The sequence below is a fragment of the Tenrec ecaudatus genome, chromosome 5 (genome assembly GCF_050624435.1).
Source record: "Tenrec ecaudatus isolate mTenEca1 chromosome 5, mTenEca1.hap1, whole genome shotgun sequence".
NCBI classification, from domain to species: domain Eukaryota; kingdom Metazoa; phylum Chordata; class Mammalia; order Afrosoricida; family Tenrecidae; genus Tenrec; species Tenrec ecaudatus.
In genome coordinates, this window is record NC_134534.1 from 163,317,654 (window position 1) to 163,604,362 (window position 286,709).

Genomic DNA, 286,709 nt, shown 5'->3' on the forward strand with positions numbered 1-286,709 from the left:
GGTGTTCAGAAGAGGTTGATCCTTTCTCAATAAACTTCACTGATGCCAGGTTCTTGCAAGAACTTGTTTTCCTGCTAATGGTAAATTGGCAATTGAGCCTGGTCTCTGATTTCACAAGAGTTTTTAACCTATCTACAGGTCTTTTTTAAAAGCAACTTTTTAATAACAGAATGTGAGGGAGCAGTGGAGTTATTCTGAAGGAGAAGTCAAATCTTAGACTCTCGGGAAAAAGTCCTGACAGAAGAAGCATGAACCTAGCCACTAGCAATCTCTGTGTCCTTGTGGAAGTTACCTCTCCAAGCCTCAGTTTCCGTATTTGTTAAATGGATGGGTTGGAGTATGATGGCCTTTAGGAGGCTGCCAATTTTAAGAATCTCTATGCTTCTTTTCTGTCCTTCCAAATTTCTCCTCCGTGGTGGTAATGTGATGCTGATAAAATGAAAAAGGATCATTGTTTGCTTCTTCCTGGGCAAAGGAGGAGAGTTAAGATCTACTGTCAACCGCAGGGGGTGAGGGAGTATAAGATAGACTAACCTAGGCCAAAGACAACTTGGATTTGCACCCAGCTCATTCCTCTTGTTACCAGCAACAAAATTACTTGATGGAGAGGAAAGGAAACTGGTTTGGGAAAAACAGAAAAATGGAGGCTAGTTGGTCTCCGTTGGTTTCCAGGAGTTTGCAGTCAGTCAAATTAAGTAAGAAATTGTCTGAAAATACAATGTGCATCATCCTTCCTTTAGGTTCCCTTCCTGTAACCCACATCCCTGCTTTAGGAAGAAATAAAGTCGTATAATTAGAACACGGAACAGTGAATGCTGCCTTTCCCCGGTGCTAGTAAACACTCTTAGACTCCGGGGGTCCTGATTTAACTGCGATAATCCCACAGGTCCATTCCAGATTAAAATGGCCTGGCATTGACACCTGCACCCAATCCATCATTGCCACCATTCAAATGGGAGATTCTAGCACCCTGGCACCATCGTGCCAGCCTGATGACCTGGCTGTGTGTTCCTGCTCCACATCTCCTGATATAAGAACTCAGTGACTCACAAAACCTTTAGCCTACTTATCTCACTTGTAAACTGGAGATAAAAAGAATGCTTACTATTGTTGGGTTGCTACTTAAGAAGTACATGAAGTACTTAGCATAGTGTCCGTTGGCTTTATTTCCTCTGATATTTATTATGTGGGTGTTTAAAAAAGTTATGTTTTCCTGTGTACCAGCTTTATGATTTAATTACAATAATCTTCGCTGGTTATTTTTTCTACTCCCCTTTAATATTATATTGTTCATCTCACTTTTTGCACAAGACAATTAATTACTTTTTAATTACTGTTTAAGGCTATGAGCACACTTTACTTGCATTCTGTAAGTTTCCAGAAAATTGTGTAATTTCACTTTGTATTTCCCTATGACCCAAAAATTGGTTAAAAGAGGGTATTGAGATTTCTAGGTAAGGACCTGTGTTTTCGTTTTCTGATTTTGTTACAGTTTTTTAATTCTATTAAATTGTGCTTAGAAAATCGCATCTGCATCATTTCTTTTTGGGAATTTGCTGGTTTGCAATTTATTATTTGGTCCACTGGGGAGTTGGGGAGTTCTATCTTGGACATCGCATGCACGTAAAATTTTGCTGAAGATCATTCAATGAAGGTTGCGCACTACAGTGACAAGGAGCTGCTGGAGGTTCAGAAGAGGATGTGGAACACCAGAATCATGGCTGACATCAGCTGGGCCTTGGCTGAAAGCAGAGAGCATCAGAAAGAGGCTGACTTGCGTTTTAGTGACTGTGCCAAGGCATTGGACTGCGTGGATCCTAATGAACTATAGATCGCCTTGTGAAGAATGGGAATTTCATAACACTTCATCATGTTCTTGTGTGAACAGAACAAGGAAATGCCGCATGTGTTAAGATCAAGGAAGACGTATGACAGAATCGCGTCCTCTCATCATGCTTATTCAGTCTGCATGCTGAGTGAATCACCAGAGCAGCTGGATTACACGAAGAAGAATGCGGCATCAGGATCGGAGGAAGGCTTATCCACCACATGGAAGATGCAGATGACACAATCTTGCTTGCTGAAAGGGATGAGGACTTGAGGCGCTTGCTGGTGATCAAGGACTGAAGCCTTCACTATGGGTCACAACTCAAAGTAAAGAAGATCAAAATCCTAACAACTGGACCAACAGGTAACATTATGACAGATGGACAAAAGATTGAAGTTGACCTGGGATTTTTTTTCTCTTGCTTGGATCCACGAGCAATGTTCATGGGAGTAGCAGTCAAGAGTTCAAAAGATGCGTTGTATTGGGTAAATTTGATGGACAAGACCTATTTAGAAGTTGAAAAGCAAGGATGCTAATTGAGAACTAAGGTGTGCCTGATCCAAGCCATGGTTTTTTCAATTGCCTCATACGCATGTGAAAGGTGGACCTCAAACAAGGAAGACTGAAGAAGAATGGATGGGTCTGAATTGTGGTGCTGGTAAAGAATAGTGACAGTACCATAGATTCCCAAAAGGACAAAGAAGTCTGTCTTAGAAGATTGGCCAGAGTATTCCTTTAAGACAAGCATGGGGGATACTCTGTCTTACATCCTTTGGACGTGTTGTAGGGGAGATCAGTCCATCAGGACATCATGTTTGGTAAAGCAGTGAAGGACAGGAAGACTTTCAAGGAGGTAGATTGACACAGTGTCTGCAACAATCGGCTCAAGAGTAAGAATAATTGTGAGGCTGGCGCAGGGCCATGCAGGATGTCATTCTGTTGGGCACAGAGTCCCTATAGGTCAGAACCTAACAACAGTAGTACATATATGCCCTGCAATAGGGCCCTTAAATTTTCCCCAATGTTTTCATTGATGATCTTTAAGCTCTGCTATCTATGTTCAGGTGCCTGGTTCATTTTGAGAGTGTTGTGCATGAGGTGAAGGATGGGTCACATTTCGTTCTTCTGCAGATGGAGAGCCAGTTTTGCCAGCACCATTTGTTGAAGAGGCTGTCTCTTTCCCATGTACTATTTTTGGTTCTTTGCTTAAACTCAGTTGTAAGTAGGCTGATGCATTTATTTCTTGGTTATCTATTTTGTCACATTGGCCTATGTATCTATCGTTGTATCAGTACCAAACTGTTTTGAGTGCTGTGTCTGTGTAGCAAGTTTTGAGGTCAGATAGTGTGAGGCCACCAATTTTGTTCTTCTGTTTAAGAAGGTTCCTCTCCCCCCTTTCCTAGGTCTCTTCCCTCTCCATATGAAGTTAGAAATTAGGTTTGCCGTTTCTTTAAACAGTAAAGCTGGGATTTGGATCAGAATTGCATTGCATTTATATATTGCTGTAGGATCTCGATGAGTCAGAATTGACTTGATAGTAACGAGTTTGGTTTGGGGGTAGTACAGACATTCCCACAATATTTTGTCTTCCTATTCATGCACAGGAGGAACCCAGGTGGTGTAATGATTACTCACTTGTCTGCTAACCTCAAGGTCAGCAGTTTGAAACCACCAGTTGTTCTGTGGGAGAAAGACAAAGCTTTCTACTCCTGTAAAGAGTTATAGTCTTGGAACCCACAGGGTGGCACAACCCTTTTCTAGAGCATCACCATGAGTTGGGTCCAACTGGATGGCAGTGAGTTATGTGAGTTTTTGTTTATTTATCCATGAACATAGGCTATCCTTCCATCTGTGTAAGCTTCTCTTGGTTTCTTGTACTATAGTGTTCTACACTTTTCTTTATACAGGTCTTTTGATTTTTTGGTTTGGTTTATTCCTAACTATTCTATCTTTTGTGTGGCTATTGTAAATGGTATTTTCTTGATGTCTTTTACCTCAGGCTTGCTTCATATTGACATCAGGGTTCAGGTGATTTGCTGTTGTGGAGAAGGTCCTGCACACTGTAGGATGCTTAGCATCCTCCCTAGCCTTTACCCAATGAATGTCAGCAGTCCCCTCCCACTGTGACAAATAAAAATGTATTTAGACATCACTGAGTGCCTGCTGGGTTACATTCACCACAGTTGAGTAACCGCAATACCTGGTATGGATGGAGTTAGCACTTATAAATATGAGAAATTTCCATGCTCTTTGTTGGTGTTAGTTCCTGTTGAGATGGCCCCCCAATTCACAGTGGTTCATGTACATAAGAACAAAAAGCTGTCTAGTCCCGTCTCATCCCCATGGTTAGTTGGAGTTATGACTCTTGCGAATGGCAGGATTTCTTTTTCTTTAAAAAAAAATCATTTTATTGGGGGCTCATACAACTTTTTTTTTAATAATCATTTTATTGTGGCAAGGGGGGCTCTTACAAATCTTATAAAAATCCACCATTAAATTGTATTAGGAACACTTGTACATATCATGCCTTCATCATTTCGAAAACATTTTGAGAATACCCCAGCTGAATTTAGAGACCATCTCTCAAGAATAGATTTGATACATTCAACATTTATGACCAATGACATCGTGCATGGAAAAAGCAAAAATTCATTTAAAAGAGAGGGACAAAATGGTTTCAGTGGAGATTAGAACTTGCTGTTGAACGTGGGATAGCTAAAGTTAGTGGAAGAAATAATGAACCAAATAAGCTGAACGCAAAAGGCCAAAGAACAGCTGAAAAAAGACAAAGTAAAGTTTTATAAAGGAAAGTGAAAAGACCCGGAGTTACAATTCCTAAAAAGGAAAAATATACTCAGTATATCTTTTTTTTGAGGGTTAAATTCCTTTATGTAAAATACACATACATAAATGAGAATATTAACCTCCAGGGAAGTTGCTGATCTTGGCTATATCTGCTCCGATTTAATTTTTTTTATTTGCATAGACATTACTCTATTTGATGCTGGGCTTTAAATAGGAACAATTCCCCCCTCATATAACTCTTATCACAATCCATACATACATCAATTGTATAAAGCACCTTTGTACATTGGTTACCCTCATCATTCTCAAAACATTTGCTCTCCAAGTAAGTCCCTGGCATCAGCTCCTCATTTTCCCCCTCCCTCTCTGCTCCCTTGCTCACCCCTTCCCTCATGAACCCTTATAATTTATAAATTATTATTTTGTCATATCTTACATTGTCCGACATTTTCCTCCACCCACTTTTCTATTGCCCGTCCCCAAGGGAGGAGGTTATATGTAGATCCTTGTAATCAGTTCCCCCTCTTTACCCCCCCCCCCCATTCCTCTACCCTCCCAGTATCCCCACTCTCACCACTGGTCCTGAAGGGATCATCCGTCCTGGATCCTCTGTGCTTCCAGCTCCCATCTGCACCAGTGTACATCCTCCGGTCTATCCAGATCTGCAAGGCAGAACTGGGATCATGATAGTGGGTGGGAAGGAAGCCTTAGGAACCAGAGGAAAGTTGTATGCTACACTGCACCCTGACTGGCTCGTCTCCTCCCTGAGACCCTTCTGTAAGGGAATATCCAGTTGGAATGGCAGGATTTGCTCTAGCTCGTTTTCATCGATGTTATTCTGGAAACTCTGCTGAAACTTGTTCAGCATCGTAGCCACAATTAAGTCTCTACTGAGAGAAGGGTGATGGCCACAGATGAGGTGCACTCACCAGGAACTGAACCTGGATCTCATGTGTGAAAGGCAATAATTCCACCTCTGAACTATGAAGGCCTCATTGTAGCCATTTAGAAACGGTTATGCTACAACATGGCATATGGCATTATATAGCATTACATGCCTCCTCCTGTGAGGACAGTGGTGATGTTTCCATAGGCGCCCTCGTGGTGTCGTGCTTACTTATTGGGCTGCGATCCTCCTGGTCGGCAGTTTGAAACCACAAGCAGCTCCATGGGAGAAAGACTCAGCTTTCTACTCCTGTGAACAGTTTTTTAAAAACATTTTATTAGGGGCTCATACAACTCTTATCATAATCCATACACATACATACATCAATTGTATAAAGCACATCCATACATTCTTTGCCCTAATCACTCTCAAAGCATTTGCTCTCCACTTAAGCCCTTTGCATTAAGTCCTCTTTTTTCCCCTCCCTCCCGGCTCCCCCCTCCCTCATGAACCCTTGATAATTTATAAATTATTATTTTGTCATAGCTTGCCCTATCCGGCGTCTCCCTTCACCCCCTTTTCTGTTGTCTGTCCCCCATGGAGGAGGTCACATGTAGATACTTGTAATCGGTTCCCCCTTTCCAACTCACTCACCCTCTACTCTCCCAGTATCGCCACTCACACCCCTGGTCCTGAAGGTATCATCCACCCTGGATTCCCTGTGCCTCCAGCTCCTGTATGCACCAGTGTACAACCTCTGCTCTATCCAGACTTGCAAGGTAGAATTCGGATCATGGTAGTTGGGGGGAGGAAGCATTTAGGAACTGGAGGAAAGCTGTATTCTTCATTGGTGCTACGTCGCACCCTGACTGACTCTTCTCCTCCCCTAGACCCCTCTGTGACAGTTTCACAGTCTCAGAAACCCACAGTGTGTGTGTGTGTGGGGGGGGGCGACTTATCGCTGAGTCTGCATCGACTCAATGGCAGTGGGTTTTTGGTTTGGATATTCACATTTTCCACAAGACTGTTAACAATTGTCAAACATCTTGCTAAATTCGAGATTTAGCTTTGTAGGCATTCCCTGTCTATTATTCCATTGACCCTATTGAGCAAAGAAATGAGAACAGCCCACTTGCTTTATTCTCAGGGAGCCCCATCCCTCACAGGGGCTGAGAAGATCAAATGAGATACATACTGGTTGTGAAATTGCTTCGCAAAACACCGGGAACCATTCCGAAGTCAGGATTAACTGTTAGTCCCCATGACAGCGCCAGATGTACTCAGGAGCAAAGATAAATTGCTTGGCTCTCTCAACTCTGGTCTCTGAGTCCTACATGCTTATCCACAAAATATGTAGCTTGACCTCCGAAGCATTCCAGCTGAGAATACCCTGAGCAAACCAGTTAACCTCTCTGAACCGTGGCTGCTTCATCTTTAAACATGGGACAACACTGCTTTCCTCACCGTGTCGAGGAACAAATTGCATAGCACCAGTGACTTAGTAAATTGTATAACACTGAGCAAATATGACCTACCACATTGATAATGATACTCAACTCCAAAGTCCTACAGCTAATTCTCAAAAACAATCCTTGCCAATTGTTTTTTTCTAACAGCTTTCTGGGCATTAATTCACAGATGATACAATTTAATAGTTCAATCATATTAAGAAGAGTCATTCAACCATCAGCACTATCAATGTTAGATATATTCTTCTTTCTTTTTTTTTTTTATATTCTTCTTTCTTGTACTCATCGCTATTAGCTCCTCATCTCCCACCCCCGCGCATCCCTCCCAAGTGCTGATTAACGAGAGCATTGTGTTTGTAAAAATTCAGCTACTGTGAAATGTGTAAATTGGAGATTTATAAAAAAGATGTTTTATTGCTTTATGACCCTGCCCGATAATCTAAGTCACACCCAAATTGTTTTTTTTAATCATTTTATTGGGGCTCGTACAACTCTTATCAAAATCCATACATGAACCCCTTGTATCAAGCACATATGTCCATATGTTGCCATCATCATTCTCAAAACATTTGCTTTCTACTTGAGCCCTTGGTTTCAGCTCCTCATTTCCCCCCTCCCTCCCTCATAAATCCTTGATAATGTATCAATTATTATTATTTTGTCATATCTTACACTGTCCAACATCTCCCTTCACCTACTTTTCTATTGTCCATCCCCCAAGGAGGAGTTTATATGTAGATCCTTGTAATCGGTTCCCTCTTTCTACCACACCCTCCCTCCACCCTCCTGGTATCACCACTCTCACTCCAAATTGGTTTTACTACAACCCCTTTAGCTTCTCCAAAAGGATGCCCTCAGAATGAACATACAGTGCCCTGGGGCACGACAAAGCAGGCCCTGGCTCCCCGGGCAGGGGTAAGCTGTCCTAAGACAGTGTGGAGGGAAGGGGGAGAGAGATGTTGGCTCTGAGAGTCGGCTTCTTGTGCGGCTTCAGCTTTCAATCTTCTTTATTAAGTCTGTGTTTGCAGTTTTCCTGTGGACACGATATTATTACAGCATTTCTTTTATTTCCTTCTCTGGTGATTTATATGCATGCACAAACACAATCCTGAAAGAAAGCAATTTTTTTTTTTTAGGTTACCCTCTGGCCAAGTTACTGACTTCAGAGTCCTCATCTATAAAGTAGAGATATGTTAATAGACCCCTGTGTCCCTCTAACTTAAAGCAGCTCATTCACAGAAAGCACTTAGACCCCAAGAGTGATCCTCTCACTTTGCAGAACAGGGAATGAGGCTAAGAGAGCGGGACATGCTGTAACCTGGAGAGCTAAGGATTTGCTGCATGAAAATCTTTATTTGCGGTATCGTTACTTTTCAAAGTCGTTTGGGTACGGTTTTTTGTGTTGGTCTTTTCCCCCAAAGGATCTTCTTAGCTCCATTCTCCACTCAACCCTGAGGGGCAGCCATGACCAGTGTTAGGGTTACCAATAGAGTGAGGGATGGCGATCCAGGAGGGTGACTTTACTCTTAGTTCATGAAGGCAAGAACATCCGAGCGGAGATTGTCTGCTACTACTACCTTTGACCTTCTCTTCACAGGAGTGGTCCTGCCTCGTGCAGAGATTGCTGGGGAACAGAGTGCCCTGTTCAGTTGACCTTGAGTATCCTTAAGAATGACCCAGTAGAAGCAAGGAGAATTGGAGGCTCTTGAAAAACTGGAAGGGGAACCTCCCCCCACACACACCAACTTCAGAGACATTCAGCACAAAAACTGTGAAACTATTAGAAATTGCTCCTCTGTGTGCCCTTTCTCCATCCTTGGCACCTAGTGGTACTTCCATGTAAGCGTCACCTCATTTCTCCCCATCGGCACTCTCTCCCGGGAGTGTTCCCACACTTGCTGCCTGCTCAGCATGATCAAGCACCCATGGCCTTCAGTCCCACGACTCCCATCCTCTCCCAAAGAGAAATGCAGGCTCTGACTCCCACAGAAAGGATTGCAGACAGCAGACAGTCATCTGCAATGACATCCTGTCCTAAAAAAAAACCCCACAGATTTCTCAAGTCTGACTCATCATGACCCAACTCATGGTGACTCATGGGTGTCAGAGCAGAAGTGGGTTCTGTAGGGTTGTCCGTGCTGGGTTTTCAGAAGAACAGCACCCGGCCTTTCTTTGGAGAAGCTGCTGGGTGGACTCAAACCTCCAAACCTGCCACTTAGCAGAGGAGGCCATTAGCACAACCTATGGATTTATCTGTTTCGCTATACGTAGAGAACACAGCCCAGATGTGGAAGCCAGGCAGCTGGAGATGCCAGGTCCTTTCTGTTTCACCCTGGAGCATTGCCAGATTCGTAGATTCTCAAACAGAAGCACCTCCTTTCAGGGAAAAAATTCCTCCTTGACCCCCTAGCAATGAAAAAACCACTGTAGCATCACCCATAATGCTTGATAATGTGCAGGGACCTGCTTTTGCATGCCCCCCCATCAATCCAGCACCCCACTTTGGGAAACACTGGTCCACCTGAAGGTCATCTCAAGGTCTATTTAATTACCAAGAGGAAATACTTGAATTTGACTGGCTACTTGTTATTCATTTGGGTCCAGAGTCTGTGAAATTGCATGTTAACTTGAAGATTTTTTTTCCCTCTTCAGTAGAGATGCAAATGATTCCTGTTCAGTAGTGAAAGTGGCCTCAACGGCGACAATGTTAGTTCCCTGTAGGACACTGGTCACTTTTAACCTGTAACTTAGCAGACTTATTAGCTTATACTAGCTGCAGCCTGCATTCGCCTTCAATTGCGATTTGAACCAACTTCACCATTTTGCCAGCCTGTCACTAGTGACTGAAACACATTTTATAAAAAGTACTTTTATTGGGGGCTCTTACATCTCTTATCACAATCCATATATTCCTCCAAGGTGTCAAATACATTTGCACATGTGCCACCATCATAACTTTCATTCTCTTCCCACTTGAGCCCCTGATATCAGCTCCCCGTTTCTTCCCCCTCCCTCCCCTGCCCACCCACCCTCATGAACCTTTGATAAGTTCTAGATTATTTTTTCAATATCTTACATAGTCCTCCATCCCCCCTCACCCACTTTTCCATTATTCATCCCCCTGGGAGGGGGTTCTGGATTGATCCTTGTGATTGATTCCCCCTTTCTCCCCCTCCCCTCCCCTAATCCTCCTGGTTTTTCTACTCCTGAGGGGTTTATCTATCCTGGATTCCCTGTGTTTGGGGCTCGTATCTGTAGCAGTGTGCATGTTCTGGTCTAATCTGATTTGTAAGGTAGAATTGAGGTCATGATAGTGGGGGGAAGGAAGCACCAAAGAACTAGAGGAAAGTTGTGTGTGACTGAAACCCATGTTTGATACACACTCATTATGTGTGTGTGTGTGTGCGTGCTATATGTGTGTGTGTCTCATTTCTCCCTTGCAGACATTACACTGCGACAATGTAGGATGGACTCACACAATTCACGGAATCTGGAGGGAAATGGATCTCCATGATGCGTGTGATGTGAACCTGTGGGGAAGCCATGATCATACCACCGGAAGACAGGCATGAAGATGAGGACGGTGGCAGAGGGACTGGAAACGCTTTCACCCAGAAAAATTAACGCCAGAAAGATACCGGTTACACAATCAGGGGAAGTGCCAGAAAGGTGAGTGGAAGCAAGCTGATCACCAAATCCTGCAAGTGGAACCCCTTTGAGAGTGGAGGTGGGGGTGTTCTTTCCGCAGCATTAGTAAGGGCTTGGTCAAGAGTACATTGGTGAATGATTGCAGGGCCGACCTGTTTCTAATGTACTCAGCTTAGTCTCTAAGGAAATTAAGGTGATCCCTGGCTTTAGGGTACTTACTGCTCAGGTGTGTCTGCAGAAGCCACGCCCTCCCCAGTTAATCAATACAAAGTGGTAAACATGCAAGGAAAATGGTAAACCGTTTCGCGCCAGTGGTGAAGATGGTCAGAGCTTAAAGAAGCAAGTGACAGCGGGCAGGGACTTCACAGAAGGTCCCTGGAAGAGGTAATGTTTGAACTGGTCTCTAAGGGCAAAGTTGGGGGAGGCAGAGCTGGGTGGGAGGGGCACCGCAGCAGCTCCCCTAAGGGCTCCTAAGGGGCTATGGTGTGCAGGGATTACAGGGTCAGCCAACACACCGCCTACTGCGGGGGAGAGAGCTTTCTACAGCTGTCAGGTGGTAGCGGGGTTGGGACACTCCCTGGGCCAGTTCTACGCTGTCCTGTGGGATCGCTGGCGTTGGGCAGTGAGTTTGGTTTGTTGAAAGCGAGCCTAATCCAGGGATGTCACTCTGCGAGTGAGAAAGAACTGAGCTACGGTGCTGGGGTAACCGATGGGAACTGTTGGTGGATTGGCTTATGGGCAGAGGGCGTGTGGGCAGTGAGGGCTGCATATTACTGGGATTCTGGAAGCTGTGCCACTAATATTTGAAATTCCAGCAGAGTCCCTCATGGTAGATGGATTTCAGGGCAACTTCCTAAAACAGACTAGGAAGAGAACACTGGCAATGTACTTCCCAAAGCCAGTCGGCAAACCCTACTCGATCCCGTCAGAACATTATCCACTTTCCTTGAGACACATCCTTCAAGGAGATCAGTCACTGGGGCAGACGTCATGTTTGGGGAAATGGCGGGGCAGGAAGGACAAGGGGGACCCATTGGCACAATGGCAGCAGTGAGGGATTCAAACATGTCCTCAGGAAGATGGCGCAGGACGGGACAATGTTTGTGCACACGGTCACCATGAGTCGGTGTCGACTCCAAGTCTGCCTGTCATCAAATCCAGGGTAAATTTTATAGTCCCAGCACATCTCCATTTCAATGCTGAATGTTCAACCACTAAAGCAAAATGTAGTCCTAGCAACACAGTTAACGGGGCACGTAAAGGGAAAAGTAAATTACACTCTTCCCATTAAAAAAATTAAATTAATTGTGTCAAAAATCAGCTTTCAGTTGCACAAATCACTTCCGAGTACTCAACAGTCAATCCGATGCTGTATCAGAAGGGAATCGGTCTCCAGGTTGTTTGCAGAAAGGCATCCCTGCGACCTGTGATGGGTGTGGGAGCGACACCTCGTGGCTATATTTGGAAATGCAGAGTCCTGCCTAGGATTTGAGAACATTGCTGAAACCCCAAAGGAGTTTAGCGTCGCTTGCATGTCTAACAACATTCTTTGGCGGATAGACAACAGGATCAGTAGCTTTCCATTCATATTTCCATTCCGCCAAGTTCCCCTTCATCTCGCCTTGAAAGTTGTTTTTCCTGCTTTGAAGTGTTTTTCTCCCTCAGGTTGGGAAAAGAAGTGAGTATGTTGTCAAACTCAACTACTGCCTTTCACCACCCCCGCTTTGTAAGCAAACAGTTCACCATCACAGATGTCGCTGTGCCCTGTGGAGGTCACCGGACAAGTAGTTGATAGTGAAGAGTGGCTCTGCTCTGGCGCCTGGGGACCAGGCTGCCTGGCTCTCAAAGGCAGATCTGTGGGGAAGGCGTCCACTAAGCACAGTAGTCACTGGTTCGAGCTTGTTAACTAGGATTGCTCTCCCTATAACGGTTCTACGTGCAGCGTCGCATGGAGGGTCGATGATTGGCCTTGGTGCAGATGGAGGTAGATCACATCTGTTGGTCTACTCACCCCCACTGTTGTTCAAGAAGAAATTATGTAGAATGACCCTATGCAGCTGACAGCGTGATGCTAGTTACTTGCTGGTAAATAATTCATTTCTTGAGACCACAGTATCAGCTCCGGAAGAGAAGGGGGAACTTGTTTGAAAGGCATGTGTCTGGAGCCCACTCCAGAACTACTTAGAAGCTCTGAGCAGCCCCACCAACCCATCCAGCCAACCCTCCAGGGGATGCTCGCGTTCGAACAAGGCATCCCAAGGGCTCACACCTCGTCGCCCGAGCTTGTAGTCTCAGCCAAAGTCTTGTCCTCCAGGAGGGCCCACTGGGTGGTCGATGGGCAGTTGGAAATAGAAGAGGATTCCTCTTTAGTAATGTGTGTGTGTGTGTGCTCCTAAAAGTCTTGCCTCGAGCTGTGTTGGGACAGACCAGAGCGTACGTGAGGCAGGCTGCCTTCCCGAGGTGTCTCAGAGGGCACACCGTCGCTTTGGGTGCTGCTTCACCCAGGTTGGACCTGAAGCCTTGCACGCTCAGAAACGGGCTTGTGTAAGCCCTCGTGAGGGGAGCTGTCTCTACACACAGCCCACAGTAGACCGGTATGAAAGACTGACGGATAAGACCAAAGACCAGTGACTGGCTCCCATTAAAATGACAAATACCTGTCATAGGTAGCAGAACCCTTGAAGCCCGTGTAATAGTCAGCGCTCCCTAAAGGCATATCCAATCATCATTCACAAGCTCTTCAGGGAGGCTGGAATGAGCACTGGGAAGCGACACGCATGCTGAGTGGGTCAGACATGTATCCTCAGGGTGAGAGAGATGTCAGCGAGGACAAGGTTTGGGAGACTGCTGATTTCACACACGTTTGATCATCTTATCCTTTTCGCAGCCAAAATGCATAGCTTAAGACACCTTTTTCTTTGCTCTAGGGCAGTGGTTCTCACCCTGTGGGTCGCGACCTCTTTGGGGGTTGAACAACCCTTGTATAACAGTAGCAAAATGAGAGTTTTGAAGGAGCAACGAAAGTAATTTGATGGTTGTTGGAACTGTATCAAAGGCTGGTGGCATTAGGAAAGTTGAGCAGCACCCGCTCTAGAGAAGTACGTAGGTAACTAACTTTTCATTAACGAAGATGAACAAAAGGTGGCCTGTGGCTGTCAGTGGCATTGCCTTGCTCCATACGTAACCATCTGGATTAGCAGAGTGAACTAGCATACCCCCAAAAGACCCAAACCCACTACCGTCTAGTGCAGTGGTTCTCAACCTGTGGGTCGTGACCCCTTTTGGAGTGGCCCGACCCTTTCACAGGGGTCGCCTAAGACCATCAGAAAACATAAATATTTCACAATATATAATTACATATTGTTTTGTGACTAACCACTCTACTTCGATTTGTAACAATGAAAATGCATCCTGCCTATCCGATATTTACATGACAATTCTTAACAGTAGCAAAATGACAGTGATGAAGTAGCAACGAAAATCATTTTAAGTTTTGGGGGGGCTCACCATAGCATGCGGAATCGTATGAAAGGGGCGCGGCATGAGGAAGGTTGAGAACCGCTGCTCTAGACGGGTTTCCAAGACTATAAATCATAACGGAAACACACCAGCTTATCTATGTCCCACCTCGCTTCCTGTGTGTTCGAACCGTGGGCCTTGAGGTTAGTGATCCAACACTTAACCCCCTGCTCCACCAGGGCTCCTTTCTCAGGGAGCAGGGGGAGCAATCGGGAGCCCTCCTGGCCGGCCTCCAGGGACACGCGGCTGAACTTTCCTTCTCCTGTCGGGCTGAGGCTGGGGAGCCTGCCGTCCGACTCACAGAGGAGCAGGCACCTCTCGGAGCTTTCTCCGGCATCTTCCGGATGGCCTTCCGCCGGCACACTGGGTGGAGGCTGGAGACCATTTTAATTAGAGCATCGCGAGAAATATGATTTTAGCTTCTAGCCTCAGGCTAGGAGCAAAGGAAATATCTTTGGACCTTTGGGCTCCATGTTGCCGCACTGAAAGGTCGGAGCCTCGGAATTCCAGGCGAGGTTGGGGAAGAATGCAGGACCCAGGTGGCCCATACCTTGGCCCCGGTTTGGTCCGCCCCATCGCCCTGGCCTCATTTTTTAGATCTCATCTGAGCGGCCTCTTCGTGCTGTGTTCTAATTTAAGGTGGAATCATTGTGTGGATGGGGTGTAGGGGTGGTGGAGGTAGGGGCTTCTCTTATTTATGGAGGAGAGGGCTGAGTCTTCAGTTGCCAACCCGTTTGCAGAAGCCTGGGAGATCACTCTTTCGTGATGAGAAGCTGGAATAAATGCTTCATCAGTCCAAACCAGCCTTCAAGGAGAGCTCCACTGGCCCCACCTCTAGTGCTCCACAGGCCCCACCTCAGCTGGAGCTGGCGTCCCCCTCTGCCCCGCAGACTAGACAGGGGTAGGGTCCCGATGGACACTAGCTGGAGAATCATTTCATAGAGACTAAGGGACAGAGTAGAACCGCCTCTGTGGGTTTTCGACAGTATGCATCTACAGGACGAGAAAGCCTCCTCTTTCTCCCATGGGGTGACTGGCCCTGAGAAACCCACTGTGCACCATGGCTCCTATGAAGTGGAATGTGTCGGGTGACAGACCCGGTGGGGATCTGGCAAGTTTAAGTTCTTCCTTGAGAAGTCACACCAGCAGCCCTGGTGATGTAGTGGCTGCGTGCAGGGCTCTGATCTGCATGGTCAGCAGTCCCGAACCAGCAGCTGCTCTTTGGGAGAAAGACTGAGCTTTCTGCTCCCATAGACAGTCTGGAACCTCACAGGGATAGGTCTCCCCTGTTCTATGGGGCTGCTATGAGCCGGCATCAGCTTGATGGCAGTGAGGCTTGTTGTTGTTATTGCTGCTGTGTTAGGAGTCGCACTGTTGTCATGGAGAGCTAGCTCATCAGGATGGGAAACGGAATGCTTGCCTCCACCTCCAATAACAGAATGCTATTTAGAGAGACGTTCCCATTTAAGCAACAATGAAATGGAACCATTTAGACAACCACCTGCCCGTTGACGTAATTCGTCAACTGTTACTGGTTGGCAGACTTCAAATAGACCCTTCTGTTTTGTGAAACATAGCTGGCTCCTGCCAACATGTGTCTGGACACGACCAAGTGGCCAAGGACATTCGGGAAGCCCTTGATGGTTCCTTTAGTCTGAGAAGAAACACACGATTCAGGTTTTCAATAAGATTATCATCTAAGAAAGGATTTATAAAAGAAGTAGTGTTGAGAAGAATCCTGAAGCCAAGAGGGGAGATTCTACAGGTGGGTGAGTAAGGAGGCCATTCTGAGGTGAGTGGACAGCAAGAATATAACCATGGAATGGAAATAGCATTAAGCTTTGTTTTCTAGACGGTAGCTAACTTTTTTCTGCCTGTTGTTTGTTAGTTGTGTTTTTGTTGTTGTTCTTGTGGTCATCAGAGGACCAGCAAAGCAGACCACAGTTGTTCATAACTCGTGGACAAGCAGATGGATTCTGGGCTCCCATGTCATTCTGGGCCCAATCCAAGACCAGTTAGTTCTTTTAACACGGCCTGCTCCATACTCGCCTTCATAAAGAGACTATGAAGATAAGGGTGCGACAGCAAAGTGTGGTGAAGAGAGCAGATGGTGCCCGGCTACCAACTGGAATAGTGTCTGAGCTCTTAAAGGCTTGTATTCAAACAAGCAGCCATCTAAGTGAGGCATCAACTAAGTCCACACCAGCCTGTATGGCCCAAAAATGATGATAACAAAATCCAAATAGGATGAAGGGAAAAGCATCACAGCTTAAATCGTGAACACGCCATTTGGAGAAGACTCTAGAGGACAGTGGGAGCCCAAAATGCATCTTCAGAGGATCTAGTCAGATTAAGCCCCTGGCAGGTCCCCTCTAGCCACAGAGGAGGAATTCCAACAGCTTTACCATCAGACAGAGTATTGTGAACTTGATTCAATGGAATTGAACCATGGTGTACAATAGGATACTTGGTCAGTTGCCCTCTCTCTTGACCCAACCTGAATTTGCTCTAGGCTTAGGTATTTCTCACTTGTTCCATGACAAAATTTTCTTCTTTGGCTTTTTAAATATTGCTGGTAGTCTTTTTTAAAAATCTTACTCTTTTTCTCTTGTCATTTTTGTTTGTTTTGTTTCTGTTGGGTTTCCCAGTTTGTGAGTCACGGAAGGAGTGGATGCATAGAGACAATAACTGATGCCAGGGCTTATCAGGGATGTGGGGGAGTTGAGGGTATGGGGGTTGAGGGGATTTGGGGAGCAAACAAGGAATGTGGGAGGGGGAAGTGAGCATTAGAACGATCATGATGGCTTTTCCCCAGATCTTGGATGCTTCCCCCCACCACCCCACCCCCCACTACCATGATCCGAATCCTACCTTGCAAGTCTGGATAGAGCAGAGGCTGTACACTGGTGCAGATAGAAGCTGGAGGCACAGGGAATTCAAGGTGGATGATTCCTTCAGGACCAGGGGTGTGAGGGACGATACTGGGAGAGTAGAGGGTGAGTGGGTTGGAAAGGGGGAACCGATTACAAGGATATACATGTGACCTCCTCCCTGGGGGACGGACAGCGGAAAAGGGGGTGAAGAGAGATGCCGGATAGGGCAAGATATGACAAAATAATAATTTATAAATTATCAAGGGCTCATGAGGGAGGAGGGAGCGGGGAGGGAGGGAAAAAAGGACTTGATGCAAAGGGCTAAAGTGGAGAGCAAATGCTTTGAAAATGATCAGGGCAAAGAATGTACAGATGTTCTTTATAAAATTGATGTATGTATATGTATGGGTTGTGATAAGAGTTGTATGAGTCCCTAATAAAATGTTTAAAAATTTAAAAAAAGAATGATCATGATGATATAGATATACACAACCCTTTTTAAAGGGGTTTAGCTATGGAAGTATATGATATATGAACATTATATCAAGAAACTATTGAAAAAGAAGGAAACTAAAGCTGATCAATGGTTACCCTGTGTGAAGGAGGAAGAGTTGTTGCTTGGCGGGGGGCATTGAGTTTATGCTCATGGTGGTGGAATAATTGGGAAAAGGATGTCAATAATGTTGTACAACATGAAGAGTAAAATCAATGGCACTGAATTATACATGTAGAAGTTGTTGAGTTGGAGAATGTTTTGAATATTTTTGCCATAATTTTTAAAAATTACATGACTAACAGTGAGTACAAGGAAGAAGAAATGGTCTAGAATTGAATGTGGTGAAAATTGTACAGTTCTTCTTGATAAGATTCAATTATTGAATTGTATGACATGATGAAGTGCAAATAAAACAAAATAAAGCATAAAAGAAAGTGGCTAACCCATAGGACAGAGACTTTGTAGGTGACCAATATGCTGACTCAGTTTTGGATTGAGGCTAAACTATAAACATTTTTTTTTCCAATTCCAACTCAAAGAGATCTATAAGACTGGATAAAATTGCCCATGTGGGTTTCTGAGCCAGTCACTTAAAAAAAAAACAACAACATCATTTTATTGGGGGTTCGAACAGCTCCTATAGCATTCCATGCATCAACTGTATCAAGCTTATTTGTACATATGTTGCCCTCATCACTTTCTAAACATTACTTTCTATTTGAGCCCTTGGTATCAGTTCCTCTTTTTACCTCCCCTCCTCCCCACCCCCCTCATGACCCCTTGATAAATTACAAATTATTATTGTTTATCTTACACCACCTGCTGCCTCCCTGACCCATGTTTCTGTTGTTTGTCACCCTGGGGGAAGGGGGGGAGTGTGTTATGAGTCAATCATTATATTTGGTTCCTCCTTCCTTCCCTCCCCCCACCCCGCCTTTGCCTACCCTCCTGGTATCAATACTTCCATTTCTGTTCCTGAGGGGCTTATCTGACTTGGATTCTGTGTGCCCTGAGCTCTTATCTGAAGTGAAAGGCAGGACTGGGGTCATGAGAGTGGGGGGTGAGGAAGCCTCAGAGAACCAGAAGGATGTTGTGCGTCTCATTGGTGCTGTACTGTGCCCTGGTTGACTCATCCCTTCCTTCTCACCCTTCTGTGAGGGGTGTCCTACTGTCTACAGATGGATTTGAGGTCTCTGCTCCAACCTCCCTCATTATCAGCACTATTTTTTTTGTATTATTTTGGGTCTTCTGGTGCCTATTACTTAATTCTCTCAACATCTCATGGTCACACAGGCTGATGTACTTCTTCCATGTGGACTTTGTTTCTTCTTTGCTAGATGGCTGCTTGTTTAACTTCAAGCCTTTAAGACCCCAGACACTATATCTTTTGATAGCCAGACACCATCAGCTTTCTTCACCACCATTTCTTTTGCACCCATTGTGTCTTTAGCAATCGTGTTGGGAGAATGAGCATCACAGAATGCCAAGTTGTTAGAACAAAGTGTTCTTGTGTTGAGGGAGGGCTTGAGCAGAGGCCCAAAGTCTGTCCACTTCCCCAATGCATTGCCATTTAAATATATGTACATAGGCCAATGCCTCTATTTTTATGAATTAATGTGTTTACATATGTACACACCTATGTTTATATCTCTCTCCATAGCTTTGCTTCCTAGATCTTTCTTCTGCCCCACCATCATGCTTGCCCTTCTTTTGCCTCTTAGTAATTCCTCTAAGCTAGATTTCTGTGGCTCCAGCACCCCCAGGATCTCTATGTCCTCCTCATTGTTGATTTTAATTCCCAAGTTGTTCCCCTGTCTATGGTGTTGTTTTCTCACTACTCCTTCCCCCCACTTCCTCCTCCCCTGAAGTCCTCTGGAACCATCAGTCCCATTGCTTTCTCCTTAAGCTTGTTCCCATGCTATCTTATATAGGTAGGCAAAACAACAACAACAGAAACAAGTAAAAAAGAAATCAAAAGATTGAATAAAATGAGAAAAAAGAAAGTGAGAAAGAGCCCCCCACCCCACCGCCAGCAAAGAAACAAACAAAACAAAAAGCACACATAATTCCACATCTGTCCACTGACCTTTATGACTATCTCCCCACCGATCCTCTGGGAACTGCCTGTCCTAGCCTGAAGTCTATTTAGGGGGGCTCCTCAGGGGTTTTGTGGTGTGGCTTTGCTCCCGTCGCTGATGTCGTATGTTCCCTTCTTGGTTTGCCCCACAGTGGGGGTGGTCAGACTGAACTCACTCCCTGCTGTGTGTCCCCAGGATTGTCCTCTGTCAAGGTATACTCCAGTGAGGAGACATCATGTCTCAAGCTGTTGTCGGCCCTACAGTCCTCTCAGTGCCTCAGCAGCTCCGTGCAGGGACATCATCCTCTCTTTTCCTTTCTTGGTTTGCTTCTGTATGGGCATGGTAGGCTGACCCCTCTCCCCAACCTAAAGGTTTAGTGTTATCTTCTGTAGCACATATTTCTATTAGGTGGCATGTATGTGTATCAATGGAATGGACAAGTATAACATCTGGTGGGAGATAAAGGTGACCAAGATTCCTGCAGACTGAACTATGACACAGGACCAGAGAGGTCACATAGCCTTTAAGGTTGGCCACAGCGATGTTTTGGGTCTCCTGAAATTAGTGTCAGTTCAGTTAGTATCCAGTAATTCCTGAACATTCTGATTTTTTTCCCCTTTAATGAGCACTCTCATAAAAGACCAGAAATAACACAGAGGGAGGTTGATTGGAGGAAAAGTAGCAATCAAAACAAGCTGACTTTATTGACTTATAGTCTTGGTTATTTGAGTCATGGTAGCCCTGAGAGTGGAGTAGATCAGAGGAATTCCGCTAAATATTTACTTGATCTGTGCACGTGGAAAAATAATAGGTTAAGTGAATAGCAATCTAACTTGAATTGCCAGAATAGTCATAGCCCCTTACTCAGTCCTCAGAGTTCAGTCCGTTTACAGACTCACACTACTTGAAACGGGAAGCCAGATCCCTTAGGAAAGGACCCCACTACACTGTCAAAATTGCATATTGCTTTTCCTCTGCTGCTCATTCCAGTAATCCTGCCAGTTTGTCTTGTTCATTAAGTAATATTGAAGGTGACTCTTCTAGCTATAGTCTCTGTAACACCCACCAAATGACCTTTTCCTCATGGGTCTGGGTAAGAGGAGCTGGGGAAAGATCCTGTTAGGATTCAGTTGTGAATCCTGGTTAACGGGATTGATTTTGTTTGCCATCTTGCTGGGTATAAAATGAGCTATCCCAGAAGAGGGATGGAGGGATCTTACTGCCAGCAAGAGCCAGGGGTGGGGCATGTTCTCTGGACCATGAGATCCCTGATTCTTTGATCTGGGAAGACAGCTTTGACGAGAGAGACGTGACAGCGGAAGAGCAACAGCAGAAGAATCAGGCGACAAAGAAGGTGATAGAGTGACAAAAGCAAAAATAAAACTTACTGCCACCGAGTCCATGCTGACTCATGTTGACCCTAGAGGGTGGAGTAGAAATGCCCCTGTGGATTCCCGAGGATGTAACTCTTTATGAGCGTAAAAAGCTGCGTCTATCTCCAGAGGAGTGACTAGTGGTTTCGAACTACTGGCATTTTGGATCATAGCCCAATGCGTGACCACTACACCACCAAGGTAGGTAAAGCATAGTGCTTTTCAGCAGGAGGTTGGCTTGTTGAGTGAAATGCTTTTGGACACAGTTCAGGGAGCTGGATTTACAAGATGGTAACCAGCCCCCAAACTGGAATTTTTTTCACCCAAAGCTACGTATTTAAATTGTTTTATACAAAACAGCTGTATCACCTTCAAAGTTCTCTCCATTACACTGAATACATTTGTCAAATCTGCGATTCCATTCTTGGAAACAAACTCATCTGTTTGGATGGCTGACAGCACGTCCCTCCTCCCTCGTTTTTTCTTCACCTCTTCTATGTATCACATTGATATCCTCTCATATCCCTCTACATTCACAGAAACACAAAAAAGTTGCAAGGAGTGAGGTCAAGTGAGTCAGGTGAATGTTGCAAGAGAGGCATGCTGTGTTTTTTGCCCCAAACGTGCACTGAGATGGCTGCATGAGCCGGTGCATTGTTGTGGTGGCAAAACCAGTTCCCCATCGGCCACAAATCAGGCTTTTTAAAATTTTTTGTCACACACTGTTATGCTATCTTTTAAGAACCTATAAATAGAAAGCTTGGTTAACATTCTGACCTGGTGGAACAAACTCCAAATGCACTACAAGTTGAAATTTTTGTCTGTTTGGAGCATAAAACAAAATTTCACAGCTGCGCAGTGTTCTCTTAAATCTGCCATCACCAAAACAAAAAAAAAACCGAGATTCAAGCTAAACTGCTTTTATGAAAAAATTCACTGTGAGCAGAGAGAACCTTTCCAGGTGAAGCTCACCTAGTGGGGAAAATGCTTACTATGAAAGCGCTGCTCCACCCAGCACAATTCCAGGTTGGTTTTTTTGGGGGGGTGGGGTGGGGGTGGTATCCCCTTTTAAGGACCCATGGAGCTGAAACTGAGAGCCTTGGGGTTGGGGCTTACTATGGAGTGGCGTACATTTATACCCTAAACGAGCTTGTATCCAGGCTTCACAACGGTTTACTGCTCATTTCTCATATGAATTGTAAGCTTTCAATTTTTTAAGTACACTCCTTCATTATGGTCATCGTCTGTGAGTTCAGAGCAGTCATTGCAATGACTTACAGAATTCAGGAGCAAGCAAAGAAGAGTGCTGTGGGAGGCAGAGCTTAGATGTACAGAGCCTGTGAGACAGGATAGACCCTACAACCACAGGATCCAGTCGATTTCATTGTAATTGGGTCTCTTCATTGGGTGAGGGAAGTTCTTATCACCGAATCTGACTGACGTGGCAATCACGGCAGTCTTCAAGGATACTCGTGCTCCCTGTAAAAACTTGTTCCTCACCACTGTGGTAAAAGCTGTGTCTTCTGGGAACTTCATCTGTGGGTAGAATCTGGTAAATCCACTCTAAAATGTCAATTTCCCCAAGCCATTGGAAACCTACAGTCTACCCCGGCAGATCTGGTACTTTGACGTAATTAAAAATACTTCAGTGAACCCACAAATAGGCTCTCAGACCCTTGTCTAACCTTTCGAGCTGAAACATTGGTTGAAGAACCCAGTTAGTGTGTCCGGGTCAAAAACCCTCAGACTGCTTCAGACTGTTCCCTTGAACTGTTATCCCAGACTCTTACTGGCCATTCTGACTTATCCCCCAGGTTTCTATTTGAACCTATTACAAAATCCAAGCGATTCTTTTTTATATAATCTATATCCTTGGTATTTCACCTTTTGGGGATCTCTGACATGTAAGTCTAGCCAATCTAGAAGCAAAACTGGATGGTTGGGATGGGTCTTAGATCCATCAGTCACTTCTTTTAAGCCCTGTGCCTTAGGTAATGACCCAGAAGACATCTCAGACCCTTAAGGATGCTCCCGCACACATGGGCTAATCTAATCAAGGCTGGTTCTATTTGGGGAATGAGTTAACAGAACGTAGGGGCTCAGTGTCCCTCATTTCCTGATTTTCTTCCCATATGTCCACATCCCAATGTTCAGAATTCCACATCTTCCCAAAGTCCTCACTTTTTTATTTTTTGCCCAAAGTCCTCACTTTAATTTCATAAATCATTCAATGTTGGGAATACAATTGACACTGTAATTCAGCCAGTCCTATGCTAAGATTCTGAATGTGGTTTTCAGCCATATGAGCTCTGATATGACAGAAAATGAGACTTTACTTGTGTGTACAAGTGGCAATTTCAAGTCTCTTCTGCATCCTGGGACACAACTTTATCTTTCACCACTCTGCAGCAAAGGAGTATCAAGTAATTTCCCTAACCTTCTCATTCTGACAGAATTGGGCAAAGTTTCCAACATGCACTCACCCTGAACCTCACTTCTCATCAACAAAATCATGAATTAGCAGCACCCTCTTTACTAGTGGAGATACAGTGTTATCAGCACCTTTAAGATTCGTCAGACTTGAATCCTGATTTAGAAAACTCATTCTTCTCTAGAGCTAATACTAGAGCTAATACTAGTACTAAATGTCTTAGGCTGGGATGTTTAGAGAATCAAAATGAGTGAAACACATGCACACAGGGGGCGGGGGAGAGAGATTGATCTCAAGGAAATAGCTCATGCAGTTGTTGAGGGTGACAAGTCCTAATTTCATGAATGATGCATAGGGCTTGAAGCTTCTCCTGACTAGGGTATTTACAGAGGCTGACAAATCTGAGATTAGCAGGTCAGATGCTAGATTGTAGGCTCATGTGATGTAGAGGCCAATAAATCCAAGACTGGCAGGTAAGATGGAAGGTTGCTAGGTAAAATCCTGACAAATCTCAAGAGCCAGAGTCCAGGTGATGATGAGATGGATGTATGATGCAGAGCAAATGAATGAACTTTGTGCGCACACAAACACACATCTATGATGCAGGTCATGCTCCCAAGAAAAGTCCCCTCATAACTGATTGCCTGACCATATCATGGAGGATGATAACATTGTTGCATAACTGACAGATCACTAAGAACCATGATCTAGCCAAGTTAATCTGCAACCTTAACCATAATAGCTCCAGTCACTGTTATAGTTTCTAAATTTGCTATTTCTTACAAGTAATTTTTTTTAACGAGAAGTGCTTTTTTAAGTGCTCTATAAGGTTAGGTTTTCTAGATAAACAAAACCAGTGACGCACTAAGAAGAATGTACTTTATATTGCTTTTTGGCCTTTTGGCTAAGATCAAGTGTAATATCTGTTCTTATCAGTTTAATATCTGATATGTCCTCTATCCGAGGACAATATATTAAAGGAATTTTTGGAGCAGGGAGATGGAATAGGAGCTTGCTCCCTCCACTCCCCGCATCAACCTGGTATTGCAGTACTTCCAGGAACCCCCTCTTTTGAGGGGCGGAAAAAGGAATGTACTTTATATCAAGAAAGAGATTTCTATCAACAAAGTGATCCAGCCTAGTCCAACTCAAGTCCATGATTCGAATGCTAGCTTGAGGCCACTCTGGATTCACAAAGCTGCCAGCTCATAAGGCAGAAGTTAAACAGGAAGTTACGGGATCACAGGCCAAGGGATACAGACATATGGATCCAAGGGCATCGGGAACTTGGCAGGGCATTGAAAGTTTCCAGGGTTAGCAGGTTAAATGGGCCTCCAGCCCCAGAAGCTCGACCTAGAAGGAGGAAAGGGAAAAGAAAGAACCCCAGTCTCCATAGAATCCTTTAAAAACAGATCACACCCCAAGTAGACATCATCAGGGTGGACCTTTTGGGGGAATTCTTACTGCCAAACCATGGAGCATCACAGCTAGGCCAAGTCGACCCAAATCCTAACGATCATAGGTGCGTCCAGTCAATTCTGGCTCACAACAGAACTCAACACGCCCTGTCCTGCACCATCCTCACCGTTGTTGTTGTTGTTGTTTGAGTTCATTGTTATAGCCACTGTGCCAAGCCATCTCATTAAGGATCTTCCTGGTTTGTTTGTTTTTAACTGGCCCTCTATATTACCAACTATATTCTTCTCCAGGGACCGGTCTCTCCTGATAACATATCCGAAGTACTTGAGGAAAAGTCTCACCGCCCTTTCTTCTAAGGAGCACTCTAACTGTACTTATCCCAAGATTTATTTTTCCTCCTGTCAGTTCCTGGTACGTTCAGTGTTCTTCATCAGAACCACAGCTCCAATGCGTCCATCCTGCTTTGGTCGTCCTTATTCAGTGTCCACCGCTCATATGCATATGAGTGAGGAAGAACACCATGGCTTGGGGCTGCTGCGCCTTGTTCACCAAGAGATGTTCTTGCTCTTCAACATTTAAAAAAAGCATCTAATTGGGGGCTCATACAGCTCTTATCACAATCCAGACATACGTCAATTGTGTCAAGCACATTTGTACATTCATTGCCCTCATCATTCTCAAAACATTTGCTCTCCACTTAAACCCCTGGCATCAGCTCCTCATTTTTCCCCCTCCCTCCCTGCTCCACCCTCCCTCATGAACCCTTGATAATTTATAAATTATTATTTTGTCATATCTTGCCCTGTCCGGTGTCTCCCTTCACCTACTTTTCTGTTGTCCATCCCCCAAGGAGGAGGTTATATGTAGATCCCTGTAGCTCTTGAACATTTTAAAGAGGTTTTGTGCTGTAACAGATTTGCCCAATGGAATATGTTGTTTGATGTACTGACTGCTGGTTCCCTAAGCACTGATTTTAGATCCAAGACAGATGAAATCCTTGACAACTTCAGTCTCCCTGCATCCACCCTTTGGTTGATCATGATGTTATCTATTGGTCCAATTTTGAGAACTTTCATTTTCTTTACATTGAGTTGTCATCCATACTGAACACAGCAGTCCTTGATCTTCATCAGCAAGTGCTTCAAGTCCTCCTCACTGTCAGCAAGCAAAGTTGTGTCCTTCACATATCAAAGGCTTGTTTTGTTGCATTTTTTAAAAATCGTGTTACTGGGGGCTCGTACAACTCATCACAATTCACCCATCCAGCCATTGTGTCAAGCACATTTGTACATTTGTTGCCATCATTGTTCTCAAAATATTTTATTTCTACTTGAGTCCTTGGTATCAGCTCCTCATTTTTCCCCTTACTCCCTACCCCCTCCCTCCCTCACCCTTGATAATTTATAAATAATATTTGATAAACTATTATTTTGTCATGTCTTACACTGTCTGACGTCTCTCTACACCCATTTTTCTGTTTATCTCCAAGGGAGGGGGTTTTATATATAGATCCTTGTGATCGGTTCCCCCTTTCTACCCCATCTACCCTCCACCCTTCCAATATCGCTACTCTCAACACTGGTCCTGAGGGTTTCATCTGTCCTGGATTCCCTATGTTTCCAGTTCCTATCTGTACCAGTGTACATCCTCTGGTCTAGCCAGATTTGTAAGGTAGAATTGACATCATGATAGTGGGGCGGGGGAAGCATTAAAGAACTAGAGGAAAGTTGTATCGTTCATCATTGCTATACTGTACCCCGACTGGCTCATCCCCTTCCCATGACCCTTCTGTAAGGGAATCTCCAGTTGCCTACAAGTGGGCTTTGGGTCTCTACTCCGCACTCCCCCTCATTCACAATGATATGACTTTTTGTTCTTTGATGCCTGATACCTGATCCTATTGACACCTCATGATCACACAGGCTGGTGTGCTTCTTCCATGTGGGCTTTGTTCCTTCTCAGCTAAATGGCTACTTGTTTATCCTCAAGCCTTTAAGACCCCAGATGCTATATCTTTTGATGGTTGGGCACCATTAGCTTTCTTCACCACATTTGCTTATGCACCCACTTTGTCTTCACTGATCATGTTGGGAAGGTGAGCATCATGGAATGCCAGTTTAACAGAAAAAAAGTATTCTTGCATTGAGGAAGTACTTGAGTGGAGGCCCAATGTCCATCTGCTACCTTAATACTAAACCTATAAATATATGCATGTAGATCTATTTCTTCATCCTCATATATAAATATATTTATGTATGCCCATGCCTGTATTTAGATCTCTATAAATGTCCTTTGCCTCCTAGTTCTTTCCTCTATTTCCTTTTGCTTTCCTCTTGTCCCACCATCATACTCAGCCTTAATTTGGGTTTCAGTAATTCCTCTTGGTTACATTGCCTTTGATCAAGCCCTACCAGGCCTCCTATACCCTCCTCACTACCGATTTTGGATCACTTGATGTTCTCTTGTCCCTGGGTTTGTTAGCACCACTTTCTTTCACCTACTTTCTCCTCTCCCATGTCCCCCCAGAACCGTCAGTCCCAGTCACCTTGTTTTCTCCTCCAGATTGTTTATCCAGCCTATCTTATCTAGATAGACATGCAGAGATCATAATATGCACAAAAAGAAAACAACAATAACAAAAGACCAATGACCAAAAAAAGAGAAAATAGTTCAAGGTCTGTTTGTTGACCTTTAAGAGTGTTTTCCCATGGAGTCTGATGGAGTACCATGCCCTGGCCCCAAAGTCTATATTTGGTATTCCCTTGGGACTTCCTTGCTCCTCTCCCCTTGCTGTTCTGTTGCACAGCCTTAGTGTTTTGTCTCAGTGTGGTGGTGTAATATTGCATATTTAAATGTAGCTTTGTTTTTAATACACTGAATTTACTACTTTTAAAACAATACCAATGAAGGTCAATGTTGACTTGCTAATGTCTTTGCCTTATGCATGTTCTACCTCCAAGGATCGGGAGTGCCCAGAAGTTTGGTCTAGCAGCTCTAACTCTTCACCACTGTTAATGAGTGTGCTACAACGTTGAGCCCTTCCCATTTTTACTGGGGAACAATACTGGTTTTATTCTCATAGATTGGCTAAATCAACCTCTTCACTGGTGGGTCCATATGAAACACCACTAGATGGAGGAGATCTCCCCCAGGGAAGCCTCCAGGCATTCTCTCAGGCACATCTCCAGCACTCTGGTCCAGCTGGGAAGTAATGGGGTTGTGGATTTTCTCCAGCTCTTTCTGCTGATGTCCAAATTCTCAGCAGTCTCGTGCTTATCAAGCCAGGTGATAATTTCATTACACTGGTCAAGAAATCTTTGTTGGTCGGCATCATTGATCTTGCCTGTCAGCTTTTCGTCTTCAATGGTTACTTTCATGCTAAATGTATAAGATCCAAGTAAATTTTTAGAAGACACCTGTCCTGCTGCTTCTCATCTTCCCCTTTGTACTTCTCAGCCTCCTGGGTCATCCATTCAATGTCTTCTTTCCTCAACCAGCCCTTGTCATTAGTGATGGTAATCGTTTCAAGTACTCCTAACCACAGCAGAGATACTGAGAATGCCATTGACATCAATATCACAAGTGACTTCAACCTGAGGAACACCATGGGGTGCCGTGAGTTCAAACTTGCCCTGCAGGTTGTTATCCTTGGTCACAGCAAGCCTACCTTCATAAACTTGAATGCGGAGCCTCGGCTGGTTGTCAGAGTAGATTGTGAAGGTTGTGTCTGTTGGTAGGAATGGTAGTATTGTAGTTGATGAAGCCAGTCATGACTCCACCAACGGTTTCCATATCAATAGCAGCAGATCTTGACTATTGCAGATTTGTCTCCAGATAAGAGGGCTGCCTGGACGGCTGCCCCATAAGCAACAGCCTCTCCAGGGTCAATGCTCTTGTTGAATTCCTTCACATTGATGAACTCCTAAAGCAGTTTCTGGACCTTGGGAATACAGGTAGAACCACCCTCCAGGACACCGTCATGGATCAGTACCTTGTCTAGCGTGGTATCCCTCCACAGGGTCCCGAGTGCCAGGAAACAGGTCAGTATTCAGTTCTTCAAATCAGGCACCGGGGATGGAAGTATAGCCGTTGATTGCTTCATACAGAGAATCAATTTCAGTATTGGCCTGAGTCCTGGAAGAGGTAATGCACTTTGCACGTTTGCATGCAGTGCATAGGTGATGGGTAACACTCGGGAAGGAGCACTCTGGCTGTAGTAATTCCAAGACAGATTCTATCTTCCTTCTGTCAGTTCGTGGTCCTTTCAATGCCACGGTGCTTTCAGAGACATCTCACTAATGTAGTTTTTGTGCTTCTGCTTGAACTCAGCAATAAAATGGTGGACCATTCAGTTGTCAAAAGCGTCTCCACTAAAGTGGGTGTTTCCAGCTATAGATTTGACCTTGAAAGTGTTATCTTCAGTGTGTGTATATATGTGTATATGTATATATATACCATATTAAATGAAGGGGGAAGTGCAGAGTGGAGACCGAAGGCCCAAGTGTCGGCCAATGGAGAGCCCCTCATAGAGGCGTTTAGGAGAGGAGATGGGTTAATTAGGGTGCAAGGTAGTACCGATGGGGAACACAGCTTTCCCCCAGATCCTGGATGCTTCCTCCCCCCAACTACCATGATCCAAATTCTACCTTGCAGGCCTGGATAGGACAGAGGCTGTACACTGGTGCATATGAGGGCTGGAGGTACAGGGAATCCAGGGTGGATGATACCTTCAGGACCAAGGGTGTGAGGGATGATGCTGAGAGAGTGGAGGGTGAGTGGGTTGGAAAGGGGGAACTGATTGCAAGGATCCACATGTGACCTCTTCCCTGGGAGAGGGACAGCAGAGAAGGGGGGAAGGGAGACTCCGGATAGGGCAAGATATGACAAAATAATGAGGTATAAATTACCAAGGGCACATGAGGGAGGGGGCAAAGGGGAGGGAGGGGAAAAAAAAGAGGACCTGATGCAAGGGGCTTAAGTGGAGAGCAAATGCTTTGAGAATGATTGGGGCAGGGAATGTATGGATGTGTTTTATACAATTGATGTATGTATATGTATGGATGGTGATAAGAGTTGTATGGGTCCCTAATAAAATGTAAAAAAAGAAAAGAGGAGAAAAAAATGATTAGGGCAGGGACTGTACAGATGTGCTTTATACAATTGATGTATGTATATGTATGAACTGTGATAAGAATTGTATGAGCCCCTAATAAATTGTTAAAATTAAAACAAATAAATAAATTAATTAAAAAGTTAAAAAAATGAGTATGAGAAAAAATTATCATTGTAGTGATTAAACAAATCTTAATGATTGAATGAATTGTATGATACGTGAAGTATATGCCAATAAAATGTAAAACCACAAAAAAAAAAGAAAGTGTTATCTTCATTTCTGAGGATTGGCACATCAAAAGTGCCACCTCCCACGTCAAAGAATAGTACATTTCTTTCAGCTCCAAACTTTTTGTCTAAGCCATAAGCAATAGCGGCAGCAGTTGACTCCATGATTCTAAATACACTGTGCCAGACAATGGTTCCAGCATCTTTCATAGCCAGGCACTGAGAAGCATTCAAGTAGGCTGGTACAACGCCAACAGCATTGATAACAGTCTTCTCAAGGGAGGCTTCTGCAATTTCCTTCAACTTTGTCAAAACCAAAGAGGACATCTGTTCTGTATAGAAACATTTTTAATTTTCCCCTTATATTCTGCTGGACCTTGGGCCCGCCGGCATCATTCACCACCATGAAAGGTCAATGCTTCCCCTCAGAGAGGGGTTTAGGAGAGGAGATGGGTTAATTAGGGTGTGAGGTAGTATCGATGAAGAACACAGCTTTCCCCCAGATCCTGGATGCTTCCTCCCCCCAACTACCATGATCCGAATTCTACCTTGCAGGCCTGGATAGGACAGAGGCTGTACACTGGTACATATGAGGGTTGGAGGTACAGGGAATCCAGGGTGGGTGATACCTTCAGGACCAAGGGTGTGAGGGACGATGCTGGGAGAGTGGAGGGTGAGTGGGTTGGAAAGGGGGAACTGATTACAAGGATCCACATGTGACCTCTTCCCTGGGAGAGGGACAGCAGAGAAGGGGGGAAGGGAGACTCCGGATAGGGCAAGATATGACAAAATAACGAGGTATAAATTACCAAGGGCATATGAGGGAGGGGGGAAAGGGGAGGGAGGGGGAAAAAAAAGAGGACCTGATGCAAGGGGCTTAAGTGGAGAGCAAATGCCTTGAGAATGATTGGGGCAGGGAATGTATGGATGTGTTTTATACAATTGATGTATGTATATGTATGGATTGTGGTAAGAGTTGTTTGAGTCCCTAATAAAATGTAAAAGAAGAAAAGAGAAAAAAATGATTAGGGCAAAGACTGTACAGATGTGCTTTATACAATTGATGTATGTATATGTATGAACTGTGAAAAGAATTGTATCAGCCCCAATAAATTGTTAAAATAAAAAAAATTAATAAATAAATTAAAAAAAAAAAAAGAAAGGTCAATGCTTCAAAACAGACTGGACAACAGCACCATCAATTCTTGGTCCAATGAGATGTTTGGCAAATGAAAAGACGTTTGTAGGATTCATAGCATCTTGATTCTTTGCTGCCTCACCAATCAATCATCTGGCATCCCTAAAAGTAGCATAGCTTGCAATGATTCGGTTCCCCTCATCATTTCCCTTGTTTCTACTTTTCTGTGCTGGAAGACACCCATGCAGAAGTAGGTGGGGGTGCCATGATCAATGCCATCTGCAGGCTTCTTGGACATGATTTCTGAGTGTAGGTCCTGAATAGGTGAAGTAAGACATGTAGACTGCCATTGAGGTACAAATACACACACACAAACAAATCCTTAAAGGCTTATTAATAAGCTTTTCTCCAATCCTGATACAATGCTTTTCTTCATATAGTTCAGTTTCTCATTTTATCCGCTCAGCATACAGATTGGATAAGTATGGAGAGGTTACAACCTTCACATTGATTGTAAACCACTCAGCAGTCCGTTCTTCTGACGTCAGCAGTATATCCCATAATCTGCGTGCTCTTCGGGATCCACCACGAGTTTCTGGCAGCTGCCTGTTGATGTACTCTTGCAACCATTGTTGAATGATCTTCAACAAAATTCTACTTGCATGAGATATTAAAGATATATTGTCAGATGGATCTTAACTCGAAGCAGAGAACATCAGGAAGATGTTTACTTCTGTTTTACTGACTATGCAAAGGCATTTGACCATGTAGATCATATCAAACTATGGATAGCACTGAGAAGAATGGGAATTCCCGAACACTTATTGGTGCTCATGTGGAACCTGTACATGGATCAAGAGGCAGTTGTGTGAACAGAGTCCAATTGAATTTTAAGTATTTCACTTGGCAATACAATGCATGGCAGTTTGCAACACAAATTACAGTGCGCCCAGGTAAAAGCTTATGTGATTGTTTGCAACTCTCCATTAATTTTTTATGTTGGGGGAGGAGCAATTTGGGGGTGTAGTCCTGGGCCCAAATATATCAACTGGACTCCTCTGCAGGCCTCTTATAAGTGCCTCCTAACACAGAGCCCTAGCCAGAAACATGCTCTCTCCTCACGATCGGCCTGGCCCAACCCAGGCCCTATAGCCTTCCAGCTTCTACAGTCCCCTGTCACTTGTGTGCCCAGAAATCCCCGAGAGCCCCAATATTCAAATTTGTAATTGTTCAGGACACTGTTCTTGGTCAGCCTCTAGGAGGGTTGGATTGTCCTGAGGATGCATCTTATTTTCCTCTATCCCCCAGGAAAGGCCTAAACACTTAGCACGTGCTCAAAAAAATAAATTCTGTTACAAATGCACAGAGTTGCCCCCGCAACTGAGCCTTGGCTCTTAGGGATTTCCTTTCTACTCTTGATTTTAAACCAGGGTCTCTGTGTTATTCCTCGTGTCCAGTCCACACTCACCGAGCCCATGTTCCCTGAATGTTCTAATGCTACAGTCACCAGGGACAGTAGCTAAGTATTTTTGAAAAATCATTTTATTGGGGGCTCATACAACTCTTATTACAATCCATACATACATCAATTGTATAAAGCACATTTTCACATTTGTTACCCTCATCATTCTCAAAACATTTGCTCTCCACGTAAGCCCTCATTTCTCCCCTCCTTCCCCGCTCTCCCCTCCTCATGAGCCCTTGATAATTTATGAATTATTATTTTGTCACATCTTGCACTGTCCGATGTCTCCCTTCATCCATTTTTCTGTTGTCCATCCCCCAGGGAGAATGTTATATGTAGATCTTTGTCATTGTTTCCCCTTTCCAACCCACCTGCCCTCCACCCTCCCGGTATCGCCACTCTCACCACTGGTCCTGAAGGGATCATCTGGCCTGGATTCCCTGTGTTTCCAGTTCCTATCTGTACCAGTGTCCATCCTCTGCTCTAGCCAGTCTTGCAAGGTAGAATTGGGATCATGATAGTGGGGGTGGTGGGGTCGGGGAGGAGGAAGCATTTAGGACCAGAGGAAAGTTGTATGTTTCACCGTTGAGTAGCTAAGTACTTTGATGACCAGGCTTATCCCTGGAAATTCTGGAGCAGTCAGTCTGGGCCCCGCCCAGTGATTGTATAAAACATGTGATGCGGATTCTTACTTCCAGGTGAATTAACACAGGATGAAGCGTCAGCCTAGGGCCGTGCTTCTCCACGTCTGAAGCACGGTAGCAGACCAGAGCTTTGGTCCCAGCCCCAGAGCTTCTGGATTCATGGGATTAAGGTGGATGACTCTCCTGAGGTAATTCTAAAGTACACATAGGCTGAGCTCCAACTTCACCGCCAGGAAGGCTCATTAAGAAACCAGGCAACGTGCTATAAAGCTAACCATGGACGATGTCCATTTCAGAACCTTTACTGCCCCAGTCCTGGTCTGAATCCTGCATCTCTTACCTGAGCTACTACTGTGACGGCTTTTTTGCTTTCAGGCACACTGAAGGAAAAGTACGTTTGCAAAACTGATCTTACCCTGAAAACCCTTGCCTAAAGTTCTTCAATGACTCTCCTTCGCTACAGGTTAAATGGAGCTTCCCACAGGTGTGTGGCATTTAACATTGTACCTACCTGAACCTTGATACCTCTCTGTCTGGTATCCATTGCCGTCAGCTCAGTCTCTTGGAGACATCGTCTGTCAGAGTAGAACTCTGTGTGCTCTGCAAGGTTGACTGACTGGTTTGGGGGCAAAGATTGCCAGACTTTCTTCCAAGGTGCCCCTGGGTGGACGCAAACCTTTTGATTAGCAGCCAAGTTCATTAACAGTGTGCACCACCCGGAGACCCTAATGCTCCTCTAGCTTCATGTTAATGGTTAATAATAGCTCGTTCAGCGTCATTGTTTGGTAACACTGTGCAAAAATGCTCTGCATTCATCCTTTCCTGTGGTCTTTCCTTGCTCTCTACTTGGACTGGCCAGTTAACAGGCTAAGAATTCATGTTATAGAGGAGGAGGGGACAACGGTCAGCTTCTCACTGTCCACAGTGGAGGCTCCAGTTTGATTCCCGACGATGCATTTGGCGTGTAGCCACCACCCATCTCCCTGTGGTGGCTTGAGGGTTCCTATGTTGTTAACACGTTTCAATAGGGTGTCCTAATTAAGAGAGACAAGGAAGAAAGCCCTGGTGATCTACTTTGGAAAATGCATCAGTGAAAACCTTATGGATCCCAATGGTCCCAGCCTTGACTGGTCATGAAGGTGGTGCAGGCACAGGCGGTATTTCATTCTGTCGTCAGGGCGATGGTGACTAACTGCAGCAACAAGCTTAGGTGCCACCGCGATGGCAGAGAGGCAGTATCTAACCTCCTTGACTCAAAAGCAAGAGCCCGAGGCCTGCTTTTATGAGGCAGAGGTCTGGCATGGCTCCACACACCAACCTTTTTGACTGTCTGCTTTGCTCCGTTCAATCATGAGTTGCCATGGCCATGCATAACTCACCGAGCCGCCTGACAATTAAGGAGCTTATTAGGAGTAACTGGTTATAATTAAGACTGAAAAATACTGAGGATACAGTTCTTAGATCAGAATAGCCTCCTCTCAGTTGCCACAGGCATGCTACTCTATGGTCCCACCTGAGCCCACAACTCCAGGCTTCTTTCTGTCTTGCTTGGGCAAATATTACAGAGCTCTTCTAGTCCTGCCAATAAATCCCTAAAGAAAACCGCTCAGCAGGAAGTGTTGAGCCTAAAGTGCGCAGGCCTAGCTGCATGAGTCAGCAAACCTAGGCCCCAAACCACGTTAAGTGCACAGCGGAGGCAACCCACTCTGCCAGCCAGACGCCACCCAAAGGCACTCAGCACCCCACTGCTGGGTCTCCGGCCACTCTCCAGGTTCTGCTGCCTCTGCTACGCCGGTTCACTGCTGCTGCTGCTGCTGCTGCTGCTGCTTGCCATTCTGGTGTCACGGCTCTCTGTCTCCTAGATCCAGAAATTTCCACGCAGGGATCGCATGTCCAAAGGACAAGTTCTCCTTCCTCCTTCCTGCTCTGGGATGGCTCAGTTTAAGCCTAGTGTGATGACAAACCCATCCAAGCACCCCATTAGGGTACCATATACCTTATTTGCTTGGCTCCATCCCCACAAGGGAGTCATGTGCCTTGTTTACCCTGCTACCAAGATATCTAACCCCCTTTGTGAATGGCAAGCTCCTCACATTTGCAAATCCAGTCATTTGGTGCCACGGTGGGTTAAGCACTGGACTGCCAACTGTAGGTCGGCAGTTCAAGCCCATCGGTCATTTCCTGGAAGAAAGAGGAAGCCATCTGCTTCCGGAAAGGTCTACAGTCTTAGGAACCTCGTGCAATGGCTCTACTCTGTCCCATAAAGTTGCTATGAGTCAGATCACATTCGCTGGCAGTGGGTGGGATTTAGAGAAGGTAGTCTCAAATTTGGTAGGTTTCTATTGCCCTGGAGGAGGTTAGCCTAGAGTCCTTCACAGGCACAAATTGTTAAGTGCTAGACTGCACACCCCAAGGCTGGCCGTTTGTAATCACTGAAAGGTGCCTCGGAATAAAGACCTGGCAAGCTACTTCCAAAAGATCCGAGTCATTGAAAACCTTGAGGAACAGTTTTCCTCCCCACACCCGGGATGCCTGGAGTCAGAAATGACTTGGCAACAGCTGGTTTGGTTTCTGTTTCTTTTCAGGAGGTGGTAATACCCTGGTAACCAGTCTGATCGCCAATTTAGCAATCGGTATAGAAGTTCCTTTGCTGATGGACCAGAACTCTCTCTAGTCCTTCATTACTGTTAGAATTAGCATTGCATTTATTCCCTGCCACTTCCCTTTTAACTTTAAAAAGGGTTAAACGTTTTGTTTGTTTGTTTGGACCCATGTTATCAAATCTGTTTGGGAATTGTGAGTAAATAGAGAATTCTCAATTCATTTTTTTTTTTAGATGTGTGACTCAGACATGAATGAATAGGTTATTTCTGGCTTTGTTATCATCCAGTCCCCACGGTTGAAGGAAAACTAAAATAGCTATGAGACCTTTCGAGCCCCAAACAGTAGCAGGATGACTCACTCTCAGGTGTCTGGCTGGAATTCTCTTGTGCTGTTTCAGAAAACCATGGTGTGCCGTGCACTTTTCTGAGCCCTCAAGAGAGGATGCTGCTTCAGACTGCCCACATCCGGCTCCAGCTCCCACTCTCTAGGCTTCATCCAACGCTTGAACCCAGTTGCCTGTTAGGGCTTTGCTCCTGCCCCAGCAAGCATCTGCCTGTCTCTCCTTGCCTTGCTGAGAAGCTTGGTGTCTTCGTTTCCTAGTGTTGCTGTAACACAAATAGCACAAGTAGGTGGCCTTCAAAAAAAGAACTGCATTTTTTTCTTCACAGTTCCAAAACCAAACTCACTGCCATTGAGACAATGCAGACTCCATGCAAACCTGTAGACTAGGGTAGAACTGCCCTTGTGAGTTCAGGAGGCTATAAATCCAAGTTCAGGGCATGATTCTTGGGGGGAGAAGTCCTTCTTAGTTTATTCCTGCTTCTGATGACTGCCAGCAATCCATGGAGTCCCTGGGCTTGTTGAATCACCTCTACACTCAGTTAACCTGTCTCTCCACCCCCCGGAGTCTGTGTCTAATCTGTTCTTTTTTAAAACCTCAGAAGTGATTAAAATTAGGAAAAACCTTACACTGCGCTGGCCTCATTAAATAACAGGAAGGCCCTGGTTCTGAACAGGATTACATCCATGGTGTAGGGGTTAGGGTTCCAGTGCACATTTTGGGGGGAGACACAACTTAATCTATCATAGGGAAGAGTCTTTCCTTGGAGATGGACAAGATATCAGCCCCTTGTGGACATCTGTCCTTTCCAGCTCCAATCCACTGCCATGTTGCTGAGTGTGTGTGTGTGTGTGTGTGTGTGCTTGAGCTAGGTTATCTTTGTGAAAAGGAGTTGTCTTGAATATGTCTCTCCTACTCAGAGTTCAGACATTCGATTTCATCCCATTCTCAGCTCTATCCCTTTGACAGATAGCTTGACAGATTCTTCCTACCCAACCCCTTATCCAGAGAAGTTGGTCTTGCCTTCAGCGTGCAATGACCGTGCCTGCCTCCCAGCATCTGTACTTAGTCCTCCTAGACTGATTTCCTTTGGGGCTCCATCACCAGTGTGGAGAGGTGTACTCTACCCCTGCCTGCCCTGCCCTGCTCTCCTGCAAGTCTCCAGAGTCACTGCTTCCATGAACATACACACACACACGTTTCCCAAGAAGTGATCATGACTTTTAGGAACATTGCAAGTCAAGTTTTGAAATAAACATTTTCTTTCATGGAGGCAATAACCATGTTCCTAAACAAATATGCTTCCTGCACAGACATGTTTCCTAAACAGACTGCAGAAATGCACATAAGCCCACAGCACAGAAAATAAATGTTTATACAGAATCCTTTGTCAGTTTCTTCATGGAATCTTTACTTTATCTCTGGATAAAGGGGCGAGGGAAACCCAGTAAAGTGATTTGTTTCCTAAGGAGAGGTTGGAACTCAAAGATAAATGAAAGCTGTCACGTTTAGGGGTGGGAGTGGGGTTTGGCTTTGTCCATCAACACAGTCTAATGAGTTCTTTGTGAGGCCCATCCTGGGAAGTTTAAAAAAATGGCAATTTCCTGGTCTCGTTTCTTATTTGTCAAGATTTAAAAAACAATGTCAGACTCTAGTCTCGGCCAGTTCACATCCTTCTATGATTCATCCGTGAAGTATTTAATAAGCTGATAGTGTCACCAGCTGTGCGTCGGGGTGTGGCAGTGAGCCGCAAAGACACAGTTTCTGCCTTGGTGAAGATTATAGGCAAGCAAGCACAGAGAAGCGGGTGAATCCACCTCATATCCTGAGATCCCAATGTGTAAGCAAGGCAGGAGTCACGTACAGAGGTAAACCAACAATAACCAGTTGCCTTGTCCATGAAGACAGTCTAATATATAGTCTTGTTACAGATCCATCCAGGGCAGTTTTAATTCTTCTGTAGTAAACACGAGCTTCCAAATGATGAGCAAAGTTCACAGTTTTATTGGAACTCTATGAGTCTGACGAGGGACTTATGGGCTAACATCGCACTTACTAAATTGAGTTGGACTGGGCTCTCCGCCCCCCCTCCCCCCTCCCCCCAAGTACTTTATTAGGAGCTAATCAAGACATCATAGCATCCCAATCACATCAACTAGTATGGTACAATCACCACCACCATCAGTTTCAAAACATTGTTTTCCTTCTTGAACTCCTTAATATCAGCTCCCCTTTACTCCTCTATCTCCCTCACTGGATCCCTCCAGGAGCTCTTATTCTACTTGTTGTCTATAGGTTCAGCATTCCTAGATTTCACATACTAGAAACACATAACAGAGATTCATGAAGGCTACCCACAATGACAGAACACATTATATATGTGTGTGTATATATATATATATATATATATATATATATATATATATATATATATATATATATCTCCACAGAAGATATTGAAAACCAGATCAAGCCCAACAGGTATCAGAGGGGAGGTTGAGTGATAATATTTTAACCATTCAAGTCAGGTTTATCATTTTAATCAACTAGCGCTATCTCTCCAATGCTCTGTTTGGTAACCAGTTCATTGGGATTCTTTAAAAAAAAAAAACACAACATTTTATTAGGGACTCATACAACTCTTATCACAATCCATACATATGCATACATCAATTGTATAAAGCACATCGGTACATTCTTTGCCCTCATCATTTTCAAAGCATTTGCTCTCCACTTAAGCCCTTTGCATCAAGTCCTCTTTTTCCCCTCCCTCCCTGCTCCCCCCTCCCTCATGAGCCCTTGATAATTTATAAAATATTATTTTGTCATATCTTGCCCAGTCTGGCGTCTCCCTTCCCCTTTTCTGTTGTCCGTCCCCCAGGGAGGAGGTCACATGTCGATCTTTGTAATTGGTTCCCTCTTTCCAGCCCACTCACCCTGTACCCTCCCCGTATCGCCCCTCACACCCCTGGTCCTGAAGGGATCATCTGCCCTGTATTCCCTGTGCCTCCAGCTCCTATATGCACCAGTGTACAACCTCTGCGCTATCATTAGGATTCTTTTTGATAGATAATTATTTCTTGATATAAAGCTCTCTCTCTTATAGTGTCATTCGATTTGTTTCTCTAGACAACCTGGCCTAACACAATTAATCACACTGAAAGGATTTCTTCTGAGTTCTTGGAAAAGCAAAATAAATCGACCCATTGTGTTGTCACTGAAGGTCGTGGTGACACTGAATTAGCAGAGCAGCATGAGGACCTGGTTACTATATTGATGGTCAGCAGCCCATTCCCCCTTCTCATTATAATCCTTTTAATGTTCTTTCCCAGACTTCCAATCCTTTTCTTAATATAGAAAAATCCTCCCCCAAACAGTTAGAGGAAATAGTCACTCTGTCTTCTTGTGTTATTAATCTCGCAATAAAGAGTGTTGTTTCTTTCCAAAAGTCTGTGTGTGGGTTGTTTGACTTGGCTTGGGCATCAGGCAGAGACGTGGCTTTCACAGTAACACTTGCTTGCAATTCTGCCGTCTCTTGGAGTAGAAAATGCCCTGGAGCAGAATCTCCCCACATAGGCAGCCCGAAGCAGAACACCACAGTCCACGCGCAGACTGATGAGCCAGAAATAAAATATTATTACTAGATGCCTCTGGTATTTGATGATTGGTCTAAAATAGCATAGTTGTGGCAATAGTTAAACATCATTTTCCCAGTCAACAATTGTGATACATGATCTAAGCGATTAAAACTGTACTTCCCAGCTAGATTATAAATCTTTGAAAACAACTGTCACATTTTTAACAGTTTTGTTGGCATAGAATTCACATATCGTACAATTTAATCATTCGATCATATTGAGGAGAGTTGTGCAATCATCATTACAATGAATTTCAGAATAGTTTCTGCTTTCTCATCTAATTATGGTTAGTTTTCCCCCAACCGCCCCTGCCATGTCTCTAGGCAATTATTAATCCAGTTGCGGTCTCTCTTTATAGAGTTACCTCTCCTGGGTTTCATACACAGAAAGTCATACAGAACACCAAAAGGAAGCAGACAAACAAACAATCAACAGCAGCAATGACAAAACTAAACAGAAAAACTTCTATTAAAAAGAAAGCAGAAGGGCGTGGTGCCCCAACAGACTGGACTGGAAAGCATTCCTAAAGGCCAACAAATGATCCTTGAACTAAAAAAAAAAAAAAGAAGAAGAAGAAGCAGAAAACATTAAAAACGGACACATTAAAATTGGTCAAAAGGAAGATCAAATGACCTACGTGCATCTGCCAAGATGACCATGAAAAACCAGTGCCTGAAGAACAATGTCCTGCGTGGTAAAGTAGAAGAGCAGCTACAAAGAGGAAGTCCCCCAACAAGATGGATTGACACAGTGGCTGCAACAATGGACTTGGGGTTAGGAACAATTGTGAGGCTGCATGGGGATGGGCAGTGTTTCATTTTGTCATGCATAGGGTAGCATGATTGAAATTGAGTCAATGACCCCTGTGGTAGTTACATAATTTTGTGTCAGCTTGAAGTGTAGGGATGGAGTCTAGCCTGTCCATCAGGTAGCAGCCTGATGATGCCTTCTTGTGGGCGTGGCCTTCTCATAAGGAGGGCCCTGGGAACTTCCCACCTCTTTCGGCTTCATCTTCCTGGCGAGCCACGTGGTTGAGAGCTGCCAGAGCCTTGTGATGCTTAAACCACCATTGGATCCACAAGACTGTACACCCACTGGTCTGTGGTCTTCCTGCATGCTGCTTCATTGCATGCAGCTGTGTGAGTCAAAAGAGGGATTTATGGACTCGTATCAGATTTATGGACTAGTATCAGATTTATGGACTTGACCTGGACTGGGCTGGGATGTTTTGCGGATATATAACTACTACTTGGTAAAGCTATCTCTTGCACATATATGAGTGTCGCTGAATTTGTTTCGCTAGTCAGCCCAGCCTAACACAGTGCCTAACAACACATCTGCCACGATCGACTGTACAGTGCCCTCTGTCTGAGAGCAGGGCTATTCTCATCCCTGGACTGCAGTCAGAGGGGACTGACTGGAAGCCTAATCTGTGTGTGGACCCTGCAAATGGAGTTTGGGTTTCCACTGTCATGCATAGCCCTCTGCAGAGCAAGTGTTCCGAATTGTATCCTCTCCATGACAGTACCTACTATAGTGGTGTACAACAGACTATTCCCGCTCAGCGGTCATCTCATCAAATGATGGTGATAACGTGATGAATAACTAGAATCATACGGATATCTTGGGTTGAGAATTTGGAGGCTACTGTGAACACCATCTCTCAGCAATAACAGGAAAAAAATCACATCCCAGTTAAAGCTTTTACCGTAGTAGTGCCAACTACTGGAAAATCAGAACTAGCTAATTTTAATTCATAATGCTAAGCTAAGGCTCCTCTCTTGTGTAATGTATTTTCTTTTTAATTTTAGTTATTCCCATTTCTCTTTAAAAATGAGCAGCTATTCTATTTAAAATTTATGTTTATGTTTATTACAAAATTTATTTTACCGCTTGGTGTGCATGTGTTCTAAATTTATATCTAAGGCAGGTTATACATTTCCTCCTGTATCTTATGACTCCTTTAAGAGTCATCTATGTTCCTCTGGCACATGGAGTCTGTTATACTCTAAGAGCTAGGCAGTCCTCCATGATGTCTTGTAGTGCATTCGCTACATCTCTGTTCTGGTGATAGACACTCACTTGCCTCTAACTTCTAGTACAAATGATTCTGTTAAAAGCCCGCTGGTATGTGTCTTCTTATGGGTCAGCTGTTGCTGCAATGGTTCCGCAAATAGTATTTGAACTGCAATAGTTAAGGCTGTGTGTCAACTGGGTTTGGCCAGGATTCTCAGTGGTTTGGCAGTTAAGACCTAGGAATCCCCCCATTGATAAGATCTCCTTGAGGGATGGCTTGCTTCCAATCTATGTGGAGACTGGGAAATCTTGCTAGCCCTGGATCCTACATGTGGCTCATCAGCTTTCAGTTCTCTGGCTTGGTGACCTCCTGTGTTGACTGTTGATCCTGGGAGTTGTTGGCCACTTGCCTCGCCCTCACAATTGTTCCTGTGTTTGAGCCCATTGTTGCAGCTCCTGAGTCTTCCTCTTTTGCGTTCCCCTTCCACTTTACCAAGCACGGTAGCCCTTTCCAGGGACTGGTCTATCCTGATAACATGCCCCAAGTCCGGTAGAGGGAGTCATGCATGCCACCCTCACTTGCAGAGAACATTCTAGATGCACTTCTTCCGAGACAGAGGGATCTGTTCTTTTGTCAGCCCGCGATATTTTCAACATTCTTCGCCAGCACCACACTCCAAATGCATTGATTCTTCTCTGGGCATTCCCTAATCAATGCCCAACGTTCACATGCACACGAGGGGATTGCTGTACCGTAGTCCTCAGAGTGACTCCTTGCTCGTCAATACCTTAATGAGGTCTTGTGCAGCAGACTTACCCCAGGCAATGTGTCGTTTCATTTTTTGGCTGCTGCTTTGAGTGTGGAGCCAAGCAAGATGAGAAATCCTTGACTTCACTCTTTTGTTTCCACTTATCCTCACATCACAAAAGTAATACGAGCATGATCTGATTTGTGTTTCTCTGATGACTAAGACCTTGAACATAGAAAAAAAAATTGTTTGCTGGCCTTTTAATTTTCTCTTCTATAAATTGCCCTGTTGAAATCCTTTTTCATTTTTCTGTTGGAGTTTGTATCTTTTTCTTATTGATTTGCAAGGGTTCTTTTTAATTCTTTGCCAGTCCTGAATATTACACCATTTTATCCCATTCTTTCAGTTTTCTTGAAACTTTGTCCACGTAGTTCTTTGTTGAGCAGAAACCTTTACGTTTCATGTAATCAAGGGCAGTATGCATATGGTATAACTTATAGTTTTTCTTATTATTTTTTTTTCTTTTTCTGCTTGAGAGTTCTGTATTCTTCGATTGTCATGTTAGGTAGAGGTCTGGTTTTATTTTTCATTAGGAGAATCAATTTTAGTTCATGATGCTGTTTATACTTTAATTTCTCAATTTATTCCTAGGGAGAGACTTTATCATTTAATAGATGTAGTTATCTTTCTCTGGGAAAAGACAAGTACAGTTTGTACAGAAAATTAGAGCTCCCATAGCTGGTAGCTGCAATTTCTTATTAAAAGTGCCTACTAGTGACCTAGGCATGGCACAATAAATGAGTTTTAAAATTGATTTCTAGCTTAGAGCTTGGAGAAATCATTAAACTTGACATTTTGTTCTATTTGAGGGTAGAGTCCTTATGAGAGCTAAAATAATTCCAATTTACTTCCTATCCTGTCTCCTGGAAGGGTTATTTCATGGCCTATATACAAAACACAATGAGAATGGAGCATTCCTATCTTTAATCATCAAAAAGTTAATTTTATCACAATAACAATTGGGGATGCAGAATTACTTTCTTTTCTTTTTGTGTCTCAGTTTTACTGCTTTCGATAAAAATAATCCCATATTCCCCCCCCCCCCGCCTTTTCCTCTTTACTTCTCATACTGCTATCATGTGTTAGGTCAGCTGACTTGATAAATCCTGGGACACTCATATATGTGTAAGAAAGAGCTTAATATCAAGAAGTAATTATATATCAGAAGAACATCCCAGCCCAGTCCAACTCAAGTCCACATGTCCGATACTAGTCCACAAGTCCTTCTCCAGACTCACATAGTCACATGCAGTGATGCAAAATGCAGGAATATCACAGTCCGGTGGGTACAAACTCTTGTGGATCCAATGACGGTGGGCACATGCATCTCCATGGTTCTGACAGAAACCCAGGGTCAGCCAGCAGGAAGGTGAAGGCAGAGTGAGAGGGGGAGATTTCCAGGGGGAGGAGGGGGCTCCTTAGGAGAAGGCCAAGCCCACAAAGGAGGTACCATGGGGCTGTGACCTGATTAACAGGTTGAATGCCACCCCTACACTATTATACATCTTCAAATTGACATGAAATTACGTAACTACCACACCCTATTTGCTCTCTCTTAATTCACTAAGGGTGAAAAGCAAAACAAATTTGAACTATCATGTGTTTGAATAAGTCAATTCCCCTCCCTTTATTTTATTAAATTTAATTACTGTATAACACACATGCAGAAGCACATATAATGTATAGGCTTATAGCCCTATAAAATCCACAATGTGAACACATATTGTAACCAGTGCCCAGATCAAGAAACAGCAGATTACTAATGTGCCAGAAATATCTCTGCCCCTTTCAGTAACTCCTTTCCCCTCCCTCCCTGCCAACACAGAAGGCAGCCACTATTTTGACTAAATTAGCAACATAAATTAGTGTTGCCTATTTTTAAACTTTGTATAAAGTCACAGATTGTGCCTTCTTCTATATTTGTCATCTTTAACTTAACATCTTATGGCATTCATCCAAGTTGTGGTGTGTGCCAGCATTTCATCATGTGCGTTGCTGAATACACCTTCTTTCTCCATTGCCTCGATGTAGCACAGTTTAATCACCCATTCTCGTATTGGTGAACATTGATTTGTCTCCTGATTTCAGCTAGTGCTACTAGGGAGATTTTCGAACATGTGTTTTGGTAAACGCAGGTATGCATATCTGTACATGCCTAGGACAGAATTCCTGGGACAAGAATATCTTCAGACTTTGAAGATGTAGTCAAAATATTTCCAAGGTGATTGTTACAAGTTATACTCATTGATAGTGTATGAGTGTTTTAATTCATTCACATCGTTACTTATATTTATTATTGTCTAGAATTTTCATTTTATCATTCTGGTGGGTGGGAAATAGTGTTTCATTATGGCTTTCATTTGCTAGTCTCAACTCTGGAGCATCTCTTCATTCATTTCTTGGTTATTTGGAACACGCTTGTGAAAATTGACTTTTTCCATTCTCTATTGGTTTTTCTGTCATTTCCTTATTTACTTATGGAAGATTTAATATATGTATGTATATATATTGCAAATGTCTTCCCTCATTCTGTTTATTTTCTTTCTTTCGTTTTGTATCTTTTCTTGAATAGAATTTCTTCATTTTAATGTAATTCAATTTATGAGTTTTTTCTTTTACAGTATATTTCCATAGACATTTTAGAATCAGCTTGTTAATATTCATAAAATCTATTTTATTTGGGTTCATCAATATAGGAAAATTTGACAATTTTATAGTATGGAGCCTTCTAATCTATGAGTATAAAATATGAAATATATATTTCTTAAGTATTTTAAGTGTTCTTTATTATAATAAGAAAGCTCTCTCTTATTTCTAATTATAAGGTTATTTCTTTTTTTTTTCAGTGCATAAAATTAACAAAGTTTATTATCAAGAAACTTGAGTACTTTAGTGAATTTTTAAAAAGACTGTTTCCATTTTAAAACACTAAAAGATGACAATTCACAATAGAAAGGACACATATAAGCACAGATAATGCAAATATTAAATGCTATTAAAAGTCCATAATTCAAACTGCTAATTACAATGTTGTGTCTTGGTAGGAGCAGCTGTGCAGTTCCACTTCATGAAATTCATCCCCAGTTCTCAAGGAGACCAAGAAGTCTCACGAAAGATGCAATCTTATAATATACAGTAATCAATGCTTACTTGCTGTGCTTACTCATGCACTATCACAGAAAGCACAACATCCTATTTACAGAGATCTTTAGTTTCTTAAAAACATATCTCAAGCATTTTTTAAAGTGCCAGCTACAGATATGCTGTTCCCTTACCTTCTAAAACAAGTATGAGATCCCATCCCAACATTGCCCAGAGTGGTTATATAACTAACCGAGAGGAACTGGCAGTATGCGGCTGCTTTAGTGTAGCCTGGAGCAGCCTTCTTCTGGTAGAGTTGAGCTTAGCTTTCATTGGACTACCAGCCGAACATATACTCCATTGCTTTGGATACAAGACTTTCATCTTTTTTGGGCGTTTGTCTGTCAGAAACAACCTGATAGTCACTAGTAGAAGCTTTATACACTGTAGCAAGAGGTCTCATGGTAGAAATCCTAGGAGTACTTCCAGCTTGCGTTGGGGTACCTAAGGTTTTGATTGGTGGTGTAAAGGCTAGAGATGAAGATGATAAAGCACATCTTTCACTGTTTTCCATTACACTTTTATCTATACACGGTTTTACACCGATCATGATGGACTCCCCAAAAATCCTCCCATCTTTACTTAAGACTTTTCGAGCTTGCAGTTTAGATTGATAACGAATATGCATCCAATTTCCTGTATTAGACATCACATGTTTTAATATATTCCCGTATTGTGCAAATTGCAATAGTATGTAGGAAGCAGGTGCTTGAGGAAACCCAAACACAGTCACCCACGTGTCATCAAGGTGATCTTCTGATGTCAAAGAATCTCCTTGAGTATAAAAAGGATCCAGCTGGGCCGGAGATAATGTAGTCTTTCGTGGCTGACCAATATTCGCTGGACTAAACATAGCTTGCCCTGTTCCAGGAGTACCCGCGGCAACTCCAACAAGAGGACTCTGCATTACTGAAATGTTCGCCTATCGTCTTGAAGGTAAAGGTGCTGACCCAAGTCCTGGGCTGGAAATGTCATCGTATATACTTCTAACTGGCGGAGCTCCACTTTTATCTTTGTGAGCTGGGACAACGGGCTGCGGGGGTGATCCACCTGCAAGTAAAGGTGATCGCATTTCCATCACTCCTACTGATGGATCACTGATTGACAGAGATTGCGGAGTCACTGGAGCTGGCAAATCCCCCATTAGAAATCCAGGTAAAAACTGGGCGTTGATCCCTGGCTTTGGCGACGCAGGTAAACCCAGCATCATTGGTTCAGATCCTAGTGCGGGCGCCTGGGGCTCCACGGCAAAGGCTGCCATTCCGGCGGCAACTACACCGGGCGGGGAACGGTCCCGATTTTCAAAAATGGCGGAGATAAGGTTGTTTCTTGTTTGTTTATTTCAACCATGAAAGGTCTTGAATTTTGACAGACTTGTTTAGCTGTTAATTAGGATAACGTTATATAAGAGAGATGTGGGCAGTAATTAGCATTGGAAATGGGTCTTCGGGGACAGAAGAACTGGTAGGACAATTTGAACAGCCCGGGATTAATAGAACCTCTTATTTTACATATCTCAAATATATTCCATTCATTTGTTCGTTCAATGAAGTATTATTGAGTGCCTGCCCAATGCTGGTTGCTTGGGTACCACAATGGATCTGATAGTTCCTGTGTCTAGTGGGAGCACTTACAATCCAGGGCTATATTTTCCAAATGGTGTCCAATGGATGGCCGTGGAAACAAGGCCAGATAAATAAGTGAAATTACTGTATTCTCCATTTTCCACTTGGAAAATCACACTAGCATTGCCAAGCCAAAGCCTCTGACAAAATATGTGTTAGGGAAGTTGATTTGTAATTTATTTTTAGTAAATATTTCCAAACTTAGTTTTACTGTAATGGCATTCTTTATCTATCTGAATTTTTGTAACGTCTTATTGAGGAAAAACATATTTTGGGAAATGCTATTCAAGTACATGATAAGATGTAACATACATGGGAGTGTCTTAGGTACTCATGATGGGTATTTTACAGGTATTATCATTACATCCTTATTTTATCTACCTGTAAACACGTATTACCCTTATTTTGAAAACAAGGGAACTGAGTCCTAAGAAAAATAACTGTTTTGCAGAATTGCAGCTAGTAAAAGGTATTGTTGTAATTCTAACTCATCTTTCCACCTCTGAAATCTTTCTTTTCATTCAGAGGGACAATCCTGGTAGAGTGTGAAAGTTAAGTTTATTGTGCCAACTAGGCCAATGGGAACACATGGTGGAGTTTAATCAGGTTGCAATTTGATGGGAGGGTGACCAAGAGAAATAAAAACAGCCGACATCCCATCTTCCTCTTCTTCCCTGGTGATCGGGCCAGAGAGCTGCTACTTGAGCTAGTGAGCTGCACTACCCGTGGGCCAAGCCGCATGGATCATGTCCCTAGAGTTTGAGGCTCCTGCAAGACCTGCTTCGCCATGCTGATGGTGTGAACATCGCTTGAGCTTGAGGCTGGTAGATCCTGTCACTGTGCATTGCTTGAGTTTGAGATTTCTTCCGAGCCTGTTTCACTAAGCTCCCATACTCCCTACTGTTGCTGACCCACCTGGCTGTCTGCTGCCTGAGGGCAGTCTGTGCCTGTCTTACCTGAGGGAAAGCTCCATAGTCTACTTCCTTGGCCTTGGACCCAGCGGCCCACATGAGTTGAAGGACTTCCAGTATATTAACTGTTCCTCTGAGTTGAACTGAGCCCTCTGTCCTGCTGTGTGGACTAATTATCTTTTATATTCCTTCTCACTGTATAAACCTATCCTCTTATAAGCATACAATCATAAGTGCCCTGGTTTCGTTTCTCTAGAGAACCCTGCCTAACACATCCAAGAAGGACATCTTTCTAGGGGGAGGATCGCATAGCTTTCATGAGATTCTCCCAGAGGTTTGTGACCCCTAAAAATGCTAAAAAAACAATAATTCACATTACCAGTACCAATTATAATCAAATGCGTCTGACTCATAGCAACTCATGTGTGTCAGAGTAGGATTTTCAATGGCTGTTTTTGGTAAAGATTGTTCATCAGGATTTTCTTCAGAAGCATCTCTGGGTGTACTCTTCTCTGTGAGTCTTTTGGTTAGCAGCCAAGTACACTAACCCAGAGATTTCATCAAGGCATGTAGCAAGTGTTTCATAGTGAAAAATGCTAAAACACTAAGTGCCTGAAGTGTTCTTTTGGCCAAATGAAAATAAATGGATATTGTGAAATTGGTTGAAGATAACTTTTCCTATTAATAGGGTTCTTCCTTTTCAATAACACAGTACTTCCTATGTAGTTAACATTATATTTTACATACCCATACAGCTGGACTTTCCTGTGTTAAAAGGAGGTGGGGGAGTTTCTACGAAGATAGTTCTACTTCCCTTATGTATACTCTGGAAAATGCCTGGTTTGGCCATTTCCTTTATCTGCTGGCTGCTGTGAGAATACAATGGAAGTAGATCTTTAGTGCTTGTGATAGGTAGGTTTATTGTGCCAACCTTGGCAATAAGAACACGTGGGATTAATAAGGTCCCAGTTTGATTGGAGGGCAAAGAGATAAGTGGCTCAGTGAGCCATGCCTCTCTCTTGCTTGCTGGTGATTGTACCAGTGTGTGGCTGCTAGCTCTCTGCCTCAACTGGTGAGCTATCTGTGGGACTGCCAAGCTATGGATCATGTCACTGGAGCTTGAGGTTCCTGGAGACCTGCTTCGCCTTGCTGCTGGTGTGTACATTGCTTGAACTTGGGACTGTCAGGCCTTGTCATCTTGCTGGCTGTTGGTGACCCACCCTGCTGTTTGCTGCCTGTGGCTGGACTGCCTGCATTGCCTTTTAGAAGACTCAGCTGTCTGTTTCCTTGACCTTGGACCCAGCGGACTTCCAGTATATTAACTGCTCCATGGAAGTGAGTTGAACTGAGCCCTCTGTACTGCTGTGTGGGATAATTAGCTGTTATATTCTTTCATTCTGTATATATATATATATATATATATATATATATATATATATATATATATTCATAAGTGTCCTGGTTTTGTTTCTCTAGAGAACCCTGTCTAGCACAATGCTTTAAGAGTGCAAGGTCAGTGGGTCAGAGTGGCATGGACCATCAGTAGGGCACAAAGAACCCCTCGATTGGCGGTGCAGGTAACATAGGTAACATTTAAATATTTAGATATAAGTTAAAAAGGCTTTCGAAATGGTTGGGTTTGCCATATATTACACATACAGTTTGGGGTAATTAAATCCTTTGGAACTAGTCCAGCCTGCCAGCTCACTCAGAATGATCTGCCTGAAACCACACAACCACAATGTTCACAATCCTCACTGAGCTCTCTCCCTGTTGACTAGGCACTAAGGCAAGGTCATATTTCTGTCTGAACTATCCTCTCAACAACATTATTGGCAAGGAATTGTTATTGCTTGTATTTTGCAGATGAAACAATGATTAGCTTAAATCATGTGTTCAAGGTCCCCCGGAGAAGACCTAGTAGGTCCAGGATTGTAACCAACTTGTCTTCAGGACCTGCTGATTAATTTGAAGACCCAGGACCCAGGGAGTCAAGGTCTGCCCTGGCCTCCCTGGAGTTTGGTTCTATTTTTCATTTTTCCATCTGTTGGCTCCCGCAGCTTTCACCAGATGGTGACGTCAACCCCTGTGCTGGTTCATTTTCTTCTCAGGAAGGGGTGCTAAGATGCTGGTAGTTGCAAATCCTAGAAGCAAAACGGAGGGAGGCACCTGGAGTTCTGGGGGGTGGGGTGGGGTGGCCGGTAGTAATGTATGGTAGCTCAGAGAAAGATTGCCGATAGCAATGGGAGGTGTGTATGGCAACTCAGAGAAGGAGTACAATGGGGAAATTCCCACAGGTTGATCGCATGCAGTTGTAGTAAAGCAGTGTTCCTAATAGAAAGAAAATAAAATACATATTCTTTTAGAGGCAGCTAGTATCATGGGCCTATTTACTAATAGAATGGGGATTAAGAATGAGGTTCATGAATCATTTATTCAGTTCTCTTTTCAATATGTACTGATGTTGCCTGGGATCATGAAGACAGAAAAACCCTGAGCACTGGTTATCATCATTCTAGACGAGACAGCCCTTGGCTGCAAGGGTAGAAGTTCCGTCAGTCAAGCTCCTAATAAGAAAATCAGTCGAGCCTGTATCCTGCTAGCTATTTAGTGTTGGCAGCCAGTGGGGTTAAAATTGTATTATCATCTTGCCTGCATATTTCATGCCTTTGAAATTCATTTCCTATGAATTCTGAAGTTGGGAATCTAATGATCTGGAATCCACTGGCTGGCAAAATCACCACATTTTTATTATTAGTTTGAACCACACGAAATGCTATTTTGTTGGTCAACTAGTTAATAATAGAAATTCCATATGGTTTCAAATATAATCAGAAGATTTATGCTCTGAGGCATGAGGTGGTTGATAGAACCCGAGGAAGCAGCATGGCTGCCGGATTGATGGTTTTGCTGGAGGTGAGGATTTCCTGCAGTGCGGATCCTAAAGCAAGGCTGTTGCAAGATTCAGGAGCATGCTCGGAGACTGGGGAATTGGATGGTAAGACTTCCGAGGGGGAGCAGCGCTGGCGAGGATAGGCACTAGAAATTACTTGGCAGTCAGTAGCTGAGGCAGAGGAAAAGAAATGGCTAAAACATTTGTGGCATGGGACTTTATTACTGAGTAAAGTTGTATGAGGTAGGTACTGTTAATATTCCCATTTTACTGAGCCCGAGCAGGCTATCTGATGGTGTCTGAGAAACTTGCCTAAGGTTACACAGTAAGTGACCATCCTTTTCCCATGGTGTTCTACTAGGAAAAGAATTCGAAAATTTCAAAATGAGTTATTGTTATTATTCTAAACCATTATTTAAATGTTATTTCTACTTTTACAAATTCTGTATTTCCTTAAGGCCTCTTTAAGAACTAGCTCACCCTCATAGAGGCATTTAGGAGAGGAGATGGGTTAATTAGGGTGCGAGGTAGTATCAATGAAGAACACAGCTTTCCCCCAGATCCTGGATGCTTCCTCCCCCCAAGTACCATGATCCGAATTCTACCTTGCAGGCCTGGATAGGACAGAGGCTGTACACTGGTGCATATGAGGGCTGGAGGTACAGGGAATCCAGGGTGGATGATACCTTCAGGACCAAGGGTGTGAGGGACGATGCTGGGAGAGTGGAGGGTGAGTGTGTTGGAAGGGGGGAACTGATTGCAAGGATCCACATGTGACCTCTTCCCTGGGAGAGGGGCAGCAGAGAAGGGGGGAAGGGAGACTCCGGATAGGGCAAGATATGACAAAATAACGAGGTATAAATTACCAAGGACACATGAGGGAGGGGGGAAAGGGGAGGGAGGGGGAAAAATAAGAGGACCTGATGCAAGGGGCTTAAGTGGAGAGCAAATGCTTTGAGAATGATTGGGGCAGGGAATGTATGGATGTGCTTTATACAATTGATGTATGTATATGTATGGATGGTGATAAGAGTTGTATGGGTCCCTAATAAAATGTAAAAAAAGAAAAGAGGAGAAAAAAATGATTAGGGCAGGGACTGTACAGATGTGCTTTATACAATTGATGTATGTATATGTATGAACTGTGATAAGAATTGTATGAGCCCCTAATAAATTGTTAAAATTAAAAAAAAAAAAAGAACTAGCTCAAGCCATGCTATTTTCAATCACCTCATATGCATGTGAAAGGTGGAAAATGAGTTAAGAAGACCAGAGAAAAGTTGATGCCTTTGAATTATGGTATTGGTAAAGAATGATGAATATATAATCAACTGCCAGAAGAATTAACAAATCTATTTTGGAAAAAATACAGTCAAATTGCTCCTTGGATGTGAGGATTGTCAGATTTCATCGCTTGAACTTTGCAATCAGGAGGGAGCAGTCTTTGTAGAAGGACATAAACTTGGTAAAGTAGAAGGAAAAATCTCAATGAGGTGGATTGGCACAGTGGTTATGTGTCAGTCCACATAGACTAGAGAAATAAATCTAGGGAGATTCATATGTGTGTAAGAGAGAGCTTTACGTAAACGAGCAATTGTATATTGAAAAAAATCCCAGCTCAGTCCAGATAAAGTCCATAAGTCTGATATTAGCCCATATGTCCAACACCAGTCTATAAAGTCCTCGTCAGACTCATGCAGCACATCCAATAACACCGAATGCAGGAAGATCACAGGCCAGTGGGTGGAAGGTCTTGTGGATCCAGTGGCAGTGGAAGCCTATCAGTGCTGGCATAGGTCTCCATGTCACTCCTCCAGCTCCAGGGCTCTGGCTTCATCAGTGTGGCTCCATCAGGAATGTCAAGCAGAGACATTGTGTCCCACTTCCAGGGCGGAAGGCAGAAGTTCCCAGAATGCTCAGGAGAAAGCCAGGCCCACACAGAGGCGTGATTGGCTATGACCTGATTGACAGGCTAGACTCCACCCCTTTGCAAGTTGACAGGACTTCAGTCAGATTTTTAAGAAAATGTACTGTTGTTTTTGTTAGGTGCCACTGAGTCAGCTCCAACGCACAGTAATCCAATGTCCATTAGAATGAGACACTGGCTGAAGCCCAAATTCTTTCAGCAAGACTGGCCTCTTTAAGAGTGGCCTTCTCTCCACTTTAACAGGAACTTTCTGGTTGTGAACCGTGACCTTTATTTTTTTAAATATTTTATTGTGATTTGAGTGAAAGTTTACAGAACCACTTGGTTTTTAATTTTGTTTGATCCCATTGATTGCAAGCCCTACAACCATACTCTCCCCATTCACTTGTGTATGTATTTACTGTTTTCATTCCCCCTCTTTCCTGCCCCTTTCTGCTTTCTGAGCTTTATCCCTGAGCAAGCTGCCCTTTGGATCTCATCTGGTTAATTGCTGCAAAGAATACCATGGCTCATCTGATACCATTGTTCATCTCAGTCTTTCATTTCACTGAAAGTTGGACCACAGAATGGACTCAGTTCCAGACTTGAAGGATATCTCCATGCCAGCATCTTGGTGATTCCACCAGTCTCATAAGCCCAGTCTTTTATTCTTTCTAGCTTTATTCCATGTTTCTCTCACTCAATCAAGTATCTCCTGTGTTGATCCCTTTCAGAGTGGTAGCCACCTGCCAGATAATTCTTTAGATCTCAGGATTATGGAGCTGCCTGTGGTCTTTTAATCAGTTGGATTAATTATTTCCTTGAGTTTTCTACTATTTTTCCTCCTTTCTTTTATTTGCTCCAAATGCAAAAAAGAGCAGTAGTTACACCTTTGGGCTCCCCATCACAAGGTCAGCAGTTCAAATTCACCAGCTGCTCCTCAGGATCAAGATGAAACTTTCTGCCCTGTAAGAGTTAGTCTCAGAAACTCAAAGGGGAAGCTCTGCTCTGTCTTAGAGGGTCATTATGAGTTGGAATGGACTTGGTGTTGGTGAGTTTAGTTTTACAGTTAGGGTACTCATCCAAATAGGGTGTAGAACATGTGGACTATGCTATGCCAATTGACCTTGAGATGATGGTCCTGAGCTTCCACTTTCAACAACTCATTCCTTCAAGATATTTGGTAATGGCTCTCTGGTTTTCATCATTTACTTCCCATATGCTTTACTATATTCATGGATATACCTCATATTTACAGCACATCGAAACGCATATATAGAAATATCCTCTGGACTATCATGGGTGTAGTCCTCGTCACAGTCTCACACTTGCTCAGCTTGTTTTCTATGTATCCATTCATGTACTCTTGTTATTACTGTTACTGCAGGGTTATTTATGCAATCATATTTGCCTTTGTGGCTGTGGTAGTTACATGATCTGGTGTCATTTTGAGAGGATTATGAGTGAAGGGGCGGAGTCTGGCCTGTTAATTAAGATATAACCAATGAGGCCTCTGTATGGGCATGGCCTTCTCCTGAGATTTCTGGAAACTGCTGTATTTTCCTCCTTGGGGACAGGAGACACTTTGCGCTCTCTCTCTTCTCACTCCCTTGGAGATGCTCTACTGACAAGACGCAAGGCTGACTCCCTGTGAGACATCCCTGAGGAGAAGCCATATGGACCTACCCTTACACAGCCAGAACCATAGACTTGGAGAAGCCATGTAGAGACCCCTGCCAGTGCTGAGATGCTTACAATGCCACTGGATCCAAAGACCTTCTACCCACTGGCCTGTGATCGTCCTGCATTTGGCGTCATTGTATGTGTTTCGTGCGTCTGAAGAGCACTTTATAGATTGGTGTCAGACATATGGACTAATATCGGACTTACAGGCTTGGACTGGAATGAGTTGGGATGCTTTTTTTAAATCATTGTATTAGGGGCTCATATAACTCTTATCACAATCCATATATACATCAATTGTGAAAAGCACATTTGTACATTCATTTCCCTTATCATTCTCAAAACATTTGCTTTCTACTTAAGCCCCTGGCATCAGCTCCTCATTTTCCCCCTCCCTCCCTGCCCCCCCTCCCTCATGAACCCTTGATGATTTATAAATTATTATTTTTCATATCCTGCCCTTTTTGACGTCTCCCTTCACCCACTTTTCTGTTGTTTGTCCCCCAGGGAGGAGGTCACATGTAGATCCTTGCAATCTGTTCCCCCTTTCCAACCCACCCTTCCAGTATTTCCACTCACACCCCTGGTCCTGAAGGGATCATCCACCCTGGATTCCCTGTGTTTTCAATTCCTATCTGAACCAGTGTACATCCTCTGGTCTAGCCATATTTGTAAGGTAGAATTGGGATCATGATAGTAGGGGAGGAGGAAGCATTTAGGAACTAGAGAAAAGTTGCACCCTTACTGGATCATCTCCTCCCTGAAACCCTTCTGTAAGGGGATGTCCATTGGCCTTGGGTCTTGGGTCTCCACTCCTCACTCCCCCGCTCATTCACAATGATATGATTTTTTGTTCTGATGATGCCTTATACCTAATCCCTTCAACACCTGGTGATCACACAGGCTGGTGTGCTTCTTCCATTTAGGCTTTGTTGTTTCTGAGCTAGATGGTCACTTGTTTGCCTTCAAGCATTTAAGACCTCAAATGCGATATCTTTTGATAGCCGGACACCATCAGCTTTCTTTGCCACATTTGCTTATGTACCCATTTGTCTTCAGCGATCGTATCATGGAAGTGAGCACACAATGATATGATTTTTTTGTTCTTTGATGCCTGATAACTGATCCCATTGGCAGCTGGTGAGTGATGCTTTCTTAATGTATAATTACCCTTTACATAAAACTCTCTCTGAGTTCCTATGGATTTGTTTCTCTAGTCTAGCCAAACGAACACAGTTGTCTTTAACTCCTGCATTCTTTCCAGTGTTTTCCTTTGCTTTGATCACTTTGTGTATATTGCCTTTTTCTTTTACCCAAATTAATACATGTCTTTAGTTAGTGATTTGTCCACCCTTCCTCTCCCACCCTTGGCAAAGGCCTGTGGTAGTTAAATATTCTCATGTCAACTTGAGGATATTAAGAGTGAAAGGGTGGAGTCTAGTCTGTTGATCAGGTCACAGTCTGACTGTACCTCCTTGTGGGCATGGCCTTCTCATGAGGATTCTGGTGACCCTGCTGGTATGCGATTCTTACTTCACAGAAAAACAGAAGTCACCACAGTATGACTAAATGAAAATGGGTTGTAGAAACCTAGACGTGTTCAAAGGAAAGAGCAATGATGCATGGATATGCTGGACACTGGGCATGGAGCAAAACTTCGGAGAATCCCCTGTGAATGTGTTCCAGTACAAGTTTACCAGGCTAATGATTTTAGTCTGGTGACTGCTTTTTTTTATGTTGTGTTAGTCCAGGTTGACTAGAGAAACAAATTCATAAATACTCATATGAGTGGAATAGAGAACTTTATATCAATGAGTAATTGTATATTTAAAACACATCCCAGCCTAGTCCAGATAAAGTCCATAATTCCAATATTAGCCCATATATCTGATAGCAGTCTAAAAATTCCTCTTCAGACTCATGCAGTCATGCAATGATGCCGAATGCAGAAAGCTCACAGAACAGTGAGAGGAAAGTCTTGTGGATCCAGTGGCAGTGGAAACATCTCAGGGCTGGAGTGGGTCTTCTTATGGCTCCTTCAGCTCCAGGGCTCTGGCTCAATCTGCTTGGATCCATGTGGCTTGTTAATGGGAATTTCTTGCAGGGAAGGAGTGTGTCTGGCCTCCAGTGAGCTATTTATCTCTGTCATGCCTCCAGTTGAGGTCACCAAGCTGCAACCTGGTTGACAGGCTAGACTCACTCCTCCCTCAAGTTGACAGTAGATTATGTAACCACCACAGAAGTCTTAGGGAGGCTCTTGCCCAAGGTAGACACGTCCCCCCAAATCTCCCACCCCACCCAGCAAGACGGAACAAGCAGAAAACTCTAAAGCCTGTTTTGCATTTGCTGGTGGCATAGTGAGCTACCCATTGTGCTGCTAACGGCAAGGTCATCAGTTCAAAACCAGATGCTCATGGGAAAAAGATGAAAGTTTCTATTCCTGTAACACTTGAGAGCATCTCTGGTAACATAGTGGGCTGTGCATTGGGCTGCTAAGTACACGGTAGCAACTTTCAATCACCAGGTGCTCTTTGAGAGAAAGCTAAGATTTTCTACTCCTGTAACGAGTTATGGTTTCAGAAATCCGTGGGGGCAGTTTTACCCTGTCCTCTAGGGTCACTACAAGTCACAGTCAATTCAATAGCCATGAGTTTGATTTTTATGAGAGACATGATGACACATTGCATGACAAGGCAAAGGCAGGAGTCAGGTTGATAAGGGAGATGCTCTGCCCCTGTGGAAACATCCCCTTGGTTTGGTTGGGTCAGGTTTCAAAGGAGCCAAGAGAATGAATTTTACAAGTAATAATAACGAACTCATTGCTGTTGACTTGTTGAACTCATAACACTGTTGAACTCATAACAATGGTATAGGGCAGAGCGGAATGACTCCACCGGGTTTCCAACCTCTATGGAAGCAGACTGTCACATAGTTCTCCTGAGAGTGCTGGTTGGTTTGAACCATCCATTTTTAGGCTAGTGGCCAAACACATAGAAATGGTGCCATCAGGGCACCTTTAAATTATACCATTGACCCTGAAAATTAGAGAAATGTGAATGGAGCATCCTACCCTAGGCTGGTGAAAGTCTGAAGTGGCCCTTGGGGAAAGCTGAGTTCTCTTTCCTGACTCTTGTCTTCATTGCTTTTGGACTGAAGCAGGCCCCAGTCTTGACCAATTCCCAGAGCTTCTGTCAATTTATTATTCTCTGTACTGTCAATCACACCAGGCCCTGCCCAGGTCTTTGATGTCAGCACCTGGGAATCAGACTTCTGATTTCTCTCAGACTCTTAGCCTTCACCTCATCATCTTTTGACATGCCTTTAGGGTAGTTCAATGGACAACTGTGTTATAATTATTTACCATAATTATTGAGGGTTGATAGTTATACAAGCTGATGTGGCATGTGTGATGTACAAATGCTAAAAGGACAGGGGATAAAGATGTCTTACAGGTAGGAGAGTAAGTCCTATAAAGCTGGAAGGACCCATCCCATATTTGCTACTGCTCTACACAGCCCACTGGAAATTAGTGCAATTACTGTTCATTAGACTATAACCTGCAGGAATTTATGGGGAGTTCACAGGGCTGGTCTCCAAATGACACCTGGTCTAATAAAGTTATTTTAGTTTATGTTACTTCAAATTGATATCTGGTTCCAAATCTTGATATGACCCAAGGGCAGGAATCACAGCTCTCCACACCTTCACAGCTGCATATCCCACTGTCAACATATAATTGCTTGCCTTTTGCCCATTATTTCCAATAATAAATTGAGGGCCTGTGGCTCTCCAGCCCAAGCATTGTTGATCATGTCAGAGGCACTTTGGAGTTGATAACTTAATTTTTCAGAAACAGTAATATCATCTGCCACTGCCCAAGAAGAGGAAAATCTCAGCTCTCTGCCCAACAATGCAGTCACTTCTGACTTGGGGAAGGTAGGCATAGATGGACATGTTTCTGTCTGTGTGGGTCAGTCTGAGGGAAGATGGCAAAAACAAGACAGGACAGAAAACAATGGGGTTAAACTTCCTGTTTAAGCCTCTGTGTAAATTTCTTCTTGTCAGAATGTGGTGAACGCCCCAGCATCAGTCGCTTAAGTAAAAGAAAGCACTGCTATGACTGGTGGAATGTTAGAAATAAAATGGTGATTGCCAAAAGGCTATTTCTGTAACTGGAATAGAAGCTTCCAGAAGTGGGGGAAGTACCCAGATGGCTTGAAAGGGGAAACACAAAAGATGGAATACACTGAGTGACACTGAGAAATAAGGAACCTGTTTAAGACACTTAATCCACCCTTTGAAGCAAACAGGATAATCTGAATCAACGGAGAAGCCATGGCTGGGGCAGAATCCAGGATAGCTGCTAGGTGAGCCCTTAAGTGGTTGTAACAGATCTTGGGGTACCCAGGGTCCAGAGGCATCACCCCTGCATTCTTAGCAATTCTAATGATGAGCAGTGTGACTTGGGCTTTGGACAACAGGGAATTGTGGGAACTAGAACAAATGGATTCTGTGGGCACCTCAGGTAAGGAGGCTACTCATTACAGAGGGTCTGTGTCATCATGTCTACACAAACCACATGTGATGCAATGCTCCCTTACAAAACTGGCTTGGTTGCACTATCAAAGCACTTCCCCCCTTGGTTTATAAGCTTAAGATGTTTGGTAGCAAACGCAGAAACTGAACTCAAACTAACTCAAGTAAGACTCTATCGATGTGTGACAAGCTGGATGCACCAAAGCTGGAGTGTGCCTTCTGCACAGTCTTCACCCATGGGCTTAAGTGACGTCACCGGATATTCTCTACTCATTTCTTGGCTCTGTACCCTCTATGAGTTGACTGGGTAGACATTCTCCTCATGGTGGGAAAGTTGGCCACTAGGAGAAACAGGCCCAAACCCTTAAATGTGGGGATAGATGGAAGAGTCCTCTTTCCTCTCTCAATACTCTGTGGACCTGTTGAGTCACATGCCACCTCTGGTCCAGTTCCTGGTGGAGGTGGAGGCAGGGGAGGGGGGCAGTATCCTTTGATAGTTCGGGTCACATGCTCTGCCAAGGGTGTGGGGAGAGCTGTGAGTCAGAGCTCTGGTAAGACCATATTGTGTAGAGAAGAGATGCTACGTGTGTCTGTCAGGATTCCTGTTAGCAATTGGTGGGGCTTCAAAAAGTACATCCTCCATAGAAGTTTACTAAATGGACTCTTTATGAAAACAAGGGCAGAGTTGAGAGAAAGGAAAGGGGATAGTGAGACACCCAGGATGAGCAACAACAGGAAGGAACAATGGAGCCTGATGTACAACGGGAGGGAATGGCTCCTGAATCGCACCTAATTCATTTTAGAGGCACTGATAACTCTCCCTCCATGAGTAAAGCTGGCGCTACTGATCTGGAAGTGGCAATATTAATATAAAAATATAATCACCAATAGATCAAGTATTGGTGGGCATGAGGTAATTGGGTGTTTGATACTTTTCTGCAATATCATAAGGCTGAGAAGTATAGGGAAGCTGGTTGGTCAGTCCTGCTTACAGTAGATGAAGGGACAAATAAAAGCGATTAGCTAGACTTCAGAGTTACAGCCCAAGTACCACTAATGACATCAGAATATCCTTTTGTGGCCTGAAGGAAAGCTTTCTTTTTGTTAGAGCTTATTCTGCTAAAAACCATGCCCAGAATGTTATCACTAGTGTGACTGAATTACAGTGTCAACTGAATTCTCAACCTCAAATGGTGTCTGATGTTAAAGTGAGTGCATTCATTGAGAAGAAATAAGATCCTGAAACTAGTGGATGGGGGCAGATGTATGGGTAGATAATCGGTACGACAGGAATATTATACCCCTAAAGCTTATGGAATCATTCCACCCAACAGCACCACCTCTCCATTCTAAAGAGATTATGCAATCCTTGTCTGTTAATGCGTTGTCAGTAAAACCATTGTCCCTTTCACCAACACTTGATGCTCACTCTCTGATAGCTGCTGATATGACCCCTTTTCTGGAGCATCACATGAGGCAGATGCCTTACAAAACATTACTGAATGTTCCCAGGAAACATGCCCAAGCTTTGATTTCTCATCAGAAACATGCAGACAAGAAAGCAGTGGATAACATATACAAAACTCTGAAAGAAAAAAATTAACCAAGATGGAACTATCCAGCAACATTGTCCCTCAGAGACTGGACATCTCCAGATAGACAAATTGTAAAAACCAGATAAACCTTACAAGAAATATTAATGGAAGTTCTTCAGAGAGAGACCCGACATTGCTAAACAACAGTCTGAGATTAGAACACATGGCAATATCACTCCAGATATAGAAGTAATGAAAGTAAAATTAACCCACAAACTGAAAATAAGGAACCAGTGTTATACATGTGTACACAAGGATCACTACAAAGCAAAACGAGGGGACAAATAGCGTAGTCACAGAACTTCCAAATGAGTGGAAGTCAAGTCTATTTCAAGTGAAAATGTACTATTTGAAATTGGGAAGGAAATAAATTACAGGATATGCTCAAAGAAAATGAATAAATCTCTTCAAAACAAAAAGAAGAGGAAAATTACAAGGATTTAGTAAACACCAAAACAAAAGCAATGAAGAATGGATTAAACAAACCTTGGCACATACACACATGAAATACTGTGCAATTTTAAAGAATAATGACCCTGCAAAACATCTTATAATGGGGATGGTCCCTAAAGGACATGATGCTGAGTGAAATTAGTCAATCACAAAAGAACAGCTTTTATATGAGACCCACTATTAGTCAAAGTTAATAAAAGGTTTTCACATTAAAATAAACATTCTTTGATGGCTACCAGGAGTGGGAGGGAAGGCAGAGAGAGAAACCCACTGACTAGGGCGTAGATAAGTCGTAACTTGGGTGGAGGGGGGGGTGCTGTACAATAACAGGAAGTAGGCAGATAATAATAATGGAAGCAGGATAGGACGTTGGAGGTTTAAAGTCAACAGAGGCAAATAGTATTATATACATTATCCTGCAGTCTTGGTGATCTATGAGTAGATACTTGGATAGACATGCAGCTGAAGGGCTGTAGCAAGGAGAGTTCCCAGAATAGATTTGACAGACGATATTTGTAGATGTGTATTTACCATTGATGCAATTATATCCACAAAGGAGGTGGAGCATGCACATGGGGGAAAAGTTATGAAAACTTCTTAGACATCATCAAACATCCCGAGGGCCTGTGGATCAGGACCATAGTCTTGGGAAACAGCAAGGTCGATTGGTATAACATAATTCATAGGATAAGGTTCTACTTCCTACTTTAGTGAGTAGTGACTGAGGTCTTAAAAACTCATAAGCAACCATCTAAGGTGTAGCTATTGATCTCTACCTGTTCAGAGGAAAGGAGAATGATGAAATCAAGACATATGGAAACAATCAGTCCAATGAACTAATGGACCATGCAAACAACAAGTTCTATAACCAGAGACCAGAAAAACTGCATCGTTTCTGGCTACCACCAGCCACTGCTCTGAAAAAGATAACATTAGAAGGTCTTGCATCGAGTAGGAGACAAAAGTGGAACAAGACTTAAAATCATAAAAGAAACCAGCTTTTTGGTCATACAGAGACTCGTAGGACCCGCAAGGTTATTATGGATTTTAAGTCACGCTTCAGATCCGGAAGGGACCTCTCTTTTGAGTGATAATAATCAACCATTCAAGATCAAAAGGACCCATAACCGAAGGATAAATTAGGGAAGTCATAAAAATCTCACAAGAACAACAAAGAAAAAATCTTGGCCTGCATGACTTCACTAAAAAATTCTACCAAACATTCAGAGACTTGACACCAATTTTATTCAAAGTATTCCAGGACATAGAAAAGGAATTAATTCATGTATGAAATGAGTACACCCCTGATAGCAAACACAGGAAAATAAATAAATAAAATAGAAAAATGTAGACCAATAACTTCATGAACACAGACACAAAAATGCTCAACATTTCCTAACCAATGGAATCTATCAATGATTCTGACTCATAGTGACTACAGAGGACCAACTAGAACTGCCCCTGTGGGCTTCCAAGACTGCATCTCTTCACAGGAGCAAAAAGCCTCATATTTCTCCCATGGAGCAGCTGCTGTTTCAAATGACTGGATTTGCAGTTGGCAACCCAATGTTTAAGAATTTTGTCTTGCTTGGCTCTACAAAATATGCTCCTGGAAGCAACAGTCAAGAGATCAAATGACGTGTTGCATTGGGTAAATCTGCTGCACAAAACCTCTTTAGACTGTTGAAAAGCAAAGATAAAACTTTGAGGACTAAGGTATGTCTGACCAAAGCCACTGTTTTTTTCCATTGCTTCATGTGCATGTGAAAGTTGGATATTGAATGAGGAAGACCAAGGAAGGACGGATGTGGGACTGGCAAAGAACATTGAAAATATCATGCTTAAGGACAAACAAGTCTGTCTTGGAAGAAGTACAGCCAGAGTGCTCCTTAGAAGCTAGGATGGTGAGACTTTGTTTTGCATACTTCTGATGTGTTATCAGGAGGTAACCGCCCCTGGAGAAGGACATCATGCTTGGTAAAGTAGAGGAAGAGCCAAAAAGAAAGGTCTCTACAAGATGGATTGACACAGTGGCTGCAACAGTAGCTCAAGCATAGGATCAACTGTGAGGATGGCACAGGACTGGGCAATATTGCGTTCCCTGGAACATAGGGTCACTGTGCCTTGCAAAGGACTCAATGGCCCCTAACAACAACCACATCTACAGCAACATACAAGTCTATATTGATTTTTCTTCTCTAGAGAACCCAACCTAGCACACATAAATGGAATATACTATACTCTGGATAGCAAGATTATAACATTAGGAAAATGTCAATACTACCTAGAGACATCTGCAGATATAGTATGATCCTAACTTAGATTCTAGAATCATTCTTTAAAGAGTGCTATCTGGGGCCAGATCAGAAGTGCCTCATCTGAGCTCAGGTGGTGGTTGAAGTCGGGGAGATTATTCCCAGAGAAATTCTTTTTCACGCAAAAGGTAGCTGGCGGCGGACAGTTGATAGAAGAAATACCCACCTGTCGGGGGGCTCCCAGGGACCAAGTAATGAGTATGCTACTTATCTGCTGAGGGGGGTTTCACAAGACTCCAGACTTGGGAGTGGTGTACTCAGTGCCTAATCCAAGAGCACCAGGCTCCATTCTTAGACTGAGCGTGGGATGCTGGGAGGTGAGGGTGGAAGTTGAGGTGGACGTTGTCACCACCAGCTGAATGAATGAGGGTAGAGGCCAAACCCTACACTTCTGGTCACCAAGAGGGTTTGGGGAACAAGGAAGATTTCACCTTTCACATGTGTGCCAGTCTATCTGAATGGAATGCTGCTTGCAAAAATTCAAGATGGCCTATGGCAGCAGACTAGACATCAATTCACTTGCGGATTTCCTCTCTTGTCACTTCTGTTAAGCTTCTTCTCCTTTCCAATACCGAATTCGCTTCGCTATCCTTTCCTTTAAAGCTCAGCCTTGCAGAATTATCTGTGTCTGTTTCATTGGAGAGAGTTGGGGTAGTGTGCCAGTCTCGTTCCACATCATGTCAGAATTCCTAGCCTAACAACACTTCCATCTACCTAAACCCCAGTGGGAAAATGTAAACCTCAAATAATAATAATTTCAGCCTTAAAAAGAAATTATGTATTTTGTTTTTTACATATTTTAAGTATCGTTGACCTTAAAGAGAATTCCATCATACTTTCCCACAAACAGAAATATATATATAAAACTTTTAAAAATCATTTTATTGGGGACTCTTAGAGCTCTTACAACATTGCATACCTCAATTGTATCAAGTATATTTGTACATATGTTGCCATTATCATTTTCTAAACATTTACTTTCTATTTGAGCCCTTGGTATCAGCTCCTATTTATTCCCTCCCTGCACCCCCCTCATGACCCCTTAATACATTATGAATTATTATTATTTTCATATCTTGCATCTACCCCTGTCTCCTTTCACCCACATTTCTGTTTTTATCCCCCTGGGACATTGGGGGGTATGTGTCAATCACTGCGATCAGTTCCCCCTTCCTCCCCTCCACCCCCACCTTCCCCCTATCCCCCTGGTATTGATACTCCAATTTCTGTTCCAGAGGGGTTTATCTGACCTGAAGGATACCGTGTGTCATGAGCTCTTGTCTGTACCAATGTACATCCTCCAGCCTAGTCAAAACTGAAAGACAGGACTGGGGTTATGATAGTAGGGGGTGAGGAAACCTCAAAGAACCAGAGGAATATTGTGTATTTCATCAGTGCTATACTGTGCCCTGGTTAACTCATCCCTTCCTTGTGACCCTTCTGTGAGAGGATGTCCAATTGTATGGGTTTGGAGCCTCTGCTCCAACCCCCCTCATTTTCAACAATATGTTTTGTTTTTGTTGTTGTTTTTGAGTCTTCTGATGCCTGTTACCTGATTCTATCAACACCTCATGATTGCACAGGCTGGTGTGCTTCTTCCACATGGGCTTGTTGCTTCTCTGCTAGATGGCTACTTGTTTAACTTCAAGACTTTAAGACTTCAGATGCTATATCTTTTGATAGCTGGGAACCATTAGCTTTCTTCATATATATAACTTTTTATTGTCATTTTGGTTGAAGTTCACAGAATGAACTGGTTTTCCAGTCAACAATGTATATGTACATTTTGTTTCAGGACAGTGGTTGTAATCCTCTCAATGTCTTGATGATGGGTGTGAAAGGCTCTCTCTTGGTCACGGAAGAACTTAAGAGTTCTGTATCTGGTCTTCCCTCAATATTTCACTGGTACAGAAGTTATCTGTGGCAACCAATTGACAATAATTGTTAAATGCATATTTAATCTTCCACACTTGTTTTCTCTGCAGACTGCATCATATTCTGCCCCTGCTTCTGGTTATTGGAGATTTTAGGTTCAAATATGCTCCTCAATAAAACACTTGTGCTTGTATTTTCTCAAGCTGATTGTGGATACTTCTGCAGTAATTGAATTATAACAGAACTGAACTCTGGGCTTGAAATGCAAACAGATGAATGAACATAATATAGGTGCTTCTTGTGCGGTGGGGAGGTAGGCAAGGTTCAAACGTTTCTGACCTGAAGTCTTTCCCCAAGTGTCTGGTTCCACTGGGAGGGCACATCAGTCCTTGCATAAGTAAACACAAGGGTCGTATTTCATACCCAAGACAGATCTTCACACAGGGATGGATATGGTATCACCTGAACTTTCTTTCCTATTTCTAATTAACTTTCAGATTACATTGTTCTATCCTGGGATATCCTACTTCAGGATAGGAGATACTTCTAATATGTTCCATTGGCCACTCATTATTTTAAAATTAATATTATTGAGCCCTTTATATCCAGTCCTATGCTAGAAGCGGAATAGTAATGATAAAAATGTTTGTGCTCTCAAGTGGAGGCCCAAAATTATATATATTGTTACAGCTCTGTACATGGGAAGACCCAAAAGGGACGTGTGTGTGTGTGTGTGTGTGTGTGTGTGTGTGTGTGTGTAACAGAGAGAGAGGGGGGAGAGAAGGGAGAGGGAGAGATAGCTTGCCTAGAGGAAGTTATATGTTAGTAAAGTTCTCAAGGACAAGAAAGAATTAATCATGAGAAAACAGTGGAGGAGTGTGGGTGGGAAACAGAGTAAAATGTAGTCTAGGCACAAATTGAAGGGTTCTTCAGTCCTGGCAAGAAAAAGGAAAGAAGACACTTGGAAGAATTACAAGGCGTTCTCTAAATCTTGAGCTTGAGGATGTAAAAAGCCACATGGTAAGGCCTTTGTAATGAAGGGCCCCACGTGTCACATCAAATGAACTGGATTTTAAACAGGGGGTTTATGTGACCAGTCTTTAAATATCACACCAAACAGAGCTTGGAGAAATGAATAGTGTGGGCAGAGACTGGAGGCAAAACGCCTGGTGAGAAAACTGTCACAGCAATATAGGTAAAAGATGGCAAATGTCAGAATAAAGTTAGAGGCCCTAAGTATAGACAGAGAAACTGAAAATCAAGAATGAAGGGGTTTTTGGTGAATTAATTGTGGGGCATGGAAGTAAATGGCAAGGATGACATTTGGCTTGGTTGATTAGATGAATTGGGGAGGTCATTCACGAGGTAAGGAAATAAAGTTTGGAAAATAGGCTTGGGGAGAACAAAGAAGATGTACTCATCAAGATATGTTGGGTTTGGGATGTCTGGGAGCATCTAGTACCACCTGCAAGTTGGAAGCCCTAGGGGATACCTGAGCTGAAGTTGACAATGTTAACATGGTACCTTCTGCTGAAAAATAATAGCTGTACTCATTGTGAAGGATGAGGCGAGAGCACATAGATAGGACTCTGTGGGCCACAACAACACCTAAGTGGTTGGGAGAGGCAGAGGAATCTGCAAAAGAGAAAAGAAAGACTGGCATGAGAGGTAAGACGAGAACAAGGGGGTAACAGAGAGACAGAGCCAAGGGAGAAGAATGCTTTAAGGAGAGCAAGTGACCAATGACACAGATGGTTGGGAGATACAAGAGATCTAATTCAACAACACGGCTTCTAGCTGAGGCTAATTCTTCACCCCATAACCTCAAATAGGCTGAGCTTGCCTCTGATTTACCCTTTGCCTACGTTGTCTTCACCCTGCCTCTGCACGTGCAGATTCTATCTGTTTAGGGACTCAACCAAGTGATATGTCTTTTAAAACATCCTCTATACCTACGCTAGGCCATTACTGTTGCCAAATCTTATGATATATGAGTGGTACCCACCCCCAAAAAACAAGAATTCCCCCTCCCAAAACTATGTATTTAAATTTTTTTTACAAAACAACCTTATCAAAACCCAGAACCTTATCAAGACCCAAAAACCCACTTTTAAATACCAAGATAGTGCAGATAACTCCCCCATCTCTTCAGTGCTCCATCACTGGTCTTTAAGCAGAAGTGCATGAATTTTGTTGACATTTTCTTCCGTTCAGGAAAATAACAGACATACAGAATGAGGTTTGTCATAAACTGATATTTCACCTTTAATGAAAGGAGAAAACCACTCATACACTTGAGTTTTTCCCATGGTGCTGTCCTTGTAAGCTGTGGTCAACATCTGCAGCATTTTTCCTGAGCAGAAAATAAAATTTGACGGCCACAGCCATCATACAAAAAAAAGGAGGTTTGAGCAAAACTGCTTTTATGACAGTATTCACTGTGACCAGAGAGTACATTCCCATGTGATGCCACTGGGTGCACTAACTCAGAGCAAATTGCTCACTACTTGCCAACAGGGAAAATGCATACTAAGAAAGCTCCACCCAGTGGAGCTTTTTCCCATGGGGCGGGGGGAGTTACCCCCGCATATGTTACACAAACTTTCTAAAGAAATAAATGTTCATTGGTATAGACTAGACGTTACCTTTGCCACTGTACCAACATTATCCCCTCTTTTGGTAAGAGCACCCAGTGTTAGTCTAAGGTAGCTATGGGATTCCATCAGGCAGAGCTAACAACCAAAACATTTTTTTCTATAGCCAAGGGTTAGGCATGTGACCTAACCTGGTCTAATAGGACAATTTGTCCTTTAATTTGCATCTCAAGCAGAGACAGAGTGGCCAAAAAGAGTGAGAGCTGATACACCCCATAGCAACCGGGCCCAGAGGAGCCCTCCATCCTTCTGCTACCCAGACTTTCTGAGCTCCTAGGTGTTTCTGCCTCACTTGATTGTCCGGGTTCCTTTCAATTTGCAAAGCACTCTAAATCCTTCCCTGTCAATGCTCCTGTGGAAAAGTGCCAGTCTGGCTAACTGATGCCGGCTCTGTACCTTGACAAACTCTGAAACTCCACTACATCCTACTCTTCTTTGCTTGCCCCCCTCAGCCTTGGCTACTGAATTTACAACTGCAAACCGACCCTGCAAATAAAGAACCAGCTGGAAGTGACGCCATTCCAGAGTCTGGAAATAGTCCAGCAGGGACCAGAAGCGTCCCCTCACTTCTCCTAGTAGGAGGAGCTACACTGAAACTTGGCCTCCCATGGGAAGACTGGCTCTTCCTTCTGGCAGGTAGGCTGCAAGCTCCACGAGCCCAAGACCACAGGTGTTGAGAAGCTGGCATCCCAAGCCAACCATCAGCACCCCAACCCCAGACTGCCTGGGGCCTTGATGTGGATTTCCCACAAATGAGGTTGACTTCTTACGTTTGTCTGATGAAAAGCTAACTTAGGGTGGGGAGGTGGGTAATGTCCCTCCACTCTCACCTCGACCTAATGCCTGCCCAGAGAGCTGGCCCCTGCACACATTTCTGTGGGTGCAAAGGATGGGGGCACACTTTCACTGATTTAGCCTCTCCTTAACCCCTTCAGTAACATAATGTCATTTATTTTTAACTCAAGCAAGAAAACACCCATTTTCATATGTTTTCTAGCATAACTAACATTTTCTCCCCACTTCAGTCTTAATAGTGTCCTGCTATGGATACTAAATTATGTAGTCACCCTATCCAGAAAGAACTCACCATGCATACACAAGTCTGGTTTCCCAGAAGGGAAAGAAAATGCTGTCATCAGACAGTAAGACAGGGAAGAGAACCTTCACGGCTCCGCTCTTCCTCGTCTGAATGCACCAACTAAATTCCCTGCAATTTTGTCATGAGTCAAATGCTAAGTTAACATTTACCTTGAGAAATGTTGGCAGTATAAGTAGTTCACTTGAATAGATGTGTGACTGTCACATCTGAAGAAGAAAAAAAAATAGCCCTGGCATGTCACATGTATGTGTACATTCACAGAAAAAAAAGTCATGTTGCAGCATCTTGGTGGCATTAGAAGACAGTGAGCAGGTGTGGCATGGGGGTATGTTCTTCCAAAGGAAGTATAAGGACCAGGAAGAGGGGTGGCATCTTCACCTCGCGCCGCACCCACAACAATGCAAGGTTTGGAGACACTCTGAGCATGTGTCAAGAGAACCAGACAATCATTTTAGAAAGCACCTAAGAGGTAGATTCCATCCTTCAGATCTGCTCTATGATTGTCTGGCTGATAATGAAGAAGCTTTGGGTCTGGTTCCACCTAATTATCACTAAATTAAAAAACCCAACGTTAGATATGTTCAACAGGACTAGATATGTTCATGGCTATACTCAAAGCCACAAGGGTTCAGCTGTTCCAAATGCTCTGTTCTTGTAAGAACCTTTGCAGTATTGTTCCTAGCCTACCTTAATGAAACATGAGATTGCTGAATCCCATCAGCTCAAATGCAAAGATGAGGTTGTCAGTTCCCTAAATATGTAGAGTCTCAGAAACCTTATTTATGGTCATTATGAGTTAGAATTGATTCAATTTCAATAAGGTTGGGAGATACCAAATACACAGTTCTCAAATACATGCAAGTGAGCTCAGCTTAATATTGGAGATGAATGTAAACTATTTAAAAGGACAAACTATTTTATCAAGCACCAGTTATCTACAAGACACATAGTACACGTGCAATGCATCACTGTACACTCAACACTAACATTTTATGGAGGGCCCGTCAGGTGCATTTGAACTAGATGCTTTTGAACTAAGGTGTTGATGAATTGATATGAATTAATATTGAAAGTGCCAGGAACTGCCAAAAGAACAACAGATCTGTCTTGGAAGTAGTATAACCAGAATACTCCTTAGAGGCAAGGATGGCAAGACTTTGTCTCCTGTACTTTGGACATGTCATCAGGAGAGACCAGTCTCTGGAAAAGGACATCTTGTTTGACAAAGTGGAGGGGCAGCCCCCAAAAGGAAGCCCTTCGAGGAGCTGGATTGACACAGTGGCTGCAGCAATGGGCTCCAACCTAAGAACACATATAAGGATGGCATGGGATTGGGCGGTGTTTTCTTCTGTTGTACATGAGGTTGCTCTGAAGTTGAATTGACATGACAGCACCTACCAAGAAAAGCAACTGAGTGCCAAGGAGTCCCTGAGGGGTGCAGTGTTAAGAGTTTGACTATACAGCAAAAATTTGGTGGTTCACATCCATCTAGAACCACCTCAGAAGAAAAGGCCTAGATATCTACTTCCGAACACATCACCCTGGGAAAACTCTACGGAACACAGTTCTACTCTGACCCACGTGGGGTCATTATGATTTGTGATCAACTTGACAGCAATTGACATCATTTCATGGTTTAATAGGTTCAAAGTAAGAAAGCAAATTCACCTCATCAACTCAACTCTGGAAACATAGAGCTAGACTAACCAAGACAGGAGGGTCCACTCCCCTTGCTCTTTCTCCTCCGATGCCTTCTGCCTTTGAGGGGTTGAAGAGGCCAGGAGAATCTTCACAATGAGATCATTGTCTTAAAACTTACTCAGTAACAGGAAGGATCTAAGTGGACAGATGGTAAAGCAGCTGAACTCTAAGCACAAATGAATGGTGGGATGAAAGAGTCCATCACACTAGAATCATGGGGCCTTTTTCCCAAGTTGTGGATTGGGCTATGTAAAGAAGGGTGGGTGGCTTTCTTATCAATCCCAGTTTAATGAGTTTTAATAAGTGGTGAGGCATGAAGTTCCACTTTGGCTCAGTTAAAGTTGCACAGAGAAACAATAAAACTCAAGAAAAATTCATTGCCATCAAGTTGACTCTGACTCATAGCAACTCTATAGGACAGGGCAGAATGGCCGCTGTACGTTTCCAGGGCTGTAGATCTTTATGGGAGCAGAAAGCCTCATCTTTCTCCTCCAGAGGATCTAGTGGGTTTAAACCAGTGACTTCGAGGTTAACAGCCAAATAGACTGAATAAAGTGAAGCTTTAGGACTTGAAAGTATAAATCAGACCAGTGGGAGTATAAAAAAGTAGAGCCAGGATATCTTGAAAATGTGTGCTTAGACATTTGAGAAAAATTGAGTGACAGTAACTTCCATGAGACTGAAATCCTTGAAGCTTCCCAGATACAGCATACAGGTTCTTATACCTACATCAGTGTCCCTCATGGGACTCTGTTCACATATTAAAACAAAACAAAAAAGATTTACCAGCAGCTATAGATATGTTTGTGGTCTTGATTATAGTAGTGGTTTCATAGATCCAATAATTTCAAACATTTTGTAGGAAAATTCTACTATCTTTTCATTGCACTTTTCCAGGAACTTTTGGCCACATTCTCATATATGGATCCGTAAGACCACTTCCCGGTCCGTTTGCTGTCCGTACTACGGTGGCTTGTGTTTCACTATGATGCTGGAAGCTGTACCACAAACTCCAGCAGCATAACCCCTGTTGCATGGGTCTCAACAGAGCTCCCAGATTATGGTAGACTATAAATGATGTTCTGGTGACATACTTCCAAAAATTAGCCACTGCGAATTCTATGGATCCCAGCAGAATGTTGTCTGATGTAGTGTTGGAAAATGAACCCTTAAGTCGGAAGGCCCTACACAATGGCAACAATAGTGGCCTCAAACATGCTACTAATCATGAAGATGACATAGGATTGGGTCGTACTGGATTCTGTTCTACACAGGTTTATGAGTTGGTGTCAACCTGACAACTAGCAACAATACATGCATACACATACTCTGGCAACTACATCATCTGTTGTCAATTTAAGACTTAAGAGTGAAGGGGTAGAGTTTAACCTGTCAATCAGGTTGCAGCTAGATGATCCCATCGGGAGGCGTTAAGGAGATAAATAGCTTGCTGGAAGAGGGACACATGCTCACTCCTTGCGAGACACGCTTGCTGACAAGACACATGGACTTGTGTTAGAGCCCTGGAGCTGGGGACTACATGGAGACCCCTGCCAGCACTGAGATGCCTATACCGACACTGGATCCACAAGACTTCCCACCCACTAGCCTGAGGTCTTCCTGCATTTGGCATCATTGCATATGTTGCGTGAGTCTGAAGGAGAAATTATAAATTGGTATCAGACACATGGGATAATATCAGGGTTATGGACTTTCTCTGGACTGGGCTGGGATATTTTCTCAATATTCAAATGCTCTTGTATATAAACATATACACATGAGTGTCTCTTTCATATACGCATATAAGTGTCTATGAATTTGTTTCTCTAGCCTACCAAGACTAACACACGTACACATATATGTGTCTCTGTGTGTTTAAACCAAAAACCGAACCCAATAACATGAAGTCAATTCTGACTCATAGTGACACTATTTAGTTTCTGATAATGTGAATCTTTAGAAGAGCATACAGTCTCACCTTCATCCTGCAAGGTATGAACTGCCAACTATCAGGTTAACAGCCCAACTTGTAACCCACAGTGCCAATAGAGCTCCTTTGTGTGTGTATGTATACGCATGTGTGTGTGTGTACGACTGAGTCAAAAAGTATTTCTACTAAGGTTTCAGTTCATCTTGCATGAGTTTATTATAAACAAAATGTGTTTAAACCTGTCTCAGTCATCAGTGGTTGAAGACTGACAGTTCTCTCAGTAATATACTTGTATCAGTCTCACTAGAAAGCCTTCCAAAAATAGATTCAAACAAACAGCACCTTCAGAGGGGAGCTGCTAAGCTCAGTTAAGACAGAGAGATGGGAACACCGCCTTCAGAAGCATATAGCCCCATATGGAAGACGTGTCAAAAAACAAAGACTTCACATTTTGACTTTTTTGTTGGATAAAAGTTTCTATGATTTTGATGTGATCAGTTTTTTGTTTTGTTTTAGTTACTTGGATATGTATGCCAAAACTCATCAAATTAAACATTTTAAATATGTGTCCATCAATTATAGCACAACAGATCTTTTTTTTAAATCATTTTATTAGGGGCTTGTACAACTCTTATCACAATCCACACATACATCCATTGTGTAAAGCCCATTTGTACATTCATTGCCCTCATCGTTTTCAAAATATTTACTCTGTACCTAAGCCCCTGGTATCAGCTCATCATTTTACCCCTCCCTCCCTAGGGGAAAGTTGTATGTTTCATCATTGCTACTTCGCACCCTGACTGGCTCATCTCCTCCCCGTGACCCTTCTATAAGGGGATGTCCAGTGGCCTACAAATGGGCTTTGGGTCTCCACTCTGCACCCCTCACCATTAACAATGATATAATTTTTTGTTCTGATGATGCCTGATACCTGTTCCCTTCGACACCTCTTGATCGCACAGGCTGGTGTATAGCACAACAAATCTATGAAGAAAAATGTCTACCGAGCTTCCACTCTATGCAAGGTTCTATAGATACTGAGCTTCCATTCCACTCTATGCAAAGTTCTATAGGTACAAAAATACGAAGTGTTAATTTCTTCCATGGAGGATTTATAATCTAAGTAGGGGTCAAGGACAACCATCAAGCGATGTTCTCAGAGGAACAAGTACAAAAAAGATGTGTCCACATAAAGAATTTGGGACCCTTCCCTGGCTGCCTTTAACTGGCTTTGAGATATTGGGCAATTACACTCCATGTCCCTTGCTGGGTCAGATCTCTAAGTAAAGGTTTGGAATAAGATCTTACAAACTCTGTGAATTGATCTAGACTGTATGCAAAATATAATAAATTTTTGTTGATTCTTTATAGATGAATAAGGTTTATCTTTAGGTTTACTGACATGGATTGATAAAATTAAGTGATAATGGTAAGAGTTGGTGACAAAGGCCACAAGATTCTGTAGAAAATGTTCATTGGAATACAATTGTTTGCTTCATATTAGGGTAATTTACATGTCTCATATTTGCCTAGTGAATTTACTAGATTATGATATTCTTAAAGGCAAAGACCTTTAAGAATAGTCTCTCATAGCATGTATACAGCCTGAATGTTTTACAAAATAATATACAGCCACAACAAAAAAGTAGTAGCTTATAGAAGCTGGTAAATCGCTACGATCACTATCCTCCCCTGATCACACTGTCAACAAGGTCACAGTAGTCACAGTCGCCCACAAAGCCCATGTAGACAATCAGATGGACCGTCAGCTCGAGCAATTTTTTCCTGCCAGCAGAAACTATAAGGGCACTTAACCAGCCAGTCACTGATGATGGTGATGCTGATCTCACCTGAGGCCTGGCCGCAGGCAACCAACTAGGAGGAAGACCATCATAACCGCTGACTTAAGTCATCTCAAATTTTCATCTTTGAATTGAAGTATCAAGTCAAGTTGCCTGGTGTGTCCAGAGGTAACCTAGGTAGGATACAGAAAATGCTAGTAACTAGTTCATGATACTTTGGTTTGAATTATTTTGAGATGTAGACAATTCAATTTTTAAAAAATGATGCTAATGAGTTACCATGGGAATATTGGCAATCTAACGTATTTTCTACATGATTGACTAAGGATGTCAAGAGAGCCTGGTGCAAATAATCAAATGATTGGCACATATAAGAGGAAGGCTATGTAAGGAAGCATGGCCTGTTTAATCAACTGATTGAGGTTATGCTCCATAATTTCCTCCCAGAAATATTCGCTTCTACTATTGGCACACCCAGTTTCCAGGAGTGAATAATACATGTTATTTATTATTTTATTATCTTGCAGGTTATTATATGTGTTAGTCTGGCTAGACTAGAGAAACAAATCCATAGACACTCATATATGTATAAGAAAGAGCTTTATATAAAAGAACAATTGAATATGAAGGAAACATCCTAGCCCAGTCTAGATCTAGTTCATAAGTCTGATATTAGCCCCTATGTCCAATACCAATCTATAAAGTCCTCTTCAGACTCACAAAACACATGCAATGATGCCAAATGCAGGAAGATCACAGGCCAGTGGGTGGGAATTCTTGTGGATCCAGTGGTGCTGTAAGCATCTCAGCACCGGCAGGGGTCTCCACATGGTTCCTCCAGGACAATCTCTCCCAGGAAGTGAGCCGAAAGAGGGAGTGGCTTCTGCCTCCAAGGAGGAATACAGGAGTTCCCAGAATCTTCAAGAGAAGGCCCTTCCCACAGAGAGCCCTCATTGGCTATGACCTGATTAACAGGTTAGATTCCACGCCATTCACTCTTAATCCTCTCAAATTGACGAACGATTATGTAACTACCACATTCTGCTATTGTTCTCAGCTCTAAATGACTCTCCTTAGACGTAGATTCTGCTCTGAGAGGCTGGCGCTGGAACTGGGCACATCACATTGCTGCTTTGTCAGCTGCTCCTGGGTAAGCTCTACCAGTAGGCAGTTGATAGCAGGAGCCTGCCAGACACAAAGGTCCCGGATGCCACTCTCAGGACTCTGGTCGCACCTGGTGTCCCAGTAGAGCATTTTACTTCCTTTGGGACTTTTCTCTCCACCATGGTAGTATGGCGGTTACAAGGTCAGCAGTTTAAAACCAGCAGTGACTCCTCACTGGAAAGGTGATTTCTCTTCCAATAAAGAGTTACAGTCTTGGAAACCCACAGGAGCAGTTCTCCCTTTTCCTATGGGGTTGTTATGAGTCAGAATCAACTTACCGGCGGTGAATTTGTTTCTGGTCGTTTTCCGTCCAGCAACATCATGCGGACACCCCACCACCACCACCCAGAGAGCCCAGCAGGAACCGGCCAAGGTATGCTCCTTGGAAATCTGAATTCCGCTTCCTCAGGGAGCTCCCTGTGGTCATCCAACCTTTGGGAGTTCAGCTTTGTTCCTCTGACAACTCCTCGTGATGCCTTAAAAAAAGAACAATCACTATGAAGTTGATTCCAACTCATGATGATCCCAAGTGTATCGTAGGAGAAGCATGCTCTGTGAGGTTTTCATTGGTTGGTGATTTAGTTTGTAAGTAGATTGGCACTTTTCTTCTGGATGGACTTGAACCATCAACCTTTCAGTTAGCCGCTTAGTGGATTGTTGGCACTGCTCTGGGATGCATTGTTGTTGTTACATGCTGTCAGGACAACTCGTACTTGGAGCAGCAGTGTGTTTCAGAGTAGAACTATCCGATAGCTTTTACTCCCTCGTCTATAATCCTTACGGAAGCAGATCCCCAAGCCTGTTCTCTTGGGGAGCCTCCGATGAGTTAAGATGCTGACCTTTTGGATCGAAGCTGGACACTTAACTGCTGTTCCATACACCACTGTTGTCCATACTTGCCTCTGTTGTTGCTAGCTACCATCCAGTTGATTGTGAAGCATGGTGATCCCTGTGTGCAGAGTAAACTGCTCCACACGGTCTTCAAGGTTATGACATTTTGGAAACAGATCACCAGGCCTGCCTTCCAACGTATTCGCATCACACCAAGTTTTTATCTCTAGCTCCTGGTAAATCACCTTCACATCACATTCTCTCTGTTAGAATTACTGGTGCACTTTCTGCCTCCTTACTGAACTTTTATTGATTCTGTAGTTTTCCTTTAAAAGAAATATCATCAAAGTGCCTTAAGTTGATCAAAATTCTATATCATACAGAATCAGTATTGAAGATCATCACTTGACATTTGATATAGAACATGACTCTATCACATTCATTACCACCCAGGATTCGCCTCTGCAAGTCATCAAGTGAGGTGTATTGTAGAAAGCATGTATTTCCTGAGCTAACGTAAGCTTTTAGCAGAAAGGGTGAGCATTGTTGCTACATGCTAGTGAGGTGTTTTTGCTACCGATAGTGACCCCACAGTGGTAGAGTCTTGTTGGCGCTATTAAGTATGGGGCTACTAACCACAAAGTTGTTTGTGCAAAGGCCTTGATGGGTTGGAAATGACTTGATGGCACCTAACACCAGAAGATTGACTGTTCAAATCCACCAGCTGCACTGGGGGAGAACCAAAATCCGTCGCCATCAAAGCCATCCTAACTCATTGAAACCCAATAGAGCAGAGTAGAATTGCCTCTTTGTGTTTCTAAAACTATAAATCTTTACGGGAGTAGATAGCCTCACTTCCTCTACTACAGGCAAAAGATAGGCTACGTGTTCCCATAAAGATTTACATTCCTGGAAACCCTATATTGGGTCACTATGTGTTGGAATCTACTCAAGGGTACTGGGGTTATCATGAGCATTTCCCACAATTTTGTCTGTACAGAATCTGGAGTATCATTTTTCCACTGAGGACAGTCCAGCTTCTTACTGGCAGAGCCTGCTTCCCACCCAAATCAAAGGAAACCCAAACAGCTGCTTTCCCAGACTTCCTGACACTTAGGATGTGGGCCCTGGTCAGATTCTACTAATTGGATGCAACTGCCCAGGCTGAATCCAGAGCCAGGAGAAGCAGTGCGGAGGGGTCTTGAATTGCCTGCTGGAGAAAGTATGGATGACTGAATCCTTCCCAATAGACTTTAGTAGAAACTTTCTTGTAGAAGCAGCAGCAACTTCACGAAAACACTTGTATAACATGGTTCCAGGCAGTGTGCCTCTGTGACTGGTTCTCTGGCTGTCCTCGAGATTCTGTAAGCTAATCAATGCATTTTTAAGTAAACCAATTTTTCTGCTCTGAGCCCATTTGGGCAGAGTCTATTTCGGTTGCTTGCAAATGTGGACTCCTGCGCACAAGAAATAATACAATTGAAGAGACCGAAATAGGGCTGCCTGTTCAAACTCAACAGAACTGCCTTCTTCTGCTAGGTCTCACAGGGTTGTTTTGTTACAAAATAGCCTTACCATTTTTCTATTGTTCTCTGTTAGTGGAAACGATTTGAGCTTTCCTTCTAAGAGAGCTTTCTGCCTTATGTAAGTCAGGTTTTATTATATGTACTTAAAGTAAAGAAAGAGTGCTTAATATATGTTGAAGCTCTGATTAGGGCTAGTGGGCCTACACACGAAGCAGTGGTACTCACTGAAGTTGTTCCTAAGAGCATGATTATTTCCCATTGCCTTTGTTTTCAAGTTCAAACTCAGACTGGCATACAAGCTCTTCATTGTCCTGTTCTTGTATCTTCCAGCCTATTTTCCCATGTGATCTCCATATATGCACTTTGCACTCCCTGTTTCCCTGGTTTACAGGACTGCTCAGGGTTTTCTGCCCCCCCCCCTCCCGGTGCCTTGGCTAATGCAGTTCCTCTTTTCTGCGACATCCTTCAAGCTCTTAGTCCTTCACCAGGTGCATTCATTGCCTGTGGTTGGTGTAATCAAGTACCACAAACTAGTCATGAAGTAATAGAAATGTACTATCTCAAGATTCTGGAGGCCAGAAGTCTAAAATCGAGGTGCCAGAGGATTGGTTCCCTCTGGGAGCTCTCTTCTGTTTGCTGATGTTGCCAACCATTTTTAGAGTTCCTTGGCTCGTAAGAACATCACTCCAGTCTCTGCCTCTGCCTTCGCCTGGCTTTCTTCCCCTTAGTTACTTGATTCCACAACCATCGAGTAGATTCTGACTCAGCAACCCTACAGGACAGGGTATAACTGGTCCTGGGAGTTTCCCAGGTGGAAAATCTCGCAGGAGTAGAAAGCTTCGTAGTTTTCTATCAAGAGCTGGACTCCATCCCACTCCACTATACCACCAGAGGAAAATCTTAAAAACAGCAGTAGATCTTGGATACGCAGTATATGCCATCCAATTGTTTCCCATCTTTTGAACTTTCTCTTGACTGCTTAAGCTTAAGCTTGAGTCACTGTGATTATTTTTTTAAATCAGTTTATTAAGGGCTCTTACAGCTCTTGTAACATTCCATACATCAATTGTATCAAGCATATTTGTACATATGCTGCCATCACCATTTCCCAAACATTTTCTACTTGACCCTTTGGTGTAAACCCTTTTTTCCCTGCCCTTCCCCACCCTCCCACCCCCATGAATCCTTGATCAATTCTATATTATTATAATTATGTATTTTAAATTGTCTCCCTTCACCTTCATTTCTCTTATTTGTCCCCTTGTGGGGAGGGGGTGCTATATATCCAATCTTGTGGTGGGTTCCCCCTTTCTCCCCTTTCCCCCCTCCCTGACCATTCTCCTACCCTGGACTGTGATTATTCTTAACGTCCTGCATATCTACACGGATCATTCCCCCACCCATCTCATTTGGTTGAACTTTCCCTCTTCCAGGAGCCTCTCCTCTGCCCACTGAAGACCATGCCAGTGATCTCGTCACCGTCTAAAGGTGAACTGCCTTGGGCATCTTCATTTTGAGAAATTTACTCCTGCTTTTTGCGCTCCCACCGCTGTCCTTCCAGCTGCCGCACTTGAGTTCCCTACCTAGCAATGTGTCAGCCCCAGGAAATCAACCACTGGTCCATCATTTCCCCGCAACCATGATAAGCACTTCTTTGTGAAGTCTCCTAAAACAATAATGTGAAAGAAAATAAAGATACAACTGACCTGAACGCATATTCTTAAGTGGTTAAATACAACACTAGCTTGTGGTGTCTGAAAACAGGGAAAACACTATCACTCATATCATCTAGTTCAAAATATTCACTTGACTCTTACTGATGGCAACAGCTGCTCTATGCGCTTTCCCCCCTTACCGTGAGCCCAATCAATTCTCAGCTGCCAGAATCTCCTTTATGGTGCAATTTCTTTCTCTCACCATCATGTCCCAATTTTCTACCTGTGTGGTAGGTCAGAAAGGACTATGCCCCACTGATGGCTGAGGAAGCCATGAGAGTGTGTAGATTCCCCAGCTCCATTCCTCCTTGTCCTCCAAACCTGCAGGACTAACTCCAATTGTCCTCTAGCACAACGTGTACTTTATTGCCTTCTTTCCCTTCCCGTATCGTTTTCTTTCTCCCTGGAGTATTTCTCAGAATTCTCTTCCAAATAAACTACATACACTATAATCTTTGTCTTGGGGTTTACTTTAGGATCAAGCTGTGGTCTTATTTATGGTTTCTGTTTGCAATTATTGTTTAAACTTGTTTTGTGTGTGGAGTTGCAAAGGGGATTTAGGCTACAAAGAGTGTATTCCTAACACTCCTACGAGTTTACCCAACAGAAGAGGCTCAAGAGACATTTTCTCTACCGCAGGTGAATGCCATCCATCAAGCAGAGTGCGTTAGAAAGGGAAATGATTAGATGTAGTTAGGTTAAAATTAACAAGGTCATCTTTTGTCCTCCTTTTTGACACATTAAAAATGTATTCTAGTTATTATGATTTTCTGTTACCTTTTCAACTAAGCTTTCCCCAGGTTTGTGTGGTTGATTTTTGTGGGGTTGTTTTGGTTGTTGTTGTCTTGCTTTTTGTTTTTGTATGTTTTCCTCTATACAGACTTCAGGACATAGTCACTTGGGAATGTAGCAATATTTTAGAAAATTTGATTGTGGTGATGTTGACACAACTTGTGAATTATATGTCAATAAAACAGTTATAATTAAATAAGCAATTAAAAAAAAGAATGAAGCCAATCCAGACACAAGTGGGCATAAAAGAAGGCAGAGTCCTATGACACTCTTTGATTATCAGAAATCAGCCAGATGAGATAAATCTCTATTCATACTCTTCCACTCTATGGTGAAGTTCCTGTCACTTAATCTAATTTAATTTGTTTGTATATTGTCACTTATAACTGAAAAGTTTTAATTCAAACCCAATGTCTAGGAAAAAGTATCAGAGTAAGTACCATGGACCATCCAATCTTTTATTTGTTTGCACCATGTGAATCAGACTCAAAGTAAAAAGAAATTAGACCCTGTGATAGTCCAAGATGACTAGAGAAACAAATCCAGAAATTCATACATGTACAGGAAAGAACAAGTAATTGACTATTAAGAAAATATCTCAGCCCAGTCTAGAGCAAGTCCATAAGCCTGATGTTAGCCCATATGTCTGATGTTAGTCCACAAACTCCCCTTTAGACTCACACAGCAATGATGCCGAATGCAGGAAGATTGCAGGTCATTGGGTGGAAAGTCTTGTGGATCCAGTGGTGGTTGAAGCATCTCCATGACTTTGGTTTCCATATGTGTGGCTCCATTGCTAGTCATCAGGAATGTGAAGCAGAGAGAAAGTGTGTCCCACCTCCAGGGAGGAAGACAGGAGTCCCAGAATCCCCAGAAGAAGGCCATGCCCACACAGCGGCATCTTTGACTATGACCTGATGGGCAGGCTACACTCTACCCCTTCACTCAAACTGACAGGAGATTATGTAACTACCACAGACTCAGAAATGTGTAGTCATTAAAACCAGTTTATTTATAAGCTTCTTGAAATCAGAGACTTTAATTTTTACCAAACCACAATATTGAAACCCATTTTCCTTACTTTAGGACAACATTAACCCATTTCCCCTGTGTTGTCCTGTTTATACAATTAGCCAAAAATGTCTCTAAATATTTGTTGAAGCTGAATGAGAAACTGTGATGCTAACCAGCACAAAATTATTGGCATATTAAACACATGACTCACCATTTGATCAAGTAGCTGTTGGTGCAAGAACAGAATTGTTTGTAAGGTGAAGCCACTGCCTGCAGAAGTGGTTTCTAATGCCAACATTGAGAAGTGAAATGCTCACCAGTTCACCGAGTTTCCTGCGTGTGTTTGCTCTGTGTCACTGGTGGCTCTCTACCAGGCAGACAATGCCAAAACCCCCATGGTGTTTTTACAATGTAATTTCCAAGGTCCCATCTTGACTTATTAAATCCAAATATTAGAGGGAGGGACCCAGACTTCTCTATTAAAAAATAATTTATCTTATTTATTTTTGATGTTATTGAAATTATACCCAACAAAAATATACACCAACTAATACATTACTGATGTTTTTAAGGCAATCATTTTATACTCCAGGGGGATGATTGACAATGTTTTACATTTGTTTGGTTGGTTTTGTTTTGGGAGGTTTTATTTGTTTTTTGTTGCCATTGTTCATGCAGGTTCTGGTTTTTGCTTTTGTCATAATATGACCACTAAAGTAAACTAGAGTCTTTCATAACCCATGGGCCAGCAGATGGATTCTGGGGTTCCTATGTAATTCTAGCCCCGATCCAAGAACAGTTCATTCTTATTACATGGCCCTGCTCCAGACTCATCTTCATGAAGAGATTACTGAAGATAAGGGGGCTACAGCCAAGTGTGGTGAAGAAAGCAGATGGTGCCTGGCTATCAATTGGAAGACTGTCAGGGGTCTTAAAGGCCTGTATCCAAACAAGCAGACATCTAAGTGAGCCGTCAACTAAGCTGACATGGAAGAATCACACCAGCTTGAGTGATCCAAAGATGATGATAAAATCCAACTATGATGAAGGGAAAAGTATCAGAGCTTAAATTGTGAACACCCACTTTGTAGAAGGCTATGGAAGACAGTGGGACCTCAAAATCCATCTTCAGAGGGACTCAAATTTATTATCAGACAGATTCTATTGTAAACGGGTAGTCTGGACCATAGTATGATATGACACTTGGTTAGTTGACTTCCCTCTTGACCCAACCTGAATTTTCTCTAGGCTTAAATATTTCTTGCTTGTTCCACAATAGAAATTTCTTCTCTGGCTTTTAAAAATATTGTTGGTGGTCTTTTTCTCTCTTATGCTTTATTTTTATTTTTATATTATTATTTCTTCCTTCTGTTTCATTTTATTTTTGTTATCTGTTGTTTCACAGTTTATGAAACACAGAAGGAATGGATACATAGAGACAATAACTGATGTAAGGGTTTATTGGGGACAGGGGAGGAGTGGAGGGGTGGGAAAGTGAGTGGCATTGGGGAGCAAACAATGAATGTGGGAGTGTGGAGGGAACACTAGAACTGATTGTGATGATGTATATGCAACTCTTTTGAAAAGCTGCTTAACTATGGAAGTATATGATATGTGAATTTTAGATCAAGAACGCTACCGAAAAAAGAAAGAAACCATCCTCCTGGCTGAGGGCCGCTTGGTCAACATGGGCTGCCCCATGGGCCACCCCAGCTTCGTGATGAGCAACTCCTTCACCAACCAGGTGCTGGCGCAGATAGAACTGTGGACCCACCCGGACAAATACCCCGTTGGAGTCCACTTCCTGCCCAAGAAGCTGCATGAGGCAGTGGCTGAAGCCCACCTCGGTAAGCTGAACATGAAGCTGACCAAGCTGACGGGGAAGCAGGCCTAGTACCTGGGCATGTCGGTGGATGGCCCCTGCAAACCGGATCGCTACCATTACTGAACGCCCGGCCTGCCCCTCCCCGTCCAGCCAGTGTCCCTGCCCGGGCCCTAACTCTCCCCAAGAACCCATGGCACTAGTTTGAGACTGGCTTGTCACTGGTCCCCGCTTTGTCCCCTCTGACTGTTCCCAGTGTGGCAAGGGGTATTGAGAAACCCCTCTGAAGACGCTGGTCACGATGGAGGGAGGTGTGCGGGAGACACCCCCAGGGAACCATGACCTGCTCGCTTAGTCTTTACGCTGCAGTTGGCAACAGTGAGCAAGCCCATGCACGTGACGTCTAGTCCTCACCGGGTCTTAGGGACCCAGGTCACGTGCTTGGTGTGCAGCTTACTGGTTCCTGGGCCCGTGACAGATGACAAGGAGAGCTCACAGGGCTGCAGGGAGAGTTTGAATGCTCCTAGGCCCCTCGCTGAGTGATGGACATTCTTGTCAGCCTCAGAACAGTGAGGTCGGTATGCTTGTCCCTATTTTACAGGGGTTAACATAGATTTGTCAGGGACAGCCAAAAGAAGTGACACCTACAGGTTAGGAGGGGTCAGAAAAAAAAACATGAGAAGAGGTGTAAGTCTGCCCCTATGTTGGTAATATGCTGGTTCCTGTCACAACTCTGGGTCAAAAAAGGTTAATTTTGTTTACAATGTGTTGAAAGAGGGCAGGAAGGTGGGCTAGTAAAAGATTTGGTGCCTAAAAAAAAAGAAGGTAATAATTCCCCTAATAACCATGAGCACCAGGAAAAAGAGAATGCTTTAAAATTGATGTGGTAGTTATTGTATAACACCTCTTGATATGATTGAACTACAGAATTGTATGATATATGGATGAAGTGTCAATAAACTGGTTTTTTTAAACTGCACCAATTCAACAATATCTATATGTACAACTCAGTGACATTGATTATATCTTCAAGTTGTACAACTATTCTCACCCGCCTTTTCTGAAATATCCATTCACCATTAATATGAGCTTCCTGCCCTAACCTTTCAGGCTGGTGTTAATCTGCTCTCTTATGGACAGTTCTTGAAAAGAGCACAATTCTCAAGGCAGACCTATTCTACTAATTACAGGCTTCTGTGTTTTAAAAGGCAATTCTGATTCATTACAGTATGCAAACATGGCCAGGCCTGAACATTGATCGTATTTTTACAGATATCAGACTTCTGAAGCATAGAGAATTATCATTAAAAGCTGTTGAATCGAGCCTGTTCTGGAACATCTAACCGGATTCCTAGCTTTCCCCTCCTCTCCCTCACCCAATGGAAGATGGCACCTTCTCCTATGGGAATGGTGGTAAATCCATTTTCATTTCTTCAGCATCCAGTTGATGTACCTCTAAAATTTTAATTGCTCCCTCAGGATTGGCAGCAGCTACCAGAAATGTCATTTAGCCCCAAATGGCCAAGGAATAACTGATATTGCCAGCGTATCTTCAGCGGCAAGAGGAGTCTTCTAATCTTCAGGGGAAACAAGCACAAATTGTCTGGGTTTCACAGGTAAGTTAGCACACAGATGAGGCAAACTGCAGATTTAATTACAAATGCAGTTCTCAAACTGCTAACTACACATGACACTGCATTACAACCTTGGGCCGTGAGTCTAGAACTTTCTAATGACTGTTGCCGTGTCAACTCTAAGACAGGCTGGATTGCGTGACAGACTTGTTGTTTCCTGAGTGAGAGGTCAAGTCAGTGGTGATATATGATAGCCGGAAAGCAAATCAAATATCTTAACCTGGCATGTCTATCTGCACGCACACACACACACCCACACACACACACACACAAATCCCAAGCAATTGCTCCCTTAGGGGAGGGCCTCCAGCATCTCAGTTAATAGAGATACCCGGTGCTGCCAGCTAGATCTGGATCACGTGCCCAACACCACGTCAGTGAAGGCCTGGTACTTCTTTAGATTCAGATTGTACAGGGTGGTAAATTTCACTCTAGAGTGGTGCATGCCCCCACCCCACACTATCATGACCCCAATTCTGGCTCACACATTCGGCTAGACCAGAGCATGTACACGGGCACAGATAAGAGCTTGGAACACAGGGAATCCAGGATGGATAAACCCCTCAGGACCAATAATGAAAGTAGTGATACCAGGAAGGGAAGGGAGGGTGTGGGGAGAAAGGGGGAACCGAACACAATGATTTACATATAACCCCCTCCTAGGGGAATGGACAACAGAAAAGTGAGTGAGTGGAGGGCGACATTGGTCAGTGTAAGACATAAATAATAATAATAATAATTTTTAAATTTTCAAGGGTAGGGGGGATGAGGAGCTGATACCAAGGGCTCAAGTAGAAAGAAAATGTTTTGAAAATAATGATGGCAACATATGAATAAATGTGCTTGCCACAATGGATGGATGGATTGTGATAAGAGTTGCAGGAGTCCCCAACAAACTGATTTGAAAAAGAAAAAGAGAAAGCATGGTTCCTCCGGTTGGTTACTCCTGGGCCCTCAATGGTGGTGGAAGTGGCAGGCCTCACCATGTGGGCCCTCTCCGCTGTGGAGAGGGTGAGAATGGTGGACCTAGTGTCACATAGCAAAAGGACTCTCTAAGTCCAGGACAGAAAACCATTGCGTTTGGGAGGGAGTCCGATCCAGAATGGCGGACGTGGTTAGTACCATACCGTGTATGGGAATGACCGCTTCATTAATTGTCCTTCGATCTTGACGCGTCCTTTTCCTTCACTGGCAGGGTAGGAGAATTGCAAGCAAGTGGCAGGTCACCATCCACTTATGTTCTAGGAATGTTTCAATAATTCCCACTAGCCTTTCTTTCTCGGGTCTCTGGGAGGATGGAGTCTTGTCACCTGTGAGGGAAACAGGTCTGATTTTTGAGTCTGATCATAACACCTTTGACATAAAGTCCGCTCCCTAGAACTCCAGTTGCCCACACCTGAGCATTAAACCGGGTTTCTTTATCTAGGTTCATTCACCTACTCTTTTGACAAATGACACCACAATAGGGACGGGTTCCTTAGTGCTCACAAAGAAGGGTACTCAAGCTCTAACTTCAGGTTGAATAGCTCTCCCTAATTATAGGACATCCGGGCATAGCTGGGAAATGGCACACAAAAGGGGTGGCTCCTCATGAGCTAGTAAGAGAAGTAAAATGCCTTGTCCGCGGTGTGCCGTCCGCTCCCTGCATAGTGGTGTTTGGAAAGGAGAGATCAGGATGGAAAACATGGGTCCCGTTTAGAACAGGAAATGAACAAGCCTGCTGGCTACTTCAAGGGTTACCCTGGGCTCCATCCCATTGGTGGGGATGTTATAGCCAGAACCAGCCAGAGCAAAGGGTCCTACCCGTTCAAGGCCATGGTTTTTGAGGTTATTGACCTGAGGACCCTCCAGCCTTTTGGGGAGGCCCCCTTCCAATGACCACCCTATAGGACTTTTTCCTATAGGGTCACCAGGAGTTAAAATTCACTTCATGAGAGCGAGTTGGTTTGTTTTGTTTAGTTTTTAAATCTTCCTCTTCTGTGTCCCTATTATGGAACACGAGGAAACGGCTCTTAAAATATCTTCCATGGAGACCAGTGTACACATATTTCACTTTCATATATTCTTCCTGAGATCTGGAGCAGGTTGAGTTATGAATTTGCCTTTTAACACTTTCTGCCCTGCAGGATTCTCAGTCTACATCTATGTGCTTACGGGTGCCTCTCTCGGGCATTCTGAAAAGGCAGTCATCGTCTTCTGAAGCCCTAGCTCAATGTTTGCCAGTTTCTTACACTTAATCAGGCTCTGGTGCCGCCGTTCTCAACCTGTGGGTCGCGACCCCTTTGGGGCTCAAACGACCCTTTCACAGGGGTCGCCCGATTCATAGCAGTAGCAAAATGACTGTGATGAAGTAGCAACGAAAATTTTATGGTTGGGGGGCCACCACAACATGAGGAACCGTATTAAAGAGTGGAGGCATTAGGAAGGTTGAGAACTGCTGTTAATCTGGCAAGACTTTCATTCCTTGTAAAAGAGAAAAGAGCACGTGGTCTCTTGGTCATTTCCCTTCTATTAACCCATAACCCCAGTCGGGAGCAGAATTAGGTATTGCTTCTGTCCCTGGCTGATGATTATTTTGAATTCTCATTTCATAGTACATGTACTTTCCCTTAACACCCTCACTCCCAGAGGTGGTTAAATCTGATCTGGAAAGATCAGATTAACATCTTTCCCAAGTAAATCAAAGGTTAGTGTTGTCTTTCTCCATTCCTTAAAGAACTTGCTGGGGTCCTCTGTAAAACTCCTTAATTTATCTTTAATGCTTATCAAGTCCTGCATGGAGAACGGGGCTTGCACTCTATGCCACCTGGCCCTGGGGTTTCTCATAAAGGAAAAAGTTGAGGGTACCTGGTCTTGGGTAGCAGCTTAGGCTCTATCTGCCTTGCCACTTGGCTTTTATGGGGTCTTAGAGGTTCTGGATTAGGAAGTGCCTACGAGGAGCCGTGGTGGAGTGGTGGTTCTGCATTCAGCTGCTAATCACAAGGTCAATAGTTCTAGACCACCAGCTACTCTGTGGGAAGAAGATGAGGCTTTCTACTCGGAAACCCACAGGGGCAGCTCTACCATGTGAGTTGGAATGTTAGATTTCTCTGGTGGGAAATCCCTCGGTTCTTGGCTTCACAATAGAATTCACACCGAAGCCTGGTTTGTGACCCAAGTGGGTCCTTATGAAGGAAGAAGTTTCAGGTTTTACAGTCACTGAACATGGGCAGTCTTGTGGGACTGCACACCCACAGGTGGTAGCCTGAGGCCAGAGAGACCTCGGCATGACCTCGGAAGGGCAAGGAAGAAGAAAAAATGGGAAGAGGCAGTCTCATGGCAGTCTCACGGTCCAGGAATTAGTCCAGGTGTTGGAGGCCTCTCACTGAGCGCTTGTTCAAAGGTATTGGTTGACCCCGTTGGCTGAATGAATCCCACCTGGGCCTAGTTTGGGCCGCCTCGTGTACCGCCCACCTGGCTCCAGGCGTGAATTGGCTCATGTCCAGTAGTCTTTATGGCTGGCTGTGGCTTGCCTGGTTCTCGTGCCGCCTCCTGTAGGGGGCCTTCAGGCATGTGGAGGGGCAACCTTGTCCCTAGCCTGCTACCTAATGAGAATCGACTCAAAAACAGTGAGCAGGAACTGTGAAGCTGAAGGAATTGTTGGCTTCTGCGGTCCCACATGCAAAAGCTGGGAGCTGGCTTTCACGTTCTCGGGTTCTGGTTTATGGTTTCCCAAGATCTGCAAGGAGGCAGGGTCAATTTGACGATTTGGGGAGCATTTCGCAGGGCCATGAAAGCCTGTATATGGGGAGTCACATTCTTTGCCTTTTGAAAAACAAGTCTAGTTGTGAGATGGTATATCATAATTTAGATGACCTTTTGGGGGCCAAATTTTCCCCACGGCCTAATTTAGACTGAAGCCAAGCTGTGATGAAAAAGAATGTAAGTCTGTTTCTTTTTAGGGCCCAAGGATCAAAATTATGAGCGATTTTTTTTTTTAGAATGTGTTAGGCAGCTTCGCATAGGGACTGGAACACCCATTATGCATGCTCAGAGGTTGCAGCTTCTGGCCAGGAAGGGGTGGTACACCTAGGTGGGCGTTACACCTGGATTGGCCCACCTACGCCAGGTGAATTTGATTCAGCCAATGGGGTCAACCAGTATTGTTGACCACGCTTCCCAACGGATCTCTGAAAAGCCAGAGGCTTTGCTCAGTCACGCTTACTGCCAGCGGCTGCTAAGAGTGGCTGAGCTGCTGTCCCACGCACCTGTGATACTTTTATTCTTGGGATCACAAGCCAGGCTTCGGCATGAATTCTTTCTCGCGCAGAGCCCAGGACCGAGGTATATCTCTCCCACGAGAGAACTAACAAATGCATCCTCTTACTCTTCTGTGGTGAGAGAGAGAGAGAGAGACTGACTCTGCTCCCCTTGCTGTTCTGTTGCATGTTCAGTGTGATGGGGGTCAGATCGGGTACAATTCCTGAGCTGTGTCTCCAGTGCTGTCCCTTGTAGCGCTATGGGTCAGTGAAGGACATTGTGTCTCATGGTGGGGCTGGCCCTATGGTCCTCTCTGTACATTGGGTGCTCCATGCAGAAATGTTGTCCTCAGGGCTTGGTGGGCCAGGATGTGCTCTACTCTCTCCTGTCCCCTTCATTGGCTCCTATGTGCTCTGATCAGACGCGTCCCTCTCCCTGAGCTGTAGCTTCGGTGCTGTCCTCTGAAGTGAATTCTTCTGGGGGGAGGAGGGCTGTCCACGTTGCTGGGATTGGAGTTAGTACCTTAGACATCTCTCTTGGTTCCTTGCTTCATGCAGGTATGTTGCACTCACCTCTTGGAGCACCGGGTTGAAGTCTGGTTCCTCATTCCCTGTGGAGATATAAACAACACCCTCCCCTTGGGTGAGTTAATATCCTGTTCCTCTGCTACCCGTGTCATTTTTGTTAACACTCCTTTTTCGTTGCCTACCATATGTATCCCTGGATTTGTTCTGGTCCCTGCCATACTGCCTGGACCCCGAAGTTCTTATGATTTTATTACAATATTCTTTTACTTAGGCTCATATTACATTTATTCCGCATGTTTTCTGACAAGTGGACTCTGACACTATAAAAATGAAGGAAAGGATATAGTGAACGCACAAGGACATTCAAATGGAGAATCCTAAACTTCCAGCATAAGCACATCACAAATCCAAGGAGTTCCTGGTTTGTGAGGAGGGATAGAAACAGGACTCAGGAGTGAACGAAAAGATTATTCTGATTGGCTAGTTAATGTCAATACTACTAATTGATTGGTTTTAGTAAATCGTCATGTAACAGAAACAGAGCCTAGGACAAAGTAGAGTTCAAGTCAGCCTTTGTGTAAACTGTTTAAGTTATATCAAACACCCCAAATTTTAGAGTACTCTTTCACATTCCTTGAGAGTCTCTTATATAATAGGCTATGATAGCTGTCAAAATCAAAAATCCTTAATGGAGCATGCTGGTGTCCAGGTCTAACCACATGGCAAACATTCATTGGCTACAGGTGTGGATCTGGGTTTATTAATAGCCTGGCAGCAAAAAGCAGAAATTAAGAAGAGCCGGAGGCTAGACCCTAGATCAGTCACTTTGGTTAAGAGTCCTATAATTGGGGCTCCACGGCACATATCCTTTGCTAATCCAGTCTTAGAGCACAGAGGCTAGGAAGCCAGGAAAATTTGTGTGTAGGTAATTGGAGCAAGACTATCAGGATGGTGAAATGCATGCAACCTACCCAGGGGACAGAGAAAATTATGCAGATGGTAGCCCAAGCAAGCAGTGTGGCCAAGGGGCCCCAACAAAGAAGGAGACCAGCAGGTGACAGTCCCACAACTAGACAGAGCCTGAGTCAAGTCCAGGCTCACTGACTCAAAGAGAGAATGTGCCTGGGCTGAAGCCAAAATGGGTGCATAAGCAAATGTGGTGAAGAAAGCTGATGGCGCCCAACTATCAAAAGATATAGCATCTGGGATCTTAAAGACTTGAAATTAAACAAGGGCTATCTAGCAGGGAAGTAACAAAGCCCACATGGAAGAAGCATACCAGGCTGGGTGATTATGAGGTATTGATGGGATCAGATATCAGGCATCAAAGACACAGAACCAAAAAAAATCATATCGGTGTGAATGAGGGGGAGCGCAGAGGGATGACCCAAAGCCCATCTGTAGACAATTGGACATCCCCTTACAGAAGGGTCACAAGGAAGAAGTGAGCCAGTCATGGTGCAGTATAGCACTGATGAAACATACAACTTTCCTCTAGTTTTTTAATGCTTCCTCCCCCTCACTATCATGACCCCAATCCTTCCTTACAAATCCAGTTAGAACAGAGTACCTACACCAGTACAGATAAGACCTTGAAACACGGGGAATCTAGGACAGATAAACCTCTCAGAATCAATAATGAGAGTAGCGATACCAGGAGGGTAAGGAGAAGGTAGTGGGCAGAGGAGGGGAACCAATCACAATGAACGACATATAACCTTCTACCAGGGGGATGGACAATAGAAAAGTGGGTGAAGGGAGACAGCAGTCAGTGTATGACATGAAAAAATAATTATCGAGGGTCATTAGGAAGGGAAGGCTTGGGAGGAGGGAAAATGAGCTGATACCAAGGGCTCAAGTAGAAAGAACATGTTTTGAAAATGATGATGGCAACATATGTACAAATGTGCTTGACACAATGTATGTATGTATGGATTGTGATAAGAGTTGTACGAGCTCCCAATAAAATGATTTAAAAAAAAAAAGAAAACATCCCGACCCAGTCCAAATCAAGTCCATAAGTCTGATATTAGCCCATATGTCCGATACGAGTCTATAAATTCCTCTTAAGTCTCACACAACACATGCAATGATGCCAAATGCAGGTGTCTACTGGAGTAGGTCTCAAGCATCAGAAGACCCCAAACAATCTTATCAATGTGAAGGAGGAGGCTTGGAGTGAAGACTCAAAGCCCATCTGTAGACAATTGGACATCCCCTCACAGAACGGTCACAAGGAAGGGCCAAGCCAACCATGGTGCAATAAAGCACTGACAAAACACACATTTCCCTAGTTCTTTAATGCTTCCTCCCCCACCACTATCATGACCCCAGTTCTACCTTACAAATCGGCTAGGCTGGAGCATGTACTTGAGCAATCAGTATGGAATCCAGGGCAGATAAACCCCGCGGCAGCAATAATGGGAGTAGCGATACCATGAGGGTAGGGGAAGGTGAAGGGATTAGGGGGAGGAAGGGGGAACTGGTCACAATGCTCGACATATACCCCCAGAAACGTGGGTGGAGGAAGACAGCAGATGGTGTAAGATATGAAAATAATAATTTATCATTTATCAAAGAAACACAGGGTGGGAACGTGAGGGAAGGAGGGGAAAAAGAGCTGATACTAAGAGATAAAGCAGAAAGAGAATGTTTTAAAAATGATGGTGGCAACATGTGTACAAATATGCTTTATACAATTGATGTATGGATTATTATAAGAACTGTATGACCCCTCAATAAAATGATTTATTAAAAAACAAAACAAAAAGAAAGTCCTCCAGTTGTAATGAAGTAGCAGCAAGGGCTGAGACCCACTGATTAACTTAGAAAGAGATGTGGATCTCCATGTCGCCACATGTCATAGGCGAGGGAAGGGCTGTCAGACACCCAGGCCCTAGCTAAGCAGAAGGGGTCTCACTGATAACCACAGGATTCTGCCTCCAACCCAAGGAGTGTGCCTCATTCCCTCACCCTATCGTGCTGGTAAGATCCAACAATCATCCTGAAGACTGGCAGTTGAAGTAAGCTACCCACCCAGAGAAAAGAAAATTTGGAATGTAATTAAAAGTGATATTTTAAGCACACCTGAGTCTGCTGCCTGAGCTTCCTAATTGCTATCCAAGTACATTTCTGTACATTTTCATTCTAAATATGCCCAGTTATGCTGTGAAACTCCTGCAAGGCGTTGCCACCGAGACTAGGAATCGGGCTCGCTCAATAAATATGTAGTGAACATGTACTAATTACTTGGCATTGTTCTAAACCGTGTTGGCATGACAACAGTGGGCTGCACAGATGCCAGCAGTGTTCTTGTTCTCGAGGCGTTTACACCCTAGTGGAGTGTCACCATGATCTTTGTACATAGTTTGATTGCTCTCCCCTGATCTGCTCTGGAGGAGCCCCGGTGCTGTAGTGTGGTAGGTTTGGTTGCTAACCGCAAGGTCAGCAGTTCAAACCCAATAGCCACTTTGTGGGGAAAAATAAGTCCTGGCTGCTCTGGTGAAGATTAACCACCTTATTGCAGGTGAACAAGTGGCCACCTAGCAGGAAAGCAACAAAGTCCACATGGAAGAAGCACACCAGTCTGTGTGATCATGAGGTTGTTAAGTCGTTAGAACAGGGACTGGGGTATCCACTATGCATACCCAGAAATTCTAGCGCCCGGCCAGGAAGGGGTGGTACATCTAAGTGGGCGATACACCTGGATTGGCCTCATCTGGGACAGGTGCATTTAATTCAGCCAATGAGGTCAACCAGTATTGTCGACCACGCCTCCTAGTGGAGGACCTGAAAAGCCAGACTCCAGAGCCTGCAGCCCCTTCTGCTTCTCAAGCTGCTCCTGGGAGGCCATGCAGTTCTCTGCTCTGGCTTCAGGACTCACCTGTGAGGGTGAAGTGCCGTGAGGGTGCCTGTGTAAACCTGTGTAAAACTGAAACTTCTACCTTTTATAAAACTCACTTGGATCACAATGCAGGCTTCGGAGTGAATTCTTTCTCGTGAAACCAAGGACCGAGGTATTTCTCCCACGAGAGATCTAACAAGGTGTCGATGGGAATAGGTATCAGAAGTTCAAAAGCAAGCAACCAAATTGACGTGAAGGGGCATAGACAAAGTAGAGACCCCAAACCACCTGTAAGATAATTGGACAGTCCCTCACCAAAGCGTCAGAAGGACGAGATGATATGTGCTGGGTACAGAATAGCACTGGTAAAATACACAACAATCCTCTAGTTCTTTAATATTTCCTCTCCCAACTATTATGGTCTTAGTTGTACCTCACTAATCCTGTTAGGCCTGCAAATGTTTATGTATGCAATAAAGAGCATTCCCTGAGTGAAATCCAAGATAGATGAACCCTTCAGGAATTGTAACAGGAGCAATGATTCCCTGAGGGTACAGAAAGGGGGGGGGGCGATGTTAAGGGGGAAAGTGAGAACTGAGAGCAATGGTGACTGTATAACCCCATTCAAGGGGAACAAACAACAGAATGGCAGGTGAACAGATGCAGTGGATGCTGTAAGATACGGGGGTTCTTGGGAGGTATGGGGGAGAGGGTGGGAATAAAGGGGAGCTGATACCAAGAGTGCAAGAAAGAAAATTTGTGAAAGTGATGGTGGCAACAATTGTACAATCATGCTTGATCTAATTAAGCTATGGATTATTATAATATCTATAGATCACACAATAAAAAGTAAAGAAAAAATATTTACAGCCTCAGAAACCCAGTTTTACCATGTCTGATAAAGAGTCTCTATGAGTTAGAATTGACTGAATGGCCAGGAGTTATACTTTAAGAAGTCTTCTTTGATAGTCTGGGTTTTCTGGAATAGGTAAATTAATCTCAAGGTTAATGCTTTATTATACTGTAGCCTATTAACAAGCTGTTAGTGATCTTATTCTAGAATCCCTATTCTCATTAACTAACTTAAGTCTACTTCCTCCAATCCTTTTTTGAACCAGCCTTCTCAACTCTCCACTTATTCACTCATTTATGAGCTAACTAAAATTTTGAGATGGGCTTATTTTATCTAACTCTTTAAAAAATCAATGTGACAATTTTGCTTTCACAGTTTCATCACCTTAAGTGTGAAACCTTACACTAATCAGTTAACATCAGAAAGAAATTTCTCCTCAGTAAATTAATCGCTCAAATTCAATCTACCCACTTTTATTCTTGTTAAAACATGTCACAAACTTATCTCTAATTCCATGCCTTATCTGTTTTCAATATCAAAAGTGGCCAACTTTTAACAATTTCATATTAATATTTTAAGTCAGTTCTTAAATATCAAGAGAGCCACCACATAGAATTACAATTTAGGATTTGACTTCCCCTACTGTGTTTATAGCCATTTCCGTCCACTTGAGGAAGAAACGAGCAGAGAGTTTGTAATAGGCAAGGGGAGCATTTGTTTAGTCATGTTCATTAAGCTACAGTGAACAAATTCACAGGGGTTTTACCACATGATGTACAGATATTAAGTACTGTACATACTCGTGGATAAGCCAAGTTTTTAAGCACATTTTTTAATACTTTTATTGGGGGCTCTTACATCTCTCATCACAATCCATACATTCCTCCAGTGTGTCAAGCACATTTGCGCATATGCCGCCATCATCATTTTCAAAGCATTCTCTTCCCACTTAAGGCCCTGATATCAGCTCCCCATTTCTAACCCCCTCCCTCCCCACCCCACCCTCCCTTATGAATGCTTGATAAGTTATAGATTATATTTTCCATATCTTATATTGTCCTCCATTGCTCCTCACCTACTTTTCTGTTATTTGTTCCCCTGGAAGGGGGTTCTAGGTTGATCCTTGTGATCGATTCCCCATTTCTTCCCCCTCCATCCCCTAATCCTACTGGTATCTCTACTCTCATTGTTGGCCCTGAGGGGTTTATCTATCCTGGATTCCCTGTGTTGCCAACTCTTATCTGTAGCAGTGTATGTACATGCTCTGGTCTAATCCAGTTTGTAAGGTAGAACTGAGGTCATGATAGTGGGGTGAAGGAAGCACCAAAGAACTAGAGGAAAGTTGTGCGTTTCATCGGTGCTATACTGCACCCTGACTGTCTCATCTCTTCCCTGTGACCCCTCTGTGAGGGGATGTCCAATTATCTACAGACGGGCATTGGATCTCCACTCCATTTGCCACCCCCTTCACCTTGGATATGGTTTTGTTCTGGGTCTTAGATGCCTGATACCTCATCCCGTCAACACCTCATGATCACACAGGCTGATGTGCTTCTTCCATGTGGGCTTTGTTGCTTCTCAGCTAGATGGCTGGTTGTTTATCATCAAGCCTTTAAGACCCCGATGCTATCTCTTTTTGTAGACAGGCACCATCAGCTTTCTTCACCACATTTCCTTATGCACCCATTTTGTCTTCCGTGATCATCAGCACATCTCTTATGCAGTTTTTGTGGTAAAATTAGGTGCCTCAGCTGATATTTAGGGTGGCTTATACTCAAGTATATATGGTAAGCACAAGTAAGCCCTTGCTTAGCCTGCTTATTAGGCAATAAGGACTGCACACACATAGGCATTGCTGGTTACCTACCCAGTTTTCAAGTCTAGCTTCCTCCTCTTACTGTTGTCAGGTACCATCAAGTCAGTTCTGACTCATAGTGACCTTATGTACAACAGAATGAAATATTGCCAGGTCCTATATCATCCTCACAATTGTTCCTGTACTTGAGCCCATTATTGTAACCACTGTGTCAGACCATCTTGTTGAGAGCTTTCTTCTTTTTGTGTAGCCTCTCTACTTCGCCAAGCATGATGTCCTTCTCCAGGGACCAATCTCTCCTGACAATAAGTCCAAAATATGTAAGATAAAATCTTGCCATCCTTTCCTCTAAGGAGCAGTCGGGATTTATTTGGTTTTTGGCAGTCCATGGTACTTTCAATATTCTTTGCCAGCACCACAATTCAAAGACATCGATTCTTTTTTGGTGGTCTTTATTCAATGTCCAACTTTCACATGCATATGAGGCAACTGGTTTAGGTCAGGTACATCTTAACCCACAAAGTAACCTCACCTGCTTGTCAATATTCTAAAGAGATCTTGTGCAGCAGATTTACCCAATGCAATGCATCTTTTGATCTCTTGACTGCTGCTTCCATGAGAATTGATTGTGGATCCAAGCAAGACAAAATTCTTGACAATTTTGATCTTTTCTCCATTTATCATAATTACCTATTGGTCCAGTTGTGAGAATTGTGGTTCTCTTTACATTTAGTTGTAATTCACACTGAAGGCTTTAAACCTTGATCTTCATCAGCAAATGCTTTAAGGGGTCCTCACTTTTAACAAGCAATGTGTGTTAGGCTGGGTTGACAAGAGAAACAGATGCAGTGCCACTCATATGTGTGTAGGAAAATGCTTTATATTAAGAAGCTGAGTATATCAGGAAACCATCCCAGCCCAGTTCAGCTCGAGTCCAGGAGTCCAATACTGCTCCGTAAGTCCCTCTTCAGACTCCCAAAGCCACACGCAATGATGCAGAATTCAGGAACATCATCAGCTGCTGGATGCAAACTCCCCGTGGATCCAATGGCAGTGGCTCTGGTAGCTCTCCAAATGACTCGATTACAGGAAGGTGAAGGCAAAGAGAGAGGGGCGCCAGTCTCCAGAGAGCCACTTATTTCAGTCACGCCTCCAAAGGAGGTCATCCATCTGGGACCTGATTGACAGGCTAAACTCCACCCAATACCTTCTTACAGGTACCATGTTGTCACCAAAATACCTTATCACACAAGGTGGTGTCAGCTGCATAACTCGGGTTGTTAATAAGCCTTCCTCCAGTCCTGATGCACATGTTAATTCTGTAATATCTAGCTAGACATTACTTTTCACAGTACTACTGATATCTTCCAAGGAGCCTAGGTGGTGTAGTGGCTACTCATTAGGCTCTGACCCGCAAGGCCGGTGCTCTGAAAGCCCCAGCTGCTCCTCTCAAGAAAGACAGGATGCTGTACTCCCATAAAGAGATACAGTCCTGGAAACTCATTGGGACAGTTCTATCCTGTCCTGTATCGCTATGAGTCAGCATGAAATTGATGGCAGTGGCTTTGGGCTTGCTTTTGTTTTGTGTTTTGCCTTTACAGTTTGCTGAAGAATTACTTCAAGTGGAACAATTGAAATAAGTCAGGGAGGTCAGAGGCCACAGACAAATAAGTCCCTTCAGAGGGCTAAGCTACTTACATAAGAGTAGACATGACACTACATGCGGCTCTCTCAGAACAACCACCTCTAAATAGAATTACGCCATCCAGGAAAAGTACCACATGTGGTTACAGAAACGGTCCACACCTTTAGAATAGAAATGCATGTGTGGCTATTCTCGGAAGCTTAAACCTTCTGTATTTGCAGGAGGGGCTGCTTTTAATGACTAATTTCGGACCCGTGGTTCAAAAGTACAATTTAAAGATCACCTTTCCTCCCTTGCTTCTTCTGAATACAGGTCTCTGGCTTGTTCTCATTCTTGCTGAATAATCCCTTCCCACCCCCCACCCACCCACAGCAGCTCTCACTGGAGGCCACTCAGCAGTGGCCCAATTACGGAGACAGCCCACTTGCTCATTTATTGAGGGACATGAAATTTCTGGTTAAGTGCATCTCTGTGTTTTATGTTAAACATGCTGCACTTCTTAGAAAACCCAAATTGGTGTGAAGTCTTCTCTTTGACCCACTGTAGTCCGTTCCCAGCACCTACCCCTAAGTAGCAACCATTTCTGGTTTTTCCGTTAGTCACAGACCTCTTCCTGACAAGGCAGGGAATCCCTCATGCCAGTGTCTACTACGCTTCTTTCAAGACTTCTTGTGAATTTTCACTTGACTTCTAATCAGAAGATAGGCCGTTCGAATCTGTCCAGTGGCACTGTGGAAGAAAAACCTGGTGATCCACTTCTGTGAAGATGGTAGCCAATAAACACTCTATGGAGTCCTTCTTGATAAAGCATGGGTGGCTGGGAGGTGGAATCGGCTTCCCTGGTAACTGGTTTGGTTCTTTAGGACTTGGGGGCTCTTTTTGGAAGGACAATTGGTGGTGCAGTTTAACTTGACTGGGGACCAAAAGATAGTGGGTTAAGGCCACTGCTCCCTCTGAAGGAGGACGCTGTAGATTTTTGCTTCCATCCAGATGTCTAGCCCTGGAAATCCTCCGGAGCCTCTACTCTTGCCCTACTTGTCCCTCCCCACACAATGGTCACTCCACCAGAGGCCCCCGCAGCTGAGAGCTTGCCACACACCAGCAAGTGACCATATTCACCAGTGGATGCTAGTAATTCTGAGTCTCCGTTGAGAAACCAATGGTCTGGGGTTCAGCACTCAGAGGTCAAACTGCGAGTCTGACTCCAAAGCTTGTGCTCCTAACCATTACGTATACGTATATGAACACTTAATGTCTAAGATTTAGAGCAAAAGTGAGCACATCTTTTTTTTCATCAAAGGCTTAAGTAATAGTAAGTATTTTAGGCTTTGAGGACAACGTAGTGATCTACTAGAAGTCCAATCACTGAAAACCTAATGGATTACAGTTATATTCTGACGCTCATGAGGCTGCCGTGTGTTAGTAACTGACTTGACAGTCACTGGTGGTGGAGGTGACAGACCAAGGGGCAAAACTGAGCCTATTAAAGAGGCGCTTATATGACCCTTCAAGGCATACAAAACATTCTTAGATCGTAGCCCTCAAGATAAGTAGCAAAGTCCCTGACCCCTGCTCCAGAGGGCACTGTTACCAGATAGTGTCAATCTCACTCGGTGCCATCCATTCAATTCCATTTCACGGCAACCTTGCAGGGCAGTGTCGAACCGCCCCCTGTTGTTTCCTACAGCAAACAGCCCCCTCTTGCTGCAGCTGTGAGATTGAACAATGGACTTTGTGGCTAACAGCTCAATGCAAAGCCCACTGTGCCCCCAGGGCCCCTTGAAAATGTCAATAATAGATCTAATAAGGAGCTCTCGTGTCTCTCTAAACTTTGGGCTCAGGATTATCAAAAGTACCAAGTTGGTTAGATGCCGAGCACTTTTGGGGGAATAGTTTTATAGGTACTTGTGTACATGGCTAAAAGTCAAAACGCATAGAACAGCTGCTAATGAAAACCAATCCTCCTCTAGCCCACTGCTTCCTAACTCTGAGTCACTGCCCAGAGGCACACACCGTGAACTCTACGCTTTTTTCTTTTCCTTGATGTTTTACCTCGAAAAAATAAGCTTCATTATTATTTCATATATATAGATTTCCTTCTACAAAAGATGGGAATTTAGTTCGCTGTTCATTCCACACTGGCTAACTAATTCTCCACAGATGAGCTCTCCTTGCTTTGATGATATCCCTACCCTATGGATGTAAGCGTGAGCGATGTCTTACAACCTTCCTCCTTCTTCCTAATGATGTTGGGTTGTCAAGTTTGATAGATTACATTCTGTATTGTAACCAGGATTGTCTATTCTGTGCTGTCCATTAGGTGAAACTACAAATTGACAATCGGTAAGAAGAGTTTGCTTCCTGAAATCAAAATATTACCCCATGCCGCTCAAAGAGTAAATTCTGATTAGATCTATGTACTTGTGCTGTTATCAATGATCTTGTGCTGTAGTCTGAGCGTTCTGTGAGGCTCCTTTCTTTGGAATGGTTGCAAATATGACCTCTTCCAGTCAGTTGGTCAAGTAGCTGTCTTCCCACTTTCTTGGCATAAAGGAGTGAGGACTTTCAGTGTTTCAACAGTTTGCTGAAACATTTCCATTGGTATTTCATCAATTCCTGGAGCCTTCGATACTGCCCTCAGAAAGGGAACACAGGAGATATGGATGCTATAGCAAACTGTGATGAAGAAATTAGATGGTGCCAAGCTAGAAGATTAAATAGCACCTGGGGTCTTAAAGGCTTGTTTCCAAACAAGCAGCTGTGTAAGATGTCAACTAAGTCCACATGGAAGCAGTACACCAATATCACTGACTACAGGATTGTAAATCATATCATCCAAAGGTGAAGGAGGGAATGGAATCAGAGCCTAAATTGTGGGATTCTGGTTTGTAGAAGGTTATGAATGACTGTGGATGCATTTGCAAGATCTGCATAGGAAATAAGCCTATGGTGATTTCCCTCTATCCATAATAGAGAGATGGGAAGAAACTGGTTACCAAACAGAGTGTATTGGAGAGATGACTATAGGACAGCAAAATGATAAAACTGACTTGAATGGTGAAAACTTTGTCAGTTGATCCCCCCTCTGGTACATGTTGGACCTGATCTGGTTTTCAACATTTTCTGTGCTTTGTTCACATTGGGGTTCATCTCAGATAAATTTTGTCATTGGGAATAACCCTCTTGAATTTTTTGTTTTATGATTTTTGGTTTTTCAGTACATGAAACCCAGGATTGATGAACCTTTTGAGGCATTAAATAGAATAATTTCTCCTGGGGGTATACTGGGAGAAGGGGGAGACAATGTCAGGAGTTCAAGAAGGAAAAAAAATGGTTTAAAATGGATTGTTGTAGCAAATGTACAATACTGCTTTATGTGATTGAACCGTGGAATGGTATGATATCTGTATTTGCTCCCAATAAAGTGATTTTGGGGGAAAAGTCCTAGAGCCTTGTTTTTGGCTAATGTCAGCGCCACTTGAACTTCTTCCTTCAGCAACGTTGATTCTTGCTCATCTGCTATCTCTTGTGATGGTGTTTGGCCAGTGAGTTCTTTTTGGCGCAGTACCTGTTTATTCTTTCCATTTTCTCCTGATATTTCCTGAATCAGTCGATATTTTGCCAATAGAATTTTTCAAGATTGCAACTTGAGGCTTGAATTGTTTTTCGTCTGTTCTTTCAGTTTCAGAAAGGCTAAGCGCATTCTTCAACCTTGGTTTTCTGACTCTAGGCCTTTGCACATTTCATTATAATATTTGACTTTGCCTTCTTGAGCTGCCCTTTGAAATTTTCTATTCAACTCTCTGACTTAATCATTTCTTCAACTTGTTTTTAGCTATTCTACAATTGAGACCAAACGTCAGAGTCTCTTCAGACATCCACTTTGATTTTCTTCCCTGTCTTTTTAATGACCCTTTTTTGCTCTCTTCATGAATGATGGTCTTGATGTCCTCCCACAGTTCATCAGATCTTCTGTCATAAGCGTTCAACATGTCAAATCTGTTCTTGAGATGTGAGATAGTTAAAGTTTATTGTGCCAACCTGGCTGATAACCACATGTGGGATTGATTGAAGGGCAGAGAGATAAATGGCTCTTGTGAGCCTTGCCTTTCCAGTTCTCAGGTCTCTTGCTCTCTGATGGTTGGACTAGGGTGCAGCTGCCTTAGCCAGTTAGTTACCTGCTCCAGCTTGCAAGACTCACTTCCTGCGAGACATCCCTCGGAAAAAGCCACATGAACCTACCCTGATGCAGCCCTGAGTGCTGGAGCAGCCGTGTGGAGACCCCTGCCAGCGCTGTGATGCTTACACATTCACTGATTCCGCTTTCCTCCTGCAGTCGGTGTCATTGTATGTGTGTTTTGAGTTTCAGGACTTTTTATATCAGTGTCAGATATAGGGGCTAATGTTGGACTTATGGGATGGGACGCTTTCTTAATGTATGCTTCCCTTTTCTATAAAACTCTCTTTTCTTTATCTGTGAGTTTCTGTGGATTTGTTTCGCTGGTCTACCCAGACTAACACAAGAGTTCTCAAAGGTCGGATGGGATCGACTCAGGATCATATTTTGGTTCTTGCGGGCTTCTTTTCATTTTCTTCAGCTTTACCCTGAACTCACATGCGAGCAATTGGTGGTCTGTTTCACTTAGTCCATGGCCTGGTTTTTTAACTGCTGATATTGAGTTTCTCTGTGGTGTTTCCCCGCAGATATAGAAAATTTGATTTCTACTTATTCCATTTGGGGAAGTACATGTATATAGTCATCTTTTGTGTTATTGAAAAAAGGTATTTGCTAAGAAAAAGTTGTTGATTTTACAATATTCTATCATGCAATCCCCAGCTTCATTTCTGTCACCTAGACTATATTTCCCAACCACGGGTCCTTCTTTTTTAAAACTTTTGAATTCCAATCACCAGTCAGTTTCAGCCTGAAGTTGTTGGTAGAATTCTTCAATGACTTCATCACTAGCTTTTGAGGTTGTGAATAATACTTGCATTGATTGGATTTACTTAGGGCAGATCGCTGTCCTCCTATCACAGACAGCATTGTGCCTCCAGGTAGATTTTGCAATGTCCGTTTTGAGAATGAAGGCCGACCGTTCCTCTTGACTGTGTCCTGGCTAGCATAGTAAATCATGTGATTTTCTGATTCAAGATGGACAATACCACTTCATTTCAGATCCCTTATGCTTATGATATTGATCTTTATGGGTTTCATTCCATTTTTGACGACTTCTTATTTTTCTAGATTCATACTTCATATATTCCCAGTCTGTTCGTCAGCATATTTGTGCAGCTGATTCTCTTTAACTTGACTTCTGCCCCATTTAAATTTACATTCTTTCGGCCTTCAGCATCGGACAGTGCCTCAAAGGTGTGCATAGCGTTTTCAGTGGATCCTTCCTTCGAAGAGGGTAGCTAAGTCCTTCATTGTCTGTTTTCAGTCTCCACTGAAACAGGTCCTGATGACACCTGTTCACTTTGGGTGACCCTTTTGGCATTTGAAATCCTAGTGACACAGCTGTCAGTGACACGGCAATACAAAAGCCACCGCAGGATGACAAAGTGACAGACAAGTGGTGGTTGAAGCTACTGTAAAGGCTTGATGACGTTCTGGAAGCATCAAGCATGATCCCAGAAAAAAAAAAGCTTGCTTTAGAAATATGTTGGTGATCTTGGGGGAGAATTAACTGCCCATGCAGATCCTGTGGACATCCTCACATCCACCCTAGTGGGTTCTCATCACTTTGGAGCAGAGAACAAAGGCATCGTTTCCTTACCTGAGTCTCATGGAACACTAGTTTATTGAGAGATTATGTGAGGAAGAGGAGGAAGTAGGATGGAATAGGGCTATACTGCCAATAAATGTATTGCCAGAGAATCTCAACCTCAATATTATTATATTCTGACCAGGATTACTCTTTCTTTTGGGGAGCTGCCATGTATATTATAGAATGCTTGCCAGTACTCTTGGTCTTTGACCACTAGAGATCACTAGTACCCCCACCTTCCTCCAGACCCTGTCTCCTCCACCCCCCCCACCCCCCCACCTGGGTCCCAACCCAGTTTTGACATCAAAAAATGTTTCCATATCTTGCCAACTGTCCCCAGGTGTACTTTCCCTCCTTAAAGAAGTTTATGTAGGGAATGGCATACCACTCCCCACTCCACCCTCCCCCCACACACACAAATTTCCCTTCTTAGAAATGTATGATGTAGGTTTCGGACTTCCTGGGAAGCGCAGTAAAAAGTAGCTCAAAGGATGGAAGTTCAAACCCAAACAGAGGTGCCTCCAAAGACAGGCCTGGTGATCTGCTCCCCAAATTTCAGAGCCTCTTCAGCCCTATGAAGCACCGCACCGTCCTCTCTGCAGACAGGGGGCTGCCACAACAGGAGCAGACTCACAGGCAACCAATAACAGCAGGTTTCTACAGGTCTTCTCACAAGCGCCAAAAGGTTTCCGTATGCTCTTACAGCTTTGTGTGACTTGACATTTCCTAAACTAACCTGCCTATAAATTTTAAAAAAAAGTGTAAGTAGTTGCTGTCAAGTCTATTCTGAAACCTGGTGATTGCATGTGTGACAAATAGAACTGTGCACCGCAGGATTGTCAGTGGCTGATTTTTCAGAAATAGATTGCTAGGTTTTTCTTCTGGGTGGGTTGAACCTGTAACCATTTGGTTAGGAGCCAAGCAATTTAACCCTGTCCACTACCCAGCAACTTCTTCTTGGCGACAGAACCCTTATAATCACATAATATCTATGAACAGTTCTTGGACTTGTGATTTTATGAAACATAGCTTTTAAGATCCACAGTCTGCTCTTTGCGACATGTGATGGAAGGCCAGGTGTTAATGACATTCAGATGGGAGGACATACATTGCAGAACCTACTTGAAGCGATACAACCCAACATGTCTGCCTTCTGCTCTGCCCTTTCTTTTCTTCACCCCAGTTTCTTCTGTGTATTTCCCACTGGTACACGTGAGTGTTGAAAGCAGGCGGTACATTGGGCTGCTAACCACAAGGTCAGTAGGTCAAGCCTACCAGACTCTCCAAGGGAAGATAAACCTTTCTACTCCCACAAAGATTGCAACTTTGAAAACTCTAAGAGGTCCATTCTAGTCTGTCCTATAGGGCCACTGTGAGTTGGAATTGATTGGTGATAGTGAGTCGCATTGAACACAGAGATCATCCCTGAGACATTTCCATCTGGGATTTTCCTCATGCATGCAGAGTCCAGAACTGTGGGGGGGAAGTCGTGTTGTTCAAGTTCCTGCAGGGATTCCTCAAGTCCCCAATCTGCTCCAAAGGGCCAGAGGCTCTCCTCTGACTGCAGCGTCCCGTGGGGGCGTTTCCTCTCCTTTGAGCTAGTCTCAGACTTCAAACCGGTGTGCACCTAGATGAAAATATTATGGGAGACTTCCTTCCCTCCTCTACAGACCATCTTAAATTGTCTCACAGAAGCATGTATGACTTTGTCTCCACCCTGCACCTGCAGCCCATAAACTGGTGTGTTTCAGTGGGACGTTTTGGTGTTTTTAAATCATTTTATTGGGGGGCTCAAACGCTTATCACAATCCATACATCATCCATTGTGTGATGCACATGTGTACATTTGTTACCATCATCATTTTCAAAACATTTCCTTTCTACCCAAACCCTTGGTATCAGCTCCTCATTTTTTCTCTTCTCTTCCCTACCCTCCCTCACTCCCTCCCTCATGAACACTTGATAATTTATCTTTTTTTTTTCATGTCTTACACCGACTGATGTCTCCCTTCACCCACTTTTCTGTTGTCTGTCCCCCTGGGAAGGGATCATATATAGATTACTGTGATCAGTTCCTCCACCTTTCTTCCCCCACCGTCTCCCTCCCCTCCTGGTATGGTTGTGAGGGGTTTCTCTGTCTTGGATTCCCTGTGTTTCCATCAGCTGAACTTTTATGTGACATGTAAAAAGATGCTTTTCCTCTTTGTCATGCTTGAGTCCAGGCAGGGAAGATATTTAGGGTTGACAAGTTGTTCTATTTAGTAAACATGTACTTTTTCTGCCCTACATAGACATCAGGGAAAGCAGATGCACCCCCTTACATATATATGGTCTCACAGCTTCCCCCATTGATCACACTATTGTAATGTCTACCCATCAGCCAGGGCTACACAATCGAGGCGAAGAAACAGAGGAAGTCCCACACTAAACCCGGAAGTACCTGAATCTGAAGCAGACAGATATTGGGGCACACAGGTGTTTGAATCACCCTATGAAGGACAATAAAACAGAGAGGCATGCTGGGGTTTTTTTTTTGTTGTTGTTGCCAAAAATGGGCATACTGAGATGGCTGCATGTGCTTGTAAGCTGTGTTCAACATCACAACAGTCTCTGTGGCATTTTTCCCAAACAGGAAACAAAGTTTCAAAGCTGCATGCAATTCTCTTAAATCAACCATCACAAAACACGAGGTTCAAGTGAAACTGCTTTTATGATAAAATTCACTGTGACCAGACAGAACCTTCCCAGGCCATATCACTGGGTGCTAGCCTAGAGAGGGAAATGCGTACTGCAGAAGCTCTGCTCTGCCCAGCGCCTGCGCATACACACACACACACACACACACACGCACCCACAAACACACACACAGACACACACGCACACACACACGCACACACACACGCACGCACACACAAACGCGCATACACGCACACATAGACACACACACGCACACACGCAAACACACACACAGAGCAGAAAGAGTTACTTTTTTTTAAAGAGAGAGGAGTAAGGGTCATAGTCTTGGAAAAACCCCAGATTCCTCACCCAACAGACTGAAACACTGATCTGAATGACTATAAAAGAAAAGTAAAAAAAAGGGGGGGGAATTCCCTAACATTGACCCCTTTTAGCTGAAAGAAGCTGCAGAAGTTGAGACCCTGTCCCTTCTCCCTTTTTGGAATAGAACAAACAAAAATTTAGAAGAGGTATTGAAATCCTGAGACTGCTATCCCCTTTTCTGGGACTCCTCCCCCCCACCCGTTTGTCACTCTTTGACTTACCCTGTTATCATTAAATCTTCCCTCTTGCACAACTTTCTATTCTATCTCAAGAACCTTTTGCAGAGAAGTACCAAAAGCATCTCCCCAGTTTGGACCGAGTCTGTGCAGTACATGCATCAGTAAACTTCAACTCCCCAGGATCCAAGAGACACCAGAAAGAACCACACTTACCTGATCCACTGTTTCACCTGAGCCTGTTTCTCAACCAGGAGGCCCATTTGCAGAACATCTGAGAGACCATGACTAACATACCAGAGCTTTGTTTATGGACAGGTCCAGTTAAAGACAGGAAAAGGCAGAGAGGGGTCAGAATACCAGAAGTCTGAGGGGACCACGGGAGCCAGGTACCCCAAATTCAGATGTTCTGGTCCTAAGACTCCATGCAGCTTCTTGTCTTTGCAGACATAAAATCCCATTCTGTTTCTTTTGCATGGAGTCCCTTTTATTTCAACTGGCTAAAAATGTAGGACAGAGACTCAAAGGTTTGGGTGACAATTGCCCCTGTGACAGTGCTGAAGTGATCTGCCACCAACCAAGAATTGGCGAAGAATTCCTTTGTTTTCCATCATCTATAATTAGTCCCTTGGCTGTGAATTTACTGGATTTGACCTTGGTCCTATCCCCTTATCCAGGTGATTGTCTTTGTCCTCCCTTTCAAATACTTTCTAATTTAGTGCCTCCCTACCCCACCCCCCAAAATAAGAAGCATTAGGAGAATCAGAAATAGGAAGGGGGGATGGAACATATGGCGAATTGAATCCATGAACAACTGAGTCTTTTGCCATGGTACCAGAACTCCATGGTGCCTAGTTATCAGGAATGAATATTTTGATCAAAAATTTTTTATAGAAGAATGCTGATCAAAGAGAGAGGAACTGGAGAATATAATTTCCATTTTTTCATGGAGTTGAAATCGAGGCTAGGACAATACCAACCAACCACTGCCTTGAGATAATTTTTAAACTTTAAACTAAAATCCTCTAAAATCTTCTCTGAATCAAACAAGAGTTCAGCCGAATTAGGCAAGTATGTCTTCCTGGAGCATTTGCTCTTTTAAGGAATGATGTGGGTGGGGTCAAAATGAAGCAGTCGTTCACAGCACTGATGACAAGTGCAAGGCGCAGTGAGTTGATGTTCACGGTGGTGGAATAAATGGGAAAGAGGGGCCAGAATGGTTACACATTTTGTAAAATAAATAATTTTGTTGGGGGCTCATACATCTCTTATCACAATCCATACAGACATCCATTGTGTCAAGCACATTTGTACACATGTTGCCATCATCATTTTCAAGACATCTGCTTTCTATTGAGCCCTTGGTATCAGCTCTCTCCCTCCCTCATGAACACTTGATTTTTTTTTTCATGTCTTACACTGACCACTGTCACCCTTCACCCACTTTTCTGTGGTCCATCGCCCTGGGAGGGGGTTATATGTCAACCATTGTGAACAGTTCCACTTTCTCCCCCAACTTTCCCCTTCCACTCCTGGTATCATTGCTCTCATTATTGGTCCTGAGGGGTTTATCTGTGCTGGATTCCCTGTGTTTCCAGCTCTTATCTGTACCTGTGTACATGCTCTGGTCTAGCCAGATTTGTAAGGTAGAATTGGGGTCATGATAGTGGTGGGGAGGAAGCATTAAAGAACTCAGGAAAGTTGTGTTGCATCGGTTACATATCTTAAGGAATGTAATCAATGTCATTGAATTGTACCTGTAGAATTATTGAAATAGTGCATGTGTTACTGTATATATTTTCACCCTCCCCCCAATTTTGTTTAATTTGAAAACTATATCAAGGAGAAAGTGATTGACTTAAGACGCACCCTACACTGATATGGTCTCCTTATTATAACAAAGAAAACCCTTCTTCCAGTGGGATTAACATCCACAGACTTTGAGGTTTTCTTCATTACAGGTTTTAGGACACATTTTGGCAGGACGATTTAATATAAGACACTGGGGCTGGCATCTTAGGAAAGCTAAATTCACATAGAGAAGAAAATCCAAAGGATCTCTGGTGGTACTGTGAGGTCAGTGCTGGCTACTACCTACAAGGCCAGTGGTTCAAACCCACCAGTCACGCTGTTAGGGAGCTAGAGGCAGGAACCAGGGGTGGTCCGCCTATGTGCCAAGGCCTCCCACCCCCTTACAGGAAGTTGGAAGCCAATAAAGGCTAGAGGGCATGTGCAAATTCAGACCTTTGAGCCAGGAATCCAGTACACCTGGATGGGCCCCAATCTAGGCCAGGTGGGATTATTCAGCCAATGGGGTCAATCAGTACCCTCCACCATGCCTCCCAGCCACAGGCTCCTAAAAAGCCCGAACTGAGAGAGCACCCCCTTTCCCAGCTGCTCCTGTGCGGTTCTCTGCCTCTGGGCCTTGTCCCACCCATGTGGCTGGTCCTGAGAAGCCAACTTGTCTCTCTCTCTCTCTCTCTCTCTCTCTCTCTCTCTCTCTCTCTCTCTCTCTCTCTCTCTCTCTCTCTCTCTCTGTATGTGCAGTACCCTGGGGGCACCTGTGTTCAGTTTACTGTAATGCCTGAAATGTCTTCTATCCTTTATAAAAACCAACGTGGATCACAAACCCGGCTTTGTTGTGAAGGTGTGAATTCTTTCTCATGCAAAGCTATGGACAGAGGCATTACTCGCCCGAGAAACCTAACAGTTCCATTGGCGAAAGTTGAGGCTCTCTGCTTCCTGCTTCCTGCTTCCATGAAGATTACAGCCTTAGAAACCCAAGGGTCACTATGAGTTGATGTCAGGGGCTTTTGAGGTATACATGAGATGGAAGAAGTAATGCACTTGGGTGAAATTTGATTTTCTCTTTCCTCGGGATCAGGTTTGTGTTGAAATATCAGAGACTGGTTTGTTTGTTTTTTAACTTTGATTTCTATTAAAAGGTATCCTCTATAGTGGTTCTTAGCTCAAAATGCACAAACCTGCCATTTTCAAAACAAAGGTTTCATGCACTCAGCTCTGATTAATGGAGCGTCCATTAGCTCAGCAAACCCTGTGAGGAGGCCGCTGGTAAGCTGCTTGTTAGAACAAAAGAGCTGTACACCATGCTGTAGTCTGCAATCGGAACCCTGCAAGTATGCCCTCGGTTTTGAAAGAAAATTATCCGTGGTCTAATGCTTTGGGCATAAACAGGACGACCACCATATCGGTGGTTGCCTGAGTGTCTATAGGAAGAGACTCAGAGAAGAAGGAAAATTTGGCTCCAACCACCACCACTAAGTAGGAACTTAGCCAATTTTATCCATAGCAGGAGTGAAGAATGACTTTCCATAATCGCAAGGAATATAAAATTATGGGTCATCAAGACCAAAGCGGGTTTCTGAATGTCAGTCAAGCTGATGCTGGACCAGGTTGAGCTCCAGCCCGTCCACTTCATCCACAGCGGCAACAAAAGACTCAAACCCACCTGATCAGGAGGGATTTGTGTATAGTATCGACTTTTATCTCCTTAGTATTTTGCCATATGGGGATGCATTATCAGTGCTTCACAGAATTTGGGAGGAGAAATACAATGGTTGTAAGCACCTGTGTCAGTCCAGGTAGACTAAAGAAACAAACTCATGAACACACATGTGTATAGGAAAGAGCTTTATATACAAGAGCAGTTGAATATTGAGAAAACACCCCAGCCCAGTCCAGATCCATCTGATATTAGCCCCTATGTCTGACACCAATCTATAAAGTCCTCTTCAGACTCATGAAACACATGCAATAATGCCGAATGCAGGAAGATCACAGGCCAGTGGGTGAGTCTTGTAGATACAGTGGCATTGTAAACATCTCAGCTCTGGCAGGGGTCTCCACGTGGCTTCTCCAGGTCCAGCGTTCTGGCTGCTTCAGGGTAGATCCATGACCATGAGGTTTCTCCTTAGGGATGTTTCCAAGGGAATGAGCAAAGAGAGAAGTGTCTCCCACCTCCAACGAGGAAATGCATGAATTTCCAGAATCCTCAGGGATACCCACTCAGAGGCCTCATTGGCTATAAACCAATTGACAGAATAGACTCCACCCATTCATTCTTAATCTTCTCAAGTCCCAAATTAACACCAGTTTATGTAACTCTTCACAGTCTCAGAAAAGCAATTTCTCCCAGACATTCTGATAAATCTTCTAAAGCATTTACTTTTTTAGTGCAACAATCCCTTTATTGTCTTTTTCTTAAATCTAATTTACCTGAAAACCACAAGTGGCAATGAGGGAAATAACAATCTTGATGAAAATTTAGCACTTCAATTAGAACATGGAAGCACAGCTACAGAGAAAGATGGTGAGTGAAATATGTTTATTATTTTTTCAAGTAATCTGTTTCCACTGCAGAGAAAAGACCAGTTCAGTCTAAGTCTTCCTTTCCCAAGGCAAACATATATCAAAAAGCGGCTTTAGTGTGCACAGGAAGAGAGGAGACATGCAAGCATGAGAACACATCAGAAAAGTCCCCAGGGGGATTGTGGCCATATTCAGCAGAGGAAAACCTCACTATTCATCTGAGCTAGCATGCTGTATAGCTCCTGTTGTCCAGCGATGGGAAACAGAATCAAATTGGCATCTGAACAAAACACCAAAGTTCCCAACCTCTGCTATTAAAAGTCTTCTGTTTCAATAGAATCTATGTGCTATATAAAGGTTCCAATGCTAAATAATTACGAAAGCCAGTGGCCTGGGCTTTTGTTCTTGGTCTAGTAGGGTCATACTCAAACATCCTAGAAGGAAAAAAAAATCCATAGGGCAAGAAGATCATTTCTATGGATTGTGATAAGAGTTGTATGAGCCCCTAATAAAGTGATTAAAAAGAAGATCACTTCACTTGATAATGCTTCCAAATGTTATTCAACCTGTACTTGAAAACTCTGGGATAGGTGGCTGTCTTTCCAATAAAACTTTTTCTCCACATTATTTCATCAAACCCATAGACAGTTGACTTCAGGGTAAAATTGTGGGAGTCTTTCTCTCTCAAATGAATTTTGCTCATAAAAACCAGAAAACAACAAGTAGAGGTCAGGCTCCTTCAGGTGCAAGCCCTTTTCAGAAGCTCCCCCTATGCACTAAGGCTTCATTTATTCCCCAGGCCTTTCTTACCCTCCTAAACAACGGCCAGGTACTCTGAGTGCACAATGGTTATGGTCAATGGAATGGTAGCACATCTTAGCCATGACTTTTGTACTATGCCATTGATCTTAAACTTCCCATACTGCTAAAAGGCAGTAAATGCCATTTAATGACTGTGGCCTCAGAGGACTATATAATCTCTCAACACATAGAAAACGAAACTCCTTTTAGTTGTAGCTTAAATTCATTTACTAGGAAATAATTTAATGCAACTCACTGTTGTCGAGTCAATTTCAACTCATAGCAATCACATAGGACAGAGTTGAATGCACCTGTGGGTTTCTGAGGCTATAAATCTTCATGAGAAGCAATATCCTCATTGTGGTAGTTACATAATCTGTTGTCAACTAGAGACTATTAAGTGTGAAGGGGTGGAGTTTAGCCTGTCAATCAGGTTGCAGCTTGATGATATCATTTGGAGGCGCTAAGGAGATAAATAGGTAGCTGGAGGCAGGACATGAACTCACTTCCTGGGAGACATTCCTGTTGACAAGCCACATGGAGACACACTGATGGAGCCAGAGCCCTGGAGCTGGAGGAGCCACATGCCAGCACTGACATCTTTCCACCACCACTGGATCTACAAGACTTTCCAACCACTGACCTGTGGTCTTCCTGTATTCAGCATTATGGCATGACTGCGTGAATCTAAAGAGGAATTTATGGACTAATATTGGACATATGGGCTAATATTGGACTTGTGGACTTGATCTGGGCTGGGATGTTTCTCAATATATAATTGCTCTTTTATATAAAACTCTTTCTTATACACATGAGTGTCCATGAATTGGTTTCTCTAGTCTACCCATACTAACACACTCATCCTACTCCTGAAGAGCAGTTGCAGGGTTTGAACTGCCAACCTTCTGATCATTTAACTCAAACTCAACTCACTGCCATCAAGTAAATTCTGACTCATACCAACTCTGTAGAACAGGGTAGAATTGCCCCTGTGGGTTTCAGTAGTTAGCCCCACTAGAACTAGCTTATTTTCATGATATTTATAAGTGGAACGCCATCCCTGTTACACAGTGATTTACTCATGGGGCTGATCACCACAGATTTTCTCAGTTAATGTCTCTTAGGCTTTTATGAAAAATCAGGTGTCTGTAGGTACTTGGTTGTATTTCTTGGTTCTCGTGGCCCATAATATGTGGTAAGAGAGTGATCAGCTCTCCTGCAGACCTGCGGGGAGGGGTTGTTGAGACCTGATCAGGAATGTAGGGTGTGTTGTCAGTTATGCACTAGGAGAAGGGTTTTGTGTGTGTGTTGTCGTGTGAAAGTACTCACATATCTTGGTTCTTGTGTGGATTTCCTCTCTCTGAAATGCCAGGCTATGTCTCACCCAGATCTTGGTTTCAGCAGGAAGGCTCAGAAATCACACCTGCTTGTTTTGTACTTAAAAAACAAAACTAAACTAAAAAAAGAAAACAACCAACTTTGTTCAGAGAGGATAATTACAGAGTATTTGGTTAGGTAGTCATGTTTCCCCCAGCCTCCAGTTTTACAGGTGCTAAATCCCCATTCATTGGTCTACAGGCCAGGTGTTGGCAGGACTGATTTCTTCCTTGATGCTTCAGGGATAAGTGACTGTCAGGTTCCTGAAGTGGGTTATACCTCGGTTCTTTTCTCCGCATGTGGAAAGAACTCATGCTGAAGCATGTGGTGTAATCCAAGTGAATTTTTATGAAGGACGAGACAAGTTTCAGGTTTTACAGTTTCAGAAGGGTACACGCTATTTCTGGAAAGTGTGCCAAGCTGCGTAGAAACTGCACTGGGGTTCACAACTGAACACGAACAACCGCGTGGAAAAGAGAGCACCCACACATGCAGAACTTGGAGGGAGCCCAGGAGCCTAAGAACCCTAGGGGTTAAGAGCCTGTGGGTCAAGAGGCTGTGGGTCCCAAATAGGCCCAGAGTGGTAGCATGAGCAGCCACAGGAGGAGGGAGACCCTCACTCTCCACCTGCCTGACCAGAAGCAGGGTAAGAGAGAGCGAGGCTTTCCCACAGATGGCATATTTCAAACTGCTGGCTGGGGGGGCTTGGTTGATGGTATTTGTTGACCCTATTGGCCTAGTTAGGCCCACCTCTGTGATGTATCTAAGGTGGGTGTGTCCAAGATACTGGTTTTACCTGGGCCTATGAGCTTGTGTCTTCTATGCTCAGTTTGGGCTCTTCATAGGTGTCTAATGGTTGCCTGATTGATTTATTTCCAACTTCTTCTATGGGGGCCTTTGTGCGCATGGGAGGGACAACCCCCCATCCCTAAATCTAGCAACCTAACATGACTTTTTGCCTTTTGCCATCTCCGGACCTTGCCAACATTCATTGGCTCATGGCACTGCATCACTGTGACTTCCTTTTCCAATTTCAAATCTCCTTCTCTGGTCCTGACACCTTTGTCTCCCTACTATAAGGATCCCGGCGATTACCTTGGGGCACCAGAATATTTTCCTCATCTCAAAATCGTTGAGTTAATCACATCTGCAAAGTTCCTTTGTCATGTTAGGGAACATACTCCGAAAGCCCACACTTGACATGCACATCAAGGTGAGGGGTGCTCCAAAGTCATGGGTGGGGTGCCGCCCAGATTCAGCTCAGCAGTAACCAGATTATTCCAAATACAGTAGCAACAGAAATTCTTCTTATCCTAAATCTTCATCCTATATGGAGACTTGGGACCCCCACATCTTTCCTCTCTCCTGCAGCCTCATCCAACCTGACCTAATCAGTACTTAGCAATAACACTCAGAGCTCAAACTCTGGACTCAGACTCTTTATTTTCCTTTATATATTTTATTGTTTCTTAGCAGAGACATTGTATCTGTAGGCAATTTAGCTGTGAAGGAGAGCATTAAGAACCCAACAAGACAACTGCAAATCATTTTATTAAAAGGACTCTTAGAGAATGAGGGACTAGACCCCATTCTCACCCACCAAGTCCTGAGGGCGATGTTCTTGCTAGGAGCAGCTAAGGCACAGGGAGAACTCTAGGACTGAAAACAGCTGGAGACATCATGCCCCCGCAGTGTAGAGCAGCACTGCAGAGGACAATAGTGGGGACAAAATGCAGGGAGTGAGTCTGGTCTGACACCCCTCCACCCCACCCCTAGTGGGGCAGAACAAGAAGGGAACATGACAGACCACCAATAGGAACAAAGTAATGAAGCCCCTGGGGAATCCCGAAAATAGACTTCAAACTCAGAGGGGAAGTTCCAGGAGCCCAACTGGACTGGTGGGGAGATAGTCACAAGGTCAGCAGAGAGACCTGGAACAATGTGCAGCGGTTCTCCACCTTCCTCAGGCCCTCATGGTGTGCTGACCCCCAACCATAACATTACTTTCGTTACTACTTCATCGCTGTAATTTTGCTACTGTTATGAATCAGGTGACACCTGTGAAAGGATCATTTGACCCCAAAAGGGGTTGCAATCCACAGGTTGAGAACCACTGATGTATAGGTGTTTGTTTGTTTGTTTGTTTGTTTGTTTCCCTTTCTCTTTTCTGTTGCTGTTATTGGTGGTTGTTTGTCTCTTAGTTGATTGGTGTTTTGTCCTTATTGTATCTGCTTGGTCTATCTATATAAGACAGATATGAGAAGCAAGCCCAAGGAGAAAGTAACGGGATCAATGGTTCTGGGGAGATCTTGGAGGAGGAGGAGTTGGGGGTTGAGAAAATAAGGCCATGGACAGGGAACAACTAGGGATCTAAAATTGATGCCCAGGGGTACACAGAGTTTCTGGTAGTGGTGGAGCAGCAGTGAGGAATTACTGAGCAGCAAACAAGAGTTGAGCATGATAGTGGTACAGGAAGAAGGTAAGATGAAATAGAGGAAATAACTAGGAAGCAAAACTATTTACAGAGGTATAAACATAGAAGTGTGCATATGAAAATATATTAATGCATAGCAATAGTGGTATTGGCCTACATCCCTATATTTATATGGCAATACATTGAGGCAGTGGACAGACTCTGGGCCTCTACTTAAGTACTCCCTCAACACAAGAACACTTTGTTCTAATGTGGCACTGAGTGATGCCCCCCACCCTGACACTATTGCTAAAGACAAACTGAGTGCATAAACAAATGTGGTAAAGAAAGTAGATGGTGCCCAGCTATTCAAAGATATAGCAGGGGGGTGTTACAAAATGCTTGAAGCCAACCATCTAGCAGGGAAGAAACAAATCCCACATAGAAGAAGCACACCAGCCTGTGTGATTTTAAGTTGCCAGCGGGAACAAGCATCAGAGGTTCAAAAATAAACAACCCCATTGAGGTTTAAGGGTGGATCTAGGTGGAGACGAAGAGCCCATTCATGGATAATTGGACGTTACTGCACAAAGGGGCTGCACAGAGAAGAAAATGCATCCTGGGGACAGTGTAGTGCCAACAAAACACAACACTCCTCTAGTTCTTTAATCCTTCATTCCCCCACTATTATGATCTAAGTCCTACCTTGAAAATCCCATTAGACTGCTGTACATTTAGTGGCACAGTCTAACGCTTTCAACATACAGAATTCAGGAATGACAAATTCCCTGAGAATCAGTAATGGGAGTAACAATTCCAGAAGGGTAAGGGAAGAGAAAGGGGAGGAAGAGGGTGGGGAATGGATAGCAATAACAACAGAATAACCCCCCTTGAGGAAGTTGAAAACCAGGATAGGAGGTGAAGGGATAGAATGGGTGGTGTAAGATATGGGTTCACAGGGGTGATAGGATGGGAGAGGAAGGAGAAAGAAAAAAGGAGTTGATATCAAAGGGCTCAAGAAGAAAGATAATGTTTAGAAATTGTTGATGCCAACAATTTTACATGTCTGCCTGATATAATGGATGTATGATTTGTTATAGGTTAGTATATCTAAGATTACCTCAATACAATGATTTATTAAAAATAAAATAAGGATAAATATAAAAATAAATAAAAGGGTTCTTTTCATAAGAGGAAACCATAAAATGCCTATATCAAGAGTTAATGACCTAAAGCCAAAACAGATTCTGAACATCTTCCACCAGTTTTTCACTATTGTAGAATGAAAATAAAAAACCATAAAATGACCACAAAGGTATATGAGATCATCAATCCTAAGACTATTCTTTCTCTAGCCTATTATCCTTAGGTAGAAGAACAGGCTGGCATCTTTTATTGATGTGTTCTATAAAAGCTAAAATAGGGGAACGGGAAGGGAGGGGAAAATGAGGAGCTGATACCAAGGGCTCAAGCAGAAAGCAGGTGTTTTGAGAATGATGATGGCAACTTATATACGAATGTGCTGGACACAAATGATGTATGTACAGATTGTAAAAAGAGTTGTATGAGCCCCTAATAAAATGATTTTTTTTTAAAGGTAAAATGAAGGCTTTGGAGCAGAGAGTCTTATTGTTGCTCCTGTGTGCTCTCTAGCTAACAGTAAGCCCATGATGGAGTACAGCTACCCTCTAGGGTTTTCCAGCTACAAATCACCAGGCTGTTTTCTCCTATGGAGGGGCTGGTACATCTAACTGCTCATCTGTGGGAAACTGAGAAGAGAGTGGATGCGGACAGATTCTCTCTGCTCATAGTGAAGGAGTCTGGGAGGCAGATTCTGGTGGAGGGAGTCCTTCACGCTCGTGAGTTGAAGATCCAACCCAGTCACATTCTCCTATGTCAAAGTTACCCCCACAACGTCCCCATAATAATGCCAATTTTAAGGTGCTGCTTACAAGCGCATGATTGCTTACTCTGCACTTGAATGTTATCTGGTTGAGGGCTAGCTGCCTGAAGGTTTTCTGCCAGCAGGAGTGATGTCAGACCATCCCACCCTAAGTAGGTCCACTCCCTTATGATAAGGATCATAGATTGTTCCCTTGGAGAAGACCTGAGACACCTAAGTTCAAGTCAGTTCAGAGACACCCAAGGTTAAGCCGCCATCTTAACTCTAGAACCCACCCATCTTGCTATGGACGTACCTTCCTGTTACATGTATGTCCCTAGCAGTCCCATTCCTCTTGGGTGTATAGCCCTAGTATGTCCCCTTCCTGTTACATGTATGCCTGTACTATAACCCCTTCCTGTTACTATGTGTATGATGTGGCTTGCTCGTCCAAGATTATGTAATCCTGTTAAAATTCATTCTCTCTCTCTCTGGAGAGCCCTTGCATGCCTTGCCTGATGTCTCTTTAATTTACCCTTTATTACACAACCGCTCCCCTGGGACCCATTCAGTTGTGGAGGCTGGTCCCCCACACTAATTGTTAGTAGCTGGGCACTTAATCATTTTGCAAGCACTTTAAAGAGAACTAGCTAGAAACCTTCCAGCCTTCTTTAGTAAGGCACTGGATGGAAACGTGGTTCTTAACATATACTCACATTTTTAACAGTTAGCATATATTTATGGTGAAATTAATTGTTCACTGACATATTAACAATCAAGAGTATATGACCAGATTTCCCAACTATTACATACCCAACACCAAAGCTCAATCAATAGTTATATCTTATGGTTTTTTTTAACTTAAACATTCATATGAGTTCTTTAGTGGTGCAAACAGTTTGCACACCCAGCTGCCTATCTAACAGTCAGAAGTTCAAGTCCACCCAGAGGCATTTCAAAAGAAATAGTGATGAACTGTGGAAAAATTAGCCATTAAAAACCCTTTGTAATACAGTTCTACTCTTACCTACATGGAGTCATCATGAGCCAGAATTGACTTTACTGTAACTAAAATGTTTAAGGCCTAAGTAGCCTTTGATTACTAAAATAAGAGCAAAGTAATTCATTGATTGCCACTTCTTTCTTATTTTAGACAGAGGGACATAGGTATTGTATATTGTGTGTGCTTTATAGAATGTATAAGTTAAATGCTATCTAGAAAAGAGCTAAATATATAGTTACTGCTAACAATAATGGGATTGCTCATCTTATGCAAAATACTAACAATAACATCAGAAGGAGATTGATATGAAAGTTTTAGTAACATCTTCCTTCAGATAAGGTGTATGTAATCCGGGGGAAACAGGAAATATTTGTAACCATCAGGCAAGTGTCTTAATAAATCTTTATTTTAATGAAAAGTTTGAGAAAAATAAACTTTGTTTTTAACAGTCAACCACTTACTATTACAGAATAGAATACAAAATCCACATGAGCTTTTCAAATAGGACAGACGTAAATTTACTCTTGATTATAATCATATCTCCATATCCCCCACGTCTTTGTTTCCTCTCATAGTATGAGGTACTTAATGAAGATTTTCTTAAGCACTACACTTTTTATAACACTGATTAGCATTCAGTGGTTTTTCTGCTTCTGAATAACAGTGAGGAAAAGATAAGTGGAATAAAGCAAATAATCTGAATTTTAAGTCTTTATAGGCTTAGCACATTCAATTCTATATACAACAGCAAGAAAAGTCCAAGGATGTTTCCAAGAAAGTTCTTCAATAAATCTGCATAATCTATTGGTGAGTCTTCATTTCACGTATCAGGCATCATTTCTTGAGCAATTTGACATTTTCTTATCGGCTCACCTTCTTTAAGTAAAGAAAGCCTTTGCAGGAATTGCAAGCCTAAACTGCAAGCCAACACTACAAATTATCACAAATTTACTATTTCTGAAATCTTAATCGATATAACTTGTTATATATAATGTATAGCATTCAAAACTAACTTTTAGATACATGCATTCAAAAATAAGGGACATAAAAGACAATAGTTTTCTTACCCAAGATTCTTTTAGAGTTTTGTGTCATGGCCCATGTTTTTTATATGACCATATCGTTGTATCAGCATTAACTTGTTTTGTCACTACAGCTAACTTTTTTTTCTATATTACTCATTACTTCGCAATTCGGCTTCATAGCAACCACTCACTTTCCAACCCCCCCCCACCGAAAAGGCAATTAGCAAATTAATTAACGACCCCTTTTAAAGTTCCTGTGTGCATTCACAGTCACTGTTATGAGAAAATACTTATGACGTAAACAACGTTAGGATAGTTGTTTCATCCTAGGCTCATGCTTAAAGGCAAACATTTGAACACATCATGTATGAAGGAAGCCCATGGCAAATAATAAAGTTTAACAGACTAATCAACTAATAGGTTTTCCTGTTGCTTCATGAATGTTGTTTATTCATCAAGTGTGGCGCAGCGGTTTATTCGATACGTGTGGTGCGATAATATATTTGATTAGACTTTTCTGGCCTTAGCCTTTATAATCCCCACCAAATGCAAGAGTAGGATCATGCAGATGGGCCATATGTCCTCTTTTCCTGATGGTCTGAGAAAGAGAAGGTGGGGAAAGATGCTCGTAGGATTGGATTATATGATTCAGTTGCGAGTGATTCTTAAGAGGCTTAATAATTGTTAACAATTGTGATTGTAAAAACTTAGAACTTGAAGGTAGGGGTTGGTCAACTTTATTATCCTGATGGGTATCAAATTTACCATCTCAGAATTAGGAACAGATAACCTCACTACCATCCAGAAAGAAGAGCCAGGAGAGGAGCGCCCGCTTTGTACCCTGAGATCCATGTGCACTGAACCTTCTTGATCCAAGAGTCAGAGATCTCTGAGGCCAGAGGAGCCACAGAGGAATAACAACTGCAGAACTGAAAACCAGAGCAGGAGACAGAACTTGATGAGCTTCCAGGCCCACAAAGCAAGAAAGCCGAGTGCCTTCCTCTAGAAGTTTGGTTACAGAGTGAGTTGTGTCCAGGATTTTAGTCAAAGGAGCTAGGCTAGCTGACTCACGTTGCTAGAGAAGAGCATCTTTGGGCTGCCATTTATGGCACAGTGGAGTGCCATTTGGACATTTATTGGCGTCACAAAAGGAGCTTTGTAATACTGACTGAAGAGGGCAGAGGCCAATGAGCTACATGGCTGAGGGTGAAGCGTGTCTATAAGCATGGCTGAGATGAGGATCTCCTAACTGGAAGAACTGTATCTGAGCATTTCTTATTCTGAATTGTAACCTGTTAAGTTCCCTATTCAGCCTCATAAGTTTGAGTATTGTCTGTGAATTATGCATAGCCATTGCAATAAATTATCTAACCCAGCAGAGAATTAAAGAGTATTTAGAAGGGATGTTTGGGATCAGAATTGGTAAAGAAGGTTGGCGGTAGACCTATCCGAACTCTGCCTCATGGGAATCAACTCTGGGCTGATGCTGTGTTTGACTCTTCTTCCCTCTTGTGATGTTAGAGGAGGCCATGTGCTACCTCCACACCCATTGTTTAAGGTGCACTCAAGTCTAGACTCATAGCAACCCTGTGCACAACAACACAAAACATGGTGCTGCCCTGCGCCGGCCTCAGGATCATTGTTGTGTCTGAGACCATGATCGCACCCACTGTGTCATCTCCTCGATGTTCTTCCTCCTCCAGGGCGCGGTCCTTCCGGATAATTTGTCAACATAAGACAGTCTCACCATCCTCACTTGTAAGGACCGTTCTGTGATGTGTTCGTCTAGCAGTTCACAATATAGTCAGTACAGTTTGCCAGCCCCCAATTCAAATGCTTCCATTCTTCTTTATTTGAGTTCTGCTTTTCACATGCATTATAAGGGCAGCCACAAAGAACATGGCTTGAGTCAGATTCACTTTAATCCTCAGAGTGACCGCTTGGCCTTTAAGAACTTTAAAAAGCCCTGTTACGGGTTTGCGCAATGCCATACATCATTTGCTTGCTTGGCTGATGCATTCATGGGCATTGGGCAGTGATGCCAATAAAAGTAAAATGAAATCCTTGATCATTTCAATATTTGTCATGCTTTTTGGTCCAGTGGTTGGGGCGAAAAGTGTTTATGTTGAGGTGTAAACCAGCTGAAGGCCAAGGCCTTTTAGCTTCACCAGTAAGTGTTTCAAGTCCTCTTTGCTTTCAGCAGGCAACGCTGTGTCATCTGCAGATCACAGGTTGTTCGTTGTCTTTCTTCACGTCCTTTTTCTTCACATTGTCCAGTTTTGTTTTGTTTTTTGATTACTTGCTCAGTATTCAGGTTGAGCCAGGATGGTGAAAAGATCTAGACGCACACCTTTCCTAATTTTACACCACTCGGTGTCCCCTTGCTCAGTTCAAACAATGTCTCTGGGTCTAAGTACAGGTTCTGTCTGAACACAGCTACATGTTCCAGAATTCCCATTCTTGGCAATGTTGTTCTTAATTTGTCATGAGCCACATAAAACACTGGTAAACAAATCTTCCGGATAGTCTCTGCTTTCAGCTAAAATCTTTCTGACACCAGCCACTATAGGTTTGTGAGGGTTTTTTTTGTTTGTTTTGTTTTGTCAAGTTGGCTTTTTACAGTATTTTAGAGGGATGGAAATATCAGGTTTAAGGACAGCTCTTAAATCTCCAAGGACCCTGTCCACACAAACAAATACGTAGCCCTGTAAGCTGTGTGCCCTTGTTTCTGTAGCATGTTGTGACACTGCAACAGCTCCTTTGGGAAAGAAGTGGCCGCTGCAGTTCTTTCGGTCTTTCTGTCACAGTCAGTGACAGAACCAAACTTCCCAGACAAAAACGGCACCAGGGGCATGCCTATTTTGGTGACTGTATTTAGAATTTTGCTTTAGGCCCCCTAACAAGTTTGTTGAATCAGTAGCCACATTTGGATACTTCCCAATTAATGAGACCAGTGCGTTTAATGTAAGAGACTGGATCTCTAACTTGCAGAATAAATTGGGTTTTGTATGGTCTTCCTAGAGGAACACCTGAGCTTTTAAGCAGAAAAAATATGTGAACACAGGTTCAAGAATATCAAAAGCCCCGAGGGCACTCACTATGAGAGAAAGCCACCTGTGGAAGGGCACGCTGAGAGATGACGTCTGAGCTGCACAGCCAGAGCACGAGGCTGCCCGGCAGCCTCAAGGAAACACTCACGCAAGGAAGGCGCACTGAGACAGAACACTGACCAAATCCCACGTCATACTTCCTGCTAGGGATTTTGACGCTGAGACCCAAGCTGAAAAGCTTATTTTTAACATCCTCATAAACGAACCTGGCCTTTCCTACTAGGGGTTCTGGTTTGGGGTTCGTGTTCAAACGTTACAACTTGAATATATTTCTAGTGATTTGGAGATGTCAGTGATTACTTTGGAGAAATGAGTTTCTATCTCCTCTTTCCCCTTCCACTTTAGGAAAGTGAGTTCCCGTTTGTGTTCTTCCCTTTCCCCTTGGAGGAATTTGTGGTTGGCTCAGGTTTATCAGAGGGTCTGCGTCTCTAGTCTGACACTAGCACGTTTTATCCAGAACCTGTTTGTTGTGGTGGTTGTTGAATTGAGTTAATCTTACCAAATCATTGCTGTAGACACTTTAAGAAACCTTAGTTCCCTACTTGCTGTCTGTTGTTTAAGCTTCACAACCTATAGGTTTGTTTTTCTGCCTTGCTTTGTTGAGCTTCACTTTCATCTAGAAAGAGCATTGTGGCCGAGGCTCTGTCTTGCCTCAGGAAGCCATGTCTGGCAGTTGTTGTTTCAGTTTTTATTTCTTTCATGAGACTACCTTAAATCTCAGTTCTTTTCTCATCCAAGTTAAAAAATAAATTAAAATAGGCTTCTTGCCTCTGTCTTATGATTCAGACTTTTAATAGCTACTTTGGGAAATTTTTATGTAAATTAGCCTATTTGAAAACTGAACCGAATAAAGATGGATTATTTATTTTGATTGGTGAAACAAGGCCTTAAAATGATAAATTATTCTAAATAAAAGATAAAATGGATAAAGTCTAAATTTCTTTAAAGTATATAAAAGATAAAGTTATGAAAATGGAATATTTTCTTATCTTTGGATGGTATTCTTAAAATAGATTATGTTATTTCAAATGACTTTATTCTGGTAAGTTTAGTGATAAATAAGCACTTCTATAATTTAATAGTCAGAATGTTTCCCAGGATTAGTCAAAATTAATTTAGTCCCAAAATGAGTTTTATGGCCTGTTTTCATGACAATCTTAAATGCAAAAGCTTACTAGGTAACTTACCTAGCTAGTATCTGAAACTGGTTTTATTTAAAGAAAGGAGGTCATTTTGTTTTAAAATAAAATTAGTGGTTCCAGGATCAGAAATAGAGGGGCTGGTGGATTTGAACCTGAACCTTGCAGTTCATAGTCCGACACTTAGCCAAGTGCCACCAGTGTTCCTTTCCAAAACCTAGACCAACATGGATTTGTGTGCAGAATTAGGATGACCAATTCGTGTCTGTGACCATGAGCCAAAAGACAGGGAGGGCAGGGCAGGATCGGGTCTACTCTGGGCTGTAGCCTACAAGAGGATCCCCTTTAAAACAACAACAAAACTATAAACAAGTGGTCTATTGTAGAGGATTTCTAAGAAGTCAAAAGACAGAAATTATAGAGACACGAAGTGAAATACAGACATTTTGATTGGAAACAAGACACCAACAAAAAAAGACAAAATCTTGGGGGGCGGGGAGAGGGGGAAAAAAAGGAGCTCAAATAGAAAATAAATGTTTAGAAAATCATGATGGCAACATATGTACAAACATGCTTGATACGGTTGATGTATGGATTGCTATAAGAGCCCCCAATAAAATGATCTTTAAAAAAAAAGGAAAATCTGAGGCTGAATTGACTAAGTATAGTGAACGGTAATATTTCAATGTTTTGTTATATCTAGAATTAAAATAATTTATAAGACCTGTAGGTTTCTGACTGGTATTAAACTGAATTAATGATATTCATCGTAATTAAAATATATATACTATTGTGTTTTATAGGTCTGCTAATGAGCTTATTTATTTTACCACTTAAATAGTTACACTCTAAGTGATCAGCTTCCAAGACACTATTTAAAAGGTTAATTTAAAGGAAATGTATTTGATGTGTTCAAACTATCTGTTGTGGCCACATTTTGCTTGTTTGATGCATGAAATTTTAAAGAGCTTAAATGCTAAATAGCACATTATAAAAAATAATTTTATTTCTCACTGTTAAAATGACAATATTTCATTAATTACTGGGTTGAACATTGTTATTTCTTGTGTATTCTACCTCAAAGTCAAGGGTGCAGTATTTCATGGATTTAAATTTCTGAGTTGAAACTAAACCTCGTGGCTTTGAATAAACCATAAACTTTTATTTGTAAATTATTTTGTTAAGTAAATTAAGTATTATTTCTTGGTGACCTATGATAAATTCCTGATAATTATGAAATGTTATGGAAATGCACACAAGATTTCTTCCTGTTTTATAAAAGGAAAGTGCTAAAACTGAAAAAATTAATTATTAATGTGTCATGAGTTACGTGAAATGCACTGTAAAATCAAGAGAAGTGCTTAACTTTCTTCAGGTTGAAAATGCATATGTTAGTGCTTCCTTTATATTCTTGCCTGATATTAGAAAATAATTTAATACCACCATTATGTCATAATTTTATGATTTTTTAATTGCTAAGTTGGTTAGAATTTTATTTCTTTTGAATCTAGTATCACAAAGATAATGGTTTTAAATTGTGGAATTCATATTCTTTATCTCTGGATTTTTTGTTGTACTATTCAGATAGAGAAAAGGTAATCTTGGTATATTCATCATATATCCTGTCTATATGATATTCTGTCTCAAAATTATCATGTGTTTAAGCTAATATTCTTTAAAATGAATTTTCATTGAGTTAAGAGATATTTTTGTCTCAAGGTGTTTGTTTGTTTGTTTCAATTGACTTGATTTGGCTTCAAATTACTTGTATAGCTAATTCACATCAGGTCTTTCACGTTCAAGAAGTAATATTATCATTATAAAAGAAACATGACCATATCAAGGCTTTTTTCTCAGAAAAAAAGTTTACTTTATCTTCCTGAAAGCACTTGACCAAAATATTTCAACAAAAGATAGACTATAGCAAATACTATCTTTGAATTGTATAGAACTAGACTGAATCAAGATTTCCAGAATTCAGACTGAGGCTGCTCTAGAATCACATAGAAGAGAAATTGATTTAATAAGACAGAGAGCTAAAGGATTATTATGTGTTTTATGTGGGAAGATTGGTAATGTTCTAATATTTTAGTATCTGGACCGAAGAAACCATGTATCATTCTCCTAAATTATCTGATGAATGGGATTAATCTTAAACTTGCAGATTTGGACTCATTCTATTAGTCTATTTGGACTAGTTCTTTAGATATATCAATTAATCAAGAGGGAAATTAAGGAACATAAGAAAATGTAAAACTAAACCTTGAAAACAAACCTTAAAAACATTAAAAAGAAGACTTAGGAAATGAGAAAGTTCCTTACTAGTGATTATAGTAACTATTAGTTACTGAAGCAGTCGGTTCTTTCATTAAAGGAAGTCATCAGATTCTAAACAGGTTGAGATATTGTAACTATATTGAAATAGAAGTTTCTATTGATAAATTTAGCAGTTTAAAGAAGTACTAAAGAAGTCTCTGAGAAGGAGGGGAAGAGAGACTCCGGATAGGGCAAGATATGACAAAATAACAATCTGTGGATTATCGGGGGCTCATGAGAGAGGGGGGAGCAGGGAGGGAGGGGATAAAACAAAAGGACCTGATGCAGAGGGCTTAAGTGGAGAGCAAATGCTTTGAGAGTGATTAGGGCAAAGAATGTACGGATGTGCTTTATACAATTGATGTATGTATATGTGTGGATTGTGATAAGAGTTGTATGAGCCCCTAATAAAATGTAAAAAAAAGAAAAGAAAGAAAATGATTAGGGCAAAGAATGTACAGATGTGCTTTATACAATTGATGTATGTATATGCATGGATTGTGGTAAGTTGTATGAGCCCCTAACAAAATGTTTAAAAAAAAAAAGAAGTCACTGAAATTCGGGCTGTTTTTACACACTAAGGTAGCATTAGGGTTCCCGCTGGTGTTGGAAAGAGGGGCGGACGCCTAACTAGAGGAATGTTGCCGTGGTCACAACTCAGAAGGCCCAAACCCATCTTTGGACAAGTCAGCCCACTGGAGACTCAAAAATGACCTTCAAATGTTCTTTTGGTCACTAATGGATGACATGTGAGGTAGACAGTTTGTTCTGAGACCATGAAATAAGATCCCTTACATGCTACCAATGTTATCAGCTGTGTTTATGTTAATAGTCTGTTATATACCTGTCATCGTATTCATTAGTAGTGTTATTCAAAATAAAGTTTTATTTAAACTTTATTCTTCTATCCTTATCAATTCCTTCTAGCTCATGTTGGGAAAATGCATTTGTTAGGTTAGCCCAGTAGTAGCTTAATGTTAGACCTGTTGCTTTGTATCTGAGCATGAAAATTGAGATCTACTAGCATCACCTCTATTAAACTAAGTCCTGTACCCAGTGCTGCTGTTCATTTCAGCACCATCATCCAAATGAGATACATGAGTCAGACTATGGCACCTTCCTGAACTGTTAGGTAAACCTCAGACACCATGTTTTACTTTGACCTAAAAATTCTTTGGCCACCTCATATATTCTACATCATCTACAACTCTTCTCCTTGTTCCAATAGCCCATACTCATCTTCTTGAATGATAGAAAAGTTGATAAAATAATTTAATTAAAAAAAGAAAAAAATAATAATTTAATCAATTAGTTACCTTCCTACACAATAATAAGAATGGTATGATTTTTGCCTCTTATTGGTATGAATTTGGTGGTGGGGAAGGGAGGGACAAATTACCCCCAAAGAACAAAATTCAAGAAGTTAACCTTATGTTTGGCACTACTTTGCTTGGATGTTGGAGATTGACTTATCGATGTACATTAGGTGTTTTTAGGAGTTCCTTTGAATAGATAGGCCTCTAATGGGTGTATATGCATTAGACTAGTGATCTGAAAATTCTCATTCTGATGAAGAGAGATGAGCTACCCAACTCACACATTTCAATAGGCAAAAACCCTGCGATGGAATAGGTGGTTCTCCAGCACTTCCACCCAACTATCATATTTCTCACCTTGTAGAATCTATCCACAATTTACCTACCATAATAGCTCCAATTGCCGATTATATTACATATGGAAAGTCAGCACGGCAAAAATCTTTAGATTGCCAAGGTTGTGTGTTGGGTACTCGAATTCCTCTTGATTCTCTTCTAGCCCAACAAGGAAGAGTTTATATTATTGCCAATACCTGTTGCTGGTCTTGGATAAACAACACAGGGGAATCAGAACAAAATAGCAGAAAAACTAGCTAAAAAGCTACTTGGTTACATTCAATACATCCTATGCCTGATCCTACCTTTTAAAATGTTTTTAGTTAGCTACTCAATGGCATTGGTTCTTGGTTGTGCACTATGTTTTAGACTGAATCAATCATTTAAATTAATATAATTACTATCATAAGACTAAATGTTTTCTAAAATATGTGTCTAATGTTTGTGACCATAAGACCCTGGCTGAAATAAACACCACAAAATCAACTTGCTCTGAAAACGAGGCCTGCTTAAGCTTCGCAGGATGAAGAAAAACAATTTTTTCAAAATAAACCAAGGCCCTTGAGGAAGGTAGACAGAGGACTTGCAGAAAAAGAACCAACTCCACTATGGATGATAAATATCCTGTAGCGGAGGCTTGATCAAAAAGGAGACGTGTGTGAGAATGTCAGATTAGAGCTGTTCAGATTTATCGCCATGGCACAGAGCCACTCAAGGTGCCCCCGGCAAACGAAGAAGGAGACAAAACTATGGTTTTGATTCCTTGCTCAGAATGTTCTAGCGAGCATGAGATGAAGATGACATTGACAAGTACTTGCACCACCGATCTCGCGAATGAGGTGACCAACTTTCATAGTGAAGTAGTTTGTGGTCGTGCTCGATTTGTGTGCAAAATGCACTTGTGCTGCATGTCCCCGTAAAACACTTTGCATTTTCATATGAGGCAACTCCAACGCATGTTGTGATAGTCAATAAAATACACTTCTTTCCAGCTCCTAACAGAGAAATAATTCTGTTCTTTGCCCAAATAAACCTCAGTCCTTGGGTGTGTGTATGTAGTTGCCACAAGAAACCCCTAAAGTGATATTCACTGGCCTCACATATAGGGCTGCATGCCTAGCATGTTTAAATATAACATTTGGTAGTCACATATTGGAACATATCCAGTAAATTTCAGGGTACACTTACTAGGGCTATAGAGAGAAGACTATTTGAAACCGAGCCTCTTCCAGAAAGTGTGAACTTAAGAGTTCCGATCCCTCAGATATCTCCGTTATAACAATGTTCCATTATTCATCTCCCCTGTCCGTTGTCAACCTTTTCCTATTGTTTCATCTACCTTATTTGACTTCTCAGGATAATAATGGAAACCATGCTGAACTAGATTTGGGGAAGGAAAGGACACCTTGTGAGTAAATCCATGGCCATTTGGTTCAGGTAGAAGTATAGAAGTCAAACTAAAGAAATCAGGCCACCAACACCGCCTGTAAGGGTACAAGTGCCTTTGAAGGAATGCGGACTCTTTTAGCTCTGAACAAGACCTTGAAAAACCTTAGGGTACACCTCTTCCCACACGGCTTCTGGATAGGATTGGGGAAATAGATTAAATTGGACATTGGATTTACGGGAATAATTATTTTTTCTAGCAGATCCTTAAATTCAGTGTTGCCTGGAAAAGAAGTTCTTGAAAGCATTGTTGTAGTTCTTGTTGAAAGCTGTATAGATCAGAGGGTTAAAAAAGGAATTGGAGTAGCCAAGCCAAAGAAAAATGCTTTTCCAGATGGCAGGGATGTCACATGAGCAGAGGGGACTGATGAGTTCAGTGATGAAGAAGGGAATCCAGCAGAGAACAAACACCCCAATGAGGATGCCCACCATCAAGGCAGCTTTCTGCTCTTTCTGTTCCCTCCATGTGTCCCCTTCGGTCTGAAAGGTGACGGTGTTGTGGCGGGCAGTGAACACCGTCTGGGGCTGCTGAGCAGTGTCCTTCACCTGTCAAAGATAAACAGAAGATTTACAAAGATCCACTTTTTTATAACGGAACAGGTCTGGGTCTAGGTGAACCTAGGCACAAATGATTCTGCATCCTGCCATTCACTCCCGAAAAAGACCTTGATTGTCAAATACGAGATCCTGATAGGCGTGGAGGATTGACCTGGTACATGGAAAAAGGACAATGATGACAGAGTTGGATTGTTTGCTTCCATCTTAGAAATACAAGTAGAAAGTATGCAATGAAAGTGGCGACTCCCTGTGGCTTTGAATTCAATAGAAGATGCTACAGCAATAAACAGGCTCTATTATGTATTCAAATTTAGGGCCAAAGGTATATAAGTATGAAAAGTGAATTAAATTATTATAAAACCTTATAAAGACTCATATAAAACCACATACAGGACCTTGTTATAGATTGTTTTAAGATCATTTATTGGGGGCTTTTATGATTCTTATAACAATCCATACACCAGTTGTATCAAGCATATTTGAACATATGTCGTCATCATCATTTTCTAAAAATTTACTTTCTATTTGAGTCCTTAGTATCAGCTCCTCTTTTGTCCCTCCCTCCCCCACTTCCACCCTCGAGTAGATATTGAATTTTATCCCCACACAAAGATACATTGAAATCTTAACCCCAGAACCTGGGCAAGCGACTTTGTATGAGAATATTCATTTTTGTGCAGATGTTATCAATTAAAAAGGCCATGGGGACGGGAGGCGTTGCATGGATCCTAATCTGAATTTCTTCTGTGTGATGTCTTATACAAGGGAGCGCACATAGGAACACTGGTACACACAGGAGGACGACTTCCAGTCAAGGAAAGTTGAGAAATGTCAGAGGGTACAATATCTGAACCAGACCAGGTAGGAAGGATCTTACCCGAGAATCTAAACAATGACCCCGGCCCTGCCCATAACCCTGAGTTCATATTTCCAGCCTCCAGAACTGGGAGGAAAACAAAAAGAACAGTCTTTGAAGAACAGTTTTCAAAGCCACTCATTTTGGTAATTTATTAGGGTACACTAGTGAACTAAGACAGACCATATTTTCTAGAATCTGTATAGCATCTAGATTTACATTAATCCCCTTTAAATTGTGAGATGTTCCTAAAACTCTTGAACCTTTACCCCATCTTTTCTTTAAAGAAAACCTCTTGAAATTGCCTTATACCATTATTTTCTATTTAAATTCACACAGTTGGGCAGCATAGTAGTTTCATGATGGGCTGCTAACCACAAGGTCAGCAGTTTGAAAGCTCCAGCCACTGTGAGGGAGAACGAGGGGGCTTTCTACATTTGTGAACAGTTAAATTCGTAGAACCTGCAGAGGCAGCTCTACCCTGTCTGACAGAGTTACCATGAAACCGAATTGACTCGATGGCAGTGAGTTTGCACATCAAATAAAGTCATGATTGCTCTAGACCACAAATCTGTACCAACTCATCAAATTCATTTAATTCTCCTGAGTTGAGAAAAAAAATGTTTATAAATCCAAAGGTAGAATAGAGAACACTTAAGTAACCCAGTAAAATAGAAAATAATTGTATAAGACAATTTCAAAGGGCTTCCTTTCAAGAGAAGTGTAGGTAAAAGTTCAAAATTATAAGTTAAATAGTTATAAATTAGACTTCCAAGCTGTAGACTGGTATAAATCCAACAACTTGTTCCTCTTTCTCTTTGTAAAGGGGCTCAAACTTGAATTAGGAAAATTAATTTTAAAAATAAACTGTAAAATGGTTATATAATACCAAGTTGAACACGTTTAAATAGTAAATAAGTAAATAAGCTATTGGTCAATACAAAATATAAATACTCATGAAGGCATCTGATTTTAAGAGTCTCTCTATATAAAGATATCTACAAATATCACAAGCAGATGAATCCATGAAAAAAATCAATATCCCATTCTGATGGGGAAAAACATGATGATTTTTCAAAATCTGTCCAATGAAGTTACACCAAGGAAGACGTTTACTACTCATTGTCATGAGGTTTATTACAACTTGTAGAGACCCATATGGTGTTGCCGAGGCCTTAAATATCTGGCCCGGTAGCAGTCCAAGGGCTAACCCAGTAATTCCATATGCTAATTCTGCAAGTCCAAGGGTGAATTGTCTATGATTACAGATGTGAAACAAAATAGTCTTCTTATTTGTATGGGTGTTACTATAAGTACAATTAGTTCTACAAATACAGAAAATCAGAGCCTACATAGCAAAACATGTAAGTTGTCGATGAAGCAAAAGAGAAAATTAACTTGCAGTTATAAAGATATAATTAAAAACATAGAAATATATTTTAAAACATGGTTGTGCCAAAGGGTGAAAGAAAGTAATAAAAGGCAACTCTGAAACTACCTAGTAATCAAATTCAGGAGGCTTGTCTTCCCGTTGATTCATTTCTGCTCCTGATGAGGGTTGATTTTGCTGCTCTTGTTCTAGTTGTTGGAGATTCTATATTAAGACACTGATTTTGGTTTTCTCCTCTTTTTGCACATGTGCTTTGATTGCTATAAATTGCTTTTTGATAACTTCTTTTGTTGTGTCCCACGGGTTTTGGTATGTTGTATTCTAGTTCTCATTTGTTTCAAGGAATTTTTTTTACTACATCCTTTATTTGATCTATTACCCAGTCATTTTTAAGTAGTATGTTGTTCAGTTTCCATGCAATTGATTTTTTCCCCACTAGTTCTTTCTATTGTTGATTTCCAGTTTTGTAGGACTGTGGTCAGAGAAAAAGGTTTGTAGAAGCTCAGTGTTTTAAAATTTATTAAAACTTACTTTGTGGCTCAATGTGTAGTCTATTCTGGAGAATATTCCATGTGCACTGGAGAAGAATGTCTACTGTATTATTGTTGGGTGGAGTTGTCTGGATATGTCTAGGAGGCCCACTTGATTGATTGTGTTGCTTAATTCGACTAATCCTTTATTGAGTTTGTCTCCTAATGCTCTCTCATTTCATTATATCAATATATTGAAGTCTCCTACTATTTTTACCAAGCTGTCTATTTTATTTTCATCCCTGGGAAATTTCATTTAATGTTATTTGGAGTGTATATCTTTAATATGGTTATGTCTTCTTTTTCTATTTCTCCTTTAATTATTAGGCAGTGTGCTTTTTTATCTCTCGTGATTTTTTTGCCTTGATGTCTATTTTATCAATTAATATTGGCACTCCTCCTCCTTCTTTTTTTGATGGTAATCAGTGTGGTAAAATTTTCTCCATTTTTAAAGTTTTAGTCCATTTTTGTCTTTGTGTTTAAAGTGTCTCTCTTGTAGGTAAAATATTGATGGATCTTGATTTTTTTGTCCAGTCTTCTACTCTGTCTCTTAATTGATGCATTTAATCCTTTGATAATCAGTGTTATTAAATCCTAGAAATTTAATAGGTAGAATATGCTTCCAGATCAAATATACATTATAAAACTATGATAGTCATGATGACTGGCATTTCTTCACTTTGAGCTGATGTTTGTTGAAGAAACATGATGTCTGATGTTCCCGGAGAGGGGGGAAAAGACTATGCATATGTGATATGTAGTTGATTGAAGCATAAGAGTACTGACACTGTGTAAAACTAACGAAATCATTAAAGAAATTGTGAAGCTCCTAGAATCTCTGTGGTCAAAAGTTCTCACAAACAGAAAAATGAGTTAAAGTAGATTACATGCATCCAGGTTGGTTCTTTGTGAGAATATCATAAGATATTCTTTTTATACAAATATTAAAATGCTGGGCTGGGCTATACATGGAATAACTTGGCAACCTGGCACATAATAAAGGGTAATTGCTAAGTGAAAGTTGCCCCTCAATTCTATAGCCAAGACTTTGCTTCCTTGCCCTCAAGAAATAACAAGCATCAATTAAATTAGTTAGCACATCTTCTTATACTTGTCCTTTAAATCTTATGTTATTACCCCAAGTAAATTTATATTGCTAAAACCATTTAACATTTTAAATTTGTTGATTAACTATGATTCATTGTTACTTCCTCCTCTTACTACTTTCCACTAGTGTAGCACTAGTAATCTAGCAATTGTATAACTAATAAAGGAAAATCTTGTGGTTATGTCTTTGCTATTCTCAAGAGGTTTGCCTAAAATGAAAACTTCAATACTTTAGTAACAGATTCTGACTGCATACTGTTTATTGATGGGTTATTTGTGATAATTAGGTTTTGTGTAAACTTGACTCCGCTGGGATTCTCAATGTTTTGCCAGTTAAGTAACTCCCCATCACATGATCTAACACAATGAAATCATAGCTATAATAGGATCTGCTATGAGCAGTCAAAAACTTGCAAGGAAATTAAGATGGGATATAAGACCTTCATTCAGATGGCAGCCATGATCCAGTCAACTGAAAAGAAAGAAGTTTCCTCTGGGGTGAGGCCTGCTTTTACCACAAGGGGACACTTGAAAAGCTTGCTTGCTTTTTGCTAGGTCTGGAACTTACATCGGCCTCATAAACCTCTAGATTTTTGGACTTGAGCCAATGGCTTGCCGTCTGATCTGAAGACCTTGGATTAATTCACTTTTGCAAACACAAGCCTGAACTTCTGTAGTAGTTATATAACCTGGTGTCAACTTGAGGATATTAAGAGTCAAGAGGTGGAGTCTAGCCTGTCAATCAGGTCGCAGCCTGATGATGCCTCCTGTGGGCATGGCCTTCTCATGAGGATTCTGGGAACTTCCTCTCTTTCTCCCTGGAGGTGAACCACACTCTCTCTCTGCTTCACTACCTGTTGACAAGTCAGATAGAGCCACACTGATGGCAGCCAGAGCCCTGGAGATGCATCCACTGCAATTGGATTTACAAGACTTGGCCTGTGATCTTCCTGAATTCTGCATCATTGCCTGTGGATTCGTGAGTCTGAAGAGGGTCTTATGGGCTAATATTGGACTTAAGGACTAGATCTGGGCTGGGCTGGGATGTTTTCTTAGTATACAATTGCTCCTGGATATAAAGCTTTCTTATACATATATGAATGTTGCTGGATTTGTTTCTCAGTCAACCCAGTCTAATGCACCTTCTGACCTGAAGTTCCTTCACCTCTGTAGCCATCAACATGTTGTCTTCCTGCTGATCTTGAGTACATCAGTCCCTTCAACTGCACAAGCCTCCAGTCTAACATCTGACCCACAGGCTAGAAGCTGCCACACTGGAACTTGCCCACATCTATAACTGTGTGGGTCATTTTATTGTTATAAATTTATGTCTCCTATATACATATATGTGCTTCATTGGTTTTACTTCTCTAGCGAACCCATTCTAAGGGAATATTAAATTATACATAAAATGACAATACAATAGTGAACTAGACTAATATATCTCTTAATATCCAATCTTATATCAGAAGTCAAAGTGTTCAAATAACTAAATTCTGACCCTTTCTGGAGTAAATCCCGTTGTTAAAATAAATAGTTTGTATGCTGACAGAATAAATCACTTTTTAACATCCTATAAATATAATTTTAAGGTACTCTTTAAAATTAAACAGCAAATATGAATTACTTGGTGACTTGATAGGTCCTAAAATAATTACTTTTATAAAGGTTGAGACTCATGTGAAAGAGGTACTAGAGAAGATAGAATACTATACTACAAGTATGAAATATATGAATACTATAGAAATATGTTAAATATTGTCATGCTAAGTAGACTTCTATGCCTAAAAGTCTTTATACAAAGACTTCTGTGGGGGGAAATGCCAGCCCTGACAACTAATCATGGGTTTGATAGGTGCAATTGTATAGTTAAAATATATTTAGAGGTTATAGTAAAGTCTCAGAGCATAAGAGATAGATTGAAATAATGGAGTCAGACACATTTCATGGTAGCATGCTCACATCCTGGATGGCCATGATCTTACCGGTCAGGTCCGAGCAGCATGGGCCAAGGCGAGGTGGGGCAGAGATCCAGAGAGCCGGCCAGCAGAGACTGTTTATTGTTAACCAAGGGTTATATCTACTTAGGGGGTGCATGATTACAGGTAACTACACGTCACAGGAAGGGGCAGTACAATAGACATACAAGCAATAGGTGGGGTATATACAATGGGCATAGGTGTAACAAGAAGAGGACGAGCTAGGTGTGTACACGTGATAGAAAGGGGAGGGACTAGGGGTAGACATGTGACAAGATGGATGGACCCTAGATTCAATATGGCGGCCTAACCTTGGTCACCCTTGAGTGGGCTTGACCTCCCTGGGCTTTCCTTTAGGTAAACAGTCTACTACTATCCTTATCAGAATGGAGTGGGCCCTACTTGTTGTGGGATAACAGTGGTGACTGCTTACTCTGGATGACTAGTAACTCTTAGGGAGAATAACTCCTGACCTACTTCTGTTGACCTCCAAGTGTATAGTCATTGGCCACATGTAGCAAGCAGCTAAGTTTGGGGTTTATCTGGGGGAGACAACTTGAGAGAAATCTTTGTTTCCCACAGATCTCAGGTAAAATAATAAGAAAGCAAGCCTAACGTGATAGGTAGGCTTATTGTATCAACCTGGCCAATAAACACATGTGGGATTTATAAGGTTGCAGTTTAGTTGAAGGGCAAAGAGATCAATGGTTCAGTGAGCCTTGCCTTTCTGTCTCTCACTCTCTGATGATCGGACCAGTGTGCAGCTACCTTAGCTAGTTCTATGCTTCAACTTGCAAGCTACACTACCTGTGGGATGCCCAACCTATGGACTGTGTCGCTATAGTTTGCGGTTCCTTCAAGACCTGCTTCACCACACTGCTTGTGTATACATCTCTTGAATGGAGGATTCTCACACCCTGTCCTCTGGCTGACTGTTGGTGACCTGCCCACCTGTTTGCTGCCTGTATTGCTCTACAGAAGACTCAGCTGTCTGCTTCCTCAACTTGCACCCAGCAGCCCTCGTGAGTTGAAGGACTGCAGTGTATTAACTGTCTCAATGAAGTGAGTTGAACTGAGCCATTTGTACTGTTCTGTGGACTAATTATCTGTTTATTTCTTATGTTATATATATCTATGTATATAGAGATATGTTAAGTCATAAGTGTCCTGACTTTGTTTCTCTAGAGAACCCTGTCTAACTCCTAGAAAATTCATGGGGAAGTTCAAGAATTCTATATAAATTCAAACAAAATCTAGCCCACCAAACTCTGGAAAGAAATATCAAAATGATGTGTTTTATGATCCGTTAAAGCAGATCTGGCAAAATTGGCATGTCTACCTGATGGCAGCAGATAAAATCTCAAATGAGTGCAGAATAAAATCTTTAATGAAGCAACTCGTTTCAGCAGTGATAAATTGGTCAGTGTATTAAACACTGGTGTGGTAAGTACAAGCCTCCTCTGTTACTAAAATTTCCTGATTAAATATAAACAAAGATAAGAGAAATATGAAGATGGCTCAAAAGCATGCCATAAAAACCCTTTGAGCATCCCCAAACAGGATTATCGTCACCTTCACATCTGTAGTCACAATGCTACATTTACTTTTTGAATGAGTTAAAGAATTTCCCTTTTAAAGAATCATAATAGGCACAACTTAAAATGATTAGACTTTGTGTTTCTGCCTTAGGATGTGAGCTTTGGTAGTTCAGTGGTGGACTCCTGACCGTCCATGCAGGAGACCCAGGTTCAACTCTTGGCCAGTGCACCTGAATGTGTAGCCACTGCCTATCTGTGACGGGAGGCTTGTGTGCTACTAAATGCTGAATAGGTTTCAGCAGAACTTTCAGTTATGATGAACTAGGGAGGAAAACATGGAGATTTAATTTAGAAAATCAGAGGATGTTTTACAATGATCCAATCAGCAATTAATTATGGAAACAGCACAGAACCAGGAAGCATTTCATTCCATTGTACATCATATAGCCATGAGTCAGGTTCCAAATAGATGGCAGCAAACAGCAAGCTATTCCAACTTATCTCTCAAGTGATATGGAAGCTCATTTAATTAGAATATTTTATACATGAGTTTAAACCATATAAAGATTCCCACCCCCTCTCTTAATTCACATATTACCATTCCTATTATTGTTTTTCCTCTGGAGAAAAAAAATGTAAGAAAAAGAAAACTGAAAAATTGCAGCTAATAGAGATCCTATATTAAAATTACCTTGAGTATCTCCAAATATAAAAATCATAGAAATTGACTGCTAAACCAGGAGATAAACACATAAAGTGAGTACTGTCCTGACAAGACCCATAGACAACAAGCCAACAACTTCACTAGATCACATCCCTGTACAACTCTTGGGCTATTTTCCCTATGCTGAAATCAGTGTCTTCAATATCAGTCCACAACCAAGAGTAGTTATTCAAAATGTCATTCCAAAGTATGAGTTGCCAATACTCTGAATGGATTATCTCCTTGCCAAGGAATAAAACTCTTTCAGGGAATGAACTTTCTGAGGATATTGACCCTATCCATGTAAGTGAGACAACTTTTTCTTTTCACTTAAAGGGGGGCGGGCTGATGTAATAAATAAGGCCAACATTGGCAGGCATAATAAATGTTACAGTGCAAACTCTAGAAGTAGAGCCTGACTAACAGGGCCATGCTTGGTGCTAACACAAAGGTTGGAAATTCAAGTCTATCCAGAGATGTCTTAGAAGAAAAGTCTGCCACTCGATTACTGAAAATTCAGCCCAGGAAAAGTGTACTCTGACCTGCAGGGGATACTATGAGTCTGAATTAACTCCCAAACAACTGAGTTTTTACGTTCTTGAAGCAGAACAAAGTGGTTTAAATCCCTTAACCTAACTTGTCATGAGGAATAGGATAACTACGGATCTTCTTTCAGCCAATCAGAGAGGAGCCCAATATACATATTTTAACATTTCATGTTGAGCTGGATTAATGTCATAGGTAAGGCAAACTCAGGAAACTGTTGGGATATGTTTTCTTAATCAAACCTAGAAAATCTTAGTTCATAAGTCAGGGATCTTCCAGCCACTTCTTAAAACACATCTAAGTACACTTACTCGTCTCAGTTCTTCAGCGCTGTTATCCAGGGCCTCAGTCTGTTTTGACATAGGAGTCAACAGTTCAGAGAGAACAGATGAAAGCATGCTACATAACATGCAGGGTGAACATGAGGTCAGATACCCCCCAGTAAAGCTTCATCTCTGTGGAGGATCATTAACAGTTGTGAGGATCTGGGCAATTCACGGTCTGCCTCCTGGCATCTTTGGCAAAGTAAGGTCCAGAAAAAGGGGCCTCAGAATAAAATATTCCCACATCCTTAGAGAAAGAGTGAGTGTTCGGTGGAAAGACGAATTGTTCAGAACCAGTTTTAAACTTGTTCCATCAATCAAGGAACATGCTTTTTCAAGGCAAGTAATCAGTGTTAACTTCTCGTTTCTGAAAGGCAGGCCACCAGGGATGGATTCACTCCAATAGGCACCAATGGAGTAACAACCAATCAACAACAATTTCACAAAAGCCGCTTATACGGATGGTGTCAACCCATCTCCATCTTTAAAATTTCCCCAACCTCTCATTTCTACCTTGCCAATATATCATTTCAGACCAGCTTTCCGCTTTACTCAGAGACATGGTGCCTGCTCAGTATAGCTCTGCCTTAAGCATTGATTTTTTAAATTTCAAATCTGTAGTTCTGGTATCATCGTTCTTTGATAATGGCTTTGTCTATGTCTCATATATTGCCCACTCCTGCCTCATTGTCTAACACAGGTAATTATTTGAATGGAGACATCAGGCAGAAGTGCTGTGATTTCCTAGGTAACACAGCTACTTGGTGGTGCTGCATTTAGCAACTTGGGTGCCTCCTACAACTGAGAAATCAAGAGGCTTGCTTTATAATTAACCCTTCACAGAGTATTAGGACAGAGGCAGCCCTGTATTATATGTAGAACCCCAGATGATTTAGAAAAAGAGAGAGAGAGAGAAGCCCACTCCCACCAACCCTTGGGGACCCTACAGAGGGCTCCAAAGACTACCTCTGTACAGGAGCAGAGAGTTTAACTTTTCTCCTAGTTCCTTTACAGGCCTCTTAAAATCAAGGGACCCGTTTCTGAAACTGGCCAGAGGGAAGGAAAAGAAATGCTCTGCTTCTGCCATCACCAAAGAAGAGAAACAAGAGCCCCTTATCTTTGCATAATAAGCCCTGAAGCCATTTCTAACTGCTTTCTCTGGTTAAACCGGTTCTGGGTGGTGTTTGTAAATTCTGTTTATGTTGGTAAGCATTCGGGAAGAAGAGGGTTTCTATAAGCTGCACCCTGGAGGGTCCTAACCTAGAAATGGGGAGGATGCTCATTCACATATAGAATAGCTACAGGCCGTTTACTGTCGGAGGAGGTGCCGACACTTGGACCCATCAGCACTCTTTATTCATAGTGGAAACCTTCTAGATCAGGTGTCTGGTAAAAGCATGGACACCCTTCCCCCAGACTGAGTTTCCCAGAAACGGGCTAGTTTTGCGAACAACTGTATCCTCTAAAAGCACAGATCGCCCATATCATTGTTCCTAGAAGCAGAACAGACTGACCTTGTACAATGAGCAGTCACGTACGCCCCATTGAGCAAAACCATACCTTACGTCAATTCTCCAGAAGCTTCAACGGGGGCGCGGGGGGGCGGGGGGGGGAGGAGGAGGGGCGTATAAAAAAACCCCTCAAGCGCTCGCTCCCCTGGCGCGCGGCTTCCGCAGCTTCACTTTACTGCGGGCTGTTGAACCCGTCAGCTTGTCCCCAATAAAGCCTGTTTTTTTTTAATCTTTTTATTGGGGCTCATAAGGCTCTTATCACAATCTGTACATACATCAATTGAGCAAAGCACCCTTATACATTCGTTGCACTCGTCACTCTCATAATTCACCTTCCAATTGGGTTCCTGGAATCAGCTGGGTTTCCCTTTTTTTCCCCCATCCCCCTCCCTCCCCGATCCCACCCCTGGTCCCTTGATAGTTTATAAATAATTATTATATCTTATCTTACACTCCCCGGCGAAAGCCTGCTTTTTAATCAGTCCTCGGCGAGTATGGTCCGTCTCTTCTCGTTTCGTGCCTCGGTTTACCTAGCATCAGGGTTTTCCAAGCTCGGCACTATTGACATTTTGGACTGACTAATTCTTGACTAAGAGCTCTTGTGACTTGGAGACTAGTTGACAGCATCCCCGGTCTCTTCCCACTCGATACCAGTAGCAACTACCCACCTCTCACGTCACGGCAATCAAAAGATCTCTCCAGACATTGTCAAATGTCCCTTGAAGAGCAAAAAAAAAAAAAAAATGCTTCAGGTGAGAACCATTCTTTTAGATAAAAAGGAAAAGTTGCCTCTAACCTATTTTTCCTTCTCTGGTCTAGAATGGTGCCCACCTCTTCTTTCCCTGTTTTATCTCTGGTCCTCTCGTAGCTTGATATAATTAGAATCGAGTATGATTAGCATTAGTTACTGACACTCGAGAAAACAACTCCATTACAGAGCTTGCTACATGCTCATCTCCCTCACTGGACCTACGGCTTCACGGGCAAGGACAAGGACTTTATCATGGTCACCAAGCCCACTGTACTTGCTTCAATGTAATTTGCTGTTTCACAAGCAATACCAAAAAGTGGAGCTGTGTCATTTAGATTTCGGATCTAACCTAAACATGTGGAGTCGATTTAAATGATCGCCTCGGGCAATAGGGACTGGGTGAGGTTGTTGGGAAGGAGGGTCTCTACATATCGTGGATTGAGTTCTCAGGTTGTTTCGGAATCTTGAATCAGAGGGTTTGACCACTAAGAGTTAACTAAAAGCAGAGCTTTGTGGGTAGGATGAAGCGCGAGAAAGAAGCACCATTGTTGCTGTCGTCGTTTTACCTTACATGCCACCTGTGCAGCACTGAAGAATTGTCTGCCCGGATTTTAAATTTCCTCCAGTATTTTCCCAGTATTTTCAAGAAGGCTAACAAGTGGTCTTTATTCCCACAAGCAGCCTGGTGGGGAGAAGAGGCTGTGGGGAACAGGATCCCCAAAGTAAGGTAGCCAGGTAGTGGAAACAGCAGGAATGCAGCCGTTGTGAGACTAGTGTAAGCAAGGCAGGCTGACAGTCATTCACCTAGGAGACATTATCATGTGAAAGTTAGTTGCTGTGATTTGCAAAGAAGAAAATGGATTGGAGTAATTCAGTGAATAACAAAGCTAATCTGCTTTGCCTTTTGTCTGGAAGCATTCCTGCCGAGTCACTTTACCATCTGATCCTTTCCTCCTTTTTCAGCACCTGCTGACTCCCAGCTCAGGAAGCCCAAGTTCATCCACCCAGTATCCTTCGGCAGAGGTTCTATGGTACTGTGGGTCCAGAGAAGTTTAGAACCAAATGAGACCGTGTAGAATAATCTAGTCTAACGCTCTCCCTTCTGTAAGAAAACAGCCACTGAGAGAAGGCAAATGACATTATTATCTCTGTGATGCAGATTCTCCGTGAAACCAATTCCTGATCGTTCTCTCTCCCAGTCCGCCCCATTCTGCTCCATCCTGGAAACAACAACACCCCCAAACGAAAAACTAAAGACGTGAACTTCATACACACGGAAGGTTAAAGTGTGTGCTGGAACAAAGCCTGTTCAAAAGCAAGTGAATGATTTTAAATAGCACCGTAACACCCACCTCCACAGCTTCGGACATGGGTGAGACGCTGTTGATCTTTCTAGAGCCCACGCGGAACTTGGCAGCTTTGTAGATCTTCCAGTAGACAAAGAGCACCACGCAGAGGGGCAGGTAGAAGGCGCCCACGGTGGAAAACACGGTGTAGGACGGCTCGTGGCTCACCTGGCACTCCTCGCTGCCCTCCGAGTAGGTCTCCCCCCAGCCGAAGAGCAAGGGGGCCAGGGAGATGACCGCCGAGAGGACCCACGTGAGCGCGATCATGATATTGGAGACCCGCTGACGGGCGCGGAGTGTGTACTCCAGGTGGCGGGTGATGGACCAGTAGCGATCCAGAGCGATGGCAGTCACGTTCCAGATGCTGGCCGTGCAGCAGAGCACATCGCAAGCGATCCAGAGCTGGCACAGCCGCCGGCCCAGATGCCAGCGGCGCCCGGAGAGCTCGTGTACCAGGCTCAAAGGCATGACCAGGGCGGCCACCAGGACGTCCGAGATGGCCATGGAGGCCACCAGGTTGTGCGGCACACGGTGGAAGGTACGTACCCTCAGGATGGTGGCCAGCACCAGCAGGTTCCAGGCGAACGTGGCCGCCACCAGAGAGCCCAACAAGGTCAGAACTAGCACCCCGAAGACCGAGAGAAGGTGCGGTTGGGGGCGCTGATCTTCCACGCCCAGGCTGCAGTTGGCCTCCGAGGGTGAAGGGGTGGAGATGGGAAAGTCGGTTAGGTTCCCAGGCACATCCATGGCTGGCTTAGAACACCCGCCCACGGAGCTGGCGAGGAACGCGTTTTCAGCACCACGCCGGGGTGGCCAGTGCTCCGGGATCACAGACGTTTGCTGCCTTTGGCCGGTGGCTGGGTGCCTGGGAAGTGCCTGCGCATTGGGCTCCCACCCCTCGCGCCAGCGACCCTCCGTGGGAGATGTTGAAGAGGAGGCTGGGCTGCCAGCCGCGACCAGTCTGCATCGGTCAGACGTTAGGAAAGCAGTGACGAGGGGCTGCGTCTGGCAGGGAGGACCCGCCCAAGAGGTCACCTACCCCACGCTGCGTCTCTTGGCGGCGGAGACAGTTGTGGGGTCCCCTCGAGGCCAGCCTCCCCCGGGCTGGCACACTCCGCAGGCGGGGGAGCAGCCGGGGCGGCCGTGGCGCGTCTGGGGACCCGGGCGCTGCTGGTGCGTCAGAACAGCAGCTCCCGCCGCAGTTCCCTCCCCGCTGGCAGCGGACTGCCCACTGCACTCGGCGTGTGCGCAGGAAGCCAGGCTGTCCGCTCGCCCCCAGTCCAGGGCTGCAGCTTGGTAGAGCCAACGCCAACTCCTTCCTCCAAACCTGCTCTGTCGGACTGGAGCGACGACACCTCTACGTCAAAAGATCAGCCGAGAGTGCTCCCTGCGCCCACGCTGCCTCCTTGGCGCTGTCTGTGGTGCTGCCGCGCCAGGCGGAAAGGGGGCTCCCCGAGAGGCAGGTACTTAACTTTCCAACTGTTCAGAGTCAGGGTCTAAGACAATATCCCTGGCTTTTGGTCTCCGTGAGGTTTCAGCACACCGCTCCTTCCTCCTTAAACAGCACCCGATACTTCATCCTTAAAGACGTTTCTTCTTCCAGGAGAAAAAGCAAGGTAAAACGACTGCCGCTTGGGTTAGGCATGGCTATGAGAAAGGCGAAGCAAAGCAGTTCAAAACTCCCTCAGAACAGACAACAGCAAATATGCGTGTCCACGCTCCAGGGCTGTGTTAACGGATCTCTCTTGGTCATAGAAGAATATGCAGGCTCTTTTGAATTGAAAACCAGCAGTGGTCTTCAAAATGTGATTATGGGAAGCTAGAAGACCCTTTCAGTGGATCGACAAGTTCAAAACTATTTTTTACCATATTATTATGATGATCTTAATTTTCCACGACGCCGGCATTTGCAGCGATGAGGCAAAAGTGGTGGTCATAAAATAGTGTGCCCCTGAACAAAAAGCAGAGCGTGATAGCGAACAGCTTGCCACACACACTTGTCCCACTCGCAGCAAGTGAAAAGCGACAGTCTCCCTCAAGAATGTCTTAACAGAATAGTTGAAAACATGGATTTTTTAAAATCTTGACTTTTGGATTTGCCTCTTTCTAATATTGTGTACGGCAAATTGAAAGGCATTCTGCAGTGCTTCTGCAGTGCCATAGAAGATGGTTGCCTCAAGGAAACTTGTTTTATTGTTTAAGTTTCAGGCTGAATGAGCACCCACCTATCCCCCATAAAATGCCAGATTTACTTTAAAAAAAGAACTGCCGATAGCATTATTTTGTCCTACGTATTTGGAAGTCATTTTTTAAAGCATGAAGTGAGCCTGTCACTTCAGGAAAAATAACTGATAGTAAGTGAAAATCAGTGTTTGGTTAATTAATCTCTGCCACTGTGAGTTTGACAGTTTCCCAGTACCAAAAAAAAAAAAAAAAACATCCTCTTGAAGACATTGTTGGTAATATCAACAAATGTGATTTAAAAATATATATAGTATAATAGAACATGCCAACATCTTGAACATCTGGACAATTCAGCCAATATTACCCACATGAACAGTGTATTATACTATCAAATCACAAACACAGAAAAGGCCCAAAGTACAAAACAGTCCAATGGATTTATCTAACAGAGTACAAAAAGGGCATGGTACGATGATAGAATCCCTGCCACAACTCTACGAAAGTACTCACTACTGAGTCCTGATGAAAAGTCACAGAAAAATATCCAAACTAATCTGAAGAAAAATCCACACTTATAATACTTACCTGAAAAAAGCTATTAGATATTAATTACTTTAAAAATTAGCCTCAAAAAAATTTTAAAAAATAAAAATTAGCCTCATATCTCTATGAGGGTGGGTTTTCTTCATAAGCTTAAACCAAAATAACATATCAGAACAGATATAGGGCAGAAATAGATATGAGATTCCAGCTGTTTTAAGAGATTTATAAAAATATGAAACAATGCCACCCACAAATGTTTTTGTTTTTAAAAACATAGTAAACATGTAATGAGTTTATTTTCATTTTAAATAATATACAAATGTGATATTTTTTAATTTTCCATTTACATTTCTAATATAGTAAATATCAATATAAGTAACCTTTGTACTCAAAAGTACTTTGGAGTACTCAATCATGATTAACAGTGTACAGGGGTCCTGACACCAAATATCTGAGAACTTCTATTCAAGGCATTCATCAGAAAGCCACATTGACCTCCTGTAGAAGTACAGAATGTTAATTGCGCTACATGGAGCTGTGAATGTATTGGAGAACTTGGCATTGTACAGGTGCTACAAAGTAGGGGGCCAAACAATTTGAAGAATCGGGGACCCACGTCAGAACTGCAAAGACAGTAGGGGCCCAGTGGTTTAAGGCATGACAGGACATTCTTCAAAGGGTAAGAGAAAAATCATTTTATCTGGTAATTCTCACTGCTAAAGTTAAATCATAATGCTTGGCAGGTACTTTGGGTCCTAGAGGCAACATATTCCACCCTGAGAATAATGCTCTGGTTCATATGCAAGGTAACATGAAAATGTTTCCAGCTTTCATTGAGGATAGAGGCAGAAAAGACTCTATAAGAAACCCTACTGTTTGATTCTTAGATCTTGGAGTACTTCATAATAGTAGGCATATTTATAACGGGAAAGGACTATAGACTCTCTGGTCTGAGATTCCATATAACATTGAATCCATGGTCCCACTTTACAACAATGGACACTAGATCTTGGATCCACTAGTCTTATCATAAACCAATTTACCCAGAAACTGCTGGCCTAAGAGAGTTATAGAATGGCCTTTTATGTATGAGATGCAGCGTGTAGACTATAGTCTATGAAAGTGAATGATCGTTTTATGGGCTGTGCCCTAAATTCACTCAGGACCCTAGGAACAGGCACATTTCCCATATTCTCAGTGGTCTATTTTGGAAATTTGTGACTTGTGTCCCTATAACATCAGCCTCTATAGAGCTGGAGGACCTGTTTCCTAGAGGGGTAAAGCTTCCTTCAGATGTAGCAGCAATAGTTCCTTTTAATCCACTCATCATGAGATGCTCATGTCAAGCAGCTAGTGTGTAAGAAAAGGAGTCTTCAAATCGACAAAGGTAACTGACCATGAGGAAGGGATAGGGTTGTGCTATACAGGGGGGAGGGGGAAAGATACGTTTGGCAGCTAGATTGTTCACTTGGGCATCTCTCAGTTCTACAGTGTCTAGTTTTAAATGTATAAGGATAAATGCAGTAGTCATGGCTTGAAAAGAGCTTGGTGACCAATGGGTCACAACCATCAGAGATGGTGGAGCTACTTAGACATCTCGATCAAAAAAGATGCTGGAAGAGATTCGAGACAATATGAAATAGTGCCTTAATTAATGTGAGGGCTAACGCTCTGGGTCACTTGAGTGGGCCATGGTTTTCTGGTTTGACAGTTATGGTGTGGCTGTTCCTCATGATGAGGGTCGATATAATGTAATTCCCCCAGGATGAGATCTTCTATGAGCAGCCACTCCATTGGAAGGGAGTTTCCTTAGGGGGTTCAACTAAATGAGTACTTCAAAAAGTTTTGCTACAAAATCATAGGCATCTGTTTTAAATAGAAATAGCAAAATATAAAGGTTTTGTATCTTAACATAGCTTCATCTAGCTCTAGACAGTTCTGACATTTCTGAATGTTCCCAGGAACTGCCCCACCACTCATTTTTGCGTCTAGATCTATCCTTGTGATCGGTTCCCTTTTCTCCCCAGACCCTCCGCTAATCCTCCTCGTAGCTCTACTCTCCTTGTTGGCTCTGAGGGGTTTATCTATCCTGGACGCCCTCTGTTTCGGGCTCTTCTCTGTAGCAGTGTGCATGTTCTGGTCTAATCCGATTTGTAAGGTAGAATTGAGCTCATGATAGTGGGGGTAAGAAAGCACTAAAGAACTAAAGGAAAATTGTGTGTTTCATGGGTGTTAATTGCACCCTGACTGGCTCATCTCTTTCCTGTGACCCTCCTGTGAGGGGATGTCCAATTGTCTACAGATGGGCATTGGGTCTCCACTCCATGCCCCCCCCATTCACATTGGATATGATTTTGTTGTGGGTTTGATGCCTGATACCTGATCCCATCAACACCTAAAGCTAATGAGGTGTTGGTTGCTAGAAAAACAGATCAATTCTTACTCGTTTTAGATTTGAAAGTCTCAACGATATAAAGGATTAAACATGGATGCTGAATTTGTCATTATATTTGTAAACTCAATATCTTAAGAGGCCTCCAACCATGAGGTGAGTAACGTTTCCTATCAGCAGGCAAGTGTGTCTTTTAATGGGTGCCATAGGGCTATTCTTGGTTTGTGTCCCCTCCTTGCCTGCACACCTGGCTCTCTGGAGATTGTTGCCCAGAGCTCTCCTAAGAGGCACCTCTGCAGGAGCTCCTCTCTGGGCTGCCAGTTTGAAACAAGGTTTTAAGCCCAGCAGAACCTGGCGAGGAAGACCTAGACGAGAGGACTAGACCGTTAAATGGAGGAATTGCAAGGGTTACATGGCAGGTACTGGCAAGAGCTGGAGAAACTGTGGTATGGGATTTTCAAGGACCTTAGCCACGGAGCTGAGAATGCAAAACCAAACCAGGAAGAATTCACTGATTTGGCAGCTAACCACTTGTGCTGCCTACAGCTCCATCCACTGGGACATGTTGCCCTTCCACTGTCTTTCAAGGACATCCACGGACGGGGACTGTCATGCAGCAATTATACGTATTGAATTTGCACCCACCTCGGGAACCAACCTAGTCATAAATCATGCTTGGGTTCTTTCTTCTTCAACTGATCACACAGGAGCTCCAATAAGACCATAAAGCAGGACCTGCCACTGGTGGGTGACCTGGGGGGACTGGGATACCTGCTCATACAGTCAAACCCTGTGAGCTATGGTGGATACACATCTCAAGCCATTTTTTCTTTCCAGCAAAATAAATACACCAGATGTACTTTTAAAACTCATTCCCATTGAGAGGATAAGCCCCTGAGTTTAAAATCACCCCTCCTTGAGACCTTAATGCAGCAACACCAGTTTCTAGTGAAAGCAGTAAAATATACAGACTCATGAGTCTGTATCCTTTTTTTTAATCATGTGATCAACAGCAAACATGCCGTGAGGCAACAGGTATGACTTAAGGGTGAGGCAGTACCTGATGAGACTCGGTATTATGGGAATATGAGCTGTCAACTCATGAAATGTATTGAGCTTCCTGGACTTATTCAGCGTCCAGATTTCCACACTCTTTCCATTTAAAACTGGAATTGTACTATGGTGGCAAACTTTCTGACTCTGATTGCTGACTCACCCAACTTGTTGACTGTCACTTACATTACAGCTTCGACTTATTAAACTGCCCTCTCTCTCCATGCCTCACGCAATGCTGATTTGTTACCTGGCAAGTGACTCAGAGAAGACTTCCTAAATGAAGCCCAAGCCTGAAGGAGAAGCACTGGACCTCTTTTGTTTCACTATCTGGGGAATAGCGTAACAGGTCCCTTGCCCCCAGATATTTTGATAGGGTTTTATCTGCTATTGTGTTACACGCATTGTACATGTATGTACATGTGAGCATATCTATTGTTAGCTCCCTTAGAGCTCGGACTCACAGCAACCCTATGTGTAACAGAACGGAGCACTGCCCAGTCTTGTGCCAACCTCACAACGGTTGCTCTGGTTGAGCCCATTGTTGTAGCCACTGTGTGAGATACGCACAGGGAGGTCTTCCTCTTTGTCACCGACCCTCCACTGTACCAAGCACGATTTCTTTTTCTAGGGACTGACCCCTCCTGATAACATGTCCCAGTTATGTGAGATAGTCTCACTTCTCAGGAATATTAGCGTATTTAGTGTTCTTCACGAACACATCATTCGAGACATCACTCCTTCCCTCCCTTTATTTATTGTCGAGTCTCTGCAAGCCTAGGAGGTGACTCAAAACATCATAGCTTGGCACAATCACACCTTAGTCCTCCAAGTCACACTCAAGAAAGAGACTGGTTGCAGCAGGTTTCCCTGTGCAATATACTGTTTCCTTTCTTGCCTGCTGCTTCAGGGTGGGTTGATAGTGGATCCAAGTAAAATGAAATCTATGACATTCACAATGGTTTCTGGTTCCCATGATGTTTCCTATTAGTCTGATGGTGGATTTTTTCCCTTCATGTTGCAGTGTCATCCGTATCGAAGGCCTTGATCTTCAATGGTAAGTTCAGTTTGTCCTCTTCACTCTCAGCAAGCAAGGTTGGGCCATCTCATTCCTCAGGCTGTTCGTGAACCTTCCTCCAATTCTGATGTAGCAGTCTTCTTCAGATAGCCCAAGCTCATGAATGATTTGCTCAGCATACAGACCGAAGGAATGTAACTCTGATGCACCTTTCCTGATTTTGAACTGTGCAGCGTTCTGTTAGACTAACTGCCTCTTGTTCTATTTAGAGGTTCAGCAAGAGCTCAATTACAGGAAGTATTCCGGCATTCCTATTTTTCACAATGTTTTCATAATTCGTGATGAGCCACCACCCTGTGTGCATGTGTGTATGTGGACTTCTGTGTTTGTGGACAACAGGTTCTTTAGAAAGTTTTAGAGGCAATGCCAAAAAAGTGCTAAAATGTCTCATTCATTCTAGAATCAACAGAAAAGAGGGAGGCTTCCAGGGTGGACCATTTTAAGATGAACAACACAGTTAGGACGTAGATCTCTAGAATATTATTTTATTTTTAAATGGTTCTCAGCAGATCTTTTAACATTTATTTACTTTAAAATATTTTTGGTAAAAATAGATGCAACAAAATATACAGCCACAGCATCATTTCTTTTGTACAATGCCCATGTGTATATATTTCAGGTTGTATCACCATTGTCAGTATCTGCCCAGACTGTTTCACAACTGTGAATTCAGACTCTCTGCTCCTTAAAGCTCTGTGCTTCAGGATTGCTGTTGTCGATTTGATCTCATACGTTAATTCTTTACATGGGCACAGTGCTCAAAGCTAACGTTCGTTGTTAGTTGAGCTCAACTCTTCTTTAGATTAAATATGACTTCACGGGATTGCTTCCATTCAGGTTTTAAACGTTGTTTCCAGGCAAGGTTGAGGGGTTACCTCAGGCTCAGTGTTACAAGGAACTCAGGTTCTCATAAAACTGTGAAGCTGTAGTCCACGGTTTACCTCTTTTTGATCGAAATGTGTAGGAATGGTTGCTGATGTCATCCATTCTTCAGCCTCATGGCGAAGATGACAGTAATTCATTGAGGCAGCAGAACCTTCGGTCCATTTCCTTCTCCAGGTCCTGGGTCTCCTTCCTTTTCTGTCTGAGCAGATTTTTTTGTGTGGTTACTTTTGAAGAGACTTATTCTGGGACAAGATTAATAACTTATCTTGATATTTATTTTTCTCTTATTCCTTCATAAAATTACCATTTCATGAAAGACTACTGGCCAGTTGAGTGTCCAGGACCAGTGCAAGGAAAGCCTGCGATGCCTCTTCTCCCCAGGTATGGAAGTTGTATCTAGTAAAAGTTCTGAATAAATGGTGCTTTTCCATTTATTCTTTTTACTGGTGAAGTATTTTAATAAACTATTAGAAGTTCTGAGGACTGAGAATCTGAAATTGTGCTGGATGCTGGTAAGAGGATATAAGAATCCACTGAAAATATACATTGTTCACGTGGATGAAGGGAGACAGCGGGCAGTGTAAGATGTGCAAATAATAAGGAGGGGATGACTCAGCCAAGGTGCAGTACAGCACCGATGAAACACATCATTCCTGAATGCCCCCCACCCCCCGCCACTACCATGACCCAGTTCTACCTTGCAAATCTGGCTAGACCGGAGAACACACATTGGTACAGATAAGAGCTTTCAACACATGCAATTCAGGACAGATAAACCCCTCAGGAACAGTAGTGGGAGTATCAATATCATGAGGATATGGGAATAGCCAGGGAAAGGGAGGGGGGAAAGGAGGGAACCCATCACAAGGTTGGATATTTAATATACCACCCCCCCAAGTGTATGAATAACAGAAATGTGGGTGAAGGGAGACAACAGACAGTGTAAGACATGAAATAATAATAACAACATATAATCGATCAAGGATTCATGAGGGTGGTGGGAAGGGGAAAAAAGAGGAGCTTATACTAAGGGCCCAAGTAGAGAATGTTTTGGAAACGATTATGGCTACATATGTACAAATATGCTTGATACAATTGACTTATGGAATGTTATAAAAGCTTTACGATCCCAATAAAATGATCTGTTTAAAGTCATAAAGGTAAAACTTGAGTCACTTACATTTCTTGAGGTAGTTGCATTCAGCAAGTTGCAGCTCTACATATTACTTATTCAGAAGCAAGTGAGATCGGAAACACCAGTGTGGATCAAGAAGGGAAACTAACTACCTCAACATCTTGACTCAGATTCTCAATAAAGTTGGCTAGTTCTCTTCTCACAACCTAAGTAGCAAGCTGGCAGGGGGTAGGTCTAGTAGGTAGAGGGAGGCACTCTGAAATGGACAGTAAGAAGTAATGGGTGACAGTTATGAGAAGAAATAACAGACTGGATGAAATACTATGTTCATGAGTTCCATGCATGTTTAAGGTATTGAAAATGGCTATCAGTCTGGATTCTGTAGGTTTTTATTATGAAAAGAGTGATTAATCAGGGCTGAACGAAAACTCTCAATAAATATGATTTAACCCTTAAACACGATAGAGTGGTGGTTCAACGGTAGACTTCTCCCTTCCATGCAAAAAGAAGATTTGGATTCAAGGTTCAATCAATGCACTTTTACATAGCTGCCACCTGCCAGTAGAGACGCGTATGTTTCTGTAACACTAAGCAGGTTTCAGCAGAGCTTCCAGAACAATACGAACTAGAGAGAAAGACCTGACAATCTACTTCCAAAACGCAGCCAAGGAAAGCCCTCTGGATCACAATGGCATGATTAACAGTCAAGAATGTGGCCACGCTTTGTTCCGTGGGGCACAGGCATTATCAGGAGTCAAGACTGGAAGGCAGTTGAAAAGTGTGACCCTTTATAACCATTATACTCCAAGAGGCCAACACCTGTGGGGAAGTGTTGCCAGACCTGATTTAGGAATGCGGCTATAAACCGGATTTAGAAATCTCTAACTGGTGGTTTCTGAGCAGCAACCACAGCATTGACTCTATAGGAAGGATGGATAGACGATCAGAAGAAACAACAAATGTACAGAATGATTCTCGGTCCCGATACTGACACCAGCTTATTAGCTATGTGATCTCAAAGATAAAGAACCCAGGACACAGTTAACAGATTGCTATGCAAGTTTAATGGGCAAACATAAAGTTGGGCAACACATCATTATTGAGTATATCAGTACTCCAATTAATTAAGACTCCAAAAGTGCTATAGATATATAATTTATATATAAGCTAAATTTTTTTCTAGAACTTTGAACAAAATTTTTTATTAGGTGATGATTATATCATAATGTGAACAAATTATGTCATTTGAACATATTCTATATCATTTTCAATGTTATATTAATGTACATTACATAGTGGAGCCCTGGTGGTATAGTGGTTATGCATTAGGCTGTGATTTGCACGGCTGGCAGTTCAAAATCACCAGCACCTCCACAAGAGAAAGACTGGGCTCTACATTCTCATAAACAGTTATAGTCTCAGAAACCTATGTCATTATGACTTTGAACAAAATTTTGTAATTGTGTGATGATTATACCATTATATCATCATATTTATGTATCATAATATATAAATCTTAAAAGAAAGCAGTATGTGCTCAAATATCATAAAAAATGGAATAGAAACATTAAGACAATCATAAAATCAGTAAGACCTGTGGACTCTTGAAAATGGACATCTTCGTTTGCCATTGTTTGTTTCAGAAAGAATAAATTTCAAGTGTTTCATTGAATCTTCTCATTTAAATACAATGATGTGAAGCAAGAGATACTGCTTCTAAAGGTTAGTTACAGTCTAAGGCCAACTGTAAAGTTTATAATAGATATATAACTATATATACAGATATACTTAAATAGATGTACAACCATAGAGCATATAGATTTCTAGCATACAATAAGATGAAATTTAGCACAAGTATAAGAGAATTTTCTCTGTTTTCATAAAGGATAATATGTTATACCATAGTGGCCATGTACTAAATGCTCTGGACCTCCGTCTTCTCACTTACAGAACTGCATGATCATCTCTGCCATACCTGATGGTCACCAGGTGGTTGTAAAGATCAAATGATGCTTTGGTTTTGGAAATGAAATTCATCCTGAAACACGACAAAATATCAAGTCCTTAGCCAGGGAAACAAAAGCACAGTGAGCTGTACTGATTTGCGCCTTCAACTGTGGTGGCTCTCGTTACAAAATGGGATTGTTCTCAATGCAGAACTCACTTCTCTCAACGCAGAGCTCTCCTTTACAGGCATCATCCCACCACTAACCCAGGACTAGGGAGGAGTACGTAGTAGCCATGCTTCCAGTCATGGGGCTGAGTTCCATGGAGTCTCCGGGAGAAGGGACTGGCCATCTGGGTGCTTACATCAGACATAGGAGGGAAAGAGACACAGCAGCCTGTCTCTTTAAGGCTTTCTGATGCCTCATAACACAATCTACAGACCCTTTCCGAACTTTTAACATCACAGATACCAACAATATCTTTTAACTTGTTCAGTGTAGTAGCAGTATTTAAAATAGCCAAAAAGTACAAACAACCCAAGGTCGAGCCACAGGTGAATGGGTAAGCAAATTGAGATACATACATACAGTGGGATATCACTCAGCAATAAAGAGAAATAATACCCTGGTGCATTATGTACAATATGATATAAATAATAAGATATGCATCATCCATATCCTATGACATGTATGAACCTTGAAAAAATTATGCTGAGTGAAATAATCAAATACAAAAGAATAAATATTGTATGATTCCACTTATATTAAATACCCAGAATAAGAAAAAAATAAAAGAAAACCAAAACCTATTAGTAAATTTTCAGGGGCAAGAGGGAGAGAGAAAGGGGTTTAAGGTCATTGAGCTTCTATTAAAGGTAATGAAAACATTTGGAAAATGAGGATGAAAAAATGGGAAAAGCTGCAATGACTTTACAATATACATTTTGCTACAATAAAAAATATCGTAATTAGTCAAAAGTAATGACCCGAACTTTTTCAACAATGCTCCTCCAATCTGTACCACCAACCATTTCAATTGGTTGCAAATTACCCTATTTCTAAACAAAGCACTAAGTGTTCTTTTTGACACCAAATTCAGCCCCTGTCTTACATATATGTTCCTTCTAGTGCGTGGACCTTGGTTTTCCACTTTGGTTGCTAGTTTTCTTCTCTGCTTCCATGTCTGTCACCCTATGCCAGCTTGGTTTTCCAGTCTAATTCTTCAACCTTCAGCTTGATTGGCACACATCTATGCCATACATTAGGCAGCTGAGTATGGAATATAGAAGTCAGGGCCACTTCCCTTGGGTGACTAGGTTCTTTAGCTTCAAGGGATCTGTGAGGTGGAACTGACTGAATGCGCCCGACAACATCAATGTATCATTATTGATTTTTCTCTACAGAACCCCAACTAAGACATAATTCATGCCTCCTTCTCAAAAGTTATAGTCTCAGAAACCCACAAGGGCAGTTCTATCCTGACCTAAAGGGTCACGACGAGCCAGTATTGATGCAAAGGCAGTGAGTTTGAGGGATTAGAAGTAAAAGCTTCACACACACCATTTTCCTCCTTGTACTCCTGATTATTAGTGTCATTTACACTTCATCAAGAATGAATGAACTCCAGACTCTTGAATCAGAAAACAAGTAAGGCCTATATATAATGTTCTGGTTTTATTTTTGTTTCTTTTATTTTTACCCTAACTTGTCAACTCCATCATCTAAGACGCCCACCATCTGCGTCCTCACACATCTTTTCTAGCTCTTCCAGTAGGAAGCATACTATGTGTGACTTTTTTGAGGAATAGGACCAGTGACTAATGCTCATTTGAATAGAAGACGAAGTGAAACATGAAGAATAGTGAAGTCTTCATATTCCACCCATGGGATCTGTAAAATTTAAGCCGAGTCATTCAGGAAAAGAATCTTTTAGTGTAGCTAAGTAAATGCTATCTGTATAGACAGAGCCAGTACAGATAGACACAAAACAGTTGAGAAATTAAATTTTGTGGTATTTGGGCTCAGATTTTCCAACATAAACATTTCTAGTGTATTTCTCTCTAATATGAGAGTGTTGCAGAAATTCATTTCATGTGGAAAAAAGATTTAAGTTTTCATATTTTCTGTATAATAAATAAGGGATTTAATTTACTTTATCCAGGAAAATAAATCTATGTATATAAAATAGATATGACATCTCAAAATATGTCCACACCAACAAATTCTGGATACAGCTGCAAAGAATAGGAATTCTAAAACACTCCATTGTGTACACGAAAAAGCTGTACATGGCCCAGTAGGAAGTCATGTAAGCCCATCTGTGGACAATTAGACATCCTCTCACAGAGGGTCACAGAGAGGGGACGAGCCAGCCAGGGTGCAGCATAGCACCGACAGAACACACAACATTCTCCAGCCCCCATCATGATCCAGTTCTATCTTACAAGTCTGGCTAGAAATGGAGCATGTAAACGGGTAGATAAGACATCTTGACACATGGAATCCAAGAGAGATGAACGCCTCAGGAACAATAATGGGAGTAGGGATATCATGAGGGTAAGGGAAAAGTGCAGGGAGGAGGGGAGGAAGGGGGAACCGATTGCAATGATTGATGTGTAATGCCCCCTCACCAGGGGGATGCAGAATGGAAATGTGGGTGAAGGGAGACAGCAGACGGTGCAAGATAGGAAAATAATAACAATTTATCAAGGGGCCGTGAGGTTTGAAGGGTGGGGGAAGGAGGGAAAAAAGAGGAGCTAATACCAAGGACTCAAGTACAAAATGGTGAGGGCAACATATGTACAAATGAGCTTGATACAAATGAGGTATGGATTGTTATAAGAGCTGTAAGAGCCCTCAATAAAATGAGTTATAAAAACAAAAACTAATCAACTCTAAAGAAGTCATTTAACAGAATATGGAGATAAACCCTGCAGTGTTTAATATCAGGAGGAATGTGTGTCATGAGTGTATCCTTTTACCACACATACTCAATTTGCATGCTGAGAAAAAGAATCTGAGACGAATACAGCATCAGGATTGAAGGAAGACTCATGAACGGTATGCAATATGCAGATGACACAAACTTGCTGGCTGAAAGACTGTTGCCTTCAATATGGGTTATACTTCAACATAAAGAAACCAAAAATCCTCACCTCTGAGCTAAGGAGCACCATCATGACTTGATTCCACAATCAACACCCACGAGAGCCGCAGTGTAATGTAGTGTGATGCGCTCACCTTTCGTGATGTGAGCTCACGTGATGTGATACACAAATCCTACTGATAACATTTTGATTTACATTTCAAAATGATAAAAGATGAATTAATTTTAATAATATAGCTTATTTTATTTAAACCGATAGATCTACCATAGCACCCTTTTAACAGGTGCACATGTAAGCGCTCGGTAGCAGCTGGGTCTAGTGACTGACTGCTGTACTGGATACAACCACCGAACACCAAAGTGGAGGGGTTCAGAGAAAGCCTGGCACCTTTGGCAGGGGAAAAGTACATCATCCTATAGTTTCAGATACTGAGAACAATAAAAAGATCTTAATAGCTTATATAAAGTAATTTTTTAAAGCAGAATCGAAATGGATCCAGGTTTATCAAGAGCAACAATAGAAGCTTTAAGATCATTGGATCAATACCCTTAATATTGAGGAGAAATGACTTTGGGTCTGAAAGCCTACATCCCATTAAATTACCAGTCCATGGTGGTTGTTAATTTCCCTTAAGTCAGATCTGATGCAAGACGACCTTATATATAACAGAATGAAACACTGCCCCGTCTTGAATCATTATGAACATTAGTATGTTTGAGTCTAATACCGTGTCATTCCATCTCATTGAGAGTATTGCTGCTTTCTGACTTTATCTAATATGATGTCCTTTTTTTAGGGATAAGGAGCGTGGGTGGTAAGCAACAGGATGCTAATTTCAAGGTTGGAGGTTCAAACCCCCGAGCTATTCCAAGGAAGAAAGATGAGGCCATTCGCTCCCCTTAAAGGTTTATTTACAGCCTCTGAACCCGAAGTAGGGGTGCTGTGAGTCAGAACTCACAACACGACTGTGACAAAGGAATTTGGCGATTTCTCGAGATTGGTCTTTCCTGATACTTTGGTTTTCAAAATAAGCAAGCTAAAGTCTCACACCATCCTTGCTTTTAATGAGAATTATGCTTCTTATGTAAATGAGTGGTTTGTTTGTTCTTGGAATCTATGGTGTGTATTCAACATTTTTACCAAAACCAATTTGAATGCACCAATCCTTCTGTCTTCCTTGTTCATTTGTCCAGCGTTCGTATGCATACGAGGTGATTTGAAAAGACCATGGCTTGGGTCAAGTGTACCTTAATCATTAAAATGACATCTTTGCCTTTTAGGGAGAAAGAAATGTGATTTAAAAAAAAACAAAACATTTTATTAGGGACTCATACAACTCTTATCACAATCCATACATACATCAATTGTATAAAGCACATCTGTATATTCTTTGCCCTCATCATTTCCAAGGCATTTGCTCTCCACTTAAGCCCTGTCCATCAGGTCCTCTTTTTTACCCCTCTCCCTCCCCGCTCCACCCACATCTTTGCCTTTTAAAGCTTTAAAGTACCATAGGATTACCTGATCAATTAGAAAAGTTCGTGGACATTTTCCATTATCTTTCAATTTCTTTTCCTGTGAACTTTTCACTGCTGTAAAAAGTTCACTTTAATTAGCATAGCATCCTTAGGAAAAGAGCTCTGTGGCAGTGTGTGTGCAGAGGGCATGGTGCGGGGGGGGCGGGGGGGAGCAGTTGTATGGCATGCAGTATTGGATGTATGTGTCTTGTAAAATATCTGCTCAAATTTTTGCTTACTTTTATTTTTAAACTTTGTATTGGAATTAGGTGAAGGTTTACAGGGAAGATTGTCAGTTCTACATTTAACAATTCATACATATTTTGTCTCAATTTATACATTGTAATCCCCTCAATATACGATCACTCATCCCACTTCCTCCGTTTCCTGTTTCCATTACTCCTTCTTAGCTAACCAGATAAAGTTTGGCCTTGGGTGAATGCAGCCCTCCTATTTATTTATTTACTAATTTATCTACCTATCTATTTATTTATTTAATATTTTTTTTAAAAAACCTTTAATTTGGGGCTCTTACAGCTCTTATAACATTCCATACATCAACTCTATCAAGCATATTTGTGCATATGTTGCCATCATCATTTTCTAAACATTTACTGTTTGAGCCGTTGGTATGAGCTCCTCTTTTTTCCCTCCCCCCTGCCCTCCCCCAACTCAGTGGCCCCTTGATAAATTATTATCTTGATATCTTACCTTTCACTCATGTTTCTGTTGTTCATCCCCCTGTGGGGTGGGGGCCAGGTTATCATTGCATTGATTCCCCCTTCCTTCCCCCACCTGCCCCCTACCATTTTGGTATCTATACTCCTACTTCTGTTCCTGCAGGGTTTATCTGACTTGAATTCCTTGTGTCATGAGCTCTCATCTGTACTATTGCACATGTTCTGACCTAGCCAGAACTAAAAGGCAAGACTGGGGTCATGATAGTGGAAGGCGAGGAAGCCTCAAAGAATCAGAGGAATATTGTTTCATAGGTGCTATACTGAGCCCTGGTTGACTCATCCTTTCCTTGTGACCCTTTTGTGAGGAGATGCCCTATTGTCTACAGATGGGATTGGGGTCTCAGCTCCGACTCCCCTCATTCTCAACAATGTTTTTGAGTGTTTTTGGTCTTTTGGTGTCTGTTACCTAATTCTGTCGACACCTCGATACCCTTTTAATCTTAAATGGTTGATTACTATAACATTGGAGTGAGTTTGATTCCAGATATGAAGTGTGGCTAACGTCCATAGTCCTGGGTCCCACTGATCTCTATCTATCTCTCCTTTTCAAAGAGAATATTTATTAAATCTTAACTAGATCAAGGACAGGACAACCTCAGAAATGTATCATACTGAGAGTGACCATTTAGGCTCCAGCCAAAGGAGAAAAGGACCCTGCGCAGAATTCTGGAGCTCTATCTCTGTGGCTTCTCTTTTCTTCACTACGCTGTCCCACAAAATAATGCACTCAGCTCTGACTCCTCTCTCCCTGCTACAGTCAGACAGCCAGTAGATCGCGTTTCCTTGCCCTACACCAGAGTCTAGTGATGCCTTACAGACAGGCTTCTAGGGGATCATGGGCTTACCTCATTTCTACCTCTTCTTTCAAAGATCAAAATCATATTTTGTCTATTTCTAAACATTTAGAGGGTGTTGACTAACAGAATTGACTTTATAACAGTGAGTTCGGAGATTATGGAAGAATGTCAACACCCAGGTCACCACCAACGGGTCAAGAAACACAACACTGAGAGTATCCCAGAAAGACCCTTCATGTATGTGCGCCTTTATTTATTTACTTTTCTCCCCCTACTCCCTGCTTCTCTCCTTTCCCATCTCCACCCCCATCCCCGCATAGCCTTCAAAGTCTGCCTCTTTTGGTGCAAACACATTTTTTCTTGATTTTGTTCTTTCTTTTTTAGCGTGATTTCATACAGTGTTTGTGAGGGTGACTAACTTGCTACGCATAATGTCTTCCAAATCCGTCCCTGTCATGAGGTGTTTGACAATTCTGTTAGTGTTTTTTAGGGATGACTGCAGAGGGGTTTCAGGGGCTGAGTTTTGCAGGCAGCAGTAGACAGTCTAGGATTATTACCATGAGGGGGGCGGGGGGGGGAGGAGGTGAGAAGCTACTTTCATTCTCCTGGAATACGGATTTCTGAGCCTGATTGGGGTGACCCACCAAGCCATTTGCCTTTACGTGTCGTTTTGAAACTGTGTCATGGAGTTGATGCCAACCCATAGCAACCCTCTGGGGCTGGGTAGAGGTGCCCCTGTGAATTTCCTAGACAGTAACTCGACAGGAGTGGAAAGCCTATCTTTGCCCCTTGGGGAGGCTGGTAGTCCCCTACTGCTGGCATCCCGGCTAGCAGCCCGGCTCATACGCTTTCCTGGAGCAACCTCGAGGTCAAACCTAGCCTTGTAAACAGATTCGTGGAGCCCATTTGCCTCAGGTATTGGGCTCTTTCAGAGAATCCTCTGTGTGCCGTTTCTAGAAACAGAAACTGCAGGTCTCACTGTGAGCTGTGTTTCGGGATGTTTTTTATGAGCCTAATGGCTAGGTAGGTTACTTCGACACTGTCTTCCCAAAGCACAAGCCAGGCTTCAGGTTTAGTCACTTGTAAAATCTGACCCTCCAGAGACTCCCCTGCCTGGTTCCCACCTCTCTCACTGTTTTCACTGCCCCCCCCACCCTTTGGAGCATCTTCCTGTCAGTGCGATGCTGCCAGATTAGAACCAGATTTACGTATGAGATATTGGCACTTCTCTGTGACTTTGGGTGTTTTTCATCTCAATTGCTCCTCCTCCCCTACCTTAGTGCTAAAATGGAAGCATTATTTTGAGTCGAGCAAGAAGAAGAGAGCTTTAGAAGCAGAGGCAGAAGAAGAATCATTGGGGGCGGAGTGGGGGGGGGGCTGAAGGAAGTATGAAGGCAGAGAGAAAGGAACATTTGGATGCTTATCAGTCCACGTCCACGGTTCAGGTTCTCATTTGCAGTCTCTGATCTTTGTTCCAGAAGAGGAGATGTAATACTTTCATATCAGAGAAGATCCACTTCAGGATATTGGAAAGCTGTGCCCAGGATGAATCCAAGAGAACACTGTCCAGAACAGCGTTTCAGGCCACAACTGACAGAGGGAATGTCAAGTGTGCTCATCTCAGATGACTCTTCGTGTAAATTCCACTGTGTTAAAACGGAGCAGCTCAAGCTTCTCTCTCTGAATTCTGGAACACATTAGAGACACATGGAATGAAATACTTACAATATATGAAGGGTAAAACTTAAAATGTAAAAGTTCCATCTTGATGGTCTCTCCTCCAACATATTTTTACAGCGTCTTCCACTAAAACCAGTAGAGGAATGAAATATAGAACACAACTCTACCCACATATTGCCTTGATTTTTTAATTACATGGAAGGTCTCATGATACCTCACATAGATCAATACATTAAATTCTCTCATTTAGAAACCAATGAGATTGCCTAGAATGCTATTAAATCATTTAATCATTGAAATTGCTGCCTAGGCAATGTCTTCTGAAAATCCGTTTCTTTTAGGTTCATTGAAGTTGCTCTTTGCTTTACATCGTCTTCCTTTTCTTTCTCTCCAGGAACAGAGCAGACTCTGCTGTGGGCATATGAGTAACACAGAAGCAAGATGAACAGCAATATCTTTAACAATCAATTTTATAAGTTGGTTCTTATTGACTTTGACTAGGTTCTCTAGAGAAGCAAAACCAGTGAAGCATATATATATATATATATATATATATATATATATATATATTAGAGAGAAAGAAGGGGATGGGGTGATGGTAGGTTAAGAAGAAGAGAGAGAGAGAATGTCTATATCAAGGAAATAGCTCACCCAGTTGTAGAAGTGAGTTTCAAGTCCATGAATGAGATGTGAGGCTGGAGGCTTCTGACTCACATTGCTGAAGGAGCTGACAAATTCAAGGTCAGCGTAAGAGATGGCAGGCAGTTGATGACTTCCTGGATTGGCAGGCAATACAGCTGACCATTGGCTCAAGTCCAAAGAGTCAAAGGTCAGATGACTAGCTAGATAGATGCAGGACCCAGATCCAGACCAAAGTAAGTAAGTTTTTTCACAGCATCCATATATATTGGTAATTAACAACAACTTTTCTGGGTGTTTCTAAGGAGTAGTATGTTTTAAAGTGATGAGAATAATCTGAGTGACAATTGAATTGAGGATTACTTGTGAACCCAATTCATGAAATATGTATTAGAACTTTTATGCCAGAGAATGTTTAATACCTTAGAAAATGTGTCTTCAGAATTGGCTGAGAATAGACTGCTCATTAGCAAAGATGACTCACAAACATTGTTTTAGATTCAGTCCCTACATTTGTACCAAGTTCCACACAATTGTTCATGTTAGAATAAAAACTAGTGTATTAATTCCTCTAAGGAGCTCTATACCTAATCTTGTCACCATTTTCTCTCTCTGTACTTACTGTTCATATGAATAGTTACCATGTATTGAGTCTCTTCCTCTTTCAATAAAATGCCATTTATTAATCCTTTTGTCAAATACCCACATTCTCTTTACAATGAATGATTTTAACTTATATTAGTGCAGCCCTATTCCTTTTTTCTATGAGCTTCACTAAACAATAGACATTTGTATTTGATATAGTATGAAGCAATTTCATTACGGCCTTATTCATTTTCACCTGTGCTAATAAATCTCAAATTAAGCAGCCCATCAGGTCTCAGCAGCTGGCAGTGTATCCCACAGAGTATCACAAACGGAAAAATGATTATTTGAGGAGGCTTCGTAATTATGCTAAGATGAAACTCTCGGCAGCCAGGAGATACAGAGTTTTAAAGATTTGTGGAAAAATTTAATGAAAATGCCACAAATATATTACTGAGGATAATAGTTTGCACTTAATGTGAAGCCATTTTCTCTATGGATTTCAAAGTCTTACCTAATTAATTATCCCCAATTCCCTTGTTTTCCTAATGGTCAAGCATTTAGGCAGATCTCCCGAGACAATAGAGTTATTATCACAATGAAGTAGGGTTTTATTCTGGGGTCAAGAGACCTGTTAGATGTTAGTCCCTCCCACTGGTTAGTTTGTTGGGAAAATCCCAACCGTGGGCCAGCAAACCCAGACCCACAGGCTAAAGTAACATTGTTTACGTTGGTAGCTAAAGCGTTATAGGAGAACACTGCTTTGTTATTCATACACATACTGTCTATGGAGTCATTCAGGAGTGCCTGGATGGTACAAAGTGTCAGATTATTACCCAGACGGTTAGTGGTTCAAATCCACCTAGAGGTGGCCCAAAAGTCATAGCCTTAAAAATCCCAGGGAGCAAATAAGTGGCTGATAGAACCAACTTGACAGCAGCTAATAATGACGTGAGTGCTTGCTCCCGTGACAGAGTAGCTGCGACAGACTGTATGCCAGCAAGCCTGTGCTAGTCTGGGTCGGCTAGAGAAGCAAATTCAGAGACACTTAGGTGGTACTTACAGAATCTGTTATCAATTTGAGACCTAGCAGTGAAGGGGTGGAGTTTGGCCTGTCAATCAGGTTGCAGCTTGATGACCTCATTTTGGAGACACTAAAGAGGTAAAGAGCTTGCTGGAGGCAGGGCACATGCTCACCCCTGGAGAGACATTCCTGTGGACACATGGAGCTCTATGCTAGACCCGGGAGCTGAAGAAGGCATGTGGATCCACAAGGCTTTCCACCCACTGGCCTGTGATCTTCCTGCATTCAGTGTCATTGCACTGTGTCAGTGTTTCATGAGTCTGACAAGGACTCTGTAGATTGGTATCAGACAAATGGCTAATATTGGACTTATGGGCTTGGACTCGACTGGGTTGAGATGCTTTCTTAATGTACAATTACCCTTTATATAAAACTCTCTCGTATACACATATGAGTTTCGATAGATTTGTTTCTCTAGTCTACTCGGACTAACACAATTCATATATGTGTATGAGAGATCTTAATATCAAAAAGTAATTGTATATTAAGAAAACATGCCAGCCCAATCCAGATCGTCCATAAGTCTGATATCAGCCCATATATCTATAAAGTTCTATTCAGTCTATAAAGTTCTGTTCAGACTCACAGAACACATGTAATGATGCCAAATGCAGGAAGATCACAGGCCTGTGGATAGAAAGTCTTGTGGATCCAGTGGTGATGGAAGCATCTCAGCACTGGTGTGGGTCTCCATGTGGTTCCTCCAGCTCCAGGGCTCTGGCTCCCTCAGTGTAGCGCCATCTGTCTTGTCAGCAGGAAGATGAAGCAGAGAGAGTATGTGTCCCGCCTCCAGAAAGAAAGACAAGAGTTCCCAGAATCTTCAGAAGGCCACGCCCACACAGGCATTATTGGCTGTGACCTGATTGACAGGCTAGACTCCACCCCTTGGCTCAAGTTGATAGGTGATTATGTAACTGCCACAAAGCCTAATAAATTTATTCAAAAAGCTTGCTGACCCCTGGTCTAACCTCTAAAGTTGTTCTTCCAAATGCAGTCCACAGTCAATTACACAGCAATAAAATCAAAAAAGCGTAAGTTTCAGATTTGCTTCATGGTGACTATCTTCGATAGTTCTTTAAAACAAAAATGAAAAATCTTTTGTAGTGACATTAATGTATATAAAATACCCACTCACTCCCTAAATATTTATCTATCATCCAATTAGCATCAGGTACCATATTAATTGTTAAGGGAGAGTACAGGTGAAATGAAACAGGATTTTAAAATAAGATCTTTTGGGTCTTAAAGTCAAATATTGGATGAATGCAAGTTTCCATATTTCAGACTACCTTCAGCCTTTTTGTATTCCGACCCTGAACAATGGTTCACAGAATCATCACACACCATTATGCTGATTGGAGATGTTCTCCCAGTTATAGTTTTTTTATAATCATAAAATGAAGGAAAAGCCAAGCAGCTCTATTTTATGGTATCGTAAATGCTTCCTGAAATAGGTATTGAGTTTAGCAATAGGAAGAAGTAAGATTTGCATAGGCATATATGTAGAGAGGGTCATGTTAGATGGAAGAATCAACTATACTTTTTTTAAAGCCATGGCTATGAGAAAGTTTAGGATTGTATTTGGAGAAAGCCCAGTAGTTCTGTTCAGTGGCAGGAGCTAAGCCTGGGATGCTCTGCTTCTGGAGTATCGAGAAGACTACTAGAGACAGAGTTCACTGACTGGCAGGCTACGGGCACTGAGCTTCACTCTCTAAGCAGTGAGCACCCACTGCAGCCGGGGGCCAAAGCAGTGAGTTCATACTTTCTTGGACATTGTGGAACTGGTAGTACTACTTTGCTTTCTATGTTGGTGTCCGAGGAATACCATAAGATAGTACTCCCAGGTGGGCGGCTGTAAACTACTCTAATCTGTGCCACCGTTTTGGAAGCTAGAAGTCTAAACTCAGGGTGTTGGCCGGGCCATGCTTTCTGCAAAGGTTTTAGGGGAAGATTCCTTCCCCAGTCCAGCTTGTGCCAGTGCCATGCAGTCCTTGACTTGAGACTGTAGTGTAACTTGGTCCGTACATAGCCACCGTCCTCCAGTCTCTGTCTTGTTTATAAAGACAGGACTCAGATTGTATTAGAGCCCACTCTTCTCTATTAGGACCTCATTTTAACTGATAGCATCCATAGACTATTTCCAAACAAGACCGCGTTTACAGGTGAACTATCCTTTTGGGAAATACAATTTAATTCATTGGTTATGCATTGGGCTTTTAACCAAGAGGTGAGAAGTTCAAAACCACGAACTACTTGACGGGAGAAAGATGAGGCTTCCTATTCCCATTAAGAGTTACAGTTTTAGAAACCCACAGTGGCAGTTCTCCCCTATCCTGTAGAGTCACTGTGAGTCAGAATTGGCTCAAGGGCAGTGAGTTTGGTTTTGCTTTTAGCTATTCATAGGTTCAAATACTTTCCATATAGATTCAAATGGAAACCTAACTTCTCCTAATTCTATTTCAACCAATAAATATTTCATAGGAATTTAAAATAGACAGGGTTGAATTCATGAAAAACCTGGGCAGTTACTGTTTCTATTACATGTATTCCTGCAGCCAGGGGTCAGTTTCCAGGATGGTTACGCCACTACTGTCAGTCCCAGGCTCCCGTCTTTGCTCAGGTTGCTCCTCCAAATTAGTGTCTGCATCCTCTTTCTATCCTTCACAGCTTTGTCAACTCATCTCCTCGGTGAGGTCTTTCTGATCATACCAGTCCCCACCATGCTTTCCTGATTTAATCCTGTTAGCCTACTCTGCTCATGCTCTTAACCCGAATGCCACCTGGTACGGCAGAATTCGGTCATTCTATGTGCGCTTCTTAACTACCAAACAAAATCCAGTAAGAATGCACATAAACGCTTTATGAATATTTGTTCAACTAAAGTCAATGCTCTGTATTCAGAACTCTTAATTTTACTGAATACATTAGGCTTATCTATCAAATAGTAAAGGCTTACCTTTTATAGCATGTGAAAATTTCAGAAACTATTAATTTCATTATAGTTATGCAGCATTAATCAACATTTCAGGACTATTTTATTATTTGTCACTGGTCATGTTTTAGAGCTTTTTCTTATCAGCTGAAATTCTCTGTTCTTCTAGAAATAAATACCTTTTAATCTGAAATGATTTCTAATTTGATAGACATTATTGAATCCCAACCCAAGTTGTTACGTGCACCATCTTTCTAAATTAATGAAAAATAACCCATTTCTATCTGATATATCACCTAAATTGACTTTAATTTGTCCTATTCCTGCCACTGATTACAGAGCAGTTAAGTGTAAAACTTGGCAATATGGCCTCTTGTTGTAAGATAATCCAATTATTGAAAACTAAGTAACTCCCGATAGAGGAAGAATAATTTAAATATATAGTAAATAATGAGGTTAATTAATTTAACCTCTTCTAATTAGGAAACTAATTAAATCAGAAAATTAAAACTGACACATTAAAATTTGCAGTAAGTTCTGAATTTAGATCTCATTATTGTCTCTTCTGCTTCGATGGATTCCAAAGAGGAATATACATCAGCTACAAAAATATAAATCAGTGGACTGCTTTCAATTGCTATAAAGTTAATTTTCCATTGTGTAAATGTTATTTTTAGGCAGTTCACCACTTTTAACTTATATATGAAATTAAAGGATTTCCTTTTTAAAACTTTCAAAAGAAAAAAAATTGACTAAATTTAAGATGAATTTACTCCATGCTAATTATTCCTGTGCAAATCACTTAAATTCTCTGGTCTTTAGTTTTCTCATCATTAGTGTATTTTGTAAGAAATGATATTGACTCACTTTATCTTGGAGATGGAATAGACGTAAGTAAGGAGTAGCACACTATGGAGCAGCGTGTGTGTGGAGGAGGAGGATGTGAAACCTGTGTGTGTGTGTGTGTGTGTGTGTGTGTGTGTGTAGGGGAGGTTAAACCTTTGTCAGTGTGCTGTAGTGGAGAACTATGGCCTAACTTAAGATCTTCATTGTTGGTAAACTGTCCAAGAAAAAATTAAGGATATATTCTGCTAATAAGCCCATCTCTATATAACACTAAACTATCATGCCTCTCAACATTATTTTAGGATAGAAAGTTCTAACCTATTGGAAAAATAGGAACAATGTAACAATAGTAGTTTTGGTTGCCATTGTAAGTTGGCTTTTACAATAAGTTTCAGAATATCTCCGCAAGTATCTTGCTAAACATTCCAGGGTACTCGATGTTTTCCCATTGTCTTCACTCATTGCGCAGTCGCCAAGAGCATGCAACCCTGTTTTCATGACTCTACTCTGGGGAAGTAAGCTAACATGGATTCCCAAACCAAAAGCTATCTCTCAGGAGATATTTGATCTCACCGACAGGTAGAAGAGTAACCCCAATATGTAGCAAACCTCCCAAATCTCAAGACTCTCTTGGTGACTGAGCAGAAATTAAATGCAACCGATATGATAAATGTTTGAAATACAACTCATGCAGTTTAATAACTATAAACAAGTGTGGTCTTAATTCCCTGGCAGGTAAGTGATAGTAAGGGAGCTCCAATGATAGTAGGTGCTTTTAATCAAATTATCAATACAATTCATAATGACAATTTGATTTTCACATATTTCCAGAGACATAAATGAAGCAACAACAGTTTTAAATCATCCTTAAGTCACAGGCTGCCTCTAATGTAGAATATATATACTTAGTATTTCCACTTGTGCAAGAATTAAATAAGAACAATCTCTAGACATCACCTAATGGCGCAATAATGTGGATAATAACATTACAGAACAATCAATTGGTGAAAGTTTTTCCTGTGAAAGTAGTTTCTGAGAAAGTCTTCTTGGAGGAAATTCCTTGCTAAGTAGATTATTATAATTTTGAATAATCAAATAAGTCTATTGTGATATCTACCGTGTGTCTACCAGTTTGTCGAACTGTGGTGGCTTGTGTGTTGCTGTGGTGCTGGAAGCTAGGTCCCTGGTATTTCAAATGTCAGCAGGGTCGCCCACAGTGAACGGGTTTCAGCAGAGCTTCCAGACTAAGGCCAACACAGAAGGACTTGGCTCCCCACTTCAGAGGAAGGAGCCACTGCAGACCTTCAGCACAACTTCAAAACACTGTCAAGTTCTGAAGGCCTAGAAGACGGGAGCAGAACACTGTCAGCAATAGTGCTTGAGGATGAGTCGCTTGGGTGGGAGGACACTTGAGATGCGCCTGAGGAGCTGGATTCTCAGAGTGGAGTCACCCGTGGTGATGTGTTTGGTAAAAAGCCTGTGGGTTCTTCATTTGTTGATGGGGCCCGACTCAAAGCAAGAAGATACAGCTGCAAAACTCTGCAAGTGACTGGAACCTGGAATGTGCAAAGTATGAAAATTGAAAGTTGAAATGATCTCTTGACTAAAAGAAAGAAAATTGAAAGTTGTCTACAATAAATGGAAGGCATTATGATCGATATCCTACACATTTGTGAGCTGAAATAGACTGATATTTGCCATCTTGAGTCAGAAAATCTTTTGCTTTACCATGCTGGGAATAACACATCAAGAGGGATGGCAAGGCATTCAATGTCAAAATGGATCTTGTTAAATCCATGATGAAATACAATACTATCTGTGATCAGATTATAGCTATCTGCCTTTTAGGAAATTCAATCAATACAACTATTATTTAAATTTATGCACAACCACTAACACTAGGGATGAAAAAAATGAAGAATTCTACAAATAACTTCAGTTGGAAATTGATCAAACAAGCAATCAAGATGCATTGGTGATTGGAATGCAAAAATCCACACAAAGTGAAACAAAGAAGAAAGGACGGTAGTTGGAAAATGCAGACTTGGTGATAGAAATGAAGCTGGAGATTGTATGAGACAATTTTGCAAAATCAATGACTTGTTCATAACTGTTATCTTTTTTCAATTATATATGAGTTCCTCAAATGGAATACACATAAATCAAACTGACTACATCTATGGGAAGAGACAATGGAGAAGCTCACTATCAGCAAACCTAGGCCGGGGACTGACCATCAATTGCTCATATGTAAGTTCAGGATAAATTTGAAGAAAATTAAAACAAATCCATGAGAGCCAAAACATGACCTTGAGTCTAACCCACCTGAATTTTGAGAACATCTCAAGTACAGATTTGACTCATTGAACACTAGTGACAAAAGACCCAAGGACATCAAGAACATCATGCAGAAAGCAAGAAGACATAAGAAGACAGGCAAGAAAGAAAAGATCAAAGTGGATGTCAGAAGAGACTCTGAAACTCACTCTTACTCATAGCGTAGCTAAAGCAAATGGAAGAAATGATGGCGTCAAAGAGTTGAATAGAAAATTGACAAGAATGGGAATTCCAGAAAGCTTCATTGTGCTCATGTGGAACTTGAACATGGATCAAGAGGCAGCTGTGCAAATAGAGCAAGGAAATATGGCATGGTTTAAAATCAGGAAAGATGTGTGACAGGGTTGTATCCTTTCATCATACTTATTTAATCTACAGGCTGAGCAAATAATCAGAGAAGCCAGTTTATATGAAGAAGAATGTGGCACCAGGATTGGAGGAAGTCTTATCAACAACCTGTGATATGCAAATGACAAAATCTTGCTTCTTGAAAGCGTGAAGAACTTGAAGTACTTACTGATGAAGATCAAAGATTGAAGCCTTCAGTTTGAATTATAACTCAATGTAAAGACCAAAATCGGCAGCTTTTGGCCAGGTCCAGGACCTCACCACACTTGTGCATCTCCAGACTTGAGACAGCATCTTGCCATATTTCCTACTTGGATTCATCCTTGTGTGTAGCCTGGGAGGAAGCAGCCTACTGTCCCACGTTCCCATCTTGGATTCCTCTGGTACTCACCTACTTGAGTCAAGAGAGTGGTGCAGACTGATATCTGAGCCTTGAAAGCCTCTACAACTGTGAATTGAAAAGGTAAGTAGTGTGCCTAGAATTTTTTCTAAACATTTCTGACATGGTGTAATGGTGGTGGGATGGGATTAAAAGTGAGGCTTGCTTCTTTAGTAAAGGGCACAGTCTCTGACACTCATGGGGAAGCACTGATTCAATAACAGTCAGTGACTAAAGGTGCGGGGGCGAAGATTTCAGAGGATGGAGGTCACCCACCCACTTGGCCCTTCCTGAGGTCTGACCAGATGCAGCTTACCCTTCATGGGTCAGGATTCCTTTTGGAGCAGATTCGTCAGAATGAGCACAGGGACCCACTCAGCATCTTGGAGCTTCCCATCCAGAGTTATGTTGCAGCATGAGGCTTCATCCATTGCCTCTCTGGAGCGGCTGTCCATAGAATTTTCCCACTGTTGTTCATGGCAGCTGTTGCAAAAAAAAAAAAAAAAGACCAAAATCCTCACAAATGGACCAATAGGTAGCATCATGATAAAAGGAGAAAAGTTGAAGTTGTCAAGGACTAGTCTTGTTTGGATCCACAATCAATGCAAATGAAAACAGCAGTCAAGAGATCCAAAAGCATTACATTGGGTAAATTTTTGTAGAGATCTCTTTAGAGTGCTGAAAAGCCAGGATGTGACTTTGAGGAGTAAGGTGCTCCTGATCCACGCCCTGGTATTTTCAATGAGCTCATATGCATGTCAAAGTTGGACATTGATAAAGACGGAAGAATTGATGACTTTGAATTGAGGTGTTAGAGAATATTGAAAGTACCATGACTGCAGAAAGGACAAACCCATCTACCTGGAAGAAACACAGCCAGTGCACTCCTTAGAGGCAAGGATGGCACGACTTGACTTAGTCTTACATACTTTTGATACATTGTCAGAAGAGACCAGTCCCTTGAGAAATACATCATGGTAGGTAAAGTAGAGAGGCAGCAAAGGAGAGGAAGGCCCGCAAGGAGATGGACAGTGATTGCAATAATGGGATCAAGCACAGGAAAAAGTGAGGATGGTGCAGGTTTGGGCAGCAGTTTGTCCTGTTGTGCGTATGTTTGCTATGGGTCAAAATTGGCTTGATGCCATTTAACAACATTGTGGTGCACTAGGATTTATGGCATCATCCTTGAAATGCTATGCCTTTACCCACCAAAACAGAAAACCACTTCTATGATAAGCCCCTGAGTATTGTTCCCAATTACTCTAAGCAGATTATACTAGTTCCCTTTCCTGGACTTGAACTTGACCTTGTGACTTTGACCAGTATAATGTGTTTTAGCCTGGGTTCCTCAATTCAACCCATTGACTGGGGTTGGGGATGAGACACAGACTTGTGTGCAAATAATTTATTTTGGAAAATTATCTCAGGTAGAAGTAATGCTCAGCGGGAGTAAAACAGGGAAAGAGAATGTGCAACCAAGTTGGTGACTTCATGGGACTGAGACTTACATGCTCAATCCCACAAGGCTCTTATTTTTTTCTTTTAAACATTTTATTAGGGACTCATACAACTCTTTTCATGATCCATACATACATCAATTGTGTAAAGCACATTTGTACATTCATTGTCCTCATCATTCTCAAAACATTTGCTCTCTACCTAAGCCCCTGGCATCAGGTCTTCGTTTTTCCCCTGCTCCCCCCTCCCTCATGAGCCCTAGATAATTTATAAATTATTATTTTGTCATATCTTGCCCTGTCCAACATCTCCCTTCACCCCCTTTTCTGTTGTTTGTCCCCCAGGGAGGAGGTCACATGTAGATCCTTGTAATTGGTTCCCCCTTTCTATCCCACCTTCCCTCTACCCTCCCGACATCGCCACTTTCACCACTGGTGCTAAAGGGACCATCTGCCCTGGATTCCCTGTGCCTCTAGCTCCTATCTGCACCAGTGTACATCCTCTGGTCTAGCCAGACTTGCAAGGTAGATTTCGGATCATGATAGTTGGTGAGGAGGAGGAAGCATTTAGGAACTGGAGGATAGCTGTATTCTTCATTAGTGCTATATCGCACCCTGACTGACTCATCTCCTCCCCTAAACCCCTCTGCAAGGGGATCTCCAGTGGCCGACAAATGGGCCTTGGGTCTCCACTCTGCACTTCCCCCTTCATTCACTATGGTAAGTTTTTTTTTTGATGATGCCTTATACCTGATCCCTTCAACACCTCGTGATCGCACAGGCTGGTGTGCTTCTTCCATGTGGGCTTTGCTTCTGAGCTAGATGGCTGCTTGTTTACCTTCAAGCCTTTAAGACCCCAGACGCTATCTCATTTAATAGCTGGGCACCATCAGCTATTTTTGCCACATTTACTTATGCACCTATTTGTCCTCAGCAATCCTATCATGGAGGTGTGCACCCAATGATATGATTTTTCCCACAAGGTTCTTATGACATGTGCCTCAAAACTGAGCTGGGGCCTCATGAAATCTAAGGATTATAACTAACAAAATCCAATATCAGAGGCGAGAAATGTATTAAAAAGAGTTTAAATTCTGAGCACCTGGTTTGCACTACTATGGAGGAGAGTAGAAGCCAAAAATCCATTTGCAGAAATCCCATGAGAAGTAAGCCTCCATTGAAATCCCTGCCCTCAGAGTACACCAGAAAGGGAATTAATGCAGATATATTTAAGATTTAACATCTTATCATGCTTTCCCTTTTAACCTGTTCTTAATTTGATCTTTTATTATTTTCTGCTTTCCTTTGGATTGAAAAAAATGTAACCAATGTTATTGAACAAGTTGTAGAGAAATTATTTAATGAAAACAATCTGCTGTGTAAACTTCCACTGAAAACACAGTAAGGTTTCATTTAAAATGAGAAAGCTGGGCTGGGGAAAGGGAGGGGACCTTCCATACATAAGCTCTTTCATCCCTCCCTCAGGGATGAAGAGGTGCTCCTAGGCTAACTTCCCTGCACTTCTTGCACCTGTACACAGTGCAGCTTCGCACCGTCCCTTTGTTGCTGTATATCACTGAAAGCTGAAGGTTGCTTGCTGCTGCAATATACGCTAGTGAAACTTACTACTATTGGAGGATGATTTACAGAGGAAAAGTCTCCAAACCCCAGGTACTGAGTCCTTCAAAGCTGATTCCAAAAGATTTCCTCTTTGTAGTAACCCTGGTGGCTCTGTGAGCTAAGAACTGGGCCACTAACCATTCGGTCGGTGGCTCAAATCCACTAGCTACTCTACAAGAGAAAGATGAGGCTGTCTGCTCCCATAAAGAATTACAGTCTAAGAAACCCTAAGGAGCATTTCTACGCTGTCCTTTAGGATTGCTGAGTTGAAATCTACTCCATTGTAGTGGCTTTTGGTTTATGGACCAGTGACTGGTGTGGGCTTCCAAGTCTTCCCCTTTCTAAGAGAGCTTGTCCAGGTGCCAAGACTGGGTGTTAGGCAATGGGACTAGTAATTCACAGGTTACTAGATCAAGAATACCCATACTGGAGTTGTGGTCAAGGAGTGTTTTCCAAAGTGGGTGATCAAGTCCCCTGGGACAGGTACACTGGCATGATCCAGGGACTGTGAAAGTAGATAGCTACACTTTATCTTGGAATATGGGCTATAATACTAACGTTTTTCTAGGGCGGCACTGATTAAGTTTCCTTCCAAAAAGGAAGTGGCAGACGAAATAAGTTTGGATGCCTATGTTGTACAAATCCTTTAAGATCCTGAATTTTCAGTCTAATGCTGATTTTTTTTTTTTTAGTTTTCTATGATGGGAGAGGGCTAAGTGTATTTTGAATGCAGAAGAAATGAAAACTTACATTTATGATCGAGTAATGACTGGTAATATTTAATTGTCCTCAATTATTTATTATCTTCTCATGAATAGGTTATTATGTTCCCACCCATTGCATGGATTTGCAGTACCTCCCTGTGAAAGAAATACATCTGTTACCTCATTAACATCAGGCTTGGAAAGGAGACTGACTGACAAATCGAGTAAGTGAAATACAAAAATACATTTTAGGAGCTATTACATGGTTTTGCTACCATTTTTTTCCTGGTTCCTAGAATGCACGACCTTTTTGCCTAGATTCTAGGAAGAAGACGAATGAAAGAGTCATCCCTGTCCTGCAGCCAACTTCCTTTATGAGTGAGACGGGAACTCTGTAGTTAGGTGCGTAGAGTTGGTGTAATGGTAGCGTGACCTACTGGAATTTGGTCAACAGGTGCATCCAACTTACAAATGACTGGATGATAGGAAAAACAGAAATAGAAGATATGTTAGTGAATTTTTAGCAGTGCATGGTATGCTGAGTTGAGATCAACTTGATAGAAACGGCCATTAAGGGAGTCCTCAGGTGGCACAGTTAAGTGATCAATTATTAGCTAAAACACTGGAGCTTTGAGCCCACCTAGAAGCCCCATGAAAGACAGGAATGGTGATCTGCTTCTGAAGGGTAACAGCCTTGAACACTTGATGGCGTCACCGTAAGACAAAGATTGCAACTAACAAAAACCAAGTGTGCTATTTAGCTCAAACCAAACCCAAACCTGGTTGAACATTTTCATTTTTAGTTTCATCTCTACTACCATAAAGCCCTTTAGAAAATGTGCTAATACACATTTTAAATTTTTTGCTTTAAAAAATAAACATTTTATTGGGGGCTCATACAGCTCTTAGCATAATATATCCATCCATCCATTGTGTCAAGCATATTGGTACATTTGTTGCCATCATCATTTTCAAAATATTTTCTACTTGAGCCCTTGATATCAGCTCATTTTCCCCTCCCTCCTTTCCAAACCCTTAATAATTTATACATTACTATTATTTTTTCATGTCTTACACTGACCATTGTCTCCCTTCACCCACTTTTCTGTTGTTCATTCCCCAGGGAGGGGGTTATATGTAGATCATTGTGATCAGTTTCCCCTTTCTCCCCCATCTTCCCCTTCCCCTGCTGGTATCACTACTCTCATTATTGGTCCTGAGGGGTCTATCCGTCCTAGATTCCCTGTGTTTACAGCTCTTATCTGTGTACATGCTCTGGGCCTAGCTAGTTTTGTAAAGTAGAATTGGGGTCATGATAATAGGAGGGGAGGAAGCATTAAAGAACTAGAGACAAGTTGTATGTTTCATTGGTGCTATACTTCATCCTGATTGGCTTGTCTCTTCCTTGTTACTCTTCTGTAAGGGGATGTCCAATTGTCTACAGACCGATTTGGGTCTCCACTTTGCACTCATTTACATGGATATGATTTTTTTGTTCTGGGTGTTTGATGCCTGATCTCATGAACACGTTATGATCACACAGGCTGGTGTGCTTCTTCCACGTGGACTTTGTTGCTTCTCTGCTAGATGGCCACTTGTTTGTGTTCAAGCCTTCTAAGACCCCAGATGCTGTATCTTTTGATAGCCGGACACCATCAACTTCCTTCACATTTGCTATGTACCCATTTTGTTTCAGTTATCCTGTTGGGAAGGTGAGCATCACAGAATGCCAGGTTATTAAAACAAAATGTTCTTGCATTGAGGGAGTACTTGAGCATATACACATTCTTAACATCACTCTTGTCTTATAAACTCAAAGGTACTGTCATCGAGTATAATCTGACTCATAGGGTTTCCAAGGCTAAATCCTATGGGAGTAGATCGCTTCATCTTTCTTTTGTAGAGCAGATGGTGGAGATGAACCACTGACTTTGCAGTAAGCAGTTCAATGCCTAGCCACCAGTGCCCCTGGGCTCCTTGTGGATTATTAGTTGCAGTTAGCATGGAAGGAATTCTATTGATATAACCAACCAATTCAGCTAACAAGGTGAAGGACGGAGCATAGATCTGAGGTGGGAGTGGGACAAATGGAAGATATCCAATATCTCCGTTAACAAGCCTTCAATAAATGCTTGTTTAAACTTATAAGTATTTGCTTATGGGAAAAGGACCCTATCTATCCTTTTAATTTAAAGCTAACAACCCCCAATTCAATAAATGAGTAGCTATGTACAAATTGCCTTCTAAAAATTATCTTCAGTTTTCAGTTTTGTTATATTGTACCTTCTGATGTTATAAAAATTTTTTTTAGATCAAAATGGAAGTAGCCTAGAGGCTTATCAGGCATATGTATTTTTTTCCTGGACATTTAGAATGACTAGAAATTTCCAGTCTTCCCTACAGTTCAAATTGGGGTCATGAGACCAGGTTCTGGCCAATAGAAGGGGTTGGAGGTGAACTCTTGTTTCTGACCTGTGCACAGAACCTTCTGAATGATATCCACAGGCTCGCTCTTGTCTATATAGCTGACAGCACAGCCATCCAACGACAACAGTCTCAAGCCCGTATTTGGAAAACAGCTGTTCTAGCAAGCCATGCAATTGTGTGCCAGAAACTTCCAATGTTATAAACCGATGAAATATAGTTTGCAATAATATCTTAGTGAGGATTTAACAGTACTATTGACATTTCGAGCAGGTGAGGCTTTCCTGACCATTGTAGCTTGTTTTTTAAAAAGATTATCTTTAAGTTTTAGTTTGGTTATAGAGGTTAGTATTAGCCCTTCCCCAACTGTGTTGAAAACCAAACTGTCTCTAAACATTGCCAATGTCCTGAGGTTAAAATCCCCCCAGTGTGAGAGCCTCTGATATCTAATCCCTCTAAATCTAAACTAATACATTAAGTGTAGGACTTAAGTATTGGGTCTGGTTGCTGATCTTAAAGCATGGATGGACTAGTACACTATATGTACATCTCTAGTATGAGTGCTTCATTGCTAATAACTGTTAAATTGAAAATAATGTGAAGTGCAGGATTAAATAAATTACGGTACATTTAAATCAGCGGTTCTCAACCTTTGGGTTGCGACCCTAACAACCCTTTCACAGGGATTGCCTGATTCTTAACAGTGGCAAAATTAGTGATGAAGTAGCAACAAAATAAGCTTATGGTTGGGAGTCACCACATCATGAGGAACTGTATTAAAGGGTTGCAGCATTAGGAAGGCTGAGACCACTGATTTAAATGGTATTTTTTCCCATTAAATGCTAAGGATCTATGAACATTCTTAATTATCTTCTTAAAGCAGCAACAAGAGCATTAGGATTTCTTTTAAAGGAAAATGCATTTATGTGGGGCAATTATCTGGAAGACTTTCAATAGTGGTTGCTTCTGGGTATAGGATTTGTGGTCATTTATAATTTTTCTCACTTATATTTTCTAGTTTTTCTACATTGGTGGTAATTGTTTCCTGTGGGAAGGATTTGGCCGAATCTTTCCCAGAAAGCAGCAGTATCCTTTGGCTTCAGTTTCTCCTGTGACGGTAGGGTTGCACGATGGCCAGGGAAACTGACCAGATTAATGTGTGCCATTTACTTTCTGTTCATAGGAATATCATGTACCATATACAAAGAAATCTAAAGACAATCAATGCTGTTTTGACATGAATTACAAGAGTCAGTGCACATTCCAATCTCTGCCATCAAGCTGATGCGCACAGCAACTCCAGGACAGGGCAGAACTGCTCCCGTGGGTTTCCAAGACTGTAGCTTTGTGCAGGAGTAGAAAATCCTGTCTTTCTCCCAAGGGAGCAGCTGGTGGTTTCAAACACCTGACCTTTTGGTTAGCAGTCCAACAACCTGACAGATGAATCCAACACACCAATTTTTTCCTTTTGGAACTTAAGAGAAAATCACACACACACACAAATGTAAGGAAGAGGGACCGTTTAATAGCATAAAAATGAATAAATCTGTTAATTAGGTCACAATTATTTACATTAAAAAATCCAATTTCAAGTAACATTGATTTTACTGTCTGGAAGGAAAAAAGCAACACTGGGATGGCATGAAACATGGATTAATTTGTAGGCCCAATTCATATGCTGCTAGCAAAAATGATTTCATAAAAAAGGAATAGGCGATATTCTGATTGTTCATCCAGGAATTTCTAGTCTATGATTTGCTGTGAGAAGAGAAATGAAGTTGTGTAAGCTTGAATTCATTATCCTGGCCTTCTGTGATCAAAGGCGAATCTAGTCATCCTGCTGTTTTGTAATTGTGGACGGGAGAAGAGGTAAATTGAAATCACCATAACCAGATATTAACATGCTATTCTCGTTAGATACTTTATTGTTTTTTAAAATATATATCATATCATACGTATATCATTCCATAGTACAATCGCATCAGCGTACTCTTGATGAAGTATTAAGTCAGCTGAAGTCCAGAATACTTCACAAGTGGGCTATATCACAATCAATTTTTAAGTAGCATTCAAAACTTTCTCATTAGAATAAAAAACAACGTTTCGACGAGGTTGTGATGCACTCTGAAATATAATTGGGAATCTAGGATAAATGAAATAAATCTTACTCTCCATGATCAATGTCTCCTGCCAAGGGCAGCATTTGAACGAACATATTAAAGGAAAAAGTAGCTGATCTGGGGCAAAATAGGTGAGAGAATAAAGGGGAAGAAACGAGTAAAGTAACTATTTACTGGAAAATCTCAGGGAAATGAAATTATCCCTTGGGAAGTCTGCTTCCCAGTCTTTTGACACAAATCCATACTCCTCCCAACTACCTACCTCTTACGTTAGAAAACAAAGTTAATTCAGTTTTCATCATTCTCATCGGTGGAAGCGGATCAACAGTGACCACCAGTGGCAGGTCACCAAGTCATGGCTCATTTGCCCAGCATGGCCCGCAAACCACAAGTGGCGTCGCCAACAGCGGTCCTCCACCGAGAGGCCCCTCCGCTCACTTTTTGCAGGAAAGGCGCGAAAGAGCTCGTGCTTTTTAAGCAAGGACGCGATGGCGGTTCCTTGTGCCCTTTGGCTTAAAAAAAAAAAATTTTTTTTTTTTTTTAGGGCTTTCTTTCCAGGTGCGGGGCGTCCTCTTAAACTCGGGAATCTTGAAAACAGGGTCCAAAGCGGGTTTAAATCCCGAAACGCCGCACCTGGTTTGGAACAAGGCATTCGGTGGCGTTACCTCTATCTCGTAGGGCTCAAGGTCATCGAGGGCAGCCACAGATCGCTTCCGCCCCAGGACCGCCTAAGCCCTCGGTCGGCGAAGTGCAACTCCATTCCGCTGGCAGCAAGCGGAGCCCGGACAATGGCCTCACCGGAGGAGGCTCGGCCACTGACGCCGCTGGCCCCCGACGCCGGAGTCGGCGAGCCGGCCCCGCCCCTTCCGCCCCGCGCACGCGCCGTGCGCACGGACCGGCGGCGTGTGTTGATGGGCGGGGCTTCCCAGTTCCCTACTTTCCCTGGGTCCAACTCACTCACCCTGCCGCGGGGGTGGCGGGTTTACCTCAACCCTTGTCGCCCCACGATTGGAGACACAGAAACGCCCAGACCCCCTGTCTTGGACGTCTCGTTGGCTCCGAAAATATTTCTGAGACCGCAGGCCGCAAAGAAGGCACCGGATGACGCTGGCTGCTAGAGTGCCTTCCCTTCGCCTCCCTCGGTGCCCCGCACGGAATGGTGTGCCCCTCAGGGCGCGCGCGGCTCCCGCGCTTTGCTCGTTCTGAGAGGGCGGGGGTAAGGAGGCGGAGGGAGGGGGACCGGACCCCAATTCGTAAAGACTCAGCCCGGACCGGACTCGCCGGCCCGTTCGCTGGGGAGGCGGGGGCGCGGGGCGCGCCGGCCAAAGTGGGCCTCGCCGGGGGGTGGGGGGTGGGTGGGGTTGGGGTGGGTGCCATCGTGGATTCTTCCGGATCCAGGGACGCCTGCAAGCGGCCGGGATCATGTCGGACCAGGAGTTGAAAGTTCCCGAGGAAATGTTCAAAGAGGTCAAATATTACGCGGTGGGCGACATCGACCCCCAGGTACCGCGGCCGCGGGCTCCCGCGTCACCCCCCCGCCTCGCGCTCTCCGTCCCCCGGCCGCGGCGCGCACTCCAGCCCACCCGAGGAGCCGCTCCCGAGCGCCGCCGTGCCCGCCGCCCAGGGCTCGCGCCGGCCGGCTGCGCGGGCAGGGCAGTGCGGTGCGCCGGCGCGGGGGCCCGGCGCCTGCCCGCGGCGCGAGGGCCGGGCTCGCGCCCGCTCCGTGGCCGCCTGACGAGGCGGGGGCGCGTGGCCACCGCACGGCCCGGTGGGGGTCGGGAGGGGGCCCGGTCACGCCGGCGCCGCGCGGGAGGGTCGGGGAGCGCAGGGGCTTCTGCGCCACGGCCCCGCATCTGTCACCACGGCCGCGTTCGCCGTCGGGCGCCCCCGCACGCGTCGCCCGCGCGAGTCAGAAGCCCAGGCCTAGTGCCGGGAGGGCCGATCGCCCCCGCGCCCGCGGCCAGGTGACGGCGCCGGTGCCCTGCTGATTGGCGGGTAAGCCCCCGGGCCAGACGCTTGCTCTGCTTGCGTTAGCAGCAGGTTCGAGCGGAGACCGCATTCTTGCAGCCTGCGCGGTTCCAGTGCCTTCGCTCCGGAGATGGATAGTGGGTCGGAGGATCAACGCGATACGGGTTTCGTAGCCTGGCCTGTGGCTATTACAGATCACTGTAGGGACTCGGTTTCCAAGCAGCTAAGCAGGAAAAGTTAGGTATGCACCACGTTTGGCCAGCCAAATGATTTTGGGCATCCCCGCCACTTGACTTGGGTAATTTATGCAGATCCGGGAGGCTCTGAGTTCACCAGTGTGTGTGCTTGGGAAGGGGGGTTGGGCTTGTATTCCTTGTATTTTTCTTAATTGGGTGAATTAAGGTTTAGTAAATCTGGAAAACACCCCGGTAGCCTCATTATATTACACATTTTGGGTTTGTTTGGTTTTGGTAGTTTGGCCTCCAAAGAATATTATGGGTTTCCCCAAGTTTTTCTTACTAATACGCCTCTTTAATCATCAGAATATTATTCTAGGTGGGGGAGGACTCTTGATTGGCTGTGCTCTTTTTGTTAGTCTTCAAAATACTCTTGGGAAGCTTAACGATAGAATTATGTTGCCTTTAAATCAGTAGTACTAAACTTGAAGAGGGTCGCTGGAGACAAATATTTAAGTGAACTTGGATTGTGTAAGAGGAATTGGGGACAACTGATTGATCTCAGCCATGTGGATTGGCATCTTAGTCATTAAATTCGCTTGGATGAATCCCCCTCCCCCCAAGATGAAGTTTTTAACTTTCAATCTATGGTAAAGGGACTTTCGGCTTTGAATTTAAGCAGATGCAGAACTCAGATGAGCACCTGTAATTAAGTGTTTTCTAATGGAAATTTCCTTTCTCCCAACTGTCCACCATTTTACACCTCTCCTAACCCCCGTCTTCCCCTCTCTTCACCTTTTCACTATGGGACTTTGGGCCAAATGTTACTTGTAACCTGAAACAAGCTGAACAGAACCATATTTGCTCAAGTATGAGCCCAATAGAGTGCTTAGAATGTCATTGGCTTGAGCACCCTCGTGGTGGAGAGAATGGGCGCACAGTTGTGTCAGGTGGTAGGTAGCTGCCATCAAGTCAGCATTGAGTCAGTCCTCATGAGACTGTTGTCATGCGGTGGGTTTTCATTGGCTGGTGTTTTGCAGGGCCCTTTACAATGCTTAGTAGTCTCAAACTGGAAGTTTCCTTGAAACGTGAAGAAATGGCATGGGGGCCACATATGACCTCCATTTTCCATCAGTAGGGAGGGGACCCCAGCTCCATATTAGCCCAAAGTAACTGCCATGAGGCAGAAAGCAGGTGCTTCCACCCTCCAACCGTTCACCCTATTCTGATCCCAGCCATTCTCCCACAGCACTCTACTTCGCAGCTGAGTTTAACTTTCCAATGCTGTGACCACACAGACAATACTCATTACTGGGAGGTTATTAGGGAAATCACCAGATTTCCACCAGTCAGAATGAAAAAACATTAAGGATATATTCACTGGTTCACTTCTTCTCAGCCAGCAGCCTACCAATCCCTCTCTGCTCTTCAAGTTCTGCTCTGTGGTCACTTGGCCTTTGCCTTGTTCTATGGGCCGGGAAGGCTGATGCTTTGCTCTGTTTCGTGTTCTTAGTGTGGGTGGCATGGCCTCTGGTACCACTGCTGCCTCCACCACGTCAGGTAGAGATCGCCACACACTGGTGGCATTTTTTTCTTGATGATCATGGGGTTTCCTGCCTCCCTGCTTCTGAGATGCTCACTTATGCTCAAGCATGGTGAACGTGACTAATTCCTGGTTTAGAGTCCCTGAGCCAGTCACTGGGTGGGGGTTAAAAGGACTGGGTCAAAGAGGCATACCCAGCAGATTTGCTTCACCGCACTTGTTCAATATCATAGCAACATGCCAACCTCTGATGGGATGGGCAGTGACTGTGCATGAGGTGCATTTGCCTGCAAGGGAAGCGTGTCTCCTTTGTGCAAGTGGAGCATTTATTCCGTTTACCCCACATGGTCTAAGATCATGGGTGCTAGAAGGGATCAAATGTTTTCCTAGGGTGCACAGGAGAGGGCATCACTGAAATGTTCCTAGCTGTTGCTTTAGTTGAGCTTGAGCTAAGCAGACATTAAGAGAGTGAAAAGATTTTCTTTATGTGGACTAAATTTGTAGTGATAACTTCAGGCAAGTTAATGTACCTAGAGCAGTGGAAAGAGGAGATAAAATTTAAGGTTTCCGTAGTGTGGAAATTGAAAAGAAACTTTTCTGAAAGTCACAGTTTCAGAAGAGTCTTGGTAAAAGAGGATGATTACATTGAGTTGAAGAATAAATAGGATTTGAAGACAGGTTAGACTGTTTCAATAAATGTGTTGTTCAAAGGAAATAGAAGAGAAACCTAAGGGTAATAGGCCTGGGAGTGGACATCTTCTACAGGTGTGTTGTATAAGGGTATGGAAACTTCATTACTTACATATTTTGGGGACATTGTTGTAGAGTGGTGAGAAGGAAATAGGGTAAAAATACAAATGGGGAAGGTAAATAAAAGGAAGACTGCTTTTTTTTTCTATGAAAGTGGAATGGATATATGAAGCTAAAAAGATGCTTGTAGAAAGTAAAGTGAGATTCACATTAGCGACCATTGCTGTTTTCCTGATTAACCACTGGGTTGGCAGTTAGTTCATAGGCATCTAGGAAGAAAGACCTGGCGCCCTGCGTATGAAAGGTCTTGAACACTGGAGCAGTTGCCCTCTAAAATACAGGGTCATCATGAACTGAGATCAACTTGAGGACGGTGGTTGGGATTTGTTTTGTTCTTTGGTTTTATAGTTCTTGTGAGTCAGAATTGACTCAGTGGTGGTGAGTTCGGTTTTCTTTCTTGGTTTTTTAATGTTGATCAGTAAAATAAATTGTCCATTTGGTGCACTTTTTTACACTACTTAATTTCTGTGTTGCGTTTGTCTCAACCATTCCATAGCGTTTACCTTCCTCGACTTACTTATACTCCTCTTCCTTCCTACCCCTTCCCCCCCAAATATTCTTCATTGCCCCAGTTTTGTGTCTATTATCCCTTTCCACTCTACGTTCTTGAACTCCAGGCGCCTACATGTAACTAAGTGCTTGCCTCCTTCCTAGAGTTTTATGCATTTCACCCAAAGCTAAAAGTACCACAAACTAAAAACCTTTCTTTTCCCTAGCCTAATATATTCCTAAGGGAATGATACTGTTGTCTTTCAGTATTTCATTGATCTCTTTAAATTGCCCAATGTTACTTATTCTTTGACATCTGTCTTCATCTGGAGATCTCTAATGACATTCAGTTACCTTCCTCTTTCACCTGGATTATTATAGTAGTGTTCTAACTGTTCTCAATCATGCAGCCCAGCCCATTCTAGTGGTGACAGTAATTTTTCTGTAGCTAAAATCTGATCATGCCTTTCTGTGCTTCAAATCCTTCAGTGGTTTTCCTCCAGATAACTAAAAAGATAAGACAGAAACCTTTTTTACATAACACATGAGAAGGATCGATCTGATTTCTAGTCATCTACCCGTGTCCAATTTTGGTCCTCATGCTGTGTTTCAGTTGTCTCTCTAGCTTATTTGGCATGAACAGAGGCAGTATTTGTACCTGTTTCTCAGGAGCCATCATTACTGTTCATTGTCCCCAAATGTTTCATTGGCATATTATTCAGAGTAAAAGTTTACAAATGTTTTGTGGGAATAAATACAGTGTGTTTTAATTAAATAGCCCCATTGTCCACGAGAATTATTGTGTAAATCAAGAATGAAGCTGACTATTTCCCGTTTTAATTCCTTTGGGTTCTTTCCTGTAGGTTATCCAGCTTCTCAAAGCTGGGAAAGCTAAGGAAGTCTCCTACAATGCACTGGCCTCCCACATCATTTCAGAAGACGGAGATAACCCAGAGGTTGGAGAAGCCCGGGAAGTCTTTGACTTACCTGTTGTAAAGGTCAGGAGTGAATGATTCTAATTTATGTGGAGCTCAGAAGAAAATGCATTGAAATTTCATGTAACCTTTCTCATGGGCTTTGCTGAGAAAAATGGCCAGATGATGTAACTTTTCTCATGGGCTTTACGTAGAAAATGGCCAGATTAAAGAAGCTCTGGTGGTGCAGTGGGTTAAGCACTGAGCTGCCTGAGGTCAGTTGCTTGGTTTATTTACTTACTTTCTTACTTATGTTTTTAATCAGTCTTTTTATGGCTTTGGAAACCCTATGGAGCATTTTTGTTCTGTCCTCCGATAGGGATACTATGAGTCAGAATTGACTCCATGGAAATGGGTTTTGACATCTTAGTCATCTACTTAAGATTACATTGTTACAAGGTTTCTGTATAGTCTAGGTATTTTGGGGTTTTCTTATACACCTGCTTTTATCACTTCGTATTTTATCACTGCCTACAAGCTCACTAAGTTCAGGACATCATAGAAAGTGGATGTTGTTTGGATCAGATGGGCACTAGCATATTCTCATAAGAAAGCATTTCATTCCTAAAGTAGGCTAAATCCTGTCAAGAAGTAGCTCCTGGAAAAAGGTTTCTTTCCATTCTGATGGTGGCAAATGGCCAAGCAGTTCACTGCCCTGGAGTCCATGCCTCCTGGCGACTCTGGGACAGGGTAGAATGGCCCCTTTGAGTTTCTGGGACTAACTCTTTATAGGAGTAGAAAGCCTTGTCGTTCTCCCGTGGAGTTCCTGGTGCTTTTGAACTGCTGACCTTGGGCTGAGCAGCCCACTGCATAACTACTACCAAGTCTCCTAGAGTAGAAATAGAAATTTTGTCTGCCATCAAACAACTTAGTTAAGCAGCAAAGTATTTAATTGCTTTCTGACAAGGATCACAGTGACCAGTTATAACACTGCCCACTTGCAAGACCTATGGAGCATCACAGTGACCAGATATAACACTTGCAAGACCTATGGAGCATTTACTGTGGGATGTGGTCTCTGCTGGTCAATGCATTATTCAGATTTTGTTGATCTACTTAATGTGCTGCCCTTGTTGATAATTGAGTTGCCTATCATTCAGTGAACAGTTAAAAAATTTGTTAGTTTTGTAATTTTGTATACATCCATTTATATTATAAGCCTTATTTAATAATAGTTCTGTACCACTATCCTTTTTTATCTTCACATTATTAAGTGCTTTGCCTTAAGGGGAAAATAGTATAAAAACGTAATATGACCAGTAGCATGTAGGAGTTAGAAGTCTATAGATCATTAAATTGGTAGGTGGCCGAGAAGCTCTCCCACTGTGGGGACGTGGTGAACCTCGCTTGTGTGAACGGTCTTCAGCTCTGCTTTGCAGGCTTAGCTACTTGGATTTCAAAGTGAATCTTTCATGCGATTGATGTGCACTAGAATGCCTCTTTCTCCATGACAAGCTCATTCTCTGCAGACTTATTTGTGAAGACTGATTCTTTGGAGGGTTCCTGGTCAGTTATCCTGATAGCACTTTGCCAAAGAGGTCGATATGCCAGGGGTTGTTTCTGCCTGTGGATTGCTTCCATTCTTAGCTGTAGAAACTGTATCACAGTTCCTTACACTTCCTGTAAACTTACTTTCTCTTGAGCAAAACCCATAGCTAATGTCTCTAAATCAACTCTCAATAGCTTGTGCAGATTTCACAATTGGTCTTTAGAAGAACAGCTTTGTTGACAAGGTTTTTGGAGCCTAGGTCAATATCTCAAAACCAAACGCTGCTCCATAGGAAAAAGATGAGGCTTTCTACTCCTGTAGAGTTTACAGTCTCAGAAATTCACAGGGGCAATTTTACCCTGTCCTGAGTTGGCACCTGCTCAGTGACAATGAATGTGGTTTAGGTTTTTTGGAGGTCACTGTTGCCTGCCCATCTACAGCAGTGGTTCTTAAACTTGGCTGGGTTCCAACTCCCCTTGATATGTAGTAAGTTCTTACTGTTAGTAGTGAAAAGTACATGTAAGGTAGCTATTTCAACCATATATACAGGCATAGAGTCCACAATATACATTTTGTGAAATAGGACAGTGTGAGTTGGATTTTGTGTGAACATCATGTCGAAACCCTATGAGAGTGCTTTTCTGGTCATTCTTTGCTGCTGCTGCTGCTAAAACTTGTCGGAGACCAGACTAACTGATGGTGCAGAATCAGGAAGGGAGCAGAAAGCACCCTGCTCTACCCACTGTACTGCCTGCTTGAGCAGCAGGAGCAATCTATTGTAGCCTGCCCACCTGACAAAACTTGAGACCCAGAGCCATGTCCTCTACCTCACTGCCTGTATTCCTTCTGTGGTCCAGTGCTGTCAGAGAGAGTCTTGAGTTTGAGGCCTTTAAAAAGCAGTGGGGAAAGTGAAAATGAGAGCTGCTTTTCCCTTAAAAACGAACCTGTGGGACCAGTGATCTGTGTGGTAGGATGGATAGATAGATATGCATTTGCATGTAAGTGTTGCATTGACAAAAGGCTTCATAAAGTTCGCAGAAAATGGAATTTGAAGATAATGGCATTTTTCACGAATGTTTTGAAGCCTTTGTGTGTGTGTGTGTGTTTACACAAGAAGCCCTATTGTTTTCTGGTCAGCTTCAGCTGACCACTTTCTTCATGGGAGAAAGCGGTGGCAGTCTACTGCTATAAAAATTACAGCTTTGGACACCCTATGGGTAATTTTACTCAGCTCCATAGGGTCCCTATGAGGTTGAATTGACTTGATGACATGGGTTTGGTTTATTTTTCTTCACACAAACAATTGTATATGCACCTATTTCTCACTTTTTAACTATCTCATTATTAAATATTTCACATTTGCTACCATAGTAAAAAAGAAGACTCCATCCAACTATTTTGTGTGTTTGGGACATAAGTCTGCCTGTCATGAGCACCCAGGTTGGAGGCTGTGATGGTTAATGGTATGTGTCAGCTTGCCTAGGCCAAGTTGATTCTCAGTGGCATGTCAATTATAAAGTGATATAATTTGGCCATTGTGTAATAATATAGTCATTTTCCATTTTGTGATCCACTATGGTAAATTTCAGTTATGATGCAGACGATTTTCACACAATGGCATGATCTTTGATACCTACCATATTTGGCTATTTACTAGGGGCCTTCAAAAAGTTTGTGGAAAAAAATAGAATTAAAAGGTACTAGAATTCTGCCATGAGCTTTTGAAGCCCCCTTGCATATAGAAAATGCCCAATCTGAGATGTGAAGAGGATAAGTATGTCTTTCAGTATGTAACTACTTGGACACAACTCCTGGAAGCCCTAAGGAAGTAATGAGACGCTGCTATAGATAGAATCACCGTGAGTGTGGCTGCTGCAAGTGCTGGCTGGTTCTTACATCCCGCAGCAGACTTGCCAGCTACGAAGAGACATTTCACAATGACAGACAGTGCCCACTCAAGTTCTGAACTGAACAGTCCTCCATTTTACATAGCATAGGTGTCTATCACTTAATGTCTGTTCAGGGAGTACCCAACTCCATGTATGTTTGTGGTCCAATCAGAGAATAGGATATAGCTGAGGTACTTTATTAAGTACAGAGATCCAGCTTTCTCAGTGTCTTTGTTCCTTACCTGCTCCAGATTGCTGGTAATCTCCATCCTGGAGTAGCAAGGAGAAAGTGCTGGTTTCCATCCACAACGACTTGTCCCATGTTGCTTGCCTTAGTTGGGATCGTGCAGATGGCACTAGAGCTGCCAAACAGGATGCCCTGCCAGTGCAGCTGCCCCACAAGGCATGGGCACTCTGTGCATGATGCCTGGCCTAAAGCCAGTTCGTCCTATGGTGGCAGCTACCTAACATTTGCATTACCGTTAGGGTAGGAAGAGAAATAGGGAAGCTGACTAGGAGGTAGTGGAGGAGTGGGAGGGCCCAGGGGTAAGGTGCACTGGCTAGAGGAGAACTGTACTAGGTTATGTGTGGGACACTCAGAGATGGGGCAGAACCTGTAGGCATGATGGAGACCCAGTTTTTGCACAGGCCATTGGTGTATCAGTGAGTCTCAGCTGAATTCATGACCATTTCTTTCTGCCTCTCGTGTATAATCTGGTGTTTGTACAACTCCAAATCACATAATGTCTTTTTTCACAGGATTGTGGATGGTCAGCAATGCGTACTACAGCTGTATTTCTAGAAATGTATATTAAAGCTCTACAGAACTCATTAACTAGCTTCTGTACTTAATATTTTGCCTCCCTAGATTAATATTCCACTTTCACCCTTGTCCCTCTTTGATTACAGAATTTTAAAACCCATCCTAGACATACTGTTTATTCTGTAAATATTTCAGCATCTCAGGTCTGCTTTTTAATTTGTGACACCTTGATTGTCCAATGACGATTTGTTGATTTGTAAGCAAATACCGTTGTTTTTCAGAACCGACCTAATAGCTTGTATTCATTCAATGATAGTTGGGTAAATGCTAATATTCTTAGCCTGAACCTAATAAGCCTGTCTAATTTGGATCTTTCTGCTAGGCATTGAGTCTGAGTTAGGCTGACTGGAGGGCAGGACTTGGCTCCCTAGGGTCTGTCCCTGGGCCTTTGCCTTGATATTAAGTTTGACAAATGCAGTTTAAAATAGGCATCCCTATGCACGATGACGTTTATCCATCATTTGTAGAAAATGAGGAGTTTCACGTATTTGAATTTTATAGATTTTAAACTTGCTACTTTAGGCACCAGTTTTTTAAAATGATTTTTTTATAGAAATATTTTTCTCTGTAGCCTTGGGGCATCATTGGAAATGTTAATTCTGCTGACTTGTAGTAGTGGGTTTATTTTTATATATTGTTTTTGCCTTTGGGGTAAGTAGCTACTTATTACTATGCTTCTGTGGTTCTTTGTTTTGGCTTTACTAGTGTGTCCTCCTTCTTAGCTTTGCACTATTTTATCTGAATGAGGGCATACTGTGCCCGGACTTTATTATAACTAGACCCACTACCTAACTGGGAGACGTGTCTCACTCCCATCCCAACCTCTGGAGGGAAGACTGGCTAAGGTATATGCTGATTTTCTTATCCAGGAAAGGCATAGTTTTACTGCCCTCAGCTGGAAAAATCAATCTCTCTGGTCCTAAGGGATCATTAGAAATACTGGCTTCAAGAAAGCCCCCCCCCCCCCCACATTGTGATCCCTCAGTGTGATCAGTTAGGCAACTTTAAACCCAGAGGGCTCTTCCGAGTGTTTCTGTCAAGGATAAAGCTTGGCCTAAGTGGAGAATGTTATTAGTGCTGGCCAGTTCTCCTAACTTTAACTGGAACTTCTGCAGGCCTACCAGAGAATATTAAGATGTGTTGGATGAAGTACATGTACAGATAGAAATGTTAAGTCCTCTCTCTAAGATGTGCATTTTATTCAAGTTAGTTAAAATGATTGGTAAAATTATCAAATCACCATGAAATAGTTACCTTAACTTCCAATCTTATAAGATGTTAAGTATTCCATTCTTTTGTTTGCCATAAATAAGCTTAATGAACATTTATAGATACTACCTAAAAATGATTACAACTCTATTAAAGTTACACATAAACAAATCAGTTTGAAGATCATTAAGTTGGAATATAGCTTCCATGAGAAGAAAGACTGTATTTTTTGCTTGTTGTTGATGGTATTTTTCAGTTTACCTGTTACTTCTGTATACTCAAAACCTTGCACCATCTCTGGCACAAAATAATACACTTAGTCCTCACTATTTTGTTACTTGACATTTTGTGTTTATAAACACTGTAAACAGTCGGTCTGACTAGTTTGCACTTTGAGGGTGGTAACCTGGTGAAAGGAGGACGCTCAGATGCTGTGAAGTGAGAGTAGCAATGGCTGTAAGGACCTGTCTGGGCTGTGGGGCTGAGTGGTTTGGCAGTTAGCAGTGATGCAGGCCTCCTCCATCTGTGGTCTGATGTGCTTGTCCTCTTTTACATTCTGTTTTTGGATAGCAGTGGTTCTCAACCTTCCTGCTGTCGCGAGCCTTTCATACAGTTCTTCATGTTGTGGTGACCCCCGGGGTAGGCGTAGCTCCTGCCTGGAGACAGGAGCGGTGTCTCGGGTCCTAAGGCCATCAGAAATATGGTCTTAGGCGACCTGTGTGAAAGGGTTGTTTGCTCCCCAAAGGGGTTGCAACCCCCTTGGTCTTGTTATAAGAACCGCTGCTTATAACAACCTTGGATTTTCACACAATGACCTGGATTTTCGAATCAAATCATGTCATTAAATGAGGAGTATGTGTATTTGATGAATGAATTGGTGGATAACTAGTAAGTAGGTAGGTATGTGTTTTAGTTGAATGAAATTTCTGGAAGTCAGCCAGCTAAATGGGCAGTACTATAGTTTTACATGGTTATTTTGTAAGGCAGTGGGTTTCACTTTGTAAAGCAAATGGTAAATAAATTTTGAAAAAATTAAATATAGAACTAGAAGAGGAGCTAATTTAAAAAATAAATTACCTGAAATGGTAGTAATTAATCTGAGGCTTTATAATTCATCTTAGTTGTGAAATTCATAAGGAGACTATTAGACAATATCTTTTGGTTATAAACATCTACTTGGCTTTTCTTAAAAAAAAAACAAACTCGTGAATTTAGACTTCATTGAACTCAGGATTCAAGAAGGGAACTTATGAGGGACTGACTTTATTCTATAGGTAGAGTGGATTGAGTGGCCCCGGGGTGGGATAGAGTTATGAAATTGATAAAAATAATGTAAAGTGAGTATTTAAATGTCCATATGGAATAATTTTTACAAAATCAAATAATACTTAATTTTATAATTGGATTTTTCATTTTAAATGTTAATAAAAACAAATCTTTGTGATATTTCTGCTGCCTGTGAGTATTCATCATATGAATGCTTTGTGATTGTTTCTGAGAGCTTTTTAATTTCTATGAGCAGTGGTGCAAAAATCATGTCACTTTCCTCCTAATTTGAAAATGCTTGTTGATGGAGTTAACATTTTGTTTTGCAGCCATCTTGGGTGACTCTATCTGTTCAGTGTGGAGCCCTTCTGCCGTATCCTTTCTGGGGGTGAGGGGGAGGACGGGTAACTACTGATGTAGGCGTGAAACGGTGCGTACTGAATACAAAGGGCTTATTAGGCCGTTTATGTTGTCTCTACTCAGTATTCCCTCCTATTTTCTATCCTGTCTCAAATTGCATGTCACTAGTCCTTGTCATTTGTAGAGTAAAAATAGGGAGGGCCAGGGCATTTGGAAATAGATTTAGGACAGGGCTACCAGGCACAGGTTCTAATTCTACTGAGCTTTAAAATCTTGGGCAATCTACTTCTCTGGACCTTAGTTTTCTTATTTGAAACAGGTAACTATTGTGATGTCTGACAAGACCGTATATTTCTTAGACCAAACCATGAATTACTTGAAGAGTAGATTGGAGAAGAGAAAATCAGAGGGAAATATTTAATTTTATAGCATGCGTTATTTTTGTTAATTTCACTAGATAATGGAAGGTTTATTAGTTCAGTAAACATGTTAAGTATCTCTTAGGATCTAAGAACTGAAAATACAGTGGTGAATAAGATTGCATTCGTTCATTTAACATTTCTTGAGTGTGATTTTGCCGCACAGACTACACCAGATGTTAGGAAGGAGGTATCCTACAGGCTTACTGTTGACTCTTCTTGGTGTGGTGCCTCCTATTTCATATGAAAATGTGAATCCTCGGTTTCTGGAGGGTAACATTTGAGCATGAATCATAAGGGTATCTGATACCATACAGTCATGATGATAAGATTTTGGTTTGGGGTGATCTTTTCACCCTGTTTTATTTTGAAGGTGTGCAAGGTAAATTCCTTTGCATGCACTTATTATAGAATGTGGATGGAGGGAATTTTGTAATTAAATATTTATATGGGATGTCAAATAAATGGAAAGCATCTCTTTAAAGACAGTTCTTGGAGTATGAATAGAACAGTAGCAATTCCAATTTAAAAAAGTTAGGATTTCGTATCTACAGTCCAGAGAGTTGAAGGCAATTAGTTCCTAGTGGTGTGTCTGGCTTGTGTTGTAGTTTTCCTTTTCAGTGGGGGTGCGGGGTGGTGAAGGAAAGAGTTTGTTTACCTTTTTGTTTTATTTTATTATAAAATCAGGTAAAAAAGATTAAGAGTGGAGTAGGTACTTTTGAAGGGAAGAGTCTGTTCTTGTTCCCGATCATTAACTCTCCACACAAGAATCTTTCAGCACTGGTCATCTCCTTACTTGCCTCTCCTAAAGAACCCTCAAGGAAACCGAGAGGAGAGCCTAAGATTCTGGTAGATGACATCAGCTGGGTTTTACCTTGGCTAACGTTCCCTCAAGCTTTTGAAAGTATGAAGTCCTTGATCTGTTCAGTAGGAAGATCAGGAATAATCTCTCGATGATTGAGTTGCTTGAGTCATATTTGAGTCTAGGTTATTACAGCCAAAGAATGTTCACTTCTTGGCATTAGGATTTCAAAATCTATTATGATTTTCTTAATTCACCTACCTCAATAGATATGCTTTTCATCTACTAGAAAAATAAGTAATACTTTAACCATGTTGAATTCTTATAGGCATTCCAAAGCTCAGAGAAAGTCCTTGTGGTTTGTTTTTAATAGACTGTAAAAGACAGACACATATAGCCCCTGTCTGCCTTCTAGCCATGATCTCAGTGTGTGGTACACAGTAAGGCTTCAATAATTATATTTAATGCATGTTAAAAATTAGAACTGGGAAGGATTTAGGAAGTTCTATTCAAACTCTTAATTTAACAGAGGAAACTGAAGCTCAGAGTTGTCTTGCCCAAGTTTACAAAGATAATAGTAATACTAAGTATAAAACTTTAATTATTTCATAAAGCATTCCTTCTACTATATTATAATCATACTAAAATTTTATTTAAAATTTTTTTCATTTGTTTTCTAGATGATTGTTGTGTTATAGGTATGTGTGTATATATGTGTATGGTAAGCTAGGCATCAGCGATCAATGTATTATGCCCACTTATTGATAGATTAGATTTTAAAATATATCTTAATAGAAATCTCTCCGTTCTCTTTGTGTTATTCTCTTTTTTCTAGTCTGCTCTGTATTCTTCCGTGGTCAACTTAAAGTTGTCTCTTTCTTAAATGAACTGAATGAGGGGGGAGGGAAGGAAACAGGATGGGAGCAAGTAATGTTTACATGGGCAAAGAGGATATGTCTGTTAGTGAAGTACAGGTTGCACTAATTTTATTTCATTGTAATCTTAATAACTATAAAACAGAGTAAATGGTTTTTCTCCAGAATCATGTCAGATATTTTTTGGAGTCACTGCCTGCCTTTCTCAGGTAAGCATGGTTGCAATTAGTCTTATATTATTTATATGTAGCATTTCTGTGTTTTTGCTTGATTGAATTTATGGCTTGCTTGTTAACCACTTTTAACGCTGTTGACTGAACTGCATAATCAGTATGAACTTTTGATGCATTTAGGATTATCTAAATACTCATGTTTATTTTGAAGATTATAATGGGTGAAAATGGTTTTTCTGTTCTAAGGAATTGCAAGGATTTAAAACTTGTGTAGGAAAAAATATTAAAAGTGAAATTAAAAGATGACAATCCAGGCATAATTATAGGCAAAGAATTAATTTTATTAGTAAATAAAGGACTTATACAGATCATTTTAAACAATAAAGACTTCAAATCAGAGAAGTGAACTTATCGCTCATAGAGAAAAAAGTATAATAGTTGGTATCACATAGTTGGTACATTTTTTATAAGCAAAGACATGGGAATATCAAAGAGATGAAACTTGCTTATCAGATTTGTAACAGTGTACTGACTGCTGGTGAAGTTGTCCAAGACAAACACAAAGGAAGCGACTGCTGGCGGGATTGGGAATTACAAATCAGTGTAACTGTTCTAGAAAAGGTTAATGTGTTAGCTTCCTTTTAAGTACTGATTTCGTCTTTACCTGCAATTCTCTTATGTTAAGAAATCTCCAGGTTGATGGAAATAGAGACAGATTGCTGCTAAGAGAGTAAGATCAGGAATTATTAGGTTATCTAATACTTGGGAAAGGTTAAGGAACATGTTTTATACATTTACACGAATCTAGTTGTGTTGCCATTTTTGAGTTATGTTACGAAGATAAGTGGGGAGGGGGAAATCAGGATATCAAATAGGCATATAGTATTATATGAACCAAATTAAAGGGTCATAACTGAAAAAGGAGACCAAAATGTTAACAGTGGTTAATTATGGGAGGCCAGGGAAATGATTATTTAACTTTTAAATTATTTTCTGTTTTCCCAAGCCCATAGTTTAACAATTCCTTAAACCATAAAAACTGTTTTTAAAAATTAAGTTTGTAAAGGCAGCTTGTTTTTAAACTAGGTAGGACACCTTGATTAAGATCAGTTTTTCGGTACTGGAAAAACCACCATCCGGGAGTACTGCTCGTTTATTTCACATGGTCCCGATATTCTTGATATTCTCAAGAAGATATTTTTGAGCAAGGATTTAGTTTTTCATCATCTCAATGAAACCTTTGAAAAGGGGCATAACACGATAAGGGCTTTGATTAGTGTTGCTTTTTATGTTTCTCCTTTGTAATAAGTGATTATAGAGCCAGGCCATATTTACTTTAGTACTATTAGATTTTTGTCCAGATTCAGCTTTTAGTACATATGATATTACCAATCTGAATTTGCTCTTGTCTTAGTCCACTCAATGAATAACCACTTAACTATGGTTACTGTGTTTTTGGTATTTTGTCTATAAAATTGTTGGAAGAATTTTAAAATGATGAAATCCTCTTTTTTCTTGCTACATAAATTTTTCGGAGATCCTTAAAGAATCAGAATGATTCTATCCCACCAAGCCCCTTAGGAACATGAATTTTGTTGGTATTAATATTTTTCAATTTTTTTCATATCTGTTATAAATGTGTATTTATATGATGAAGATGATTTTTAAAGTTGGCAAAATGAATTTTTTTTTTACTGGGTGCTATGGTTACATGTAATTTTTTGTTATTTTTCTTATACTTCTCTGTATGTTCCAAATTTATAATAAACCACAGAAAAGTGTTTTAATTTCAAACCTTTTATTATTATATTTCTTATGCATAAACTGGCTAAAATGCGAATTTTACTTTTAATTATATTTCATATTTATTGGATTTCTGAGTTTCAGAATCAGAAACCCAGAGAGGATTCAAGTTGAATGAGAAAGCAAGAGGGAAGGTGGGGGCCATAGAGAGTCGGAGTGGGTGCAGGGGAGGACTGTGGGTATTTTCAGGGATGTAAGTGGCAGTTACTTGGAGTTGAGCAGACTTGGCTTGAGGATAAATAATAAAAGGTATCAGTATAAGATAATGTAAGGGTTTATTTAGGTGATTAGATATTAAATGCTCTGAGTTTCACACTAAACAGAGTGCTTTTATTCTTGGGGACTAGAGTTGCATTTGTCAAAGGTTTATGCTAGTTCCTGTGGAGTCAATTTCAATTCATGGTGAGCCCATCCATGTATATCAGAGTAGAAGTGTGTTCTCTAGTGTTGATTGTTTCAGAAGCACAACATCAGAACTTCCTTCCAAGGTGCCTCTGCTTGAACTTGAAACTCCCAAACTTTTGGTTAGTAGTTAAGTGCACTAACTTCACAAAAGATTATTGTACAGTGCACATAAGAGTTTAACATATATGTGCTAATAAATCAAACTCATTGCTGTGGAGTCGGTTAGATTCTGGATCGTAGCAGCCCTAGAGGACAGAGTAGCACTGCTCCACAGGGTTTGAAGCTGCAGGCCTTTATGGAAATGGATAGTAGCTCCATTCTTCTGTAAAGAAGCTAGTGGTTGTGAGGGTCCATAAGACACTATGATGGGTTACATCTCGTCACATGTAAGTGACTAGGAAAGCATCGTTGTCAACTGGAAGGGTTGAGATACTTGACAGGAAGTAAGATTTGAACTGGAACCAAAAGAATAGAGTAAAAATAAGGTTAGAAGGGAGGGTGTTCCATATGGGGGAAAAATTGAAGCGGAAACAGGAAGGCACAAATGGCTCATTATTAAACTGGTGGCAGAGCCAGGTTACACATTTGGGCTTCGAGTCAAAAGCTTGGGATGCTTAGTTGAGCAGAGACTATAGAACTCCCTGAAACCTAGGTATGTAAGCTTAGCTTCATAAAATCGTTAATGGACTCCTTCTGAATGTTTGCATTAGGAAATTGCTGGGGAGGGGGCGGGATTTGGAAAAGAAAAGTGTAAATGAAATTAGAATCACCTCTGCTTGGTCATTAAGCGCAGCGTGTGGCATGTGAAGTCAGGGTAGATTGGAGTTTTTGCAAGATGGAAAGTTGCGCTCTTAGACTTTCGCAGTGCTGTTTTAGATTAAGGTTAGCACAGTTTAAATGAAGGTACAAGATATACATTAGAAACCCTGTGAGATGCATTGAATTTGGCCTGTTGATCAGTTATCCCACTGGAGATCTTTTCTAGGGATTTGAAGATAGAGTGGTATGATGTGCTAAGAATTATGAATTCCTGCTGAAGATAGTACAAATAAGAACAGATAACCAGGAATAGAACCTTTGTTAACATACATAGTTAAGAGATTGGAAAGAAAGAAATTGAAAAATACATCAAGACAATTGAAGAAAGAGGCTAAGTCAAACTTAATTTTCATTTTTATTGCTAGAACTAGCAAGGCCCCAGGTAAACTTTAAGCAGGAGTTTGTAGCAGGTAAGTGTACTTGGTACCATGTCATCTTTCAGTCCTGTCCTGTAGCCCAGGGGAAAGCATGATGAACGCGGCGTGGACTTGGTGATCATTCTTAAGACTTAGGTAGCTCTGGGGCTCTGAGTTGAAAATGTATACCAGGATAGTCAGCAGGGGATGAGAATGACAGTCCCAGTGGGGGGGGGGGGGGAGCTGTGGCAGAGAACAGACATACCTGGATCCTTGAAGGTAGAATAGTGTTATTTGACTCTGCGTTTGTAAAGTTACACACAGAGTGGAGATACTGGCTATCAGCTTTCAACTGAAAAGTAGACTTTTATTTAGGTGCTAAAATCACTAAGGAGAATGGCTGGACTCACGGTGGACAAAAAGAAAATGAATTTAGCATGGCCTCTGACAGTATTTTATATTGTTCTAGCAATTTCTTTGGGCATCAAAAATCAGAATCTGATAGGATTTTTATGGACCACTTACACTTCCTGTCACAACTCATCACTTATGATGAATTGAAGCCCCCAATGTGTAATTTAACAGGGTAAGAGAGAAAACCCTGTTTGTACGCTTGGAAAGATGGCTAGGAATGAGTATGGGGGGAAGATCTTACCCTAGTATAGTTCCTATGAAGAATCCTGGAAATTTCAGTTGAAGGAAAGTTCATTGTGAGGCAGTGATATTTTGTGGTTGCTGAAAAATGTCCATTCTTTTTTAAGATATACTAACCAATGCATGTGTAGTATGTAGCTAGGGGACTCCCTTCAGCACATACTTGATGACTACTTCTTTTGTGTCAGGAACAATATTAAGTATTAGATACATGTGATTTCTCCCCTCAGAAACTTACAGTTTAGAAGGGGAGACCGGCGTCTAAAAAATCATTATGACATGTGAAAATAAAAGTGGGTATAAGATACAGAATTAATACAGAGGAGGGGTGGATAATGATGGTTAATTTTTTGTGCTGTTCTCTGCACCAATTAGAGACTGGTTGAGCTATTTGTACCTTTTTAAAAATGCTAGAACATCTGTGCGCACACGCACACACGTGCATATACCAGGCAGGACTCCACCTTTTAAGAAGGAATGTTTGCTTGGTGGTTCTTAGTGACCCTTCTGTCTTTTCCCTGTCAGGGTGTTGATACAAGCTGGAGCTCTTTGTTGGAGTCTTCCAGAGATGTCCCAGGGAGAGATAGGGAAGTGAGATTGTGCCAGCAGAAGTTGGAAAGCACAGACCATCTGCCTTCTTCTGACCCGGTACTGATGCAGGCTGAGGCCCTCTAATGTAATGTGCTGGGTAGGTGTCTGGGAATAGGGCAAGTGTAATTAATGGAGAGCCTGGCCAGGGTCCTAATTTAAATCTAGATGACAAACAAAGTCCTTTCCATTTCTGTATCTCAATCAGCAAATATTTCTTGACTGCCTACCCATGTGCCTTGCACTGTACTAGGTACCATGAAAGCTATCAAAGACGTTTAAAATATTCTCATCTAAGACACTAGTCTTTAATAGATAGCATTATAGTTCATAATCAAAACTGAACAAGAAACCTATGCACGCTAGAATCAAGGATGGCTGTAATATGGCTGATGAGAGAACTGAAGAAGAGGGAGGACATTATTGATAGGTATAGGGGAAAGCATCTGTTTACCAAGGGAACAGAGAAGAAATGTGAAGGAGCTCTAAAAAGTTTGTGGGAAAATTCCATCATCTTTTATTCCATTTTCCCACGAGTTTTTGAAGCCCTCCTCCTAGTTTTTAGCTCCAAGAGCTTAGAGTGCAGTGGGGGTGGGTAGAAAGAGAATAACATCCAGTTGCCTGGTGTGGTAGATATGTAGAATCTTGTATAGCATGTGAGTTGGAATGTAATGACCATGATAACCTGAATCTTAGAGGAATAAGAATTTAAGACTGAGTGTTGCTTTGCGACAGAGAAAGGATAAGTCTGAGGAGTGTCATTTATAGATGGTGGTAGTTGAAGGTGACACGGGAAGTAGTTCAACAAAAAGGAGGTGGTCAGGAGCCAGACACATCAGGCAGAGCCTTGAGTACCATTTTGAAACTTTGTGGGTTTTAGCCTTAAAAACATCAGAGCTTTATTAGCCAAAATGGTAAGATTTGTGATTTAGAAAAATTGCTCTGAAAAAAGTAAAGCACTTTTCCCCAGTTATAAAATTAATGATCTTGATAACTTGGAAAATACAGAAAAGTATAAAAATGAAAATTTAAAAGTCCCCATAATCCTATCACCCTAGTTAACTATGTGTTAACATTTTGGTGTGGAAAGAGCATTCCTAATTATTAATTATGCTGATAGAGATTCATTCAATGAGCTGGTATGGTTTCTAGAGGTCATTTAATCCAAATGTACTTCGATGAAGAATCTGGTCCATGGACATTTTATGTACTCACGTAGGTTAGTTATGGGAGACACTGTATTATGCCCCAGGTCTCCTTTCTCCCTGTCTGGTGTTCTTTCCACAGTAACATACTGCACCCTATTGAAATCTACACCTAGGACATAGGCTAAATATGCTGTAGGACTATATTTACTGCAGTCAATAAAATAAAAATAATACTTAGCTGACATATGGCCAATCTTGGTAAAAAGGCCAAATAGAGATTATGTTTTTGATTTTATTTTTAATAAAGACATGTAACTAACTATTAGATTAACCTATATTATCATAATTAAATCTGAACTCCAAATGCTGCAGGATATAAATGTTTTTTGCAGGAGCCTCTAATAAATAACAATCTGATCTAATCTCCTGAAATGTGACATTGATCTATGAAATTAAAAAGGTATAAAATACTGATATTTAAAGGTAATGTGATCTTTTAGTATTCATAGAGTAGTGTGGAATGTGAAGTGATTTCTTTAAATACTTTTAAGATGTATGAGAGTAGATGTATGCCCGAGCTTTGGCAAACTACATAACGGCGATTACAAAGAGATTAACCTACTATTTATCAATGCTTAAAAAAAATAATAACTTGAGACAAAGATCAAGACTTCATCAGTCATAATCCTCTTCTTATAATAAATTTATCCTGATTAAAAAAATCACTTGGTTAAATGATTATCTTAGTGTTAATGCTTTATTTTTCTAAAATGTTTCTCTTGTTTTACAGACTCTAAAATTTTAGACATTCTTTTTGGCTTTGCTAGTAGTGATTACCCTGAGAGAAACTGTGTAGAACAGTGGAAAGTTTAAGAGCTGAGTGACAGACCTGGGTGTAAAAGCCAGCTTTGCCAGCCATTACCTGTACTCCTAAGAAAATCGTTTAACTTCTTTCAGGGTGTCGCTTGCTTAAAGACGGGAATGATGCTCCCCATTTCCCATGGTGGTTTTAAAGACTAGGAATGTATATCAAGCACTTGGCACAGTTCCTGGCACATTGTAGGCAGGCAATAAATGGTAGCTTCTGTATTACGACAGCGAAAGCCTGTTGTAAAACGTAAACCATCATATCTGGAGTCCTTCCATCATCACCATGCACGCATAGGAAGTATTCCTTTTATGCTTGCTTTTGTTTCTCTTGTGTACATTTTCCCCTGCACTTACAAACCATTGTATTTTTATCCTTTTATTTTAGCCATTTCATAATTAGTTCTGTTTTCCATTAGTGATTAAGAAGTTCTTTAAATGTCGTTGATATTGCAATTGTATTTAAACAATTTCAGAAATTACACAAGGAAGCTGGAATGGTGTAGTGGTTCTTTCTGCTTCCTCCCCCCCCTATCATTTTTATTACAGACTGAAGTAATCGTCCATTCAGTCTTTGGAATATGAATAAAAGTATTTTTTAAATTATTTGGTGGCAAAGGTAAAAAAGATTTTTATCTATAAAACTCTCATGATAGGAATATAGATTTTATTACAGTAAGTAAATAAGTAAAAGTTTATCTATTTTTACCACGAACACCTTAAAGTTAATTTCATTTGATAAAGCAAAGTAGTTAGGATGCTGTAATGCATTCCGCTAATAAAGTGAAAAGATAAGCCTGCCAAGATTACAGTGTATGATAAAAGCCCTGTTTCTCACTCTGTCTGTCTGTCTCAGGTGTCTTCCGAAGACCGGAGCGCTCTGTGGGCTTTGGTGACGTTCTATGGGGGGGATTGTCAGCTGATCCTCAATAAGAAGTGCACACATTTGATTGTTCCTGAACCAAAGGGGGTAAGCATCTCTTACACATTCTCTTTTCATATACTATGTTAGAATGTCCAGAAATGAGGCATGTTTCTTGAGCTCTTTTTATTAAAGTATTAGATTCCACTTGCAGAAAGTGATTGCTGTTTTTTTATTACTCATACCCAGCTTCATTTAACAAAGGTTGTGCTATAATTTCAAATTAATTACGAGCATAATGTAATTTCTAAATACAAAGAAATTGGTTTTATTTCGTGAACAAGATAGCAAGCTATTTTGAACTCTTTTGTTTGTGCTTTCAAATCCAGTATAACTTCAGTTTATATGTATGAAAAAGTAGTCTTAAATATTTTACAAGACCTTGTGCTAGGTATAATTATAAACATTTGGTAACGTTTTTAATACGGTTTCTTCTTTCAATCTATAACGAAACCATCTATCTTGATAAGAGGAAGACTTCTCATTAGGATGTTGGTTACTAAAATGTGATCCCGTGGTCATCAGCATCAGTGGGGAACGTGTGAGAAATGCAGGCTACTAATCCCAACCCCAGATTTACTATGCTTCAAACGCTGGGGCCTGGAACCTAACAGTGTTAAGTCTTGTACAGGATTCTGAAGTATATTGAAGTTTGAGAATTACTGTTGTATGGGAACCAATTTCTCTCCCATAAACAGTAGTATTGATAACCAAGTATGTTTACATCATTATAGTCTTTGACTAGTGAAGTTTTTCCACCTGTAAGTCATTGCCATCCTCTTTTTCTTGCTACCTTTGATAGATCTGAATCAACATTGTCATCGTATTATTTCATCTTAGTGCACAGAATCACAAAAGTAGAAGACAGGTGTTTGTGTGTATGGCAAAATACTGAAGTAAACTCTACCCATTATTCACAAGTCTCTGATTTTATAGAAACCTTGAAATGTTGCAGAAATGATTTATACATGTCATGTGTAAGTTGTGGTCCTTACTGATCGATCATGCTGCAATTTCAGTGTATGCTGTTCATCCTGACCAAAAAATAAGTTTGAACCAGTGAGTTCGGGTGGAACGTAGCATTATTAAGCCATGCGAAATGAAATGGAATTTCTTTCCAAATTTTAAAATTCCTCTGCCTTCCTTATTATTTTTCTCTGAATATCTGGTGATACGTCAAATGCCCTATGCAGGAGAATTCTTCAGTGTTACAGGTTTTCTGGGGACTTCTGGAAGTTAATGTACCCAGCACCTCCTTGTTTCCCCTGGAATTTTCTGACAAAGTAATGCCCGTGTAGATTTCCAAAACTATGGAGAATACTCAGGTTTGTCTGCTTTCTGTATGTAATATGACAATATTGGTGCTTTTGAGATCTTTTACAAATAGTTTATGACAGACCATGTTGCGTTCTCTAGTTTAGTTTGTAGGTTGGTGATTTCTCCTCATTTCTTTCCTGATTGTCCTACTTAATCCCTTGTAAAGACAAGAATTCCCCATCATAAAAACCAGATGCAACCATGTGATCTGGTTTTATTTATAAAAACAACATGCTTTTAAGTTAATGTACATTATTAGCCAGTATGTTCTTAATTCATGAGTGACCTTTGTTTTCAATAACTAAATATAATGCTTGAAACTAAAGCCCTTTAATCACACAGGTTTGATGATTTTGCATGTACTTAAATTGATTCAGGCATTTTAAATGTAGCAATAGTGAGCTCAAAACAGCAGTTTGTATATAAATAAATGGTGTAAAGAAATGACTTTTATAATGTTTAGTTAATCAAGTGCTTTTACTTCTGTTGAGCATAGAGGAATTATTAACTTACAAGCAACAGGAGCAATGTTTAATTATTGGGAGGCAGAACCGGTATGTAGCATTTTAGCATTATCTGAGGGTAAACACTCACAGTGCCTGATTTGATGGCACCAAACAGGAAGTTGACGTGGGGAAATCAGCACCTTGAACCAACGCTAGCATATCACTTGTTATGCTCTGGGCATCGAAGATTTGGGGACCTTTTTGGTCACTGTTGATTCCTAAATCCCATGGCATGCATTCATAGAGTATTTTGATCATTCAAGGATGAATTCGCTCTGGCAAAAGCTTTTAAAAATTACTCTATCCTTTGTTTAAGTGGGAACTGCCTTTTTATTTAAGCAGTTAACTATCTTTAAATACAAAAACTGTGAAAATCAGAAGAAAAATGAGTGATGTGGTTTTTATTCTCAGGGATAAAAATTTGAATAACAAAAATGTAGGTAAATTGTCATACTCTACATAGCTGGTAGAGTATAAATTGAAATCGCCTCAATTTTTAAAAAATCACCTCTGGAAGGAAGTATAGTTCTAAATGTAAACTCCCATGTAAATAATGACATAGACGTTACAGTCTGTTGAATGAAAGAAGCGCTTTAGGAATTATTTGTACTCTGACAGCATGGTTCTTTCCTCCCTTCTTTGTATACACACAGATGAACAATTAAGACTATATGAAATGTTCACTGATATCCAATCGGTGTAATTCTTAGGATTATGCTGTTTGCCTTTTATGTAAAGTATTTTAAAATGTTGACAAAAGGACGTCCTGATAAACAGAAAGTGAATTCACTTGCCCTTTGTAGACCTTACTGTTTCCCAAGAGAGAAGTCTCCTAGCTTTTGAACACTTCATAGTCTTCCCACCAGTCCTCCACAAAGCACATGAGACAACTGAAAGCAACAATCTATGTTCTACTACTTCCTGTACAACCCCGTGGACTACCAGACTTATCCTGACCATACACAGCAAATGCTGTCTTTGGTCTGTACCACAGGAAATGGATTTAAGTTTGGGGCCCTAACTCGTGTTTTTTTAGACAATTGCTGTGAGGTATTGTACTTTTAGAAACAGAAGTTGAAGCTTATATTGATTAGCTAAACTGTATTTACAAAAATTTTTAAATTTAAATTACATCATCCTATTGGCTCTTGTTTAAAAATGTGCATGTATTTGCTTTTTCCCTTTGGTATTCTTTCCACCTTGATTTTTACATTCAGTCGGCGAAGCTTCTACTTGTTAGCACTCCTTACAATGTCATGCACACGTTTCCCACTGTGCCATGTTTTCTGCTATTTTTTCTACCATGCACATGATCATCATTTGTGGTTTAGCCAGATCTCACCCTTTAATGAGACTTTTTCTGAGTCTTCTAATTTATATTGATCAAATCTTTCTGCAATCTTCTACCTTGACACTTAACACTTGATTTTATATTATACTCATTATATATCTCATTTCTTTTCAGAACTAAATTGTGACTCTCTAGGTCAGAGACTTCTGGCATGCTTCATGTATGCCCACCCCCACCATTACTTGGCGCATAAAGAAAGGTCTCAGTATATGTTTGGTAATTGATTAGGAGAGAATTTCTTTTTTTAAATCATTTTATTGGTGGCTCTTACAATTTTTTTTATCGTTTTCTTAGGGGCTCATACAACTCTTATCACAATCCATACATATATCAATTGTGTAAAGCACATTTGTACATTCATTGCCCTCATCATTCTGAAAATATTTGCTCTCCACTTAATCCCCTGGCATCAGCTCTCCTCATTTTCCTCCCTGCCTCTCCGATCCCCCCTTCCCTAATAAACCCTTGATAACTTATAAATTATTATTTTATCATATCTTGCCCTGTCTGACGTCTCCCTTTATCCACTTTTCTGCAGTTCGTCCCCCAGGGAGAAGGTCACATGTAGATCCTTATAATCGGTTCCCCCTTTCCAACCCACCCTCCTTCTACCCTCCCAATATCCACTCACAACACTGGTCCTGAAGGGATCATCCTCCCTGGAGTCCCTGTACCAGTGTAAATCCTTTGTTCTAGCCAGACTTGCAAGGTAGAATTGGGTTCATGATTGTGTGTGTGTGTGTGTGTGTGTGTGTGTAGGGGGGGCACTTAGGAACTAGAGGAAAGTTGTATTTTCCATCGTTGCTACATCCCACCTTGTCTGGCTTGTCTCCTCCCCGAGACCTCTCTGCAACGGGATATCCAGTAGCCTACAAATGGGCTTTGGGTCTCCATTCCAAATCCCCCCCCCCCCCCCCCCCCCCGATTCACTATGGTAAGATTTTTTGTTCTGATGATGCCTGATACCTGATCCCTTCAACACCTTATGATTGCACAGGCTGGTGTGCTTCTTCCATGTGGGCTTTGTTGCTTCTCAGCTAGATGGCCACTTGTTCACCTTCAAGCCTTTAAGACCCCAGACGCTGTAGCTTTTGATAGCCGGGCACCATCAGCTTTCTTCGCCACATTTGCTCTTACATCTGTTGTTATCTTCAGCGATCGTATCATGGAGGTGAACACACAATGATATGATTTTTTGTTCTTTGATGCCTGATAACTGATCCCTTCGGCACATGGTGATCACACAGGGTGGTGTGCTTGTTGCATGTGGGCTTTGTTGCTTCTGAGCTAGATGGCCGCTTGTTTACCTTCAAGCCTTTAAGTCCCCAGAAAAGACTATATATTTTGATAGCCGGGCACATCAGCTTTCTTCACATTTGCTTATTCACCTACTTTGTCTTCAGCAACTGTGTCAGGAAGGTGAGCATCATAGAATGCCAATTTAAAAGGAGAAAGTATTCTTGCATTGAGGGAGTACTTGAGTGGAGGCCAATGTCCTTCTGCTACCTTAGTACTAAACCTATAAACATATATACATAGATCTATTTCCCCATCCTCATATATAAATATATTTGCCTATGTACGTGTCTTTATCTAGACCTCTGTAAATGCCCTTTGCCTCCCAGCTCTTTCTTCTATTTCCCTTGACTTTCTTCCTGTCCCACTATCATGCTCAGTCCCCACCTGGGTTTCAGCAATTCCTCTTGGTTACATTACCCTTGATCATACTCTACCAGGCCTCCCACACCCTCCTCACCACCAATTTGCATCACTTGTTGTTCCCTTGTCCTTGGGTTTGTTAACACCACTTCTGCCCCCCCACCTCCCCCTATCCCATGTCCCCTCCCCCCCCCCGAACTGTGGGTTCCGTTATTTTCTCCTGCAGATTTTTCATCCAGCCTATCTTATTTAGATGGGCCTGCGGAGATAATAACATGCATAAAAACAAGACAGAGCAATACCAATCAACAATATACAACAAAACAACAAACCAATGACAAAAAAACCAAAACACAACAAGAAAGAAAAGCTTGTAGTTAATTCAAGGATCGTTTGTTGGCCTTCAGGAGTGTTTTCCAGTCCAGTCTGTTGGAGCACCATGCCCTGGCTCCAAAGTCTGCCTTCAGCATTCCCTGGGGACCTGGCCGCTCCATTTCCTTGCTGTTATGTTGCACCCCCTTAGTGTTTTGCTTCGCTGTGGCGGGATCAGATCGGGTGCAATTCCTGCACTGTCTCCGGTGTTGTCCTCTATTGAGCTCTGGGTCAGTGAGGGGTGTTATGTCTCATAGTGGGGGTGGCCATGTGGTCCTCTCTGTGGACTGGCTGCTCTAATTGGGATCATCGTCCTCAAAACCTGGTGGGCCAGGATGTGTTCCACTCTCTCCTTTTCCCTTTTCATCTGCTCCCGTGTGCTCCGATCAGATATGTCCCACTCCCAGGGCTCCAGATTCAATGCCATCTTTTTAAATAAATTCTTCTGGGGGAAGGGGCAGGCATCCACTTAGTAGCTGGGACTGGGGCAGGCCCCGATTAGGAGAGCATTTCTATGAGAAGGTACCTACATTGTAAACATGATTTGTAAGTAAAAACAGAGAACAATGCTTTTACAAGAGAATTTGCTACAAGATTTCTAGCTAAACTTTCCCATTTAAAATATACTTGATAGATAGACACCTGCAGAACTATGAGTGCATCCTACAGGAGCCCTGGGGTGGGGTTGTGTCATGTCAGCAGTTTGAACCCCGAGCCCCTCAGTGGGAGAAAGGATGTTTTCTGTTCCAGGAAAGATTGACCACCTGAACACCCATTGGGGCAGCTCTAGTCTATTCAGTAGGATCACTGTTTGTCAGTATTTGCCTGATTGTTGTAAAAGACTTCTCCTATAACCATTGATAAGTGGTTCATTTAAACTTTTCTCGCTCAGTGTCCTCTATCTCAAAGGAGATCAAACGTTTCGCTTGCATCCCTCTTCTATAGTAGTAGTGGTAGTCATTGTTGTTTAATACACAAGTGTGGGAAATTTGATAAAATATGTAGCTTTGTTTATGCCTGTGTTTGTCCTTTGCTCACAGGAAAAATACGAATGTGCTTTTAAGCGAGCAAGTATTAAAATTGTGACACCTGATTGGGTCCTGGATTCTATAGCTGATAAAACGAAGAAGGATGAATCATTTTATCACCCTCGCCTAATTATCTATGAAGAAGAGGAGGAGGAAGAGGAGGAGGAGGAAGTGGAAAATGAGGAACAAGATTCTCAAAATGAGGGCAGTTCAGATGAAAAATCAAGTCCTGCCAGTTCTCAAGAAGGATCGCCTTCAGGTGACCACCAATTTTCACCCAAATCAAATACCGAAAAATCTAAAGGGGAATTGATGTTTGATGATTCTTCAGATTCGTCGCCCGAAAAACAAGAGAGAAATTTAAACTGGACCCCAGCGGAGGTCCCACAGTTAACTGCAGCCAAGCGCAGACTACCTCAGGGAAAGGAACCTGGATTAATTAATTTATGTGCCAATGTACCACCGGTCCCAGGTAACATTTTGCCACCTGACATCCGGGGTAATTTAATGGCTTCGGGACAAAATCTCCAGAGCTCGGAACGATCAGAAATGATAGCTTCTTGGAGTCCAGCGGTGCGGACATTGAGAAATATTACCAATAATGCTGACATTCAGCAGATTAACCGACCTTCAAATGTAGCACATGTAAGTCACCCTTTAAAAATGAAGAATTAACTGTGGGATTTATAATCTGTGTCTGTGTGTGTTTTGTTTCCTACTTGGGACCCAATAACTTAAAAACATTATGTATTTGTTTCAGGCAAGTGATGAAAATATTGTATAGCCCTGGGGTTTCTTGGTGTGTAATAAAAGAGAGCAGTGTGAGCAGTGTGCACATAGGATGAAGACCTCACACACTGCAGTGGGACCAGTCTGACCGTGATAAAACCATTTCCCTTGAAAAGGTGTTTCCACTTTTGAGCTAGTTAACCATATTTGCAGAGAGAATTAAATGTATCACCTTTTCCTTGTTTCGTTATAATGAGCTTCAAGGTAAATATTTTTTTCAGCAAAGAAGCCTTGTTGATACAGAAGGGATCTTAAGATATTCAAGCCAGAATTTTCATTTCCGGCAGAGACAGTCAGTTGTAGTATAAGGACCATAGGTTTTCCAGGCACTTTCTGGGAATTGGGGATAATACAGTAAATAAGACAGGTTCCCGCCTCCCATGTTAAATGGAGAATAAAGACAGTAACCAGATAAATATAAGCAAAATGACTTCTGATGATTATATAAGTTATTAATGGTTCATGTAATTAGCAGAATTGTCAGGAAAGGTCACATGAAAGAGAGAACTTAAATCAGTGTTGAAGGACTTGAGAAGGGAGGGCAGAGTCTTAGAAAATAGGAATGGCAATTAATTTAACGGACCCAGGTGGGAATGAATTTGTTGTACTCTAAGAGAAATAGTAATGGAGAAATGAGGTGAATGAGGCCTGGGGATGATAACATTGGGATTGTCCTGTAGGGTCTTGTAGCCCGTGATACACACTGCCATCAAGCTGATTCTGAATCCTATCAACTCTTCTCATTCTTCATAACCTTATCTTTCTCTCTCCCATGGTGTGGCTGCTGGGTTAGCAGCCCAATTCCTAACCCAGGGCACCCCCGGGGCTTCTTAAAGAGGAAGTGTCAGCTTTCTTGTAAGGAAGCCACGGGGACTTTCAGCAGGGATGAGATAAGATCTGGAAGATGCATGGAGAATGTATTGTAGGGGGCAAGGAGGGAAGCAGAGGCTTCAGTTCAGGGATTGTTGGTTTGGGGTCTGAGAGAATAAAGGAACCACGATTAAAACATAGTTTTCTGTCTGGGGCAACTGAATGATGATGATACTGTTACAGTGAAAAGTAACATTGGATTAGCGGTGGGGTTTTAAATCCTAAAGTCCTTTATAGATGTGTTGGGTTTGAGAGATAATCTGTTAAATCCTGTGGGGAGATACGCAGTCAGAAGAAGCTGGGTCTGTTGTGTGTGGCTCTTATGTTTAAAGGTCTCAGCTAGAGACCGTCAGCACTGGAAACTGGATGGCCTGCACAGGGAGGGAGAGCATAGGGGTGAAGCTGGGAGGAACCCCGGCAGCAGTGGAGCACCCATCTCGTTGTTAGCATCAATCTGCAGGTTCACCTGGCACTGGCACACTTCAGTTTCATAGATTTATTTTCAGGCTGATAACACCAAACCGGTTCCAATTCACAATGAAGCTAGACGCATTCCTCAGGGTTTCTGAGAATAAATCTTGGTAGGCACAGTCTTTATTTCATGGAAGAGCTGATGGTTGCGGGTCACCACAACATGAGGAACTGCCCTAGACCATACCAGCCGTACATGTTAAATTTAGTCCAAGTAATTAAAAAATTTTTTTATATATTTGCCCAAATCACAAGGTTTTCCATGAATGTTGGGTTTCTGGCTTATTTAGGATGTATAGCTAGCCGACTGCAGTGTTGAGCTTGAAGTCTTGGAAAGCACCACCCATGGAACTGAGAGCAGCTGCTCCTTTTAAACTGAGGTCCTGTTGTGCTTCAGGTCCCACTCACATCATTGATTGTTTCTGCTTCCCGTCACAGTTACATTATTTGCCTGGTTCCTGTAGATAGGAAGGGACTTCAAAAAGTTCATGGAAAAATAGAAATGGAAGGTAATGCATTTTTTCACAAATTTTTGATGCCTTCTCATAGATTTAAGTTTGCTTCTGACCACAGGTGTAGGTTGTGTTTCAGAATGGATGGCCAAGGTAAAGTAAGAGAAGGTCATTGAGCTGAGGTGGTCAAAGAACTGAAAGCTAGAATGTGTTCAAGATTTTCCTTGTGAGTATTGAAGTGACCTACGTTAAGGGTAACCTGTGAAATGCAAAGAAAGACCTGTTTCCAGCATTTTCCAATGCAGCAGCTTGTCGTCCAGTTGGGCCATGTGCAGTCGCTTCCAGGAAGTGTAATGAGTGATTAAACCACATAACAAAGGAACAGGAATTTTAGAAGAGGACAGCGGAGTTGTGGTTTGAAAGTAATGCTGGAAAGCTAGAAAGAATTAGTAGCAAATAGAAAACAAAAGATAAAAGGAATGCTAGGTTAAATACTTGTAAGGGTATGGATCTGAAAGGTTTTAAGAATGGTGATGTGATTGACTACAGTGGGGAAAGAAGAGTCCCACGGCGAAGATGTGGAGCACTCAGATACACCCACTGTGCCAGGAATGATTGGGAATATGAGACTCAAAAGAGTGTTGGATCAGAGCCCCAAATATCTCTTTTAGTTGGGTGGTATGAGAATGCATGAATATATAAAATAATGTGAAATAATTATGAATTCTCTTCAAGAAATGATAGTTTCTTTCTTACGGATTCACAAATGGAAGTTGTTCATTTAAGAACTCTTGTATTTGCCCTGTAGAAAGCACCATTGTTCCATGATCCTTTTTTAAAAATACTCTTCAGGAGTAGTGTTACATGTACAGCAGGCTCAGGAGTTAAAGAATGACCAGAGGGCAGAGGTGCTCATTGCAGGATGCCGTCAGCTTGGCCAGCCCTGTACCTCACTCAGACCACGCTACCTCTGGATTCCAGATGGAGGTTGTATTTGAGACTAACGGTCATTCTGCATTCCCAGCGTGGGCTCTTGTCTTCAATCTCTGTCTACTGCCTGCCCTTTTCAAAAACCCTTTGTTCTAATGCCCTTAGTAGGAACAGCTCTTAGTTACTCCTCTGTTATCCTTTGACCTGCCTTGGACTCCAGCCATTTCTCTGGCCACTCCAGTGAGGAGTTAGTGCTTTGACTAGGAGCTGCCCTGGCTCCAGGCATCCTCCTCCCACTCCAACTATCGTATGTAGTTGTTCCTCCCTACAGTTCAGGACTCTTAATACTAGAGTCTGGGCTTGGTAGAAATGGTAAACAATTGACTTGACTCTGGCCACTGTGCACCCAGGTGTTAATTTCCCTATTACTCATAAAGTATACGTAGGCTGTTTGCATTTGAGGGCTAAAATGGAATACATACATACACACACGAAAGAAATGATCCACATATTACTAAAGGGTGTTGATTTTGCTGGATTTCAGACACTAAATCTTCAGAGGAGCAAGCAGCCTCATCTTTCTGTCTGGGAGTGGCTGGTGGGGTTTGAACCACTGACCTGTTTCTATGCTAATGCCTAATCTACTATACTACCAGATCTCCTTAAAGATATAAAGTGAAGTTAAACTTCCTCCCACCCCTCACTCCCTCGTACCCTCTCAAAAGGCAACATTTACTTTGCAGTCTTGGCTCATGGCTAGTGTACATATCCTGCCTCCCCTCTCCCACATATCTTCATATCCAGTACTGTTCAGCTGCCTCCTGTGGAAGGGCATTTCCCCTTATTTTACTGAATATTTCTGTTACTTTTCTGAATAGAAAAGTCATTAATTGGATTTACTTAAATAATAGTGTTCTGTTTAAAATTCAACTATGGGATCCTGAAAGAAACTCCCTTTAAAAGTGGTTTATGATCAGTTATTTTATTGCTGAATCCAAAATTTATTTTCTTTGAGAATTATATAATTGCACGTGGGAATCTGTTACGTGGGAAATATGTATCTTAAGCTATACTTGTAATTTAAGTACAGTTTTCTTCACTCATTCACAACCATCGAGTCTATTCTAACTCATCAGCCTTACAGGACAGGGTAGAACTCCCTCTGGGTTTCTGAGACCGGTACTCTTCACAGGAGTAGAAAACCTCATCTTTCTCCCTCGGAGTGGCTGGTGGTTTCGAACTGTTGACGCTGCTTTTAACAGCCCAATACATAACCACTATGCTACCAGGGCTCCTTTAAGTATAGTTTTGGTAGTACTAAATTTTAATTATTTCAGTTTATAATGCTCTTAGTGGGGCTCACTTGTATTGCTAGAATTTAAGCAAAATTATTACTGTTAGCAGTTGCATGACCAGAGAAATTGGCTTCCGGGTTTTGTTACGTAGAGTATGCCACACATAATTCATTGTACAGCATGTTGCCATATTTCCTTTTGTGTGACTCAGTGCTGTATAGGTTAATAAAAATAGCCTTCCATTTTATTCTCTCCTTGTTGGCACCTCTTGTTTCATTGTGCCTTTCTCGCCCTCTCAACATGTGTAGAACTTGGTTCACTCCCTGTCATCGCTTTAATGCATGTCTGCCGAGGAATAGGAAGGGATATAGCAGACTGACTTGTATGCTTTTTCTGTAGCTTGTTTTGTTCCATTTAAAACAATCCAGTAATGCTTGAGGAACGATCATTTACCAGCTGCAATGATGACTTTTCGCTTAGGAGTCCTCAGTTCCCCAGAAAGGGATAACTGGTAGTGTTAGCTGCGATCCGAGCTACTCCTAGCATGATGAGCTATGGCTTCAGTTTTCATTTGGAAGGAATTCTTGACGTGTGACTCTCACTAGAGAACTTACTCTATTGTGTCGTGGACCATAAGGCAGGAGGAAAAGGAAATGGCATCTTGGATAGAGGAGTGGGGCTAGACCAAGCCTGTTACTTCCAGATGCTTTCCTCCCTTGTCACTCCCTGGAGCATCGCCCACCTAAGAGGAGGACGTCACTGACTGCGGTGGATGGTTAATGAAAGATGCTGTATGTTGCCTGGGAACACTATCCTTAGACATACTCCCAAAGGAACCAGAAATAAATGGGATAGAGCACTTTGGGGGTTTTGATTGTTTGGTTTGGGTGGTGTTGTTGCTACCGTCTACAAAGTACACGGACCATATGTGTCTCGATTTTAATTCATTAGCTTATTCTATTTTTCTCATATTGTTTCAAATCGTGGTGGTCTTAAAGTCTGAATTGTTTTAGGTGCTTGTTTAGGGTTGATGGTGCATCGTAAATGCAAAAAAAAATGTGCAGCATTGTTCACGAAGCTTCCAATCCTTTGAAGCTCCTCACTGAGTTGACTAGTGCAGTAATGTATAGAACATACTACAGTTCTCTTGATTCAGAGAATGGTAGTACATTTCAGAACGTATTGATAATGACTTTGCCCAATTTTGTTTTTTAGATCTTACAATCTCTTTCAGCACCTACAAAAAATTTAGAACAGCAGGTGAATCATAGCCAACAGGGACATGCAAATGCAAATGCAGTGCTGTTTAGCCAAGTGAAAGTAACTCCAGAGACACACATGTTACAACAGCAACATCAGACCCAACAGCAGCAGCAGCAACAGCACCACCCTGTTTTACACCTCCAACCCCAACAGCTTGTGCAGCTCCAGCAGCAACAACAGCAACAGATTTCCCAACAGCCTTACCCCCAGCAACAGCCACATCAGTTTTCACAGCAGCAACAAATCCATCAGCATCAGTTTACACAGCAACAGCTACAGTTTCCACAGCAACAGTTGCATCCTCAACAGCAGCTGCATCGCCCTCAACAGCAGCTACAGTCATTCCAGCAGCAGCATGCCCTTCAGCAACAGTTACATAAGCTGCAGCAACAGCAACAGTTCGCACAGTTACAGCAGCAACAGAACCTGCTACAACATCAACAGCAGCAGCAGCAAATTCAGCATCAGTTACAGCAGCAGCAGCAGTTCCAGCGGCTACACCAACAACATCAGCAACAGCAAATGCAAACTCAAACAGCACAACACTTGAGTCAAACATCCCAGGCACTACAGCATCAGGTTCCACCCCAGCAGCAGCAGCACCAGCAGCAGCAGCAGCAGCAGCAACAGCAACAACAGCCACAGCCACAGCCACAGCATCATCAGCTTTTTGGACATGATCCAGCAGTGGAGAGTTAGTAATATGGATTTTTTTTCCCCTTTCATTTCTTTTCTTTCCTCCTGAAAGATTTGTACTTACATTAATGCTTTGAGAGTATCTGAAGGAAGAGTAATAATTTATATCAAAATAATTTCTGCAAAATGGAGAATATGAATCTCATTCTTAGCAAAGGCTATAGCTATATGGGAGTAATTATACTTTCACTTGTGTTTTGGGACATTGTGTACTAAAGTGACTATTGGTGTTACCTAGAGCATTAAGAGCCAACTCAGTATTTAATGGTCTGGAACAAATAAATTATGCTGCTTTATTTTTTTAATGAGTAACTTTGACAAACAAGCTAGTTTGTACAGCTTGTTCAAGAGTGATTAGTCTCAACCGGTTCATATTCATTTTAATAGAATGCCCTTTTTTTCATGAATGCAAACTCTTGAATTTTAATTTTCTTTACCTGGTACAATTCTATTCTAGTTCCAGAAGAAGGCTTTTTGCTGGGGTGTGTATTTGCAATTGCAGATTACCCAGAACAGATGTCTGATAAACAGCTGCTGGCCACCTGGAAAAGGGTAAGATTGTGCCTGGAGGACATCAAACTTTGTAGGATTTCTTTTATAAATGTAGACTTAACCATGTTCTTTTGGCTGTGTTTGCTAAGATATATTGATATACTATGAATAGGGATGGGCATTATTATTATTCTATCCTTGAGCAAATCACTTATTTTGGCGTTCTGGATGTGGTGTGTGTCAGGAGGATGTTGGCTTTTTATCATTCTTAACATTTTTTTAGATGTGAAATACTTATGAGTACTAATATTTTGGGATTATATGTGGGAATAATACCAGCTTTTTAGTGATCTTGGATAGTAGCCATCATCTTACGTATGTCTTAATCATTTGTTTCTCGAAGGCTAGTGCTAGAAAAGCCTAGAATCGCTAGATCAGAAAGGGATGTTAACACTTTGTAGCACACTTGTGGAGTGTATTATTCTGCATTGTATTTTTCTAAAAATACAACCAATCAAAAATTTTAAATCGAGTTTAAGCGTGTTTCAAATACACATTGAATGTGAATTCAAGGTATTGTAAATTTTCTATTAAACTGAGACATTTACTTGCTACCTAGTATTTGAACCCCTGCTGTATGCCAGGCGTGCTGCAAGATCCAAGGGATGTGTGACAAATGGAGTCTTGTAAGAAAGCTGCAGACTAGTCAGAAGAGCAGACACAGCAATGCTTGGTGTAGGGATAGAGATAAAGAACCGGATATTATGAGAGCCTTGAAAAAAGACATTATTAACCCATTGTGTGTAAGAAAAATCTCCTGGGAAGTAAAAAAGTATTGCCACTCTAGGATTTCGGTGTATATATACGAAGACTCGTCTCATACAAAATGTGCTCACCATGTCTCTGAAATCAGCAAGTGTCTGCAGACGAGTTGTAGTTGTCTTAGTCTCCTTAGGAAGGATGCCTTAAAAAAGTTGGACCAGTGAGATTCCAGACAAAGAGGGCGGCCAGGAAGGTTATGGCGTTTCTTAGTTTGCTAAGGGGTACATTTTGACAGATTATCTTGATGGACACAGCATGATCACAGGGGCTAATTGTGAATGTTTGAAGAAAATTACATTGGTGAGGGAAAGACCCGTAAATTTGCACCAAGAAATTGTTTTTTTCTCATGACAGTGTACCTGCAGTTTGCTATAAAAACTTTCTTCGGAGACCTCACCCCATCTACCCTGCGGCTCTGATTCTGCATCCTTTTTTGTGTGTGTTGGTGGTGGTGTTCTCCAAACTCAAGAGCATGTTTAAAAGGAACTCGATTTGAATCCCAGGAAAATGTTCCCACTGCCATTTGGACATGGTATAAATCAGAGAACTCAGAATTCTTTGGGCTAAGGCTACAGAAATGAAAACACTGCTTTCAGAAGTGTGTAGACCTAGATGGGAAGATATATGGAGAAATAGTAGCTTCACAGTTTGATATTTTTAATAAAAGAGTCTACTGTTTTGTAGCAATGCTTTTTGACTTAACCTGCATATATCCAGCTTGTCAATTACATGGGAGTATAGAATACATATGTTTAGACTTCCATGATTGAAACATTTACCTCCCGTGCACTCTTGTAACAAGCTACTGTGCCAGTACAGAGAGACAAGAAATGGGAGATCTTAGAGCTGTAAAGGGAATTCCTAGGAAGAAAGACGAGAATGTCCAGGCAGATGTGACAGTAGCACGCGAGATGAGTGAGTGAGTTGGAGCAGGAAGGCACAATTCCAGGAGACATGACACAGTGAAAATAATGCTGACTGATTGCCCTGCGTGTCTAAACATGTGGCGAAGAGGCACACTATGTGAGAAGACTAAAGTTCGTGGGACAAGTCCATCATTTTAGAATTCTAGCTGCTCCTTGAGAAAAAAAGGGCCCGGAAATCTGCCCCCAAAGAGACTGAAACCCGGAAAACCAGGGCCGCCGGCCGTCCCATGGGCGCACCGTGAGTCAGAGCAACAACAAACCTGAAATGCAAAGAAGTGATTAGTCAATTTAAAAAAAAAAATGGCGTTAGAAGCCAAATGGCGATTGCTTCCAAGGAATAATAAATAGGGCAGGACAGGGAACTGCTGCTCTTGTTATGCCTGATGAAGTAATGGTTGTGAATAGTAATCATTAAAATGAAAAATTTTGAAGTAGTAAATTGATTGTTTTGGCATGGAGTTTTTAAAAAAATTACTCAAGAATGAAATCCCTACCTCACCCTTTTTGTGGTTTGAGTTTTGGTGTGCTTTAAGAAAATTTCAGAAACCCACTGCACTCACATTACAGAACCGTGCTCTCACGCCCGCCCCTCCCCAAAGCTTAACTGTTTTGATTTGCCTCTCTCCCACTTCTGTTTTTTTAAGAATAGTAGTTGATAATGGGGTCCCCCCCCTGGCATCGAGACATTTGGCAATGCCTGAGGATGTTTTTAGGGGTCTCAGCCAGAGGAGGTGCTCCTGGTATCTTGTGGGTAAGGCCAAAGATGCTGTTGGATGCTCTCGCTCTGCACAGGGCAAAGCCCACCAGGAAACAGCTAACTGGTCCAAAATGGCCCAGTGTCGAATGAACCCTGTTTGAAAAGGACTTTTCATTTTTTTTCTTTTTCTTCCTGTAAAGCGTGATTATTGGTTTTGGAAAGGACTTTCCTAACAGTGCTGCATAGAATAGCCCGTAGCTATAACTGATCATATTTTTTGTGCTTTGGGGAAATCTACTAAAAATATTAAGTGATAGATTAAAAAAAAATAAGTGCCTTACTTGATAATACAATTCTGAGTGCCCAGAACTTATTACAACTTTGCATGTTCTTTATGTCTAGATCATTCAAGCTCATGGGGGCTCTGTGGATCCTACGTTCACTAGTCGATGTACGCACCTGCTTTGTGAGAGTCAAGTCAGTAGTATGTATGCACAGGTGAGCTGCATGGTCTAACTGATTGTGAACAGCCTTTGCTTATAACATTATATTTATATTGGAGGATGTACACTGCAGATCACACCAAGCCGGCACTTTCTACTTACACAGCTCAGTGACACCGATGACATTCTTGGAGTTGTGCAGTTGTTTTCACCCGCCTTTTCTGAGGCCTTCCTCCCCCGTTAACAAGCTCACTGACCCCCAAGTTTCCTTTGTCGTCTTTGGTATCGCTATTAATTTTATCCATATAGATCCATCTTACATGAGCATAATATTCAAGGGTATAAGTTTTCATATATAATTTTGAGGTTCTAGAGATTATTGGTTTCGGGAAGCATTGTTTTGTTTTACATCTCAGAATAGCAAAACTGCATCTTAATAATTTTCAGTGATTCTTTTGAACATCAGCACTGACTGGAACCACTTTTCATCTACAACTGTAGAAATGTTTGTGATTTCCCCCCCCCAATTTTGTGTGTGTGTGTGTATCTCTATATAGTATTTTGTAATTTGTGGGGTCGTCGGTGTTCTTGGAAGTTCCTAGGTGATGGAAACATGCAGATACTAATTAAAAGGCAGGCAGTTTGAATCTATCCACCAGAGATGCCTCAAAAGAAAGGCCCAGGATGTACTTCCAAAAGGTCACAGCCATGGAAAAGCCTGTGGAGAGTAGTTCTACTCTGAAACACGGGATGCCATGAGTCTGAACCAACTCTGGCAGCTGGGTTATTCCCTCTGTGTCCTATTATAAAACAAATGTTCATAATCTTAACTGTCAGCTCTGGTTTTGGGGTGGGAGGGAGATGGTCAGGCCACTTTATTGAGACATTTCTGAGGAACCAAAGAGGTAAGAGCATTGTCTTCTGACAACAAAGGTCTGGCAGCATCTCCTGGACCAGCGACCACCGAAACCTGATAAGGTCGTTTTGTGATGAACAGTGATTTCCATTGTTGTTCTAAAACTTACTGATTTTGCCCTCTTTTGCCAGTTCTTTTTTATATTCAAATGAAAATCACCTACAGCCACTGAATCAATTTTGAGTCACAGTGACCCACGGAGATAAGAGTGGAGTCTTTAATCCACGGCACCACCCGGCTCCTTTTGTTTATATGTGACATTTTGTAACCAGGCTAAAGCAGCTGCACTAATTAACTATATGTTACCTTTCTTGAATTCTTTTATTTCTGGGGCTTCCTGGGAAGATGGCATTATAGTTACGTAGCCTGCAACAAAGAAGTAAAAAACCTATCTTTTATGTTTCAAAGGCGATAAGAGAAAGGAAAAGATGTATCACTGCACATTGGTTAAACACAGTCTTCAAAAAGAAGAAAATGGTGCCACCTCATCGAGCCCTTCATTTCCCAGTGGCATTCCCACCAGGAGGAAAACCATGCTCACAGCATGTAAGGCAACAGGCTTCAGTTTTATTTTTAATAATTGGTTTTCTTTTGCAAATAATCATGTGCTGACTTGACATTTCTTGTACTATCTGCAGTACAAGAGTTAGTGTTCTTTTATGTATTTTGTCGGGCCCACTTTATAAAATGCCTTGAGCATAATGAGTTTGTCTTTTTACCTTTTATTCCCCTAGAACAGTAACAACTTCCTACACCTAGTAAATATTTGAGTGACTCTCCGCTATGGGATACAGCTTTATGAGTAGTTGTGGGTGCTTCTGTCATGTGATGGCAAAATTATCTCCCTTAGTGTTTACCAGAGTCATGATACTGTCCCCTGGGGAGTGCTGAAGGATCCAGGGAGATACTACATTTTATTCTGGCGATAGTGCAAAGGTTTCTCTGCTGGAAGGGCCTTGAATAAATTTTTTTCTGAGCATACAAATTTAGAAACCTATTGTCTATATGTGTAACAAAGTAACTTTGTTAGCATGCTCGTGGCAATATCTTAATTAAATAGAAATTATTTTCTTTCCATATTTGGTACGTCATGATTTTTTCCTACCCTATAAGTAGTATATATATAATTTTTACCATTAGAATATTTTGTTCTTAAATTACAAGGATATTATTAAATGTTTCCCTTAATACCAAAGAATGGATAGATGTAAGTAAGGACCTCTAACCTTGCAGTTAGCAGTTCAGTACTTACCTGACAACATTGAATATTGGCACACACGTGTGTATGCTGCAAAATCAGTCTTTGGAAATCCTGTGGAATAGTCTGTGCATATGGAGTCAACATTGACTTCAGGTCACCTGTAAGAATATTATATATGAGGGGCCTCAAAAAATTCATGGCAAACTTCCATTATCTTTAAATTCCATTTGTCTGTGAACTCATTGAATTTCCCTCACGTTCCTTTCATATGTATATATCAACTAAAAGTAAATGAAATAGTTCTTGGGTGTGACTTTGTTTTTTTGGTTGTTGCTGTTTTTTCTTAGATCATTTCTGTGACTGGATTTGTTGATAGTGACAGAGATGACCTAAAGTTAATGGCTTACCTGGCAGGTGCCAAATACACAGGTTATCTATGCCGGAGCAACACCGTCCTCATCTGTAAAGAGTAAGCAGAACTTTGAAGCTATATTTAATCTTAAAAACATCCCGATATTGTTGACATTTCAATGATAATGTTTTTGTGGCAGGTATTATGTATGATTTTTGTGGTAGATGCTTGCATATGAACATAAAAGTCTGTTAAAAGAATGGTGATGTTACTCAATGGTAACATTAGTAGAAATGTCTGTAAAATATTTGTATTTGTTACAGCAGATGGGTTAATGTGAATTAAGGAAATTTAAATTAATGAAATTAGCAATGGAAAGGTAATCAGTGGTCTGAGAGAAATGATGTATGTTGGTAGTCTCATAGTCTAATGCACAGATGAAGGATACATTAATAATTACTATGAACTTTGCTATGGGTGTCATATTTCTATGATGAGAGAATATTGGCTTTTTTTAAAGATAAATATGAATTTGAACAGTAGATAACTCTAACGTGATAAATGTGTTTTCTCCAAAACCAACCAAACAAAAAAGACCAACTGGGCTAAAGTATGAAAAAGCCAAAGAGTGGAGGATTCCATGTGTGAATGCCCAGTGGCTTGGAGACATTCTTCTGGGAAACTTCGAAGCACTAAGGCAGATTCAGTATAGTCGGTACACAGCCTTCACGCCACAGGATCCATTTGCTCCTACTCAGCATTTAGTTTTAAATCTTCTCGGTAAGTGAAAGTGCACAGGCTACACTTTTTAGTGAAATGAAAGGGTATTTCTAGAGTTATTCTTATTGCAGAAATAATGAAATTAAACTTTATTGAACTTTTGCCAGAAACATAAAAGGCTCCTTTTCCCTTCTTTTAATTTCAAGTATTAGATGGGCTTCCGCCCACAAGCTTCCTTCTAGCTTTCTAATGCAATCTTAATTCCTTTCTTGTTTTCTTTCTACACTCTTTATCCCCCTTCCCCATCCAGCCCAGGACTTTTTGTATTTTTGGCCTTTTTGTTTGCTGGTTTGAGTAGATTTGAAAAGGAAAGGATGTTTGGAAGCCTTTTTATTTTGTCTCTCACGTCAGTTGTCTTTTATGCAAAATGCTACCTATGCTGTGAAATGCCTTCCCTTCCTCTTTGTCATGTGGTCCACGGACTTGCTGTTACACATGGTCATCGTTATACCCTATATATACCTACCTGGTCCTCTTTTCCATTAGGAAAAACAATTGTTCTTGAGTTAACTCCCTAACTATTACAAAGACCATTGGTACTTCTTTCGTGGATAGCCATCTTTAAGTACAATTGTCATGTCTACTGGGTGCCACCAGGATTGATGTGCTTGTCCCCTCAATATACTTTTAAATGTATTTTCTTCATGTTTCCCACCTCTATTCATTACTGGTTTATTAGATGCCAGAGTCTGTGAGAGCCAGAACTGGGCATTGTATGCTAGAAATGGTTTAACTAGACACACAATGGGGTGATGAATACTATTGATTTACATATGTCATTTGCTTGGTCTGCTAATGTTTTTCTTACTGTTACTTCATATAGCAAATATGTTACATATTGATAACAAGCTCTCATAGGGATAGTTTGCTCTTCCTCCTTTTACTGGATGGAAAATTTTAACAATTAGAATACTTGCAGTGATCTCTATTAAATGATGTCTGCTAGTTACCTATATGCCTAGGACTATGAGGCCCAGAAAGGCTTTTACGAAAAGATTTCTCTATTTGAACATTGTATCGCTGTAAAAGTGACGCACTTCTCTCTTCAGATGCTTGGAGAGTTCCATTAAAAGTGTCAGCAGAGTTGATGGTAAGTCAAGTTCATGACCTTACTCTGGGCGTTTTCAAAATGTAGTAGGAATACTGTATTTTTCATTGAAAATATCTTAGAAGAATTTTGTCAACCTGATAAGAAATGAAATTTATATCTTCTTTGTCATAAAATGTTCAGCATGCCTGGCTTATTTTTTCCCCTCTTAATTACTAACACAGTTGTTGGTCATTCATTAATATACATGTGAAGTGTTGTTTGGGCAAAGCTGGATTGAGTATATTTTTTATATTCCCCAGTCTAGTTTCCCTGTTCTTAGCAATTCAGTGCAGTTGAGAACTTGATTGCCTCACAGAAAGAACAGAATACAACCGTAAGACTGCCTTCTGCTTGTCTGTTTTTACCTTCTGCTTTTGTGTGGAATTAGCAAAGTAAGATTTTGGAGAGTAATTGTTAGGTGGCCTATTTCCTGAGGTCACAGATTAGAACTAAAGGGGTATTAGATCTAATTTAAGGAGGAGAACATGTTTTCCTAGTGTCACACATTGGTTGAAATAGCTAATACATCTCTCGGGGTAAGCTATTCAGAAAGTTTAAATGTTGCAAAGTTAATAAATAAGGGCTATCTTTGATGAGTTACTTGCATTCTCATCTATAAAATACAATTAGTGCCTCGATTCTTTTTAATTCTTTTGTCTGAATATCTCTACTATTAATAGCCACCGTTAACAATGTCATTGTGAGAACCATTTGCGTGATAGTCACTCACTGCTAGAGAGTCGATTCCTTCTCATAGCCACCTTATAGGACATGGGAGAACTGCCTCTGCATCTCTGAGACTCAATACTTACAAAAGCAGATAGCCTAGTGGTGGTCAAGCAGTGCAATTGAGGTTAGGGGCCCCGGGTGGCGTTGTAGTGGGAGCATGGGACTGCTAACTTCAGAGTTTGGTAGTCCTAATACATCAGCCCCTCTGCAGTAGAAAGATGAAACTGTAACTGTCGGCTCTTGTAAAGATTGGTAAAGGCTTAGTTGTTGCTATGAGTTGTAATCAAATTGATACCCACCCCTAAAAAAAAAAAAAAGCTCACTGCTGTCAAGTCAATGTTAACTCATAATGACTCGCATGGGTTTCTGAGATTGTAACTGTTTAAGGGAGCAGAGAGCCCAGTCTATCTCCTGAGGAGCTGCTGGTGGTTTTGAACTGCCTACCTTGTAGAGTGCAGCATGGAGCCTTTACACTGACCGCCAGGGTTCCCGGCCTGAGGCAGTGAGTGGAATGTAATTTAAAGGCTTAAAGTTTGCATACATGCTGTCATATGACTACTCTTTAGTCATTGGTATTCTTCCTTTATAAAGAGGTAATTTAGTATTTGTACTCAACTGGATGCAACTGAGAGTATTTTTTGTCAGGATTACCAAGTATCTTCTGATTCTTGACCCACGAACGCGTTTTCAAGTCCAATCAGAAAGCTGCTGCTGCTGCTTATCCACAGTCTTGCCGGCAGCTTCTTGGCACAGGTCATGCTGCTCTAATGTTGGTACTAGTGTCACGCACGGTTTCCCTGGGACAAACGTGTGATGATGAGGTCGATTAAACCTGACTGGTTTTACACTTTAGTAAACATAACTACTCTCCCAGTTTGGGTCAAGGAAAGGAAGTTCAGGGAAGCTTCTCAGATTGAAGTGGGAAAGTAGCCATTCAGAGTATTTATTAAGCCATGGTTTATATTGTAAAATCTGGGTAGGGACTGCAGGTTTTTATTTCTTTTGTGATTTTGTACTAAAAAAGCTGAGCATTTTAGAGAGTCAGAGTCAGATTTTCCTTTTTGTTTATCCCACAGTTCTTGCTGTCATTGCTACCACGACCTCATTGTGGTAGTCCAAATTTCTTTAAGAAGTAAAGGCTTTCTGACAAAACTGGAAAACAGGCTTGACTCATTCTAGTGAAACGGGGAGCCCAATCCAGCTGAAATAAAGAGTTAGGGATTTTCTTGTAAAAATTAGGAGTAAGAAAAAGATAAACCTTTCAAGTTCTTGCAGAACTTTATTCTCTAAGACTGAAAGGGTTAGTAGATGTGAGATCCTTTATGTAGACATGCTTGTGTTGGGTCACTGGGTTGACATAGTGGCAGGCACTCTTTCTCAGGCAGGCTCTGTATCTCTCCCACTCTTGTACATGCGGGCCTTTGAATTGGAACCCATTCAGTACGCAATAGCAACAGCTTGCTTGTCCTTATTTTGCTCTAGATTTGGAAGCAATATTTGGAAAATAGAAGTAATCGTTAAGATAATTTAATAAGCCAAAGGGGTTTTAAATATTAAAATGTGGACAAATTAAATGTCTTTTTAAAAGAAACCCTTGAGTGTGAAATTTGCAGAAGGGGTGAACAAGATAGATCAATACACTGGAGCTGTGGACTGGGACTGAACCTCCAAAAGGGAGAGCTGTCTCTGCTCTCTTGCTCTTGCTGTGCAGGCTTCCTGCTTTCAGGCCAGGCCGCCAACTGTTTCTGATGAACTTGCACAGTTCCTGAGAAACAGATTGTGGGTGTCAATGCCTGTTTTTCCTCAATACCATTATTGATATGATTGTTGTATGGCATCTTTCACGTTGCCTCATAGGTGAAATTCCTGTTTTAGGAGTAATCTTTTTTTTAGAGGGATGTCACTACATTAAGGAGTCCTGGAGGCACAGTGGGTGACAAGTTGGGACTACTAACTGAAAGGTTAGCAGTTCAAAACCAAAGAAGAGGTATTTTCAGAAATTCACAGGGGCAGTTCTACCTTGTTCTGTCGGGTCACTATGAGTCAGAATCAACTCTACGCGGTGAGATTTAAGTTTTTGGTAATTGGAGTGATTAAGTTTTCCAAATTGGGAGACAGAACAGAACATCTGGAATAATATTATCTCAGCGTCCCAAATTGAGGTATAAATGTGTCATATGAGTTGAGGAAGGGATGAAAACATTTTTTGAAGAAATTGGTAGGATTGATAAATATTAAAAAAAGACTAAAAAATGGTAAATGGGTTCTATCAGGAATAATTCCATTGAGTTCTTTCTTGTCCTATTCACCTTTTTTTGGCAAGTGCTAGTTAATGTGTGGTGAAGACCTGACCAGATAGTTTTATAAATTAATCTTTTAGAAGCTACTGAATTACTTGGGAAATTATTGATTTAAATAAATAATAATATTTTAATTACAGGCTGTAAGATTGCCTCCCAAACTGAAACAGAATGAAGTAACTAATATCCAGCCTTCTTCCAAAAGGGCCAGGTATGAACAATCAGCTTACTTTTTTACAGGTGTTTATCTTTCATAAGTCTGCTTTAGACACTGGCGCCAATAGAGGAAAATTTCTGGACAATAAAACTACTTAGCATTTGAAAGGATTCACTTTTTGCTTCACAACTCTATTGTGATTATATCACATTTTATTGCGAGAGACTTGGTGAATGATGACAGGCCAGTGCCCTTTTTTCAAGAAATAGAAACTATTTCTTGAGGTAGAATCTTGGCATACAGCCCCCAGTATGTACCACATACACTGCTGTGATTAAGATGGTCTGAGCAGTATAGTACCCCAAGCTTTGAGAAACCTTGAGGAAGCCCCGGTCTGTCTGCAGCACACTGTTTAAATAGCATTAATATAGGTGTGCTGAATGAAGAGCGTAGGACAAGATCCTCTTAGGTGTGCTTTCTGTTCCCCGGTGTGGTGAGGAGGACGGACAGGATGACAGTAACTGGTGGGTAGGAAGCCTGGATGCCACGCTGCAAGCTGGCTTCAGCTGCAATGTGTGCAGTCAGCTGTGCGAGACAGAGCTGGTTAGCCACAGGTAGTCAATAAGAACAGCCTGCTAGTAATTTACTTAGTCAGACTGGGCACATGAAGGAACACACCAAAGACTGGCTTTATTTTCTGTTATAAAAGTATTCATTTTTTAACTGTGTTTGGTTAAATATAGTTCAATGCCTATATTTTAAGTGGAGCTTGGAACCGGTTTTTCCCAGTTCAGTCATGGCAGAAGAAGTAAAACCAGAACAGATGCAAACATTTTTTAAAATCCGGGTGAACTGAATGAAGTGTGATAGTAGAAAGGGAAAAATTAATAGGTTGAAGCCTGCTAGAAAATTAATCTCCATAGGAGGCAAATTTGCATAGCAGTCACATTGTTTGCTGATCAGATTTTTTAATCGAGTTGGGCACAGTGGTGCCCCACTCCAAGATGGTGCCCAGCTGCACTGCTTTGAATGTGTGTGGCTCTCCACAGATCTGCCCATCACTCCTGGAAGGGCTCCCAATACCTCTTCAGAGTCTCTCACTCCAAGGCTTCAACCTATAATTATTCCCATTCTGGTTGTCATTGTGAAGCACCTACATTCTCAAGAGTTTGTGTCTCTTCTGGGTTTACTTAGTTGGCTGTGACTGAACCAGTTCCAAGTCCTGCTTGCACTTGCTGATTTTGTCATCTTTTCTTCTCTCCTGCTGCTCAGCTTTCCCTCCATTAATTCCTTGCATCCGGAACAAAAACTGAATTGTGGGGTTCTTTGTAAAATTCCAAATTTGTGGTTCTATTAGTGCAAAACTGATCAAAGTGCCAAAATTTATTAAAAAGTGTCTGGACTTAGTCTTTTAAATAAGCTGAAAATAGGACTTGAAAAGGAGATGGTGAAAGACTGAGAAGCTCAAATTAAAACATGTGCATGAATAAAACAGTTTCTTTTGTCTAAAAAGAATCTGTCTCCATAGGTCCTGCATTCATAGATTCAACCAACTGTGGGTCAGAAGTAAAATATTCAAAAGGAGGAAAAAAGAAATTAGGTGGTCAAAGCAATCCCCGAGAGGTTAGAAGGAAGGACTTGGGTATTCTATGGCGTCCTGAAACCAGTCTGCACCAGGGACAACTGACCCAGATAGATGCGCTACGGACAGTCCGCTTGGTTGACTTTTATCAAAAATTACGTTACTGTTGAAAGTCAAAGCAAGAGATGGCCAGAGTCATGAAAGATTATTCTTAACATTTGCTATAAAATTGAGAGCAATCGTTAGTAATGGTTCACAGCAAAGTGAGATCTAAAAGATCAACTTTAATATTGACCTTCTCCTATTCTCAGTTGGGTTGCGGTGGATAAGGAAGGAGGGAGTGTTGCTTTCCTCAGAAGCTTATCTAGTACTTCTCATAGCGCTTTCTAATGCGCCGTCTTCAGAGTGTGCGGGGAGGGTGGCCGCAAGACGGGTCGATAACTCATTGCATTTTTCCATTAAGGCTAATCATGCCTACTTAAAGTTCTTAAATCTTTTATTTAAAAAAAATTCCCTTTCTTTCTCACAAACTTTATGTCAGTAATACATATTTTTTACCTTTTAGAATTGAAGATATACCACCTCCAACTAAAAAGTTAACACCAGAATTGACCCCTTTTGTGCTTTTCACCGGATTTGAGCCTATCCAAGTTCAGCAGTATATCAAGGTAAGCTTTATTCTATTTTGTACAGAATTTTCAACAGTGTCCCTTTATGTATATATTTTCTTGAGAATACATAACCTAGCATTTAGACAGGAATCTCTTGTTAAAATCGCCTTTCTAGTGTATTATTTTAAAGAATTGGGAGTACTGAGAGGTCATTGAATTATGAATACATTTCCTGTCTTGCTCTGGATTATTATTTCATGCTTGCATTTCAATATTTGTTTAAATTATTACATTATTATAAAATGTAAGTGGTGAAAAGTTTTCAGTTTAACCATTGTTAAATGTACAATTTAGTCATAGGAATAAAATTTACCACTCTCAAAAATTTTAAAAATTGAAATAGTAACTCAGTGTCCCTTTCAGCAATAATAACCCACCCACCCTTCCTACTATCAGGCCTTACTAACTAATGATAAACTTGGGCCTCTGTGTTTAGTGTATTGCAGATACTACATATATGTATCATCATATAGAATATGCTCTTTTATCCTGAGACAATTTCATTCAGCATAATGTTTTTCAGGTTCATTCATGTTTTATTATATGTGTCACATCCTCATTTCTTTGTGGCTGGACAATATTCCTTTACATGAATATACCACATTTTATTTATGTATTTATTTGTTGGGGGACAGACATTTGAACTCTTTCTACCTTTGGGCCATTTAGAATAGTTCTACAATGAACATTGGAACACATGTATCTATCTGTGTTAGTCCCAGTTTTCAGTTGAGTACGTACTTAGAATGACATTGCTGGATCATGTGATAATTCTATAACTTTCTGATGGACTGCCAAACTTCATACTTTATATATACAATGCTAAGTCAGTTCATACATGCAGGGTTTGTTCCAAACAAAGCATGTTTAAAATTGTCTCCACACTCAGTTTATGGCAGCACACCTTCTCTCCGTAAAATACTGGTCTTAGATTCATTAGGATGCCTTCCAAAATATGTTCTCATCAAAGCATTGCTTTCTAGGAGATCTGCTGGATCAGTGGAATTCAAGGCAGAAAGGTCAACTTAGAAGGCCTGTGGCATCTATTTTAGGAGATTCCAAAGGAGTAACCCTGATAGGCTTTCTTAAAGGACAGGAGATGATCCTTGGGTGATAAGGTAGAATTGTGGAGGAAATGGAAGATTGCACTGGGTGAGAAAAGGCCAGGGAAGTCGCACAGGTTTCCCCATTGGCACTTGTTCACTGTTTGGAGGTAGCTTACGCTGTCAGATCATTTCATTGAGAAACTGTGATCCCCACTAGCTTTTCTGTATGTGGGGGTTGGCCACTTGGATGTTTTCTTGGAATTGTCTGTTTATATCCTTTGCTCATTTTAAAATTGAATTTGTTTTGGTTTTGATGTGTTGAAGTGTTCTCTATATTGTAAAGATCAGTTCCTTGCTTCATGGCATTGAAAGAAAAAAAAAAGCCCAATCTGTGGGTTTTCTTTTTAATTCTCTTTGAAGTCCTTCTTTTTGCTTCATTAATTTAGATTATAGATTAGGTGAAGGTTTACATTTCAGAACAGCAACTTTGTGTTCAACAGTTTCAACTAGTAATCAACCCCCTGACTAGCTTACAGTTCACCCACCCATGACTGATTGTTGGATATTTTAGGAAGCCCAACTCATCCGCTTTGCCTCCTGTTTGTATCTTAAAATGTATGATCGTGTAGGAATAGGAATGTGCACTGCTGACTGGTGGGTTTTTATTTTAAAAAGATGAGGGGAAAAGTATAACAAATAAAAACAAAAACAAAGTTGGAGGGGAAAACTTAAGAAGAAGGGACAAAGCGAGAAGGAAAATACCGGCAGCCCAATCCTAGTGCAAGTTTTAGCCGAAATCCAGGTGCTCAGGAAAGCAACAGCTTTCTTTCTACAGAGGAGGACACTGCTCGTCAAGGAGGCAGGGGCCAGGGCGCATCTCTCCAGAGACCAGCAAACAAACGTGGGGGTGTGGGAAGAGGGCGAAAGGGAGGTGATTTCATTTATTCCTAAAGATGTGTTGTTGCTGTATGGTGGAGAATTTCTATTCTGCCCGTGACTGCTACTGTGCACTATGGAGAGGACTCTACATTTCTAACTTCTGGTTTTGCTCTATCGTGTAACTTTCAGAAGCTCTATATTCTTGGCGGTGAGGTTGCTGAGTCTGTGCAGAAATGCACACATCTCATTGCCAGCAAAGTGACTCGTACTGTGAAGTTCTTGACGGCCATTTCTGTAGTGAAGCACATAGTGGCTCCCGAGTGGCTGGAAGAATGTTTTAAATGTCAGAAATTCATCGGTGAGTAGTACACTTTCAGTTTTCACACCAACCACATGTTCTGGTGTTTTCTCCTATCGCCATCCTTATCCCAACAAACATCTTGTTTATTGTTTGAGTATATGATGATCACCCACTGAAATGGATTTAAAACATTTTATGCCTAGCTGTCCACTTCATACCTTTGCGCTTTATGATGAAATATAAAGGTTTAGGTATTTTGACAACTGTAGGAGAGAGAACTAAGCTAGTAATTTGCCTTGTTTTGTTGTTTTTCTTATTTCTTTTGTTTGGAAATAAATGGATGCAAAATGACATGGTCACATACCATCAAGTATAACTTTTCTCTTTACTTAGAGAACAGTTTACTGAGATGGTGTGATGCCGACTGAAGTAGAGGTTTCACGCAGGAGGAAAAAGATGCCCCTCCTCTAACCTGTTGGCTTGTTCAGAGCATCGGGAATGGTCTCTGCTTATTAGCACGCAGAGCTGAGAACCTTCCTTGTAGTCACATTACGAGATGCTATTGGAACACATTTTGCTTTCTGCTGTGGTACCAATTATATACTACAAATAAAGACTACCTATGAGGGTTTTTTTAAGGTTAATAAATATACCAAATGGTTTTAAAGCCTTGCTTAGTATAAAATGGATATAAAATCCAAATCATTCTTTTCTCCACAAAGTTATAGGGCCAGAACAATGTGCGCCATTAATATCCTAAGAAAGAATAGGAGTATCCTTTATATACAGAGTCGGTATGTTGCTGACCCACCATCTAGAACCGGAATCATGCTTCCGAAAAGCGCATCCTTACCATGTGCTTGGGTGACAGCAGGTACAGGAGACTACTCTCTCTGTGTTGTTTTCTGGTTGCAGTTTCTACTGCAGTCAAAGAAAACGCTCTTACTGCCCCTCATGTGATACGAATTACCAACCTCTGACGTAAGAGTCTCCACATGCAGTCATATTTTCCTGCTAGTAGTTGGTCTATAGTGCCTTGGAATACTCGTGCTTTCTCAGCTTCGCCCCCTGGCTCCTTTTCCCCTGCAATACGAATACTGAAGGACACGGCAAGATGGGTGACATTGAAATTGGCAATGCAGCAGGGCCCCTCCCTGCTGGTCCTCATTGCCACCATTCTCTGTCGATGAATTAAACTAACCTCACTTACCATTGACCGCTAGTGCGTATTAGAATCTACTTCAGATCTGTCGTTTTCTCAGCAGCTGATGGTTAACCACAGTTCACTTTTAGTGGATAAGTAAAATAAAAGGTGTATGACCTAGCAGTTATATGATTGGATTTTACAAATGAGAAATAAAGATCCAGACAAAACAAAGAAGTTTAAAGTTGCTCTTTATGGTGAAACTAGACCCAAACTTAAAATTGCTTCATTTTAATCCAAATCTGTAAACAAGAAAAAAGAGAAATCATCAATATAGTAGATAAATTAAATTCCCAACTGCAGAATATTAAATAGCATTTAGAAATTTTTTTCAATTTAAATTTCAGAACTGGCTGTCCTTAAATAAAAATATATCAATGAAATGCAAACATGATGAAGGCAGAACAAACAAGGAGCTTGGAGAAATAATTACTACAAACCTATATTTCCGTTCCTGTTTTGCATAATAGAGAGAAGATGTAGAATGAGATGGCTCGTTCTCTTGCCAAAGTAGGGAATCTTTAGGATCTGCTGTGGATGTGACATCCCTGAGCGTGGGCGCTGGGAAATGGCCTGGTAGTTTCCTCGCTGCCTTTGGCTGCGTTTGCTCTTAGAAAACAACTCAGCGCCAAGGCTCTTCTTCGGCATTTCCTGACTGCTGTGCTTTTGCTTTCCTAACCAGAAGGACGCCACATTTTAAATGAGTGAATGAATCACCAATTTGCTGAATTTATCGAGCTTCCTAGTTTGTGAAAATTTGATTCTTTTGTTTATAATATTTATAATAATTTACCTCATGGGAAGTTTTAGCTGATATTTCTTTAAAGCATTTTTAATAAGTTTGTTTTGTTGATCTCTGAGGGGTATAAAATGATCCTGTAATATATATTAAAAATTAATAAAACATCCGAAAACATAGTTTATCCCCTATTCATAAGACAGTTTATCCCCTATTTTTCAGTTTTAATAATTTATTTTTAATACTTTAAAAAAGCATTTCCTGTTGCGGACCATTGTATTTTCAAGTTGTTCTTAAAGTTACTTAAGACAGTTGACCTTAGTTTATTTCTAGCAGCTAATATCTGAAAGCTTGCTTTCTGATTAATGCTTTTCCTGTGTCCTCGCAATATAAGAGGTGCTTTATTTTTTAAGCTAATGTGGTGTGTGATTTTTCTTTTTCCTTTTTTTAGTGTCCACAAATTTACAGAGGGTTTGGCAGTATAACACACGTAACTTTTTCTTTCAGTGTTGACAAAGTGCGATACATCTATAAACAAGAACATTCTCCTATATAACTGTAATGTACTCATCAGAATCTAGAGATTAAAATGGATCCGTTACTATAATCCTCAGACCCCATCAAGATGTGTCCAGTTGCCCCAGTCCTGTCCTTTAAAGCAAAGGATCCAGTCCAGAAGCACACATGACGTGCTATGGTCACGTCTCTAATCTCCTTCAATCGGGAGCAGTTCCTTGGTTTTTGCCTGTCCTTTTGAAGATTACAGGTTGGTTGTTTCGTAGGATGTCCCTCACTCTGGGTTTTGATGCGTTTCCTCGTGATTAAATTCAGGTGATTGCCATGTTCCTCTTGGTGCCTCTTATCAGACATTGCACAATTTTGATGGGTTGTGTTGCTGATGTTAACTGTAATCACTTGATTAAAGTGATGTCTGCCAGGTTTCTCTGCAGTACAATGATACGGAGGCCTCAGGTTATGAGCAGGCAGGCTTAGGGATAACTGCTATTTGCCCTTATCAGTAAATATGCTCTCACTTTGAAACACCTGAGCCTAACACTGTTGCCATCAAACTCTTCACCACAGTCATCTTCAGTTGCTGGATACGTGAGCTTTTTTTTTTTTTTTAATCATTTTATTGGGGGCTCGTACAATTCTTATCACAATCCATAAATGAGCTTTTAAATCATTGAAAAGACCACTAATCTTTTCTTGCAAGACAGGCTAAGTAAGAACCATATGTACTTGTTCTGATTTACATACATATTAATAAAAGATCTTGCTCATAATCCCAGGACTGCCTTATTCCTTTTCCTTACACTAGATGTATTTTTGAGGCAGGACTTTGAAACTGTACAACCGTATTGTTTTTCATCAAGGTTTACTTTATCTATTTCTTCTTTTAAAAAAACAATCCTGTGTTCTCTGTTGTTGAGAATGTTCACAGCAGAGCATACATCCACTTGAACAATCTTACATAATTCAGTGACATTGGTTATATTCCTGAAATTGCAACAATATCTCACCCTCCTTTTCCTGATTCCTCCTCCTCCATTAGTCTAAACTCACTGCACCTTGAGGGTGTATTGACTGCTCTGTGGGAGAAAAATGAGACTCTCAAAAAAAAAAAAATGAGGCTCTCCCATAAAGAGTTGTATTGGCCAGTTCTCCCTCCTATAGTGTTGCAGTGAGCTCAAGGCAACACAGTAGCAGTGACTTTTTGAGAGTTTGGCTCCCTAGGTTTCTAATTTTTTGAGTTGATGTCCATTTGATCCCTCATAAAAACCAAATCCAAACCCATTGCCACGGAGTCTCATTCCAATTAACAGACCCTGCCGGACAGAGTTGCTATGAGTTGTAAGCAATTCAGTGGCAGTGAGTTTTGTTATAGGACAGAGTAGAACTGCCCATAGGGTTTTCATGGCTGTACATTTTTATGGAAACAAATTGCCACATTTTCTCTGTAGCAGAGTGGCTCATGAGTTTAAACTGCCAGCCATTTGTTTAGTGGGCAAGTGCTTCATCACCAAGACCCCTACTTCCTCTGTGTAATAACAAAACAAACCCACTGCTATTGAGTCTGCTGGCCTTTTGTAGGATTTCTGCAGCTGTAAGTCTTTAAGGAAGCAGAGGGCTTCAACTTTCTTCTCAGGAGCTGCTACAGAGTTTGAACCACTGACCTTGCTGTTAGCAGCCCAACACCTACCCAACAGCGCCACCAGGTCTCCCATAGAGATAGGTCCTAAGGGTACAGTGTTTAAGGCAGAGATATTCTTTACTAGATAAGCTAGTAAGATTTCAGGGAGTATTTTTGGTTTAAAATTTGAAGATTATCTCAGAGTAGTAGTTTAGGGGGTTCACCCAGCCTTTATGGGTCCAGAAAGCCTTCATACCCTGAGAATTTAAATTATTTTTATTTAATCAGAAATCTGTAGAATCTCATTAAAACATTCATAAGGACTTGTTTCATCTTCCTTTAGCATTTGTTGCCATTACTTTGGACAGTTTACCATCCAAGCTGCCCTCTGCCCTTTGACATAGCCCACCTTTTTTGAGCACTTCTTAGCTTCTGGCACAGAAAGTTCCCCCCATAGCTTTCCTGTTCTGGCTAAGCTATTTGGCTGTTACGGAATTTGAAGAAGAAGGAAGAGAAAGAAATGCTCTTCTGACTATGAAATCCAGCCATGAGAATAAGCCATTAGATTGCTATGTGCTTAAAAGAAGTACATTTTATTTTGGTAAATGTGTGGTAAATTCACCTAATTGATTACCAACTAATGGACTCCTGGGGCCTTCAGATCGTTATAGTGGAAGGTACCATGTCCTGGGAGCTGTTAACTTGTTAACCTTACAAAGTTTGTAAATTTCTGAAAATACTTCAGATAAAAATTCATTGCTGTAGAGCAGGGGGTCCTCAAACTTTAAACAGGGGCCAGTTCACTGTCCCTCAGACACGTTGGAGGGCCGGACTATAGTTTAAAAAAAAACTGAACAAATTCCTATACACACTACACATACCTTTGAAGTAAAAAGCCAAACGGGGCAAAAACACCCGGCGGGCCAGATAAAGGTCCTCTGCAGGCCGCAGTTTGAGGACGCCTGCTGCAGAATTCGTTCCCTCTCAGACTGAGTCTGTGCGAGATTATGTTTGAAGGTAGCGAGGAGAGCCTGCAACAAGAGAAGGTACGGAGCTTTCAGTCGAATTTTTACAAACCAAAAGTTTAAGAACTGATCTTGGAGAACAGTGTGCGCCTAAGTCTGCCTGTTTGTTTTGAGGTTCGGGGGAAGTGTCATTAAAATATATTGAGACATAAAGGATGAGGACTTTACAGGTAAGTTGACCCAAGAAGAGCAATCACCTGCATAACCGCAAGAGTTCTGTGAATGTGCTGCGCTTGGTGGCCTGTTTCCAAATGGTGACGTTCAGAGTTTGTGCTGCGTTCGTTGTTTTCCAGATGAGCAGAGCTACATCCTCCGAGATGCTGAGGCCGAAGTGCTATTCTCTTTCAGTTTAGAAGAGTCCTTAAAGAGGGCGCGTGTGTCTCCACTATTTAAGGTACGCTTTCAAGGAAAACTAAGTAAGTCCAAGATGATGTGAAAGGTCATACAACGGAAGACAGTAGTTGCAAGCATATGCCGTATATCCTCTTATATAAGCCAAGTTTTCCAGCACATTTTTATGCCGTTTTTGTAGTAAAATTAGGTGCCTCGGCTGATATTCGGGTTTGCTTATACTTGAGTATCTACGGTATGCAGAATTTTATGGTTTGCTTTTCCTTGATAGATTTTGAAACCTCTCTGTAATATGATATACCACTATAATATTATTTTGACTGCAGTATAGAACAATTGATAGGAAAATTATATCTATATAAATTCTATATGTTATATGTTTTTAAATACCGGAAACCTAAGAGTATGTAAATTGAATTGATATGGGGTGGGCTCATTATTTCTACTTTTAACAACTTTTTAGAGGATATTACATAATTCTATTCTCATTGTGTATTCACCTGAATTCATGCTTAAATAATTTATAACTTAGTTTTGAGAAATACTTAATAGGTAAGTTGGAACAGATGAGAAATTCTTGCCTAAGAATATCAATAAAGATAATCTATTCTTTAAAACTTCTTCATCCTAGGAATAAGAAGTGATTTGCAGCATTGTGCTAAAACATGTTTTAGCACATGCTTGGATTTCTTTACTGCTTAAAACGAAACAGTGTTCTCTAATATTCTTGAGAGCTAAGTTGGTAACAGAATTTATCGATGCTGACTTGGTGGTCAGTTTCATTTCCTAGTAATACCAGAGGTATTAGAGAAAGGGAACATTGTTCAGCTGTCGCAAGGTGCTGCCGAGACTGTTCGACTCACAACACAACACTGCTCAGCCCTGTGCCTCGTCACAATTGTTGTGTTTGATCTCATTGTTAAAACTAAGAATTGTGTGTAAGTTCTAGTTGTAATAATTATATGTATGTGTCGTGCCTACATATTAACCTTCTTAAACTGTTTCCAAACTTTAGATTCCTCCAGGCTCACTTTAATTTGAGATACTACTAATTGAGGAAGAATTTCGCCCTAACTTAATGGAAGTAGACTTTTGTCAGAATTTATGAAAAACCATCTATTCCAAAGCATGTTTTAAATGCATACGCTTTAATTTTTTTTAGGGGAAATATTTTTATATCACCCCTGGGATTTGTCCAAGCCTTTCAACTATGAAAGCTATAGTGGAATGTGCAGGAGGAAAAGTGTTGTCTAAGCAGCCGTCTTTTCGGAAGCTCGTGGAGCACAAGCAGAATAAGGTGAACGGAAGTAGAACAAGCTGCTGACGCCATTGCGGTCATGCAGAAGATACATGATACATAAATATCTTTTCTTTTCTTTAGAGTTTGTGTGAAATCATCTTAATATCCTGTGAGAACGACCTTCACCTATGCCGAGAATACTTTGCCCGAGGACTAGGTACAGTTTACGGTTTCTCCTGTCCGTTAGATTCTACATGGCCATGTCCGTTTCCCTTCATACCCTCTCTCTTCATGCCTTCCAGATGTGCACAATGCAGAGTTTGTTCTGACTGGAGTCCTTACACAGACACTGGACTATGAATCATATCCTTTTTGAAAAAGAGTGAAAAGGGAAGGGTTGAAGGGATGTCTAAGAGCGATGAAGCAGTGGTCGTAACTTTTTGCAAGCCATCTTTCTTTGCTGTTATGATTTATGCATTAGTAATTCTCTTAGGAATACTGGTTTGAGAAGACAGTAGAAACATTCTCTTTCTGAAAGTTCAGATTCCGTGTGATTTAATGATCAGAAAGGGTCTGTACTATCTAGGGCAGGGCTCCTCAGACTTTTTAAACAGGGCCAGTTCACTGCCCCCCAGACCGTTGGAGGGCCGGACTACAGTTTGAGCAAAAACTATAAACAAATTCCTATGCACACTGGACGAGTCAGCTGCTAAGCAGGACAGGCAGCGGCGGCAAAAGCACCCGGCGGGACAGATAAAATGTCCTCGGCGGGCCGCATGTGACCTGCGGGTCGTAGTTTGAGGACCCATGCTCTAGTGGATGTAGGCATTTTAAGTTATTGGCAGTTGAATGAAACAAAATAATCGCACAAATTAAAAAATTAATAATTGCACAAATGTGTTTGTCATCACGCAATTTCTGAGCTTAAAATTTAGTGAATTGTAAAATGCATGTTACGTACTTTGAGATGGGCAAATAAAAACACAGTTTAATAGAAACGTTAAAATGAATCCTTTATTAAGGTGGTACCAGTAGAAAAATATAAAGATAAAATTTTAGAATAATACATTTTGACACAGAGTTAAAGAATTTTATGTTTTAGGCAGTCAGAATAAAAGTGGGGGAGGGACTTGTCACGTGATACTTATTAAAAATCTCTGTAAATTATTACATTAATATGAGAATGGCCACCAGCAAAGCAGAGTTTGTGCTTCATCGGTTAGGCCAAAAACATAACGTTTTAACAGATTCTCACTAAAGAGAGAACGTTTTCTAGAATGAATCCCTTGAGTAGCTTGCAGTTGGGCCAAGGGTAGGTTTGATCAGGAGTCTTGTTACTTTCCTGTTGGTACCCACAGCCCTCTGACCAGTGTCAGCGTTAGCTACATTAGACCTTAAGCAAAGGAAGCTTGTGCTGTGCTTTGGATAGAAGTCCGGCAGGATTTATCCGTGAACAAGCTATTGAGGTAGAAAGACTTTTTCCTTCATATGCACCAGTATCAACTAGTTAAACTCTTCTCTTTTACTGAAAGTCTTTATAAGTCAAAAGCCCAGATAGCATTGAGTGCAAGCTTTTCTTTTAAAAAAAAAAAATCACTTTATTGGGGGCTGGTACAACTCTTAACACAATCCATACATCCGTCCATTGTGTCAAGCACATTTGTACATTTGCTGCCCTCATCATTTTCAAAACATTTGTCTTCTACTTGAGCCCTTGGTAGCAACTCCTCATTTTTTCCCTCCCTCTTTGCCCCCCCCATGAACCCTTGATCATTTATAAATTATTATTTTATCATATATTACACTGTCCAATGTCCCCACTTTTCTGTTGTCCATCCCCCAGGGAGGGGGTTATATGTAGATCCTTGTAATCGGTTCTCTTTCTACCCCACCTTCCCTCCACCTTCTTGGTATCACCACTCTCACAACTGGTCCTGAAGGGTTCATCTGTTCAGGATTCCTATCTACCAATGTACATCCTCTGGTCTAGCCGGATTTATAAGATAGATTTAGGATCATGATAGTGGGGGGAGGAAGCACAAAAGAACTGGAGGAAAGTTGTATGTTTCATCATTGCTACCCTGCCCCCTGACTGGTTCGTCTCCTCCCTGCGACCCTTCTGTAAGGGGATGTTCAGTTGTCTACAGATGGGCTTTGGGTCCCCACCTCACACTCCCTCATGATTTTTTGTTCTTTGATGTCTGATACCTGATTCCTTTGGCACCTCGTGGTCACACAGGCTGGCGTGCTTCTTCCATGTGGGCTTTGTTGCTTCTGAGCTAGATGGCCGCTTGTTCACCTTCAAGCCTTTAAGACCCTAGACTCTGTATCTTTTGATAGCCAGGCACCATCAGCTTTCTTCACATTTGCTTATGCACCACTTTGTTTTCAGCAATCGTGTCGGGAAGGTGGGCGTTATGGAATGCCAATTTAATAGAACAAAGTGTTTTTGCATCGAGGGAGTACTTGAGTGGATGTCCACTGTCCATTTGCAGCCTTAATACTAAACTGTAAATAGATGCACGTAGACATATTTCCCCATCGTCTTATAGAAATATATTTACATATGTACATGCCTGCATTTAGACCTCTATAAATGCTCTTTGCCTCCTAGTTCTTTCCTCTATTTCCTTTTACTTTCCTCCAGTTCCCCGATCACGCTCAGCCTTCCTTTGGGTTTCAGTGATTTCTCTTGGTTACATTGCCCTTGATGACGCCCTTATACCCTCCTCGCCACTGATTTTGGATCACTTGTTCCCTTGTCCCTGGGTTTGTTAGCACCACTTCCTTCCCCGTCCTCTTCCCTCTCCTATGTCCCCCCGAAAGTGTCGGTCCCATTGCTTTCTCCTCCGGGTTGTTTATCCAGAGCACGAGCTATTTTTAAGAAGAAAAAATTTCCTCAATCCCTGAAGTAAATGGCACATTTAGCAATAATAACCTACCTAGTTTGAATGATGCGCAGAACATTCTTTCATTTTTATAAATCATTTTACTGGGGGCTTGTACAACTCTTATCACAAGCCATGCATTTGTTGCCATCGTCATTCTCAAAATATTTTCTTTCTACTTGAGCCCTTGGTATCAGCTCCTAATTTTCCCCCTCCCTCCCCATCCTCCCTCACAAACCCTTGGTAATTTATAAGTAATTATTTTCCATGTCTTACACTGTCCGATGTATCCCTTTACTCACTTTTCTGTTGTCCGTCCCCCGGGCAGAAGGAGGTTATATGTAGATCATTGTGATTGGTTCCCCCTTTCTCCCCACACCTTCCCCTTCCCCTCCTGATATCTCTACTCTCATTGGTCCTGGGGGTTTCATCTGCCCTGGATTCCCTGTGTTTCCAGCTCTGATACTTACCAGTGTACATCCTCTTGTCTAGCCGGATAAGTAAGGTAGAATTGGGGTCATGGTAGTTGGGGAGAAGAAGCCTTAAAGAGCCAGAGGAAAGTTGTATGTTTCATTGTTGCTACACTGCACACCGACTGGCTTATCTCCTCCCCAGAACCCTTCTGTAAGGGGATGTCCAGTTGTCTTCATATGGGCTTTGGGTCTCCCCTCATTCACATGCATAGCATTCTTAAGAGCAGCTTTATATATTTCATATCCTTATATTAAATAATTGCAGGAGTTCCTGATATTTGTGGTAAATGGCTTGTAAGATTTTTTGTTTTGTAGTTGCGCTGTGAGCACTTTGTTTTATATGATGCCAAATAAAAAGCAAACTCAGTGCCATCAAATCAATGCTGACTCATAGCGACCCTACAGGGCATGGTAGAACTGCCCTGGAATACAGTACTGTTAAATATTTTGTAGATTTCTTTTCCCTAACATTCATATCTACAATTATATTACTATTTTTATTTTCAGAAGGAAAACTTGGTTTAGAAATCATATATTATCTCACAAGTTTTTGTTTAGATCTGTATGCTGAAATTAGTCTCATTTGCCCCCAAATGAATGGTTTAGAATTTCAGGGATCCTTGAGTATGCTGGTAAGAATCAACTCTTTTCTGCAGGGCCTTTTAGGATATCGATTTTCCAGTGCCATGTGCACTGTAAATGTTAGTTTACTGGATTCCCAACTTCAGCTGCACGCTGACGTCACCTGGGGAGCCTGAAAAACTGCCGGGACTTCAGAGTTCGAGGGGAAAAAATCCACTATCTTTTAATTCTCCATGAACTTTTGAAGCCCTGTCCTCCTGCTGCTTGGGTCCAAGTGCCAGGAATCCTGTTACTGAACTGGAAGGAAGCCCGTGTCTCAGGATTTTATGTCTCCTGTGGTTTGGATGGGCAGCCAGAGAAGCTCGTGTGTGGCTGAGACAGTGCTGTCGCACTCCTCTTAAAGTCGCACCTGAAGCTAATGAATGCTCATTTAAAGTTAGAATCTGTCGTTTACTGTTGTACATTTGTGTTTGCACATTGTTTTCCTTAGCAAGCCTACATACACATTTAATTGATGCTACCTAAGCTGCCGTTGCCTCTGGCGTGTGGGGCGCGCGCGGGTCTGGCCGTTGAGCCGTTGGATCAAGTGCCCAGGGCTTCCACAGATGCTCTTGTTTTCCAGCTGCTTTCTTAGGGGATGAGCGTTTTCACGCAGGAAAACAAATATAATAAATTAACTGCATCTTATTAAGATGTGTGATTTTATTCTGAGGAAACATAAATTATGTTTTGTATTATATGAATTTAAGAGCCCACATTAGGTTTAATGATTCATTTGCCAGGTTTTTAAATGTTTTCACAAAACTGTTACAGAACTTCAGCTACAAGTAAAATGGTGTAAATAAAGAACTTGCTATCTCTAAATTATGGATGTTAAAGAAATAAACTGTTTTTGTACTTTGATTATTTTTATTTCTTATACTTCATTTTCTTTTATATTGATACCTTGCCCACATTTTAAATAAATGTACTTTTAAATTGTACTTAGAATGGCGTAATGCTTTGTTAGTCCCTTTTTCTTGTAATTCAGATGATGTGCATCTAATTGGATCACATTATTCCAAGCAAAGTATCTTCAGATTTTCTCCAGGAGAAATAATGTCTAGCAGGCAGCTATTTTCTGTTAATAAATAGGCCCCCAGGCAGATGCATATTAAAAATTTTAATAATCACTTCAGCACAGGTACCAACTAGTTAGAACCAATAATACTGCCAAACACCCCATCCTAGCCCTCCTTCTGTTCCAGCCTTCATTCCAATGTAGCTCCTATTGGGTTGTAGCTGCAATAAAATAGCTGCAGGCTGCCACAGTTTAAAGGACACTTAGGGGAGGAACTTTTCATCTAGTTTAAATTGTATAGACCAATATTGTCAGCGTCTGATTAATTTGAGTGTATCTTTTATTGCACAATCTACAACTTAAGTATCAAACCATATAGGCGGAAGATATGTATTTAAATCTTAACACTCAATTCCATTCAATAGGAATCCTTAGTATTACAAGGCTTCTAATGTATTCAAAACATCATTTCTCTCATAGTAGATTTACGTATACAAATGGAAAGGAAGTTAAGTTACAGACATTCCCACAGTTTCAAGGTAAGGAAGCAACAGTATCTTAACATTACTGTGTCCCTCTTGACCTACTGCGGTGCTCTCACAAGTATTGACTGCCATGTGGGCACTCATTCATAGTATAGAGTCATAGCATGTTACTGACATATTTAATATCTTGGAAATATTTATCCCTTGATAACATCCCTGAGTTATCCAAAAGGAACCCTAAAATTCATGTTTTTAAGTGTGAGGGTAAGTGGGAAAATACTGTATTAAAATTACAAGCACTTCTAATGAATAAGAATACCAAAATACAGGAAATTCGTTTTGCAACATAGCCTCTATCTAGGCCCATATACTTCTGAGAGTTTCTTTCTCTTTGACTCCCATAGGAACCCTGGTGGCTTGGGCTATGTACTGAGCTGCTAACCACAAGGCCCCCAGTTCAAACCCATCAGCTGCTCTGTGGGATAAAGATGAGACTGCTCCCAAAAGATGTAAAGTTTCTTGGCAACAAACGTACAGGTGTGCTTGTTACAATGGATGGATTGTGATAAGAGTTGTACGAGACCCCAATGAAATGATTTTAAAAAAGAAAGATAGTTGTTCCTTATCCTATAGGGTCACTGAGGCAGAATCGACTCAATGGCAGCGCGACCTCTTCGTGGAAGACTTGTGCACTCTTCAGTTTTGCACTATGTCAAGTGGTAGTTCAGACATTCTCAAGTCACTCATATTGTGTTCCTTTTCAGAGTTCTTTGAGCAATGAAAAATCGGAAGGGGCAAGATTAGGGGTACTGTAATTGTGTTTATGGAGTTAGGTTTTCTAAAGAAGTTCTCAGAACAGCCCTTGTAACAGACACTGTGTTGTAGAAAATTCCTTGGCAAATGTTCCTGGCCTTTTCAATATGTCAGGGTAGCTAGCCCCTAACAAAGCATCATGGGTCCGGTAGGCACCATTGTACAGCAATAGTAAGTATATATTAAAGTCAGAGAATAAGGAGAGATTGAAATAATGGAGTCAGACACATTTCATGGTCGCATGCTCACCTTGGCTCCTCTTAGTGGTACAGGGCAGGAGAGAGGGAGCTTTATTGCTAAACAAGCTTATCTATCTTTGGGGGTGTGCATGCCTCCTAATTCCAGGTAATGACATTCATCACAGGAAGGGCTGGTACAATTAGCGATACAAGTAATAGGGGGAAATGCAATGGGCGTAAGCGTAACAGGAAGGGGATGAACTAGGGGTGTACACATGGTAGGAAGGGGAGGGACTAGGTATACATGTGACAAGAGTGGACCCTAGATTCATGATGGCGGCTTAATCTTGGTCACCCTTGAGTGAGCTTGCCCTCTATGGGCTCTCCTTCAGGGAAACAATATCCTTATAAGAAGGGAGTGGGCCCTACTTATTGTGGGATTAACTGGTGTTTGCTTGCTCTGATGGCTGATAGCTCTTAGGGAGAATAGCCTTTGGCCTATTTTTCCTTGCCCTCCAAGTGTAGTCATTTACCATATGTAACAAGCATCTCAGTGGTACATTTTTGGGGAAGATAACTTGGGAGAAATCTTTCTGTTTCCCACACCAATATGTAGTTTTCAATTAAAAAAAAAATCTTTCAGGTCACTTAGTAAAAGCGATTAAGATGACCTTTTGGGATTTTTCTTCCCTCCCAAAGCCCTAACTGAGCCAATCTCTCTGCCTTAGTTGGAGTGGGGCAGTAGAGGCCCTAGAAGCTGCTGTTGATTGCACCTAGCTCTCTGGATCTGGTAAACCCACGACCTGCCCCTGTGATGATTGACTCCATGTCATCGTCATTAGTGTCAGTCTTACTTAAAAGACTGCTGGACAGGTCAGCTCTTTGAGCTAGCCGAGCTTTGTACAACCTTTACGGCATCTTTTGTGCCAAAAGCGGTTTAAAATGGCCACCGTTGGATGAGCCGTGCAATAGCAGTGATAACTGCTGCCCATTTCTGGACTTCAGGCCCAGTGTCTTCATTTTTCCAGGCTGACAAACTTCCTTCTCTTGGCTCATCTTTAAGGTCTTCCCAGCCTTCCTTAAAACTCCAGATTCTTCCAAAAGCATGTGGGGTAGCATTCCTATAAACTTACTTGCTGTAAACAAAACTGCAATGATTTGTGAAGATGTTCATTCGAATTTTGGTAAACATTTGTTGTTAGCCCTTGCGAATGCAACTTCACACCTGGGAGAGTTCTAAGGGGTGGTTGTGTAATTGAAGGGAAGAAAAAGTTTAAGGATGCTCACTTTTGCCATGACTTAGGAGCCAGATCCACTCAGATTGTATTTCCAACACCAGTTTATGTAGATACACATGCCTCCCTAATTACAGGTAACCACATAAGTGATAAAGTAGGCTGTACCTTAACCCTAAAGGTCTTTGGGTTCATTGGAGGGATAACCTGACAGGTGCTGGGGGCAGGTAAGGGGAAGTGACTTGTCCCCTGAATCATAAGGGCAGAAGCACATGTCTGCACCTTTAGGTAAAAGCTGCCAGCTAGATAGCAATCCGCCATGTGCTTTTAAGTATCTTTAAGGTAGCACTGTGATGGGAGGATATAGTAGGGAACAAAATTATGAGAATGTGATTGGAATTCCTCTCCAACTCACAAGTGTGACGGCCTCACTTTACCCCAGGATCCTGGCTTGCCAGGCTTCTTAAACTATGGGAATAAAGAATTCATTGGCATACACTTTCTTCTTAGTCCTCTCCTGCAAGCCCTGACCTCAAAAAATCATCCTCCCTGCCCCCCTGGTACTCTAATGAGACTAAGACAGGTGTGCTCCTGAGAGAACTTGCCACGCAGTGATGGTAGGGACATGTCTCGCCAGGCTTTGTTAGGAATAAACCCGTGCAGCTTTCACAGCACTGCTCTCAGACCACACGGTGTCACTTGTGGCTAAAGAAGCCGTGGTGAAATCGTGGGTTAAGAGTTGGGCTGCTAACTGCAAGGTCAGCAACTTGTAGCTACCTGCTGCTCCTCGTGGAGAAAGACACGTTCTACACCCGTAATGACTGACTGCCTCGGACACCCACCGGAGGAGCAGTTCTGCTCTCCTACAGGGTCGCTGTGAGTCAGCCTCAACTTGGCAGTGGCCTGGCAGTTGAATTGAATACCTCACAATGTATCTACTTTGAAGCTTGTGTCTTTTGTGCCTTAGCAAATGACAGATGCTTATTAGTAGAACTGATCTTTTCCTTCATCAACCACAGATTAAATTTCTATTGCTATGAGATATTTTAATTCTATAGAATTCTGAAAGTGCAGATGGTTTGTAAGTCGAGATGAAATTTCGATTCACAAAATACTCCAAGTGTCAGCATACTACTTAGGACCTTGAAGCAAAGTGAAGATGATTCTAAATGGACCTTCTGGGTAAAGAATAATGCATCTGTTTAATCATCAGTGGAGACAGGGTGTTTATTTAACCAGCATACAAGTATCACTGATTTGATTAACCTTTCAATTAGTGCTTTTTAAAGCTGCCAAGAAATAATCCTTAAAAACTCCAGGAGCTGTCCAAAGCCAACTGTCTTGACCAGCTGTTAAGCACAGATTTGCTTGCTAAGAGGAGATAGATAACATATAAGAATAAAAATTTCAAATATAAATACAACTTTTAGAAAGAATAGATCAGAAAATTTATCGTATGAATGTATATTCTTCATTTAATACTATTGCTGTTGTCTAGATCCTCACTAATAAAAGTGCAATGTAAGGTACATAATTTTTATATCTCTAGTAACCTCAAAGTAGAAAAGGGGAATTAATTTTACCATGTATCCAAAGTATTTGAAAATATTTTTCAATGTTAATATTTTTTAAAATATCAGCGGGATAGGTCTACAGTCTAATTGAATGTGGGGCTAAGTCTTAACTCCAGTATATCTTTTCTATTTACAGCACATTTCAATTCTGACAGATTTTCATTAGAAACATTTGGTCTATATTTAGATTTTCTATTTATAGTTCAAAAAGGAGATTTACCTACCTGAGTTATTCTAAATATACTCAAATGTTTCCCAACTACTAAATCAAGAGCCAGTCTTAATGTAAAATACTGCTCTTCGGTTGCACTACACACTTGAAGGGCTCAATGGCCAGGTCTCCTGGGTAATGCTTACAGAAAGTAAATAGCCCTTTAATTAGGAGGTCTCAGTTGTTTATCATGAATTATATATAACATTTTGGTAAATAAGGAAAGAGAAGGTGAGTGCAATGAGGAAAATACTGTATTGTATGCAAGAAAGATTGTTTATCTTCATGTAGATTGATTAGATTTTTTCCTATATTACATGATAACAGAAGGTATATTTTCATACTTTTATAGGTGCACGATATTGGGAAAACATGGAAGAAATGTTTATCCTAGCTTTTTAGGTTCTTATTAGGATGACAAGCAGCATATGTTTTATCTCTTCAAATACCAGGTAATTTAAGAGAAAATATACAATTGGCCCTGGAACAATGTGTGAGGTAGAGGCTGTCACCCCTCCCAAAGTCACAATTCTTTGTCTAACACTGCTAATAGCCACTGTGACCTTAGGGGTAACAGTTGATAAACGCACATTTGTGTACTACCTGTATTATGTGTATTATACACTGTATTCTTAAAGTAAGCTGGAGGAAAAAATATTAGTAAGACCACGAGAGAAATACATAAATGGTACAGTTGTCAAGGAGTTCATCTTGCTTGGATCCGTGATCAGTGCTCATGGGAGCAGCAGGCAAGAGATCAAATGGCGCATTTCATTGGGCAAATCTGCACAAGACCTTGCAGTGCTGAGGAGCAAGGATATCACTGAGGATAAGGTGCACCTCACCCAATCCTATTTTTAGTCCTCTCTTAAGCATGTAAAAGTGGGACAATGAATAATAAGGAAGACAAAGAAACTATTAATGCATTTGAATTAAGAAAATCTGTCTTGGAACAAGTCCAGCCAGAATGCTTCATCTCATGTACTTCGGACTTGTTTTCTGGAGATACTGGTCCCTGGAGAAAGACATTGTGTTAACCTGGGTAGACTAGAGATACAAATTCATGGACCCTCATATGTGTCTAACCAAGAGGTTTATATAAAAGAGCAACTGAATATTGAGAAAACATCGCAGCCCAGTCCAGATCAAGTTCATAAGTCCGATATTAGTCCATAGGTCCGATACCATCCAATAAAGTCCTCTTCAGACTCACGAAACACATGCAAGGATGCCAAATGCAGGGAGATCATGGGCCATTGGTGCAAAGTCTTGTGGATCCAGTGGAGGTAGAAGCATCTCAGCGCTGGCATAGGTCTCCATGCGGCAACTCCAGCTCCCAGGACACGGACTGTATTAGCGTAGCACCTTGTACCTTGTCAGTAGAGTCTCGCTGGGAGCAAGCATGTGTCCCTCCTCCAGCGAGCTATTTATCTCCTTAGAGCCTCCACATGAGGTCATCAAGCTACTACCCGATTGACAGGCTAGACTCCACCCCTTCACTCTGAATCCTCAAATTGACACCAGATTATGTAAATACTGCAGCCATCACACTCGGTAAACTGGGGCAGCGGGCAAGCAGTGAAAAAGAGGATGGGCCTCAATAAAATGGATTGACCTAGTGGCTGTAACAGTGGTTTAAATATAACAGTGTTGTGAGGCTGGAGCAGTATTTTGTTGTGGTGTGCATAGGGTCTTTATAAGTTGGATCCAACTTGGCGGTACCTAGAAACAATCGTCACTATCAAGACTGTAAGCTTATGTGGCCTGTTTGCCAGGTGCATTGTCTTATGTTGAGTAGGCTGAGGAGGAGTCAGCGTTTAGTCTTGCTAGTCTGAGCTTCTCTGTTAGTGTTCTCTTCCATTGGGTTGGCAACCATTTGCATTGACTTTCACATGTAATGAGCCTTACAGAACCTTATGATCTGGAGCAGTTGTTCTCAACCCGTGGGCCACAACCCCTTTGGGGGTCGAACGACGCTTTCACAGGGCTCGCCTGATTCATAACAGTAACAAAATTACCTTTATGAAGTAGCAACAAAAATAATGTTATGGTTGAGGGGTCACCGCAACACGAGGAACTGTCCCAAAGGGTGGCGGCATTAGGAAGGTTGAGAACCACTGGTCTAGAGGCTGATTAAAGCCATTGCGTCCACTTTGACACCCTGGGTGTTGAACTCACGGTATTCCGGGTGGCCAGCGACATTGTCCAGTATCAAATGAACTTTAAGAGGCAGGTGCTTCCTGACTTTGGGGACAAGGTCTTATACAACCAAAAGACTGGAGGTTGGTATTTATCTTTTCCCTTCAAGTCGGGGGGACAAATGGCTTTATAGTTAGGGCAGTCCCAGACATAAATCCAATACATTTGCACAAAGCAGTAGAGTCAGTCTCCCCTCTGTTCCTTAAACCCTGGTGTCAGGTCTCTTCTTCACTAATAAATGTCCTTTATGGTGTCCACTCACCACCACCCCTCCTCCACCCCCAGTAGAGCTCTTCCATCTTCATTAAAAACCTATTGAGGCAGATCACCTTTCCTCTCCATGATGTCTCACTTAGGAACTCGTCTGCTGCCACTTCAGTGGCGCGGGCACCTGAAGATCTTCGCATCTTTTGAATCCACACCTCTTTCTAAAATCACTCTATCCTTCTGGCATCTTCAGATCCTTCACTTTCATTTTGCTATTAGTGGCCGTCTGTGGCAAATCATACTAGATATGCAAATCATGCAACTTTATGCTTATCTAATGAGGGAGTCCAGCTCCGGGAGGGTTGCTCTGGAGACCTGAAGGAGGGGTGGAGTCGGCAACACAGACAAGACAGACACGAGAGATGTGCTGGTGGAAGCAATCTCTGCTGAGTTCTTCCAAACAGCTGTATTGATACCATAAAAAGTTTTGCAGACCACTACATAAAAACAATGCCTTATGATTAACTCCAAAACCACCCTTCTTGTTTCCACTACAACCTGATAAAAGACCATTATAGGGTCTGTACATTTTTATATCACTTTCCGTCCTCTTCCTGGTTCTTTCCCCTTGTACTGTTTGTCTTATACGCCACATACTATTCTTGATTGAGGGGTTCAGAAAATTTTGCTAGACTCCTATCCTACTCACTGCCCTATTTCTTGCTCACAATGGTTCTGTCCTGGTTGACTAACTTAGCATAATGAAACACTCTCAGGTGCTACTTCAAAGCCTAATATCTACAAGCAGAATTAAATGCTTCTCAGAGTTAAATATTTTCCTTTACAAACTTTCCCATGGTAACTGTTCCATTGTCTACCCATGTCTCTCTTATTTTTTGTACTCCTGAGGCACCATGGAGAGCCAAGCCATCTGATTCTTGGCCAAAGACTTAATGTTTCCCCTTTTACATGTTTTCTGTTAATGTTAACCCTTCTCTCTCCTTCTATGTAAGCCCCTGTCCAAGGTAAAGGGGCATCAGTTGGAGGAGGCAGTCTGTAAGGTCTTCTATATTGGGGAGGCCAAAAGCTTCTCCCACTACCTGATCTGAATGGAATCCAGGGTTTTACGGTGGGTTTCATTTTCTCCTCTGACCTCAACTTTGGGGTTTCTTCCTCACTCAATTCCCACATATCCTCCTCAGAATTCCCAAAGATGTCTCGCTGTCTAAGCCTCTCCAATGCCTCAGTTCAGGAAAGCCCTGTCATATTGAAGCAAGTTTTAGATCTGCTTCCATTCATACTTCTCAAGACTGCCCTCGCATCCGCTCCAGGTGTGGTAAACATGACAAGGCACAAAATTCTCAAGAATGGATTCAAAAACAGCAAATAGTTGAGGGATGTTGGAAACCCTCTCTGGGAAGCTCTGCTCTGCAGAAGCTCCTTCCACCAGGCTGGAGCTTTGCTAGATGGCTAGATGGCTCGCAACTTCCCCCTTTTTATTATTTTCCAAATGAAGCCTTTGGATTTCTGCTTGCCCCGAGCATAAAGTGCAGAAAGTCAATGGGAAGAAAGAGAACAAGAAGTATTATCAAAGTGCAACTCCCGGATTAACAAAAATTGATAACCAGGACTTTCTTGTAACATACCCAGTTATTTTTTCTAACAAAGATTTGGCCACTTCTGAAGCTGGTAGTCCAGAGCTTCCAGAGTGACTGATGGCTGTTATACTGGCGTGTAAAGTTAAATCTAAGGAAATTTCTGAATGGTTCCATACTTCCAAAACACGATTCTTCACCTTTTCCCATGGGACTTCTGAGTCCTTGTAAATTAAAGGGGTGATACAGACCCATTACACTGCGAGTGACATCTAATCATCATTCTAGTTTTTAGAGCCTGTATCTGATCACCCATCCATACTGCTGCCTCTTCTAAGGCACTAACTCGTGTGTCAAGTTTTTCATCAATGTTTGCTTGTGTCATTAAGGCTATGGTAACATTTTTGGTGAATTCATCAACATGTTCAGCAGTACGTACTTCTTGGACCAAAGCTACAGCAGAGGCGGTCAAAGAACCTATAATAGCAAATAATGCTAAAATACCTAAAGTTAAAGGGGCAACAAACCTTTTTTGTTTGCAAAATATCTGACATTAACTGCAAGGCATGTAATCCCATATCATCATACCAAAGGGTATCCACTCTTAAAGGGAACATAACATAAGGGGGTGTTGAACAATGACAAAAGAAGTTATATTCAAATGAGAAGAAATATAATTGGTTAGAACACAATTTTTACAATGAGTAACAAAGACCCCATTATCTTCAAATATTTCTAATGTGCCCAAATCACCAGGATATAGAACAGTAAAGGGGGAGCACACGCAAGCTTGAAGGGCTCTGTATCTGTTCTCTTTCTGGGGTCTTTTTAGACCAGCAGGTTGGGTAGCCGTAAAGAGCCTCCACAAAGATGTTTGAACTACTGCACCATTGGAATTGAGAAAGGTCACAACAGGAGAAAGCCAGCCTGGGGTTAACCACCTGACCAAAGGCTCAGGAGTGGGCAAATCAGCATCAGACCAATTAAATCTAGTACTCAGTTTGCCTAAATTGCGGTAAGTATCAGTGGGAGATGTAACGGAATAATCATACACATACAAATCTGTACCATTTAAAGGATGCTTGACGCCTTTTCTGTCTGATGTGGCTCCCACAATGGCACGATCATGCCAATTTGGAAATCCTGTTTTCCTGTTGACAGCAAACCCACTATCATTGGCTTCTGGATAAGGGCCACGCCCAGGAATTTGGTCAGGAGGTAAAGTAGAAGTAATGAATTTAAAATCTAGAAAGGGGGGAATTTATAAGTACTAACATCCAAAGATGTCTCTGCTGCGCTCTAGTAACAGGGGAATCTGTGACCAGAGTTCTAATCCCCAGTGACACACAAGGCCCTGGAGGTGGTGTGTGAAGATGGGATCCGCAAATAGGCAGGGAACTATTACCCCTGTAGGTAACGTTATATGAATTTTAAGGGTTAATAAAGGCACTTAAGTGACCCCCCGAGGAAGACAGAATCATTTGTAAAAAACGGCACTTCGGGTGTCTCCCAGGTGACGGGGTGTAAAACCTGAGGTTGAGGTATGCATGACCAATAGGTTTCAGCTGCAACTAATCCTGAGAATAATACCTGGCACGTGATAACTGCTGGCAAAGCAGTAAAAACAACCTCAGGGGAGAGTGCCGCTCCTTGTGCAGCTTCTTCAGATGTCCGCAAGTCAGCGGGAAGACAGTGCGGGTGGAGAGGGCGCGCGGTGACGAATAGGCCCAGGCCCAGATTCTCTAGGACCTGGCTGAAGAGACAGACGGTGGAAAGGAGAAACCAAGGAGGGAATTGCGCCTCCCGTGAGGGGACGAGACGAATAGTGCGCTGGGTGTTAGAGGAGCTGGACACGGAGCCTGTCGAAATCATCAGGAGAGGACTCAGTGGTTTCCCTCGTGGTTTCCAAGTAGCAGGTGACACTGCTGTAAGGCAGAGGAGGCGGCAGGCCGTCACAGGGGCGAATGAATCCGTCGAACCCACACAAGAGAGTCAGCACCCTGTGGAGAGATGCAAGCATATCCTCGCCCACGAGTGAGTAAGACGCCCGGGCCTTTCCACGTCCCAGTTAATAAATCTTTCCACTTTACCAGTGGTTTAGGTTTAATGTCAGGACCCTGAAAGTGTAAATACATGGGTGTGTATCTTTCTGAATTACAATTTAAATGATTTATAACAAGCATAGCATGCTGTAAAATATGATGTGGAGAGTGATATTTAAGCTCTCCTTCCTGCAAATGCTGGATTTGGTTTGTAAGTGTTTGGTGAGCTCTTTCTACGGTGGCCCGTCCTTGAGGCTTGTATGGGATTCCTGTAATACGTTTGACCCAAAAGTGGAACAAAAGTTCTTAAAAGCAGTAGAGGTAGAAGCAGGGCCATTGTCAGTTTTTATCTCTCTCGGCTGACCCAAAATGGCAAAGAGTAAAACACGTGTTGAATCACATCCTTAAATGCTTCTCCGGTAGGGGCTGAGCAATGACTGGTGTGAGAACGTATCTGTGCCTACGTGTACAATGCAAAGTTTACCAAAACGAGGGAGCCGAGTAACGTCCACCTGCCGTATGTCAGTAGGCATCAGTCCTCGAGGATTGGCTCCAGTTGGTCAGGTTGGAGCCTGAGTTGGGCACACGGAACACTTTTTAACAATTTCTCATGTGGCTTCTCTGGTTATGTGATACTGTCATCTCAAAGTATTAGCATTTTGATGATGTAAAGCGTGACTCTTGGAGGCCTGTTCTATGGATGAAATCTTGGGTTGTGTTAAGACATCTGCTTGCCCATTCCCTTCATGAAGAGGACCTGGCAGGTTACTGTGAGATCTAACATGCCCTATAAACATTGTGATTTACATTTGCTTATTAAATTTTGTAATTTTGTCAATAAATCAAATATAGTGGTTTTTCTGGGAAGGAATGGATGCTGTCTCTATGAATGGAAACAATTTAACCACATGCTGTGAATCTGAATAACGATTAAACAAGTATTAGATAATGTTTCAAATACATATATTGCGGGCATTAGTTCAGCCTTTGAGCGGACTTGTGATGAGTAGAAAGTGAAGGCTCAGGGTCGCCAGTTATGACTGCAGCCGTGTCACTAGAGGATCCGTCAGTGAAACACGGGGCAGAGTCAAACGGTTCCTCAGAGGGTTTGAGGGAAGATTACAGGCTGTTCCTTTAGAAGATGTAACAAAGGGTTGGTAGGTGAATGCTATGTTATGATCCCTGACTATCCTGCAAGGGCCACCTGCCAGTCTGGATCAGATTGCTAAAGGTTTCCAAGCTGATGAGCATTGTGAGGTGATATAATACTGGGGACTTCTATACCAAACAACTCTCTCCTCCTTTTTCTTCCCTTTATGACCAGCAATGCTATCAAGGAAGTCTAAGGAGTGACCATTTTAGGAGAATTGGAAGCTAAATATAACCATTCCAGGGGTCCATTCTGCCACAAACATCCCATAGGGGAATGGACAGTAGGTAGCAAAATCAAAGACCACGGTTTTAAATAGTCTAATCTTGGTCATTGGTTATTCATTACTGCTTCTTGCACCTTTTCAATGGCCAAGTTTCCTTCCTGAGTCAATGCCCTAGGGGACTTAGGGTTAGGGTCCCCTTGTAAGATGGCAAATACAGGCTTCAAATCATTAGTGGTTAGCTTTAAAAAAGGACGAATCCGATTAACATCCCCTAATAATTTTTGAAAACCATTTAAGGTTTTTAACGAATCCTGCCTTAATTGTATAGCTTGAGTAATTATTTTATCTCCCAATATTTTCCTCCCCAAATAAGAAAAAGGGGATTCTGTTTATGTTTTTCTGGGGATATTTTTAGTCCCTGTTGGGTTAGAGCCTAATAGAATCTTGTAACATTTCTTGCAATATTCCACGGTTTTGATGGGCTGAAAGAATGTCATCCATATAATGGATAACAAACTTCTAAATACGGATCTCTAATTGACTGCAAGGCTGCGCTTACATATTTCTGACACAAGGTCAGGCTCTTTGAAAGCCGAAACCCAAAGGAGGTGTGGGGGTGGAGGCCGGCCTTTAGACTTCGTAATTTTAGATTTCATTGTCAAAGTTTTCATGGAGCCATAATGGAGCTTTTTACAGTGACCTTTGGATGGAACTCAGGGTAAATCCCAATCATTGCCATGATATCGGGCAGCTGCTGCTTCTAAGTCAGCTTCATCATCAGGCAAAAGTTGATCATGACTTTCCCCTGAGTCAGTTTCAACAGTATGAATCTGTTTCCTCTCCGCTTGTTCCGCGTTTTCTCATCTTGCAAAGAAAGGCGTTTTCTCATCTTGGAAAGTTGAGTAACCTCTTGTAGGGGGTCTCAGGAGTCGCTCGCTTGGCTCCATAAGGAGAATGTTTCCACAGGGATTCCTTCAGGCCCATGTTCGTTATAGCAGTCTTTAATCCTTCCCCTGCTTCAGTCCCTGTATCTAAACTGACGGGACCTTCTTCAAACCATGGACTGCATCATGGACAACATTAAAAAACCCTGGTATCTGATGAGTCAACACAGGACCCCTTTTCCGTTAAGAATTTGCTTTAGAATTCCTACAAATAACAGTCGTCTCTCCTGAGCCTCACTGTGGCCCATACTTCTCAGGTTCTTATCTGTTCACCCTACTTACCTGGTTGCCTCACGCCAGGGGGTCTGCAGTGCCCTAGGCTGAGTCCTATCCACACCGAAAACGAGAGAAGCTTCCCTTCAGGTCCCTGTTCAGGGCGCCACATGACGGAGTCCAGCTCCGGGAGGGTTGCTCTGGATACCTGAAGGAGGGGTGGAGTCGGCAACACAGACGAGACAGACATGAGAGATGTGCTGGTGGAAGCAAACTGCTGAGTTCTTCCAATCAGCTGTATTGATACCATAAAAAGTTTTGCAGACCACTACATAAAAACAATGCCTGATGATTAACTCCAAAACCACCCTTGTTTCCACTACAACCTGATAAAAGACCATTATAGGGTCTGTACTTTTTTCTATCACTTTCCGTCCTCTTCCTGGTTCTTTCCCCCTGTACTGTTTGTCTTATACGCCACATACTATTCTTGATTGAGGGGTTCAGAAAATTTTGCTAGACTCCTATCCTACTCACTGCCCTATTTCTTGCTCACAATGGTTCTGTCCTGGTTGACTAACTTAGCATAATGAAACTCTCTCAGGTGCTACTTCAAAGCCTAATATATACAAGCAGAATTAAATGCTTCTCAGAGTTAAATATTTTCCTTTACAAACTTTCCCATGGTAACTGTTCCATTGTCTACCCATGTCTCTCTTATTTTTTGTACTCCTGAGGCACCATGGGGAGTCAAACCATCTCATTCTTTGCCAAAAACTTAATGTTTCCCCGTTTATATGTTTTCTGTTCATGTTAACCATCCTCTCTCCTTCTGTGTAAGCCCCTGTCCAAGGTAAAGGGGCATCAGTTGGGGGAGTCAGTCTGTAAGGTCTTCTGTATTGGGGAGGCCAAAAGCTTCTCCCACTACCTGATCCGAATGGAATCCAGGGTTTTACGGTGGGTTTCATTTTCTCCTCGGACCTCAACTTTGGGGTTTCTTCCTCAGTCAATTCCCATATAACCTCCTCAGAATTCCCAAAGATGTCTCGCTGTCTAAGCCTCTCCAATGCCTCAGTTCAGGAAAGCCCTGTCATATTGAAGCAAGTTTTAGATCTGCTTCCATTCATACTTCTCAAGACTGCCCTCGCATCTGCTCCAGGTGCGGTGAACATGACAAGGCACAGAATTCCCAAGAATGGATTCAACAACAGCAAATAGTTGAGGGATGTTGGAAACCCTCTCTGGGAAGCTCTGCTCTGCAGCAGCTCCTTCCACCAGGCTGGAGCTTTGTTACACAGCACGGTTGGGATGGCTTCCAACAATCTAATATGATTTGCATTAGATGGTAACTTAATAGATGTGTATATAAATATTATATACATATAATGCATCTATATTATGCAGCCCATGAGGCAATACATATAAGGCGAGTCATAATGCAAATTTACTTTTTCTTATGTTGTACTAGCGTCTATAGTTTGGCCTCTATTATCGCAATCCTGTACTCACATAAAAATTGTATTTTCAAGATTAGCTATTTCATACAAAGTATATAGTTTCTGCACATGCTGGCATAGTCATGGTGATAGCTTCATGATTTTCTTTTGATTTATTTATTTCTTGCAACGGTCCTCATACTGGTTCCTTGACATGAAGTGGAGGGCATCGACAGTCGGCGGACTGGGTCTCCATCTACAGGACCTTCCAAGCCATTGGGCTTGCTCTGCTCATGTCTTGGCTTTTCTCTGCTTTGGAAGAACAGCTGCGGCACCAGTCATGGCACTTCGTGTGGGTCTCATGGTATCTTGGAGGTTTACAGTGTTGCCGGAAACAAACAAACAAAAGAACAGGAGAGTCTCGAGATGACCTGTCACCGTGATGACCATGTGTGGTGAACTCATGCGGGGATGATTATTGCCCCATGACATTGCAAGTGGATGCTTGCAACAGGAGCTGACTATGAGCTTATTACAACTGTTCAGGATGTGCTAGTTTCATGCAGTTATGAGTTAATACTGCGTCTTTATGTTTGTTTACCTTTCTCTTACCTGAATGAGGTCATGTACAGTCTGTAAGTATTTGTGTGTGTAAGTTTTGATGAACTTTGTGATAGATTTGTATGTATTTTATGGTAGTAAATGACAAAAGGGGGGTCTATGCATTTTATGATTTCCTGACACATCTGTATTTTTATATTCCTAGACTACATGGTTCATTGGAGTTTTTCAAATTGTCACATATCTCCAAAAAATTGAAAAATTGCACATAAATGGGATCATGCTGTTTAACCCTGTGTTCAAAGGTCAACTCTATTTACTATATTTAAATAGTAGTAATAGCTGCACACCTTTAAAAACTTTTAAAATTTGTACACGTTCTATCAGATGAGAGAATAAAGAGGAGCTGATATCAAGGGGTTGAAGTACAAAGGAAATGTTTTGAAAATGATGATGGCAGCATCTGTACAAGTTCAGTTAATGTAATTGGTTTATGGACTGTTATAATATCTGCAAGAGCCCCCAATAAATTGATCAGTTTTTTTTAAAAGATGGAAAGAATATGTTGTCTCTGCACCAAAAACAACTAGTTGACATTCAATCATTTAAAGAAACAGCAAACAAGCAAGAACCAATGGTACCGAAGGAAGACATCCAAGCTGCCTCCTCCTGCTCCTAGCTTGCATTCTCCCTACTGTCTTTCTGTTTGGATTATTAGCTCTTTCTGATACTGGAGTAGAGGCAGGTGGTTACTTGTTTGCAATCTGTTTCTCCTCTGAATTGATCAAAGAGATAGTAAGTAAGTGCTCTGTTCATCTCTGTATCTGCAAGAGGCAGAAAAGTTTGCCCCAAAGTTATTCACATCTTCTTTCCTTTTTACTTCTTGTTGTTGGGCATCTTTGAGCCCAACTCAGAGCAGCCCCTGTGCACAGCAGTGAGCACAAAATCAGAGACATTTGTCATCCAAGGATCTGATTTATTTAATCATTTTACTGGGGGCTCTTACAGACCTCATAACAATCCATCATTCAGTTGTATTAAGCACGCTTGAACATACTGAACATGTTGAACTTATTGAACAAGTTGTTATCAACATTTACAAAACATGTTCTTTCCACTTGAGCCTTTGGTATTAGCTCCTCTTCCCGCCCCCCTCCTCTACTCTCCCATCCTCATGAACCCTTGATCAATTATATATTGTTGTTGTTATGCTTTATGTCTTACACTGTCCGTTGTCTCCCTTCACCCATATTTCTGTTATTTGTCCCCCCGGGGGGTGGGCTATAGATCAACCTTGTGATGGCTTCCCTTTTCTCCCTCTATCTCCCCTACCCCCCTCCATCCTCTTACCCTCCTAATTTCTGCCAACAACTTGAATGAACAGGAAATGGATTCTCCCCGAGAACCTCCAGAAAGGACCTCAGGCTCCTGATCTCGATCTAGTCTAAGACCTGTCCTGGCGTAATGACCAATAGAACTTTGGAAAATACCATTTTGCTTTATTAAGTCACTGAAACCAAACCTGTTGCCCTCAAGATGAATCGGATTCATTGGGTCAGAATCTAACAATCCTTTGTAAAGGAATCAACAATCCTTTACACCAAGTGGAGACTCCTCATAGCCACTAATTTGCAGTAATGTGTTATAGCAGCCATTGAAAATCATATCTCAATTTAGTAGAATGCGAGGCAAGTGTTTGCTCAAATTTTACTGAAGTAAAATTATTAGACAAAATGAGTAACTTTTGGAGGGAGTCTAACAAAAACTATTCCAGACAATCAGTTTGGAAATAGATACAGTGAAGGCAGATAAACAGAAATATATTGGTGTAATCTTTGTAAGAAATAATAAGAATTTGGGTTATAATAAGGACTTCTAAAGAGGACATTTCAGACATCGCGTAGCTCAGTATCACTTTGTTACAGATCAAAATAACTGAAAATTATAGTATTCTGTAGACTTGTAGTAGAATGCACAAACCTGCCTTAGAAAGCAAAGATGGCAAGACGTGGATGTGCTTACTTTGAATGTGTCATTCTCCCTCATTGTCTTAGAGTCACTGCCGACTCATAGCAACTCTACAGGACAGAGTTGAACGGCCTCTGTGGGTTTCTGAGACTGTAACTTAAAAAAAATCATTTTATTGGGGCTTACAGCTCTTATAACGTTCCATACATCGATTGTATCAGGCATATTGGTACATATGTTGCCATCATCATTTATGAAACATTTTCTACTTGAGTCCTTGGTATCAGCTCTTCTTTCCCCCTCTCTCTCCCACCCCCACCATCGTGAATCCTTGATCAATTATATATTGCTATTATTATTTCCTGTCTTGTACTGCCCATTATCTCCCTTCTCCCACATGTCCGTTATTCAACCTTGTGACGAGTTAACTCTTTCTCCCCCTCTCCTCTCCCCAGCCCGTTCCCTCATGATATCACTGCTCCCACTACTGTTCCTGAGAAGTTTATCTTTTCAGAATTCCATGGTCAAGAGCTCTTATCTGTACCAAATGTATGTTTTCCAGTCTAGCCAGATTTGTGAGGTAGAACTGGGTCATAATAGTAGGAGGAGGACACATTCAGGAACTAGAGCAGTGGTTCTCAACCTTCCTAATGTCACGAACCTTTCATACAGTTCCTCATGTGGTGGTGGCTCCCCCAACCATCAAATTATTTTCGTTGCTTCTTTAGAACTGTAATTTTGTTACTGTTATGAATCGGGCCACCCCTGTAAACGGGTCGTTCAACCCCTAAAGGGGTTGCAGCCTACAGGTTGAGAACCGCTGGTTCTAAGGAAGGGACGAAGCACACTTCATTCCTCTAGCTCACCAGTGCTCCTTGAACATGCCGTTAGGAAAGAGCAAGTGCGAGGCTGCTGATACTTGATCTGGAAGTTTTTGCTCGAAAAGGAGATCAGACTTGGTAAAGGAGATGGTCCGAGGAAATGAGGGACGCCTGTGATAGGAGGTGGTTGGGGGTGTTGTCGTGAGGTGCCGTTGAGTCAGTTCCATCCAGAGTGACCTGATGCACAACAGAACAAAGCACGTCTGGGTCCTGAGTCATTTTCACAGTTATGCTTGCGTCAGTGGCGTGAATCATCTCCTGCAGGGCTTCTCTCCATTGCTGCCACTCTCCCTTTATCAAACATGATGTCCTTCTCCAGGGGTTTGGTCTCTCCCGACAACATGCCTGAAGTATGTAAGATGAACTTTCCATCCTTGCCTCTGTGGACCACTTTGGCCCTACTTCTTCTGAGACAGATGTTTGTCCTTTTAGCAGTCTATGGTACTTTTAATAGTCTTCTCCAGCACCACGATTCAAATGCACCAATTCTTTGTCTTTATTCAATGTCCAACATGCACATGCATATGAGGCAATTGACAATACCATGGTGGGGCAGGCCGGGCAGACTAAAGAAGCAAATCCAGTGACACTCATACATGTATAAGAACGAGCTTTATATTAAGAAGTCATTGTACATCATGAAAGTGCCCCAGCCCAGTCAAACTCAAGTCCATAAGCCGGATATTAGTTCATCAGTCCTTCAGCCTCACGCAGCCACATGCAATGATGCAGAATGTAGGAAAATCACAGGCCAGTGGGTGCAGAGTCATGGGGATCCAAAGTAGCTACAAAGATGGCAGGGCTCAAGCAGCCCTCAGGGCAGAGGGAGAGAAGAGTCTCAGCAGGCAGGGTGAGAGGGTCACCGTCCCAGGGCACAGCATCAGGCTGTGATCTGATTGACAGGTTTGACGCTCCTCTAGGTAGGCGTGTCGAGGTGACATAAAATCATCTCACTCCTACACATGGCTTGAGTCCGGCACCCCTTAGTCCTCAAAATAACAGCCCTACGTTTCAATCATCTTGTGCAGAAGATTTATCTAAAAGCAACTCGTCTTTTAACCTCTTGGTTGCTGTTTCCATGAGCATTAATTGTGGATCCCAGCAAAACAAAACCCTTGACAACTTCGATCTTTGCTCCATTTATCATGATGTACTTATTGGTCCACTGGGAAGGATTCTGGCCCTCTTTACATTGAGTCATAATCCATACTAAAGGCTGCAATCTTTGATTTTCGTCAGCAAATGCCTCAAATTCTCCTCTTGGCAAACAGGATTGTGTCATGCGCATATCACGGGTTGTTAATGAGCCTTGGGACGAATGGGAATTCCGGATTGCTTCATTGTGCTCCTGCAGAACTTGACCATGGTTGAAGAGGCACTTGTTTGAAGGGAACACGGGACTGATTCTGTGTGGTTTAAAATCAGAAACGGTGCACGACAGCATTGTATTCTCTCACTATACTTTGTCAGTCTGTCTGCTGAGCACACCGTCAGAGAAGCTTGGCTGGGTATGAAGAGGGACACAAAAGCCACACCAGTGGACTCAAGCGTACCAGTGATTATGAAGATGGCATAGGCAAGACCAGACAGCATGTCCTTTTCTTACACACAAGACTACCACGTGTCAGGGCCCACTGGATAGCAGCTAACAAGAGACATGATCAGTTTTTGAAACATGATGATTGATGATATTTTAATATAAGCGAGCCATTTACTAAAGAGAGCCAGAGGGCAATTTAAGATTAAATTATGGCTGGAGTCTGGATGAGACATATCAACTGAGTTACACTATGGGCTATTTGTCATAGAAGCATTAGGTAATTGTGTTAGTCTGGGTACAGTGGAGAAACAAATCCACAGAAACTTATATGCATAAGAGAGTTTTATATGAAGGGTAAGTGCACATCAAGTGCTGCCCAAGGCCACAAGTCCAACAGTAGCCCATTTGTCCGACACCAATCCACAAAGTTCTCATCCATTTCATAAAACACACACAATGATGTCGACTGCATGAGGAAAGCCGAATCAGTGAATGTGTAAGCATCTCAGTGCTGGCTGGGGCCTCCACACGGCTGCTCCAGCACCCAGGGCTGCATCGGGGTAGGTCCATGTGGCTTCTCCTCAGGGCTGTCTTGCAGGAAGTGATCCTTGGCAACTGAAGCAAGGAACTGGCAAAGGCAGCTGCACCCTGGTCCGACCATCAGAAAGCAAGAGACCCGAAAACTAGAAAGGCGAGGTTCACTGAGCCATTTATGCCTCTGCCCTTCAATTAATACCACATGTGTTTATCATCCAGGCTGGCACAATAAACTACCTCAGTAATTAGATTCAAAGCTCCTGAATTAATGACCCTTTGTACTGTAAAGGACAGACTCAAAGGTTATTTATTGCGAACAGAAATAAGCCTTACAAAAGAGACTGTCGCTTGTTGTTCGATACCTGAAGTAGGTTCCCACTTAGCAAATCCTGCACATTCGAAATTAGCATGGCCCCGTCTTGGCCTTCCTTCACCATTGTTGCTGTGTGTTAGCTTATTGTCCACTTCATTGTGGGTCGTCTTCTGTTTCACCCTACCAGGCTTGATGTTATTCTTCATATGATGATGGCATACCTCAATGTATGTGGCACGCATCTTGTCTTCACTTTTAGGGTCATTCTGGCTGTACTACTTCAAAGATGGATTTGTTTGTCCTTCTGGCAGTTCGTGGTACTTTGAAGATTCTTCACAGCACCGTCATGTATTTACAGGCATCAGTTCTTCAGTCTTTCTTATTTATTGTCCACCTTTCACACCCACAAGGGCGGATGAAAACTCACACCAGGGGAATTATGACCAGGACTATATTCCCTAACTTAGAGGGAATCTGGAAAGCTAGTATTCAATGGTAGGAAAGCTACCACTTTGGTAAGTTAGAGATAAAGTCCAAGTACATTATCCTGCATTAAATATATTCCCACAGATTCCTCCCTAATAGCGTGGCTGCCTTAAAGGGAGCACATGTTTGATTCTATCTTTGTAGAAGCAGACATTCTTGTTAGCTTCTCGCCCTGCGGCACCCATCCCCCCTCATGCCTTCTCTAGAGGCAGGTAATAGGTTTCCTCACCTGTGAGCTCAGGGACTTAACTGTGGTTACCACCCACTTGGTGCCGTGTGCAACTACTGAATATGCATGCCTTATGGCTACCTACAATAGCCCCCAAACAGTAGAGACGCTCGCTCCTCCTCTCTTCTCCTCTACATGGACCACCAAGAGGGGCTGAGGTGAGCATGCTACCATAAAATGTGCCTGACTCCTTTATTTTATCTTCTCTCCTACCTTCCCTCTGCTCTGTGACTTGGCTATAATCTTTATATATTGTCACCATACAATTTTGCCTATGGACCTCCCACGATCGTCAGAGGCTGCTTACGCTGACAGGTGATTGGAAATACAGTGGCTTCAACGAGGTACATTTTAGTCCTCAAAGGGCCTTCTTTGCCTTCTCACACTTTTAAGAGGGATTTTGCAGCAGATTTTCCCAGTCCAATATGCGGTTTGATCTCTTGCCTGCTGCTTCCCCGAATGATGATGGTTTTATTACTTTCAGACTGTAGAAACCGGTGTAAAGAATGAAGTCAAACCTTTCCATTTCAATTTCTTTATCTTGCGGATTAGTTGTTGGGGTGTAAATTTAACTTACAGTCACATTAACCGACCTTCCTTCTAGGCAGATGGATAGTATCCTTGGACTGCTAGCCCTGGTGCTGTCATAGGTTAAGTGTGGGGCCGCTAACCACAAGTTCAGAGGTTCAAACCTGTCGTCTACCCCAAGGGAGAAAGATGCAGTTGTTTATTCCTGTAAAGATTTACATCCTCGGTGCATTAGTATCCTGGGCACACAGTGCATGTTATAGGCAAAGACACAGTAAGAAAAATGAAAATTTACCTCATGTACAAACGAATTAAAATTCTGAAGCCATTCATCTTACTACATCACTGAATAAACTCTTAAATCAAGTTACTGGAGGATGGCTGCATAAGCTCCTTGGAGCAATCATAAGAAGTGTTGAGCTGGAAGACTGCTTATGAATAACAAGAAAACACAAGATTCCCTCTGCCGGGAGAGCTTTATTATTTGGGAGAAAAGAGTGCTCCAGAGCAAGGCAACTTAATTAAGCCAACTTGGGATTCCAACCTTGCATCATTGCTGTGTGACCCCAGGCCTTCACCTGACCTCTTGGGATCATTGCCGTCACCTGGGGAAGTCAGACTTCCAGGGACCCTTCTATGGCGTGTGCTCTGTCACAGGGAGAGTCTAAGCAAGGCTGGGACTCAGCTGGTGGGAACTGCTATGTCCTTATTCATGGTAAACATTTAAATACCTATATACAAGTCCTTGCCACGTTCCTGGCCCTCTCCTTTTGGTTCCCCCTCCCAATGCCTCACAGTCCAAAGAACAGGGTGAGTAGCTGGCACAGTGAAGGGCTGACTCTTACTTGCACCGAGGCCGTGTCCATGGTGAGTTGTTTGCTTTCTGAATGTGTATCACGTCTGCATCGGAGCTCGATCATTCTCTCTGAGTACTTGCCTCAGATTGAGAGGAGAAATTGTGTTAAAAGGCACAGTACTGTGATCACATCTCCCTGGGATCACGAATGTGTCCTAACTAGGGTCTTGAACATTTTCCTCAACCCTGTCTACCTGGGTTGCTATAGGGTTGCTGTGAGCCCAAACCGACTCGATGGCAATCAGGTTGGTTTGGAATCCATTTTCTTCCCCGGAAGTAGATTTCCTGTGGGATTCAAGGGAAAGCATCTCTCCGTGCTGAATGTGGCGTCTGCCAGGGGAAGCCTGGTCCTGGACCCTCTTCCTGATCACAAGGTCTGCCTCAAATCAGCATTGTGGTTTTCATCTCAGACAAACCCTAGGCCCTTTGGGAGGGACCTGAGCGGGGTCTTTAGGAAGTGGCCCGAGGCCCATGAGGACAGCCAAGCCCCCGGGGTCTCTGCTATACTCTACTTCAACCATCATTCTGCCACCTTTCTTTGTCCTGAATTGCTGGATCGCCATGGTGCTCGACTGTCACTGAGGTGTCCCAGGCTCCACTTTGCCTGCTGATACCTGTCCTGCCGATTTTGTCACATTAGTGTCACTGGGGTTGCTGTCATCCGGTGTGACCACTCACGGTGTTACTTCCTACCCCGATTGGCTCCCTCCCATATTAGTTCACACAGAAACCTTAGGAAAGTAAATTGTTAATTTTAGTCCTAGGATATCATGTGATAGCATTATAAGTTGCTGAAGTGTGATATTTTTTCTTAGATGACATGAACATGAGCAACAAATTGTTCTGTAAAATCGTTCTGCTTTGAATGACAGCACGAATCGCCGAACCACTGAGTCTTCTCCTTTTCCTTCAACGGTTACTTTATTCTTAAATATATGTATTTTTTGTTTCCTCTCTGAATTATGTATTTCTCCAACCTTGAAGGGTGAAGCCCAGGAGGTGATAACGATGGGGTGGGTGGATGGGTCACGAGAGACGTCTCAGTGACTTTGAACATCATTGTTTGGGCTGATGCGTTCATTGCTACTTAAACAAAAATCTGAAAATAAAATGGCTGGCACTGAGCACTCATCTCTCTTTCGGTTACTTAGTAAAAGTCTTGCTTCCGCGACACCCAGATTCCTCTTTGCGCCCTTCTCCGTGAGGCACACTAAGCTGGGCTGCGTGTGCGCATGCGCTGGGTGCAGCAGCGTCACTGAAGTTGAGGTCCACGGCTTTTTAACAGGTCCGAGGGTGAGCAAATCTGACTCCATTTCCTGAAGTTCTTGCTTTCGTAAGACATGTTCCACTCCGGTACCCAGCAGAAATTACCCCCGAGGTGGACTTTTATATTCTGCCCTTCTCTTGGGGCCTTCAAATACGACATTGATGGAGATTCACAAATACTAATTACCACAGTAGTGTAACTAACACGTGACAAGTGACAAAATCAGTGACTGAAAACTCCAGCAGAAATGGAAAGAATAGTTCTTGTGGGTGCAGTGAAACCGGGCAATTCAGAGTCACTGTCATTGGACAACAATGACACTTCTGACCTGGACACACCCAGTTGGTCCCAACTCACAGCTATCACACGGAGCGGAGAATGAAACACTGGTCCCATGCTGTCCTCAGCAGTGGTTAAGTTTGAGCCCGTTGTGGCCGTCACTGTGTCCATCCATGTAGTGCAGGGCCTTCCTCTTTGTCACTCACTCTTTGCCAAGCATGATGTCCTTTTCCGAGGCCTGATCTCTCCTGATCATATGCCCAGAGCACGTGACATGAAGTCTCATTAGGCTTCCTTACAAGGACCGGGCTGTGCTGTACTTCTTCCCAGACAGATGTTTGCTTTTCTGGGAACCCATGGTCCTTTTAATATTCCTCGTCAACACCATGATTCATATGTATAATGTCTTCTTCAGTCTTCCTTAGTCACTGTCCAACTTCACGTGCATGTGCGGTCATGAAAATACCAGGACGGTCTTTCGGTCCCTGGGCACGTTCTCACTGCTGATCATGAACTTCTCTGCTGTCTCATTCCACATACGTGGAACTCTTATGTATCATATATAATGTGGCTCATGTGTACAGTTGCAATTGATCTTGTTGAACAAAGATATTGGCAATGAGGAAATCGGTGGTTGGTCTTGCAGAATTCTATCCTGTGATTTCCAAATCATTTCTATCACCAATGCCATTATTTTCCAACCATTTCTTCCTCTTTGTTTACAATTTTGCATTTCAGTTGCCAGTAATTCTCAGTGCATCTTGGGTACTAATGATAGCTCTGATCGGAGCACATTAGAAGGTTCTAAAAGTAAATTAGCATCGAGTTTTACCCTTGTAGTTATCTCAATGAATGTAAGTTGGCCTTGCAAAAAAAAAAAAACCCTAAAAAACCCTTTGCGGTTATAACTCACTGTAGTAAAATTTTTGTTTATAAAATCACAAATCTCTGCTGGAACATTGACCCCAAACAGTCATTTTGGTGTCACCTCCTCTGACAGGGTTGCCCAACACACCCTAAACCTCTGGTGGCACGACTGCTTGGTCGCCGAGTTCCACTGGCACACTGCCCAAGTGAGAAATTCCTTGCCCTTTCTGGCTGCTTGTAAGGTCTATGGTTCGGGATGCCCGGGCCGGTGGCTGTGAGCAGACTCACCTGTTTGCCGTAACTCAGCACACCCATGCCACCTTTTCTCTACGTGCCAGACGGCCATTATCCCATGATTGAGCACAGAGTTGTTTAAATCCTAGGCACTAAGACAAAGCAGTGACCAAATCCAGAAAAGGAGGTGACCCCAGGATCCCAGGGGAATGAAATGAGAACTGGAAAGCACAACCTTCATGGTGGAACCCAGATTTCCTGGTTCTTGCGGCTCCCCAAGGTCACCCCTCACCCTGGCCACCTCCTCCACGGTGCCTCATGGACAACTCAGAATAGACCTCAAATCCCTCCACCCCTTGTCCAGGGCAGTGGTCTCTGCACCCCAGAGCCTCCTTCCCTAAGAACTGGCCACTTGATACCCTCCCCACTAGTCTCTGAAGTCTTGTACAACTGTGAGGTCACCCTGGGTGTTTCCAAACCGGGCTCATCAGTTCTGCTTGGGGAGGCATGGGCTCAGGGAGGATCCCCACCTCATTCTTTCACGTGCTTGTTTGTTTGTAAACAACGTTAACAATAGATTGTATTCTGAGCAGCAGGCACGCAGAGTCTTCACATACTTCTCTTTGCTTTCTCCCAGATACTCCTATTCTGCACTGCTGACGCCTGGCTGGGGGCACTGTTACACCAGATGAACTCCATTGATACACCCTGCTCACTTACTCTTCATTCAGTGTGTTGTGCGGGTCGATGGGTTCTGGTAAATGACTCATGTCACGTGTCCGCCGTTACAGTATCACACAGAATTGTTCCAGTGCCCTAAAAAATACGGACCAGTTAAAATAATGTCTTCTGTGCTGTTCTGCCTCTTTCTAACCTTGGAAGAATGAAATATCTTGTCGTTTTTTCTAGAGGTAAAATTACAGGTAACACCGCTATGCTTTTGTGTGGCTCCCCCATTACATGAGAACAGACTGCGTGTGGCCACTGCCCTCTGTGGACTCTGGGGACCTGGACTGGGCCCAGGTTTGGCACCCCAGTTCTGGTTGGCTTGCTGTTTTAGGAAGGAAGGTTAGGTAGGCAAGATCCCTCTGAACGCAGACTCCTGGCTCAGAGCTTTTCCTTTGCTGCCATCTGGTGCTCACTTTGAGATGACAGGGTTAAAAAACCAGTTAACGGAAAAGCTTTCTAACCAACAATTGAGCGAGGAGCCAAAATCACTCAGGGCCTTCCAGCTGTAAGGAATGGACTAATCCCCTGAGGGGTCTGGGTCAAATGCAGGCTCTGGGTGATCTAAGCAACATGCAGACCACACTCTGGGACGTTACATTCCAGGCCTGAAAGAGTTGTTTTCACCCCAAGCTGTTCAGAGTCCAGATGCTTCCCCCCCCTCACTCACTCCAGGCTTTCCAGTGTGGTGGTGCAGAGCGAGGAGGTGGCAGACGGGCCTGCTGGTCCTGGGTCTCAGGTTGGATGACTGCTCTTTCTTTCTTTTTAAATTAATAGATCATTTTATTGGAGCCTCTTACAGCTCTTATAACAATCCATCCATCAGTCGTATCAAGCACATTTGTACATATGTTGCCATCATCATTTTCTAAACATTTTCTTTCTGCCTGAGCCCTTGGCATCAGCACCTTTTTTTTCCCTCCCTCCCAACCCTCCCATCTTTGGGGACCCCTGATAAATTAGAAATTGTTATTATTTTGTGTCTTACACAGTCCACTATCTCCCTTTGCCCACATTTCTGTTGTTCGTCCCCCATGGGGGGGGGGGGCACCGTGATACATTGATCTTTGTGATTGGTTCCCTGTTTCTAGCCCTTCTGTTGCCACCTTCATGGTATCGTTACTCCCATTATTGTTCCTGGGGGGTTCACCTGTCCTGGATTCTGTGTGAAATTGAGAGCTCTTATCTGTACATGCTCTGGTCTAGTCGGATTTGTAAGGTAGAACTGGGGTCATGATAGTGGGGCGGGGGAGGAAGCATTAAAGAACTAGAGGAATGTTGTGTGTTCTATGCTGCACCCTGGCTGTCTCATTTTTCCCTTGTGACCCGTCTGTGAGGGAATGTCCAATTGTCTACACATTGGCTTTGGGTCTCCACTCCAACCCCCATCATTTGCATCGATATATTTCTTTGGGGTCTTATGTCTGATACCTGATCCTGTCAACACCTCACGACCATGAAGGTTGGTGTGCTTCTTCCATGTGGGTTTTGTTGCTTCTGAGCTAGATGGCCACCTGTTTAACTTCAAGCCTTTAAGACCACAGATGCTATATCCTCTAATAGTCAAGCACCATCAGCTTTCTTCACTACATTTGCTCACGCACACAGTTTGACTTCAGCGATCGTGGGTCTGTGTGTTCTTGAGAGCTCTTCACCACAAGGACTTAATCCTCACTCTGGGCTTTCTTTAGGACAGGGTGTCACGGAGGGGAACCTTTTGGACTTAGAATTTTTATTTTGCCAACATTCTTTGTCCCCTCTTTGCGATCATAGAATGAGAGGTAGGAGGCCTCCAGGAGATTAGGAACTAGACTTGGGGACCTTAGGAAGCAAAGAGCCCACTCTGGCCATAAGTCTGAAGTTCCCTGCCTGTGGAGACACATCCTGAGCAAGCCAGAACTATGTTGAGTGTGAGGAGGAACTGTTCGTGTTACTTGGGACAACTGGCCTGAGCTGAGATTGCCTTGGTCAGCCTGTATGGAAAAGCTGCACCAGAGGGCGGTGTGTGTGACTTTTGGGGGGGTCTGCTGGTCCAGAGGCCCTCACGGTGGCCTACAGCCTCTCCTTCCCCAGTGACCAGAGGCTGTGCTGAAGGAGGTCTTGGGAGGAGAGGGGAAGGACACTGAAATAGACGGGACTTTCCCCATGAGTTAGTGTGCAAGGGAGCTGTGGGTGAGACCAGGGGAGTTGAGAGCCATTCCATCTGTAGGTGTGTATTGGCCCCTTACATGTGCTGCTCAGGAGTCCAGGCCTGGAGCAGCCCAAACCAGGGTGGCAGCAGATGCAGACACATCTGCTGGGAGCACCCTGCCGCCCTCCCACTCCCCTAACACCTTGGTCCAATCCTCCCTGTGGCCCATGTCAAGGTCATGCTAGTCACTGAGCTGGGCTTCCTGTTGCCTGACCCACTGTGAGGGCTGGCAAGCAACTTCAGACAAGTTTTAGCAGAAAGGCCCCCTCTCAGTGACCCAGAATCCACCATCTACTCTCCTCCAAACGAAGAAATTCCACCATGCCTGAGGACGAGCAAGTCACAAGAAACAAATGCAACAGAAGCAATCTGTAACAACTCATAGCTCCACGGGCAGGGCATGCCCTGGGTTTGAACATGACTCTGGCATCCTCTGCCGTCTCAATGAACAAGTTGATGAGAGTTCACCAATGAGGCCACACTTGAGCTTTGTTTATTTGTTTGGAGTCAGTAGCCTGTCTACTTCTGTCCTGTCTGTTCCTTCGAAGCCCTGCAGTGGCTGGCACATTGCTGTGATGTTGGAAGTTTTATCACCGGAATCTCAAATACCGTCAGGGTTGTCTGCAGTGGGCAGGTCTCTGGGGCTCGCTCCCATACTAAGGAAACTGAGACGGGAGGGCCGGCATCCTGTGTCTGACAATTAGCCAATGAAACGTGATGCCTCACAACAAACCTTTCTCCAACGCAGCGCTAAATTGGAAGGCGAGAGAAAGATGAGGCTTTCTGTTCCCACGGGATTCACAGACTCAGAAACCCACAGGGACCATTCTCCTCTGTCATTCTCTGTCTCGCGTCAGAATCAGTTCAATGCAGTGAGGTGGTGGTGGCTGTGTAAATGGAAAGGCAAGGAACACTGGTGGCACTATGGGGTAAGGCACCTCAAGGTAGGTAGTTCAAGACCCCTGACGGCTCTGTTTTATACATAGAATCTTGATGGCACTGGGTTTGGTGTGGGGTCGAAGGTGGAAGGCAATCGCCAGACAGCGGGCACAATAATGTGTTTGAACACATGACGAGACTTTATGATCGTGGTAGGGGACTGGACAACGTTTCTTCCTGCTATCTAAGGGCTCATCCTCGCTGGGGCCAACTCCATGGTAATTAACAACAAGAACATCTTCTGTTTACTAAGGTGGTCACGCAGACTCAGGTATTTATAAAGCGTTGCTTCTGCCACTGTATTAACGATGGGAAACAAGAGGCCTGCAGACAGTCAGCCCCTCTGAAAGCCCTAAGATTCCAATCCCACCCCTGCCAACACCTGGAGTCTAACTAGGGGCTCAGCCTTGATGCCCTTGGCTCTGAGGCCCCTGAGAGGAGCAGGCATTTCCTCTATCAGAATCTCACGGTGTTTGCGTGAAGATGGCTGTTTTTTCCCCAACACCTGTCTTCCGCAGAAGTAAAAGGGAAGAACATTAAGACAGTGAAGTGGAAAAAAAAACTTGAGTTGGCACCAAGGCCGGCTCACGAATGCCAGAGTCGCGCCACCAGAGGGCGCCGGGAGCTAGAGGCGCAATCGGCCAGCTTTCTCAGACTGCAGCGGGTCCTGAGCTGGCCCCATCGGGAGTTCTGCTCGGCTGGTCCTCAAGGGGCCTGCTTGGGAGGATGGAGGGACCGCCAAGCAGCACAGCCCAGGGCCTTTGTCACAGGCACAGAGGGAAGAAATCCGTGCAAAATACAGCTTCAAACCAAGGAAGCTGGCAGAGACAACGCAGAATCCTCTAGAGCAGGGCTTCTCCACCTTCCTCATGCCCTGACCCTTTAATGCAGTTCCTCATGTCGTGGTGACCACCAACCTTCACATTAGTTTCGTTGCTACTTCATCACTGTCATTTTGCTACTGTTATGAATCGTCATGTAAATATCTGATATGCAGGATGTATTTTCATTGTTACAAATTGAGCATAATTAAAGCGTAGTGATTAATTACAAAAACAATATGTCACTGTATATTGGGAACTATTTATTTCTAATGACAAATAAATTACATTTTGTCTTGAAGCATGGGTAACAGTCAGCACAATGACAGTGAACTACATGGCTACACTTTGTGAGAGCCTGTGTAAAACGCCACGATCAGTGTGAAGGTTGAGATAGCTTCTTCCTCACCAGATCAGCATCTCTGCGGTGTCTTAGGCGACCCCTGTGAAAGCATTGTTTGATCCCTAAAGGGGTTGCGACCTATAGGTTGAGAACCACTGCTCCAGAGCCTTTGGAGAGAGCATGGCCCTGCTGACCTGAATCCAGGCTTCTAGTCAGGGGACCCATGTGAGAATCAATCTCTATTGTTTTAAGCCATCCAGTTTGTGACATGTTGTTACAGCAGTCCTGGGAAGCAAGTCCAAGAAGTAGTAAGGGACTAACTCTCTGTTTAAAGACTAAGACACTCATGTTGGAGAGACCAGCATGTTCTTAATGGCAAATGTCCACAATGCTGTCATGATTTTGGAATGATTTTTTTCTAGGGCACACCCTTTCTTATCTTGGGGTACAACGTCTCTTCTCCTAGTCTCCATCCCTCAAGGCTTGGAAAGACCTCGCCTCAGAACATCAGCATAAGAGTGTACCGAGGAGCCCGAGCCCTGGTTCCGGAGGGTGATGCTGGCATTTGGCCCAAAGGCATCACGTTCTCAGCATCAAGTCCACATTGTTAGCTAATAGGGATTGGTTCCTGGTGGTCATTACCCTGTGTTTTGCAAGGAGAGTTGTTAGGGGCAGATCTATGAGAGGAAGACTGGGTGGGCTGTTGGTTACAAGTGAATATACAGCTAGCTACTTGCCGTCTCACCATCAGTGATTTATCGGTGATTCCTCCGTTTGGGGTGGATTAGTGTTCGTGTGTTAGCTGCAAGCTTGGCCCTTCCAATCCACCAACGCTAGCCCAGGGGAAAGGTGGGGCTGCCGACTCCCGGGAAGAGTTGCAGTCTTGGCAACCGAAGGGGCAGTTCTACCCTGTCCTGTAGGGTTGCTACGAGGTGGCTCCACTGGGAGGCAGTGGGTTTGGTTTGGTTGGTTGCTTGGTTTTTGGTTTTGGACCTTGTTTCCGGGCCATTGCTTGAGAAGGCTTGGACACAGTGAGGAACCCACCCCTCACCTTTCAGTTCGTCGGACCGTGGTGGCTGGCACGGTGCTCTGATGCTGGCAGTTAGGCCACTGGTATTTCAAATGTCAACAGGGCCCCCCAAAGTGAACCCTTTTAATGGCGCTTCCAGACTGCCTCAGGCTGTGTTCTCTCAAGGAGCCAGACTAGGGAAGCATGGGTGTGTATATGTATTCGCTCATAAAATGGCTCACATAGTTGTAGAAGGGGGCAAGTCCAAGTCTGGCAAGTTCAAACTCAGTGGGCTGTTGGCTTTTCCTGACTTTAGTAGCTGTGGAGGCTGCTGAAGCCAAGATTGTCGGGAAGATGACAGGTTGCAGAGGTGAATTAATAATCCAAGTGCAGGAGGCCGGGCTTGTGGCTGCAGACGTTAACAAACACACAGTTGGCAGGTCAGATGGCAGGCTGCCGATGGCTCCCAGGATCTGTAGGCAATATGGTAGGTCATTGTCCCTTAAACCCAAACACCTGGAAGTTGATGAAACAGATGCAGTATCCAGGCCTAGCAAACACAAACAAACAAACAAACATCAAGCAAGCTTTTCTCCAACATCCTTTTACATCGGAAGGAATCCATGCCTCCAAGGAAATGTCTTTTCACTTTATTACATCAGAATTGTGGTCATGGTGTAGGTGTTGCGTCCCACCGTAATCTTCTACAACTGGATGCTCACAGCAGATTCCATTGTGGAAGTGATTGCATTGGGTTAAGTCATATCTCAGGGCACGAATAGGCCGTAACCACCAAACCACTGAGGATCCTGGCTCCGTCAAGTTGACACAAAAGCTAACTATCACTCAGACCAAGAGCAGACAAGCAAGAAGGAAGCGGTGATCCACTTTTGAGGGACTGGCCACTGAAAACCTCAGGAGTAGCAGCAGCATATTGTCTGCCATAGTGTTGGAATACGTATGAGGCCCTCAGGTTGGAAGGCACCCAACATATGACTGGGAAGGAGATGCCTTCTCAAAATAGACTTGAACTTAATGTCTGGAGGAAAGCTTTCAAGACCCTCCTTTGTTGATGGGACATGACTCAAAATAAAAAAGAAACAGCTACAGACATCTATTAATCCACCTAACATGGACTGAACAAAGTTTGAATCTGGGAAGACTTGAAATCATTAATACGGAAAGGACATACATCAAAATCAATGTCCAAGGCATTCGTGGGCTGAAATGGAATGGCATCAGTCATTTTTAGTAGGAAAATTTTCAGGTTAACTATGTTGGGAATGACAATACTCATGAGGAATGGCATCAACCTTCAGTATGGATTACAACTCCGTGTAAAGAAAACAAAAGTTCTTACCATCGGATCAATAGGAAAACAATCACCATAAAACATGAAAAGATTGAAATTGTCAACGATGTACTTTTTTGTGGATTCACCATCAACAAGCATGGAAGCAGCAGTCAGAACATGGAACAGTGTACGGCCAAGGGCAAGTCTGCTGCACAAGGCCTCTTCGAAGGGTTGAAGAGCAGGGGTAACACTTTGAAGACTGACTCAAACCATGGTATTTTGCAGTCTCCTCAAATCCATGTGGAAGTTGACAGTAAATAAGGAAGACTGAAGAAGGATGAATACATCTGAATTATGATCCTGGTTGAAAGTACCAAGGTGTGCTAGAAGAACAAACGGAGCGATCTTGGAAGAAATACAGCCAGAATGCTTCTTGTTCATCGTCGTGATCTTTTTGTAATTAATGAATCATTGTATTGGGGGCTCTTACAGCTCTTATAACAATCCATACATCAATTGTATCAAGCACATTTGTACAGATGTTGCCATCATCACTTTCAAAACACTTTCTTTTCTGTTTGAGCCCTTGGTATCAGCTCCTCTTTCCCCCCTCCCTCTCCCACCCCTGTGGACCCTTGATAAATTATATTACTATTTTCATATCTTACACCATCTGATGACTTCCTTCACCCACGTTTCTGTTGTTTGTCTTCCTGGGGCTGGGCTGGGGGGGTGTATTTGTCAATCATTGTAGTCAGTTCCCTGTTTCTCCCATTTCTCCCCTTACCTTACCCCTACCCTCCTGGTATCACTACTCCCATTACTGTTCCTGAGGGGTTTATCTGTCCTGTCGTGTGCTCTGAGCTCTTATCTGTACTAGGGTCCATGCTCTGGTCTAGCCGGGTTTGTAAGCTAGAACTGGGGTCGTGCTAATGGGATGGAGGCAGGGAGGAAGCATTCAAGAACTAGAGCAGCAGTTCTCAACCTTCTTAATGCCACGACCCTTGAATACACTTCCTCATGTTGTGGTGACCCTCCAACCATCTTCGTTGTGACTTCATAACTGTAATTTTGCTGCTGTCATGAATCGGGCAACCCCTGTGAAAGGGTCCTTTGACCCTTGAAGGGGTCACGACCCACAGGTTGAGCACCTCTGGACTAGAGGAATGCTGTGTGTTCCGTAGGTACTACGCTGCACCCTGGCTGACGCGTCCTTTCCTGGTGGCCCTTCTGTGAAGGGATGTCCACAGAATGCTTCTGAAAAGTGAGGATGGCAAGACTCTGTCTTAGGTACTTTGGGCAGGTTGTTAGGAGAGATCAGTCCCTGGAGAAGGACTTCATACTTGGTAGCGTGGCAGTGAAAAGGAGGAAGCCCCTCGGTGACATGGATGGACGCAGGGCCTGCAACAATGGACTCAGACATGACAACACTTGTGGGGGTGGCCCGGCACCAGGCAGTGTTCCGATCTGCTGAACACGGGGGTGGCTATGACCTGGAGCCTGCCCCTGACAGCAGCCCCCCCCCCCAACACTGGAGCAAAGGAGCCGCAGCTCATTCCCCCAACCCCACACCCAAGGCATGAGAAACACTCGAGTGACAAAAATAAACCCACTTGGAAAGCCATAACCATTGTCCTACACAAATTCTATAGACTCTTTTGGGGGGCGGCACACTGTGTCACCTCTTGTGCACTCCTTTCCTGTGCGCACTCTGCTGGCTGTGTGCATGCGTGCGTGCATCGTTTTGTAGGTGCAAGACATACAACAAGGAGCGAAGCAGCTATCACGACTTGCAGAACGACGTGCTGAAGCGGGCGGCCTGGGGAGACTGTCGTTCAACCACACAGCGCAGGAAGCTTCTTCCAAGTCACGGATAAAAGAAGGAAGAGAAAAGCTTGCTCTCCTCTGGCCGGGGCTGGGCGGCTGGGAGCAATTGCAGGAGCCTCACCTGTCTGCTCAGATTTAATTATCTGATAGGGGCCCCACAATCCTGCTTCCATTCGTTTTGTGATTTCCTAAACCTCAAATTCAAGGCTCTCTATTGCGTGTTGCAGGGGCTCCCCCTGAAGCCATTGCTGAGGGTCTGAAGGGGGAAGTCGGGGCCACGCAAGGAATGCCTCCACTGTCCCGGCACTAATGCCGCTTCTGTTTGTGGAGGACACACGACAGATAGGTCCAGGTGCCCTGTTCTTGGCAGGCGTGCCGTAGCTCTGAGGGGTGAGCCATGCTCCACAGAGCAGAAGACGCGCCACGACACGGTCAGGGAGCGAGGAGGCTGTCTGGACAGATACTTCCTTGCATTTTAGGGAAATTATTTCATCAAAGTGCGTGCTGATACTATTTACCATGTGCTGGATGACAAATACCCCCCAAATTTAAACACTGGATATTGATTGTCTCCCGATTTCTGAGGGTCTGAAGCCTAGCTGACAGTTGCCTGGTGGTCCTGGCTCTGGGCTGTTCCAGAGGCGTCCGTCAAGCTATCTCCGCTGGGGCTGCAGTCGGTCATCTTAGGCTTACCTGGCTGGTGCCTCCACTTCCAGGCTCCCTAGTGGCCTGGGTGTCAGTTCCTCACTGGCGATTGGCTGGTGGCCTCAGTTCGTCACCATGTGCACCTCTCCAGAGAGCTGCTCCAGGGTCCCCATGCCAGGGCAGCTGGCCACCACAGGACCAGTGGTCAGAGAGAATGCAGGAGAGACAGAGCACGAGAGATACAAGCGCCCACAGAGGGCACCGTCTCTCATAACTGGTCTCAGCCATGGCGGTCACTGCAGTGAGGGTCACGCAGACTAACCCTCACACAGCGGGGAGAAGACTGCACAATGGGTTCTCACAGGCACCTCACAGGTCAAACTACCGGATCAGGGTGAAGTTTGGAAGGTGACCAAGGGTCCAGAGATCTGAGCTGAGCAGGAAGGGTGACCTATGAGTAAAATCCCCGCTATCGGGAGGAGGGTGTTAGTGTGGGGTCCTTGGGGAGGGAGGATGGACTCAGGCCAGGGGACGAAGAGGGTCCCTGTGTTGAGAATGGTAGGTTGCCCTCTTGTAATACAGCCAGACCTACTTGTCCAAGGCAGGAGCTACCTGTCATGAGTTTCCTTGACCTTCTTCATGTGGGCGGAGAAGTGAGTCCAGGGAAAGGCAGGGCCTCTGATCCTGAGAGGTCAGAGGTCGTGGGGTGCTCACTCAGTGGCACAGGGTGGAGTGAGATGATGGGTCCTTCTGTGGCCTCTGATGTACTCGAATCCAACCCAGTGGGAAGAAAGGACAGGCATGCAGGACAGCAGGGCTGAGATCCTGCCACCCTTGGGGTCTATGAAAACGAGCTGCTCTAGACCTGGGACGCTCTTTCTCCAGCTGTTTTCCGCTTATTCTTTCACCACGTTAAGTTTCTGGCTTAAATGTCAAATTCCCAATGAGTTCTCTCTGAAGTCCCTATTTAAAATCGACCCTGTCCAGCACTCACCATCTCTTAGGATCCCTGGTGGTGAGGTGGCTACATGTTGGGCTCCTTCACCACACGGTCAGTGGTTCAAAACCATCAGCCAGTGGGTGGAGAAAGATGAGGTTTTCTACTCCCGTAAAGAGTTAGTCTTGGAAACCCACAGGGCCAGTTTTATCCTGTCCTAACGGGTCTTTATGACTTTTTCCTTGTAGCATGTGTCATCTTCTGATAAAATTCATTTACCATGTATACTTGAATATAAGCTGACCCTAGTATAAGCCGAGGTACTTAATTATTACCTGGGAAACCAGAAAAACTGATTGACTCGAGTATAAGTCTAGGGTGGAAAATGCAGACACTATTGGTGAGTTTCAATAATCAAAACAAATGAGAATAAAATTACTAAAAATTGAGACATCAGTGGGGTAATGTATTTAAATATTTATTTTAAATAAAAAACAAATAAAAGGACACATTAGTAAACCAGCACAGTAAGTGGAAAATAGGTTCAACAAAAACAATGAGGTGTCAACAATGATACCTTAAGAGTACTATTCCCTGAGCTCAATCACCAACCAAGCTAAAATGTAAAGAGTTAAAATCCTTTAAAACTGGATCCCTCATCATCATCATCCGTATCCCAAAGCAGAGCTACGGCTGGTGTGAGGTCATCATAGACGCTGTCCTCACTGAGATCGCCGTCATCACCATCACTGTTGTCATTTTCATCAAAGCGCAGTCTTCACTGCCATCCATAGCATTACTAAAACTACCACTGACCCGTGTATAAGCCGAACCCCAGTTTTTCAGCACATTTTTCTGTGCTGAAAAAACTCAGCTTATACAAGAGTATATATGGTAGTTTACTCCTTGCTCTGCCAGGAGAGTGGACATGGATTTTTGTCTCTTTTGTTCACCTCCGTATCCTGGAACCGAGAACAGTGCCAGGAGGTAAATATCTGTCGTGTGAACCAACAAGCTCAGAAATGAGCCTTGATTGAACGGAGCTTGGAAGTGAGAGGGGGTAAGAGTCTTCCTGTTCCCCCAGGTCTTCTAACCCATTGTTCCTCTCTTTGGCAAAAGAGCTGGGAATTCCAATCCGCCTCAGGCAACCAGTGAGGGCTTCCCACTTCTAACCTCCTGACAGTGGGGGACAAATGAAATTCAGATGAGGCACAATTTTATTTACTCCTTAAAACCGCCCTATGAGTTAGGCATTTTAGGTCATACAGCTCATTTCCCTAATGAGGAGACAGGCTCAACGTCAACAAGTAATCCTTTTAAATCCCATCATTCCACAGGGGGCAATGAGTATCAAGATTTGAGCAGAGGTCCGACCTCAAGTCCATGGTGACATGATGGGGAATCCCTCACCTTCTTCCCCCTCCTCGCCTATCCTCCAGACCAGGGCCGGGCACACGGCGACGCTTGAGCCATCTGCAGCTCTTTGGGTAAGTACATAAGGCTCTGAAGTAACTCTGAAAAATGTTAAAGGGTATTACTCAGAGAATGGTGATTTCATTTGTTTGTAAAAATATACAACAATTTTCAGAGTGTTGCAAGGGACTGGATTGGCTCTTCCATCTCAAAAGTGTGCCAAGCCTTGTGTATCATTGTATATCTCTATATATGGAAAATTATGTATCAGTGTATATATAATGTACCCTGAGCTGGAATTGCCTTTGACAACTACTGGTAAGCGGGTTGATCTTCAAACCAGAAAGGCCACAGAGCCTTTTGTACGCTTCACTTCCTGTGGCCTCAGGCCGCTGTGAGACAGTGTGAGTGTCAGAAGCCAAACTCGCCTCTCCATTTCCATTCACTTCTCGTCTCCTGTTTCCGCGGTAGCAAGTACAACACAGGGTCCTGCAGCTGAGAGGTCTTCCTGGCCCATGCCCCATGACAGGAGCTTGGCCGATTCAAAGAAAACCGTCTTCCCTTGGTCTTAGTTTGCAGGAAGAGCTGAATGGGTTCTCTTGAGGTTTCTGACCAGGTCTGAGAACGAATGGAGAGGATGTGCTTGCATGGGCCAGTACGGCTAGACTCTCGTCGTTCAGGTAGATTCATGTCTGGTTCAGGGCCCCTTGGGGATCCTCTCCTAGCTTCCAGAAAACATCATGGAGAGCACACACCCAGACCTTGGCGATGGTTATGGAATGACTGAGTCTTTGAAGCCAGTGCAATTGTAAAAGCACAGTTACAAGGTGCCTTCAGATGCCCATGCCCTTGGTCTCTTCTCCTAAGACCCATGACCTGTAGTCCTGGCTAATGTCCAACTCAGGCATGAACAGGGCCTGGCTGATGCCTTCCAATCACAGAAAAAAGGGGGGCCCAAGAAGTATTGCTGTATTTTTTCAATTGACGAAGTAGCCAAGACACTTAGCAAAGAAGACAGCACACTCTGAATGCACAGAGCATACAGACAGCCCTAAATAAGGTCTACACATGCAATTACGTCTGATTAACCCAATTTCTCAGTGTCAGATTTGAATGAGCTCAGACAGGAATACTTTTCTTCAAGAAGCGAGCTCTTCTGCCAACAGTGTCCCTGCATGCCGCTCCAGGCACACAGCCCTGCCTCAGCATGGCACTTTTGACCTCCCACATGCAAGAGCCTGTGTCCTTGACTCTGAGCAAGAGAGAAAAGGGAGATTGCAGACGTGGTTTGTACTGTCATAATGGCAGGCATCTGTTCTGGAGGGAGAAGCAGGTCTCTGCCAACACAAACAGCTAACCTGAGCGGTCCCATTGCACCTGGGCGGCACACTGAGGTTCTGGATACTCTATGTCCTGAGACACTAGCCTCTTTGGCTCACTAGCCAATTTGGACAGCTTATAGGCCTAGAATGAGAGAAATATGGGGCTTTCTACTCCATGAAAAGTTACAGTCTTTGAAACTCAAAGGGCTAGTCCTGTCCTCTGGTACGGGGTCATGATAAATTGGACTCACATCGATGGTATTGAGCTTGTTTGGGGGGAGTTTTATAGAAAGAACCAGCTTTCTGACATTGTCCTCGAACTCTGCCTGTGCTGGCCACCTATCTGTATAAACCCAGATGGACTTTTTTGCTGTGCTTCTTCCCCATTAGCCGCTGAGACCCTTGGGTGAACAGAGAAAATCTCCCTTGTCCTTCAGCACCGCTGCTACTTCCTGTCTCCATACCACTTTTCGTTAGCCTCCTTGCCAAACCTGTGTGGTTCCGCAGCTGCTTTCTTCTCTGTTTCCTTTAGAACCTTTAGAGCCTGAAGTTCAGAGTTGTACCAAATCTCATTGGCTATCAATTTTAGTTGCTCCTTCATGGGATGGGGACTTATGTTGAACGTATAAGGGGAGACCACCCCCGCTTGCCCCCCAAACTTGAATTGCGCTGGGCAGAGTGGAGTTTTAGTAATACACAATTTGGGGGCTAGGTGAGCATTGAGCAGCTGACTCTGAATTAGTGCACCCAGTGGCATTGCCTGGGAAGGTTCTCTGTAGTCATAGTGAGTTTTTTCATAAAAGCAATTTCACTTGAACCTTGTTTATTGTGATGGCCGATTTCAGAGAACAGCGTGTGGTTGTCAAATTTTGTTTCCTGCTTGGAAATAATGCTGCAGAAACTGTTGTGATGTTGAACACAGCTTATAAGGACAGCGTGTGGGAAAAACTCAAGTGTGCGAGTGATTTTCTCATTTCAAAAAAAGTGAAATGTTGATTGATGACAAACCTTGTTGTGGACATCTGTCAATATCCAAATGAACAAAAATGTCCTCCCCTCGTAGTGCACTTGGAGTTAGACTGTTAATCAAGTTTTCTATTTAGAGATTCTGGAAAGATTGTGTGCCGTGTGTGACAAAAAAAAAAAGGTCTGATTTGAGGCAGACAGGGACTGGTTTTGTCATCATCGCAATGCACCACCTGCTCAGCTGCCATCTCAGTGTGCCAGTTTTGTGTGCCTCTCTTGCCCCCACTTTTGCCCCCACATCTTACTCGCCTGACCTCACTCCGTGTGACTTCCTTTGGTTTTCGTGAATGCAGAGGGACATGAAAGGACAGCGATTTGACTGTGTAGAAGAGGTGATGGGGGGAAAAAACCACATTTTCAAACACATCCAAACAGATGCGTTTTAAAAATGTTTCCAAAAACAGAATTGGAGAGTACTTTGAAAGTGATAGGTTTGTTTTGTAAAAAAAAAATTAACTACATACCTTTGAAAAAAATTCATTTTTTTTGGTCGGTGGGAGGGGTGTACCTCCTCATACAAGGTTAAAAGGGAGACTAGGTTCTTGTAAGAATCTGCAAATAGAGAGCCTGGAGGGGGTCAAGACAGCCCCGGACCACCTTCCTGCGAGCCCTTCCTCAGTGGTAGGCCCTCATTTTGCACTCTGGCATTCTCCTGTTGGTGTCACTCAGCCCCCAGATGTGGCCTCTCCTGATGACGCAGGGCTCAATTCTCTGCCTCCGGGCAACAAACAGTAGGCATTTCCCAGGTCACATCCCGAACAGCCCCTGCTTGGCATCAGCCAGAACCTGGCCATTCTCGATGTAGTTTTTACACCAGACCATCACCTAGGTTGCTAGGTAGATCCCAGATGAGGTGATGTGGGTGAGAAGGCCTAGCTGGGAGGGTGGGTGGCTGGAGGTGGGAACCACAGTGGCACAGAGTAAGTCCTCAGCAAATATTAGTCTGTATGGTTAAGTCAAATTCTAAAGCTTAGGTCAGCACATAGTAGGGATGCATTCCAACAAGTGCAAATTGTCCTGAGACGCAGTCCCTGGGAAGGAGCCCTCCCTTCTCTTTCCTCAGGACTGTTGGTGATGCTGTTAGGCGCTGTGGAGTCCAGGCTGACTCCCGGCAACCTGTGAACAGCAGAGCCAGAGCGTCTGGTTCTGAGCCAGCTTCATAATTACTGTTACGTGGGAGTCCATTGTAGCAGCCACGGTGTCTGTCAATCCCCTTGAAGGCGTTTCTATTTGAAGCCAGCCATCCGCTTTACCAAACTTGGTGTCTTTCTGTCTCCAGGGGCTGGTTTCTCCTGACAGCGTGCCCAAAGGACGCGAAACAAAAGTAGCCTTATCTTTGTTTCTAAGGAGCTTTCTGGCTGTAATTCTTCCAAGACCTCCTTGTTTGCTCTCCTGGCAGTCCACGGTACTTTCAGTGTTCTTCAATAACATTAGAATTCACATGCATCCATTCGTCTATGGGCTTCCTTACTCAATGTCGCATGTCACGTGCACATGAAGCCATTGAAAATACCGAGGACAGGAGATATCAAGGACTGCAGCCTTCAGGAGGGATGCCAGCTCAAGGTAAAGGAAACAAAGATCCTCACCACTGGGAATTCTTCCTGCAACGCTGGGGCAGAAATCCCGTAGAAGCCGGCTTGGTAGGCTCTACAACCCCTGCCAAGCCCCCAGGAGTGAATAATTGAGTGAGACGGAAAGCTCCAAACTCCATTAGGACCCTTAGCAATTTGTTTCTTTATCCTTTCGAATAGGATTTTTCCCATTCTTGTTTTGATTTTCCCTTCTCTGAAGCAAAACCGTACGCTGGCATTTTCTGGGGGCCCTCTATCCAGCTCCATGGTGATTACCACTGCGGGGCCCCGAGAGGCTTGGTTGCTTTTATTCAAGGTCAGGGCAGTGGACTGACCAGCTGGTGAAGGAGGGGCAATGAGCTCTGGGTCTGGCTTTGTGAGCTCAGGCTGCCGCTCTGGGCCTCCTGCTCTCTGCTGACCTGCTCTTTCCTCAACAGAGGAGAGTGGCTCTGTGTTTGAACAGAGCCTTCGCAGAAAGCAAAGACTAGCCCAAGTATGGCCCTGGGCTGGGGGAGGATGGTGGCAGCAGAGATAGAGAGGGAATGAGAATGGGTTGGTGATTGTGTGTATGCCAAGTGTGCTTGTGCATGTGCATATGTGTGTCTGGAGTCTGTGAGCACACTTGTGTGTCTGGAGTATGGCTATGCGTTCTGGAGCATCCAAACATGTGTGGCTATAGTGTGTGAATTTGGAGTGTGTGCATGTGTGTGTTTGCATTTCTAGAGTGTAAATGCATACATGTGCCTGGAATTGCATATGCTGCATGTCTGGAGTATGTGTGTGTATATATGCGTGTGCATGTACCTAGAGTGTATGTGTCTGGGAATATGTGGGGGTGTGTGTGTGTCTAGAGTGGGCACTTGTGTGTATTACAAGGGTGGGTGCAATGCAGGAGACTTAGAAGACTGGAACAGGAAGATAGTACAAAGCGGATATATGTTTTTCTTTTTTAATTGGAGAATTTTAATGTTTTTCATTTATGGTAAGACCAAGGACAATTTTATAACCTTTTAAATATAGCTATTGCATGTAGGATAATCTGTCTTTATTTATTATTATTTAAAAAATCAGTTTATTGAGGACTCGTATAACTCTTATCACAATCCATACATACATCAATTGTGTAAAGCACATTTGTACATTCGTTACCCTCATCATTCTCAAAATATTTGCTCTTCACGTCAGCCCCTGGCATCGGGTCCTTATTTTCCCCCCTCCCTCCCCACTACCCCTCCCTCATGAACCCTTGATAATTTATAAATTATTATTTTGTCTTATCTTACACAGTCCAATGTCTCCATTCACCCACTTTTCTGTTATCCATCCCCCAGGGAGGAGGTTATATGTAGATCCTTCCCCTTTCCACCCCGCCCTCCCAGTATCACCACTCTCACCGCTGGTCCTGAAGGGACCATCTATCCTGGATTCCCTGTGTTTCTAGTTCCTATCTGTACCAGTGTACATCCTCTGGTCTATCCAGATTTGTCAGGTAGAATTGGGATCATGATAGTGGGGGGTGGGGTGGTGGTGAAAGAATCATTTAAGAACTAGAGATAAATTATATGTTTCATCGTTGCTACACTGCACCCTGACTGGCTCATCTCATCCCCGCATATATTTTACTGATATTATTTAAACATAATTGCTGGGTTGGTTAGGAAAGCAGAGGAGATAGGTCTGCTAGTGTGTATTTGAAAGTTAGAGAATTGCTTCCTCGGAAAACCACCAGCTAAAACAAAATTCCATGTATTCATGGAATTCAGGAACAAGTATGGGAGGAGCAATACCAGGAGGGCAGGGGGAAGGAGGGGAGAGGAGGAGAGGAAGGGGGAACCGATCGACCGATGGATTGCAATGATCAACACATAACCCAACCTCCACACCCCAGAGGCATGAACAACAAACCGTGGGGGAAGGGAGACAGTGTAAAATATGAAAATAATAAGTTATAATTTATCAAGGGGTCACAAGGGTGGGAGGGTGGGGAGGGAAAAAAGAGGAGTTTATACCAAGGGCTCAAACAGAAAGTAAATGTTTAGAAAATGATGATGGCAACATAGGTACAAATATGCTCGATACAATTGCTGTATGGATTGTTATGAGAGCTGTAAGGGCCCCCAATAAAATGATCTTTTAATTAAAAAATAAATAAAATACCGTGCACTTGGTGCAAAGCTTAGTCCCATGACAACTGCTCAGTTGTCAAAGGAGAGGTTAGGGGGTGGGGGCAGCATGGACACTTCCCCCAGCTTTGTTTCAGGCCTATGACTCATGGGCTCATCTTTGAATACCGGGAAGAAGACCCTGTAGATCCAAACAAAGGAGCACTCTCAGCCTTCCTTCCTTAAAGATGCGGGGGATCATGATTGCCTGAGCCCGGGGAGGTGGTAACAGAAATCACGCAGAAGGAGGAATTAGGAAGGACCACAGTTATGCCACAGCCTTGGAGTCTGGGGCAGCCTGATGTTTCAGGAGTGGGGTGTAGGTGAGAAATGTAACTATTAAAAAATATTGTGAGTGTGAAGTTAGAGGATTTTTTAAATAACTAAAATTAGTCAATAAGTCCACTTAAATAAGTAAAAATTTCAGGTACATTTCACAAGGTTTCCCTGCAACAAGGGGTTCGAACTTACTAATACTTGTGAGGACGGCACAGACCCTGACAGGAGTTTGTCCTGCTGCTCACGGGGCCACTGTGAGTTGACAGCACCTAACAACACAGGTTTGGAAAGTACAGATATGGATGGCAAATCGCGCTGTCTATATTCCCAAGTACGGCTGTAACAGAAATGATGAAAGAAAGTTACTTTATTTAATTTTTTAAACAGTTTGATTGACATACAATTCACTTATCATCCAATTCAATAGTTCAACCACATCAATAAGAGTTGTACAATCATCACCATAATCCATTTATGAATATTTTCTTCCTTTTTGTACTCACTGTCACTAGCATCCCATTTCTTCCCAACCTTCCCTGCCAGACTCCCAAAGAACCATTAATGCGGTGGCTGCCTCTGAGAAAAAGAAGAACAAATGACTCTCTCAAACTAACAAAAATAACAAAGTAAAACAGATGAAAACTTCAATAGACAGTAGACATTATTACAAACTAGAACAAATTTAAATAGCTCATACGTGAGATAAAATA

General features: G+C 42.4%; 2 protein-coding genes, 1 long non-coding RNA gene, 2 other non-coding genes and 2 pseudogenes across 7 annotated transcripts; 3 read left to right on the top strand and 4 right to left on the bottom strand.

Annotated features, from left to right (window-relative positions):
• Positions 1-24,290: 24,290 nt before the first annotated feature.
• LOC142449404 (U2 spliceosomal RNA) lies at positions 24,291-24,476 on the top strand. The gene has a single exon (XR_012784594.1). It is a non-coding gene; the product is annotated as a U2 spliceosomal RNA (small nuclear RNA).
• A 3,425-nt stretch (positions 24,477-27,901) lies between these two features.
• LOC142449306 (heat shock cognate 71 kDa protein-like) lies at positions 27,902-31,601 on the bottom strand (annotated as a pseudogene).
• A 14,386-nt stretch (positions 31,602-45,987) lies between these two features.
• LOC142449001 (nucleoporin NUP35 pseudogene) lies at positions 45,988-47,266 on the bottom strand (annotated as a pseudogene).
• An 82,807-nt stretch (positions 47,267-130,073) lies between these two features.
• HTR5A (5-hydroxytryptamine receptor 5A) lies at positions 130,074-143,745 on the bottom strand. Its single transcript, XM_075550775.1, has 2 exons — positions 143,005-143,745; positions 130,074-130,406 (listed from the first exon to the last, which is right to left on the bottom strand). The coding sequence occupies exons 1-2, from the start codon at positions 143,743-143,745 to the stop codon at positions 130,074-130,076; spliced, it is 1,074 nt and encodes a 357-aa protein (XP_075406890.1).
• LOC142449694 (small nucleolar RNA SNORD37) lies at positions 133,848-133,912 on the top strand. The gene has a single exon (XR_012784813.1). It is a non-coding gene; the product is annotated as a small nucleolar RNA SNORD37 (small nucleolar RNA).
• Positions 143,746-167,991: 24,246 nt separating the features above from the next.
• Positions 167,992-180,388, bottom strand: LOC142448365 (uncharacterized). The gene is made up of 3 exons (XR_012784519.1): positions 180,196-180,388; positions 171,522-171,688; positions 167,992-169,697 (listed from the first exon to the last, which is right to left on the bottom strand). It is a non-coding gene; the product is annotated as an uncharacterized LOC142448365 (long non-coding RNA).
• Positions 180,389-180,902: 514 nt separating this feature from the next.
• PAXIP1 (PAX interacting protein 1) lies at positions 180,903-242,279 on the top strand. Of its 3 annotated transcripts, XM_075550185.1 has the most exons (22): positions 180,903-181,033; positions 185,380-185,514; positions 192,496-192,539; positions 194,768-194,831; positions 199,358-199,480; positions 202,292-202,405; positions 208,603-209,235; positions 214,613-215,354; positions 215,814-215,908; positions 218,696-218,791; positions 220,061-220,198; positions 221,201-221,322; positions 221,801-221,985; positions 223,035-223,075; positions 226,245-226,315; positions 228,409-228,511; positions 230,629-230,797; positions 236,136-236,236; positions 237,356-237,490; positions 237,575-237,650; positions 237,736-237,795; positions 241,875-242,279. In XM_075550185.1, exons 1-22 carry the CDS (start codon positions 180,953-180,955, stop codon positions 241,889-241,891), a joined length of 3,345 nt encoding a protein of 1,114 aa, XP_075406300.1. In that variant the 5' UTR covers positions 180,903-180,952; the 3' UTR covers positions 241,892-242,279. The 3 variants fall into 3 exon arrangements, with proteins under 3 accessions (XP_075406300.1, XP_075406301.1, XP_075406302.1); XM_075550186.1 differs by lacking the exon at positions 199,358-199,480; XM_075550187.1 differs by lacking the exons at positions 180,903-181,033; positions 185,380-185,514; positions 192,496-192,539; positions 194,768-194,831 and having other exon boundaries at positions 199,390-199,520.
• The last annotated feature ends 44,430 nt before the right edge of the window (positions 242,280-286,709 follow it).

Excerpts from the sequence above, each read along its gene's own strand:
- HTR5A (XM_075550775.1), bottom strand. The coding sequence starts at position 143,745 with ATGGATGTGCCTGGGAACCTAACCGACTTTCCCATCTCCACCCCTTCA. Across the intron at positions 130,407-143,004 it reads CCATGTCCGAAGCTGTGGAG|GTGAAGGACACTGCTCAGCA; the intron begins GTGGGTGTTACG and ends TATCTTTGACAG.
- PAXIP1 (XM_075550185.1), top strand. The coding sequence starts at position 180,953 with ATGTCGGACCAGGAGTTGAAAGTTCCCGAGGAAATGTTCAAAGAGGTC. Across the intron at positions 215,909-218,695 it reads TGCTGGCCACCTGGAAAAGG|ATCATTCAAGCTCATGGGGG; the intron begins GTAAGATTGTGC and ends CTTTATGTCTAG. Across the intron at positions 228,512-230,628 it reads AAGTTCAGCAGTATATCAAG|AAGCTCTATATTCTTGGCGG; the intron begins GTAAGCTTTATT and ends TGTAACTTTCAG.